Raw genomic sequence first — 288,358 nt, 5'->3', positions numbered from 1 at the left:
TCAATGGCTGCACACTCTCCCCGGCCAACCAAGTCCGCTGCCTTGGAGTGACCTTGGATTCTGCCCTCTCCTTCCGACCGCACATCCTAGCCCTTTCCACGACCTGCCGACTCAACTGAAAAACATCTCCCGCATCCGTGCTTTCCTCAACTTTGAATCTGCAAAAATGCTTGTACATGCCCTCATCATCTCCCGCCTAGACTACTGCAACATTCTCCTCTGTGGTCTTCCATCTAGCACCCTCGCACCCCTCCAATCTATTCTCAACCCTGCTGCCCGACTAATCCTCTCACCCTGTTACTCCTCTTCCTCTCCCCTCTGCCAATCCCTTTACTGGCTCCCCATTGCCCAGCAAATTCAGTTCAAAATACTAACAAATACATACAAGCCTGTCCACAACCTGTCCCCTCCCTACATCTCTGAGCTACTTTTCTGATACTTCTCCCCACGCAATCTCCTATCCTCACAAGACCTCCTTCTCTCCTCTCATCACCTCTTCCCACAATCGCCTCCAAGATTTCTCCCGTGCATCCCCCATACTCTGGAACTCGCTACCCCAATATATCAGACTCTCACCTACAGTGGAATCCTTCAAAAGAAACCTAAAAACCCACCTCTTCAGACAAGCCTACAACCAGTGACCCTGCTGCCTCTATACCGCCATGACCAGCTTCACCCGCACCTACTGTGTCCTTCTCCCATACCTTGTAGATTGTAAGCCCTCGCGGGCAGGGCCCTCTCTTCTTCTGTACCAGTTTGTAACTCGTCTTGTTTATGCTTAGTACAATTGTCTGTATTATGTATGTATACCCCTTATCATATGTATCGAGGAATGAATGGCGCTTTAATAATAAATAATAATAAAAATAATAGTATGTGAGACGATATTAGCCACATTTGGTTTTTCCAGTAAATAGCCATTAGTCAGATTTTTTTCCATACGATACTATTTGTAGATGTCTAGATATGAGATAGATAGGTAGATACAGTGGTGCTTGAAAATTTGTAAACCCTCCAGAATGTTCTATAGTTCTGCATAAATATGAAGAAAAAATACATCAGATTTTCGCACAAGTTCCAAAAGTAGATAAAGATAAGCACATCGAACAAATGAGTCAAACATATTATTATATTTTTATTTAGGAAAATGCTCCAATATCACATGTCTGTGAGTGGTAAAAGTATGTGAACCTTTGCTCTGAGTGTCTGGTGTGACCTCCTTGTTCGGCAATAAATGCAACTATACATTTCCAGTAACTGTTGATTAGTCCTCCGCATCGGCTTGGAGAAATTTTTGCCCATTCCTCTGTACAGAACAGCTTCAGCTCTGTTATAGTATTTTGGTGGGTTTTATCCTATGGACTGCTCACTTCAAGGGGTTATTCAATAGTACAAATACCCCCCACAATGCCCATGCATAAACATGGACATATGGGAAAGACATGCTAATTAGCAGAATCTGCCTTGCTTTTCAGCTGAAAGACTATTTGCATGTCTTTCTCATATGCCCATGTTTATGCTAATTAGTTAACATGACAAAACTGTATAGAAAAGTTATTGAATATAAATGTTAGGACAATTCAAAAACTGAATATTTTTATGCAGTCCTCCTAAGCAGTGACTTAAAATTTTTGTCACCCTAATGATAATGATCTAGGTTCGCAGGTCCCCCAAGCTATCGAACTCAAATCAAGCAACTTTGAGGCTTATTAGGTCTCAAAGTCAGATAAGAGCTGGTCTTGAATGTCGCATTGCACACAAGGCTGCCATTGCAAGGTATGCTGACTGTATCTGTCTCATGGATAGATTGTTGGCTTCCACATACCTGGCTTTTTGCATATAGCCTTTGTGTGATTGTTTGTCATAAGTAATGAAATTGTGTGCCTGAAATATGTGTATATTACATTGCTGATTTTTGCAATTGCGAATATTCAGCAAAAAATTAAAAAAATATTGCAAATTGGATTATTGCCTATGTCGCTCATCACTAATCATGATACACTTCCACAAACGTGGGGTTAAGGAGTTTAAATATTTAGGAATCCATATATCTGTTCAATCTCAGGAGTATGATACAGTAGGTTGAATTTGCAGCCTCTGTTAGAGAAATTCCAGCGTAAGATCCAGGCTTCCTCTCACATTGGTTGGTTGAACTAATCTCATAAATACAGGTGAAACTCGAAGAATTAGAATATTGTGCAAAAGTCCATTTATTTCAGCAATGCAAATTAAAAAGAATTGCATTAATGCAGCTTAAAATTAGAATTTTGTGAAAAGGTTCAATATTCTAGGCTCAAAGTGTCGCACTCTAGTCAGCTAATTAATCCATACCCCCTGAGCAAAGGGGACCTCAAAATTGTGACTTTGGGGTTTCATAAGCTGTAAGCCATAATCATCCAAATTATAACAAATAAAGGCTTGGAATATCTCACTTTGCAGGTAATGAGTCTATCTCATATATTAGTTTCACCTTTTAAGTTGCATTACTGAAATAAATGAACTTTGCACAATATTCTAATTTTCCAAGTTTCACCTGTATAATCCTACTGCCTCAGCTGCTCTACGTTCTCCACAATGCTCTAGGGTGGGTTCCACTCAGGTTCTTTCATAAAGTTAATGCTATATTTAGGGATTTACCCAATCCCTAGATTTATTACCTTGCTGCTCAGATGCAGCATCTTCGAGGCTGGGGGAAAGAAACTAAAAACCCTATTCCACTGGCGGCGCTGGAAGATAGGACATTTCTTCAGAGAGGTAATATCTACCCGATACTGAAGACTGTACACAAGGTTTGGTGGAAGATACAGGAAATTGTGGGCAAGAAAGGCTATACAGCATACTCCCCAGTCTGGCCTAATTACCTGTATTCTGAGCTACAGAAAATTCCTGAATTGTCTCTTTGGGAAGCTCAAGATATTTAGTATATCGCACACTTATATAAGGATGGCATTCTTAAATCCTTTATGCAACTGCAACAAGAATATCACGTGCCCAGAACGTCTCTGTACCAGTATTTACAGGTGTGACATGCCCTTCATGCAAAAATAGTTCCCATTGGTCCTGCAGCCAGTCCCCCAATATTGGAACTTACTGCCACGCACGGTGGTACTAAAAGGATAATATCTCTCCACTATAATGGTCTCCTTGAAAGACAGCTCAAAAAATACCCCCTGAAATTATTTGATAAATGAAAGGCTGATATGGGGGATTTGACAGAGAAGCAATGGGCGGAGGGAGGTGCTTCGCAGTTTCCCAGATGTGGCTGTTAGTGAGGCGCACAGAGTTTCACAATGATACCTGTTAGGCTACATGCACACAACCGTGGTGTGTTTTGCAGTCCGCAAATCGCGGATCCGCAAAACATGGATGGCGTCCGTGCGCGTTCCACAATTTATGGCCATGAGTGCGCACGCGCGTTGTACGATTGCGCGCATGCAAATGAAGTAGGTGCTTCTCCCTGTCACGGCTGTATGTGAGCAACAATAGTATACACAGTAAAGAGCTACTGACCGGACCCAAACTAGGGAGGATAAAGGGTGACCCCTGTCCGACCCTCAAAGCTCTCCCTATGCTGCTAAACCACATGCCCGGATCCAAATGGCGGAACGAGGCATGCCCACGTGCCTAAGACTGATCACCACTGTAACCCCTACAATAGTGGAAGGGGCACGGCCACCGGTGCCCTACTCAGTAAATGGAGGGAACCGTGGCCACCTTAGATCCAGTCAGAAAATAATCAGGTACACAACAATGTCTGTACACTTAGCTGAAGGTGTTGCAGCCGCAGAGAAGACGGATCCAAGGACAGCTGGCAATATCCGGAGTGCTTGCTGCAGCAGAACACAGGTCCAGTGAACTGATAGCTACAAGTGAAGATACTAAAGCAAGAGCTACAACTGAAATGAGAACTATAATCCACGCCCTACAATAGGAGGAGGGGTGATATAAAGAGAGGGAAATCAAGCGCATGAGGAACAACTGGGAGGAAGGAAACCAAAAGTAAACAGAGCAGTGAGAACTCCTCCCAGCTCTAGTAGTGACATCATCACAGGGGTGGAGAAACAGAGCTGTGAGAACGTCCCAAAGCTCTGGTAGTGACAGTACCCCCCCCTCTACGGGTGGACTCCGGACACCCAGGACCCATCTTCTCAGGATGAGCCCTATGAAATGCCCTGATGAGACGAGTGGCTTTAATGTCCGACACCGGAACCCACATCCTCTCCTCAGGACCATAACCCTTCCAATGAACGAGGTACTGAAGAGAACCGCGGACAATGCGAGAGTCCACAATTCTGGAAACCTCAAACTCCAGATTGCCATCAACCAAAATCGGAGGAGGAGGCAAAGAGGAGGGTACCGTGGGCTGGACATATGGTTTTAAGAGAGATCTATGAAATACATTATGTATCTTCCAAACCCGTGGAAGATCAAGACGGAAGGCAACAGGATTGTTGACTGACAAGATTTTATAAGGCCCAATAAACTTGGGACCCAATTTCCAGGAGGGAACCTTCAGTTTAATGTTTCTTGTAGACAACCACACCAGATCACCCACATTCAGGTCCGGACCAGGCACACGTCTCTTATCAGCCACACGCCTATACCTCTCACTCATCTTTTTAAGATTACTCTGAATCTTTTGCCAAATGGTAGACAAAGACGAGGAAAATCTCTCCTCCTCAGGTAAACCAGAAAGAGCCCCTCCCGAGAATGTCCCAAACTGCGGATGGAACCCATATGCACCAAAGAATGGTGACTTATCAGAAGATTCCTGACGACGGTTGTTCAGAGCAAACTCAGCAAGAGGGAGAAATGAACACCAATCCTCCTGGTTCTCTGCCACAAAACAGCGCAAATATGTCTCCAGATTCTGATTGAGGCGCTCAGTCTGACCATTCGACTGCGGTTGAAAAGCAGAAGAGAAGGACAGCCGAACCCCCAGGCGAGAACAGAAAGCCTTCCAGAACCTGGACACAAACTGCGTGCCTCTATCGGAAACAATATCAGAGGGAATGCTGTGCAATTTAACAATATGGTCGACAAAAGCTTGCGCCAACGTTTTAGCATTGGGTAAACCAGGGAAAGGTACGAAATGAGCCATCTTGCTAAAATGGTCCACCACCACCAGGATCACCGACTTCCCCGAGGAACGAGGAAGATCCGTGATAAAGTCCATGGACAGGTGTGTCCAAGGACGGGAAGGTATGGGTAACGGGAGAAGAGAACCTGAAGGCCGTGAACGAGGGACCTTAGCGCGAGCGCACGTCTCACAAGCAGCCACAAACCCCTCCACCGACTTACGAAGAGCCGGCCACCAAAATCTCCGAGCAATGAGATCTACCGTGGCTCTACTCCCGGGGTGACCAGCAAGAACCGTATCATGATGCTCCTTAAAGAGTTTGTGACGTAGCTCAGGAGGCACGAACAACTTCCCAGAAGGACAACGGGCAGGTGCCTCAGTCTGGGCAGCCTGGACCTCGGCCTCCAAATCGGAATATAGAGCAGAAACAACTACCCCCTCCGCCAAAATGGGACCCGGGTCCTCGGAGTTTCCTCCTCCCGGAAAACAGCGAGAGAGAGCATCAGCCTTCACATTTTTTATCCCAGGTCGGAATGTAACAACAAAATTGAATCTGGAGAAGAACAGAGACCATCTGGCCTGTCTCGGATTCATACGCCTGGCCGACTCCAAGTATGCCAGATTCTTATGGTCGGTAAAAACGGTGATAGGGTGCCTGGCCCCCTCCAACCAATGGCGCCATTCCTCGAAAGCCAACTTGATGGCCAACAACTCCCTATCTCCCACATCATAGTTTCTCTCTGCCGGGGAGAGTTTTTTAGAGAAAAAGGCACAGGGTCGCCATTTGGCAGGAGAAGGGCCCTGGGACAAAACCGCACCCACACCCACCTCGGAAGCATCCACCTCAACAATAAAAGGTAAGTAAACATCGGGATGCACCAAGACGGGAGCAGACGCAAAACTCTCTTTAATCTTAGAAAAGGCTGCAAGCGCCTCCTCCGACCAAGAGGAAAAATCCGCCCCCTTTTTTGTCATGTCAGTGAGGGGTTTGACAACAGAGGAATAATTCAAAATGAACTTTCTGTAATAGTTTGCAAAACCCAGAAAGCGCATCAATGCCTTCTGATTCTCAGGAAGCTCCCACTCAAGTACAGCACAGACCTTCTCCGGATCCATGCGAAAACCAGAAGCAGAGAGGAGAAAACCCAGAAATTGAATCTCCGATACCATAAAAAGACATTTCTCCAGCTTGGCGTACAATTTCTTTTCCCGCAGAATCTGCAGAACCTGAAAAAGATGATCCTGATGGGTCTGAACATCAGGGGAAAAAAAATCAAAATATCATCAAGATACACCAATACAAATTTCCCCATTAAATGGTAGAAAATACTATTAACAAAATGCTGAAAGACGGCCGGAGCATTCATCAGGCCGAAAGGCATAACGAGATTCTCGAAATGCCCGTTAGGGGTATTAAAGGCCGTTTTCCATTCATCCCCCTCTCTGACCCTGACCAGGTTGTACGCGCCTCTCAAATCCAATTTGGAAAACACCTTGGCCCCAACAATTTGGTTGAAGAGGTCTGGGATCAGAGGAAGGGGATCGCGAATCGTGATACGGTTCAGCTCTCTAAAATCTAGGCAAGGTCTCAGAGAGCCATCTTTTTTTTTTAACAAAAAAAAAACCCGCGGCCACAGGTGACTTTGAGGGACGAATATGCCCCTTCTCGAGACTCTCGGAGATATAAGTTCGCATTGCGATTCTTTCCGGTTGTGAGAGATTGTAGAGGCGTGCTTTTGGCAGCTTGGCGCCGGGAATGAGGTTAATGGGACAGTCAAACTCCCGGTGAGGAGGTAGCTCCTGAACACCGCTCTCGGAAAACACGTCCGAGAAATCAGAGAGAAATGATAGCACAGTTTTAGTAGACACCTCTGCAAAAGTCGCTGTGAGACAATTCTCTCTACAAAAGTCACTCCACTCATTTATTTGCCTTCCTTGCCAATCAATAGTGGGGTTATGTCTAGTGAGCCAGGGTAACCCCAAAACTAGAGGAGAAGGCAATCCGTTAAGGACAAAACAAGATATATCCTCCACATGAGTGTCACCTACAGCTAGCCGGATATTATGAACAATGCCCTTCAGAGATCTCTGTGAGAGTGGAGCAGAGTCAATAGCAAAAACAGGTATATCCTTTTCTAATGTGCAAACCTGAAAACCATGCATGGCTACAAATTGAGTGTCAATAAGATTGACGGCCGCTCCACTATCGACAAAAATCTCACAAGAAATGACTTTGCTCTCTAGCGCCACCCTGGCAGACAGGAGAAAACGGGAACTGCAGGTCAGAGGAAAAGCATCAATTCCTACATCAACTTTGCCCAAAGTAGCAGATAAAGCAGAGTTTGATGACTTACCTTTTGAGGTTTTTCTCTTATTATCACTCTTAGTACAGTTCAAGAATCTCCTAGACGGACAAACATTTGCCAAATGACCTATGCCCCCACAACAAAAACACACCATACTCTGAGGACTAAATCCTCTTTTATCAGGAGCAAGTCGACCTAGCTGCATGGGCTCCTCCTCAGAGGGGAGCGAGACAGGATGAGGCCCCTGCACACTGAATGAGTCCGCACCACTGCCCCTAGACTGACAATGGCTGGACAGAGAGGTCTCGTTTCTTTCTCTTAGACGCCTGTCAAGGCGTACCGCCAATGACATGGCAGACTCTAAGGACGTTGGTCTCTCATGGAAAGCAAACGCATCTTTCAATCTCTCTGAGAGACCATGACAGAACTGACTCCGGAGTGCAGCATCATTCCAACCCGAATCAGCTGCCCATCTCCGAAATTCAGAACAATAAAGCTCCGCAGACAGTTTGTTCTGGCATAAAACACGCAAGTTAGATTCGGCCAGAGCAACACGACCCGGGTCATCATAAATCTGCCCCAGGGCCACAAAAAATCTTTCCACGGATCGAAGGGAGGGATCCCCTGATGGCAGCGAAAAAGCCCAAGTCTGAGCATTACCCCTGAGCAGGGAGATGACAATCCTCACCCTCTGCTCCTGATTACCAGAGGAGTGGGGACACAAGCAAAAATGGAGTTTGCATGCCTCTCTGAAGCGAACAAAATTCTCACTGCCCCCGGAGAACGTTTCCAGAAGTGAGACCTTTGGCTCGCAACAGACTCCATGAGCCGGAGCAAAGCCCAATGCTTGAAGCTGAGTCATAGATTGACGGAGATCCGCTACTTCCAAAGAAAGACCCTGCATGCGGTCAACCAGGCCAGAAAGCGGATCCATGTCAAAAAAGGACGGTTTTGGTGGATTATAATGTCACGGCTGTATGTGAGCAACAATAGTATACACAGTAAAGAGCTACTGACCGGACCCAAACTAGGGAGGATAAAGGGTGACCCCTGTCCGACCCTCAAAGCTCTCCCTATGCTGCTAAAGCACATGCCCGGATCCAAATGGCGGAACGAGGCATGCCCACGTGCCTAAGACTGATCACCACTGTAACCCCTACAATAGTGGAAGGGGCACGGCCACCGGTGCCCTACTCAGTATATGGAGGGAACCGTGGCCACCTCAGATCCAGTCAGAAAATAATCAGGTACACAACAATGTCTGTACACTTAGCTGAAGGTGTTGCAGCCGCAGAGAAGACGGATCCAAGGACAGCTGGCAATATCCGGAGTGCTTGCTGCAGCAGAACACAGGTCCAGTGAACTGATAGCTACAAGTGAAGATACTAAAGCAAGAGCTACAACTGAAATGAGAACTATAATCCACGCCCTACAATAGGAGGAGGGGTGATATAAAGAGAGGGAAATCAAGCGCATGAGGAACAACTGGGAGGAAGGAAACCAAAAGTAAACAGAGCAGTGAGAACTCCTCCCAGCTCTAGTAGTGACATCATCACAGGGGTGGAGAAACAGAGCTGTGAGAACGTCCCAAAGCTCTGGTAGTGACACTCCCGCGGCGGTGCAATTATTTTTACGAATCCAGTGGATCTGCGTCTGCGCAGATCCACCCACACCCTCCTCCAGCTGATGCCGGTTCGGCCGCGTCACTTCCAGGTATAGCATTCTGCCAAGGTATAGGAATCTGGCAGAACACCGGCATTAATATATTTCAATGGAAATTAATACTGGATTCGGCAATCTCGCAAGTGTTCTGGAATTTTGGCCGGAGAAAATACAGCATGCTGCAGTATTTTCTCCGGCCACATACCGTAAAAGGAACGGAAGACATCCTGATGCATACTGAGCGAATTGCTTTCCATTCAGAATGCATTAGGACAAAACTGATGCGTTTTTTTCCGGTATTGAGCCCCTATGACATACCGGAAAACTTTAACGCTAGTGTGAAAGTACCCTTAGATAGCTTCAGACTCACCTATCATACAGGAGTTTGAAGTGAGAGTTCAACATCTTATCCGCTTGGATAGATGTAGACTTAAGGATTGCCACCATGAAGACAAGATCAGGAGATTGATCTGTTCCTAGATTACCCCTGTGACTACCCCTGCCTAAAAGCAGTGGACCCACTTCTTGGTGACTTAAACATCTGATGTAACCTGTGAGGACATGAATGAACACTTCATCAACCTTGTAAACACTGTCCAGAAGTGTTTCCCAAGTTTCTTATTATACTGTAGTTGATTCTTCAGGGGACCAAAGTATGAAGATAGATAAAATGAAGATGATGGAATCCTGATAGTAATGGGCGCTCTGGATACCTTCCCAGGCCACTATGTATACTCACTGACTGATCAGGGTGACCCAAACAAAAATCGCTCCACATGTGATGTCAATTCCGGTGATGCAAATGCAATGCTATTTGTTAAAGATAAGCCTAGTGGTAATGTGGCGGTCTGAACGCGTCGGGACGGTCTTTACAAAGTTGATGAACTGTTCATTCAGAGCCTCACAGGTGACATTAGAGGGTTTAGACATCGAGAAGTGGGGTCGCCCCTTTGAGGATGGTACTCCACTTTTAGGCAGGGGTAGCCGCAAGGGCAATCTAGGGATCCTGATCCCGTCTTCATGGTGGCAATCCTTAAGACTACACCTATCACAATGGAACTGTGAGTAGAATGGTTAACCAACCTAGCGGTTTGATTTTTCATGTTATCCTATGTGCTGAGTTGCACCCGCGTTGATATGGCTACTGGATATGTTTATTTATCTTTTGGTTCCCACAGATGTATGTAGGTATGATTTTGTTTTGCTTATCAAATAACTAAGGGCGGGTTTGCATTAGCGTTAGAAATTCTGTTATAGTGCCTTTAAGAGGAATTCCATCCAAATACCCAAATACAGTCCTGTCGTGCAATGGCGTAGCGTGTGGGGGGCCCGTGGGGGGCCGTTGCCCCCAGGCGCCAAATTGCAGGGGGCGCCAGGCAGCAGGAATTTCAATGCGGGCCACGTCCCCTCCGTTATGCCTCATAGGCTTCAGGCCACTAGGCCTGAAGCCTATAAGGCAGTAGAGCGACGCAAGACTTGGTCACGATTACCTCACTGTGACCTCCGGATCTCGTGCAATGACGCGGCGCGGGAAGGCACAGTGAGGCGTTCGTGACCACCTATGATGGAGAGAGGTAATTTTTTTTTATTTTTTTATGTACCCTACCCTAATTGCAGAAGTACAGGGGGCACTATGTGGGTGGGGGAGGAGCAGAGAGAGGAGGACCGAGGACTAATAAGAGTGGAGTGGCCATTATATTAATAATAAAGAGGGGGCCATTATATTAATAAAAAAGAGGGGGCCAATACATTAATAATAAAGAGGGAGTCAATACATTAATAATAAAGAGGGGGCCATTACATTAATAATAAGGAGGGGGAATTATATTAATAATAAAGAGGGGGGCATTATATTAATAATAAAGAGGGGGGCATTATATTAATAATAAATAGGGAGTCAATATATTAATAATAAAGAGGGGGCCATTATATTAATAATAAAGAGGGGGACATTATATTAATAATAAAGAGGGGCCATTATATTAATAATAAAGAGGGGGCCATTATATTAATAATAAAGAGGGGGCCATTATATTAATCATAAAGAGGGGGCCAATATATTAATAATAAAGAGGGGGCCATTATATTAAAAATAAAGAGGGGGCCAATAGATTAATAATAAAGAGGAAGACATTATATTAAAGAGGGGACCATTACATTAATAATAAAGAGGGGCTGTTACATTAATAATAAAGAGGGGGCCATTACATTAATAATAAAGAGGGGGGCATTATATTAATCATAAAGAGGGGGCTATTATATTAGTGATAAAGAGGGGGCCATTATATAAGTAATAAAGAGGGGCCATTACATTAATAATAAAGAGGGGGCCATTATATTAGTAATAAAGAGGGGGCCAATACATTAATAATAAAGAGGGGGCTATTATATTAATCATAAAGAGGGGGCTATTATATTAGTAATAAAGAGGGGGCCATTATATGAGTAATAAAGAGGGGGCCAATACATTAATAATAAAAAGGGGGACATTATATTAAAAATAAAGAGGGGGCCATTATATTAATCATAAAGAGGGGGCCAATACATTAATAATAAAGAGGGGGCTATTATATTTGTGGTCGGGCACTCACGAAAAGAAGGACTCCTACCTACTGGGTTAGCTAAGCGGTTAGAGTTATGCCGAAACCGCAACGTTGAAGGGATAGCTGAAGGATGCCATGCCCTTGGTGCGAAGCTGAGATTGAGGGTGGGTAGGGTGGGAGCGTTGACACATCGTTCATTGAAGGAGGGCAGAGGTGTCATGATATAGGCCACCGTGCCCCTCCCACAAATACAGGCCAATGAATCGGCCTTACCACTTGTGGTCGGGCACTCACGAAAAGAAAGACTCCTACCTACTGGGTTAGCTAAGCGGTTAGAGTTATGCCGAAACCGCGACGTTGAAGGGATAGCTGAAGGAGGCCAAAAAACAACAACAATTCCTTTTCATTCCGGATGGCTACCAACATTTATTCATAACACCAAATTCTGACAAGCAAGATTCATTTCAGTATACGGACAAGGAATGTAGCGGCTGAAACAGGATGAACGCCAACGACCTAGTCTTTTGATTATATGTGCTGGAACCCGATTTTTCGAAGCGGCAGATGCCGCCCCTATGCGAAAAGAATGCCCGGATATACAGGATGGGTCTACTGCCAGATTGGTTAGTAAAACACGAATATGGGTTATGAATAGGGGTGAGAGTTGTTGAACGGTAGTAAAGGACTGTCAGGCGGCTCGTTCGGCAGAGAGGACATAAGCTGTTGCAGCACGCACACGGGGCACCAATGATGAGAGGTCGGGAAGTAAAACACCTGGGTTGGGGGGGCCTACCTGAGAGGTCTTAGTGGTGAGTAGCGAGAGTACGAAACCATCTCGGGAAGCCAAGAGCTGACCCATAGAAGGCCAGGTACATGGCAGCTTTAATTACCAAACTATGCAGGGCACCGAATGGTTTCTTGTCTAACAGGTCGGAAAGGTCGCGGAAATTCTGGCCAGTGACGGGTAGTCGGCGAGTGCGTGTCTCACTGTCGCTTTTCTCGAGACCCTTCAGAGTAGCTTTAACGGCATGGATGGAAAACAATGAACCTGTCTGGGTGAAACTCATAGCTCTAAAATGTTGCACCCCTGCGAGGTAGGACTTGACCGTGGCGTGGGATAATTTCAAAGTGGTGTGGCAATAACCTATGAACGCCAGGATGTACTGAACAAACTCGGTGTCACCTTGCAGACAGGAGTCCTGAAATTTCTGGAAGGCTCTCCAACCTGTCTGGTAGGCTCTGGCTGTATTGGGCGAGAGGGACTTGGCTAATAGTGACCGAGCGGTAGCGAGATGAGCTTCTATGGAAGGGTCAGAGCTGCGTATGGAGGGACTGGGCTCCCGATGGCGTCTGCTTCTGGACAGATCTGTGAAAAGAGGGTAAAATTAAAACGAGATAACGCGTCGGCTGCTGCATTGTGGTTCCCAGCTATATGTGAAGCTATGTAACGGAACTGGTGTTGTAATGACAGAAGGACCAGGCGCCTAAGAAATAACATGACATATGGAGACTTAGAAGATCCACTATTGAGAATCTCGATGACGGCTGCATTATCGGACACGAAGGACACAGTCTGACCCGACCAACTTTGACCCCAGGTATAGGATGCTGACACTAAGGGGTAGAATTCGAATACTGCTTACGTACGAAAAAACCCAGGGATGGAACTAACTTCGATTGGCCATCTGTCTGCTAACCAATGGTTGCCAAAAATAGCTGCGAAACCCGTATTGGCAGCGGCGTCGGAAAAAACTACGGGGGAGTTGTTGGATATCGTGGGAATAAAGAGTGAGTTGCCATTCCATTGCGTGAGAAATTGATCCCACATGTTCAGGTCAGCCACGACCATATCGTCCAGGCCTATGCTGCTATCCTGGGAAGGGGCTGTAGGAAGGAGAGAAAGTAAACGAGACACAAATGCCCTACCTTGCGGAATTATGCACATCGCAAAATTCAGCATACCTAACATAGACTGTAGCTGTACTTTCTTAATCACTCTAGTTGACGTGAAACTATGAACGACTTCCCTGATTCTCTGTGATTTGTCCCTTGGCAACCTGGCAACCATGTTCTGGGTGTCCAATCCTATACCAAGGAACGTGATGACTGCGGAGGGACCTTCCACTTTCTTGGGAGAGACAGGAACCCCTAATTGTTTGAAACACTCCAGTAGCAAATGAAGGTCTTTGGGGGGAACGTCAGGACGCTCAATAATTTAAAAATCATCCAGGTAGTGAATAATATTGTTACAATGGAATTCATGGACTAAAATCCAGTGGAGAGCCTTGGCTAACTGGTCGAATAACCATGGGCTACTCTTAGACCCGAATGTAAGATTGGAAGCAAAATAATAAAGGCCCCTCCATTTGACACCATACCACTGCCAGAGGAACGGTTTGATCGGTAGTAATTTGAAGGCGTCGGCAATATCAGCTTTAGAAAGGATGGTGCCGGGACCTAACTGTAAGATAAGAGCGATGGCTTGATCTATGGTGGCATATCTCATACTAACTTCTTCTGATGGAATTAGAGAGTTGATGCTAGGTATGGGGGTACCATGCGGGGCAGATAGGTCGATAATTAACCTCTCTTTATTACTGAATTTACCGAACACAACTCCTATCGGGCTGACTCTCCACCGTTCAAAGGGTGATGACGAAAAAGGGCCTATCAGGAAACCTTTGACTAACTCCGCTGAGATTAATCTATCGGAGACATTGGAGTGATGGTTAGCGGACTGTAAGTTCCTGCACTCGTGTGTAGACTCTGGAAGGGCCACCATCCCGGTGTGGAAACCGAACATAAACCCTGTACTAAGGAACTGCACGAAGCCTGGGTCAGGATACCTGCGTAAGAACTGCTGCAACCGAACTATATCAACAACACACATGTAATTATTATCTGATTTTAATGAACAGACTACTTTAGGGTGGGCTCTGAAGCAGTTAGTACATATGTGTAGCAGGCGGCACTGACTGAAGTTACAGGATGCGTGGTTGAAATTATTACAAATCTGTGACCTGCCGAGTAGTTTGATGGGTCTAACCAGCTTGTCAACTAAACCAGAGGATCTGTGTGAATCGGACGGGCCGGGAACAGGACCTGTAGAACTGGACCCCTCACTTGGAGCAGCCTTATGACACCACACAGTAGAATGGTAAATTGACCTGCACAGGGAGCACGATGGCGCTTTAAGCCCGGAGAAATGCCTACAAAATATCTCTGTATCAATGTTAGCCCAGTTTGTGAGAAACTGGAACTGACTTAAAGTGGCAGCTGCCTTGGCCGAGAAAGAACAATGGTAGTCGTAGAAGGAACTACCACCATACTTGTATCCCAACTCCGTTATCCTAAATAAATACAAATCAAGTTCTTCCCTTCTCTCAGGACAAACTGAACAGATTACGTCTCTGTATAAACTAAACGCAAGAACAAACTCAGGAACCGTGAGCTTGCGGTTCAGCCTGTGGTCCCGGCCTTTCAGGATCACTGACACATCCCCACAAGCAATTACCCTACTATCAGAAAGATCCCGGGTAGCAACCAGTAAGGATGCTAGATTGACATCCCTACCTTCCAGGATGTCCTTCTTTAGATTAGCAGGAACAAAATGTGCTGACATAATACTGGGCGCTGTCACACCTGCCCCTGTCGCTGTAGATGTGGACGGCACAGCGGCATCGATGGTCTGCGGAGTAGTGACGGGACTACGAGACTCAACCGCTTCCAACCTGGTTTGCACATCCGTGACAGATGAAGTCAAGTTATTCAACATCAGATGAATTTGTGTCAGAGAATTCTGAAGTGTGATCATGGAGACCTCTTCCTGCTGCCTGAGTTAACGACCAGTAACCGGTATAACTCGGCCTTCCTAGCAGCAGCGGGATACGAAATACCCCTTCTGGACAACTCTGTCATCAGCCTAGGGATGGTCCAAGGGCGAAGAGACGACACACTGCCCCCTTCTGACATCCTGGCGGGGTTCTCGTCGACCGAAGCCTCCACTATGTCTGAAGCACGTGACATATCCTGTGGATACAGTTTGCACAAATCAAACCCTGACTGTCAATCGACCCGGGACCATGTGACGTAAGCCGTGAATAGGCCGAGACCCATGCAACTGTGGAGCATACGTGTGAAAAGGGACGAGAGGACCTGAGACAAGGAGAAGCAATAGCTGAACCTAGAACACCACAGTGATTGGTGAGTCTGACGGTGGCACCACTGACCCACTACCAGAAGGAGAGAATGGAATAGTAACGTGACATAGCTACTGCCATACTGTACCCTGATAGTTGAACAACGTGCAGAATATATTTGAAGAAGGACGACACAGATCCTGGAATAAAATGACATGTAAGATCCTTGCGTAAGACATACCACCAGGCGTAGAGGCGTGTGACCAACAACACGGAGATCCTCTGACTAGCACTGAACAAGTATGTCGCCCCCTCCCTAAAAACAACTCCGTCAATCAAAAGCATGTATATTTATTTTTTTTTATTTTTTTTCTTCTTTATATTTTTCCCTTTTTTTTTTTTCTCTTAAATAATATTAATTCCCACTTTTTTTTTTTTTTTTTTAACAACCCTAACTAAATTTCCCCAAGGTGGTCATAGCTCTGGTGGCCACTAGATGGAGCCAACACAGAGCACAGAGCCATGGACTGCACTGCCGGCAGTCACCACCAGATGGAGCCTGCACCTTCCAAAGCTGCCCATGGACTGTGTCGGCTCCAGCGGCCACCAGGGGGAGAACACAAAGTTACCAGCCGCCTGCAGCTCGTGGAGAAGAGCACAAGCAGGACGCTCGGGTAAGTGCGTCGCAAATGGCATGGGGCCAGTGCGGGCATAAGGGGGGGGAACGGACCATACTGCTGACAAGGACCCTGCCTAACTAGTGGCACAGCGGCCCGTGCCAGACATTAAGGGGGGAGAAATTCGAATCGGGATCACGCTGACCCCTGCACCCTACGATTCATGCCACGTGGGAGCCGAAGCTGCCTGGCAGACGCTCCGGTGCAGTGTGGCTCCCCCGTTACCTAGGGAGCCGGCACTGCCGGCCGGACTTGTGAGATCGAGACTGCAAGTGTGGCAGTCACTTACCTGATCCAGTAGCTGTGGTAGTAGTGTTTGCAAGGCGCACAAACGAACTTCTAAGAGTTTGAATAGAAGCAATCCTCACGCAAGAACGAGGCCAGCGTTGACACGTCGTTCATTGAAGGAGGGGCAGAGGTGCCATGATATAGGCCACCGTGCCCCTCCCACAAATACAGGCCAATGAATCGGCCTTACCACTAGTAATAAAGAGGGGGCCAATACATTAATAATAAAAAGGGGGACATTATATTAAAAATAAAGAGGGGGCCATTATATTAATCATAAAGAGGGGGCCAATACATTAATAATAAAGAGGGGCCATTATATTAGTAATAAAGAGGGGGGCATTACATTAATAATAAAGAGGGGCCATTAAATCAATAATAAAGATGGGGCCATTGTATTAATAATAAAGAGGGGGTAAATGCATTAATAACAAAGAGGGGGCCATTATATTAATAATAGAGGGGCCATTACAATAATAACAAAGAGGGGACCATTACATTAATAATAAAGAGAAGGCCATTATATTGATAATAAAGAGGGGGCCGTTATATTAATATTAGAGGGGCCATTACATTAATAACAAAGAGAAGGCCATTATATAAAAAAAAAGAGGGGGCCGTTATATTAATAATTAAGAGGGGGCCATTATATTAAAAATAACGAGGGGGACATTATATTAAAAATGAAGAGGGGGCCATTATATTAATCATAAAGAGGGGGCCATTATATTAATAATAAAGAGGGGGCCATTATATTAATCATAAAGAGGGGGCCAATACATTAATAATAAAGAGGGGCCATTATATTAGTAATAAAGAGGGGGGCATTACATTAATAATAAAGAGCGGCCATTAAATCAATAATAAAGATGGGGCCATTGTATTAATAATAAAGAGGGGGCCGTTATATTAATATTAGAGGGGCCATTACATTAATAACAAAGAGAAGGCCATTATATTAATAATAAAGAGGGGGCCGTTATATTAATATTAGAGGGGCCATTATAATAATAACAAAGAGGGGACCATTATATAAAAAAAAAGAGGGGGCCGTTATATTAATAATTAAGAGGGGGCCATTATATTAAAAATGAAGAGGGAGCCATTACATTAATAATAAAGAGGGGCCATTATATTAATAATAAAGAGGGGGCCATTATATTAATAATAAAGAGGGGGCCGTTATATTAATAATTAAGAGGGGGCCATTATATTAAAAATAACGAGGGGGACATTATATTAATAATTAAGAGGGGGCCATTATATTAATAATAAAGAGAGGGTCATTATATTAATAATAAAGAGGGGGCCATTATATTAATCATAAAGAGGGGGCCATTACATTAATAATAAAGAGGGGCCATTACATTAATAATAAAGAGGGGCCTATTATATTAGTAATAAAGAGGGGCCATTACATTAATAATAAAAAGGGGGACATTATGTTAAAAATAAAGAGGGGGCCATTATATTATTCATAAAGAGGGGGCCATTACATTATTAATAAAGAGGGAGTCAATACATTAATAATAAAGAGGGGCCATTATATTAGTAATAAAGAGGAGGCCATTACATTAGTAATAAAGAGGGGGCCATTATATTAATAATAAAGAGGGGCCAATACATTAATAATAAAGAGGGGCCAATATATTAATAACAGAGGGGGCCATTATATTAATAATAAAGAGGGGTCCATTACATTAGTAATAAAGAGGAGGCCATTATATTAATAATAAAGAAGAGCCAATATATTAATAACAGAGGGGGCCATTATATTAATAATAAACAGGGGGCCATTATATTAATAAATAAGAGGGGGGCCGTTATATTAATAATAACAATAAAGAGGGGGCCATTACATTAGTAATAAAGAGGGGCCATTACATTAATAATAAAGAGGGGGCCAATACATTAATAATAAAGAGGGGCCAATATATTAATAACAGAGGGGGCCATTATATTAATAATAAACAGGGGGCCATTATATTAATAATTAAGAGGGGGGCCGTTATATTAATAATAATAATACAGAGGGGGCATTATAATATACAGGGGGAATAATATTATGGGGAATGGGGGACTATCTGTCTGGCTCTAGCCCAGTATTGGGGGCAGCAGTTTTTTCTGTGAAACTCTGCAGAGACAAGAAGCGGCTGAAAGAAGGTGTCATGGAGGTCTTATCTCTGAATTAAGACGTTGAGGAAAGTCTACATCACAGGAGACGTCACTGGATGGACGAGGTATGTGGTGCTGTATTCTCCTGTATATAATAATGTCCATCCACATATCTGTTTCACAGTAGGGTTGGGGGAGGAGATTGAGAATTTGGCCCACCCTGCCGCATCGTGGCCCCAGACTTCAGGTCACACTGTGCGTGTTCTGAATTCTGGGGGCTCACACCCATCTACTACATTATCTGTACTCTGAGAGTTATCACTGTGTTATCTGTGGTGTTACATAGGACTGCAGGTGACAGCTACTACATTATCTGTACTCAGAGAGTTATTGTTATCTGTGGTGTTACATAGGACTGCAGATGACATCTACTATATTATCTGTACACGTAGAGTTATCACTGCTATCTGTGGTGTTACATAGGACTGCAAGTAACATCTACTGTTTTCTGTATTCAGAGAGTTATCACTGTGTTATCTGTGGTGTTACATAGGACTGCAAGCGATCTACTACATTATCTGTTAAAAGGGGCGTGCCCACAGGATGGGGGGTGCAATTTTTGGCTTGCCCCGAGTGCTGGAAACCCACGCTACGCCACTGCTGTTGTGTATAATGGAATAAAACAGAAACGTTATTTGTGCCCATAGAAATGTATTAGGAAAGAGCTGTACACAGGAGAAATGTTTTTTTTTTTTTATCTGAATATTGTAATGAGCAAAAGATATTGGGTACAAATTTGTTAGAGAAGCCGATAGTGCAGTATTTCCAAGGTCAACTGTTGGTAGTAGTGTCTTCAGTATGTTTGTGTAAAGGGAAGGACATCGTATTGTGCCTCCCTGTCTTTAATTTACAGAAAGCAGAATTGCAAACTGCCCCAAGGGGGTGATAGACATTGCCTCCTAATACAGAAAGAAGCAATGTGAATTATGCGTTTAAGAGCAATGGGCCCTCTGGGGTTAAATGACAAAAATTATTTGTGTATTCCTGTAATGCATGTAATGGTACTTATTTATGTATGTGGTATTTGTTAATTGTTAGTTGCATACTGTCGGGGATATAAAGCAAATGGCTTTATATAAAAGAAAGGATCAAATGATCAATTTCAAAGGGTATTGATCCTCGAGGTGGACATTTAAAACACCTCAAAAAGAGATTGTTGTTAATTTAATTATGTTGTGCAATCAGTAAAATATGGTACAAGCCTCTATGCAAAAATATTAATGATTTATCGTACAATAACTTAACCCTTTTATGACCAAGGGTCATTGATGCCCCAGTGTCCAGGTCAAATTTTATAAAACTGACATGTGTCACTTTATGTGGTAATAACTTTGGAACACTTTTATTTATCCAAGCCATTATGAGATTGTTTTCTCGTAACACATTGTACTTCATGATAGTCATAAATTTGAGTCAATATATTTCACCTTTATTTATGAAAAAATCCCAAATTTACCAAAAAGTTTGAAAAATTAGCAATTTTCAAAATTTCAATTTCTCTGCTTTTAAAACAGAAAGTGATACCTCATAAAATATTTATTACTTAACATTTCCCATATGTCTACTTTATGTTGGCATCATTTTGGAAATGTCATTTTATTTTTTGGGGACGTTAGAAGGCTTAGAAGTTTAGAAGCAATTCTTAAGATTTTTAAGAAAAATTCTAAAACCCACTTTTTAATTACCAGTTCAGGTCTGAAGTCACTTTGTGGGGCTTACATAGTGGATACCCCCATAAACGACCCCATTGTAGAAACTACACCCCTCAAGTTACTCAAAACTTATTTTACAAACTTTGTTAGCCCTTTAAATGTTCCACAAGAATTAAAGGAAAATGGAGAATAAATTTCTAAATTTCACTTTTTTGGCCGATTTTCCATTTTATTAAATTTTTTTCTTTAACACATCGAGGGTTAACAGCCAAACAAAACTCAATATTTATTACTCTGATTCTGCGGTTTACAGAAACACCCCACATGTGGTCATAAACTGCTGTATGGGCACACAGCAGGGCGCAGAAGAAAAGGAACACCGTATGGTTTTTGGAAGGCAGATTTTGCTGAACTGGTTTTTAGATGCCATGTCCCATTTAAAGCCCCCCTGATGCACCCATCCAGTATAAACTCCCAAAAAGTGACCCTATTTTGGAAACTGGGGGATAAGGTGCCAGATTTATTGGTACTATTTTTGGGGGCATATGCCTTTTTGATCGCTTGGTGTTGCACTTTTTGTCATGTAAGGTGAAAAAAATTGCTTTTTGGCACTTTTTATTTTTTATTTTTTACGGTGTTCATCTGAGGGGTTAGGTCATGTGATATTTTTATCAAGCATGTTGTTACGGACACGCCAATACCTAATATGTACACTTTTTTTTATTTATTTCACTTTAGCACAATAATGGCATATTTGAAATAAAAAAATAATGTTTTAGTGTCTCTGTGTTCTGAGAGCTATAGTTTTTTTATTTTTTGAGCGACTTTCTTATGTAGGGTTTCATTTTTTGCGGGATGAGGTGACGGTTTTATTGGTACCATTTTGTGGGACATACGCCTTTTTGATCACTCGGTGTTGCACTTTTTGTGGTGTAAGGTGACAAAAATGGCTCTTTTGACAGTTTTTATTTTTTATTTTTTATGGTGTTTATCGTACGGGGTCGATCATGTGATATATTTAAAAATACTGTCGTTACGGACGCGGTGATACCTAATATGTCTAGTTTTTTTTTTTTTCATTTTTTATAGGAAAAGGCAATTTATTTTTTTAAATTACATTTTTATTTATTTATTTATTTTTACTTTTATTATTTTCACTTTTTTTTATCAAGTCCCACTTGGATCTTGAAGATCCAGTGGGGCTGATGGCTGTACTATACTTTGCAATGCTTTTGCATTGCAAAGTACAATACTATCAAATGTCCTGTAGATGGCAACACCGGGCGCTCTTGCAAAGCGTCCAGTTGCCATGGCAACCATCGGGCGCTGCAATCACAGCGCAGCATCCCTGATGATTGAGAGAAGGAGCCCCCTCCCTCTATTAACCCCATGGATGCCGCTACCGCGGCATCTAAGGGGTTACAGCAGAGTGTCAGCATTAGTGTTGATCACGAATATTTGAATTTCAAATTTTTATCGCGAATATATGTACTTTGAAAATTCTCGATTATATTTCGAATATAGATATATATATGCGTAATCTTGAATATTCAAATTTTTTTTTTTTTCTTTTTATCAGTACACATGATCCCTCACTGCTTCTAGCTTGTGGGCCAATAAGAAGGCTGCAATATACTTGACTTTAGGAGTAGTAGTGTTTGCGAATTTTGCTCTATATTCGTTTTTTTTGAATATTCGCTATATTGCTATATATTCTTGTTTTAGAATATTACGAATATTCGAAAAAACTAAGTTATAGCAATATAGAGAATATTCGAAAAAAATCGAATATAGAGCAATTTAGCTAATATAGTGCTATAATCTTCTTTGTCTAATAGTTGTAAGTTGAAAAATTCTCAATAAAAAATTCGAATCCGAAAATTCGAATTACGAAAATTCGCATATTACACAATCATTACGTTTCCGATTTTTCGACTTAAAAAAAATCGTGAATTTTCGAATTTGCGAATATTCGACGAATATTCTACAAAATATTCGCGAAATATCGCGAATTCGAATATGACCCCTGCCGCTCATCACTAGTCAGCATACAGCTGACACTCGCTGCTGATGTCGGCGGCTCAGGAATGGAGCCGCCGACGTCAAATAAAGCAAAGGGACCACATCGGGGGCAGGAGGCACATATAGGGGGCAGTGCTGTAAAGGGGGGCATGGCCAGCAGGAGGGGGCACATTTTGGGGGTTGATCATGCATGCATGGCGGGGAGGAGGCGGACCGCATCAGGGATACAAAAAATGGATGGGGGAAGGGGATCGCATCGGAGGCAGGGCTCACAGGAGGGGTGGGGAGGTTGGAGGCACACAGGAAGGGGGCAAAGATCGGGGGAACAGATGGGGGGGCTTCAATACACATTACTTGATTTCAAGCTCTGATCTGCAGAGCGCAGATCAAAGAGCTGAAACCGGCATTTTAACACTGCCGCGATCCGATTGGTTAGTCTGCACAGACTAACCAATCGGATCAGTTGCCGGCAAGGGGCCACTCTGATTGGCCCCTTGCTGGCATTACTAGACTGTATGCTGTCCGTGACAGCAGCAGGGCAGGGGCAGAAGCTTTAATCCAAGCGCTTTGCAGCGCTTGGATTAAAGAGCTGGCTTGACGTCTATACACGTGGTAGCTGCACGGGGTATGTGCAGCTATCACGTATATATACAGATTGCGGTCGGGAAGGGGTTAAATACAATCAAAGCATTAATTAACCACCTCAGCCCCCAGAGCTTAAACACCCTTAAAGACCAGGCCACTTTTTACACTTCTGACCTACACTACTTTCACCGTTTATTGCTCGGTCATGCAACTTACCACCCAAATGAATTTTACCTCCTTTTCTTCTCACTAATAGAGCTTTCATTTGGTGGTATTTCATTACTGCTGACATTTTTACTTTTTTTGTTATTAATCGAAATTTAACGATTTTTTTTGCCAAAAAATGACATTTTTCACTTTCAGTTGTAAAATTTTGCAAAAAAAACGACATCCATATATAAATTTTGCTCTAAATTTATTGTTCTACATGTCTTTGATAAAAAAAAATGTTTGGGTAAAAAAAAAATGGTTTGGGTAAAAGTTATAGCGTTACAAACTATGGTACAAAAATGTGAATTTCCGCTTTTTGAAGCAGCTCTGACTTTCTGAGCACCTGTCATGTTTCCTGAGGTTCTACAATGGCCAGACAGTACAAACACCCCACAAATGACTCCATTTCGGAAAGTAGACACCCTAAGGTATTCGCTGATGGGCATAGTGAGTTCATAGAACTTTTTATTTTTTGTCACAAGTTAGCGGAAAATGATGATTTATTTATTTTTTTTCTTACAAAGTCTCATATTCCACTAACTTGTGACAAAAAATAAAAACTTCTATGAACTCACTATGCCCATCAGCGAATACCTTGGGGTGTCTTCTTTCCAAAATGGGGTCACTTGTGGGGTAGTTATACTGCCCTGGCATTCTAGGGGCCCAAATGTGTGGTAAGGAGTTTGAAATCAAATTCTGTAAAAAATGGCCGGTGAAATCCGAAAGGTGCTCTTTGGAATGTGGGCCCCTTTGCCCACCTAGGTTGCAAAAAAGTGTCACACATGTGGTATCTCTGTACTCAGGAGAAGTTGGGGAATGTGTTTTGGGGTGTCATTTTACATATACCCATGCTGGGTGAGATAAATATCTTGGTCAAATGCCAACTTTGTATAAAAAATGGGAAAAGTTGTCTTTTGCCCAGATATTTCTCTCACCCAGCATGGGTATATGTAAAATGACACCCCAAAACACATTCCCCAATTTCTCCTGAGTACGGAGATACCACATGTGTGACACTTTTTTGCAGCCTAGGTGGGCAAAGGGGCCCACATTCCAAAGAGCACCTTTCGGATTTCACCGGGCATTTTTTACACATTTTGATTTCAAACTTCTTACCACACATTTGGGCCCCTAGAATGCCAGGGCAGTATAACTACCCCACAAGTGACCCCATTTTGGAAAGAAGACACCCCAAGGTATTTCGTTATGGGCATAGTGAGTTCATGGAAGTTTTTATTTTTTGTCACAAGTTAGTGGAATATGAGACTTTGTAAGAAAAAAAAAAAATCATCATTTCTACTAACTTGTAACAAAAAAAAAAAATTTCTAGGAACTCGCCATGCCCCTCACGGAATACCTTGGGGTGTCTTCTTTCCAAAATGGGGTCACTTGTGGGGTAGTTCTACTGCCCTGGCATTTTCCAGGGGCCCTAATGTGTGGTAAGTAGGTAAATGACCTGTGAAATCCTAAAGGTGCTCTTTGAAATGTGGGCCCCTTTGCCCACCTAGGCTGCAAAAAAGTGTCACACATGTGGTATCGCCGTATTCAGGAGAAGTTGGGCAATGTGTTTTGGGGTGTCTTTTTACATATACTCATGCTGGGTGAGAGAAATATCTCGGCAAAAGACAACTTTTCCCATTTTTTATACAAAGTTGGCATTTGACCAAGCTATTTATCTCACCCAGCATGGGTATATGTAAAATGACACCCCAAAACACATTGCCCAACTTCTCCTGAGTACGGCAATACCACATGTGTGACACTTTTTTGCAGCCTAGATGCGCAAAGGGGCCCACATTCATTTTATAAGGGCATTTTTAGACATTTGAATCCCAGACTTCTTCTCACGCTTTAGGGCCCCTAGAATGCCAGGGAAGTATAAATACACCACATGTGACCCCATTTTGGAAAGAAAACACCCCAAGGTATTCAATGAGGGGCATGGCGAGTTCATAGAATTTTTTTTTTTTGGCACAAGTTAGCGGAAATTGATATTTTATTTTTTTTCTCACAAAGTCTCCCTTTCCGCTAACTTGGGACAAAAATTTCAATCTTTCATGGACTCAATATGCCCCTCACGGAATACCTTGGGGTGTCTTCTTTCCGAAATGGGGTCACATGTGGGGTATTTATACTGCCCTGGCATTCTAGGGGCCCTAAAGCGTGAGAAGAAGTCTGGAATATAAATGTATAAAAAATTTTACGCATTTGGATTCCGTGAGGGGTATGGTGAGTTCATGTGAGATTTTATTTTTTGACACAAGTTAGTGGAATATGAGACTTTGTAAGAAAAAAATAAATAATTTCCGCTAACTTGGGCCAAAAAAATGTCTGAATGGAGCCTTACAGGGGGGTGATCAATGACAGGGGGGTGATCAATGACAGGGGGGGTGATCAATGACAGGGGGGTCTATATGGGGTGATCACCCCCTTGTCATTGATCACCCCCCTATAAGGCTCCATTCAGATGTCCGTATGTGTTTTGCGGATCCGATCCATGTATCAGTGGATCCGTAAAAATCATACGGACATCTGAATGCAGCCTTACAGTGGGGTGATCAATGACAGGGGGGTGATCAATGACAGGGGGGTGATCAGGGAGTCTATATGGGGTGATCACCCCCCTGTAAGGCTCCATTCAGATGTCCGTATGTGTTTTGCGGATCCGATCCATGTATCAGTGGATCTGTAAAAATCATACGGACATCTGAATGCAGCCTTACAGGGGGGTGATCAATGACAGGGGGGGTGATCAATGACAGGGGGATGATCAGGGAGTCTATATGGGATGATCACCCCCCTGTAAGGCTCCATTCAGATGTCCGTATGTGTTTTGCGGATCCGATCTATGTATCAGTGGATCCGTAAAAATCATACGGACATCTGAATGCAGCCTTACAGGGGGGTGATCAATGACAGGGGGTGATCAGGGAGTCTATATGGGGTGATCACCTCCGTCATTGATCACTCCCCTGTACGGCTCCATTCAGACGTCCGTATGCGTTTTGCGGATCCGATCCATCTATCAGTGGATCCGTAAAAATCATACGGACATCTGAATGCAGCCTTACAGGGGTGTGATCAATGACAGGGGGTGATCAATGACAGGGGGGTGATCAGGGAGTCTATATGGGGTGATCACCTCCGTCATTGATCACTCCCCTATAAGGCTCCATTCAGACGTCCGTATGCGTTTTGCGGATCCGATCCATCTATCAGTGGATCCGTAAAAATCATACGGACATCTGAATGCAGCCTTACAGGGGGGTGATCAATGACAGGGGGGTGATCAATGACAGGGGGGTGATCAGGGAGTCTATATGGGGTGATCACCTCCGTCATTGATCACTCCCCTGTAAGGCTCCATTCAGACGTCCCTATGTGTTTTGCGGATCCGATCCATCTATCAGTGGATCCGTAAAATTCATACGGACCTCTGAATGGAGCCATACAGGGGGTTATCAATGACAGGGCTGTGATCAATGACAGGGGGGGTGATCAGGGAGTCTGCGCAGGGCTGCCGCCTCCGGAACGCGAATCTGCGTTAGGCGGTCCGGAGGCGGTTAATGTAAAGGTCAATAATATGCAATAACACACAGTGATATGCAGTACCCAAAACTCATTACTAGATGGCACTAATGCAAAGACCAACGTATACATGGTACCTCTCAAACATAAGATGTAATACGATCTGTCTCGACCACAATTTTTAAATATAAACTCAATAACGTTAATAAAAGATACGAACCCTTGCTCTGCACAAACTATGACCAATCTCGTATAATCGGGTAGCAATGCCACACAACATAAATTATCAAGTTTGGAATTAACTATGGAATTAAATTATTCCAATCAGAGAGATACCCCTGAAATCAATATTTATGCATTTTATTCAGTAATATGCATCTTAACTGAATAGTGACAATATTGATGTAGCACTTTTAACAACTATACATCCGCCATACAACGGGGACTTTTGTAAATATCAGGCTGATCAATTTATATCAATACTACACGGAATAAAGTTATACGTTACCCAAGAATGCAGATGATGTGCAGAGACTAAGGGAAGTCAGCTCCAAAGTTTGTTCTGGTCATTGGGTTTGTTTCTCCTGGGCGTTCTTTTGTTTCTCTGTGTTTGCCTTGTTCCCCTTGTCTTTTTCATGTTGCTGTTTTTGTTTTTGGCCCTTTCCCTGTGTGTGTGGTTTATGATCACAAATGTATCAATTAGATACACCTTGCTAGCTTGGAGTTTTCTAATCATTGTCGGCTAGGCGTGTACATATGATAATGACTGTGATGTCATTGTATTACCCAAAATACATTTCTGCTGTTGGTGTAATGTTGCTCGTTTACCCCTAGGTGACACTATTACACTATATCCAAGTCTGACTTTATCTCACAATTAGTGATGGACAAGCATTGTCCGGGACGGCTCGCAAATGTGCATTGGCGGTCAAATGTTCGAGAACCGTGTGTTCACAGCGGGCCCCATAGACTTGAATGGCAGGCGAACCTGAAAAACCTTGATGTCATATTTGCAGCCACCAAATAATTACTAGAAGTGCACAAATAGTCCCACAACATGGACAGTAACATACCAGATGTATTATTCGAATTTGCGATCTCCATTCATAATTTTTTTCAATGCGAATCATCAGCAATGTAATTTTTCGCATATGCGCATGTGCAAAATAGGCGTGGCCTACTACAACAACTGGTTGCCACAAGACCGAAGTTAGATGCGATCAGAAAAGATGGTTGGCAACAATTTTCACGACGTTGAGGAAGAACTTCTGATCACTGTAAGTAATTTGACATTAAAGCAGTGTATTTGATTACAATTCACATGCATGTTAGAACAATCGCTGTATATGCAGATCGAGTGTTTAACTGCCTCCGGACCGCCTAACGCAGGATCGCGTTCCGGAGGCGGCAGCTGCAGGCACAGTCACGCATATATGCGTCATCTCGCGAGACGCGAGATTTCCTGTGAACGCGCGCACACAGGCGCGCGCGTTCACAGGATCGGAAGGTAAGCGAGTGGATCTCCAGCCTGCCAGCGGCGATCGTTCACTGGCAGGCTGGAGATGCGATTTTTTTAACCCCTAACAGGTATATTATACGCTGTTTTGATAACAGCGTCTAATATACCTGCTACCTGGTCCTCTGGTGGTCCCTTTTGCTTGGATCGACCACTAGAGGACACAGGTAGCTCAGTAATAAGTAGCACCAAACACCACTACACTACACCCCCCCTGTCACTTATTAATAGTGATGAGTGGGAGGTGCCATATTCGATTTCGCGATATTTCGCTAATATTTGAATGAATATTCGTATTATTTTCGTCGAAATCGAATATTCGTAATTATTTTATTTTTCACGAATAATATGCGATTAAATTATTCGTACAATTTTTTATTTATTTTTTCCCTGTATAAGGCAACGTTCCTATGACTATGGCTAGGCTAATATGTGTATTTTACGAAATTTCGTAATATTGCTCTAACTTCGTCTTTTAGAATATTCGTAATATGCTAAAAGACGGAGTTAGAGCAATATTACGAATATTCTAAAAGACGAAGTTAGAGCAATATTAAGAAATTTCGTAAAATACACATATAGATTGTAATTCAGCTAATATAGTGCTATAATTATTATTTTTTGCCTAATTTTTTTTTGCCTCTTCTGCACTGTAGTTTTGGGAAATATGTACACTATTAAAAAAAAAGAATATAGCACTATATTAGCTAAATTGCAGTCTATATGTGTATTTTACGAATATTCTTAATATTGCTCTAACTTCATCCTTCGTACGATTAAATTAATCGTACGATTTTTTAAATTTTTCTTTTTCTGTAAAGGGCAACGTTCCTAATGACTATGGCTAGGCTATGTGTATTTTACGAAATTTCTTAATATTGCTCTAACTTCGTCTTTTAGAATATCGTAATATTCTAAAAGACGGAGCTAGAGCAATATTACGAATATTCTAAAAGACGAAGTTAGAGGCATATAAGAAATTTCGTGAAATACACTTTAGTTTGTAATTTTCGATATATGCTGCTAAAGTAATTTTTTTAATAGTGTACATATTTTCCAAAACTGAAGTTCAGAAAAGGCAAAAAAAATTAGACAAAAAAAAAAAGGATTTATAGCACTTATACAGGGAGTGCAGAATTATTAGCAAGTTGTTATTTTGAGGATTAATTTTATTATTGAACACAAACCATGTTCTCAATGAAACCCAAAAAACTCTATTAATATCAAAGCTTGAATATTTTTGGAAGTAGTTTTTAGTTGTTTTTTTTGTTTTAAGCTATTTAGGGGGATATCTGGTGTGTGCAGGTGACTATTACTGTGCATGAATTATTAGGCAACTTAACAAAAACACAAATATATACCCAATTTCAATATTTTTTTTTACCAGTGAAACCAATTATAACATCTCAACATTCACTAATATACATTTCAGACATTCAAACAACAAAACAAAAACAAATCAGTGACCATTTAGCCACCTTTCTTGCTAGGACACTCATAAGCCTGCCATCCATGGATTCTGTCAGGTTTTGGATCTGTTCACCATCAACATTGCGTGCAGCAGCATACCCACAGCCTCCCGGACCTGTTCAGAGGAGGTGTACTGTTTTCCCTCCTTGTAAATCTCACATTTGATGATGGACCACAGGTTCTCAATGGGGTTCAGATCAGGTGAACAAGGAGGCCATGTCATTAGATTTTCTTCTTTTATACCCTTTCTTGCCAGCCACGCTGTGGAGTACTTGGACGCGTGTGATGGCAAGATGTCCTGCATGAAAATCATGTTTTTCTTGAAGGATGCAGACTTCTTCCTGTACCACTGCTTGAAGAAGGTGTCTTCCAGAAACTGGCAGTAGGACTGGGAGTTGAGCTTGACTCCATCCTCAACCCGAAAAGGCCCCACAAGCTCATCTTTGATGATACCAGCCCAAACCAGTACTCCACCTCCACCTTGCTGGCGTCTGAGTCGGACTGGAGCTCTCTGCCCTTTACCAATCCAGCCACGGGCCCATCCATCTGGCCCATCAAGACTCACTCTCATTTCATCAGTCCATAAAACCTTAGAAAAATCAGTCTTGAGATATTTCTTGGCCCAGTCTTGACGTTTCAGCTTGTGTGTCTTGTTCAGTGGTGGTCGTCTTTCAGCCTTTCTTACCTTGGCCATGTCTCTGAGTATTGCACACCTTGTGCTTTTGGGCACTCCAGTGATGTTGCAGCTCTGAAATATGGCCAAACTGGTGGCAAGTGGCATCTTGGCAGCTGCACGCTTGACTTTTCTCAGTTCATGGGCAGTTATTTTGCGCCTTGGTTTTTCCACACGCTTCTTGCGACCCTGTTGACTATTTTGAATGAAACGCTTGATTGTTCGATGATCACGCTTCAGAAGCTTTGCAATTTTAAGAGTGCTGCATCCCTCTGCAAGATATCTCACTATTTTTGACTTTTCTGAGCCTGTCAAGTCCTTCTTTTGACCCATTTTGCCAAAGGAAAGGAAGTTGCCTAATAATTATGCACACCTAATATAGGGTGTTGATGTCATTAGACCACACCCCTTCTCATTACAGAGATGCACATCACCTAATATGCTTAATTGGTAGTAGGCTTTCGAGCCTATACAGCTTGGAGTAAGACAACATGCATAAAGAGGATGATGTGGTCAAAATACTCATTTGCCTAATAATTCTGCACGCAGTGTATTAGCTAAATTACAATCTATGTGTATTATACTAAATTTCTTAATATTGCTCTAACTTCGTCTTTTAGAATATTCGTAATATTGCTCTAACTCCGTCTTTTAGAATATTACGAATATTCTAAAAGACGAAGTTAGAGCAATATTAAGAAATTTCGTAAAATACGAAGTTAGAGCAATAATATTCCACTTTGGCATACTGCTCCCTGACAAGCGTCCCCGTCACCATGGGAACGCCTGTGGGTTAGAATATACCATCGGATCTGAGGTTTTACGATCTCAGGGAAAACTCAAATCCGATGGTATTTTCTAACCCACAGGCGTTCCCATGGTGACGAGGACGCTTGTCGGGGTGTTTGTTGTATGCTGAAGTTGATTAAATAACGATGTTGTCATGCGCTCAGGCACACATATTAACCATTACGATTTTTCTGTTGAAATATTTGTGAACTCGAATATTATAACCGAGATTATTGGTTTCGATTAGAATAGGACGGATATTATTATTTCGAATATTCCGGTCCATCTGAAAACGTGATTCCTTCCAGCTTCAATTCAGTTGCTTGTGGGCCAATGGCTCATTGACCCACAAAAAAGAAGCAGGGAGGAATCATATATTTTCAGATGAAAAAAATAATAATAAATATACGAATATTCGATTTCGCGAATATATGGAACTATATTTTAAATATTCGCGAAATCTCGAAATTGCGATATTCGAGAAAAAAAATCGAAATTCGAATATTCGCGCTCAACACTAGTTCTTAGCGGAAGCTGTTGAAGATTGGGTGTCCTGTGTAAGCCAGTCAACTATTTTCTCCGAATTTTTTGGGTTCAGGGTACGTGGCCTCTGAACACTGGGCATTATTCCAGGGCCAGTGGAAATCACAGCACCACGACCGGGACGGCCCCTGCGGCGTGGCCTGCCTCTGCCTGTCATTTTTTATTAGATAAGTGTTACTATGCGTGCAAGGTACTGTGCCACCCTATATAAGTGGTGGCCAGTGGCCACAATACAGTCTGTGTGGGCCTGACACACACGGGCTTGCAAATGTGATTAGATCACAGAAAAATATTAAATATAATTTTTTTTATCTGAAAGGTATTTGAGTGAGTGACACCCTGTAACGGTATAAGTGGAGGCCTAGCCACTAGCTAGTGGCCACAGTACAGTCTGTGTGGGCCTGACACACACTGGCTTGCAACTGTGATTATATCTGTGATTTTTTTTTATCTGCGAGGTATTTTCTGTCACACCCTGTATGAATGGTGTGCACACAGTACTGTCTGTGACTGAGCCTGCAGCCTCTCACACACGGGCAGGCAACTGCAATATATATATACAGTGGCGGAAATAATTATTTGACCCCTCACTGATTTTGTAAGTTTGTCCAATGACAAAGAAATGAAAAGTCTCAGAACAGTATCATTTCAATGGTAGGTTTATTGTAACAGTGGCAGATAGCACATCAAAAGGAAAATCGAAAAAATAACTTTAAATAAAAGATAGCAACTGATTTGCATTTCATTGAGTGAAATAAGTATTTGAACCCTCTAACAAAAAAAGACTTAATACTTGGTGGAAAAACCCTTGTTTGCAAGCACAGAGGTCAAACGTTTCTTGTAATTGATGACCAAGTTTGCGCACATTTTAGGAGGAATGTTGGTCCACTCCTCTTTGCAGATCATCTCTAAATCCCTAAGGTTTCGAGGCTGTCTCTGTGCAACTCTGAGCTTGAGCTCCCTCCATAGGTTTTCGATTGGATTAAGGTCCGGAGACTGACTAGGCCACTCCATGACCTTAATGTGCTTCTTCTTGAGCCACTCCTTTGTTGCCTTTGCTGTATGTTTTGGGTCATTGTCGTGCTGGAACACCCATCCACGACCCATTTTCAGTTTCCTGGCAGAGGGAAGGAGGTTGTCGCTCAGGATTTCACGATACATGTGCCCTTTACGATGTCCTGTGCCCTTAGCAGAAAAACACCCCCAAAGCAAAATGTTTCCACCCCCATGCTTGACGGTGGGGACGGTGTTTTGGGGGTCATAGGCAGCATTTTTCTTCCTCCAAACACAGCGAGTTGAGTTAATGCCAAAGAGCTCTATTTTGGTCTCATCAGACCACAGCACCTTCTCCCAGTCACTCTCTGAATCATTCAGGTGTTCATTGGCAAACTTCAGACGGGCCTGCACACAGTGGCGTATCCAAGCTATGGCAGCCATGGCTAGTGACATAGGCGCCAAGCGGGGGGGGCGACCAGGGCCGATCCTACACGGGGTGCAGTGGGTGCCCGGGCCCCGCACCCCAGCGCTGCGGCCCTGGTGACAAGTGGGGGCGGCCGCGGCCGGCGGCAGGGCAGAGCAGGAGATGAGCGCCTCCATTGCGGAAGCGCTCATCTCCATAGTCATCTGTATTGCCGTCCTCAGGACGGCAATACAGATGCCTGTCTGTGCTGCGGCAGAGGAGGGAGAGGTGTGTCCCCTCCTGTTCCTCTGATAGGCTGCCGGCTTAGTGCTGGCAGCCTATCAGAGGCCGGTGATGGCGCGATGACGTCATCGCGTCGCCTGAGCCGTATAGCGAGGGACACACAGACGGAAGAGGTGGCCTGCATCGCATCGCATTGCTGGAGGTAAGTATAAGTGTATTATTATTTTTTATTTTTTTATATAGGTACAATACTGGGCTGGCACATGATAAGGGGGGCTACTGGGCTGGCACATAAGGGGGGCTACTGGGCTGGCACATAAGGGGGGCTATAGGGCTGGCACATAAGGGGGGACTACTGGGCTGGGCTGGCACATGATAAGGGGGGCTACTGGGCTGGCACATGATAAGGGGGGACTACTGGGCTGGCACATGATAAGGGGGGGACTACTGGGCTGGCACATGATAAGGGGGGACTACTGGGCTGGCACATGATAAGGGGGGCTACTGGCACATGATATGGGGGGCTACTGGCACATGATATGGGGGCACTCTGGCTACTGGCACATGATATGGGGGCACTCTGGCTACTGACACATGATATGGGGGGGCTCTGGCTACTGACACATGATATGGGGGGGGCTCTGGCTACTGGCACATGATGGTGGGGGGGGGGGGCTCTGGCTACTGGCACATGATATGGGGGGGGCTCTGGCTACTGGCACATGATATGGGGGGCTACTGGCACATGATAAGGGGGGCTACTGGCACATGATAAGGGGGGCTACTGGCACATGATAAGGGGGCTACTGGCACATGATAAGGGGGGCTACTGGCACATGATAAGGAGGGCTACTGGCACATAGGGGGGCTACTGGCACATAAGGGGGGCTACTGGCACATGATATGGGGGGGCTCTGGCTACTGGCATATGATATGGGGGGCTCTGGCTACTGGCACATGATGGTGGGGGGGCTCTTATTTCTGGCACATGATTGGGGGCACTCTGGCTACTGGCACATGATATGGGGGGCTCTGGCTACTGACACATGATATGGGGGGGCTCTGGCTACTGACATGATATGGGGGGGCTCTGGCTACTGGCACATGATGGTGGGGGGGCTCTTATTACTGGCACATGATTGGGGGCATCTATGGGGGCACATCTTACTGCAGATTATTGGGGGGCACTATAGGGGCATCTACTGAGGCTAAAAAAGAAGATATTTTATATGGGGGCTCTGTATAGGGGCATTTTATACTGGGACACATTATGGTGGGTACTATGGGGAAGGGGGGGGGCACTATGGGGGTCATCTACGGGGGCACTGAGAAGGGGTATTTTATATTGGCACATTATGGGAACATTAGCTCAACTGGGGGCATTACAAATGTTTTGCATATTATAAGGAGAATTATTACTACTGGGGCGGCATTATGGTGGGCTTTATTACTCCCCCATGGTATGACCCCCTAGTAGCAGCACCAGCCTCTCCCTGCTCTGCTATCCCTCTGCCCTTTCTCCAAATCCTTATTATGAAATCTTTCTCATTAGGTTAAAGCACAACATCAGCTCCGCCGAGCCCCCGGCCAAAGTGTTGAAGTGGCGTCCGAGATCCCCAAGGGCCAAGTCAAGTAACTGTAAGTTTTTATGGGGGTTCTACAAAAGAGCTATCGTGTTTTTTTTTTGTTAAGGTTATCTGAAAGATGGGTTTAAAATATTTTGACAGGGGCGCAGTTTCAGTGCTTGCCATAGGCGCCATTTTCACTAGATACGCCTCTGCCTGCACATGTGCCTTCCTGAGCAGGGGGACCTTGCGAGCCCTGCAGGATTTTAATCCATTGCGGTGTAATGTGTTTCCAATGGTTTTCTTGGTGACTGTGGTCCCTGCTAATTTGAGGTCATTAACTAACTCCTCCCGTGTAGTTCTAGGATGCTTTTTCACCTTTCTCAGAACCATTGACACCCCACGAGGTGAGATCTTGCGTGGAGCCCCAGAGCGAGGTCGATTGATGGTCATTTTGTGCTCCTTCCATTTTCGAACAATCGCACCAACAGTTGTCACCTTCTCTCCCAGCTTCTTGCTAATGGTTTTGTAGCCCATTCCAGCCTTGTGCAGGTCTACAATTTTGTCTCTGACATCCTTGGACAGCTCTTTGGTCTTTCCCATGTTGGAGAGTTTGGAGTCTGCTTGATTGATTGATTCTGTGGACAGGTGTCTTTTATACAGGTGACTAGTTAAGACAGGTGTCCTTAATGAGGGTGACTAATTGAGTAGAAGTGTCTAACCACTCTGTGGGAGCCAGAACTCTTAATGGTTGGTAGGGGTTCAAATACTTATTTCACTCAATGAAATGCAAATCAGTTGCTATCTTTTATTTAAAGTTATTTTTTCGATTTTCCTTTTGATGTGCTATCTGCCACTGTTACAATAAACCTACCATTGAAATGATACTGTTCTGAGACTTTTCATTTCTTTGTCATTGGACAAACTTACAAAATCAGTGAGGGGTCAAATAATTATTTCCGCCACTGTATATAAAAAAAAAAAAGCAGACTGATGTACCAGCCCTGAAAAGGGCTTTTTGGGGTGCTGTCAGGATGCTGTCCTTACAGCAGATGAGTCTGTGGACACAGAACACTGCCCTAGCTAACGCTTTCCCTATCGAATCAGCAGCAGCAGCACTTTCACTCCTCTCACTGAGAATGCAGCTTCCGAATGAATCTAAAATGGATGCTGTCCAGGAGGTGGGAGGGTCTGCTGCTGATTGGCTGGAGTGTGTCTGCTGACTGTGAGGTACAGGGTCAAAGTTTACTCAATGATGATGCACCCTGTAACGGTATAAGTGGAAGTCTAGCCACTAGCCAGTGGACACAATACAGTCTGTGTGGGCCTGACACACACGGGCTTGCACTAGCTAGTGGTTAGACCTCCACTTATACCGTTACAGGGTGTCACTCACTCACAAATACCTCGCAGATAAATAAAAATTTAATTTAATATTTTTCTGTGATATAATCCCATTTGCAAGCCCGTGTGTGTCAGGCCCACACAGACTGTACTGTGTCTACTGGCTAGTGGCTAGACCTCCACTTATACCGTTACAGGGTGTCATTCACTCTCAAATACCTCGCAGATTAAAAAAAATTCTATTTAATAATTTTCGGTGATATAATCACAGTTGCAAGCCAGTGTGTGTCAGGCCCACACAGACTGTACTGTGCCCACTGCCCACCACTTATATAGGGTGGCACAGTACCTTGCACGCATAGTAACACTTATCTAATAAAAGATGACAGGCAGAGGCAGACCACGCCGCAGGGGCCGTCGTGTTCGTGGTGCTGTGATTTCCACTGGCTCTGGAATAATGCCCAGTGTTCAGAGGCCACGTACCCTGAACCCAAAAAATTCGGAGAAAATAGTTGACTGGCTTTCACAGGACACCCAATCTTCAACAGCTTCCGCTAAGAACCTTGACGCACCATCCTCCTCCAGCTCAGCTTTGGTCACCTGCTCTCAAGTTACCACTCTCCCTCCCGCCGCCACCACCACCACAGCCACCACAGCCACTTCACTTGATCCCTCAGAGGAGTTATTTACAGATCATTTGGATGAAATTAGTGATGCGCAACCATTATTGCCAGAGGATGGAGATAACAGGGATATGTCTCAGTCAGGCAGCATTACACACATGGACGTACGGTGTGATGATGATGTTGTCAGTGGCATTGCTAGGGCTGGTGTCACCCGGTGCGGTAGAAAATGGTGTCACCCCCCCCGAAGCAATAATTTTTTAGCCATATATGGGGGCTATGGGGGTGCTACTGCCGTAGGGGGGCATCCGTTAGCTCAGCAGACCCCCCCAAAGCTTAGAGCCCCAGCACCCCCTTTCCCCCTTGCTGGCAGCAGCTCACCTAGGTCAAGTGCACTCCACTTTCGCTCGCTGGCTGACCGAGACACCAAATGCTGTTTAATTTCTTCTGGTGACAGCTTCTTTGTGGTCATTGTGTTCTGACCTGTGCGGACGAGTCACATAGGGGTCGTCCATCAAGCTCCGCCCTGCCTCTGCGGCACTGCTGACGTCCCTTCACGTCCTTCACTGTGCCTGCTGACCGACCCAAGCGGTAACGGGGGGAGGGGGGGTTGGATAGTAAACAGACCGCTGACGTGGGGGGGCTAAGCAGATGGCCTAGTGCCGGCAGCCTATCAGAGGAACAGGGAAGGGACACGCCTCTCCCTCCCCTGCCCCGCTGCAGCATCCATCTGTATCGCTGTCCTGAGGACGGCGATACAGAAGACTATGGAGATGAGCGCTTCCACAATGGAAGCGCTCATCTCCCTGTGCCCTGCCGCAGCCGCCATCAGACTGGTGTCACCCCATCACTGGTGTCACCCGGTGCGGCCCGCACCCCTCGCACCCCCCTCGCAACACCACTGGATGTTGTACCCGCTGCTGCTTCCTTTGCTGAGGTGTCAGATACAAGTGAAGCGGTTGATGATGACGATGTGTCCGTGGATGCCACGTGGGTGCCTGCTCGAAGAGAAGAAGAAGAGGGGAAAAGTTCAAAAGGGGAGACAGAGAGAAGGAGGAGACGAGTTGGAAGCAGGGAGAGGTCGTCGCAAGGAGCTAGTGGCACAGTCAGACAGCATGTATCGGCACCCGGGGTCAGCCAGACAGCACGCCAATCAACACATGCTGCTGCCACCACCAGAATGCCGTCATTGCAAAGCTCAGCAGTGTGGCATTTTTTTTGTGTGTCTGCCTCTGACAATAGCGATGCCATTTGCAACCTGTGGGAAATCCAACACCCACCTAGGTACAACTGCTTTGCGAAGGCACATGATCGCACTTCACAAACGCCTATGGGATCAACACATGATGACGAGTAGAAGCAGCACACAACCTCAAAGCCACCATCCTCCTCCTGGTCCAGCATCTTCAGCCACGTCAACCACTGCTGTCCTCCTTGCCCCCTCTCAACCACCCGCCACTCCGCCTCTCACCTTCAGCAGTTCCATCTCATCTGCCCATAGTCAGGTGTCTGTAAAGGAAATGTTTGAGCGTAGGAAGCCAATGTCCCAGAGTCACCCCCTTGCCCGGCGTCTGACAGCTGGCTTGACGGAACTCTTAGCCCGCCAGCTTTTACTATACCAGTTGGTGGAGTCTGAGGCCTTCAAAAAATTTGTCGCTATTGGGACCCCACAGTGGAAGGTACCCGGACAAATTTATTTTTCAAATAAGGCAATCCCAAACCTCTACTCAGTGATTGAAAAGGAAGTCATGGCATCTCTGGCATACAGTGTTGGGGCAAGGGTCGATCTGACCACTGATACCTGGTCTTCAAAGCACGGTCAGGGCAGGTATATCACCTACACTGCGCATTGGGTAAACCTGCTGACGGCTGACAAGCATGGAATGCGTGTCTCTGCAGCGGAGTTGGTGACAACGCCATGACTTGCAGGCAGGCCTACTGCCACCTCCTCCTACTCCATCCTCTTCCATAACCTCCTCGGCTGAGTCCTCTTCTGCTGCTGCGTCTGGCTGCACATCAACTGAATACCCCCAGCTCCCCAGGGGCTATTCCACATCCCGGATACGACAGTGTCACACTGTCTGTGGGTTGACTTGCCTGAAAGCAGAGAGCCACACCGGACCAGCACTCCTGTCCGCCCTGAATGTACAGGTGGATCGGTGGCTGACCCCGCACCAACTGGAGATCGGCAAAGTGGTGTGTGACAATGGAAGCAATTTGTTGGCGGCATTGAATTTGGGCAAGTTGTCACATGTGCTGTGCATGGCACATGTGTTGAATCTCATCGTACAACGCTTTGTGTCTAACTACCCAGGCTTACAGGACGTCCTCAAGCAGGCCAGGAAGGTGTGTGGCCATTTCAGGTGTTCCTACACGGCCATGGCGCACTTTTCAGCCATTCAGCGCCGAAACAACATGCCAGTGAGGCGCTTGATTTGCGACAGCCCAACACGTTGGAATTCAACACTCCTAATGTTCGACCGCCTGCTCCAACAAGAAAAAGCCGTCAATGAGTATTTGTATGACCGGGGTGCTAGGACAGCCTCTGCGGAGTTGGGAATTTTTTTGCCACGTTACTGGACGCTCATGCGCAATGCCTGTAGGCTCATGCGTCCTTTTGAGGAGGTTACAAACCTAGTCAGTCGCACCGAAGGCACCATCAGCGACCTCATCCCATTTGTTTTCTTCCTGGAGCGTGCCCTGTGAAGAGTGCTGGATCAGGCTGTAGATGAGCGTGAAGAGGAAGAGTTTTGGTCACCATCACCACCAGAAACAGCCTTGTCATCATCGCTTGCTGGACCTGCGGCAACGCTGGAAGAGAAGTGTGAGGAAGAGGAGTCAGAAGAGGAATGTCGCTTTGAGGAGGAGGAAGACCAACCACAGCACGGTGCTCGTTTTTGTCACCTATCTGGGACCCGTGGTGTTGTACGTGGCTGGGGTGAAGAACAGACCGTCAATGACATCAGTGAGGACGAGGAACGGGAAATGAGTAGCTCGGCATCCAACCTTGTGCAAATGGGGTCTTTCATGCTGTCATGTCTGTTGAGGGACCCTCGTATAAAAAGGATGAAGGAGAACGACCTGGACTGGGTGGCCACGCTACTAGACCCCCGGTATAAGCAGAAAGTGGCGGAAATGTTGCCAACTTACCGAAAGTCAGAAAGGATGCAGCAGTTCAAAACAAAACTAAAAAATATGCTTTACACAGCTTATAAGGGGGATGTTACAGCACAACGGGAATCTAACAGCGTAAGAGGTGAAAGTAATCCTCCTCCTACCACGACCACGGCGGCAAGGACAGGACGCTTTACAGATGTGTTGTTGATGGAGGACATGCAGAGCTTTTTCAGTCCTTTTTCTGTAGAGAGAACTACAGAAAATACCACTCATATCGGGTGGGGCAGTAAATTGCACGGCACAGACGCAGTGACCGTGGCGTGGATTCAAACAAAGGGGAGGGAGCCAGCTTTTTGTTAACCATCTCCCCGTTCGAAAAATCTATTTAATAAATTGCCCCCAGATTGGGGACGTAACAGGGATTAAACTGATGAGAAGAGAGAACTACAGAAAATACCACTCATATCGGGTGGGGCAGTAAATTGCACGGCACAGACGCAGTGACCGTGGATTCAAACAAAGGGGAGGGAGTCAGCATTTTTTTAACCATCTCCCCGTTCGAAAAATTAATTCAATTCACCTTTCGGGGACCCTTGGTGTTGTACGTGGCTGGGTGTAGGAAGAAACCTTCAATGACATCAACGGGACATGGCTAGCTTGGTATTCAACCTTGAACAAATGGGGAGTTTGCGGTTTGGGCAAATGGACTGTTTGCGGTGCATTAAAAGGGGAGTTTGGTCTGTCAATGTCTGTGAAGCGGGCGTAACCCTTACACTACCTGATCGATACAACATCATACCTGATCGTATACACACACTGGATGTTTTAAACCACGTTGTTCAAAAAAAAATTTGGATTGTTAGGTGATTTATGCCCTTTATGGATTAAAATCCAACTCTACGTCAACTACATAATTTTCCATGGGAGTTTTGCCATGGATCCCCCTCCGGTATGCCACAGTCCAGGTGTTAGTCCCCTTGAAACAACTTTTTCCTGTGGGTTTTAAAATTCGCCTGCCTATTGAAGTCTATGGCGGTTTGCCCGGTTCGCCCGTTCGCGAACATTTGCAGAAATTTGCGTTCGGCGTTCGCGAACGGAAAATTTTATGTTCGCGACATCACTAATAGAGAACCACCTCCTGGACGTTTTTAGTCTATGGGCAGACGGGAGGTGGATAAAGCAGTAAATATGCATTCAGCTTCACTCACCTTGTGCTTTGTAAGGAAAGACGACTAAATAAATAGCTAAAAAAAAATAAAAAATTAAATACATTTTGAGTTCATCTTTTGCTATAAGATGTCAACATTTATGTTCCCCAAAAAATTACTGACAAAATGATGTATATATAATTACAATAAAAATAAAAATATTCATGTATTATTGTTTATTTTAATACATATTTATGTACATTTCGAAATATAATTTTTTTACTTTCACACTGGCGTTTTGGCTTTCCGTTTTTGAGAACCGTTCAGGGCTTTCACAAGCGGTCCAAAACGGATCAGTTTTACCCTAATGCATTCTGAATGGATAAGGATCCTCTCAGAATGCATCAGTTTGCCTCTGTTCAGTTTTCATTCCGCTCTGAAAGCGGACACCAAAACGCTGCTTGCAGCGTTTTGGTGTCCACCTGACGATGTGGAGCCAAACGGATCCGTTCTGACACACATTGTAAGTCAATGGGGATGGAAAAATGGATCCGTCTCCCATTGACTTTTAATGGAGTTCATGACGGATCCGTCTTGGCTATGTTACAGATAATACAAACGAATCCGTTCATGACGGATGCATGCGGTTGTATTATTTTAACAGATCCATTTTTGCAGACCCATGACGGATCCGCCCAAAACGTGAGTGTGAAAGTAGCCTTACTATGGTAATACCTGAGCAAAATAACAGAAGAGTCTTCATTGTGGCCATCACTGCAGATATTGTAAAGTTGTGCCTTTTAAAATCAAAAAGTTAAAAGGTGTAAGATATTAAGATTTAATATTTCAAATAGATTATACACTACACAATTACCGTGCAGAATTTATAGCTGTGCTCTTCTAACCAGGAGATAATGTTTTAGGACATTTTTATGAGCTTCTTCCAGTAGGGACTAATTAAACATTAGTGTCTTATGGCCTGAAGACAGTTCGAAGACTTCGAAGATTAGTGTCTTATGGCCTGAAGACAGTTACTCATCTATCAGTAATAAATACAGATTTTCATGGGCAATTTAGTTAGGCAATCCATATTCAGTTAGAAAATCCATTACCCAACAGGTGTAATTGGACTCTATGTCAAATATTTGCTAAAACAAAATGTTCAAATTCTGTGTCTTCCTTGTACTTTAGTAATTGCATCAACAAGGGCGTGAAAATGTTGTACTGCCACCCTCTTCCCCATATGACTAAACCATGCTATAAATGATACAAGATAGTTGGGTGGCTGTCACAACTGATTTATCACCCGCTGCATAAAAGTCTTTTGACTTGGTTGGCAGGGAGAGCATAGGGAGGCTGCAGGGACAGTGAAGGGACAGTGCAGACTTTGTGTAATTGCCCTGCATTCCACATCTGAGCCATTCATTCTTTATCTGTTCTGTTATACACAGACTTAGGCCTCATGCACACAAAACGTTTTTTTTTCACGGTCCGCAAAAACAGGGTCCGTAGGTCCGTGATCCGTGACCGTTTTTTCGTCCGTGGGTCTTCTTGATTTTTGCGGATCCACGGACATGAAAAAAAAGTCATTTTTGGTGTCCGCCTGGCCGTGCGGAGCCAAACGGATCCGTCCTGAATTACAATGCAAGTCAATGGGGACGGATCCGTTTGACGTTGACACAATATGGTGCCATTTCAAACGGATCCGTCCCCATTGACTTTCAATGTAAAGTCTGGAGTCCCTTATTATACCATCAGATCGGAGTTTCTCTCCAATCCGATGGTATATTTTAACTTGAAGCGTCCCCATCACCATGGGAACGCCTCTATGTTAGAATATACTGTCGGATATGAGTTAGATCGTGAAACCTCATTTCCGACAGTATATTCTAACACAGAGGCGTTCCCATGGTGATGGGGACGCTTCTAGTTAGAATATACTACAAACTGTGTACATGACTGCCCCCTGCTGCCTAGCAGCATCCGATCTCTACAGGGGGCCGGATCAGCACAATTAACCCCTCAGGTGCCGCACCTGAAGGGGTTAATTGTACTATCAAACCCCCTGTAAGAGATCAGGGCTGCCAGGCACAGGGGGCAGACCACCCCCCCCCCCCTCCCCAGTTTGAATATCATTGGTGCCAGTGCGGCCCCCCCCCCTTCCTCCATTGTAATAAATCGTTGTGCACAGTGTGCGCCCCCCCCTTCCATCCCTCTATTGTAATAATTCATTGGTGGCACAGTGTGCCCCCCCCCCCCCCCCCCCCCTTCCTCCCTCTATTGTAATAATTCGTTGGTGGCACAGTGTGCGCCCCCCCCCCCTTCCTCCTCTATTGTAATAAATCGTTGGTGGCAATCATTGGCCCCCCTCCCTCTATAGCATTAACAACATTGGTGGCCAGTGTGCGGCCTCCCATCTTGCGCCCCCCCCCCCGATCATTGGTGGCAGCGGGTTACTAGCAATAGTACAAACTATACTTACCTGGGGAGGCTGTGATGTTCGTGTCCGGCCGGGAGCTCCTCCTACTGGTAAGTGACGGTTCATTTAGCAATGCGCCGCACAGACCTGTCACTGTCACTTACCAGTAGGTGGAGCTCCCGGCCGGACACGAACATCGCAGCAGCAGGTTAAGTATTAATCTTCTACTATTGTACTATGACAAGTAACCATGGCAACGAGGACTGTAGTAGCGTCCTGGTTGCCATGGTTCCCGATCGGAGCCCCAGCGATTAAACTGGGACTCCGAGGGGAACTCCGCTGCCACCAATGATGATGGGGGGGAGGGGGGGGAGATGGGAGGCTGCACACTGGCCACCAACGTTGTTAATGCTATAGAGGGGGGGGGGCAATGGGGGGCGCACACGTGCCACCAACGATTTATACAATAGAGGGAGGAAGGGGGGGGGCGCACACTGTACCACCAACGAATTATTACAATAGAGGGAGGGGGGGGGGCCGCACTGGCCACCAATGATATTCAAACTGGGGAGGGGGGGGGGTCTGCCCCCTGCTGCCTGGCAGCCCTGATCTCTTACAGGGGGATATGATAGTACAATTAACCCTTTCAGGTGCCACACCTGAAGGGGTTAATTGTGCTGATCACGGCCCCCTGTAAGAGATCGGGTGCTGCCAGGCAGCAGGGGGCAGTCTTGTACACAGTTTGTAGTGTATTCTAACTAGAAGCGTCCCCATCACCATGGGAACGCTTCTGTGTTAGAATATACTGTCGGTTCTGAGTTTTCACGAAGTGAAAACTCAGCTTTGAAAAAGCTTTATGCAGACGGATCTTCGGATCCGTCTGTATAAAAAACTAACCTACGGCCACGGATCACGGACACGGATGCCAATCTTGTGTGCATCCTGTTCTTTCACGGACCCATTGACTTGAATGGGTCCGTGAACCGTTGGCCGTGAATAAAATAGGACAGGTCATATTTTTTTTCACGGCCAGGAAACACGGATCACGGATGCGGCTGCAAAAGGTGCATTTCCGATTTTCCACGGACCCATTGAAAGTCAATGGGTCCGCGAAAAAAAAACGGAAAACGGCACATCGGCTCACGGGTGACACACAAACGGTCGTGTGCATGAGCTTACTGTGTTTAAGACTCAGCATAATCAGGTGGTCTAGATATAGGCAAATTAATCTAGTTTGCTTACAGCGCATTAATACTTCTTTGTTCTGTTATAGATAGACTCTTTGATTAATAGATACGCACTTTCTATTTGGCCCTGATTCGCAAATTTGGGGGGTGATACACCTGTCTCATTCTACTGTTTGTGCTGTGTCCCACATGACATTTAACCCTCGCTTTCTATTAGCCAGTTACTGTGATTTACTGTTACTGAGTGTCTTATTTAACACCCTGTGGGAAGTGCAAATAAATTGATTCTTCACATAGCAGAGTTGCCCACAACTTGATTGACAGGGCAGGGGTGGCCCACCTGGAAAAGTAGTGACAGCTGGGAACCACGTACTGTGGGACAGCCACCGCCATAAGGTTTTTAAAACTGTTTCCACCAGATGGAATGTCAGCATTTCAAAGTCTAGGAGTTTGGAAATGCTGGCATTCAGGGCCAGGGCTCGCAGGTGGGTAGGGGAGTACTTCCTCTTTCTCTCCAGTTTATGGGACATGGTCAGAAACAATGCTCAGGTAGCCCGTGGCTTTTTAACGATGCCCAATTGGCACTAAGGGGCCTAAAGTGTGCCCAGAAAACATCCCCCACACCATTACACCACCACCACCAGCCTGCACAGTGGTAACAAGGCATGATGATACATGTTCTCATTCTGTTTACGCCAAATTCGGACTCTACCATTTGAATGTCTCAACAGAAATCGAGACTCATCAGACCAGGCAACATTTTTACAGTCTTCAACAGTCCAATTATGGTGAGCTCGTGCAAATTGTAGCCTCTTTTTCCTATTGTAGTGGAGATGAGTGGTACCCGGTGGGGTCTTCTGCTGTTGTAGCCCATCCGCCTCAAGGTTGTGCGTGTTGTGGCTTCACAAATGCTTTGCTGCATACCTCGGTTGTAACGAGTGGTTATTTCAGTCAACGTTGCTCTTCTATCAGCTTGAATCAGTCGGCCCATTCTCCTCTGACCTCTGGCATCCACAAGGCATTTTTGCCCACAGGACTGCCGCATACTGGATGTTTTTCCCTTTTCACACCATTCTTTGTAAACCCTAGAAATGGTTGTGCGTGAAAATCCCAGTAACTGAGCAGATTGTGAAATACTCAGACCGGCCCGTGAGAAGATGTATGGAGGTGAGGCGTTGTGCAGAGCTTTGTGTGTGAAAGTGAGAAGTTTAAATTGTATTCTGTGGTGGATGGGCAACCAGTTAAGTGACTGGCACAGACTAGTAGCATCAGTGTAGTGGTTGGATGGATAGATAAGCCTGGCTGCAGCATTTAAGACAGACTGAAGGGTGGAGAGATTAGAAAGAGGGAGACTGATTAGTAATGCTTTGCAGTAATCAAGACGAGAATGAATCAAGACAACAAAAAGAGTTTTTGCCGTTTCCACCGTAAGAAAAGGGCTGATTCTGGTGATATTCTTGAAGTGCAGACGACCAGAGCGTGTAAGTGATTGAATATGGGGAACAAAGAAAAGATCAGAGTCAAATGTGGCCCCAAAATCATATCACATGATTCTCCTTTAAATATCCGATCACATGATTATATCAAAGACGCAACTCGGCACATGCGCTGTTGGGCTCCCTCTGGATGCGCTCCGTTCATGTCACTGTATGCGCCACGCGTGCACAATGTGGATGTGGGGATGCGCTGAAAGATGGTGTCCGCCATCATAGCGGAGTCGCACCACCGCTGATACTCTTCATGTGATGCTAGTTAGGAATTTAGTTGTTACCCGCCTTTCCCTCCCATATATACTCCTCATTTTATTTACCTAATCACCTCCTGACGAAGCCTGGTGAGGCAAAACACGTGTTGAGGTGTCAGTACGTGGGGCGACCTTCCAGTCTCTGTGCATTATGAGTTTGGGTATGTTTTAGACTTATTATGGTCATGTCCATACCTAGGGATGGATATATAAAGATATGAATTGCATATAGGCTGCGGATTAGGACTGATAAACATGTGTGCCAATTAATATTATATCTAGTTTAATACACCTGATATATATCTACGTGCTATTACTTATTTAATTGCGTGTATTTTTGCTCTTTCAAGGCACACCTGCTTATTATCTATGTATAATCTTGGCAGCCTTTCATATTGTTGGTCTATTGCACTGCCCATTAATATCATAGTAGTAAGCCTTTATTGAGAGATATTCCCTCATAGGACAGTGTATTCTTAGAGCCACATTGATGTTACAATAATGATTCTGATGGACATTGTCTGGTAATGTCCCCCATGTATTTTTCTGTATCAAATTGCCATTGTGTCGTCCTTCTTTCCAATGTCTGATCAATATTATGAATTTTGACTAATAAAGATCTCTATATATTTTATGATTAGTCACATTGATCTGTTTTTGTGGTGCAATCGATGGTCTATGATCTATGGGTGTTATTTGAGGATTATGAGGTTGTTGTAGGTGTTTATATTTCTCTGATTCACTCAAACTCTCCCTGCCATGACCTCGGCCTGTTTTTGACTGCAAGTTTTGTCTGATCCTTTGGTGCCCCGCTTCTGTGTCTCTGACCTCCATGAGTAAGCTGTCAACCACACCTTGAATACTCCAAGAGGTAAGAGCCTGATGTCTCCCCTACAGCAAAGTCCAGATCTGTATATAGGGTTTCAATTGTGAACACCAGAGGACTGCAGGGATAGTGCCCTTAGGTTTAGCACAAACCCTTTGGTTGATGCAGTGATTCCACACAGTGTACAGAATAACTACCATATTTATGAAGCACATGTACCACTGTTTCTAACACAGAACTCCAATAAAGTGAGCTACATAGAGGACAATTTTTTTATTGCAAGATTTTTTTGAAATTACATTGGGTCGCGTACTTATCTTACTAAGGGGCCCTATGAGATCTGTACACCCCTGCTGAACACCACTTACTAATTATGATAATTTCATAAATTTTCAAGATCACATTCTGCTGGCCTGGATATAAAGTCAGGACCCAGAACAGCAATGCCCTGGACCACAATGATACATACATTACAACACTGTCACTGGAGAAGGCATGTAAAAACTGGAAGAGCATAACCCCTAAGAGGGTTGTCTGGCTTGGACAAGCCCTTTTTCTTAGCAAGGTCTCCTAACTGATACCCGAATATTCTGCAGCTAGAACCCCCTGTGTTTAATAATAATTTGAGGTAAGCAATTATTTAATTTCTCTCCAAACACCACCCCAAAAGGACAAATGAAGCATTACATGACTGTGTTTGAAGTCAAAGGTCTGTTTGATACAATACACAGACGTGTCTGGTCCTCCAAAGACCTTCAGGCATGACATGTCTGGTCCTCCAAATACCATGTCGCTGTTCTTTGTGTTGTCTAATAGATGAGGGTCTTCAGCGTAAACGCTATTTACTCAAAATGCAATAAAGGATATTTGATACATTTTCTAAAGCAGACATCCCTGTAATCTTCAGAGGCAGCAGCATTGCACATTGATGAGATGTCACTTCCTGAAATTTATTAAGGATAGTAATTATCATAGAGGTTATAAAAATCAGCAAAATGTTAAGCAATATGCAAATATAACAAAATGAAATTACATAAGCGAATATATGTGCATCCGCCCAACCTGGCTCTTATAAATGTGGCTGCAGAAGGTCGGTCCACTCCAGCAGTCATCACAGGAGCTTTTTCCAGAGCCTGAACAGGTAAAGTAGAAGACAAGTGTCCTTTATTTACTTTACCATTGATCTGCATTATTTTAATGTCTTGTCTGTGTCTTCTGTTATCAGTGACTTGTGGTATCTTCAGCTTTTATCAGAAGAGACATGGGCTTCTTCAAATTATCTGCTGTCTTCTTGCTCTCACGTATGTATTTCAAACTCTCATGCATGTGATTTTATTTCATTGTTTAGATTCTGTAGAAGGCAAATAATGGGAAGGGTCTGCTTGCAAATGCTGTAGTCATCTATTTTTATTTTTCACAATATTCCATAAGGGAAGCCAAATTGAAGACACAATGAAGGATGTGTGTGCTTTATGGCTACTGTAAAGAATGAGAGTTCATAGAGATTAAAGTGTCCATGCACATTCTCAAGAAATATTAAAGGTGTAATACAGTAATTTCCTCAGACACCAGAAAATTGCAGAGGAGTTGCATTATCTGTATATACATTGTATAGTGCTACTATCAAGCATTATCCTGGCATCCAGCATTACAATCGAGCTGTTATTAGACCCCTTTCCCTGTGAACACTATCAGTTGAGACAAGATTAATTCAACAGAATCAGAATTTGACTAGAGATGAGTGAATCAATTTCTTTAGAATCTAAATTCGACCCAAATTTGGGAAAATTCTGATTCTGATTTGCTTATTCATTTTCCCAAAACCCCAAAGAAAGATTGCCTGGCCTATGAGAGTTCTCACACCTACTAGGCCCCCCATCCTCCCAGACCAAGACCTCTCACCTAGCTAGGCTAGTTCTCTCTGCTCTGCACTGATGAGGGGCAACTAACCTGAAACAGTTGTGTCCAGATGAGATCCAAGTTTTGCTTCAAGGCCTGTTAAAAAGATAAAATCCTGAGTTTTCCTTTTGGAAGGAAGCTAATTATCATTTTCCCAGAAACCCAGATACGCAATGCCTAGCCTGTACAACGCCTCGTACCAGCTAGGTACTCTCCATAAGGAGAATCTCTCTCTCCTTCTCATTTCCATACCTTTAAAAGTAGTTTTGATTCTGGATGAGTTGGAATGAAACTAATTTTAAGAAATTTGCTCATCCTTAAATTCGAACTGAAATCCAGAAATAATTTTAATTCTATAAGTGATTCAATATGAACTACAAATTTTCCTGGGAGATTTGAGCACAAATTAGATGGTTGATTCAGTCAAGTCAGACCTAAAATAAATTGACAGAAATGTTCTCATCTATAACGCTAATTGTAATAAGATCGTTGTGCTAACCCTGTCCTCTGTTGATATTAAGATGAGTGTCCTAGCTCTGACCTTTAATGATAAGATTTCTCAGGTGTCCCAGCTCTCTAATGATAATGGGATGGCCATGCTAACCTGACCCTGATAATGATAACCCATGATTGTGCCAACCCCACCCTATAGTTATAGGATGACTGTGCTAACCCTACTTTCCAATAAAAATTAGATAACTGTACTGACCCACAGGCTTAATCAGGGGTATACATAAAAATCATTGGGCCCCTTTGTAAGAATCTGAAATGGGCCCACATGTCCAGATGCGCCCAGTCGTTGATGTGTGTTTCTATGACCAGAGCAGAACAGCAAAGCGTCACTAGCTCCAGGGTACGGACTGGCCCACCAGAGTACCAGAGGTTGGTCCCAAGCTCTGGTGTGTCCAAGCTTTGAAAATAACTGGGACCCCTATAAAAACAGGACCTTTAAAGTGGTTGTCCGGTTTATTCATATTGGTGACCTATCCTCAGTATAGATCACCAATATCAGATCGGCGTGGAACCAACTGCAGGCACTCCAGCTAATCAGCCGTTTGAAGAGACGGCAGCAAACTGTACCAGCGCAGCCTTCCCTTCATTGTTTACCTGCTCACCATTGCAACCGCAACGGGGATCAGTGTAATTACACCTAAGCCATCCCATTCACTTTCAATGGGACGGCTCCTTCCTATACACTTTAATAGGAACAAGCCGACCCATAGAAGTGAATGGGATGGCTTACTTCTATTACAGGAGGAATAAGGAAACAGACTGGGCAGGGAGGAGAGGAGTGCTCAGAAGAATTCAAGCAAGATGGTAACACCTGTGTCTGCCTCTGACTGCGGCTGAAGGAAGGGAGTTTACATTTCCTTACACAAAGATATTGGAGAGCAGATTACAACTATTAATATTTCTACAACACCTACCTTCTGATAAGCATGTTTGTGGGCAGGTGATAGAACTTGCTTTAATCTTAAGGGAACCTATCACATCAAGCATGCAGTCCAGTCTGCCCGCAGCATGGTATCCAGCAGGAGGAGCTGAGCAGATTAACATATATGTCATTATTGTTTGAAATTTCTGCCCTTTGACTGGTTCCCTTTGCAGTGTCTCAGTCCGTCAGTACCAGAGCCCAGAACCCTTTCCCATTCGGTTCCAGCTCATGTAGCAAATAGAAAAAATCGATAAGAAACATTGCCAAATTTTGTTTCAGAAAAGACAAATTGTAACATTTTTATTATTTTGTTTCCATAGTCTTGCTGTGGGAGGTGCACGGTAACAGCGAGCCAAGTAAGTAGAACAGGACATATATCGTTAAGTATGTGAATTTAAAAGAAAAATGTAGGAGATTAATAAGAATAATATGGTGACAGGTCCATGCCTCATTCATTTTTCACAAATGCAATGTTTTGGATACGAGGGGAAAAAAAATTATGGGGTATGACAATGCCGACTGCCTTGCTGAATAACCTCTCTGACAGTACTCTCGAGACTGAACAAGACATAATTTTATCTCCTTTTTACAGATTTTATTAAGCCCTTTGTAATCTTCTGTCCCCTCAGATTTGTATTTTTTTTTAAAGCCCTTTTTTTGGTGAATGCCATAGGAAAAAAAAAATTACGTTACACCTCATTGGGCAGAATGGATGGGCCAAATGGTTCTTATCTGCCGTCACATTCTATGTTTCACATCCCATAAAGCATAAAATCAATCGATGAATGGTCGGAATTGGTAAGTTCCATCTATCTACCAGATCTCTCTGCCCTATACGCTGCCACCTGCTGGTGAACCGGGCATATAACATGCAATACAACAAATAGCAGTTACATAGCAATAATAGAAATGCACAGTGCAAAGGACCTGGAATAAATGCACAGATGACATTGTGGTTAGCCCATTAGAGACAGTAGCCGGGTGTAGGAATGGCAATACCACTCAAGGGTATTACACTTGGTATCGTTCTTAGCCCCATCGAAACTAAGAAAAAAAAGGTTTGGCTCCTGTACAAAAAGAGCACTTTCCAAACTATATGTGAAACAGCACAAACCCTGAAATGCACACAATAAACTAACTCACCCTGTCCTGTCCCTACAGCTAAAAACCTATCCAGTAATTAAATCTACATAACTAAATCTATCTTCCCGGTCCCTAACATTGTCACTCTTATGGCCCATTTACAGTCACCAACTTAGAGAGCAATTATCGAGAAGGAACATTTTCCGTCAATAACTGCTCGTCAGAAGAGGTGAGAGCTACACTTAACATGCAGCAATCTCCTCCACTGTATGAGGAGAGGTGATCACTGCTGCCATCGCTCAACCCCATAAAATTCATTGTTTGTGGGCAGCAGATCTAGGGTTACACAGCACTGACCAGGATGACTTAAATACTGATTTCATGCAATGGAAACCTTTTTGGTTCTTTCATGGGTGATCGGCACCACCTTTACAATGGTTGATTATCGGGAATGAGCAAGTTCACTTCCTATAATCTGCTTGATAATGGTCCCCGCATAATTAAGACTCCTAACTGTCTATCTTGTGTGTCTACTGTAAGTGCTGTGTCTACGACAGACTTGACATCAGCGGCTGAGACCAGAGTGGTGTCTCTCCTTGGGACCTTACATAGAGCAGTCAATATCCTCCCTCCTGATTGGCTGCAAGGCATTATTGTCAAGCCTGCAAGCGGTGGGTCCTGCCAGGGTCATGTGGTCCTCAGTCTTCATCTTCCCTGCGTTTCCCCTCACAGATGTACTGAATTTAAAATGAGAAATTGCGGGCGCTGCTCACGGGATTTGTATTCAAATTCAACTTTGCTATTAGAATTTTACCAAACTTCAAAATGAATTTGGTTCGATTAGAAGTGATTCACTCATCTGATTGGTTGTTGATATAATCATTATTTTTAGTATTCTTCTTAATTTCTACATAATGTTATTCTTTTATTATTTTCATTATTAGATATTATTACTATGTCATATTATTATTATCATTCTTATTATATACTATTCTTCTGCTTATTATTATAATATTATTATATTAGAATTATTTTTCTCTTATAATTATTACCATTATTATTATTATTATTATTCCATTTTTCTTTTAAATTGTTTGTCTATAAGCTCATGGTAAGATAAAACCAGTTAACTCCCAGTTCATTTCCCTCTCGTCCAGTTTTGTGTCCTCCGAACAGCTCTCCTGGAGCCGTTTCACCGTGTGCAAAGACCTGCGCCAACTTACATGATCCTCCTGTAAGATTTTGCACTTTGATGCCAATTCAATCCTGTAAATGTCACGACGGATTCCTGGCTCAGACCGATACTTCTGGGAAAACTGTAAAGTGCGTCAAACCAAAAGACTGCAAAGTCCCCTGTGGTCCCAACCAGCACTTGACCCTGCTTATACGACTGCCAACCAACATGTGAACATCCAAATGGCCAAGCCTGTCCCAAAGTCTGTGTTGGAGGATGTGTCTGTGATAAGGGATATGTTCAATTGGGAAAAAAGTGTATAAAGCCAACAGAATGTAAAAAAAATTAACTCAACCCCATCATTCTGCAGCCAGTATTAGGCTCTGAGAATCAATGGAATTCTATATGTTTAAATGTGTATAGCAGATGAAGCAGAGCTGAACGTGCTATTAAGCTTTTTCTTCCATCCACTGTGATACTGTAAAAATACCTGTAGTTCTATGGAAAATCCACATCATAGTATCATCAGCAGTTAGCAGGTTGAGCTCTGCTAGATTCCTGAATGTTCATCCTCCATCGTATCGCTGCTTTGCTTCTGTAAAGGCAATAACTGGATGTATTCGATCCCAGTCAGTGTGCGCATTTAATGCCGCTATAGCTCATCTTCCTGATACAATGTTACAATAAAAGTCACCTTTAAGGAATGAAGCCGGATGTTGTTTCTAACCGATATTGAAAGAGAATTTCTCATTTCACAGTATTTCCATAAAGGAGAGATGTTGTTTAACCTCTTCTCGAATTCTGCTGTACATGTGCAGCAAATATCAGGTCTTTAACCACTGAATGGTTAAAGACCTGGAAGGTCCGGTCAGAGATCGCAGCCGGGCGCTAATCGGTGCTAAGCTGCGGTGCTGGGGGCCCGCTGTCAGCAGGGCGCCCCGTAAGAAGGCACGGCCGTTCCTGGGGTGTAATCTGAGTGATCCCTGTGGATTCAGCTAAGGCGACTTTTGCACTGGCGTTTCTGGGTCCGCTTGTGAGATCCGTTTCAGGGCTGTGACAAGCGGCCCCAAAACGGATCAGTTCAGCCCCAATGCACTCTGAATGGATAAGGATCCGTTCAGAATGCATCAGTTTGGCTGCGTTTGGTCTCCGTTCCGCTTTTGAGGCGGCCACCAAAACACAGCTTGCAGCATTTTGGTGTCCGCCTGACGATGCGGAGCCAAACGGATCCGTCCTGACTTATAATGTAAGTCAATGGGGACGGATCCGTTTTCACTGACACAATATGGTGCAATTGAAAACGGATCCGTCCCCCATTGACTTTCAATGTAAGTCAGGACGAATCCGTTTTGACTTAGACTTAATAATGCAAACGGATCCGTTCCGAACGGGTACAAGAGTTTGCATTATCGGTGCGGATCCGTCTGTGCAGATACAAGATGGATCCGCCCTAAACGCGAGTGTGAAAGTAGCCTTAGGAAGCGATGTGCCGCATCCTGTCCCAGCCGGAGACTGCAGGCGCTGCACGGAGGCTCTACGGCGTTATATACTGCTGTATTTCCCCTATAACTGGAGCTACTATGTCAGCCCCAGTTACAGGAGAAATAAAATTAAAAAGTGAAGTTAAATGTCCCCCAGAGATCTAGACTGACCTCATGGGGGAAACAAAGTGTAACAAAAAAAATAATATAATAAATAAATAAAAGCTTCACATGTAAAAAAAAATAATAATAATAATTCCCCTATTTAGGGCGGGTTTTCACTAGCGTTATAAATTCCTTTAGAGGGTTCCATTATAACAGTTATAACGGAATTTTAGGACGGAAAGCAGAACGGAAGCTTTTAAGAGGCATTCTGTTTTGCTCCGTCCGAATACATGTCTATGGGCGCACAAATAACGGTTCGGTTGTGTTCCGTTATACATGCCGGAAAAAATAGTTCTGTCGATAGGATTTTTTTTCCCCCCCGTCATGTATAACGGAAACAAACGGAACCGTTATTTGTGCCCCCATAGACATGTATTAGGATGGAGCAAAATGGAAGGACAATTACAGGCTTTCGTTTTGCATTCCGTCCTAAAATTCTGTTATATTCCGTTATAACTCTGTTACCGTATAATGGAACCTATAACAGAATTCCGTAACGCCAAGTCATTGAAACATTTAAAAAAAATCGATTTAAAAAAAATATAGACATATTTGGTATTGCTGCGTCCATCATGACCGGCACTATAAAAATACCACATGATCTACCTCATCTGGTGAACGCCATAGAAAAAAAAATAAACATTACACCTCACATCCCATAAACATAATGTCAATCGATCAAATGGTCGGAATGGTAAGTTCCATTCTATCTAAGATCTCTCTGCCATATACGCTGCCACTTGCTGGTGAACCGGGCATATAACATGCAATACAACAAATAACATAATAAGGGTACTTTCACACTTGCGTTGTCGGATTCCGGCAAGCAGTTCCGTCTTAATCTGTATGCAAACGGACAGCATTTGTAGACGGATCCGGATGCGGATCCGTCTCACAAATGCATTGCAATATCGGATCCGTCTCTCTCCGGTTGTCATCTGGAAAAACGGATTTGCCAGAACACTTGCGGCCGGATCCGGCATTAATGCATTTCAATTAAAATAATGCAGAATCCGGCATTCCGGCAAGTGTTCCGGAATTTTGGATGGAGACAAAACTGCAGCATGCTACGGTATTTTCTCCGTCCAAAAAACGTTCAGTGACTGAACTGAAGACATCCTGATGCATACTGAACAGATTGCTCTCCATTCAGAATGCATTAGGATAAAACTGATCCGTTTTTTTTCCGGTATTGAGCCCCATAGGACGGAACTCAATACCGGAAAACTTTGCCGCAAGTGTGAAAGTACCCTTAAATAGCAATAATAGAAATGCACAGTGCAAAGGACCTTGAATAAATGCACAGATGACATTATGGTTAGCCCATTAGAGACAGTAGCCGGGTGTAGGAATGGTAATACCACTCTGGTGTATTACACTTGGTAACGTTCTTAGCCCCACTGAACTGAATGGGGCTGAGCTGCAATACCAAGCATAGCCACTACACAATGTACGGCGCTGTGCTTCGGGAACTGCAAGAAGGTCGCGGTGCTTACATGAGCGCTGGTGCCCTCTCAAACAGCTGATTGGTGGGGGTCCTGGGTTTCGGACCCCCACTGAACAGACACTGATGATGACCTATCCTGAGGATAGGTCATCAGAATCAAAGTCTTGGAAAACCCCTTTATTTATGTGATCTATTAGCATAATAGTCAAGCTGAACACAATGCTCTCCGACTGTACTTTGTAACTATCTGGCTCCATGGTGCTGCGCTTCTAGTCACCGCTTGTTGGGCATATTGCCAGTTGTGCGGCTTTGCTTCTTGCATCACAGGTACTGTTTTTTGAAGCACTAAGGAAGTTTTTTTTATAATGCATGAGTTAATACTGCATTGATTATTTGTTTGAAACCATAGCATTGTCATATGTATTAATACACAGTGATACACAGGTATATTTGGCAGTCTATGGGTTTAATTCCGCATATGAATCCACCTTTCTTTCTTTCTTTTTTTTATTATCATACATAGCACTTTATTCACTATTCATTTCCTGTTTTTGGAATGTCATTATTATTATTATTATTATTATTATTATTATTATTATTATTATTATTATTATTTGATGTGTGCTCATAGAACATATCCTTACTGCTGAGGGGGAAGTCTACTACATAAATCATAAAAACAAGTCCACATCATGGCTAGACCCACGTTTTGGATCCACCATTCATAGGTGGTATCACAGCTTATCTACTCTCCTCTTATCGCCTCCTCCCACATTCGACTCCAAGATTTCTCCCGTGCATCCCCCATACTCTGGAACTCGCTAACCCAACATATCAGACTCTCACCTACATTGGAATCCTTCAAAAGAAACCTGAAAACCCAGCTCTTCAGACAAACCTACAACCAGTGACCCTGCTGCCTCTATACCGCCACGACCAACTTCACCCGCACTTACCGTGTCCTTCTCCCATACCATGTAGATTGTAAGCCCTCACGGGCAGGGCCCTCTCTCCTTCTGTACCAGTCTGTAACTCGTCTTGTTTATGATTTGTGCAATTATCTGTATTATGTATGTATACCCCTTATCATATGTACAGCGCTATGGAATGAATGGCGCTTTAATAATAAATAATAATAAATAATAATAATATGCAATGTCTGGCCTATAACATTGCATCAACACTGCATTTGTTTGCGCGCAACTACGGTACACACGTATAGAGTTGAGCGGACACCTGGATGTTCGGGTTCGGCCGAACTTCACAAAAAAGTTCGAGTTCGGGACCCGAACTTGACCCGAACTTGACCCCGAACCCTATTGAAATCAATGAGGATCCGAACTTTTGAGCACTAAAATGGCTTTAAAAATGTCATGGAAAGGGCTAGAGGGCTGCAAATGGCATCAAAATGTGGTTAAGAGCATGGCAAATGCTCTGCAAACAAATGTGGATAGGGAAATGACTTAAAATAACATAAAATATGTAAAAAAAAAAAATGAATAATTTTGATCTAGGAGGATAAGGTCCATATGGAGTAGGAGGTTGAGGAGGCGGTGGACCTGGCAGTGTAGGTGAAAGCGGCGGTGGAGGAGGAAGAGGTAGCCTACACTGCTTTTTGGTTTTTAAATTAATTTTTATTTTATTAACCCCCTTAAGGACTTAGGACGTTACCGGTACGGCATGGGTCCCGAATCCTTAAGGACTCATGACGTACCGTACATCATGGCTTTAATTCACGATCTCAGCGCCGCGGGGGTTAATTGGAACTGGATGCCGGCTGAAATCATTCAGCCGGCATCCCGTAACAACGCAGGGGGGGTCATTTGACCCCCCCGTATCGACGATCGCAGAAAACCGCAGGTCAATTCAGACCTGCGGTTTTCTGCGTTTCCGGTCCATTCGGGTCTCCCGGTGACCCAATGAACCGGAAAAAGACTGCGATCGGTGGCGTGATTACACACCACCAATCGCAGTACGAAGATTTGGAGAGGCGGGTGCTGGCCCTGGTGCTGAACACTGCTGTCCAGGGTGCTGATTGGTGCAGGGGAGAGAGGCGCGAGATTCAAACTTCCTGCGCTCCTCTCTCCCCTCCTCTTCCTGTCCAGCACCCTCACCGTGCAGCACCGTTCAGCACCATCTCCTGCGTCCCCCTAATCGTTATCCATCACCCTCCTGCACCCATCGCCACCCAGGTAGGTTAGGTCAGTGAGGAGAGGCACCGTTAGGAAGGGAAAGAAGGAAAAGTTAGTTAGGAAAAAAAATAAAAACTTTTACACTAAACTTTCTTTGATCCATCTATCAGACCCCAGACCTCATCCTGCCACTTGCACCCCCCACCCCTTCCACCTCGTGCTGCATATGGGTCTAGTCCAAAAACCCAGTGTCAGGCAATACTGGAGTGGGGACGTCCTATACCAGACCCCACTGTACAGTATGGCCATGACACGTCCCCGGTTTGAGGCCATCCGGAAATGTCTGCATTATTCCGATAATGCAGCATGTCCACCTCGAGGTGATCCTGCCTATGACCGGCTGTATAAGATACGGCCGGTCATCGATCACTTTGGGGCCAAATTTGAACAGGCCTACGTACCTGGAAGGGAGGTCGCGGTTGATGAGTCTCTCGTTGCGTTCAAGGGGAGACTCAGTTTCCGCCAATATATTCCCACAAAGCGGGCGAGGTATGGCGTGAAGCTATACAAAATTTGTGAGAGTACCTCAGGGTACACTTACAAATTTTGTGTGTACGAGGGGCGAGATTCCCGTATTCAACCCCCAGAATGTCCCCCCACTCTGGGTGTTAGCGGAAAACTCGTGTGGGACCTTATGTACCCACTGCTGGATAAGGGTTACCACCTGTACGTGGATAACTTTTATAACAGCATTCCCTTGTTCAGGTCCCTTGCCGCCAGATCCACGTTCGCTTGTGGGACCGTGCGGAAAAATCAACACGGCCTCCCTGCCTACCCCCTCCAGGTACCTATCCCCAGGGGTGAGACCGTGCGCTTACCAGTGGAAACTGTTGCTGGTCAGGTATAAGGACAAAAGGGTGTCTTTATGCTGTCCACAATCCACGGTAACAGCACCACCCCTGTCCCTGTGCGAAGTACCGCGGCAACGGTCCTCAAGCCCGATTGTATCGTCGACTACAGTCGGTATATTGGAGGAGTTGATCTCTCTGATTAAGTCCTCAAGCCATATAATGCCATGCGCAAAACCTGGGCATGGTACAAAAAAGTTGCGGTCTACTTGGTACAGGTTGCATGTACAACTCTTTTGTACTATCCCGAAGCGCTGGCAACACAGGGACATTCCTCCAGTTCTATGAGGCAGTCCTCAAAGACCTGATCTTTTCGGACCGGGAAAGAGCAGGCCGGAGTACCTTGGGAATTGGAGGCGCCCGGATCGTCCCTGGCCAACACTTTCCAGGTGTGGTTCCCCATACTGGAAAGAAGGGACGAAACCCAAAAAAAACAGTGTTGTCACAAGAGGGGGATACGAGGACACCACCACTCAGTGTGACACGTGCCCCGATCATACGGGCCTCTGCGTTATCGATTGCTTCAGGGAGTATCACACTTCCATGGAGTACTAAATTTTATAATCCCCAACAGTCCACTAGAGAACATAAAAAACTATGGCTCACAGACTTTGGAGACACGGAAACAATTTTCCCCCAACAAAAAAATATTTGTTTTAGAGCAGGCATCCTCAAACTGCGGCCCTCCAGATGTTGTAAAACTATAACTCCCAGCATGCCCAGACAACCTACAGCTATCAGCAGGGCATGGTGGGAATTGTAGTTTTACTGGAGGCTGCAGTTTTAGATGCCTGCTTAGTGTCTCCAAAGTCTGAGAGCCATACATATTGGGCATCGTCGCGTGCGTAAAAGTCGTCGCTATAAAAATAACTTTTGACCAAACGCCTCGATGAACGGTGTTAAAAATATAAAATAAGAACGGTGCCAAAACACCCATTTTTGGGCAAAATTTCCATTTGAATCCTTTTTGCCGGTAATAAAGCAAGGGTTAATAGCCAAACAAAACTCAATATTTATGGCCCTGATTCTGTAGTTTGCAGAAACACCCCATATGTGGTCATAAATGGCTATATAGCCGCACGGCAGGGCATAGAACGAAGGGAACTCCATACGCTTTCTGGAAGGCAGATTTTGATGGACTGGTTTATTTACACCATGTCCCATTAGAAGCCCCCCCTGATGTAGCCTAGACTAGAAACTACAAAAAAGTGACCCCATCTAAGAAACTACACCCCTCAAGGTATTCAAAAGTTACTTTACAAACTATGTTAACCCTTTCGGTGTTCCACAAAACTAAATAGCGAATGTAGAAACAACTTTAGATTTTTTTTTTTTGTTACATTGCCTCAAAAAAGAGTAATATAGAGCAACCAAAAATCATATTTACCCTAAAATAGTCCCAAAACAACAACCACCTTATCCCGTAGTTTACTAGATGGGGTCACTTTTATGGAGTTTTCTACTCAGAAGGGGTGCATCAGGGGGCTTGAAAGGGTACATGGTGTAAATAAACCAGTCCAGCAAATCTGCCTTCCAAAAACCATATGACGTTCCCCTTCTTCTATGTCCTGCCGTTTAGCCAAATGGTAGTTTATGACCACATATGGGGTGTTTCTGCAAACTACAGAATCAGGGCAACCCATTTTGAGTTTTGTTTGGCTGTTAACCCAATTTTTTCCAGTAATAAAGTAAGGGTTAAAATGGAAAATTTTCCAAAAAATAGAAATTTCAAAATTGTTTCTCCATCTGCCATTAACTCTTGTGGAACACCTAAAGGGTTAACAAAGTTTGTAAACCCAGTTTTGAATACCTTGAGAGGTGTACTTTCTTAGATGGAGTCACTTTTTTGAAATTTCTATTCTATTGGTGCAACAGGGGGCTTGAAATGGGACATGGTATAAACAAAACCAGTCCTGCAAAATCTGCTTTCCAAAACCCATATGGTGTTCCCCTCCTTCTATGTGCTCCCGTTCGGCCAAACAGTAGTTTACGACCACATATGGGGTGCTTTTGCAAACTACAGAATCAGTGCAACCTATTTAGAGTTTTGTTTGGCAGTTAACCCCTTGTTTTACTCCTGGAAAAATTGATTATATTGAAAATTTCCAATAAATAGAATTTCGAAATTGTTTCTTCATCTGCCAATAACTCTTGTGGAACACCTAAAGGGTTAACAAAGTTTGTAACCCCAGTTTTGAATACCTTGAGGGGTGTACTTTGTTAGATGGAGTCACTTTTTTGAAATTTCTATTCTAGGGGTGCAACAGGGGGCTTCAAATGGGACATGGTATAAACAAAACCAGTCCTGCAAAATCTGCTTTCCAAAACCCATATGGCGTTCCCCTCCTTCGATGTGCTCCCGTTTGGCCAAACAGTAGTTTACGACCACATATGGGGTGCTTTTGTAAACTATAGAATGAGGGCAACCCATTTTGAGTTTTGTTTGACAGTTAACCCCTGTTTTACTCCTGGAAAAAAATTATTATATTGGAAAATTTTCCAAAAAATAGAAATTTAAAAATTGTTTCTCCATCTGCCAATAACTCTTCTGGAACACCTAAAGGGTTAACAAAGTTTGTAAACCCAGTTTTGAATACCTTGAGGGGTGTACTTTCTTAGATGGAGTCACTTTTTTGAAATTTCTATTCTAGGGGTGCAACAGGGGGCTTCAAACGGGACATGGTATAAACAAAACCAGTCCTGCAAAATCTGCCTTCCAAAATCCATATGGTTTTCCCCTCTTATTGGTTAAAGATTGTGGTATATTGTCTTATAATCAATGGGTGACACCTAGTGGTAAAAGAATTGATTACAAGTGTTCACAACAATTCACCTCATTATGCCACTAAGGTTTTCTGGGTTTAGCTGATCAGTTGTCTATATTTCCCATAACAGCTAGCTCAAGCGGGGACTCGGTCCACCACGGTAGACCCACTCCAAGATCAAATGTCTCGCACATGGAGACTCTACGTTAATTGTTATATCGTAACTAACTGTTACTACTTTTTTTCTTCCTTTTTTTTGCTATAGGTCCTCCATCCTTTACCCTCCTTCTTTCCTCCCCCCCTCCTATTGTTGCACGCATTATTGGTACTGGACTAAGGTAGGGTTGAAGGTTCACTACCTACATATAAATGTGTATGGCTAGCTTACAGATATGCACGTACAATGTTAGGGGATTAAATGCACCCTCTAAAAGGAGCCAAGTATGTCATTTTTTGCATAAAATGAGGGTACAGGTGGCCCTGTTACAGGAAACCCATTTTCGCTCAAACCACATCCCTAAGCTGTCTCATTTGCTGTATAGCCAATGGTTTCATAGCACTTCCCTGTCCGCTGCCACCAAGGGAGTCAGCATTGCTATCCATAAAAACACTCAGTTTATTCTTCAAGACACTTTGGTGGACACGGACGGGAGATATGTATTTGTGAAGGGATTGATTGGTCCCCAATTATTCACTTTCTGTAATATATATATACCTAACACTGCACAAACGACATGGTTCCTAGATAACATGAAAAAACTTGAGAATTTTGCTGAGGGCACTGTCATTCTCGGCGGTGACTTTAATGTCGCACTAGTTCCCAGCCTTGACTCTTCCACCGGATCTTCATCCATGTCAAGAATATCGCTTAGTAAGATACAGAAAGCACTTACTCAACAGGGCCTGATAGACGTCTGGAGAATAATGCATGCTAATGAGAAAGACTACTCCTATTTTTCTTCCGCTCACCTCTCTTTTCAGAGGTTAGATTATATCTTCCTTAGTATGCAAGCACTCCAATACTGCACCTCGTCCAAGATTGGGAATATTCTTCTGTCAGATCATGCCCCAGTTTTCCTCACTTGTTCTATCCCTAACATGCCCAAAACGGAATATAGTTGGAGGTTAAATGAAACATTACTGAATAGCTCCAGTATTCCAAAACTAGCAGATCTGATAGAGGAATATTTCTCCTTGAATGAATCAGCAGACATATCCCAAGCGGTATTATGGGATGCCCATAAATCTGTTATAAGGGGTCACTTGATTGCCTTAGGAGCCCATGTAAAAAAAACAGAAACTAAAGAGAATAGAGGAACTCACATTAGCTATTTCCAGATTGGAGTCACAACATAGGCGTACATTAAAAGAGGACACTTTGGCACACCTGGACACCCTAAGATCAGAATTAAAAAATATATTGAATGCCAACACTGCAAAGCTGTTCCTGTCCACTCAATATAAATATTATGCGCATGGAAATAAGGCCACAAAAGTCCTCATGTCTCAAATTAAAAAACGAAAAATGAAGTCCTATATTTCCCGTATAAAATCCCAGAACTCGCAGGAAGTCTATAAAACGGAATTGATTGCTGAACAGTTCTGTAACTACTATAGTCAGCTATATAACTTACAAGCTAATCCAACCTCGTCCCAAATTAATGAGAAAAAACTACTCATTCAAAACTGGCTAGATACTCTTAAACTCCCTACTTTAAATACAGAACAAGCCACAAAACTATCCTCCCCTTACTCTCTAGCTGAATTGAACATGGCCCTAAAGAATTCTCCATTGAACAAGAGTCCTGGACCTGACGGCCTTTCCGTTTTTTACTACTCTTCTTTTAAGGAAGTCTTACTGCCGCGGCCTATTGGCTGTTTGCAACGAAGCAGGAGAGGGAAACCATTCACCAGAGATATGTTGTCTGCACAAATATCCATCATCCCTAAACCTAACAAGGACCACTCTCTTTGCTCCAATTACAGGCCAATTTCGCTCCTCAATAATGACCTGAAATTGTATGCAAAAATGCTTGCCAACAGATTAAAACTCTATCTACCGGATCTTATTTTGGCTGAACAAGTGGGTTTTATACCTGGAAGGGAAGGGAAAAACAACATAATCAGGGTCATAAATCTTATACAACTAGCTACCAAATCCAATTCTCCATTGGTTATCTTAAGTATGGACGCTGAGAAGCGTTTGACAGAGTGGATTGGCTCTTTATGACTCAAACATTGTCAAAATTTGGAATCCCAGATACATTCATACATGGGGTTATGGCAATGTACTATAATCCTACAGCGCGTATCCTGGTGAATGGTACCCTATCTCCTGTATTCACAATCTCAAACGGCACACGCCAAGGATGCCCCCTCTCTCCCTTACTGTTTGTTCTGGTTATAGAAACACTTCTTCAATCATTCAGACAAAATGTTGAAATAGAAGGCATGAAAGTGGGGTCAGTTAACCACCAATCAGCTGCCTTTGCAGATGATGTACTCCTACTTATCACTAATCCAATCCGTGCTTTTCCAGCAATTATGTCTACTCTTAAGACTTACTATTCATTATCCAATTTTTCTGTGAACTTATCTAAATCCACAGTTCTAAATGTGACCCTGAAGGCGAAAACTATGGCCTCTTTACAAAAAACCACCCCCTTTCAGTGGACTAATGAATCTATAGTTTTCTTAGGGATAACTTTGACCCCGGACTTGTCAAACCTATTTTGGGACAATTTCCAGCCACTGCCAAAACATCTAGAGGATCTGTTGGGTTCCTGGGATATTCCATTTATTTCATGGTTCGGACGAAGAACGCTGATTAAAACAATACTCCTACCCTCAGTTCTTTACTATCTGCAAGCATTGCCGATCCCAATCCCAAAGGCTTATTTTGTTAAAATGCAGGGAATCTTATCTAAATTCCTATGGGGTGGTAGGAGATCTAGGTTACCTCTCACTCTTATGGTGCAACACCCTAGAAATAGGGGGCTTGGTATTCCAGATCTATATACCTACCATAAGGCAGTAATTGCACTTAGATGCCTGGAATGGTTGAGACCCTACCCAGAACGGTTAGACCTAACAACAGAAGATAATATGTTAAATCTCCCACTTCACTCCCTTATTTTCTTGGACCAATCCCCAAAACATGCTAAAATACAAACATACAACAGCATCACTAAGTATGCTTTGAATATGTGGAAAGAATCTAAATGGAAAAAGCATCTATTAACTAATTATCTCGATCTGATGCAGGTTCGAGATGTACTTTGCCACTTTTCAACCCAGTTCTGGGAAACCATATCAGACAGAGCCAAAGCTATTACCACTTCAGTTTTATTGCTATGCCCAGAGAATGATGTCCCAACTCTCGAAGATCTGGAAAACACCCTAAGGTAGCAAGCCTTTCAACTTTCCAAAAAGCTCATTTTATTCATTCTATGAAATACCACCTTAAAAATCTTAGTGTACCTTTAGAAAAATCAGTTTTTGAAAAAATGGCTATGCAAATAAAAGACTCAAAGGGTAAGGTATCTAAATTATATAGCCTTCTATTGACCCTATCACGCCCAGAAAAGTTGTCTTTCATGTCAAAATGGGAGAATGAGTTAAATATCCAGTTTTCAGCGAAAGAAATACAAAGTGTTTTGAATACTCCTAATGGGGTGTCCAGGTGTGTCAAACTACAGGAGAATAGCTATAAGGTACTCACTCAATGGTACTATACGCCACAAAAAATTAACCGCATGTTCCCTGAATGCAGCCCAAATTGTTGGAGATGTGAACAGGACGTAGGCACCCACAGCCATATATGGTGGAGTTGCACCAAAATTGCTTCCTATTGGCGTGAGATATGTAAGGGCTTGTATGAGATCTGTAAGATGCCGTTTCCAGCCTCTCCGAAAGTGTGTCTCTTTGGGGTGTTCGGGGATCTCAGGTGCCCTAGAGACTCGCAAAGGTTGATTTAGATTCTATTGGCAGCTTCCAGAATACTCATCGCAGTTTACTGGAAAAAGACTGAGATACCCCCAATAAAACAATGGATTAATAGATGCGATCAATTGTACCGCCTTGAGCAGATAGCTGTCACGGCCACGGTTATGGTCGTGACTCCTTGGGAGTCGCATACAGTTGCCCGCGGTTTTGGTTGTTGTTTCAACCGCAGCTGAGGCATTTTGTAGTTGGCCTCGGTGCGGTTGCCGCGGACAACAGCCTTGTGTGCGGTTCCCGGGGAGTTGTTGTGGATGCACGTTTGTATGTCTGGTGTGCACTGTGTTTTATGTTTGTGTGCGCATGGACATCATTCCACTCACTGTGGTTGCCCGTGGCAACGTTTGGTTGTATGTGTACATGTGGTGGCAGTGTCCCGGCCTTCGGGCTGACTCCCAGGACACGCTTGCCACCCATGTCGTTGCCTGCGGCAACAGCCACAGTGTGTTTGTGGTTTGGACACTTCTACTTTAAGTGTGTGTTTCCCTTCCCTGGTGCTGGAAGGGTTAACTCCCTTCCCAGTGTGTGTGATGTCACTGGGTGTGTCTGACCGTTGGGTGTCGCCTCTTGGGCCTATATAACCTCTCTCTGTGGCAGGGCTCAGGAGGTTGCTTCAGCATGCTTGCTGATAGCAGCCTCCTGTGTTTTTCCATCTGCCTGTGAGAGCCACCACTGTGGTCATAGATTTAGATTTAAGTTTATGTTTAAGCTAATATATGTCCTTGGTGTCTGAAGATGTGTTTGCTCTTATGTTGTTTTATTGCACCTGTGGTCCTGGGTTCCCGTGTGTTGTGTGTTTGTGTGCTGAGTCCTGCTGTCTGTGGGCAGTACATCCACATGGGTTCCAGGCTTTGCTGTCTGTGGTAGGTCTCTGTTATGTTTGTGATTAGTACCTGCCATTGCCACAGGTTGCACTTGTTCCCCTTGCTTGCAGCTTGGCCAGTGAGACTCCTGTTCCTCCGGATCCAGAAGGAACAGGATGTCTTACTCTGACTCCTAGCCTAGGGACCGGCGGAGGGCGAGTAGGGATCCGAGGTTCCTGCGCATGGGTCCTCCTACCTTCAAGGTCGGCCCATGCAGGTAGGAGTTAGGGTCAGGTTAGGGACGCTGTTAGGAGGTGACCTGCTCCTTAATCCTGTTCGTCCTGGTCAAGCAGCGACCATCTTCCTTTCGGCACACGGCTGAGGGTTTCCCCCACCCTCAGCCGTGACAATAGCTCACTGGGAAGCCCGAACACCACATAGATTTGAGTCAATTTGGAAGCCTTGGAAAATTTTTTGAGGTTTCTCAAACTGATTACATAGCATTACGGTTGGTAAACATCAAAAGTATTATTGCATTATTGCACTATTTTGCTGAACAAGTCCTACCATTCAGCAACATCACGGATGCTTCCTTCCCCCCCCCCACCCTCTCTTCCCTCAGACTCTCCTACCCCTTCCTCTTTTTTTTGTTTGTTATTCTGCGATTTGTTTGCTCTCTTTTGATTGTACTGTATCAGAAGAATTCTTTTATTGGCGCCCTTGTAGGGCTAACAAAGAATGTACGTCCTAATTGTTGTAAAAACAATAAAAATAATTTTAAAACAAACAAAACCCATATGGTGTTCCCCTCCTTCTATGTGCTCCCGTTTGACCAAACAGTAGTTTACGACCACATATGGGGTGTTTTTGCAAACTACAGAATCAGGGCAACCCATTTTGAGTTTTGTTTGGCAGTTAACCCTTGTTTTACTCCTGGAAAAAATTGATTATATTGGAAAATCTTCCAGAAAATTGAAATTTCAAAATTGTTTCTCAATCTGCCATTAACTCTTGTGGAAGACCTAAAGGGTTAATAAAGTTTGAAAAAACAGTTTTGAATACCTTGAGGGAGGTTTCTATTATCTAAGCCGCACAATATGACTTCAAACCTGAACTGGTCCATAAAAAGTGTGATTTTGAAGATTTCTGAAAAATTTCAAAATTTGCTTCTAAACTTCTAAGCCTTGTAACATCCCCAAAAAATAAAATATCATTCCCAAAATGCTACAAACATGAAGTAGACATATGGGGAATGTAAAGTCATCACAATTTTCGGGGTTATTACTATGTATTATAGAAGTAGAGAAACTGAAACTTTGAAATTTGCAAATTTTTTCAATTTTTTGGTAAAAATTGTATTTTTTTATGCAAAAAAATTAACTTTTTTGACCCAATTTTAGCAGTGTCATGAAGTACAATATGTGACAAAAAAACAATCTCAGAACGGCCTGGGTAAGTCAAAGCGTTTTAAAGTTATGAGCACTTAAATTGACACTGGTCAGATTTGCAAAAAATGGCCAAGTCCTTAAGGTGAAATAGGGCTGAGTCCTTAACCCCTTAAAGATGCAGGGCGTATCGGTACGCCCTATTTTCCGAGTCCTTAAGGACTCAGGGCGTACCGCTACGTCCTAACTTGAAATCGGTATTCCGGCGCCCCAGGGGTTAATCGGAACGGGATTTCGGCTGAAATCATTCCCGTAACAATGCAGGGGGGAGTCATTTGACCCCCCCGCATCGACGATCGCAGAAAACCGCAGGTCAATTCAGACCTGCGGTTTGCTGCGCTTTCTGCAGTTTCTGATCCCAGCGGTCCCTGAAACTTTAGTGTCCCTAAAATAAATATTTTGCACCCCTGCATGATTTTTTGCCGGCGGGTGGTGCAGGGGGGGAAAGTTGTGGGCGGTGGGGGCGGTGCGATCGCCCGCCCGCCTCCCCTTGAATAATCGTTGGTGTACAGTGGGTATACCAGGGTGCCAGCACATTGCTGGCACCTGGTATAAACGGCTGACATCGGTGATGCGATGTCAGCCGTTTAACCCTTTCCATACAGCTGTCCGTACGGACCGCTGTATGGAAAAAGTTAACAGTAAGAGGAAGCTCCCTCCCTCTCCCATCGGGGGGCTGCTGTGCCTTTGCAGCCCCCCGATGGAGAGGTAGAGAGCTCCCAGACAGCCCCCCGACAGATCCCCTCCTTACCCTTCCCCGTCTGCGAAGTTCTGACCAGTACTGAGCAGACGGGGAAGGTTCCCATGGCAACAGGATGCCGTCTCAGGCATCCTGCTGTCCATGGTGCTGAACAGATCTGTGCTAAAAGGCATAGATCTGTTCAGACAAAGTGTAAAATACAGTACAGTACAATATATATTGTACTGTACTGTATTATACAGACATCAGACCCACTGGATCTTCAAGAACCAAGTGGGTCTGGGTCAAAGAAAAAAGTGAAAAAAAGTGAAAAAAAAAAGTAAAAATCAAAAAACACATTTATCACTGATTAAAAATGAAAAAAATAAAATTCCCTACACATGTTTGGTATCGCCGCGTCCGTAATGACCTGATATATAAAACGGTCATGTTACTTTCCCCGCACGGTGAACGCCATAAAAATAAAAAAATAAAAACTATTAGGAAATTGAAATTTTGCCCACCTTACTTCCCAAAAAAGGTAATAAAAGTGATCAAAAAAGTCGCATGTACGCCAAAATAGTACCAATCAAACCGTCATCTCATCCCGCAAAAATCATACTCTACCCAAGATAATCGCCCCAAAACTGAAAAAACTATGGCTCTTAGACTATGGAAACACTAAAACATGATTTTTTTGGTTTCAAAAATGAAATCATTGTGTAAAACTTACATAAATAAAAATAAAGTATACATATTGGGTATTGCCGCGTCCGTATCGACCGGCTCTATAAAAATATCACATGACCAAACCCCTCAGGTGACCACCGTAAAAAAATAAAAATAAAAACGGTGTAAAAAAAGCTATTTTTTGTCATCTTCAGTCACAAAAAGTGTAATAGCAAGCGATCAAAAAGTCATATGCACCCCAAAATAAGGCCAATCAAACCGGCATCTCATCCCGGAAAAAATGAGACCCTACTTAAGATAATCGCCCAAAAACTGAAAAAACTATGGCTCTTAGACTATGGAGACACTAAAACATTTTTTGTGTTTTAAAAATGAAATCATTGTGTAAAACTTACATAAATAAAAAAATTTGTATACATATTAGGTATCGCCGCGTCCGTGACAACCTGCTCTATAAAAGTACCACATGATCTAACCTGTCAGATGAATGTTGTAAATAACAAAAAAAAAACGTGCCAAAAAATCTATTTCTTGTTACCTTGCCGCACAAAAAAGTGTAATAAAGAGCAACCAAAAATCATATGTATCCTAAACTAGTACCAACAAAACTGCCACCCTATCCCATAGTTTCTAAAATGGGGTCACTTTTTTGGAGTTTCTACTCTAGGGGTGCATCAGGGGGGCTTCAAATGGGACATGGTGTAAAAAAAAAACAGTCCAGCAAAATCTGCCTTCCAAAAACCGTATGGCATTCCTTTCCTTCTGCGCCGTGCCGTGTGCCCGTACAGCGGTTTACGACCACATATGGGGTGTTTCTGTAAACTACAGAATCAGGGCCATAAATAATGAGTTTTGTTTGGCTGTTAACCCTTGCTTTGTAACTGGAAAAAAAATATTAAAATGGAAAATCTGCCAAAAAAGTGAAATTTTGAAATTGTATCTCTATTTTCCATTAAATCTTGTGCAACACCTAAACGGTTAACAAAGTTTGTAAAATCAGTTTTGAATACCTTGAGGGGTGTAGTTTCTTAGATGGGGTCATTTTTATGGAGTTTCTACTCTAGGGATACATCAGGGGGGCTTCAAATGGGACATGGTGTCAAAAAACCAGTCCAGCAAAATCTGGCTTCCAAAAACCATATGGCGCACCTTTCACTCTACGCCCCGCTGTGTGGCCGTACAGTAGTTTACGGCCACATATGGGGTATTTCTGTAAACGGCAGAGTCAGGGCAATAAAGATACAGTCTTGTTGGCTGTTAACCCTTGTTTTGTTAGTGGAAAAAATGGGTTAAAATGGGAAATTAGGCAAAAAAATGAAATTCTTAAATTTCATCCCCATTTGCCAATAACTCTTGTGCAACACCTAAAGGGTTAACGACGTATGTAAAATCAGTTTTGAATACCTTGAGGGGTGTAGTTTATAGAATGGGGTCATTTTTGGGCGGTTTCTATTATGTAAGCCTCGCAAAGTGACTTCAGACCTGTAGTGGTCCCTAAAAATTTAGTTTTTGTAAATTTCAGAAAAATTTCAAGATTTGCTTCTAAACTTCTAAGCCTTGTAACATCCCCAAAAAATTAAATTTCATTCCAAAAATGCTACAAACATGAAGTAGACATATGGGGAATGTAATGTCATCACAATTTTTGTGGGTATTACTATGTATTACAGAAGTAGAGAAACTGAAACTCTGAAATTTGCAAATTTTTCTAAATTTTTGGTAAATATGGTATTTTTTTATGCAAAAAAATTAACTTTTTTGACCCAAATTTTGCAGTGTCATGAAGTACAATATGTGACGAAAAAACAATCTCAGAACGGTCTGGATAAGTCAATGCGTTTTAAAGTTATCAGCACACAAAATGACACTGGTCAGATTTGCAAAAAAAGGCCAAGTCCTTAAGGTGAAATAGGGCTGAGTCCTTAAGGGGTTAAGGGGTTAAATTAGGGCACACCCCAAAATATTGGGAAATATAACCGGTGATAACCCCCTCCAGTCGTGCTAAACACACGTTCAGACAATGCACTGGCTGCAGGGCAGGAGAGCACCTCCAAGGGATAAAGGGCAAGCTCAGGCCATGTGCCCAATTTGGAGACCCAGAAGTTGCAGGGGCTGACTTCTGTCAGTCAGTTCGTGTAGGCGTGTTCACACTTACTGCCCCACCATGTCGCACGTCCCTGTCCCTGCTGCCGCTTTGTTGACTCTAGATAACTTCTGCCTGATCGCACGTCCCTGTGACGTCCACCATCCATTTGGATATCTTCTCTATCAACTTTCCATGTTCTTTTCTGAGCCTACCATGTTGATCACAGTTATCGGCGAATCAGGGTTCCACACCGGAGAGGGAGCGTGGGAAAGCGACCACATTCAAGGGAGTTTCAAATTAAAAATGATAGAGCGGAAATATGGGACAAAGTATTAAAGTGTAAATGTGGGACAACTTTTTAAATTTAAGCATTGAATGAAAGGAGGTGGCGCGCATCAATTAAAGAAGAATTTCTGAAATTTTATTCCCTGTCACCTATGCAGAGCAGGGGTTTATTCACGTCCAAAATTGTAAAATGTCAACCCAAGAATGTAACAGAAAAATTACAGAAATTTAATAACCTGTCTACTTGGTAGAGCAGGAGTCTATGACAATTTTGTTTTTTATAACCCGAAAATGTAAAAGAAAAATGATTCAAATGTATTAAGCTGTAAACTAGGTAGAGGAGGGGTATATTACACCCAAAAATTTGTGAATTTTAACTCAAAATGTAACTGACAATTTCTAATTTTTTTTACCTGTCTACTAGGTATAGCAGTGGTTCATCACACCCAAAAATTGATGAATATCACCCGAAAATATAACTGACAAAGTAGTGAAATGACATAAAATAAAATAAAATACGTACAAATAAAATAAAAAATTTGATTTAAGAGGTGGAGTTCCATATGGAGTAGGAGTTTGAGGAGGCGGTGGACGTAGCAGTGTAGGTGGAAGCGGCGGTGAAGGAGGACGAGGTAGCCAACACAGGTTTTTGGTTTTAATTTATTTATATAATTTTTTTTAATTAGGGTACACTCCAAAAGAGTGTAAAATATCCAAAATACAAGAATGAGCAATTGCGCTGCAGTATAACAATAGCATGTTAAGGCCGGTATAAATGTCTATTTTGGACAAGGTACGGACAAGTCCTGTGGGATCCATGCCTGGTTCATTTTAATGAACGTGAGCTTGTCCACATTGGCTGTTACAGATGGCTGTGCTTGTCTGTGATGACGCCCCGTGCCATGCTAAACACACGTTCAGATAATACACTGGCTGCAGGGCAGGCCAGCACCTCCAAGGCGTAAAGAGCAAGCTCAGGCTATGTGCCCAATTTGGAGACCGAGAAGTTGAAGGGGGCAGACCCGTCATTCAGTACGTGTAGGCGTGTGCACACATACTGCTCGACCATGTTGGTGAAATGCTGCCTCCTGCTAAGGCTACTTTCACACTAGCGTTCGGGGCTCCGCTTGTGAGTTCCGTTTGAAGGCTCTCACAAGCGGCCCCGAACGGATCCGTACGGCCCCAATGCATTCTGAGTGGATGCGGATCCGCTCAGAATGCATCAGTTTGGCACCGTTTGGCCTCCGCTCCGCTCAGCAGGCGGACACCCGAACGCAGCTTGCAGCGTTTTCGTGTCCGCCTGGCCGTGCAGAGCCAAACAGATCCGTCCAGACTTACAATGCAAGTCAATGGGGACGGATCCGTTTGACGTTGACACAATATGGTGCAATTTCAAACGGATCCGTCCCCCATTGACTTTCAATGTAAAGTCAGGAGTCCCTATTAACTATCAGATCAGAGTTTTCTCCAATCCGATGGTATATTTTAACTTGGGAACGCCTCTATGTTAGAATATACCATCGGATTTGAGTTACATCGTGAAACTCAGATCCGACAGTATATTCTAACACAGAGGCGTTCCCATGGTGATGGGGACGCTTCAAGTTAGAATATACTGAGAACTGTGTACATGACTGCTGTGTACAGATGCTGCCAGGCAGCAGGGGGCAGACCCCCCCCTCCTGTATTTAACTTATTGGTGGCCAGTGCGGCCCCCCCTCCCTCCCCAGTATTAATTGTAACCAGTGCGGCCCCCATCCCTCTATATTCATCGGTGGCAAGTGCGGATTCCCAGTATTAAATATGACCAGTGCGGCCTCCCCCTCCCTCCCTCCCCAGTATTAAATATGACCAGTGCGGGGCTCCGACCGGTTACCATGGCAGCCAAGACGCTATTGCAGTCTTGGCTGCCATGGTTACTTAGAAATAAATAGAAGCATTATACTTACCTGAAGAGCTGCGATGTCTGTGACCGGCCGGGAACTCCTCCTACTGGTAAGTGAAAGGTCTGTGCGGCGCATTGCCTATAGCACAGACCTTTCACTTACCAGTAGGAAGAGCGCCCGGCCGGTCACAGACATCGCAGCTCTTCAGGTAAGTATAATGCTTCTATTTATTGCTAAGTAACCATGGCAGCCAAGACTGCAATAGCGTCTTGGCTGCCATGGTAACCGATCGGAGCCCCAGCGATTTAAACTGGGACTCCGATCGGTACTCTCCGCTGCCACCAATGATGGGGGGATTTTAATTAGGGGGGGGGGAGAGGGGGGGGCCGGCCGCACTGGTCACAATACTTGGAATCCGCACTGGCCACCAATGAATATAGAGGGAGGGGGAGGCCGCACTGGTCATATTTAATACTGGGGAGGGAGGGAGGGGGAGGCCGCACTGGTCATATTTAATACTGGGGAGGGAGGGGGAGGCCGCACTGGTCATATTTAATACTGGGAATCCGCACTGGCCACCGATGAATATAGAGGGAGGGGGGCCGCACTGGTTACAATTAATACTGGGGAGGGAGGGGGGGCCGCACTGGCCACAAATAAGTTAAATACAGGAGGGGGGGGTCTGCCCCCTGCTGCCTGGCAGCATCTGTACACAGCAGTCATGTACACAGTTCTCAGTATATTCTAACTTGAAGCGTCCCCATCACCATGGGAACGCTTCTGTGTTTAGAATATACTGTCGGATCTGAGTTTTCCGAAGTGAAAAATCAGATCTGAAATAAACAGTTATGCAGACGGATCCGTTCTGAACGGATGCAAGCGTTTGCATTATAGGAGCGGATCCGTCTGTGCAGACACCAGACGGATCCGCTCCTAACGCAAGTGTGAAAGTAGCCTAAGACGTTCCATATCAGCTGGTGGTGCTGGTTGTTGTGGCGTGCTGACAAAGCTTTTCCACATTTCGGCCATGCTAACCCTGCCTTCTGAGGTGCTGGCGGTGCCCCAGCTGCATTGGCGACCTCTTCCTCTGCCTTCGCCTTGTGCTTCCACTGTGCCCCCGCTGTCAGGTGGGAATGCCACCAGCAGCGCGTCTACCAGCGTGAGCTTTGAAGGATTCTATTACAGTCCAAAGCCTATTTTTATATAAGCTTATATTCCATCATGATCTATACATTAATACATCACGCAACACAGGAACACGTAGCGGTCAAAGTTCTTGAAAAGCTGCTACTAAGAGGTTTTGCTCACATGTCACATATAGCCTTGGACTCTGGTAGAAGATAAAATAACTAAATTGTGTAGCTGGCTAAAAACATGTGTTACTGGTTAACTTAAACATTATGTCATTTAGGACTATATATGTCTCACGAGATCAATAAAAAACTCAGAGTGATTTTGAACTGCACAGAAGTGTGTCTTGCATCATTATCACTCTCTCTGGCCAGAAAGAATCAAATCAAGCTGAATACCGAAGTTTTGTACCTGGGGTACAATATACATGAAAAGATAAGAATATTCCTTACAATTTGGGGGCTTTCGTCCGGAATTGAGAAGGTCATCCTCGTGTTTGGTAAGAAGAGACACAGATTTTTGTCCTGTAGGCCATTCCGGGGGCACTGACCACATCTCGATTCAAGTAAGTACATAAGGGACCCTTAGATAGACTTCGAAGTACTGTGTCAGGGATACAGTAAGCATAACTCAGGGAGTTTTTGCCTTAGGACTCAGGGAGTCCAGTAACTAGAAAAGTGAACTTCAGAGGGTTCAGGGAGCCCCGTAAAAAATCTGTTCTGGGAACAGAAAGGACTCAGGGAGTCCAATAACAAGGTAAGTGCACTTCAGAGGGCTCAGAGAGTCCCGTAAAAGATCTGTTCAGGGAACAAAAGGTTTAACAGCTTGATTCTTAATAAGATAATTGTAGAAGTTTTGCATGATAAGTTGTTTTGTCTAACACAGTTATATAAGGGGAAGTGACAAGCTGGGTCGTAAGTGTACAGCAGTCGTCCCAAGACTAACATTCTGTGTTTTGAATTCTTTTTGTAAGAAAATAAGTTTTAATAATGGGTAGTAAAAAATCTAAGACAGAATACCCTAAACCAGAACCAGGAGAAACATGTAAACAATATGTTGCCCGAGTCAGTCCTACAAAGTATTACCTTGTTAACTCATGGATAGATAATTTGGCAGAGTGGACAGAGGCAATGGAAGCGATAGACCCCTTTCCCAGGGAAGGAGACAATAGCATAGATCACATAGACATGGTCAAGGGTCTATGCTTAGGCGACACTGCCGCCTGACCGTATTTTGAACCTGACCCTTCATGGGATATGGATTATATGCAGAAAGGAGATAGAAGAACACATGATAGAGGTTTTTAAACAAAAGTCTTCACTCCCAGTAGCCGTAGCATGTAAGTAAAAACCCTTCAGAAAGCGTTACTGATTTCTGGAGGAGATTTATGGATTGCTGGAAATTGGAGGCAGGGCTACCGGTTCTCCAGAATGACAGTCTAATTATTTCCACATTTATTAACAATCTATCTGATAGGCTAATGCTTACCGTAAAAAAGAACGTCTCCACGTGGACTTCAGTCAGCATAGATCAATTTAAAACATTCCTGAGATAAGGGAAGCGGGCAGGGAATCATTCAGAGTAAGTGATGTGTAATATATTATACAAGATGAAGAATTGTTCAATCATTTTCTTTCCCAAGCAGTGTAATGTGGCAATCCAGCTTTTAACAAAATGACTGTATGATTATAACTAGGGATGAGCGAACCCGAACTGTATAGTTTTCGTAAAAGTCCGGGTTCGGCGCTTTCTTGGCGCTTTTTGAAAGGCTGCAAAGCAGCCAATCAACAAGCGTCATACTACTTGCCTTAAGAGGCCATCACAGCCATGCCTTCTATTGGCATGGCTGTGATTGGCCAGTGCAGCATGTGACCCAGCCTCTATATAAGCTTGGGTCACGTAGCGCTGCATGTCACTCTGCTGATACAAGTGTAGGGAAAGGTTGCAGCTGCGACGTTAGGGCGAGATTAGGCAGTGATTAGCTCCTCCAAAACACTTAAGACAGTGATCGATCTACAGCTGTGGATCATTGAACTGCTTCTATTCAATTGCTCACTTTTTTTAGGCTGCCCAGAGCGTTTTTCAGTCAATTTTTTCTGGGGTGATCGGCGGCCATTTTGTGGCTTGTGGTGCGCCAGCACAAGCTGCCACCAAGTCCATTTAACCATCAATAGTGTGGTTATTTTTTGCTATATCCTACATCAGGGGCAAGCTGCCACCAAGTCCATTTAACCATCAATAGTGTGGTTAATTTTTTTGGCTATATCCTACATCAGGGGCAAGCTGCCACCAAGTCCATTTAACCATCAATAGTGTGGTTATTTAAATCTATCCCTAAAAGGGTATATTAGATTCAAGGTGCTGATAGGGTCATTCTCAATAACTTCACACACACGCTACTGTGCATATCCAAGTCTAATTCGGTCCATAAACGTATACCTGTCACCCAGCGCCTAAATAATAGGCCTCAAATTTATATTCAGCTAAATCTATCATTACTGCTGTGCCTGTATTAGTGAAATACGGTACCTAAATAGATAGCCAGATAGTGTTAAGTGTCTGTAAAAAAAGGCCTGAATTTGAATTCAATACATTGGGCCAAATAATATTTTTCTTATTGTGGTGAACGGTAACAATGAGGAAAACATCTAGTAAGGGACGCGGACATGGTCGTGGTGGTGTTAGTGGACCCTCTGGTGCTGGGAGAGGACGTGGCCGTTCTGCCACAGCCACACGTCCTAGTGAACCAACTACCTCGGGTCCCAGTAGCCAGCAGAATTTACAGCGATATTTGGTGGGGCCAAATGCCGTTCTAAGGATGGTAAGGCCTGAGCAGGCATTTGTCAATTGGGTGGCCGACAGTGGATCCAGCACGTTCACATAATCTCCCACCGAGTCTTCTGCAGAAAGCGCACAGATGGCGCATGAAAACCAAGCCCATCAGTCTGTCCCATCACCCCCATGCATATCAGGGAAACTGTCTGAGCCTCAAGTTATGCAGCAGTCTCTTATGCTGTTTGAAGACTCTGCTGGCAGGGTTTCCCAAGGGCATCCACCTAGCCCTTCCCCAGCGGTGGAAGACATAGAATGCACTAACGCACAACCACTTATGTTTCCTGATGATGAGGACATGGGAATACCACCTCAGCACGTCTCTGATGATGACGAAACACAGGTGCAAACTGCTGCGTCTTTCTGCAGTGTGCAGACTGAACAGGAGGTCAGGGATCACGACTGGGTGGAAGACGATGCAGGGGACGATGAGGTCCTAGACCCCACATGGAATGAAGGTCGTGCCACTGACTTTCACAGTTCGGAGGAAGAGGCAGTGGTGAGACCGAGCCAACAGCGTAGCAAAAGAGGGAGCAGTGGGCAAAAGCAGAACACACACCGCCAAGAGACTCCGCCTGCTACTGACCGCCACCATCTGGGACCGAGCACCCCAAAGGCAGCTTCAAGGAGTTCCCTAGCATGGCACTTCTTCAAACAATGTGCTGACGACAAGACCCGAGTGGTTTGCACGCTGTGCCATCAGAGCCTGAAGCGAGGCATTAACGTTCTGAACCTTAGCACAACCTGCATGACCAGGCACCTGCATGCAAAGCATGAACTGCAGTGGAGTAAACACCTTAAAAACAAGGAAGTCACTCAGGCTCCCCCTGCTACCTCTTCTGCTGCTGCCGCCTCGGCCTCTTCTGCTGCCGCCGCCTCGGCCTCTTCCTCCGCCTCTGGAGGAACGTTGGCACCTGCCGCCCAGCAAACATGGGATGTACCACCAACACCACCACCTGCGTCACCAAGCATCTCAACCATGTCACACGGCAGCGTTCAGCTCTCCATCTCATAAACATTCGAGAGAAAGCGTAAATTCCCACCTAGCCACCCTCGATCCCTGGCCCTGAATGTCAGCATTTCTAAACTACTGGCCTATGAAATGCTGTCATTTAGGCTGGTGGTCACAGACAGCTTCAAACAGCTCATGTCGCTTGCTGTCCCACAGTATGTTGTTCCCAGCCGGCACTACTTCTCCAAGAGAGCCGTGCCTTCCCTGCACAACCAAGTATCCGATAAAATCAAGTGTGCACTTCGCAACGCCATCTGTGGCAAGGTCCACCTAACCACAGATACGTGGAACAGTAAGCACGGCCAGGGACGCTATATCTCCCTAACTGCACACTGGGTAAATGTAGTGGCGGCTGGGCCCCAGGCGGAGAGGTGTTTGGCGCACGTCCTTCCGCCGCCAAGGATCGCAGGGCAACATTCTTTGCCTCCTGTATCCTCCTCCTCCTACTCAGCTTCCTCCTCCTCTTCTTCCACCTGCTCATCCAGTCAGCCACACACCTTCACCACCAACTTCAGCACAGCCCGGGGTAAACGTCAGCAGGCCATTCTGAAACTCATATGTTTGGGGGACAGGCCCCACACCGCACAGGAGTTGTGGGGGGGTATAGAACAACAGATCGACGAGTGGTTGCTGCCGGTGAGCCTCAAGCCCGGCCTGGTAGTGTGCGATAATGGGCGAAATCTCGTTGCAGCTCTGGGACTAGCCGGTTTGACGCACATCCCTTGCCTGGCGCATGTGCTGAATTTGGTGGTGCAGAAGTTCATTCACGACTACCCCGACATGTCAGAGCTGCTGCATAAAGTGCGGGCTGTCTGTTCGCGCTTCCGGCGTTCACACCCTGCCGCTGCTCGCCTGTCTGCGCTACAGCGTAACTTCAGCCTTCCCGCTCACCGCCTCATATGCGACGTGCCCACCAGGTGGAACTCCACCTTGCATATGCTGGACAGACTGTGCGAGCAGCAGCAGGCCATAGTGGAGTTTCAGCTGCAGCACGCACGGGTCAGTCGCACTGCGGAACAGCACCACTTCACCACCAATGACTGGGCCTCCATGCGAGACCTGTGTGCCCTGTTGCGCTGTTTCGAGTACTCCACCAACATGGCCAGTGGCAATGACGCCGTTATCAGTGTTACAATACCACTTCTATGTCTCCTTGAGAAAACACTTAGGGCGATGATGGAAGAGGAGGTGGCCCAGGAGGAGGAGGAAGAGGGGTCATTTTTAGCACTTTCAGGCCAGTCTCTTCGAAGTGACTCAGAGGGAGGTTTTTTGCAACAGCAGAGGCCAGGTACAAATGTGGCCAGACAGGGCCCACTACTGGAGGACGAGGAGGACGAGGATGAGGAGGAGGTGGAGGAGGATGAGGATGAAGCATGTTCACAGAGGGGTGGCACACAACGCAGCTCGGGCCCATCACTCTTGCGTGGCTGGGGGGAAACGCAGGACGATGACGATACGCCTCCCACAGAGGACAGCTTGTCCTTACCTCTGGGCAGGCAGCCTGGCACACATGAGCGACTACATGCTGCAGTGCCTGCGCAACGACAGCAGAGTTGCCCACATTTTAACGTGTGCGGACTACTGGGTTGCCACCCTGCTGGATCCCCGGTACAAGACAATGTGCCCACCTTACTTCCTGCACTGGAGCGTGATAGGAAGATGCGTGAGTACAAGCGCACGTTGGTAGACGCGCTACTGAGAGCATTCCCAAATGTCACAGGGGAACAAGTGGAAGCCCAAGGCGAAGGCAGAGGAGGAGCAAGAGGTCGCCAACGCAGCTGTGTCACGGCCAGCTCCTCTGAGGGCAGGGTTAGCATGGCAGAGATGTGGAAAAGTTTTGTCACCACGCCACAGCTAACTGCACCACCACCTGATACGGAACGTGTTAGCAGGAGGCAACATTTCACTAACATGGTGGAACAGTACGTGTGCACACCCCTCCATGTACTGACTGATGGTTCGGCCCCATTCAACTTCTGGGTCTCCAAATTGTCCACGTGGCCAGAGCTAGCCTTTTATGCCTTGGAGGTGCTGGCCTGCCAGGCGGCCAGCGTTTTGTCTGAACGTGTATTCAGCATGGCAGGGGGCGTCATTACAGACAAACGAGGCGCCTGTCTACAGCCAATGTGGACAAGCTGACGTTCATAAAAATGAACCAGGCATGGATCCCACAGGACCTGTCCATCCCTTGTGCAGATTAGACATTAACTACCTCCCCTTAACCATATCTTATTGTACTCCAGGGCACTTCCTCATTCAATCCTATTTTTATTTTCATTTTACCATTATATTGCGGAGCAACCCAAAGTTGAATGAACCTCTCCTCTGTCTGGGTGCCGGGCCTAAAAATATCTGACAGTGGCCTGTTCAAGTGTTGGTTGACGTGAAGCATGATTCTCTGCTATGACATGAAGCCTGAATCTCTGCTATGGGACCTCTCTCCTCTGTCTGGGTGCCAGGGCCTAAATATCTGACAATGGACTGTTCCAATGTTGGGTGACGTGAAGCCTGATTCTCTGCTATGACATGAAGCCAGATTCTCTGCTATGGGACCTCTCTCCTCTGTCTGGGTGCCGGGGCCTAAATATCTGATAATGGACTGTTCCAGTGGTGGGTGACGTGAAGCCTGATTCTCTGCTATGACACGAAGACTGATTCTCTGCTGACATGAAGCCAGATTCTATGTTATGGGACCTCTCTCCTCTGTCTGGGTGCCGGGGCCTAAATTCTCTGCTATGACATGAAGACTGATTCTCTGCTGACATGAAGCCAGATTCTCTGCTATGGGACCTCTCTCCTCTGCCTGGGTGCCTGGGCCTAAATATCTGACAATGGACTGTTCCAGTGGTGGGTGACGTGAAGCATGATTCTCTGCTATGACATGAAGACTGATTCTCTGCTGACATGAAGCCAGATTCTCTGCTATGGGACCTCTCTCCAATTGATATTGGTTAATTTTTATTTATTTTATTTTTATTTTTATTCATTTCCCTATCCACATTTGTTTGCAGGGGATTTAACTACATTTTGCTGCCTTTTGCAGCCCTCTAGCCCTTTCCTGGGTTGTTTTACAGCCTTTTTAGTGCCGAAAAGTTCGGGACGAAGTTCGGGTCGGGTTCGGATCCCGAACCCGAACATTTCCGGGAAGTTCGGCCGAACTTCTCGAACCCGAACATCCAGGTGTTCGCTCAACTCTACTTGAGACATGACTCGGATATTAAAGAAGCCAGCACCTCATAAGAAGACAGCAGTTTCGGGGTGATTGCCCCTCATCAGTGTAGAGCAGGGACATAATGTAACACCAGATTGTGTTTTTAACAGAGATCCCCCAAAAAATATAGTCCAGACATGGATCTGTTGTAGTTTTCGGATTTTGCCTTGCCAATACTGCTACCATCCATGAGAACCGCAGGTGGTTATGGGAACTCACTCAGTATGAAACCTCCAAAATAATTTATTGTAGTTGTAAAGCACTGTGGAAATGTACAGAGGGTTAACCACTTTAGAGGAGGCCCAACCTGATCCAAAAAGGTATTAAGATGGTGTGGATTTTCAACCTGAGCAATGCATGTCAGTGGTGTACCTATAATGCTGGCAGGCCATGCAATTGCTTACTGTGGGGCCTCGAGTGAGTGATAAACTCCTTCAAAGAGTTTTCCACCAGCTACCACTACAGTAAGCTCAGTGACAGTTTTTTACGGCTTAAATTCAATTTAATGGTAACTATTTAAATTCCTATTAACTAAGCTACCCCAGAGGTGGCAGAAAGCAGCCACTTTTGTGAGACGGCACAAAGGATTTAAAACACTATTGGGCAGATTTATCAACATATTGCCGGTTATTTAGTGTAAATACACTGAAACATATGGTGTTTGTTACATTGGCGGAAATGTGAAAGAGAGGGAATCATGAAGATTTTGTAATGTTGGGACTAGTAGATTAGATTTATTCCTATGATAGGTTCTTGTTTTGAGGTTTTTTAATCAACTTAGGGGATGTACTCCACCCATTAGCTCTCGGTTTCTGACTTCCGATGGGCTGACTCCATCCCCTTCCTTGTTTGGTGTATACAACTTCAAATATTTATATGAAGTATTTATTACGTGGTGAATTTATGCACTTGCACTTTTTGTACACTATATTTGTGTCACATGGGGAGATGTACTTTACCCATTGGTCCTTGCTTTTAGCAATGTCCGATGGCTTTGCTCCATCTCTCATGTGTCACTTGCACATAGGAATTGTTTTGTTTTGTAATACACAATTTTTGCTACACAATTATTAACTTATAAATATATATATTTATTTTTTTTTGCACAACTTTGTTTCACATATTTGATACTTACATGACAATTTTCAAATAATTGCTAAATTTTTGGGCCTTATGATGTGTGTAGCACTAAATAACCACAACAATAGTAATTTATAAATAAAAATAATTACCTATCTATATTATAAGTGAATTTTCTAAACAGGATAGTGTATTTGCGTTATGAGATCTTATATTATGGATTGATTTTTATCAGTATCTTGATTATGGGAATTAATTAATCACGTGTGATTATTTGTGCTGTAAGATTTTATATTACATGATCATGCGTTGGTCTTTCCAAATGCCACATCTCTCAAGTGCCACTCTTAAGTGCACAGACTGAATTATACCAGAATGTAATATTATGGATATTGAATCCTCTTTGCCATCACTGCCTACTGACCATCACCCAATTCTCTCATCTCCAGGTATGTCTGCATTGAATCTAACTGCTGCACCCAGCTTTTCCAACGTCTGATATTGTCCACCCCCTCTCATCTCTCCTTCTAAATCCTGGTATGTCTGCATTGAATTTAAATGCTGCACCCAGCTTTTCCAACGTCTGATATTGTCCACCCCCTCTCATCTCTCCTTCTAAATCCTGGTATGTCTTGTCTGAACTATTAATGTCTATTTCCCTGCTGGATTTATTGAGTATTTGTTTACATTGACTATTTCACCCCTGTATCTGGTGCCCCTTGATTAGGCCATATGTAGCTCCCTCCCCTCTTGGTCACACTTGATTGAACACTGAGTGGTATAAATCTAAGGTCCTAGGTCTTTCAGACCATGGTCTTTCCAAATGCCACATCTCTCAAGTGCCACTCTTAAGTGCACAGACTGAATTATACCAGAATGTGACCAGAAGGGGACCACAGGTAAATACAGACATTAGTTAATGCAAACAATGTTTCAATTTTTCCTCTAACTCTTCCCACTTTTCCAACACCTCCTGAAATACCCCCACATCCATTCACCCACCAAGGAACTATTCATCTCTTCCTACATTTTACCTTCTCATCTGACCGCTTGCACAAACCTGCTTGCCAACATAAAACACTTCCTTCCCAAACACACACACACGCCTCATGCCCTCTCTTATTCTCATCTATTAACACTTTCTCTGCTTCTCCTTACTGCTGGTGATATCTCTCCAAACCCTGGACCCCCTCAGCAAATCCCCACTATCACCTCCATGTCCCACTACAAATCTCCTTCTACAAATTTCTTCAACCCCTTAAACCTAATAACTATTCCTCTGACCCCTGCTCCTTTGGTTCCTCTTGCAGGAGCATTATGGAACGCGCGCTCTGTCTGTAACAAACTGTCATACATTCATGAACTGTTCATCTCTCAAAAGCTTTCCTTTCTGGGTCTCACAGAAACATGGCTGACACCCTCTGACACCTCCTCCCCTGCTGCACTCTCTTATAGTGGATTTCAATTCACTCACACCCCCCGCCCCGGCTGCAAACATGGTGGAGGAGTTGGTCTTCTCCTATCAGACACCTGCTCCTACAGCCCAATTCCACTGCCACCCTCCATTACGCTCACCTCATTTGAAGTACACTCTGTTCGCATCTACTCTCCCTCTAACCTTCAAGTAGCTGTCATTTACCGCCCCCCAGGCCCAGCCACCATCTTTCTTGACCACTTTAACACCTGGCTACTACACTTTCTTTCTGCCGACATCCCCACGATCATCATGGGTGACTTCAACATCCCTATTGACACATGCCACTCGGCCGCCTCTAAACTCTTATCGCTCTCTTCCTCCTTCGGCCTATCACGGTGGTCTTCAGCTCCCACCCACAGAGATGGTCACACTCTGGATCTGATCTTTACCCGCCTCTGCTCCCTATCTAACCTTTCTAATTCGCCTCTCCCCCTATCCGACCACAACCTACTCACCTTCTCTTCACTGGTCTCTTCTGCTGCTCCCCCGGTCCACACACTAACACACCCCCGCAGGAACCTTAAACATCTCGACTTTTGCTTGCTTTCTGACTCTCTTCTCTCACTCTCTACCATATGCTCCCTCCAAGACCCAGAAGCTGCTACCACCCTATATAACAACACAATAAGTACAGCTCTGGACACTGTTGCCCCTCTCACACACAACAAAACCCGAAAAATCAATAGACAACCCTGGCACACCAACCTGACCAAAAAACTCAGACAAGCTTCCAGGGCTGCTGAGCGGCAATGGAAGAAATCCCATTCTAAAGATCATTTCACCGCATACAAGCAATCCCTCCTCATATTTAAATACTCACTCGCTGATGCAAAACAGGCCTACTTCTCATCTCTCATATCTTCCCTGTCACACAGCCTAAACAACTTTTTAGCACTTTTAACTCCCTTCTCCGTCCCCCAGCGCCCCCACCCTCTCCTCACTTCTCAGCTGAGGACTTTGCCAAATACTTCAAACAAAAGATAGTCAACATCAGGGAAAGCTTCACTACACAGTCCCCACAGACCCTCTACACAACTGCTCGGTCCTCTTCTCCCAAAACCTGCTTCTCCACCATTACAGAAGAAAAACTCTCCACTCTACTCTCCAAATCTCATCTGACCACCTGTGAACTTGACCCAATTCCATCCCACCTCATCCCTAACCTCACCACAGTGTTTATCCCAACCCTAACTCATCTCTTCAACCTATCACTCAACTCTGGTGTCTTCCCCTCTGCTTTTAAACATGCTACCATTACACCCATCCTCAAAAAGCCTTCACTTGACCCATCTTCCTTGTCCAGTTATCGCCCCATATCACTTCTTCCGTATGCCTCAAAGCTACTTGAACAACATATCCATTCAGAACTGTCCTCCCACCTCTCCTCCTGCTCCCTCTTTGACCGCCTACAATCTGGCTTCCGACCCCACCACTCGACCGAGACTGCCCTTACCAAAGTCACCAATGACCTGCTGACAGCCAAAACCAAGAAACAATACTCTGTCCTCCTTCTCCTTGACCTGTCCTCTGCCTTTGACACTGTTGACCACTCCATTCTGTTGCAAACTCTCTCATCTCTTGGCATCACCGACCTGGCCCTCTTCTGGATCACATCATACCTCACAGACCGGACGTTTAGCGTCTCCCACTCTCGCACCACCTCCTCATCTCATTCCCTCTCTGTTGGTGTCTGTCCTAGGACCCCTGCTCTTCTCTATCTACACTTTTGGCCTGGGACAGCTCATAGAGTCCCATAGCTTTCAGTATCACTCCTACGCTGACGACACACAAATCTACCTCTCTGGTCATCACAGGTCCTATTCCTGTGAACAGCAAAGAAGAAGACAGAAGAGAAGCCGGCTGCGCAATCAAGTGGATTAAGGTGGGTTAAATTTTTTTTAAATTTTTTTTAACCCCTCCAGCCCTATTTTACTATGCATTCTGTATTAAGAATGCTATTATTTTCCCTTATAGCCATGTTATAAGGGAAAATAATACAGTCTACAGAACACTCAGCAGCAAACAAGGAAGCCTCCAGGCCGTGTGTCCGAACATCCACCTCTATAAAAGATGATGAAAGGGTTGCACAAATCCTATTATTATCTGCTGTATTCCCATTCTAGGTCACATGTAGGGCATCATAAGATCAGGCTTTGCGTTCTTTGGATTACATATTGGCTTCTACAGTGTTATAACTTTTTTATTCTGCATAAAACATGTTGTTTCAATTGGGGGGTACTATCTCTCCTTGGGGAGAGAGCGTCTTAGTCGGCATTAGGAGTCTTGTAGGCCATACATGCTCCTCTGGAATTGAGTGAAGAAAGCGATTTAAATGAGCTCTTTACCAGCTCTGACTCTGATGCCACCAGATGTAAGGCAGCAATCCTATAAGTCAATGTACGACCCTATAAATAGGCCTTGAGACATGACTCGGATATTAAAGAAGCCAGCACCTCATAAGAAGACAGCAGTTTCGGGGTGATTGCCCCTCATCAGTGTAAAGCAGGGACATAATGTTACACCGGATTGTGTTTTTAACAGAGATCCCCCAAATATCCCCCAAATATAGTCCAGACATGGATCTGTTGTATGTTTCGGATGTTGCCTTGCCAATACTGCTACCATCCATGAGAACCGCAGGTGGTTATGGGAACTCACTCAGTATGAAATCTCCAAAATAATTTATTGTAGTTGTAAAGCACTGTGGAAATGTACAGAGGGTTAACCACTTTAGAGGAGGCCCAACCTGATCCAAAAAGGTATTAAGATGGTGTGGATTTTCAACCTGAGCAATGCATGTCAGTGGTGTACCTATAATGCTGGCAGGCCATGCAATTGCTTACTGTGGGGCCTCGAGTGAGTGATAAACTCCTTCAAAGAGTTTTCCACCAGCTACCACTACAGGGAGCTCAGTGACAGTTTTTTACAGCTTAAATTTAGTTTAATGGTAACTATTTAAATTCCTATTAACTAAGCTACCCCAGAGGTGGCAGAAAGCAGCTACTTTTGTGAGACGGCACAAAGGATTTAAAACACTATTGGGCAGATTTATCAACATATTGCCGGTTATTTAGTGTAAATACACTGAAACATATGGTGTTTGTTACATTGGCGGAAATGTGAAAGAGAGGGAATCATGAAGATTTTGTAATGTTGGGACTAGTAGATTAGATTTATTCCTTATGATAGGTTCTTGTTTTGAGGTTTTTTAATCAACTTAGGGGATGTACTCCACCCATTAGCTCTCGGTTTCTGACTTCCGATGGGCTGACTCCATCCCCTTCCTTGTTTGGTGTATACAACTTCAAATATTTATATGAAGTATTTATTACGTGGTGAATTTATGCACTTGCACTTTTTGTATACTATATTTGTGTCACATGGGGAGATGTACTTTATCCATCGGTCCTTGCTTTTAGCATTGTCCGATGGCTTTGCTCCATCTCTCATGTGTCACTTGCACATAGGAATTGGCTTGTTTTATAATACACAATTTTTGCTACACGATTATTAACTTATGAATATATATATATATATTTTTTTGCACAACTTTGTTTCACATATTTGATACTTACATGACAATTTTCACATAATTGCAAAATTTTTGGGCCTTATGATGTGTGTAGCACTAAATAATCACAACAATAGTAATTTATATCAAAATAATTACCTATCTACAGTCGTGGCCAAAAGTTTTGAGAATTACATAAATATTGGAAATTGGATAAGTTGCTGCTTAAGTTTTTATAATAGCAATTTGCATATACTCCAGAATGTTATGAAGAGTGATCAGATGAATTGCATAGTCCTTTTTTGCCATGAAAATTAACTTAATCCCAAAAAAAACTTTCCACTGCATTTCATTGCTGTCATTAAAGGACCTGCGGAGATCATTTCAGTAGTCGTCTTGTTAACTCAGGTGAGAATGTTGACGAGCACAAGGCTGGAGATCATTATGTCAGGCTGATTGGGTTAAAATGGCAGACTTGACATGTTAAAAGGAGGGTGATGCTTGAAATCATTGTTCTACCATTGTAAACCATGGTGACCTGCAAAGAAACGCGTGCAGCCATCATTGCGTTGCATAAAAATGGCTTCACAGGCAAGGATATTGTGGCTACTAAGATTGCACCTCAATCAATAATTTATAGGATCATCAAGAACTTCAAGGAAAGAGGTTTAATTCTTGTTAAGAAGGCTTCAGGGCGTCCATGAAAGTCCAACAAGCGCCAGGATCGTCTCCTAAAGAGGATTCAGCTGCGGGATCAGAGTGCCACCAGTGCAGAGCTTGCTCAGGAATGGCAGAGGGCAGGTGTGAGCGCATCTGCACGCACAGTGAGGCGAAGACTTTTGGAAGATGGCCTGGTGTCAAGAAGGGCAGCTAAGAAGCCACTTCTCTCCAAAAAAAAACATCAGGGACAGATTGATCTTCTGCAGAAAGTATGGTGAATGGACTGCTGAGGACTGGGGCAAAGTCATATTCTCCGATGAAGCCTCTTTCCGATTGTTTGGGGCATCTGGAAAAAGGCTTGTCCGGAGAAGAAAAGGTGAGCGCTACCATCAGTCCTCTGTCATGCCAACAGTAAAGCATCCTGAGACCATTCATGTGTGGGGTTGCTTCTCATCCAAGGGAGTGGGCTCACTCACAATTTTGCCCAAAAACACAGCCATGAGTAAAGAATGGCACCAAAACACCCTCCAACAGCAACTTCTTCCAACAATCCAACAACAGTTTGGTGAAGAACAATGCATTTTCCAGCACGATGGAGCACCGTGCCATAAGGCAAAAGTGATAACTAAGTGGCTCGGGGACCAAAACGTTGACATTTTGGGTCCATGGCCTGGAAACTCCCCAGATCTTAATCCCATTGAGAACTTGTGGTCAATCCTCAAGAGGCGGGTGGACAAACAAAAACCCACTAATTCTGACAAACTCCAAGAAGTGATGATGAAAGAATGGGTTGTATCAGTCAGGAATTGGCCCAGAAGTTGATTGAGAGCATGCCCAGTCGGATTGCAGAGGTCCTGAAAAAGAAGGGCCAACACTGCAAATACTGACTCTTTGCATAGATGTCATGTAATTGTCGATAAAAGCCTTTGAAACGTATGAAGTGCGTGTAATTATATTTCACTACATCACAGAAACAACTGAAACAAAGATCTAAAAGCAGTTTAGCAGCAAACTTTGTGAAAACTAATATTTGTGTCATTCTCAAAACTTTTGGCCACGACTGTAGATTATAAGTGCATTTTCTAAACAGGATTGTGTATTTGCGTTATGAGATCTTATATTATGGATTGATTTTTATCAGTATCTTGATTATGGGAATTAATTAATCACGTGTGATTATTTGTGCTGTAAGATTTTATATTACATGATCATGCGTTTCATTTATTATTGGTATCACGATCATGGGATTTAATTCATTATTTGTATTAGCCATGTCCATAGTTTTTTTGAACATAGTAACATAGTAACATAATTTATAAGGCTGAAAAAAGACATTTGTCCATCCAGTTCGGCCTGCTATCCTGCAGGTTGATCCAGAAGAAAGCAAAAAAAAAACTGTGAGGTAGAAGCCAATTTTCTGCACTTAAAGGGGGAAAAATTCCTTCCCGACTCCAATCAGGCAATCAGAATAACTCCCTGGATCAACGACCCCTCTCTAGAAACTATAGTCTGTAATATTATTACACTCCAGAAATACATCCAGGCCCCTCTTGATTTCCTTTAGGCCCCTTTCACTTGGGCGAGATTTCCGCGCGGGTGCAATGCGTGATGTAAACGCATTGCACCCGCACTGAACCCTGACCCATTCATTTCTATGGGGCTGTGCACATGAGCGGTGATTTTCACGCATCACTTCTGCGTTGCGTGAAAATCGCAGCATGCTCCTCTTTGTGCGTTTTTCACGTAACGCAGGCCTCATAGAAATGAATGGGGCTGTGTGAAAATCGCAAGCATCCGCAAGCAAGTGCGAATGCGGTGCGATTTTCACACACGGTTGCTAGGAGACGATCGGGATGGGGACCCAATCATTATTATTTTTCCTTATAACATGGTTATAAGGAAAAATAATAGCATTCTGAATACAGAATGCATAGTACGTACAATAGGGCTGGAGGGGTTAAAAAATAAATAAATAATTTAACTTACCTTAATCCACTTGATTGCGCAGCCCGACTTCTCTTCTGTCTTCTTCTTTGCTGTTCACAGGAATAGGATCTGTGATGACGTCACTGCGCTCATCACATGGTCTATCACATGATCTTTTTACCATGGTGATGGATCATGTGATGGACCATGTGATGAGCGCAGTGATGTCATCACAGGTCCTATTCCTGTGAACAGCAAAGAAGAAGACAGAAAAGAAGATGGGCTGCGCAATCAAGTGGATTAAGGTGAGTTACATTATTTTTTTATTTCTTTTTTAACCCCTCCAGCCCTATTGTACTATGCATTCTGTATTAAGAATGCTATTATTTTCCCTTATAGCCATGTTATAAGGGAAAATAATAGTCTACAGAACACCGATCCCAAACCCGAACTTCTGTGAAGAAGTTCGGGTTTGGGTACCAAACATGCCGATTCTTCTCATGCGCGTGCAAAACGCATTACAATGTTTTGCACTCGCGCGGAAAAATCGTGCATTTTCACGCAACGCCCGTGTGAAAGAGGCCTTATTGTACTCACCATCACCACCTCCTCAGGCAGAGAGCTCCATAGTCTCACTGCTCTTACCGTAACGAATCCTCTTCTATGTTTGTGTACAAACCTTCTTTCCTCCAGACGCAGAGGATGTCCCCTCGTCACAGTCACAGTCCTGTGGATAAATAGATGATGGGATAGATCTCTGTACTGACCCCTGATATATTTATACATAGTAATTAGATCTCCCCTCAGTCGCCTTTTTTCTAAAGTGTACAACCCTAATTTTGATAATCTTTCAGGGTACTGTAGTTGCCCCATTCCAGATATTACTTTAGTTGCCCTCCTCTGGACCTTCTCCAGCTCTGCTGTGTCTGCCTTGTTCACAGGATCCCAGAACTGTACACAGTACTCCATGTGTGGTCTGACTAGTGATTTGTAAAGTAGTAGGACTATGTTCTCATCACGTGCATATTTGCCCCTTTTGATGCAAACCATTATCTTATTGGCCTTGGCAGCAGCTGCCTTACACTGGTTTTTTCAGCTTAGTTTGCTGTTCACTAAAATTCCTAGATCCTTTTCCATGTCAGTGTTACCGAGTGTTTTACCATTTAGTATGTACGGGTGACTTGCATTATTCCTTCCCATGTGCATAACCTTACATTTGTCAGTGTTAAACCTCATCTGCCACTTATCTGCCCAAGCCTCCAATCTATCCAGATCCCTCTGTAGTAGTATACTGTCCTCTGTAGTATATATATATAGTATACTGTCCTCTGTAGTATATATATATATATAGTATACTGTCCTCTGTAGTATATATACAGTATACTGTCCTCTTCAGTGTAAATTACTTTACACAGTTTAGTGTCATCTGCAAAAATTGATACTTTACTATGCAAGCCTTCTACAAGATCATTAATAAATATATTGAAGAGAAAGCACTGAGGAAGGGGCCATTTCAATATCCCCGAAACGCGTATGGGTTATACCTTGCACCGGCATGCTGGGACAGTAGTTTTCCCGGATTCTGAAGCAGAGACGGCTGTGTTACAGACCGGCGATCACTGGAGAAAGCTCTGATCACATGAAGCTCCAACAAGCTACGTGAGCACACAGTCAGCTGATAGCTGGCTCATTGTGAACATTCCAAGCCCGCATAAGGACAAGAGGACACCGGCCGGATTGAGGTAACATTAACACAGTTGCATCAACAGGTGGGACGCCACCTTGGTACGATACCGCACTGTGCCTATTTGTCCTCTTTATCTTTTTCAAGGACTTGTGATATTTACCTATGCGCTGCTGAAAGTCAGCAGTAACATTATACGGAACTACGATCATTCAAGAGTCCGATCCGTTCATTTAAGAGTGTTATCCAGACATGCGATTATACAAGAGGGCTATCCATTAAATATTAAATACATGGATTGCGGTTTCCTATATTTTGGATCTTGATCATCAATTGACTGTGGTCTTATACATTCTACCTATTGCTGCTATTAACCAGCTATATGAATTGCGGTTATTTACACCTTTGCACCTTGCTGCTATTTATGTGGTATTTATATGTGATTTTTTTATGCTGCTGTTATATATTGATTATATTTGATGTATTATTGCCATTTTAGGGAGTATTATCTCCATTAAATTAGTTCTCATTTAACTACATATTTGAATGCCTGGTCTTATTGTTTTGTTATTGACTTATCTGCCCAAGCCTGCAATCTATCCAGATCCCTCTGTAGTAGTATACTGTCCTCTGTAGTATATATACAGTATACTGTCCTCTGTAGTATATATACAGTATACTGTGCTCTGTAGTATATATACAGTATACTGTCCTCTGTAGTATATATACAGTATACTGTCCTCTGTAGTATATATACAGTATACTGTCCTCTTCAGTGTAAATTACTTTACGCAGTTTAGTGTCATCTGCAAAAATTGATATTTTACTATGCAAGCCTTCTACAAGATCATTAATAAATATATTGAAGAGAATAGGGCCCCTGAGGTACTCCACTAGTGACAGTGACCCAATCTGAGTGTGTACCGTTAATAACCACCCTCTGTTTTCTATCACTCAGCCAGTTACTTACCCACATACAGACGTTTTCTCCCAGTCCGAGCATTCTCATTTTTTATACTAACCTTTTATGTGGTACAGTGTCAAATGCTTTGGAGAAGTCCAGATATACGACATCCATTGATTCGCCGCTGTCAAGTCTAGAACTTATCTCCTCATAGAAACTGATTAAATTAGTTGGACATGACCGATCCCTCACGAAGCCATGCTGATATGGCGTTATTTGCTTATTTTCATTGAGGTACTCCAAGATAGCATCTCTCAGAAAACCTTAAAACAGTTTAGCCACGATGGATGTTAAACTTACCGGCCTATAGTTTCCAGGCTCTGTTTTTGGCCCCTTTTTGAATATTGACACCACATTTGCCATGCGCCAATCCTGTGGGACATTCCCTGTCAGTATAGAGTCCGCAAATATCAGAAATAAGGGTCTGGCTATGACATTACTTAATTCCCTTAGGATACGGGGGTGTATGCCATCCGGTCCTGGCGATTTGTCTATTTTAATCTTTTTAAGACGCCGCTGTACTTCTTCCTGGGTCAGATAGGACACTTTTTATGGGGAATTAACTTTTACATTCTGCATGTCATCTGACAGTTTATTTTCCTCAGTGAATACATTGGAGAAAAAAATATTTAACAGCTTTGCTTTCTCCTCATCGCTCTCTGCGACTCCCTTTTCATCACTCTGTAAGGGGTAGACACCTTCAGATTTACACTTTTTACCATTTATATAATTGAAGAACATTTTAGGGTTAGTTTAGTTTTCTCTCGGTCTCTAGTTTGGCCGCTTTTATTTGTTTTTTACATGTTCTATTTTTTTACTTCTAGTTTTTCAGTGCTTCCTCGCCACCCTCCTGTTTTAGTGATTTAAATGCTTTCTTTTTGTCATTTATTGCTTTCCCCTCCCCCTCTCCGGTTTTGACGATCCTTTCTAAACAGACTGTAACCCTGTACATTAACTGCCCAGTCATAGCTATCATCCAGCCATGTCTCAGTTATTCCCACTATGTTATAGTCCTCCTCACACATCACTAATTCCAGCTCCCCAGTTTTATTAGTCAGGCTTCTGGCATTAGTATACATACATTTGAGAGGTTTATGTATATTTTTTTACCCTACACCTTTCCTTCTGAACTGTTCTAGTCCCTCCTTCCATTCCTCCCCCAGTCCCACTACCTTGCCCCCGGTCTCTATCTGCACTATCTTCCCCTTCTATAATGTAATTTCCCTCCCCCCCAGTCCCTAGTTTAAACACTCCTCCAACCTTCTAGCCATCTTCTCCCCAACACAGCTGCCCCTTCCCCATTGAGGTGCAGCCCATCCCTACGATAGAGCCTGTAGCTGACAGAGAAGTTGGCCCAGTTCTCCAGGAACCCAAACCCCTCCATCCTACACCAGTTCTTCAGCCACTTGTTAACCTCCCTAATCTCCCGCTGCCTTTCTTATGTGGCCCGTGGTCATATTTATTAAATAAGTGTATTTTATTGAAACCATCATGAAAATATCAATCTTAATCTATAGATATATGGTTACGGTCATGAATTTTTGAAAATGGGATGTCGCTCATATACAATCTTTATGTACAAATACTACCCCCTGTGTAATAATAATAATAATAATACAGTTTATTTATATAGTGGCACCATATTCCACAGCGCTTTACAAATTCATAGGGTTCATGTATGAAACAAAACTAACTGGCTAATATGCAACTGAAACACTAGGAGTCAGGGCCCTGTTTGCAAGAGCTTACAATCTATTAGGAATTGGGGGTGACACATAAGGTAGTTGATTGTGATAAGTAGGATTTGAGCCATTATTGAACTGACAGGAGAGGTGCCGGCCAATCTGCTTTAAGTTTGGGACTACTAGAGGATCGAGTTTAGGCCAGAGGAGTTGGTTGGGGAAAGGTTTAGTCTGGGAAAAGTCATTTTAGGTAGCTTGATAAGCCTGCCTGAAAAGATGTGTTTTTAAGGCACGTTTTTAAGGTGGAGAAGTTGTGAATTGACCTAGTATTCCAGGGCAGAGTATTCCAGAGAGTAGGTGCAGCTCGAGAAAAGTCTTGAAGATGGGAGTAAGGCTACTTTCACACCTGCGTTCGGGTGTGCGCTCGTGAGCTCCGTTTGAAGGGGCTCACAAGCGGCCCCGAACGCATCCGTCCAGCCCTAATGCATTCTGAGTGGACGCGGATCCGCTCAGAATACATCAGTCTGGCAGCGTTCAGCCTCCGCTCCGCTCACCAAGCGGACACCCGAACACTGCTTGCATCGTTCGGGTGTCCGCCTGGCCGTGCGGAGGCAAGCGGATCCGTCCATACTTACAATGTAAGTCACTGGGGACGGATCCGTTTGAAGATGACACAATATGGCTCAATCTTCAAACGGATCCGCCCCCATTGACTTTCAATGTAAAGTCTGGACGGATCCGTTCAGGCTACTTTCAGAATTTTTTTCAAACTATAATGCAGACGGATCCGTTCTGAACGGATACAAACGTCTGCATTATAGGAGCGGATCCGTCTGTGCAGACATCAGACGGACCCGCTCTGAACGCAAGTGTGAAAGTAGCCTAAGAGGTACGAATTATGTAGGTTATTAATTTTAGGTCGCTAACAGAACGGAGAGCATGAGTTGGGTGGTAGATGGACATGAGGTAAGAGATGTATGGAGGTGAGGCGTTGTGCAAAGCTTTGTGTGTGAGAGTGAGAAGTTTAAATTGTATTCTGTGGTGGATGGGCAACCAGTGAAGTGACTGGCACAGACTAGTAGCATCAGTGTAGTGGTTGGATGGATAGATAAGCCTGGCTGCAGTATTTAAGACAGACTGAAGGGTGGAGAGATTAGAAAGAGGGAGACTGATTAGTAATGCTTTGCAGTAGTCAAGACGAGATTGAATCAAGGCAACAACAAGAGTTTTTGCCGTTTCCACCGTAAGAAATGGGCTGATTCTGGTGATATTCTTGAGGTGCAGACGACCAGAGCGTGTAAGTGATTGAATATGGGGAACAAAGAAAAGATCAGAGTCAAATGTGGCCCCAAAATTATATCACATGATTCTCCTTTAAATATCCGATCACATGATTATATCAAAGATGCAACTCGGCACATGCGCTGTTGGCCTCCCTCTGGATGCGCTCCGTTCACGTCACTGTATGCGCCATTCGTGCACAATGTGGATGTGGGGATGCGCTGAAAGACAGTGTCCGCCATCATAGCGGAGTCGCGCCACCGCTGATACTCTTCATGTGATGCTAGTTAGGAATTTAGTTGTTACCCGCCTTTCCCTCCCATATATACCCCTCATTTTATTTACCTAATCACCTCCTGACAAAGCCTGGTGAGGTGAAACACGCGTTCAGGTGTCATTACTAGTGTTGAGCGGGAGGTGCCATATTCGATTTCGCGATATTTCGCGAATATTCAAATGAATATTCGTATTATTTTCGTCGAAATTGAATATTCGTAATTATTATATTTTTCCCGAAAAAAGAATGCGATTAAATTATTCGCGCGAATATAAGGCAACGTTCCTATGACTATGGCTAGGCTAATATGTGTATTTTACGAAATTTCTTAATATTGCTCTAAATTCGTCTTTTAGAATATTCGTAATATTCTAAAAGACGGAGTTAGAGCAATGTTACGAAATTTCTAAAAGACGAAGTTAGAGCAATATTAAGAATATTCGTAAAATACACATACACTGCGTGCAGAATTATTAGGCAAATGAGTATTTTGACCACATCATCCTCTTTATGCATGTTGTCTTACTCCAAGCTGTATAGGCTCGAAAGCCTACTACCAATTAAGCATATTAGGTGATGTGCATCTCTGTAATGAGAAGGGGTGTGGTCTAATGACATCAACACCCTATATTAGGTGTGCATAATTATTAGGCAACTTCCTTTCCTTTGGCAAAATGGGTCAAAAGAAGGACTTGACAGGCTCAGAAAAGTCAAAAATAGTGAGATATCTTGCAGAGGGATGCAGCACTCTTAAAATTGCAAAGCTTCTGAAGCGTGATCATCGAACAATCAAGCGTTTCATTCAAAATAGTCAACAGGGTCGCAAGAAGCGTGTGGAAAAACCAAGGCGCAAAATAACTGCCCATGAACTGAGAAAAGTCAAGCGTGCAGCTGCCAAGATGCCACTTGCCACCAGTTTGGCCATATTTCAGAGCTGCAACATCACTGGAGTGCCCAAAAGCACAAGGTGTGCAATACTCAGAGACATGGCCAAGGTAAGAAAGGCTGAAAGACGACCACCACTGAACAAGACACACAAGCTGAAACGTCAAGACTGGGCCAAGAAATATCTCAAGACTGAATTTTCTAAGGTTTTATGGACTGATGAAATGAGAGTGAGTCTTGATGGGCCAGATGGATGGGCCCGTGGCTGGATTGGTAAAGGGCAGAGAGCTCCAGTCCGACTCAGACGCCAGCAAGGTGGAGGTGGAGTACTGGTTTGGGCTGGTATCATCAAAGATGAGCTTGTGGGGCCTTTTCGGGTTGAGAATGGAGTCAAGCTCAACTCCCAGTCCTACTGCCAGTTTCTGGAAGACACCTTCTTCAAGCAGTGGTACAGGAAGAAGTCTGCATCCTTCAAGAAAAACATGATTTTCATGCAGGACAATGCTCCATCACACGCGTCCAAGTACTCCACAGCGTGGCTGGCAAGAAAGGGTATAAAAGAAGAAAATCTAATGACATGGCCTCCTTGTTCACCTGATCTGAACCCCATTGAGAACCTGTGGTCCATCATCAAATGTGAGACTTACAAGGAGGGAAAACAGTACACCTCTCTGAACAGTGTCTGGGAGGCTGTGGTTGCTGCTGCACGCAATGTTGATGGTGAACAGATCAAAACACTGACAGAATCCATGGATGGCAGGCTTTTGAGTGTCCTTGCAAAGAAAGGTGGCTATATTGGTCACTGATTTGTTTTTGTTTTGTTTTTGAATGTCAGAAATGTATATTTGTGAATGTTGAGATGTTATATTGGTTTCACTGGTAAAAATAAATAATTGAAATGGGTATATATTTGTTTTTTGTTAAGTTGCCTAATAATTATGCACAGTAATAGTCACCTGCACACACAGATATCCCCCTAAAATAGCTAAAACTAAACACAAACTAAAAACTACTTCCAAAAATATTCAGCTTTGATATTAATGAGTTTTTTGGGTTCATTGAGAACATGGTTGTTGTTCAATAATAAAATAATCCTCAAAAATACAACTTGCATAATAATTCTGCACTCCCTGTATAGACTGCAATTTTGCTAATATAGTGCTATATTCTTTTTTTTTAATAGTGTACATATTTCCCAAAACTAAAGTGCAGAAGAGGCAAAAAAAAATTAGGCAAAAAAAAAATAATTATAGCACTATATTAGCTGAATTACAATCTATGTGTATTTTACGAAATTTCTTAATATTGCTCTAACTTCGTCTTTTAGAATATTCGTAATATTGCTCTAGATCCGTCTTTTAGAATATTACGAATATATAAGTTAGAGCAATATTAAGAAATTTCGTAAAATACGAAGTTAGAGCAATAATATTCCACTTTGGCATACTTCTCCCCGACAAGCGTCCCCGTCACCATGGGAACGCATGTGGGTTAGAATATACCATCGGATCTGAGGTTTTGCGATCTCAGGGAAAACTCAAATCCGATGGTATTTTCTAACCCACAGGCGTTCCCATGGTGACGGGGACGCTTGTCGGGGTGTTTGTTGTATGCTGAAGTTGATGAAATAACGATTTTGTCATGCGCTCGGGCACACATATTAACCATTATGATTTTTCTGTTTTAATATTCGCGAACTCGATTAGAATAGGACGGATATTCGAAAATTTAATATACAGCAATATATTCTTTATTTCGAATATCCGGTCCATCTGAAAACGTGATTCCTTCCAGCTTCAATTCAGTTGCTTGTGGGCCAATGGCTCATTGACCCACAAGCAAGAAGCAGGGAGGAATCATATATTTTCAGATGAAAAAAAAAATTAAAAAAATATACGAATATTCGATTTCGCGAATATATGGAACTATATTCTAAATATTCGCGAAATCTCGAAATTGCGATATTCGAGAAAAAAATTCGAAATTCGAATATTCGAGCTCAACACTAGTCATTACGAGGGGCGACATTCCAGTCTCTGTACATTATGAGTTTGGGTATGTTTTAGACTTCTTAGGTCATGTCTATACCTAGGGATGGATATATAAAGATATGAATTGCATATAGGCTGCGGATTAGGACTGATAAACATGTGAGCCAATTAATATTATATCTAGTTTAATACACCTGATATATATATCTAGGTGCTATTACTTATTTAATTGGGCGTATTTTCGCTCTTTCAAGGCACACCTGCTTATTATCTATGTATAATCTTGGCAGCCGTTCATATTGTTGGTCTGTTGCACTGCCCATTAATATCATAGTAGTAAGCCTTTATTGAGAGATATTCCCTCATAGGACAGTGTATTCTTAGAGCCACATTGATGTTACAATAATGATTCTGATGGACATTGTCTGGTAATGTGCCCCATGTATTTTTCTGTATCAAATTGCCATTGTGTTGTCCTTCTTTCCAATGTCTGATCAATATTATGAATTTTGACTAATAAAGATCTCTATATATTTTATGATTAGTCCCATTGATCCGTTTTTGTGGTGCAATCGGTGGTCTTTGATCTATGGGTGTTATTTGAGGATTATGAGGTTGTTGTAGATGTTTATATTTCCCAAATTCACACAAACTCTCCCTGCCATGACCTCGGCCTGTTTTTGACTACAAGTTTTGTCTGATCCTTTGGTGCCCCGCTTCTGTGTCTCTGACCTCCATGAGTAAGCTGTCAACCACACCGGGACAACTCCGGGGTAAGAGCCTGATGTGTCCCCTACAGCAAAGTCCAGATCTGTATATAGGGGTTCAATTGTGAACACCAGAGGACTGCAGGGATAGTGCCCTTAGGTTTAGCACAAACCCTTTGGTTGATGCAGTGATTCCACACAGTGTACAGAATAACTACCATATTTATGAAGCACATGTGCCACTGTTTCTAACACAGAACTCCAATAAAGTGAGCTACATGGAGGACAATTTTTTTATTGCAAGATTTTTTAGAAATTACATTGGGGGGCGTACTTATATTACTAAGGGACCCTATGAGATCTGTACACCCCTGCTGAACACCACTTACTAATCATGATAATTTCATTAATTTTCTAAATCACATTCTGCTGGCCTGGATATAAAGTCAGGACCCAGAACAGCAATGCCGTGGACCACAATGATGCATACATTACAACACTGTCACTGGAGAAGGCATGTAAAAACTGGAAGAGTATAACCCCTAAGAGGGTTGTCTGGCTTGGACAAGCCCTTTTTCTTAGCAAGGTCTCCTAACTGACACCCGGATATTCTGCAGCTAGAACCCCCTGTGTTTAATAGTAATTTGAGGTAAGCAATTATTTAATTTTTCTCCAAACACCACCCCCACAGGACAAATGAAGCATTACATGGCTGTGTTTGAAGTCAAAGGTCTGTTCGATACAATGCACAATGACGTGTCTGGTCCTCCAAGGACCTTCAGGCATGACATGTCTGGTCCTCCAAAGACCATGTCGCTGTTCTTTGTGTTGTCTAATAGATGAGGGTCTTCAGCGTAAACGCTATTTACTCAAAATACAATAAAGGATATTTGATAATTTTTCTAAACCAGACATCCCTGTAATCTTCAGAGGCAGCAGCATTGCACATTGATGAGATGTCACTCCCTGACATTTATTAAGGATAGTGATTATCATACAGGTTGTAAAACTCAGCAAAATGTTAAGCAATATGCAGATATAACAAAAATGAAATTACATAAGTGAATATATGTGCATCCGCCCAACCTGGCTCTTATAAATGTGGCTGCAGAAGGTCGGTCCAGTCCAACAGTCATCACAGGAGCTTTTCCCAGAGCCCGAACAGGTAACGTAGAAGACTCGTGTCCTTTACTTACTTTACCATTGATCTGCATAATTTTAATGTCTTGTCTGTGTCTTCTGTTATCAGTGACTTGTGGTATCTTCAGCTTTTATCAGAAGAGACATGGGCTTCTTCAAATTATCTGCTGTCTTCTTGCTCGCACGTATGTATTTCAAACTCTCATGCATGTGATTTTATTTCATTGTTTAGATTCTGTAGAAGGCAAATAATGGGAATGGTCTGCTTGCAAATGCTGTAGTCATCTATTTATATTTTTCACAATATTCCATAAGGGAAGCCAAATTGAAGACACAATGAAGGATGTGTGTGCTTTATGGCTACTGTAAAGAATGAGAGTTCATAGAGATTAAAGCGTCCATGAACATTCTCAAGAAATATTAAAGGTGTAATACAGTAATTTCCTCAGACACCAGAAAATTGCAGAGGAGTTGCATTATCTGTATATACATTGTGTAGTGCTACTATGAAGCATTATCCTGGCTTCCAGCAGTACAACTGAGCTGTTATTAGATCCCTTACCCTGTAAAGACTATCAGTTGAGACAAGATTAATTCAACAGAATCAGAATTTGACTAGAGATGAGTGAATCAATTTCTTAGAATCTAAATTCGACCCAAATTTTTGGAAAATTCAGATTCTGATTTGCTTATTCATTTTCCCAAAAACCCAAAGATTGCCTGGCCTATGAGAGTTCTCACACCTACTAGGCCCCCCCGTCCTCCCAGACCAAGACCTCTCACCTAGCTAGGCTAGTTCTCTCTGCTCTGCACTGATGAAGGGCAACTAACCTGAAACAGTTGTGTCCAGATGAGATCCAAGTTTTGCTTCAAGGCCTGTTTAAAAGATGAAATCCTGAGTTTTCCTTTTGGAAGGAAGCTAATTATCATTTTCCCAGAAACGCAGATACGCAATGCCTAGCCTGTACAACGCCTCGTACCAGCTAGGTACTCTCCATAAGTAGAATCTCTCTCTCTATCTCATTTCCAAGCCATTAAAAGTACTTTCGATTCTGGATGAGTTGGAATGAAACTAATTTTAAGAAATTTGCTCATCCTTAAATTCGAACTGAAATCCAGAAAGAATTTTAATTCTATAAGTGATTCAATATGAACTACAAATTTTGCTGGGAGATTTGAGCACAAATTGAATTAGATGGTTGATTCAGTCAAGTCAGACCTAAAATAAATTGACAGAAATTTTCTCATCTATAACGTTTATTGTAATAGGATCGTTGTGCTAACCCTGTCCTCTGTTGATATTAAGATGAGTGTCCTGGCTCTGACCTTTAATGATGAGATTTCTCAGGTGTCCAGCCCTCTAATGATAATGGGATGGCCATGCTAACCTCACCCTGATAATGATAACCCATGATTGTGCCAACTCCACTCTATAGTTATAGGATGATGACTGTGCTAACCCTACTTTCCAATAAAAATTAGATAACTGTACTGGCCCACAGGCTTAATCAGGGGTATACATAAAAATCATTGGGCCCCATAGTAAGAATCTGAATTAGGCCTACATGTCCAGATGCGCCAGATCCAGCAATACTGTAATTTTGGTTGTTGTGTTCCTATGACAGAGCAGATCAGCAAGCGTCACTAGCTCCAGGTTCGGACTGGCCCACCAGAGTATCAGAGGTTGGTCCAAGCTCTGGTGTGTCTAAGCTCTGAAAATAATGGACCCCTAATAAAACAGGACCTTTAAAGTGGTTGTCCAGTTTATTCATATTGGTGACCTATCCTCAGTATAGGTCATTAATATCAGATCGGCAGGGAGCCAACTGCAGGCACTCCCGCTAATCAGCTTGTTGAAGAGACGGCAGCAAACAGTACCAGCGCAGCCTTCCCTTCATTGTTTACCTGCTCACCATTGCAACCGCAACGGGGATCAGTGTAATTACACCTAAGCCATCCCATTCACTTCAATGGGACGGCTCCTTCCTATACACTTGAATAGGAACAAGCCGACCCATAGAAGTGAATGGGAAGGCTTACTTCTAATTACACTGATCACCACAGCGGGTGTAATGACGAGGAGGTAAACAATGAAGGGAAGACTATGCTGGCACGGTGCGAAGCCTTCTTTTTAGACTCCATTCAGACATCCGCACTTTGGTTCCGGATCTGTTCCATTCATTTTCAATGGGGACGGAAAAGATGCGACAGCACACAGTGTGCTGTCCGCATCCGCATTTCCGGTCAGCGGCCCCGAACTTCCGGTCAGCGGCTCCGCCAAAAAAATAGAACATGTCCTATTCTTGACGCAGCTGCGGTCAAGAATAGTAATTTCTACTGGGGTGCCGGCCTGGTGTTTTGTGGATCCGCAAAACACTGAGGACGTGTGAATGGACCCTTAACAAGCTGATCAGCGGGGGTGCGGGCAGTTGGCTCCCCGACAATATGATTTTGATGACCTACGGTATCCTGAGGATAGGTCACCAATATGAATAAACCGGAAAACCTCTTTAAGATTCTATATACACAGAGGGTGAGCCCTCAGAATCATTTCCTCTGGTGGGCTTCCTTGCTGTCTTACATTTAGATAATTTTCTATGCCTAAACCAGGCGTAGAAAATGATGAATGAGATGGTCCTGTCGGCCCCTCCCCTCTCATTCATGCCAGGTTTAAAAAAGGGGACATGGCATGGCGGGGAAGGGTACAGGCTGGTAGGCTCGTCTCATTCATCATTTTCTATATCTGGTTTAGGCGTAGAAAATGGTATAAATGTAAGACAGCAAGGAAGACCACCAGAGGAAATGATTCTGAGGGCTCACCCTCTGTGTATATAGGACCTCAAAGGGGGAAGAAGTTGCCAGTCTATAAAACAAAGCTGAAAAGCCACAAGCTATTGTATGTGCTCCAACGACCGGTGCAAGAAAATTTCAGAACACTTTAAATAAATGGTCACCTAAAAAAAAAACATAATGTTTATAATAAAAAAACAAATTTAAATAATATTTCATTTTTGGATGACACTTGCCTTTAAGAGATATGTTTTACTTTATTTTTTTGTATTTGTTTTTGTAATCAAGTGTGTCATATAGTGTGGGTGCCTAGGGGGGTTTACTGTATATGTTCCTGGCAAAGAAATGGCCACAAATCCGCTCTTTATGAAGGTTTATGTGAGACATAGAACCAACTGAGTAAGCTCCATCGCCATTGATCGCTGTGCTTTTTATTTTGGGGTTACCTATGTTGTGGAAATTTTATTATGCGGACGTTTTATCTTAGGATGTGTGTGTTTTTATAGATTGTCATCTGTCTCCCTGTGTCGGATTTATCCAAAGAACGCTCTAGCAGAGGGTACTTGGGTTGAATCGGGACCAGTGGTAAAACCGTCAGTATGAAAACCTTCTCATGGGCTTGGAGACTTGTTCTCAGTGTGTAGGGGGATGTTTGCCGGTTTGTGAGCACTAAGTGCAATGCACTGGGCTTCTTCCCTTCAAATGTCTATACACATTAGAGAAGTGAAGTCTGCATAACGAGAGATACATATTATACCTCTGCTGCGTCTTCGCTATCCCTTTCTGGATACATATCTGCTTTTAAGACATGCATATCTGACTTGTCAGTATACTCGTACCGTATACTGACAATAGCCGTAGCAATGTCTCGCATATAATCTCAAACCTATAAGAACCAGTAGAATGATCTTCATTAGATACTGGTCACTTTTGAGCAGTATTGAATGGGATCCATGCTGACAGTGATGGGGGATGGGCGGCCGCCTGGCTGGTTAGACAATGAACATGACTCATCCTTCCTTATACAGGGATGGGGTGTGTGCATTGTCTGTCCAGCCACATTGAAGTCCTTCCCTGTCCTTTGACATGTCATCACTTCCTGTATCCTTGTCCTGGGCCAGCCCCCTTTACACCTTTTGTGAGTAAATAAAAGAAACAGACTGGGCAGGGAGGAGAGGAGTGCTCAGAAGAATTCAAGCAAGATGGTAACACCTGTGTCTGCCTCTGACTGCGGCTGAAGGAAAGGGAGTTTACATTTCCTTACACAAAGATATTGGAGAGCAGATTACAACTATTAATACAAACCAGATTCCAAAAAAGTTGGGACACTATACAAATCGTGAATAAAAACTGAATGCAATGATGTGGAGGTGCCAACTTCTAATATTTTATTCAGAATAGAACATAAATCACGGAACAAAAGTTTAAACTGAGAAAATGTACCATTTTAAGGGAAAAATATGTTGAATCAGAATTTCATGGTGTCAACAAATCCCCAAAAAGTTGGGACAAGGCCATTTTCACCACTGTGTGGCATCTCCCCTTCTTCTTACAACACTCAGACGTCTGGGGACCGAGGAGACCAGTTTCTCAAGTTTAGAAATAGGAATGCTCTCCCATTCTTGTCTAATACAGGCCTCTAACTGTTCTATCGTCTTGGGCCTTCTTTGTTGCACCTTCCTCTTTATGATGCGCCAAATGTTCTCTATAGGTGAAAGATCTGGACTGCAGACTGGCCATTTCAGTACCCGGATCCTTCTCCTACGCAGCCATGATGTTGTGATGCAGAATGTGGTCTGGCATTATCTTGTTGAAAAATGCAGGGTCTTCCCTGAAAGAGTTGACGTCTGGATGGGAGCATATGTTGTTCTAGAACCTGAATATATTTTTCTGCATTGATGGTGCCTTTCCAGACATGCAAGCTGCCCATGCCACACGCACTCATGCAACCCCATACCATCAGAGATGCAGGCTTCTGAACTGAGCGTTGATAACAACTTGGGTTGTCCTTGTCCTCTTTGGTCCGGATGACATGGCGTCCCAGATTTCCAAAAATAACTTTGAATCGTGACTCGTCTGACCACAGAACAGTCTTCCATTTTGCCACACTCCATTTTAAATGATCCCTGGCCCAGTGAAAACGCCTGAGCTTGTGGATCTTGCTTAGAAATGGCTTCTTCTTTGCACTGTAGAGTTTTAGCTGGCAACGGCGGATGGCACGGTGGATTGTGTTCACTGACAATGGTTTCTGGAAGTATTCCTGAGCCCATTCTGTGATTTCCTTTACAGTAGCATTCCTGTTTGTGGTGCAGTGTCGTTTAAGGGCCCGGAGATCACGGGCATCCAGTATGGTTTTACGGCCTTGACCCTTACGCACAGAGATTGTTCCAGATTCTCTGAATCTTCGGATGATGTTATGCACAGTTGATGATGATAGATGCAAAGTCTTTGCAATTTTTCGCTGGGTAACACCTTTCTGATATTGCTCCACTATCTTTCTGCGCAACATTGTGGGAATTGGTGATCCTCTACCCATCTTGGCTTCTGAGAGACACTGTCACTTTGAGAAGCTCTTTTTATACCCAATCATGTTGCCAATTGACCTAATTAGTGTTGATTGGTCTTCCAGCTCTTCGTTATGCTCAAATTTACTTTTTCCAGCCTCTTATTGCTACTTGTCCCAACTTTTTGGGGATTTGTTGACACCGTGAAAATTGGAATCAACGTATTTTTCCTTTAAAATGATACATTTACTCGGATTAAACGTTTGATCTGTCATCTACGTTCGATTACAAATAAAATATTGACATTTGCCATCTCCACATCATTGCATTCAGTTTTTATTCACAATTTGTTTAGTGTCCCAACTTTTTTGGAATCCGGTTTGTATTTCTACAACACCTACCTTCTGATAAACATGTTTGTGGGCAGGTGATAGAACTTGCTTTAATCTTAAGGGAACCTATCACATCAAGCATACAGTCCAGTCTGCCAGCAGTATGGTATCCAGCAGGAGGAGCTGAGCAGATTAACATATATGTCATTATTGTTTGAAATTTCTGCCCTTTGACTGGTTCCCTTTACAGTGTCTCAGTCCGTCAGTACCAGAGCCCAGAACCCTTTCCCATTTGGTTCTAGCTAATGTAGCAAATAGAAAAAAATCTATAGAACCATTGCAAATTTTGTTTTAGAAAAGACAAATTGTAACATTTTTATTATTTTGTTTCCATAGTCTTGCTGTGGGAGGTGCACAGTAACAGCATGCCAAGTAAGTAGAACAGGACATATATCGTTAAGTATGTGAATTTAAAAGAAAAATTTAGGAAAGTAATAAGAATAATATGCTGACAGGTCCATGCCTCATAAATTTTTCACAAATGCAATGTTTTGGACACGAGGGGAAAAAAAATTATCTGCTGGGGTATGACAATGCCGACGGCCTTGCTGAATAACCTCTCTGACAGTACTCTCGAGACTGAACAAGACATAATTTTATCTCCTTTTTACAGATTTTATTAAGCCCTTTGTAATCTTCTGTCCCCTCAGATTTGTATTTTTTTTAAAGCCCTTTTTTTCTTGAATGCCATAGGAAAAAAAAAATTACGTTACACCTCACTGGGCAGAATGGATGGGCCAAATGGTTCTTATCTGCCGTCACATTCTATGTTTCACATCCCATAAAACATAAAATCAATCGATAAAAAAGGTCGGATTGGTAAGTTCCATTCTATCTACAGATCTCTCTGCCCTATACGCTGCCACCTGCTGGTGAACCGGGCATATAACATGCAATACAACAAATAACAGTTACATAGCAATAATAGAAATGCACAGTGCAAAGGACCTGGAATAAATGCACAGATGACATTGTGGTTAGCCCATTAGAGACAGTAGCCGGGTGTAGGAATGGCAATACCACTCTGGGGTATTACACTTGGTATCGTTCTTAGCCCCATCAAACTAAGAAAAAAAGTTTGGCTCCTGCACAAAAAAGAGCACTTTCCAAACTATATGTGACCAGCACAAACCCTGAAATGCACACAATAAACTAACTCACCCTGTCCTGTCCCTACAGCTAAAACCTATCCAGTAATTAAATCTACATAACTAAATCTATCTTCCCGGTCCCTAACATTGTCACTCTTATGGCCCATTTACAGTCACCAACTTAGAGAGCAATTATCGAGAAGGAACATTTCCCGTCCAATAACTGCTCGTCAGAAGAGGTGAGAGCTACACTTAACATGCAGCAATCTCCTCCACTGTATGAGGAGAGGTGATCACTGCTGCCATCGCTCAACCCCATAAAATTCATTGTTTGTGGGCAGCAGATCTAGGGTTACACAGCACTGACCAGGATGACTTAAATACTGATTTCATGCAATGGACACGTTTTGGTTCTTTCATGGGGTGATCGGCACCACCTTTACAATGGTTGATTATCGGGAATGAGCAAGTTCACTTCCTATAATCTGCTTGATAATGGTCCCCGCATAATTAAGACCCCTAACTGTCTATCTTGTGTGTCTACTGTAAGTGCTGTGTCTATGACAGACATGACATCAGAAGCTGAGACCAGAGTGGTGTCTCTCCTTGGGACCTTACATAGAGCAGTCAATATCCTCCCTCCTGATTGGCTGTAAGGCATTATTGTCAAGCCTGCAGGTGGTCCTGCCCAGGGTCATGTGATCCTCAGTCTTCATCTTCCCTGCCGTTTTCCCCTCACAAATGTACTGAATTTAAAGGGCTTCTGTCACCCCACTAAAGTCTTTTTTTTTTTTTGGGCTAGTTAAATTACTTATATTGCGATATATGAAAATATAATTGTGTTACTTACTTTGATTCAGCAGTTTCTTCTAAAAACGAAGTTTTATAATATGTAAATTAGGTCTCTACCAGCAAGTAGGGCGTCTACTTGCTGGTAGCAGCTGCAGAAAACCGCCCCCTCGTCGTGTTGATTGACAGGGCCAGCCGTGATCTCCTCCTCCGGCCGGCCCTGTCGGCATTTCAAAAATCGCGCGCCTGTGTTCATTCGGCGCAGGCGCTCTGAGATGAGGAGGCTCGTCTCCTCAGAACTCCCTCAGTGCGCCTGCGCCGATGACGTCTACTATTTCGGTGATGTCATCGGCGCAGGCGCACTGAGGGAGTTCTGAGGAGGCGAGCCTCCTCATCTCAGAGCGCCTGCGCCAAACGAACACAGGCGCGCGATTTTTGAAATGCCGACAGGGCAAGCCGGAGGAGGAGATCCCGGCTGGCCCTGTCAATCAACACGACGAGGGGGCGGTTTTCTGCAGCAGCTACCAGCAAGTAGCCGCCCTACTTGCTGGTAGAGACCTAATTTACATATTATAAAACTTCGTTTTTAGAAGAAACTGCTGAATCAAAGTAAGTAAGACCATTATATTTTAATATATCGCAGTATAAGTAATTTAACTTGCCCAAAAAAAAATAATGACTTTAGTGGGGTGACAGAAGCCCTTTAAAATGAGAAATTGCGGGCGCTGCTCCACGGGATTTGTTTCAAACTTCAACTTTGCTATTAGAATTTTACAAACTTCAAAATGAATTTGGTTCGATTACAAGTGATTCGCTCATCTGATTGGTTGTTGATATAATCATTATTTTTAGTATTCTTCTTAATTTCTACATAATGTTATTCTTTTATTATTTTTCTTATTCTTCTTATTCTAATATTAGAATTATTTTTCTCTTATAATTATTACCATTATTATTATTATTCCATTTTTCTTTTAAATTGTTTTGTCTATAAGCTCATGGTAAGATAAAACCAGTTAACTCCCAGTTCATTTCCCTCTCGTCCAGAACTGAATTGTCCTCCGAACAGCTCAGCTGGAGACGTTTCACCGTGTGCAAAGACCTGCGCCAACTTACATGAGCCTCCTGCAGAAGCTTGCATTATGATGGCAATACACACCTGTAAATGTCACGACGGATTCCTGGCTCAGATCGGGACTTCTGGGGAATCTGTTCAGTGCGTTAAACCAAAAGACTGCAATGTCCCCTGTGGTCCCAACCAGCACTATGACCCCTGCAACTACAAATGCCAACCAACATGTGAAGAACAAAAAGACCGAGTCTGTACCAAAGAGTGTGCTGGAGGATGTGTCTGTGATAAGGGATATGTTCAATCTGGAAAAAAGTGTATGAAGCCAACAGAATGTAAAAAAAATTAACTCAACCCCATCATTCTGCAGCCAGTATTAGGCTCTGAGAATCAATGGAATTATATATGTTTAAATGTGTATAGCAGATGAAGCAGAGCTGAACGTGCTATTATGCTATTTCTTCCATCCACTGTGATACTGTAAAAATACCTGTAGTTCTATGGAAAATCCACATCATAGTATCATCAGCAGTTAGCAGGTTGAGCTCTGCTAGATTCCTGAATGTTCATCCTCCATCGTATCGCTGCTTTGCTTCTGTAAACGCAATAACTGGATGTATTCGATCGCAGTCAGTGTGCGCATTAATGCCGCTATAGCTCATCTTTCCTGATACAATGTTACAATAAAAGTCACCTTTAAGGAATGAAGCCGGATGTTATTTCTAACCGATATTGAAAGAGAATTTCTCATTTCACAGTATTTCCATAAAGGAGAGATGTTGTTTAACCTCTTCTCGAATTCTGCTGTACATGTGCAGCAAATATCAGGTCTTTAACCACTGAATGGTTAAAGACCTGGAAGGTCCAGTCAGAGATCGCAGCCGGGCGCTAATCGGTGCTAAGCTGCGGTGCTGGCAGTGGCGGATCCAGAGCCTGGTCTCGGGAGGGGCACTTTCAGATTTTTTTCTGTCCGCCGCCTCAAAACAATGGTGCTTATAGAACAGACTACACAGTGTAGCGGTATACTGTATATTGTGTGGCACAGTGTAGCGGTATACTGTATATTGTGAGGCACAGTGTAGAGGTATACTGTATATTGTGGGGCACAGTGTAGAGGTATACTGTATATTGTGGGGCACAGTGTAGCGGTATACTGTATATTGTGGGGCACAGTGTAGCGGTATACTGTATATTGTGGGGCACAGTGTAGAGGTATACTGTATATTGTGGGGCACAGTGTAGCGGTATGCTGTATATTGTGAGGTACAGTGTAGAGGTATACTGTATATTGTGGGGCACAGTGTAGCGGTATGCTGTATATTGTGAGGCACAGTGTAGAGGTATACTGTATATTGTGTGGCACAGTGTAGAGGTATACTGTATATTGTGCGGCACAGTGTAGAGGTATACTGTATATTGTGTGGCACAGTGTAGAGGTATACTGTATATTGTGTGGCACAGTGTATAGGTATACTGTATATTGTGTGGCACAGTGTAGCAGTATACTGTATATTGTGTGGCACAGTGTATAGGTATACTGTATATTGTGGGGCACAGTGTAGCGGTATACTGTATATTGTGGGGCACAGTGTAGAGGTATACTGTATATTGTGTGGCACAGTGTAGAGGTATACTGTATATTGTGTGGCACAGTGTAGAGGTATACTGTATATTGTGTGGCACAGTGTAGAGGTATACTGTATATTGTGTGGCACAGTGTAGAGGTATACTGTATATTGTGTGGCACAGTGTAGAGGTATACTGTATATTGTGTGGCACAGTGTAGCGGTATACTGTATATTGTGAGGCACAGTGTAGAGGTATATTGTATATTGTGTGGCACAGTGCAGCGGTATACTGTATATTGTGTGGCACAGTGTAGAGGTATACTGTATATTGTGTGGCACAGTGTAGAGGTATACTGTATATTGTGTGGCACAGTGTAGAGGTATACTGTATATTGTGTGGCACAGTGTAGAGGTATACTGTATATTGTGTGGCACAGTGTAGAGGTATACTGTATATTGTGTGGCACAGTGTAGCGGTATACTGTATATTGTGGGGCACAGTGTAGCGGTATACTGTATATTGTGTGGCACAGTGTAGAGGTATACTGTATATTGTGTGGCATAGTGTAGCGGTATACTGTATATTGTTTGGCACAGTGTAGCGGTATACTGTATATTGTGTGGCACAGTGTAGAGATATACTGTACATTGTGTGGCACAGTGTAGAGTTATACTGTATATTGTGGGGCACAGTGTAGAGGTATACTGTATATTGTGTGGCACAGTGTAGAGGTATACTGTATATTGTGTGGCACAGTGTAGGCTATATGTGTATAACAAACATATTTCACATGAAAACTTACAATTACTTGGCTTGACCCTTGGGGATCTCGGACGCCACTTACACACTTTGGCCGGGGGCTCGGCGGAGCTGATGTGTTTTATCCTAATGAGAAAGATTTCATAATAAGGATTTGGAGAAGGGGCAGAGGGATAGCAGAGCAGGGAGAGGATGGTGTTGTTACTAGGGGGTCATACCATGGGGGAGTAATAAAGCCCCCCCAGTAGAAATAATTCTCCTTATAATGTGACAGTGCAAAAAATACCCCCTTGTAATGCCCCCAGTTGAGCCAATGTCCCAGTATAAAATACCCCTATATAGTGCCCATAGTGCCCCCATAGTGCTCCACACCCTCCTTCCCCCTAGTGTCCCCCATAATGTACCAGTATAAAATGCTCCAGTAGATGCACTCAGTGTCCCCCATAATTTGCAAGTATAAAATACCCCTTCTTAGTGCCCCCGTAGATGATCCCATAGTACTCCTCTCCCCCCTTCCCCATAGTACCCACCATAATGTGTCCCAGTATAAAATTGTACTGTACAGAGCGCCCATATAAAATACCCCTTCTTTGTGGCCTCAGTAGATGCCCCTATAGTGCCCCCAATCATGTGCCAGTATTAATAACAGCCCCCATGTGCCAGTATTAATAGCAGCCCCCCATGTGACAGTATTAATAACAGACCCCCATGTGCCAGCAATAACAGCCCCTCTGTGCCAGCAATAACAGCCCCCCCACCAGTAATAACAGTCCCTCTGTGCCAGCAATAACAGCCCCCCCGCCAGTAATAACAGCCCCTCTGTGCCAGTAATAAAAGCCCCCCCGCCAGTGATAACAGCCCTTCTTTGCCAGCAATAACAGCCCCCCCGCCAGTAATAACAGCCCCTCTCTGCCAGTAATAACAGCCCCCCCGCCAGTAATAACAGCCCCTCTGTGCCAGTAATAAAAGCCCCCCACCAGTAATAACAGCCCCCTGCCAGTAATAACAGCCCCTCTGTGCCAGTAATAACAGCCCCCCTGTGCCAGTAATAACAGCCCCCCTGTGCCAGTAATACCAGCCCCCCCGCCAATAATAACAGCCCCCCTGTGCCAGTAATAACAGCCCCCCTGTGCCAGTAAGAACAGCCCCCCTGTGCCAGTAAGAACAGCCCCTCTGTGCCAGTAAGAACAGACCCTCTGTGCCAGTAAGAACAGCCACCCTGTGCCAGTAAGAACAGCCCCTCTGTGCCAGTAAGAACAGACCCTCTGTGCCAGTAAGAACAGCCCCCCCTGTCCCAGTAATAACAGCCCCCCTGCCAGTAATAACAGCCCCCCCCCCGCCAGTAATAACAGCCCCCCTGCCAGTAATAACAGCCCCCCTGTGCCAGTAAGAACAGCCCCTCTGTGCCAGTAAGAACAGCCCCTCTGTGCCAGTAAGAACAGCCCCTCTGTGCCAGTAAGAACAGCCCCCCCTGTCCCAGTAATAAAAGCCCCCCTGCCAGTAATAACAGCCCCCCTGTGCCAGTAAGAACAGCCCCCCCGCCAGTAATAACAGCCCCCCGCCAGTAATAACAGCATTGTATATATATAAAAAAAAACAACCACATACTTACCTCCATGTCAGCGATGCGATGCAGGCCTCTTCTGGCCTGTGTCCTGCGCTGTATGGCGCAGGTGGCGCGATGACGTCATCGCGCCACCTGCGCCGGCCTCTGATAGGCTGCAGGCACTAGGCCGGCAGCCTATCAGAGGAAGGGAAAGGGACACACCTCTCCCTCCCCTGCCGCAGCACAGGCATCTGTATTGCTGTCCTGAGGACGGCGATACAGATGACTGGAGATGAGCGCTTCCACAATGGAAGCGCTCATCTCCCTGTGCTCCGCCGCCGCCAGCTCGGGGGGGGCAATTGCCCCGTTGCCCCCCCCCTGGATCCGCCACTGGGTGCTGGGGGCCCGCTGTCATCAGGGCGCCCCGTAAAGAAGGCACGGACCATTCCTGGGGTGTACATCTGAGCGATCCCTGTGTATTCAGCTAAGGCGACTTTCGCACTGCCGTTTCTGGGTCCGCTTGTGAGATCCGTTTCAGGGCTCTGACAAGCGGCCCCAAAACGGATCAGTTCAGCCCCAATGCATTCTGAATGGATAAGGATCCGTTCAGAATGCATCAGTTTGGCTGCGTTTGGTCTCCTTTCCGCTTTTGAGGCGGACACCAAAACACAGCTTGCGGCGTTTTGGTGTCCGCATGACTGTAAGTCAGGACGAATCCGTTTTGACTTAGACTTAATAATGCAAACGGATCAGTTCTGAACGGGTACAAGCGTTTGCATTATCGGTGCGGATCCGTCTGTGCAGATACAAGACGGATCCCCCCTAAACGCGAGTTTGAATGTAGCCTTAGGAAGCAGTGGCGTACATACAGGGGTCGCAGGGGTCGCACTTGCGACCGGGCCCGGCACTCCAGGGGGCCCGTCCGCCTGTGGACCCGCCCTGCAGTAGTGCTGTGCCTGTATAACCCGGCCCGGGGCCCGCCCCCCAGTGTTGAGTTTCCTTGCTGCCAGCCCTACCCTCCCTTCAGTCTCCTCCCCCTGAGTCTCCTCCCCGGCCGGCGGTGCGGCGTGCCGGACATGACGTTGAGATGCAGGGAGAAGGCGCCGGAAAAGAGAGGGAGAGGGAGAGCGCTGCGTAAAGAAGCCGGTCCGGCTTTCAGAGTGAGTGAGGTCTGATGGGGGCTGAGAGTTGGGCAATGTATGTAAAGTTATGACTGGTGACTTGTGCTATGAAGTAATGTTTTTTTTTCTGCTGTCTTGGGGTGCAGCTCTTTTGTGTAGGCACTTCTATTGAGCTTCTAGTATATGCTTGGATGTAGCAGTGCTGGTTTTGTCATGCATTTCTTTTGCCTTCATATGGTAAAATACTTCATTGGCCTATCAATGGCTTTATAACTAGCTCTGCTATATTTCTGTAGCCTACAACCTCTGACTGCCCAGTTGGGCTGAAACTACTACACCCAACATGTTCTGGCAGTAATAGTAAATGGATATTGGTGCAATTCTGAGCTACTAGTCTATATAATAAATAATGTAGCAGAGCTGGTTTTACGTGGGAATACCGTGGGTTGTACCGAATATCATCCTCTTGTATATAGTAATATACAGTATATAATATATATATATATATATATACACACACACACACATACATACAAGCGCGGCGGCGGGTTAGGGGGGGGGGGGGGCGCCGACGGGGAGGGGGCCCCATGGATCAGTTTCGCACCGGGGCCCATCGATTGTGTGTACGCCACTGTTAGGAAGCGATGTGCCGCATCCTGTCCCAGCTGGAGACTGCAGGCGCTGCACGGAGGCTCTACGGCGTTATATACTGCTGTACAGCCTCTCGGGGGGGTATTTCCCCTATAGCTGGAGCTACTATGTCAGCCCCAGTTACAGGAGAAATAAAAAAAAAAAGTGAAGTTAAATGTCCCCCAGAGGTCTAGACTGACCTTATGGGGGAAACAAAGTGTAACAAAAAAAATAATAAAATAAAAAAATAAAAACCTTAACATGCAAAAAAAAAAAAAAAATTCCCCTATTTAGGGCGGGTTTTCACTAGCATTATAAATTCCTTTAGAGGGTTCCATTATAACAGTTATAACAGTTATAACGGAATATAACGGAATTTTAGGACGGAAAGCAGAACGAAAGCCTGTAATTGTCCTTCCATTTTGCTCCATCCTAATACATGTCTATGGGGGCACAAATAACGGTTCGGTTGTGTTCCGTTATACATGCCGGAAAAAATAGTTCTGTCGATAGGATTTTTTTTTCCCCCATCATGTATAACGGAAACAAACGGATTCGTTATTTGTGCCCCCATAGACATGTATTAGGATGGAGCAAAATGGAAGGACAATTACAGGCTTTCGTTTTGCATTCCGTTCTAAAATTCCGTTATATTCCGTTATAACTCTGTTACTGTATAATGGAACCTTGACAGGGGTATTGGTTATCTGCCGTCCGACCCCCAACATTCCCTTTTATTCACCAAAATCCTGAACCTAACTCCACCCATCACTCAACTCAACCTGACCCCAAATGACACACAGACACCGATCTTGGAATAAATCGGCCACAGCAGCCGTCTTTTATTAACAAATAAACATAACAATTTATAAATAACAATTCCCCCCCGAGGGGAGGTCCTTAAAGCACGCAAATAACTGCAAGAAACCCCATTGAGTGAGCCATCTTGCCTCCAGCCGTTGCCCTCCAGCTCAGAAGCACCACTGAATGGCCCCTTTAAAATCCGTCACCACTGGGAGTCCAGCCCCCACCATGGAGCCCTCCCAGCATCCTCCTCTGTGAATATGACCAACTTCAAGGACCTCCCCCCGCCACAGCCACCGTGACACTTACACAGCCCTGCCTGCCTTCTACACCCTAAAACTCATTCCCCTAAACTTATACCAAAAAAGGGGAGGGTGGGCGGGAGTTCGCCTCAGAGATTCCACAAAATGGCCCCTGTCTTCCTCACTGCTCCCCTATTTAACCCCTTGACCACACCCCTACACTCAAACCACCCAATCCCCCTTTTCCCAGATTCATCCTCCCATCTCCACTAACTCCACCTAACCCACTACCAGGGGTCTCCCTAAACCAAACCCCTGTCATGATGCCCTCCCCTAAGGCTACGCCCTTCAGTCCGGCCATAACTTGACAGGGGTATTGGTTATCTGCCGTCCGACCCCCAACATACCCTTTTATTCACCAAAATCCTGAACCTAACTCCACCCATCACTCAACTCAACCTGACCCCAAATGACACACAGACACCGATCTTGGAATAAATCGGCCACAGCAGCCGTCTTTTATTAACAAATAAACATAACAATTTATAAATAACAATTCCCCCCCGAGGGGAGGTCCTTGAAGCCCCCAAATAACTGCAAGAAACCCCATTGAGTGAGCCATCTTGCCTCCAGCCGTTGCCCTCCAGCTCAGAAGCACCACTGAATGGCCCCTTTAAAATCCGTCACCACTGGGAGTCCAGCCCCCACCATGGAGCCCTCCCAGCATCCTCCTCTGTGAATATGACCAACTACAAGGACCTCCCCCCGCCACTGACGCGAAGACTTGACCGCCTTAAGACTGAGCGTTCCTCAACAAACGCAAGGCCACCTCAATGCCCTCCTGGATTGCCAAGCTCCACATGTCCAAACCAACCGCATTTAAGTGCACTCCGTCAGCCCGCCAAAACCCCCCCACACCCTTCTCAAGCTCCATATGCCTCACTGCCACTGCCCCATTCCTGGCCATGACCCGACCCATCGCCCGGTTTACCTTAACACGGGCCCTGTTTACGCCCTCCACGGACCTTACATCCCTCCACACCATCCTAGGCACTATATCAGACCATACCGTCACCATCCACGGGAACAACGCCCAAATCCTCAGCAAGTCAAACTTAATGCCCTGCAACAACTCCCTAAATGGCCGCGCTACCAGGTCATTACCCCCCACATGCAAAACCAACACCTCGGGTGCCCTATCCTGCCTCACAAACCTGTGAATCTACGGCAACACCCCGGCCCAAACCATACCTCTCCGCCCTAACCATCTCACCAGCGCCACGGACCTCGAGAACCCCAGCTGCTGACCATCCGGCCGAACCGCTGCCCGGACAGCCCCCCAAAAGACATAAGAATGACCGAGGATCCACACTAGGGCCGGCGCTGCATCTGTAAAGAAAAACAAACCAAGACCAACCAATAATAACATTGCATACAGAAACCATTCCCCTACCAGCCCCCCCGGCCGTTCCCTTACAAACTATGCAAACGAATATATGATCTGAACCGAACAGATTCCCACCGCCCAATCCTTTTTATAATCTCATCACCCAACCCCCACCTCGCCGCTTCCGTTGCCGCCCCGATTCTAAATGAATGACTCGAATACCCGTCAGGCCCCAAACCCAACCGAACTAGACATTTCGAAAAAAACGCCGCAAACTGAAAACGCGACAAAAAGGAATCATCCCCATGCACTAACAACGGCAACGAATCGCTCCTCCGACCTTCCAAATATTCACGCAAGCTCAATACCGTACACATAGCGCACTCCGGGACCCCAAACAACACTACCCTGCGCCCCCGTCCCTCCGCATCCGTCTTAGACCGGCGAATAACGAACTCTAGCCTGTCCTGAAATAACTCCACATCTGTCCTCTGCAATCCCCCCTGCCTTACGCACCGTTGGACTAACCAATTCCCCCACCCGCAATGCCCCAAAAAACGCCAACGAAAAAGCTAATCGGAACAAAACGAACTTCCGAGGCGGAAGTACATACCACCCCCAGTTGTTCGCCCAGTCTTAACAATAACCCGAAGGACACAGGTCTCCTGCCATCACTCCCTGTTCCCGCCCTGCGCCACCCCTTCAACGGCCGCATCACCAAAAATGACTTAGTCGCATCCGGCCGCTGCCTACACTTAAAACCGAACGCCAATCCGGCCATGCAACTATTCATTTTTGCTACAGACCAGCCTTCCTCCCTACAGTGACCCACAAACAACAACATAGGAACCTCAAGGTCCCCCTCCCCAACCCCCAACTGACTGCACCAATCCTCCCAGTACTGCCACGATTTTAAATACAACTCCCACGTCCTAGGCGCCAGCGATGCCTGAATGAGACTTGCTACCGTTCTTCCAGTACCTCCCATAGACAACTCGGGCATTCCCTCCCAAACTCCTCTGCGTCTGGAGCCAACTGCCGCAACCGGTCCCACTGTGAACGAGAAAGAGCGTCAGCTATACCATTATCTACACCAGGCACATGCACCGCCACCACCCACGCATTGATCAACAGACACTCCAACACCAACTGTTGTAACAACCGCACCACCAACCCTGACGAGGCTGACAACCCATTTATCGCATGCACCACTCCCAAATTATCACAGTGGAACCGAACTTTTCTGTTACGGAACACTTCTCCCCACAACACCACCGCCGCCACAATAGGAAAGAGTTCCAACAAAGCCACATTCTTTACCCAACCTCTTTCCACCCAGCTGTCAGGCCACCGACCCGCACACCACTGCCCCCGGCAATAAACCCCAAAACCCTCACTCCCTGCTGCATCCGAAAACAACTCAAAATCAAATTCACCACATCACCCATAAACAGAGAGCGACCGTTATAACAATCCAAAAAGGAACCCCACACCTTCAAGTCCGCTCTCAACTCCTTTCCCAAACGAACATAATGATGTGGTGCGACCACCCCCGCCGTCGCCATAGACAACCTCCTACAAAACACCCTCCCCATAGGCATAATCCGGCACGCGAAATTAAGTTTTCCAAGCAGCGACTGTAGCTCCCTCAACTGCAGCTTTTTTAAACGACACGCCCTCGCTACCTCCCCTTTCAGATCCTCCAACTTATCTAAGGGCAACCTACACTCCATCCTAACCGTGTCAATCACAATTCCTAAAAAACTCAACTCCGTGACTGGCCCAACCGTCTTATCTGAGGCCAACGGGACCCCAAAAACCCCAAACAACGAATCTAATGTATGTAACAACAATGCGCACACCCTGGACCCAGACGGACCAATACATAGGAAATCGTCTAGGTAATGAATAATAGACTCACAACCTGCCGAATCCGCCACCGCCCATTCCAAAAATGAGCTAAACGCCTCAAAGTACGCACAGGACAGGGAACAGCCTATAGGCAAACATCTATCCACAAAAAACTCACCCCCAAAAAACACCCCAATAAATGCAAACAATCCGGGTGAACCGGCAGCAACCGAAACGCAGCCTCGATGTCAGTCTTTGCTAATAGCGCCCCCCTTCCAAATTTCCTAACCCACTGCACTGCCGCATCAAATGAGGTATAAACGACCGAACACAAGGCGGGGTCTATACCTTCATTGACCGACGAGCCCTTCGGAAAAGACAGGTGGTGAATAAGCCTAAACTTATTCCTCTCCTTCTTCGGAACTACCCCTAACGGCGACACTCGCAAATTCGGCAAAGGTGGGTCCAAGAATGGTCCCGCCATCCTGCCTAGACTGACCTCCTTGCTAAGTTTCTCCGCTACCACCTCTGGATGCTCCAACGCCGACTTCAAATTTTTCTTAATCAACAACCCATCACCCTGAACAAACGGTATCCGAAAACCAACCGAAAAACTTTCCCGCAATAAGGCTGCCGCATCCCTATCCGGATATCTATCTAGAAACGGGCCCATCCTTCCCAGACGTACTGGCGTCTCCCCCTTTGCTATTAAAATCCCCCCCCCTCTGTCTGTTACTCCTAAAACACCGTGCTGCCCCATGCGACCCTCCACACACCGAGCACTCGTGTTTAAATTTACACTTCGCTCCGAATTTGCATGTCCCATCATTGAATCCGAAACAAAGCCCTTTTGCTGATGCCGACGTGACATTGGACTGCCCTCCACCTCCCGCATCCCCCCGAAAGGACTGGCCCTGCCTCACCGGTGCCGTAACCTTTAACCACAGCGTGATATCCTTGTGGTCCCACTTTATTTCGGGCCGCACCGCCTTCCGCTGCCGGAACTGTTCGTCGTACCGCAGCCACGCTACCCCCCCATACACCCTGTACGCCTCCCCAACAGCATCTAAATAACAAAATAACGTGAACAGCACTCCGGCGCCTTCTCCCCAATTACGCTTGCTAATATCGCGAATGCCTGCAGCCAGTTTGTAAACGTCCCCGGTATCAGCCGGTACCTCCGCTTCTCTTCCTCCTCCTTCTTACCCTCCTCCCGTCTCACCCTATCCAGGTTAAACTTGTCTAAGGGAAGCAGAGAAAAAATCTTCACATACTCCCCCTTCCAAATCTTTTCCCTCACCTCCTGTTTCAAATGCGCCCCCAAAGGGCCTTCAAAGCAGACATACACCTCCCCTCTCGCCCTATCATCCATCCGCACCGTCTCGTCCTCCGCCGCACCCCCCCCGCCTGCGTTTGCACTGACGCTACCGCAGACCCTACCCCTGAACTGGCACCCCCACTCGCGCCACCAGAAAAACCAGACACCCCCCACGCTGGTAACGGAGACGCCCCCCCCATTCCCCAGCCCGCAAGCAAACCTGCTAGCCCGCCTAACAATTGTCCCAAACCCCTGCTAACATCTACGGGGGGCCCCCCAACACCCCCAGCCCCCCCCAACAATCTGCGCTAAAGTTCCCCAAGAGGCCTCACCTGGCTGCCTGGGTGCTGTGTCCCCACCAGCCGAAGATCCGGAATCCAGTAGATCACTCCTCCGCGTTGCCGCCTCTTCATCCAGTCTCCTAGCCAGACCCAGGCTAGAGAAGTCAGGACCTCCATCTTCACAGGCTGCAGCAGAGTGGGCGGAGCTTCCTCTTCCCTGCATCCCGACCACCGAAGACAGGGGCCTGCCGCCGGACACCATGGCAACTGCAGCAGCCCCGTTCCTCACGCCGTCCTGTACACGCCGGGAGGTCTCAGCCCCCGATCCTGGGCTGGAGACCCCCGCACCTGGTCCCTCTCCCTCGTCGTCCATCGTTGAAGGCCGAGGTGACCGGGCCCGGCCACCTCGCAGGCTCCGCCTCCCGACTGGATTCCTCCCACGCCGGGGAGTACGTGAGGAAGCGGTCCCTGCCGACCCCTGGCGTGGAGGGTCCCTAGAGGGGCTCCGTTTCCGGCGCTGAGCCTTGGTGGGGGGCTGAGACGTTTTAGACGCCTCCGGGCTGTAGCGCGCCGGCGGCCTGGCCCGCCGCGGCCGGACTGATATTGGCTGAGGCCCAGCTGGAGCCTCTGCCGCCCCCTGGAGCATCTGCTGCACCTGCGCTTCTATCCACTCGGCGCAGCAGACCTCCGCCGCTGCCCGCAATCTAGCGATTGTCTCCTCAAGCTGGTCCATTCTGCCGAGTACAGGTACCAGTTCGCCTCAGAGATTCCACAAAATGGCCCCTGTCTTCCTCACTGCTCCCCTATTTAACCCCTTGACCACACCCCTACATTCAAACCACCCAATCCCCCTTTTCCCAGATTCATCCTCCCATCTCCACTAACTCCACCTAACCCACTACCAGGGGTCTCCCTAAACCAAACCCCTGTCATGATGCCCTCCCCTAAGGCTACGCCCTTCAGTCCGGCCATAACTATAACAGAATTCCGTAACGCCAAGTCATTGAAACATTTTTAAAAATAGATTTTTTTTTTAAATAGACATATTTGGTATTGCTGCGTCCATCATGACCGGCACTATAAAAATACCACATGATCTACCTCATCTGGTGAACGCCATAGAAAAAAAATAAACATTACACCTCACATCCCATAAAACATAATGTCAATCGATCAAATGGTCGGAATGGTAAGTTCCATTCTATCTAAAGATCTCTCTGCCATATACGCTGCCACCTGCTGGTGAACCGGGCATATAACATGCAATACAACAAATAACATAATAAGGGTACTTTCACACTTGCGTTGTCGGATTCCGGCAAGCAGTTCCGTCTTAATCTGTATGCAAACGGACAGCATTTGTAGACGGATCCGGATGCGGATCCGTCTCACAAATGCATTGCAATATCGGATCCGTCTCTCCGGTTGTCATCTGGAAAAACGGATTTGCCAGAACACTTGCGGCCGGATCCGGCATTAATGCATTTCAATTGAAAATAATGCAGAATCCGGCATTCCGGCAAGTGTTCCGGAATTTTGGATGGAAACAAAACTGCAGCATGCTGAGGTATTTTCTCCGTCCAAAAACGGTTCAGTGACTGAACTGAAGACATCCTGATGCATACTGAACAGATTGCTCTCTATTCAGAATTCATTAGGATAAAACTGATCAGTTTTTTTCCGGTATTGAGCCCCATAGGACGGAACTCAATACCGGACCACTTTGCCGCAAGTGTGAAAGTACCCTTAAATAGCAATAATAAAAATGCACAGTGCAAAGGACCTTGAATAAATGCACAGATGACATTGTGGTTAGCCCATTAGAGACAGTAGCTGGGTGTAGGAATGGTAATACCACTCTGGTGTATTACACTTGGTAACGTTCTTAGCCCCACTGAACTGAAAGGGGCTGAGCTGCAATACCAATCATTGCCACTATACAATGTACGGCGCTGTGCTTCGGGAACTGCAAGAAGGTCGCGGTGCTTACATGAGCGCTGGTGCCTTCTCAAACAGCTGATTGGTGGGGGTCCTGGGTTTCGGACCCCCACTGATCAGACACTGATGATGACCTATCCTGAGGTTAGGTCATCAGAATCAAAGTCTTGGAAAACCCCTTTATTTATGTGATCTATTAGCATAATAGTCAAGCTGAACACAATGCTCACCGACTGTACTTTGTAACTATCTGGCTCCATGGTGCTGCGCTTCTAGTCACCGCTTGTTGGGCATATTGCCAGTTGTGCGGCTTTGCTTCTTGCATCACAGGTACTGTTTTTTGAAGCACTAAGGAAGTTTTTTTTTATAATGCATGAGTTAATACTGCATTGATTATTTGTTTGAAACTATAGCATTGTCATATGTATTAATACACAGTGATACACAGGTATATTTGGCAGTCTATGGGTTTAATTCCGCATATGAATCCACCTTTCTTTCTTTTTTTTTATTATCATACATAGCACTTTATTCACTATTCATTTCCTGTTTTTAGAATGTCATTATTATTATTATTATTTGATGTGTGCTCATAGAACATATGCAATGTCTGGCCTATAACATTGCATCAACACTGCATTTGTTTGCACGCAACTACGGTACACACGTATAGAGTTGAGTGGACACCTGGATGTTCGGGTTCGGCCGAACTTCGCAAAAAAGTTCGAGTTCGGGACCCGAACTTGACCTGAACTTGACCCCAAACCCATTGAAATCAATGGGGACCCGAACTTTTGAGCACTAAAATGACTGTAAAAATGTCATGGAAAGGGCTAGAGGGCTGCAAATGGCATCAAAATGTGGTTAAGAGCATGGCAATGTGGATAGGGAAATGACTTTAAATAACATAAAATATGTAAAAATAAAAAAGAATAATCTTGATCTAGGAGGACAAGGTCCATATGGAGTAGGAGGTTGAGGAGGCGGTGGACCTGGCGGTGTATGTGGAAGTGGCGGTGGAGGAGGAGGGGGTAGCCTACACTGCTTTTTGGTTTAAAATTTATTTTTATTTTTTTAAATTAGGGTACACCCCAAAACATTGGGAAATATAACCGGTGATAACCCCCTCCAGTCGTGCTAAACACACGTTCAGACAATACACTGGCTGCAGGGCAGGCCAGCACCTCCAAGGCATAAAGGGCAAGCTCAGGCCATGTGCCCAATTTGGAGACCCAGAAGGTGCAGGGGCTGACCCCTGTCAGTCAGTTCGTGTAGGCGTGTTCACACTTACTGCCCCACCATGTCGCACGTCCCTGTGATGTCCACGATCCAATTTGATATCTGCTCTATTAACTTTCGATGTTCTTTTATGCGCCTACCATGGTGATCACGGGTGGCGAGGAATCAAGGTTCCAGGCCGGAGAGGGAGCCTGAGAAAAGGATACCACATGCAAGGGAGGTCATTGGATGAAATGTAATCGAGCGAAAATGTGGGACAAAGTATTGAAGCATAAGCTTCCAAGTTAAGGAGGGGGCGCGCGGCAATTACCCACTCCCGACTCAGGGAGGTAGTGACAATAAATAACAATATAGAACTCTTAAGATGCCCTGTTATTGGAATGATTAATAAAAAATTATAGGGAATGTCACTGGAGTATTTTTGATTTGTAAACGTTAGCCAGGAGAGGCCCTGTGTCACGCCTTGCCCTGTGAATGTGCGGAGATCTGCCAGGCTGGCTGCACATGTTTGACTCGTCTCTTTGTTTTGGTTTGAGTTGAGCTGGATCCAACTTCCCTCAGGTGTACTGGGTTGATTGTTAGGAAGGCTATTTATTCCTCCTTCTCCCAGTGGCCTGTGCGGGTTATAGTTCATTCCTGTGGGCTTTGGATGTGTTGTGGATTGTCTGCTCCAGCTCAGCTCAAGATAAGTCCTCTCTGTTTCTTCCCTTGTTGTCTTTTGTCTAGGCCTCTGGGGAGACGCTTGGTTCCTCCTGCTTGAGGAAGCAGGTTGCCCCTTTCCCTTCTGCTCAGGGTTGTCCCAGGGTATATAGACGTAGGCACGAGGGCATGTGCATATCCACCATAAGGGTATGCACATGTGCACAGCAGTATAGGGAAAGCTTCAGGGATCGCTAGGAAGTGACCCTTTCTCCCTAGCTTTTGGGCCTAGTCTAATCTTCTGTTTGTTTTCCCTGTGTTTGGTTATTTCCTTGCTGATATACCTTCCCTGACATTATAACCCGCCATAAAACTGTGATATTCCTGCTGTTTGCGAAATGGAGGCTATGGATACATTGGCAGATCGTATGCAGGGATTATCTCTGGAGGTTGCTGACCTCCGCAGTTCTGTTGCACGGTGTCAGAATGCTCTGGCGTCTGGTGCCATTGGAGGAAATCAGGTCTGCTTAGAGCCTAAAGTCACTCTCCCTGATAGGTTCTCAGGGGGTGGTGATGACTTTATTCGGTTCAGGGAGTCCTGCAGGTTGTATTTTCATCTGCGGCCAATGTCATCTGGTGATGAGAATCAAAGAGGGGGGATCATTATATCTCTGCTCAAAGGGGACGCGCAGTCCTGGGCTTTTTCTCTGCCGACTGGTTCACCATCCCTCCGGTCGGTGGATGAATTTTTTAGAGCCTTGGGCTTGATTTATGATGACCCAGACCGCGTCTCTATGGCTGAATTGAAGCTGCGCAGTTTGTTACAGGGAGAATGTACTTCAGAGTCTTATTGTGCAGAATTTAGAAGATGGGCAACTGACTGGGGGTGGAATAATCCTGCACTCCGGAGTCAGTTTTGTCAGGGGCTATCTGAGAGGTTGAAAGATGCCCTTGCTTTTCATGAGTATCCCAATTCATTGGAGACGGCCATGTTTTTGGCAGTGCGGCTTGATAGACGTCTTAGAGAAAGGTATAAGATTCCTCTCGAGTGGGGGGTACCATCTGTAAGTAGATCCGTCCCACCTAGTCCCCGGGGTGATATGACTTTTGAATCTGGGGCAGGAGAGGAACCTATGCAGTTGGGCCAGGTTTTCTTGCGCTCAGGTGATAGGAACTTTAGAAAGCTGAATAAGCTATGTGCACAGCAGTATAGGGAAACTTTAGGGATCGCTAGGAGGTGACCCTTTCTCCCTAGCTTTTGGGCCTAGTCTATTGTTCTGTTTGTTTTCCCTGTGTTTGGTTATTTCCCTGCTGATATACCTTCCGGGACACCCTGCTGCCGCTTTGTTGACTCTAGTTAACTTCTGCCTGATCGCACATCCCTGTGACGTCCACCATCTATTTGGATATCTTCTCTATCAACTTTCCATGTTCTTTTCTGAGCCTACCATGTTGATCACGGCTATCGGCGAATCAGGGTTCCACGCCGGAGAGGGAGCGTGAGAAAGAGAGACCACATTCAAGGGAGGATTAATTGTTTCAAATTAAAAATGATAGAGCGGAAATATGGGACAAAGTATTAAAGCGTAAATGTGGGAAAACTTTTTAAAGTTTAAGCATTGAATGAAAGGAGGTGGTGTGCATCAATTAAAGAAGAATTTCTGAAATTTTATTCCCTGTCACCTATGCAGAACAGGGATTTATTCACGTCCAAAATTGTAAAATGTCAACCCAAGAATGTAACAGAAAAATTACAGAAATTTAATAACCCGTCTACTTGGTAAAGCAGGGGTCTATGACAAAAACATTTTTTTATAACCCGAAAATGTAAAAGAAAAATTATTGAAATTTATTAAGCTGTAAACTAGGTAGAGGCGGGGTATATTACACCCAAAAATTTGTGAATTTTAACTGAAAATGTAGCAGACAATTTCTTTTATTTTTTACCTGTCTACTAGGTATAGCAGTGGTACATCACACCCAAAAATTGTTGAATTTCAACTGAAAATGTAACTGACAATTTTTTTATTTTTTTTTACCTGTCTACTAGGTAAAGCAGTGGTACATCACACCCAAAAATAGGTGAATTTCACCCGAAAATGTAACTGACAATTTCTTTTTTTTTACCTGTCTACTAGGTATAGCAGTGGTTCATCACACCCAAAAATTGGTGAATATCACCCGAAATTGTAACTTACAAAGTAGTGAAATGACATAAAATAAAATAAAATACGTACAAATAAATAATAAAATTGATTTAAGAGGTGGAGTTCCATATAAAGTAGGAGTTTGAGGAGGCGGTGGACATAGCGGTGTAGGTGGAAGCGGCGGTGGAGGAGGACGAGGTAGCCAACACTGTTTTTTGGTTTAAATTTATTTATATATTTTTTTTTAATTAGGGTACACTCCAAAAGAGTGTAAAATATCCAAAATACAAAAATGAGCAATTGCGCTGCAGTATAACAATAGCTTGTTAAGGCCGGTATAAATGTCTATTTTGGACAAGGTACGGACAAGTCCTGTGGGATCCATGCCTGGTTCATTTTAATGAACGTGAGCTTGTCCACATTGGCTGTTACAGATGGCTGTGCTTGTCTGTGATGACGCCCCGTGCCATGCTAAACACACGTTCAGATAATACCCTGGCTGCAGGGCAGGCCAGCATCTCCAAGGCGTAAAGCGCAAGCTCAGGCCATGTGCCCAATTTGGAGACCCAGAAGTTGAAGGGGGCAGACCCGTCATTCAGTACGTGTAGGCGTGTGCACACATACTGCTCGACCATGTTGGTGAAATGCTGCCTCCTGCTAAGACGTTCCATATCAGCTGGTGGTGCTGGTTGTTGTGGCGTGCTGACAAAGCTTTTCCACATTTCGGCCATGCTAACCCTGCCTTCTGAGGTGCTGGTGGTGCCCCAGCTGCATTGGCGACCTCTTTCTCTGCCTTCGCCTTGTGCTTCCACTGTGCCCCCGCTGTCAGGTGGTAATGCCACCAGCAGCGCGTCTACCAGCGTGAGCTTTGAAGGATTCTATTACAGTCCAAAGCCTATTTTTATATAAGCTTATATTCCATCATGATCTATACATTAATACATCACGCAACACAGGAACGCGTAGCGGTCAAAGTTCTTGAAAAGCTGCTACTAAGATGTTTTGCTCACATGACACATATAGCCTTGGACTCTGGTAGAAGATAAGATAACTAAATTGTGTAGCTGGGTAAAAACATGTGTTACTGGTTAACATAAACATTATGTCATTTAGGACTATATATGTCTCACGAGATCAATAAAAAACTCAGAGTGATTTTGAACTGCACAGAAGTGTGTCTTGCATCATTATCACTCTCCTGGCCAGAAAGAATCAAATCAAGCTGAATACCGAAGTTTTGTACCTGGGGTACAATATACAGGAAAAGATAAGAATATTCCTTACAATTTGGGGGCTTTCGTCCGGAATTGAGAAGGTCATCCTCGTGTTTGGTAAGAAGAAACACTGATTTTTGTCCTTTAGGCCATTCCGGGGGCACTGACCACATCTCGATTCAAGTAAGTACATAAGGGACCCTTAGATAGACTTCGAAGTACTGTGTCAGGGATACAGTAAGCATAACTCAGGGAGTTTTTGCCTTAGGACTCAGGGAGTCCAGTAACAAGAAAAGTGCACTTCAGAGGGCTCAGGGAGTCCCGTAAAAGATCTGTTCAGGGAACAGAAGGTTTAACAGCTTGATTCTTAATAAGATAATTGTAGAAGTTTTGCATGATAAGTTGTTTGATAATTGTAGAAGTTTTGCATGATAAGTTGTTTTGTCTAACACAGTTATATAAGGGGAGGTGACAAGCTGGGTCGTAAGTGTACAGCTGTCGTCCCAAGACTAACATTCTGTGTTTTGAATTATTTTTGTAAGAAAATAAGTTTTAATAATGGGTAGTAAAAAGTCTAAGACAGAATAAATATGTTGCCTGAGTCAGTCCTACAAAGTATTACCTTGTTAACTCATGGATAGATAATTTGGCAGAGTGGACAGAGGCAATGGAAGCGATAGACCCCTTTCCCAGGGAAGGAGACAATAGCATATATCACATGGACATGGTCAAGGGTCTATGCTTAGGCGACACTGCCGCCTGACCGTATTTTGAACCTGACCCTTCATGGGATATGGATTATATGCAGAAAGGAGATAGAAGAACACATGATAGAGGTATGTAAACAAAAGTCTTCACTCCCAGTAGCCGTAGCATGTAAGCAAAAACCCTCAGAAAGCGTTACTGATTTCTGGAGGAGATTTATGGATTGCTGGAAATTGGAGGCAGGGCTACCGGTTCTCCAGAATGACAGTCTAATTATTTCCACATTTATTAACAATCTATCTGATAGGCTAATGCTTACCGTAAAACAGAACGTCTCCACGTGGACTTCAGACAGCATAGATCAATTTAAAACATTCCTGAGATAAGGGAAGCGGGCAGGGAATCATTCAGAGTAAGTGATGTGTAATATATTATACAAGATGAAGAATTGTTCAATCATTTTCTTTCCCAAGCAGTGTAATGTGGGAATCCAGCTTTTAACAAAATGACTGTATGATTATAACATGTATATTGTCTTCTTATAAGAGTTGATTAATCACAGAGTGAAAACCAGAAGACATTGGAAAACGCAGCAACAAACAGTGACATACTCCATTAGCAATTCTGGGTGTGTTGTGGATGTCTGTTTCCAGGAAAGCTGTGTTTGTCTGTACTACAAGTTTTGGAATGTAACAAAGAAACTTTGTGACTGGATTGAAAGAGACATGATTCAGTGGAATGTGAATAGCTGTGGCTCTGAGTTGTAGTGGAGTTGAAAATGGAAGAGTTTTTAGCAGAGCTGTGTGTGCAATTCAGTTTTTTATGTATGAGGGCGAGGTTATGAGCTGTTTGTGAAATGAGTACATGAAAAATATGTGTGGAATACGGTATTTGTTTTCATATAATATGCGCATTGAGAATTTTATTTTTATTTATTTTTTGGAAGTTTTTGGTTTTTATTGGTGCCAACAGCATTGATCAAGCTGTAAATTTTTTTATTGAAGTCAATGAAAAGTTTTTATGGGCCCTTTGTGTGTTCATGTCTGTATTGTCAGATCTGTTTGTTTAAATGTTTGAAGTTATGTGTTACATGTTAAGTGTTGTGCTAAACACCAGAGCTCTGTTCTTATGGATAGCTGGTACACTAATGACAGACAAAAAGGAGGACCACAGCGTCTGACTAAAAGGGGTGGACTTAGATGACAGAGTGGGAGGAAGGAAGTGTGAGCCTTCTATGTGAATTAATGGGGTTTTGACAAAACCTTTCAAAACTGACTCACTACCACTCGAGACCATGGACAGGGAATACATCACAGATCATGTATTTAGCATTATACCAGATTCCCCAGTCAGCCTGTTAGGGAGAGATTTGTTCATTAAGCTTGACTTGCAGGTATCAGCAAAGAATCAGGACATAAGAGTACACTCAGATCTCATTCCAATCTCTACACCAGTGCCACTGATTCTTGCAAACATACAGGACCACTCAGAACTTAATAACATTAACCCTGCATTATGGTCTTCAAATGACACAGGATTCACTTTACACAGCTATTGTGAAACCAGGTGTCATCTCAGTGTTCCAGAAACAATACCCGCTGTCAAAAGAGAAACTTGATGGACTTAGACCAATGATAGAAGAATTCCTACAAAAGGGAATCCTGGAAGAGGTGATTTCACCCTACAGCACGCCCGTGAATCCAGTGACAAAGGCAGATGGTACTACCCGCTTTGTACAGGATTTAAGGGCCATCAACAACATCATTGTGCCTATAGCCCCTGTTGTACCTGATGTCACTCAATTATTATCTGCCATTCCTGCAGACGCTGTTTGGTTCAGTGTGATAGATCTGAAAAATGCATTCTTTTCTATCCCAGTTGATAAGATAACCAGACTACTTTTTGCTTTTTCCTTTGACGGACGTCAACTGACCTGGTGCAGACCCCAGGGATATGCTGATTCACCTGTAGTGTACAGCATAGTCCTCCAAGCCACGTTTAAACCATGGTACCCCCCCAAGGTTCTGTGCTGCTGCAATATGTCGATGATCTGTTACTGTGTAGCATGTCAGCGGAGGCCAGCATTCAGGATGGTTTATCACTGTTATAATGATTGTCAGGATGTGGTCACAAAGTGACACTTAAGAAAATGCAATGGTGTAAAATGCAGGTTGAATACTTGGGCTTTGTCCTCACAAAAGGTGAAAGGAGAATCAGCATAGAAAGAGTCCAGTCTATTGCGGGCCTGGTCACCCCGCACACCAAGAAAGAAATGATATCTTTCCTTGGTATGATAAACTACTGTAGACAATGGATTCCTGATTGCTCCTATTATGACAATGTTTTGAGGCAAGCCACTCTGGAAGAAAATCCAGATTTGATTAAATGGTCTTCTAAAATGTTCAATGCATTTGATTATCTGAAATGTTTACTCATGTCGAGTCCAGGGCTGTGCCTCCCTGACTATAATATGCCCTTCCACATGTTTGCACGACAAAATTGTAAAACCATGGCGGGTGTACTGACACAAGAAAACAGAGGCAAGTTGCGTCCTTGTGTATTTTTCTCAAAGGTAATGCCCACCCCTGTTCAAGGGATGCCGGCATGTCTGTGTTCTCTTGCAGCCTGTGCTATGATGGTAGAGTTGGCAACTCCTTTCACAATGTGACATTACACCATTTTGCACACCACTCATGATGTTGTAGGCCTACTTAAGGGCATCCACACTCAACACAGCAGGCAGCTGAGCTCATGGCACTCACTAGAGCATGTATTCTACATGCTGATAGACCTGTCACCATTTATACTGAGAGTAGGTACACACATGGGGTAGTGTGGGAACATGGTATGATTTGGCAGAGGGGAGGATTCACGGCAGCAGATGGTAAGGATCATGTCTCACAGGGCAATGCGCTGGCAGATAAGGTGGCGAAATGAGTGGCCAAATGCAACCCCACAGGTTTGTGTAACCATTGGGAGATGCCATGTCTGGCACCTCAAACCCCTGAGATGTTGCAAATACTTACTGATCTTCAGTGGTATGCCACTGAACAGGAACAGCAAGACTGGTGTTATCCAGTATTGCAGAAAAATCCTAAGATAGAATTAGAATTAGTCTGCAAAGAGGGGAAGTTATGCATTCCCCCAACACAGTGCTTCCATCTTAATAGCACATTTTCACGGAGTAGGACATGACAGCATTGAGATACTCATGGGGAGGCCTTTCCCCACCCCTTGGGCCCAATGATAGTGCAGGGAGGAGACCTTGATTTAATAAGGGAAGACTATGTCACCAAATTGATACAGGTACTTAACAAAACTGAGAACAAAGTTGCTTGTAAGTCTCCCTCTCTTCCACAGGAACCCACCCACCCATACAGGGTGGGGGATGAGGTGGTGGTCGAAACACTGAAGAAAGGAAGAGTTCAAGTGATTTCGTATATGGCCCTCCTACTACCGTCGTTGCAGTAACCAGAACAGCTGTGCTGACTGAACAATCTCCAATTTGGATTCACGCCACCCGAGTGAAGCTTGTGAGAGAAAGAGAGGAGGCAGGAACGGAGGCAGACAGCCTTGGCCTTGAAGAAGGACAGGAGGTACTAACGGGGGCAGACAGCCCTGACCTCCAACAAGGCCCAGAGGTACTAACGGAGGCAGACAGCCTTGACCTCGAAGAAGATACAGAAGGGGTACTAACGAAGGCAGACAGCCTTGACCTCCAACGAGATGACGCAGTCGGGAAATTCCTCGAGATGGCTGAAATGTAGTGCCTTGATAATTGCAGTCCCCACCCCAGTAGATGTATGGACAGGGCTCCTATGTTCCCAATCGAATGACACAGATTTGCAGGATCATGATGTTAAATATGGATATGTAAATCCTTATCATGCTCGTTATAACTGTCCTACATATGAGACTCTGCAAAGTAATATGATAGAAATCTAGAAAGTTGTAAAAAGATAGTATCAGGAAAAAATATGCAATGTAATATTACAAAAACAGTACCATCCCTAGACAAACATGTACCTCTACCAACAGGATGAGTATTGGCCTGTGGAAATGCTAGTCACACATATATACCGGCCAATATTACAGAGTGACCCTGTACAATAGCTAGGTTGACATTTGCAATGATACCACTAGTCCCAGCAATGCAGACACGACACACGAGAGACACTTCCCTACAGCTACCAGAAAATTGTGATTATAATGTGAATCTTCTCTCTAGAGCAGAATACATGAGTTAAGGGGTATCTTTGATAGGGGTACCAGGGTTGGCCATATATAACCACAGGACAATTTCAAAACTTGCCTATTGTATGGTAAAACAGATAAATGTCACTAGTGCAGTTCTGCAAGATATGCTGCTGGATATACAATCATATAAAAAAGCTATCTTGCAGAATAGGGCAACTATTGACTATTTATTGCTTCAACATGGTATAGGATGCTCAGCGTTCCAGGGATGATAAAACATATAAAACAAGATGTTGACCAAGGTTGGTGGGACTGGCTTTTTGGCTGGATACCTGACTTTGGTCAAATAAGGTATGTTTTAGGAGTTGCACTTGCCGTGGTCGCTGCAATAGTGTGTCTCTGTTGTTGTCTACAGTGTGTGCCCTGCCTTCTTACCATATGTAAAAATGTGGCCGAAAGAGGGGTACACCCAACATTCCTCTATCCTTCTTCAGAGGTCCGTATGTGTTTTGCGGATCCACGGATCGGATCCGAAGAGGCAAACACAACCCCAACAAAGCCTGAGGATTATACTCCTGAAGGGTATATGAAATACCTAAAAACTTATAAGCAAACTAAGGAAAAACTAGAAAGGAACAAAATGAAAAAAACACATTATATGGATATATGTAAATGGGTTTTAAGAGGGGGTTGAAGGATTCTATTACAGTCCAAAGCCTATTTTTATATAAGCTTATATTCCATCATGATCTATACATCAATACATCACACAACACAGGAACAAGTAGCGGTCAAAGTTCTTGAAAAGCTGCTACTAAGAGGTTTTGCTCACATGTCACATATAGCCTTGGACTCTGGTAGAAGATAAGATAACTAAATTGTGTAGCTGGCTAAAAACATGTGTTACTGGTTAACTTAAACATTATGTCATTTAGGACTATATATGTCTCACGAGATCAATAAAAAACTCAGAGTGATTTTGAACTGCACAGAAGTGTGTCTTGCATCATTATCACTCTCTCTGGCCAGAAAGAATCAAATCAAGCTGAATACCGAAGTTTTGTAACTGGGGTACAATACACAGGGAAAGATAAGAATATTCCTTACAAGCTTGTACTCGCGCATCTTACCAGTGACGGAATTAAGGACGGTACGTTGTCCTTGTAACGGGGATCCAGCAGCGTGGACACCCAATAATCAGCACAAGTTAGAATGTGGGCAACTCGGTGGTCGTTGCGGAGACACTGCAGCATGTAATCCTTCATGTGTGCTAGACTGCCCAGAGGCAACGAAAAACTGTCCTCTGTGGGAGGTGTATAGTATGTGTCCTCTGTATCCCCCCAGCCACGCACCAGTGATGGCCATGAGCTGGTCTGGGTGCCACCCTGCTGTGAACATGGTTCCTCCTCCTCCATCTCCTCGTCCTCCACCTCGTCATCCTCCAGAACTGTGCCCTGGCTGAACAATAGTGCACCTGGCGTTTGTGGGTGCAGGAACCCACCCTCGGAGCCACTTGTGAATGACTGTCCGGAAACCCTATGAAATGATCCCTCTTTCTCCTCCTCCTGTGCCACATCCTCTTCCAACATCGCCAGCAGTGTTTTTTCAAGGAGGCATAGAAGTGGGATAGTTACGCTGAGAACGACGTTATCAGCACTGGCCATGTTGGTGGAGTACTCGAAACAGAGCAACAAGGAACACAGGTCTCGCATGGAGGCCCAGTCGTTGGTGGTGAAGTGGTGCTCCACTATCGCCTGCTGCTGCTCACACAGTCTGGTTAGCATGTGCAAGATGGAGTTCCACCTTGTGGGCACGTTGCATATGAGGCGGTGAGCGAGAAGGCCGAAGTTACGCTGCAGTGCTGACAGGTGAGCAGAAGCAGGGTGAGAACGCCAGAGGTAAATGAAGAGGCTTAGATTGCAGCAGAAGAGGAAACAGGAGGAGCCAGAGACCTTTCTTGGTTTTTGAGGTGTCTACTCCACTGCAGCTCGTGCTTAGCACTTAAATGCCTGGTCATGCAGGTTGTGCTCAGGTTGAGCACGTTTATGCCTTGCTTCAGGCTCTGATTACACAGCGTGCAAACCCCTCGTGTCTTGTCAGCACATTGTCTGAAGAACTGCCATGCCAGGGATCTCCTTGGAGCTGGCTTTGGTGTGCTCGGTCCCTTGCTGCGGTGGGCAGTAGCAGGCGTACTTTCTAGAGGACGGCCGCTCCGCTTTTGCACCCTGCTCCCTCTTCTGCTGTGCTGGTGGCTCTGTGCGACCACCGTCTCTTCCTCCGAACTACATAGGTCACTCGCATGACCTTGTTTCCATGTGGGGTCGAGGACCTCATCGTCCTCCACATCATCTTCCACCCAGTCTTTACCCCTGCCCTCCTTGTCGGTCTGCACACTTTCGAAAGCCCCAGCAGTTGGCACCTGTGTTTCGTCATCATCCGAGACGTGCTGCGATGGTCCTCCCATGTACTCATCTTGGAAAATAAGTTGTTGGGCATCGGGGCACTCAATCTCTTCCACTACTGGGGCATGGCTAGGTGGATGGCCCTGGGATACCCTGCTAAAGGAGTCATCAAAAAGCAGAAGAGACTGCTGCATGACTTGTGGCTCAGATGCTTGGCTGATTTGCAAGGGGGTGAGGTGAAAGAGTGATGGACATCGGCTGCAGGTGCCAACTCTGATCTTTCAGCAGGAGACTGGGTGGGAGACAATGTGAAGGAGCTGGAGGCACTGTCAGCAACCCAATCTACTATCGCCTGTACTTGTTCAGGCCTCACCATTCGTAGAGCTGCATTAGGCACGGCCAAATACCGCTGCAGGTTCTGTCGCCTACTCGCACTTAAGGAAGAGTTTTCACTTGTGCGTGTAGCTGGCACAGATCGACCACGTCCTCTCCCTGCAACAGGAGCTCCACCAGCAGCACCACGACCTGGGCCACGTCCCTCTCTTCATATTTCTCAAATTTAGGATCTTGCCCTAAATGGGTGTTTAATAGCAGAATAGAACCACAGTATGTAAAGGTTGTATCTCACATGCCCTGATCCAGACTAGGCCGCAATAAAAGATTTGTGCCCAAAATGGGTGTTTGTTTAATGACTGAATAGAACCACAGTATGTAAAGGTTGTATCTCACACGCCCTGATCCAGACTAGGCCGCAATTAAAGATTTGTGCCCAAAATGGGTGTTTGTTTAATGACTGAATAGAACCACAGTATGTAAAGGGTGTATCTCACACGCCCTGATCCAGACTAGGCCACGATTAAAGATTTGTGCACAAAATGGGTGTTTAATGACTGAATAGTATGTAGAGGGTATATCTCACAATGATATAAGCAGCAAAGGCTGCAAAATAAACTTTTTTGCTGAAACTGGGTGTTTGTTTAATAACTGAATATGACAGTATATAACCCTTGAATTTCACACGTGCTGATGCTGCAAGGGCTGTAAAATTGGGTATTTTGGCAAAAAAGGGTGTTTTTAAAAACCCAGAAAATGATGGCTGTATTTCTAGGTTAAATTGCACACTGATTAATCCAGATGTATATTGCCAAAAAAGTGTGTTTTTTTTTAGTAACAGAATATGGAAGCTGTATATATTAAACTTGAATTTCACACATGCAGATGCATCAAGGGCTGTAAAATAGTGGATTTTGCCAAAAAAGGGTGTTTTTAAAAACCCAGAAAATTATGGCTGTATTTCTAGGTTAAATTGCACACTGACTAATCCAGATGTATATTGCCAAAAAAGTGTGTTTTTTTTAGTAACAGAATATGGAAGCTGTATATATTAAACTTGAATTTCAAACATGCAGATCTGTTAAATAGTGTTATTATAGCTGTATTTCTAGCTTAAATTGCACACTGACTAATCCTGCAAATGCAGCAGATGTTGTATATTGCCAAAAAAGGGTGATTTTTTAAAACCAGATTATTATTGCAGTTTTTCAAGCTTGGATTTCAATGTCACAAAAGCTCAGATGCAGTGCTGGTGCACTGAGCTTGCATAAAATGTCCGCCGCCACCCACCTAACTAATAGATGGATAAAAAATATTTTTTTCTGTTACTGGGCTCATTAGCAGGGTAAAAAGATTGTGCACTGCACCCACACAACTAAATGTATGTAGATCGCTGAGTTATATTCCAGTTCTGAACAAAGATTCTCTCCTATTCTCTCCCTGAAATCACCAGCAGCATCCTCTTCCTACACTAAGCACAGCAGAGAGACGTGCAGCGCTACGTGACCCAAGCTTATATAGAGGCTGGGTCACATGCTGCACTGGCCAATCACAGCCATGCCATTAGTAGGCATGGCTGTGATGGCTTCTAAGGGCACAGAGTTAAACGCTTGTTGATTGGCTGCTCTGCAGCCTTTCAAAAAGTGCCAAGAAAGCGCCGAACACCGAACCCAAACTTTTACTGAAATGTTCGTGTTCGGGTCCGGGGTCCAAAAATCCTAAAGTTCGGTACAAACCCGAACTTTACAGTTTGGGTTGGCTCAACCCTACGCACGTATCAAATACTTATTGTTAATATAATTACTAGAGATGAGCGAAGTATTGGGAAATTCGATTCGTCTGCTTCGCCGAATTTTACAAAAAAGTTGCTTTGTGGTGAATTACTTTTCAACAAAGCACAGTTTTTTGTAAGTAGCAATGACAGGGAGCTGCGATAGCGACGCTCCCAATCATTGTACCTCTTAGATGCTGCGTTCCATGACGGTGGCATCTGAGAGTAAAAACTGTGTGAAAAACTAAAAATCATACTTACCTCCTCTATTTGCTTGCGACAGCGTGGAGATGTATGACATCCACACTGCCCCCATAACAGTGACATCCACAGTTTCCCCATAACAGTGACATCCACAGTGCCCCCATAACAATGACATCCACAGTGCCCCCATAACAGACATTTACAGTTCCCCCATAACAGTGACATCCACAGTGCCCCCATAACAGTGACATCCACAGTGACCCCATAACAGTGACCTCCACAGTGCCCCCATAACAGTGACCTCCACAGTGCCCCATAAGAGTGACATTCACAGTGCCCCATAACAGTGACCTCCACAGTGCCCCCATAACAGTGACCTACACAGTGTTCCCATAACAGTGACATTCACAGCGCCCCCATAACAGTGACATCCACAGTGCCCCCCTAACAGTGACATCCACAGTGCCCCCCTAACAGTGACATCCACAGTGCCCCCTTAACAGTGACATCCACAGTGCCCCCCTAACAGTGACAGCCACAGTGCCCCCCTAACAGTGACATTTACAGTGCCCCCATAACAGTGACCTCCACAGTGCCCCTATAACAGTGACCTCCACAGTGCTCCCATAACAGTGACATCCACAGTGCCCCCATAACAGTGACATCCACAGTTCCGCCATAACAGTGACATCCACAGTACCCCATAACAGTGACATCCACAGTGACCCATAACAGTGACATCCACAGTGCCCCCATAACAGTGACATCCACAGTACCCCCATAACAGTGACATCCACAGTGCCCCATAACAGTGACATCCACAGTGCCCCCATAACAGTGACATCCACAGTGCCCCCATAACAGTGACATCCACAGTGCCCCCATAACAGTGACATCCACATTCTCCATATAGCACTAGGAAAATGGCTAAGTTGATATGGAAACCTGTATCATTCAGAATCAAGAATAATTCATTGAAAATTCTTGTTCAATTGGTAAAAAAGTTTATATAACTTTACTATGTATATTGCAGGTACATGACAATTAAAGCCATAATATCTAGCAACTATAAAAACAAAGGATTATGTATACTTCTGTGTGCTTGATTAAGGGGAGTGGCCTGGGCAACCAGGTGCTATAAATTGAACCACTAGACTCTCTAGAGCAGGCATCCTCAAACTGCGGCCCTCCAGCGGTTGCAAAACTACAACTCCCAGCATGCCTGAACAGCTTACAGGTATCAGACTACGGCAGGGCATTGTGGGAGTTGTAGTTTTACAACAGCTGGAGGGCCGCAGTTTGAGGATGCCTGCTCTAGAGCCTGCTCTACTAATTGGGCTTCTTATTAAGTGGAATAAAAAAAAAAAGGAGTTTAAGAAAAGGAGTTGGAAACTAAGGTTGGATATCATTTCCTTGTGTGTTGTTGGCTTAATTCTAGGTAGTCCTTCAACTACAGCCGACAGGGTCTAATTCTAAATCATATTTACTGTTTTACTTTTTTACTGGTGTAATCCCCATTTAGTATGTGTTGCACAATTGACAGCGCAGTCCAGTGCACATCTTGCATGATGTATGCAGTCCTGGAACAGCCGTTCAAGGGTGTATATCTTTGTTCAAGATGTGAGCAAATTACCCGTTTGGAATCACAAATCGAGTCTCTAAACGGGCAAGTTGCAACACTGAGAGGCATTGACAATTTGCCAAAGAGTTTGCTTCTCACCGAGCAAGCACTCTGGGGTAGATGAGGGGGAGGGTGACAGAGAGGAGGCTGAGGAAAGTGAGGTATCTAGCTGGGTAACAGTTAGAAAGCGGGGTAGAGGGAAGAGTGCCAGGGAGGCTAGCCCTGATATGACACACCCCAACAAGTTTGCACGTTTGGCAGATGAGGGGGATGTCAGTCCAGGGACAGCACTGCTGCAGCCGGACACTTCCTCTGCCAGTCAGGGGAATGTCAGCTCCAGTAAGCAGGGAACCAGGAGAGCAGGGCAGGCCAGACAGGTGCTGGTAGTGGGAGACTCCATTATTAGGGGAACAGATAGGGAAATCTGTCACAAAGACCGTGATCGCCGAACAGTGTGCTGTCTTCCTGGCGCTAGAGTTCGACACATCGCGGATCAGGTTGACAGATTACTGGGAGGGGCTGGAGAAGACCCAGCGGTCATGGTCCATATCGGAACCAATGACAAAGTTAGAGGTAGGTGGAGAGTCCTTAAAAATGATTTCAGGGATTTAGGTCAAAAGCTTAGGGCAAGGACCTCAAAGGTAGTATTTTCCGAAATACTGCCTGTACCACGAGCCACACAAGAAAGGCAGCAAGAGATTAAGGAGATTAACAAGTGGCTCAAGAACTGGTGTAGGAAGGAGGGGTTTGGGTTCCTGGAGAACTGGGCCGACTTCGCTATCGGCTACAGGCTCTATCGTAGGGACGGGCTGCACCTCAATGGGAAAGGGGCAGCTGTGTTGGGGGGAAAGATGGCTAGAAGGTTGGAGGAGTGTTTAAACTAGGGACTGGGGGGAGGGTAATTACGTTACAGGATGGGAAGATAGTGCAGATAGAGACCGGGGGCAAGGTAGTGGGACTGGGGGAGGAATGGAAGGAGGGACTAGAACAGTTCAGAAGGAAAGATGTAGGGTAAAAAATATACATAAACCTCTCAAATGTATGTATACTAATGCCAGAAGCCTGACTAATAAAACTGGTGAACTGGAATTAGTGATGTGTGAGGAGGACTATGAAATAGTGGGAATAACTGAGACATGGCTGGATGATGTCTATGACAGTGGGAATAACTGAGACATGGCTGGATGATAGCTATGACTCGGCAGTTAATGTACAAGGTTACAGTCTGCTTAGAAAGGATCGTCAAAACCGGAGAGGGGGAGGGGTCTGCCTTTATGTAAAGTCCTGTCTAAAGCCCACACTCCGTGAAGATATAAGTGAGGGACATGAACATGTGGAGTCACTGTGGGTAGAGATACATGGAGCTAAAAACAACAATAAATTACTAATAGGAGTTTACTATAAACCACCTAATATACCAGAGTCCACAGAAAATCTACTACTAAACGAGATAGACAAGGTGGCAAATCATAATGAGATGGTTATTATGGGGGGACTTCAACTACCCAGATATAGACTGGGAAACTGAAACTTGTATATCTCATAAGGGAAACAGGTTCTTGGCAATAACCAAAGACAATTACCTTTCCCAACTGGTTCAGGACCGGACTAGAGGGACGGCCATACTGGACTTAGTATTAACCAATAGGCCTGACAGAACAACAGACGTGCAGGTTGAGGGACACCTGGGAAATAGTGACCATAAAGTAATAACCTTCCAATTATCATTCAAAAGAGCGTTTCTACAGGGAGGAACAAAAATACCAAACTTCAAAAAAGCTAAATTTAGCCAACTAAGAGAGGCCATAGGCCTAACTAACTGGGACAAAGTCCTCAAAAATAAAAATACAGCTACAAAATGGGATATCTTTAAAAACATCCTAAAATCTCATTGTGAGAGGTACATACCGTATGGGAATAAAAGGTTAAGGAACAAAAAGAAACCAATGTGGTTAAATAGAACTGTAAAGAAAACAATAAATGACAAAAAGAAAGCATATAAATCACTAAAACAGGAGGGTAGCACGGAAGCACTGAAAAACTATAAGAAAAAAAATAGAACATGTAAAAAACTAATAAAAGCGGCCAAACTAGAGACCGAGAGATTAATTGCCAAAGAGAATAAAACTAATCCTAAAATGTTCTTCAATTATATAAATGTTAAAAATTATAAATCTGAAGGTGTCGGCCCTTTAAAGAGTAATGAGGGGGGAGTCGCAGAGAGCGACGAGGAGAAAGCAAAGCTGTTAAATATTTTTTTCTCCGATGTATTCACTGAGGAAAATAAACTGTCAGATGACATGCAGAATGTAAAAATAAATTCCCCATTAAAAGTGGGACAGGAAAAAAGGGTTAACAGGTGAAAGAACATTAGGGGGAAAAAGAAATAAAAGAGATATAAAGGAGAGTATAAATTAAAAGAAAAGATAAAGGCTGGGATATAGGGGAGGCAGGGGGGAAAGGGGTAATATCAAATATATAAAAAAAAAAGGGAGGGAAAAGAATTGTGAAAAAAAAAAAAAAATATATATATATATAAAAAATAAATAAAAAATAAAAACCTGGTAGGGGGAGAAGGGAAAGGAAGACCAAAGTAGAAACTTAAGCAGAAGGGGGGGGGGGGGGGGAATTGGGGAGAATGCCCCCAAAGCGACGTTCAGTTGATTCCTCTTCAATTAAGTCTGGGGCCAAGACCCCAGAGAACAAAATCGATAAGTTTCTGAAATCGCCCTTTTTAAATGAAAAGAATCTAGCCAAAACTAAACCTCCTGCCAAACTGAAAAAATTCGCTAAAACTTCCCAAAATGATGAACTTTTTGAGGATGGACTGGAGGGGGCAGACCAAGAGGCAGGCGAGGAATGTCTCTCTGCACAAATGCGAACTGAATACGACCCATCTGTCTTGGACAAAATCCTATGCGCTGTGGAAAATAATGGCACTTTAGTGCAAGGAATGTCCACCCAATTGGGGTCAGTGCAGATCGATATTTCACTAATAAGAGAAGACCTAGTAAAGGGCCGGGACCGAGTCCTCAGTGTGGAAAAAACTGTTGACTTTTTGCAAACTGACATGGGTACGTTAAAATCTAAAACTCTGCTTCTAGCCTCAGAAAATCAAGCACTTCAAAATAAGCTAGAGGACTTAGAAAATAGGTCAAGGCGCAACAATGTCCGCATAATTGGTTTCCCAGAAGGAGTGGAAGGCCGACAGCTGGAGGAACAACTTAAGGATGTGGTTATGCATAGTCTCGGCAGCGATAATTTCTCTTCTATGTTTCAAATAGAAAGAGCTCACCGAATTCCAGGAGGGAAATTGATTCCAGGGAGACCGCCGCGTGCAGTTTTAATCAAATTACTACTATCCGTGGATAGAGATATGATCTTGAAAAGAGCAAGAGAATGTACACCTATTGAATATCAGGGCACTAATCTGCTCTTCTTTCCTGACTTTGCTCGGCAGACCCAGGAAAGAAGGAAAAGCTTTATAGAGATAAAGAAACGCTTTGCGGCTAAGGAGATTAAATATTCCCTACAGTATCCTGCGAAATTAAGAGTAATTCATAATGGGACTTCCCTTTTTTTTGAGACACCACAACAGGCATCAGACTGGATGGATCAAATAGGCATTTGAAATTGTGTACCATTATGATTGAAGGGATGGAAGGGGGGGGGGCAGGCTGGGGGAGAACGGCCGGAGGTTAGAGGTTCGCTGACTAGTTCGGGCGGATCAATGGAAAGGGGGGGGGAGGGGTACCCACCTTGCAGGAATTTTTTTATTTTTATTTTTTATTTTCTTCTCGGTGAGCGATGTCCACTAGAATAGTAGCTTGGAATGTCAGAGGACTTGGGGAAAGAGTTAAAAGGCAAGCGATCATGGATGCATTAAAAAGATATCTTCCAGCAATTATTTGTATAGTAGAAACCCATCTAACTAAAGAAACTTTGTTCCGCCTGACAACGGGATGGCAGTCCCAATCGTATCACTCCACCTTTACTGGCTCCTCTAGGGGTATTTCGGTTCTTATTCATAACTCCATAGATTTCACCCTTATAAAATCCTACATAGATGCTCAGGGTAGATTTATCTTCTTGCATGGTAAGCTGCATGGCGACAGCTATATCCTTGCTTTTTTTTATATACCTCCGCCATTCTCAATGTACCCACTGCTTCAACTAATGCTATTTTTTGAAAAGAGATCAGAATGCTGCTTAATCCTGATGGGGGATTTTAATGCGGTCCTTGACCCTAATAAAGATAGATTTTCACTAGATGCAGAAAGGGGGAGGAATTTCTGTAATTCCCCGTTGTCTCAATTTTGTTCAGAGGTTGGAGTGGTGGATATATGGGAATATCTTGGCGGTGGAAAGAGAGTATATTCCTGTGTCAGCAGGGGGGGTAGAGCAATGTCTAGGATCGATTTAGCACTCACCAATGAGAGCAACTTGAGTAATATCTGCAAGATGCGATACGGAATAAGAACAGTTTCGGACCACTCACCCGTACTGATTGAGGTTTGCAGCGGGGAGAACAAGGATATTAGGGGGCTAGGATTTAAGTTGATTCCATATTGGCTCACTATTATGGACAACCTGCAGTTGACTAAACTATTGATGTCCTCCTTTTGGGAGGTCAATCTTCCCTCTGCCAGCATCAATACAGTATGGGATGCCTCGAAAGCATATTTGAGGGGGTTTTTTATAAGTGAGATTGTCGCAGCAAAGAGAATATTTAGGAAGAAAGAGGAGGAATTGGTCCAGATTGCTGTACTTACAACTGAGAGATATGCTAGCCATCCAACTGAGCATAACAGGGAAGAGATGCAGAAGGCCAGCTGCTCTCTGGAGAAATATGTAACAGAGAAAGCAAACCACAGGGTATTTTTTAAGGGGCTTAATTACTTCATCGAGTCTGGACGCCCGGGTAAACTTTTAGCTAGAATAATTTCACAACAAGACAAGAAAAAACTATCCGTTACTTCGATCCGTAATGTAGAGGGCAAAACCATAACAGATTTAGAGGGAATTGGGAATACTTTTTTACAATACTTTGCCCAGACATATAGATCCTCCCCTGGTCTGTCATCTGAACTGGCGATGCGTTTCCTGGAGAAAATTCCACTTTCTACTTTAAATGAAGTTCAGAGGGAATATCTGGAGGAGGAGATGTCTCTTATGGAGCTGCAGGAGGCCCTTGGGTCTGTCTCGGGGAACTCATCGCCAGGAGTGGATGGCCTTCCATATGAGGTCTATCGCAAGTATAGTGATGTCATCCTCCCTCAGTTGCTAGAGGTTTTCTCCCAGGCAACACAGGGAGGGAGACTACCACACTCTATGATGGAGGCTCTCATTGTTTTAATTCTAAAAAAGGATAAAGACCCGGCAGAATTGAGCTCCTACAGACCAATATCATTATTAAATACCGACGTTAAGTTACTATCAAAAGTTCTGGCTAGGAGGCTTTCGCGGGTTATGCCCACGATTATTCACCCAGATCAAAATGGCTTTATGCCAAATAGGGGTACTCATCACAATCTGCATAGGCTATTTATGAATATTCAGTCCCCAGGGCGTGGTGCCCGCTCCATCCTGTCGTTGGACGCTACTAAAGCCTTCGACAGGGTGGAGTGGATTTTTCTCTGGGAGGTAATGAAAAGAATGGGCTTTGGCCCAAGATTTATGGCGATGGTCCAGTTACTTTACAATTCCCCAGTTGCCAGGATCAGGATCAATGATTCGACGACAGAGAGTTTCACTTTGGGAAGAGGTACCCGTCAAGGCTGTCCCCTTTCCCCCTTTTTATTTAATATTTGTATTGAACCTTTAGCGGCTTTGATAAGACAGGATTCGGAGGTGGTTGGTTTTGGCATAATGGGGCAGCATGACCGCGTATCCCTTTACGCAGATGATATCTTGGTTTTTATTCATCAAACAGATACCACTCTTCCTCGTATAATGGACTTGGTTGGCCATTTTTCCGAGTTATCTGGACTTGAGATCAACTGGGATAAGACCGTCCTTCTTCCTATAGATGAGTTGCGAGGCGAATTTAATAATCAGGTAACGACCTCTGATTCAATAAAGTACCTGGGGATAACAGTTTCTGCTAAACCTCAAGAATATTTACAACTTAACTTAATTCCTTTGTTAGTAAAGTTAAGAGCAAAAATTAAGATATGGCAAAAAATTCTTCTAGCAAGAGCGGATAGAATTTCATTAATAAAAATGGTAGTGCTTCCCCAGGTTCTTTATGTCTTGCGCAACTCGCCTATATGGATTACAGATAAGCACTTTAGATTGATAGAGCGGGTGCTCAATGATTTATTATGGGGGAGGAAGTGCGTGAGATTGAAGGCACTCTATTTTTCTATGCCCTACAATCGGGGAGGTCTTAACCTCCCCTATTTTAGGGGCTACTTTGTGGCCTCCCAACTCTGCCTTTTTAATGATTGGGAAAATAGCCCTTTCTGCAGTAAAGTGGTGAAAGATGCAGGTTTTTCCGATTTTTTTACCGTACTGGAATCTGATTATTTATCAAATTCAATTAGCGGGTTCACACTGTTCTGCAGAATGGCTATAAAGACTTGGTCGGCCATAAGGAGCTGGTGTGGAGTTAAGGCATCGCTTATTTGCACCCCATTATGGCATAACCCAAAACTTCTTAATTTAAAAGATTTGAGCTGCCGCCAGTATTGGAGGACCAAAAATGTGCAATACTTACATCAAGTAGTTAGTGGTGGACAAATTTTGCCCCTTATGGAACTAAGGGCAAATTTAGGTGAGGTGGCTTGGTACGCATATTTCCAATTGAGGTCAGCACTTTCTAACACTTTGAATAGTCACCTTTTTATTATAGATACTTCTGTATTTTTACAGGATTTAATTTGTAAGAAAATTGTCACGAGAATTAAACTATCTCACTGTTACAGACACTTAATGGATAATTTTTTTTTGGATGTTTTCTCTCCAGGACAGAGAGCCTGGTCTTCTCTCCTTTCAAAGGCAGGCCCTCCTAACTGGGAGAATATAGGGGAAAGTTTAAAACTGGTTTCACACAATTTTAACCACACTGTTGTACAATTTAATATTTTGCACAAAATTTATATGACACTCATATGGTTATTTAGAAGAGGACTCAGGGCTTCCTCTGACTGCCCCCGTTGTGGCGAGCCCGAGGCAGATGATTTACATCGGTTCTGGGACTGCCCAATGGTGAGTAGTTATTGGAGCCTGGTCCAAAAGAATCTGGCGCGTAAACTTAAAATTGTGGTTCCCTTGTCTCCCAGGATATGGGTCCTGGGAGATTTATCTGAGGTTAATTATCAACCCATAAAAAGCCACTTGTTGATTAAGGTGATGTTCTTAGCTAGGCTCCTGATTTCTAGATCTTGGTTTTGTTCTTCCGCCCCAGACTGTAATAACTGGCTGGGTTTGGTAGAGAAAGTGAAAGGTTACGAGAAGATCCTGTACAAAAAAAGAGGATCCTATTTAAAGTGGAATAGCTTATGGAAAGATTGGGATACGGCTAATTAATTATGATCCTTTTTTCTTTTTCTTTGTCTTTTTTTTTTTTTTTCCTGCAAGGTGGGGGGGGGTGGGTTGGTGGGGCGAGCTGGGGAAAATTCTAGTTGTCCGGCTTTTCTGTATGTATCATATTGATGAAGAATGTGAAGGTATATTGGAGCACGGGAGGGTCTCTAGGACTGGAGGAGGGGGGACTTCCCGGTATTAAATAATGGTGGAAATTTTTTATCCATGTATAATATCGAGCGGTACATGGGTAGGGGACCGTGGCTCGGAATCTGGGGGTGCCCGGGTATCGGGCGCAGATCGGGATACGGCTCTTCCCGTCAGACATGAGGTTCGATTGCGGGCAGGGAGGTGACACACGCGGTGGGCGCGCTACTATGTGCTCATTTAAAGAGACAGAGCAGGTATCTGGCTCTGTTTTTTGCTTATATCCTTTTTAATTGCCGAGTGACACTCGTTTCGAGTTGTCTGCCGCATGAAATATCAATGCGAATAAACGCAAAGTATGGCGAACCATGTAACTGATAGTTGACTTAATCACATGGGGATGAGGCAGTAAAATATACGAGTGGGTTTCTACCACTGTGGTAAAAGACTGCTGGACCCCCCTCTCTGGTTTTTGCTTTATCAAATGCCTGCGATTAAAGATCGCTGCAAGCTTGCCTTTAGGCAGTATGTGAGCATCAAGCGATCGGCCACATGAGTGCCAATCCTTCTGCTCGTACTTACCCGTGTCTGGGGGAGGGCGTGCGCGAGCGGCGCTCGCTGCTGGGCGACTGTCTGGATTTCAGGCCCCTATCCCTGCAGCGAATGGAGAACCTGGGTTAAGTGGGTTGCTTTTTCCATCTGCATTATTAAGCTTTGGATGTCGGGTGAGTCCTGTCACCCTCCCCAGTAGGAGACCTCCCTTTGATTTTCAAATATTGGCATTACTATGGATATCTGCATGAAATTATTGTCAATTATGTTCACAGATTAGAATTGGCGGATTTATGGAATTTATAATATCAAGTATGTAATATGGATTTAAATTTTTGTATTATAACAATAAAATATTTATAAAAAAAAAAAAAAAGTGTCCTGTCTGACCCAGGAAGAAGTACATCAGCGACTTAAAAAGATTAAAGTAGACAAATCGCCAGGACCAGATGGCATACACCCCCGTATCCTAAGGGAATTATGTAATGTCATAGCCAGACCCTTATTTCTGATATTTGCGGAATCTATACTGACAGGGAATGTCCCACAGGATTGGCGCATGGCAAATGTGGTGCCAATATTCAAAAAGGGTCCAAAAACAGAGCCTGGAAACTATAGGCCGGTAAGTTTAACATCTGTTGTGGGTAAACTGTTTGAAGGTTTTCTGAGAGATGCTATCTTAGAGCATCTCAAGGGAAATAAGCAAATAACGCCATATCAGCATGGCTTCTTGAGGGATCGGTCATGCCAAACTCATTTAATCAGTTTCTATGAGGAGGTAAGTTCTAGACTTGACAGCGGCGAATCAATGGTCGTATATCTGGACTTCTCCAAAGCATTTGAGACTGTACCGCATAAAATGTTAGTATATAAAATGAGAATGCTCGGACTGTGAGAAAACGTCTGTATGTGGGTAAGTAACTGGATGAGTGATAGAAAACAGAGGGTGGTTATTAACGGTACATACTCAGATTGGGTCACTGTCACTAGTGGAGTACCTCAGGGGTCAGTATTGGGCCCTATTCTCTTCAATATATTTATTAATGATTTTGTAGAAGGCTTGCATAGTAAAGTATCAATTTTCGCAGATGACACTAAACTGTGTAAAGTAATTTACACTGAAGAGGACAGTATACTACTACAGAGGGATCTGGATAGATTGGAGGCTTGGGCAGATAAATGGCAGATGAGGTTTAACATTGGCCTGTATTTGTGGGAGGGGCTTGGCTGCCTACTTCAACGGCCAGCGCTCCTCCCACATCGTACGACGAGCGTGCGCTCGTACCTGGATTCTACTCAGCAGGCGAGGGTAAGAGGCTGTTAGTTCGGTCGGCGGGGTTGGCCCCTAGGTGAGTGGGGGCCCCACGCTCCGGACAGTCATACCAGGGGATACTCTAGCCGGCGGGGGGCGGGGCCCACGACGGGAGAAGGGCTCCCCTCCTCCCCCGTTCTGAATGCCCGAGCGAATGCGGCGCTCCACGCGGCAGCAGTCACTAGCCGGCGGGGGTTGGGGCCCGTGATGGGAAGGGCTCCTCCCGCCCCCGGTTTTCATGCCAGGGGGCTGCGCTGTTTCCCCACGTGGTGGGAGTGCCCAGCCGGCGGCGGGTCGGCCCCTTAGGCAAAGGGGGGCACCCCCGCACTGGGCGCTCTGCCGGGGAGCAGTGCGGCCCCCCACGCGGCACGTCTCTAAACCTGCTGGGGGCGGGGGCCATGATGTATAAGGCCTCACCCTGCCCCGGCTTAATGCCAGGGGGCTGCGCTGTTTCCCCACGTGGTAGGAGTGCCCAGCCGGCGGTGGGTCGGCCCCTTATGCAAAGGGGGGCACCCCCGCACTGGGCGCTCTGCCAGGGAGCAGTGCGGCCCCCCACGCGGCACGTCTCTAAACCGGCTGGGGGCGGGGGCCATGATGTATAAGGCCTCCCCCTGCCCCGGCTTAATGCCAGGGGGCTGCGTTGTTTCCCCACGTGGTAGGAATGCCCAGCCAGCGGTGGGTCGGCCCCTTAGGCAAAGGGGGGCACCCCCGCACTGGGCGCTCTGCCAGCAACATTCACTGTTGTATGTTCACATATGCACCTTACATCATTGAAGAGGTCCCGCCTGACTGTAATCCCTGCCCTCCCTCTAGAGGCCAGGTGTTGATTACTTAGTAATTAAGCAAATTACTGCGATGATGCGGCTTCCTGTGCACTATAAGAAGGTGCCGTGACCTCTTCAGTGTTGGAAAGCCAGAAGAAGCGCATACACGCGCGAAACGGCTGTTGCTTATTTGCTGCTGTATCTGCAACCCTTGCACCCCCCTCCTGCCATGGAATAAAGTTACCTGCCTATCAACGGTGAGTGCCGCTCGTTTTGTTTTCTTTTTCTTTTTGTCACATATGCTCACTGCAGCTACAAGCTGAGCACCTCCGTGAGGCACCACTCCTCGGCAGTCGCATCCTGACAATTTTAGGTTTGGTGTAGTGCCACTGGTTATCTGCTCTACATTTTACATGAACTTTTTGAACTTTGCTCCTTATTGGCTCCGGTAGAGCACACACGCAACCTACTCATATGGATCAAATTGGTTCTGTACCAAATATGATGGACAGTTCAGCAGAGTCTGAACTTAAACCGGGAGTAATGGAAGGCAGAGAGGGGGCAGACGCATATTTCTTGCAGTGCAACCAAAAAGATATTTACGAAATACTCAGCACAAAAGCTCTGGAGGGAAAAGTGATACAAATGGCTGCAAAAGAAGTCCGTATTTATTGGACAGTCAGCTCGCTTAAATCCTACCAGGAAAGCAAAAGAGTGCCAAGAGGTTTAAGAATTTTCAAGGAAATATCCCAGTTCCAAGAGGACCCACTTTTTGTCACTGAATGGCATCGGATCCACCAGGAATTTTCCCTCACCATTATGGACACAGTGCTAAAACAAAACGAGAAAGAATACGCTAAAATAACAACTGAATTACAGAAAGCAAAGACCGTTTTGGCATCCCGCCATACTGACAGCCAATCGCAAGCCTTTTTGAAACGAATGGATAAAAAACTGACCATAATACAAAATAGCATAAAAGAAAATAAACGTGACAAGTTTTTGCGTGATAAGCTAGATTACGACGCAGGCAAAATGTTCAACTGGGGAAACAGACAACAGACAAGGATACGTCCAAAAAGAAGGAAGAGCGACTACTGGACATCAGATTCGGACTCTAGTGCCCATGATGATACCGACAACTCTTCTATGGACATGAGCCCTTTAGACAGGGCACTAGAAGGGGAAGAGGGAATAGTAAGAAACAAAAACAAAAATATAGGGAAGCAAGGTTACAAACGCAAACAGGTATCCTGGAAACGATAGAGGAGGAACCTGGCAGTGAGGAGATCCTGGTGGTTAATTTGTCCGGGATCGAATTGCCCCGGGACTGTGAACGCGTGCTCAATAAGGGCCTCAATTACAGTCTCACGGAACAGTTCGATCCAGTACAATTCGAGATAGACCTATTTAAAGCCACCAGAAAACTTAACCTCAAAAGAATATATGAGAACCCTATAGCTCCCAAAATACCTCCTATCCACCTTGAAGGGGAACGACCTATGAGTATCGGCCCTCTAGGTTTCAGCATCAATGCTAACTTTAGCGATGAAGAAATCTCTTGCCTTGAGGCCTTGACAGATTCCGTGTTGAGGGATCAGGCACAGGATATTGAATGCCCTGCGTTTACAGGGGGCATTCGCTCCACCTATTGTCCCCCCTTGCCCGCCGGCTCTAGCATTGACCTCTTCCAGCAAAGAGTGTTGGAAGAGGTTAAGGCTTTGGTATATCCCCGTGCTGAAAATAATCTCACAGATGCAGAGAAAAAAGCCTTAAAGTGGCTGAAAAATAGAGAGGATCTAGTGGTGAAGCCGGCGGACAAGGGGGGTAATATAGTGATACTGAGCAAGTCTTACTATGTTTCCGAAGCACTTAGACAATTGGATGACAGACAGGTGTATGAGAAATTGTGTACTGACCCAACTTGGAAAATCCAAAATATTCTGCGCAGTTTTTTACATACATACGTAGAGAAAAATGTAGTACCACGCCAGCAGGCAGAAAAACTGCTTCCGATTTTTCCGAGACGCCCCACCTGGTATTTTTTGCCTAAAATACACAAGTCACTGACCCAGCCCCCTGGGCGACCTATTGTCTCCGGGACTGGGTCAGTGACCGAACCGGTGTCCAGGTACATAGACTGGCTGTTGAGACCTATCGTTAAGATGATACCCTCACATTTGAGGGACACGTCGGACCTCCTCCGGTCACTGACCGATATTCAGTGGCAGGAGGAGTTCCGACTCGTGTCCCTCGATGTGGAGAGTCTCTATACCCGGATCCCTCAGGATAAGGGCATTGAGGCAGTGATGGAAGTCCTACAGAACACAGATAGAAGTGAGGACTTCAAGATGTTCATCACGGAAGGCCTGAAACTAATTCTCACTAACAATGCCTTTATGTTCGGAGATTCCTGGTATAAACAAAGGGTCGGTACCGCGATGGGGACCCCAGTGGCGTGTACTTTTGCCAATCTGTACCTGGCCCGGTTCGAAGACCGTTTTGTGTACTCGAGTTTTTATCCATTTCTGAAATATATGCATGCCTATTATAGATTCGTGGATGATGTTTTCATCATATGGTCCAGCGACGAGGCACATTTCCGGGCTTTCGTGGATTACTTGAATACACAGAATGACATGAATATGCGATTTACTTACCAGTTTGGGGGCAATAAAATCGAGTTTCTGGATGTAGTGGTATCAGTGGTGGAGGGGGAGTTGGTGACGGAAGGTTTTCGCAAGCCGACCTCCGCCAACTCCCTCCTCCATTTCTCCAGCTATCACCCAAGCACAGTAAAACAATCAGTGCCATATGGCCAATTCAGAAGACTTGCGCGTATAAATACCACCTCAATGAGTTATGATAAACAGGCGCAGGATCTGCGCGCTAGGCTGAGACGTAGAGGGTATCCCCCAGACTTGTTGAATCAAGCTATGACAAAAGCGTCACAAGTACATCAGACAGAAGTAAGGGAGGGTAAACCCTCAATAAAAGGGCCCCCACCCTTCGCCTTTTCCTTTAAATTCAGTCCTATGGCCGATAAGATAAAACAGGTCATAAAGAAAAATTGGAGTATCCTAGTGAGGGACGATTCCCTAAAACAATTGAAAGATATGAAACCAGTGATAGCGTTTAGAAGATGCCATACTATACGCGATCAAGTGGTAACTAGCCATTTCAGGAAAAAACGTCTCACATGGCTGTCTGAACAGAGACCAAAAGGGAATAGGAGTTGCAGAAACTGTTCCTTCTGCAGCTTCAATTCCCAACTACAAGTGATCTCTGTTGCAGGGATAGAACATAGGGTTTTTCCACTTATTACCTGCCGCAGCAAATTTGTGGTTTATATAATTTTATGTAGATGCGGACGCTTCTACATCGGAAAAACTATCCGCTGCTTATTTGAAAGATTCCGCGAACACCTAAACTCCTTAAAAACAGGAAAGGGTGTTCCGCGGTTAATAGATCATGTGAATAAGGCACATAGTGGAAATCCCAATGTGCTGACTTTTGCTGGCCTTGAAGTAGTTAACCGCACTGAAAGAGGTGGTGACAGAGAAAGGGAGCTTCTGAGAAGAGAAACTATATGGATCCTACGCACGGATGCATTGGGTCCGCTGGGATTAAATGAAAAAATAGATATGAGCGTATTTTTGTAATGAACCACTCTTGCTTATTGTATTTTCGTAATTTGATTTGTTCTTATTGGTTTATGTATGTTCACATATGCACCTTACATCATTGAAGAGGTCCCGCCTGACTGTAATCCCTGCCCTCCCTCTAGAGGCCAGGTGTTGATTACTTAGTAATTAAGCAAATTACTGCGATGATGCGGCTTCCTGTGCACTATAAGAAGGTGCCGTGACCTCTTCAGTGTTGGAAAGCCAGAAGAAGCGCATACACGCGTGAAATGGCTGTTGCTTATTTGCTGCTGTATCTGCAACCCTTGCACCCCCCTCCTGCCATGGAATAAAGTTACCTGCCTATCAACGGTGAGTGCCGCTCGTTTTGTTTTCTTTTTCTTTTTGTTACTTATTCGTATGGTTCCTTACAACGCGTGCACAATCCAGGGTTGATGCTTTAATTGTTTTGCTTCTAGGTCCTAGTCTTGTCTTGATTACATCCTGAGATTGTGGCTTGTCGGCAAGGTAGTAGGGGTACACGTTGGGGAAGGGGGAGAAGAGTACTCACAAGCGGGGTTGTGTCTCATGCACTGTCTCACGTCCAGGTTGTGCTGTTTCACAAGTTTTCCGCGGTGGTCAGTCTGTAGATTTCTAAGCAGGTAAGTATATCATATTCCCTCTGTGTGGTACTTCTGGGTGTCGGTTCCTGGCCACTTCCTCACGGTCCTTCTGGTATTAGTGTGCAGAGCTACACGGGGGCTTTCCATACATTGCTGAGCAGGTTCACTGGTGCTGGTGGTCGTCCAGTTTAGCCGGTCGTTTACGTTACTGTTTCCAGAGCTGTCATGTCACACGCATCGGACATCGTCGAGGCGTCTGTGGATGAGAATGTGGCAGGAATGTCCGAAGGGGGCAGTATACCGTCCCTGAGAGCATGGACTAACCCTAGGCTTATGTCGGAATTAACGAAGAGGGGTATCCCTTTCCCGGCTTCTGCCAGGAAGGCGGAATTATATCGGCTGTGGAAAGACTCTGTGGCGCCTAGTCAAGATGATCTCCCCATGACCACGGTGCAAACATCGCTTGCGCAGTTACATGTAATGCTGAACAGCCTAACATCAGCTGTCACTTCTATACAAGCGAGGTTGGAGTCAGTTGAGTCTCGCGGCTCGGTCATCCCTGTTTCTCCCCCTGAGGTTCAGGTCGCTACTACCTCTGCTGTAGGGGAAATCCGTACTACCCTGGCCGTCCCCAATGTGGCTCCTTCTCATTTTATCCCGACCAATGTCAGGAAAGACATTTTAGATGGTAGGGATGTTAACCTCGCTTCTTTGCTGATAGCCTCCAGGGATTTGTCCGACAATAAAGTTATAGTTTGCGGGGAAGTCTCGGTGGTGCTGAGAGGCCATGACCACAGGCTTAACTGCAAGTTAACCATCCCGGAGTTTGTCATGGCATTTAGCCTTTTCAGAGATGTCATATGTTCTGCTAGGCCGGACAGGAGGGAGGAACTCGATCTGTACCTTTTTCGAGTTACAGAGTTGGGACATAAGTACGAAGGATGTTCATTTTATGATTACCATTGTTCTTTTGCAGCCAAGGCAGCAGCAGCTTTCACTCAGTTTCGATATGTTACAGATTGGTCCAACTTGGACACAGAGTTGTTTTGCAGGCATTTTGCGGGTCTGAAAGCTCCCTCCTGTTCCGCATGCCAATCCATCTTCCACTCTGCAGAGTGGTGCCACAAATCAGCCGCCAGCACACCGTCATACCCTTCTGGCTCGTCGGCTGGGCCACTCGATGTCTTCAGACCTCCTAGTTCAGTTGACAAGTTAGGCCGGCCCATTGTACAGCTGGGTAGGGCCCAGATTTGTAATAACTATAATTACGCGTCTTGTAATTTTGGTCAATGCCGTCTATTACACATCTGTACCAATTGCTTCAGGGCCCATCCCAGAGTCGCATGCTCATTAAAATCAGTTAAAGCCTACATGACATGAGTGTGGTCAATACCAGTTGCTTACAGGAGTACTTGCAAGGTCATCATAATCCAGGGTTCGTGCAGTTTCTGATTTCAGGATTCTGCGAGGGCTTTCATACAGGATTAATCATGACTCCAGAACACACGTATGAGTGCAAGAACCTTCAGTCTGCCGAGAGGAATCCTAATTTTGTAGACAAACTAATAGAGTCCGAGTTGGGTAAGGGTTTCTTGATCGGTCCTTTCAAAGTGCCCCCCTTCCAGCGGTGGAGAGTTAGTCCCGTTGGGGTGGTCACGGGCAAATTTAGCAAGAAGGAGAGACTTATCATCGACCTGTCAGCCCCACATGGTTCCCATGTCCCTAGTCTTAACTCCCTCATTCCTTCAGAGGAAGTGGGCATGAGGTATTCTTCCATTGACCAGGCCATTGCCATTATAATGCAGTTAGGACCCGGATCGATGTTGTCTAAGGCGGATATATCAGATGCCTTTAAGTTGTTTCCCATCATGCCAGCGCTTTGGCAGTGGCACGGCATTAAGTGGAAGGACCAATACTATTTTTCCACCAAACTCACCTTCAGTTCTAAGAGCAGCCCGTGGCTTTTTGATCAGTTGGCTCAGGCCCTCCATTGGGTTTTAGAACATAAGGTTCGCTGCAAATTTGTTATCCATTATTTAGATGACTTTCTGCTGATCGAGAGGCCAGGGGCAGCCCCCCTAGGATTGGGGAAGTTGTTGAGGTGTTTCTCCCAGTTAGGTGTCCCGGTCTCCCACAAGAAAGTAGAGGGCCCGTCCACAGTTATCACCTTCCTGGGCATTGAACTGGACTCGCAGGACATGTTAGCCAGGTTGCCATCGGACAAACTAGTTTGAATCAGAGAAGTCATTCATAGGTTTGCAGTCACAACCGTGGTCACTAAGGCAGATTTACAGTCGCTACTGGGTATGTTGAATTTCGCCATGCATATCATTCCGCAAGGTAGGTCGTTCATCTCCCGCTTGCTGGAGCTCCTGGCCACGGCCCCGGAACAAGACAGCCCAGTGCGTCTGGATAGTCAGGCCTTAGCTGACCTTCACATGTGGGACCACTTTCTCTGCCAGTGGAATGGGGTGTCCTTGTTCATACCCGAGTTGTCTAGCCAATCTCCTGTAGTCTTTTCAGACGCAGCTGCGAGCTCAGGTTTTGCCGCTATTTTTGGCACCCACTGGGTCACAGACGAATGGCCTGCTGAGGTGAGACAGATCCCAGGTTTCCTACAAACCTCAGCACTGTTCAAACTGTACCCCATTGTGGTAGCCGCCCACGTGTGGGGCAGTCACTGGGTAAATCGCTCTGTTTTGTTCGTGACTGATAACGCTGCGGTGGTAGATATTTTAAATAGTGGGTTATCCAAGTCATCTTATGTCATGTGTCTCTTGAGACGGTTAGTTCAACTCTCCCTACGTTACCATTTCTGTGTTAATAATACGCATGTGCCAGGTTCGCAAAATGTGGCTGCTGACACTTTATCGAGGGCTAATTTCTCCCTTTTCTTGCAGGTCATGCCAGAGGCAGATGTAGCGGGCGCTACCGTCCCTCCCCACGAGTCGTTAGTACTAGTGTGACCAGTCACCTAGAGACGGCCCACTCTTTAATAGCCAAGTCCCTTTCAACAAACACGACCAGGGCATATAACACAGGGTGGAGGGCGTTTTGCAGGTTTCAGGGGGAATGTCCTCAGGGAGAGTCCAGTTTCGTGGAGCATATCCTTGCTTTCATTGGCTACTGCCACTCGGAGCTCAAGCTGTCCCACAACACGGTGAAGTCATACTTGTCGGGGGTGCAGCATTTCCTCTCTGTCAGTCATCCTGAACGGGAATCAGTGTTCTCTATGCATGCTGTCAAAGCCACGTTGAGGGGTTTGAGCAGATGTGGGCCCGGAGGCCAAGTGCGTAGACAAGCTGTTACTGGGCTCCTTTTCCGTAAACTATCCGACATCCTGGATAGGAACCCTTTCGGGGTTTTACCTAGCCTGGTGCTTAAATCCACTGTTTATTTAGCCTTCTATGGCTTCTTGAGACCTGGGGAGTTTACTTGTTCTCCTGGTAGTGGCAGGTTTCTCACAGTCGGCCAGTTGGTCCAAAACGCCGAGGGTTACGTGCTACTACTGAGGACGTCCAAGACCTCGCAGACGGGCCCCCCAGTTCCGGTGTCCTATTTCCCCACGTCTCATCAATGGTGCCCCGTCACAGTTTTCCGTCAGTTACAGTCAGCATTAGCTGGGTTCGGGCCAGATAGTCCACTATTGCCCTTTGGGGTGGTACCACTCTCTACCCATCAGTTCGTGTCCCACGTACGCTCCCTAGTGGCCAGTTTGGCGGCGACCCAGCTACCATCTCGGGACATTCATTCCGCATAGGTGCTGCATCCGCGGCCTCCAAAAATCAGGTACCAGCGCATGTCATCCAGAAGTTAGGGGGTTGGCGCTCCACGTGTTTTAGCCGTTACATACCTCACCCCAAAACTGAGATGTCAATTGCTTTCCAAAGTCTGGTTTTGTGATTATGTTGTAATAAATTACTCCTGCTAATCAATATGTATTTTGCCCTCTTTCAGGCGTCCCTACTACGGCGCGGTTGCGGCACAATTCTAACCGCTTAGGGGTAGGGTATTCTAGGTAGGACTGGGTGCGTTCTTGGTTGCCACGACCACAAGTGTAAGGCCGATTCATTGGCCTGTATTTGTGGGAGGGGCTTGGCTGCCTACTTCAACGGCCAGCGCCCCTCCCTCATCGTACGACGTCACAGAGTTTCCCCACCCACCCACCCACCCTTACCACATATTACTCCCAGAGGGGATGCCCTCTTTCAGGCATCCCTACTACGGCGCGGTTGCGGCACAACTCTAACCGCTTAGGGGTAGGGTATTCTAGGTAGGACTGGGTGCGTTCTTGGTTGCACGACCACAAATGTAAAGTTATGCACATGGGAAGGAATAATGCAAGTCACCCGTACATACTAAATGGTAAAATACTCGGTAACACTGACATGGAAAAGGATCTAGGAATTTTAATAAACAGCAAACTAAGCTGCAAAAACCAGTGTCAGGCAGCTGCTGCCAAGGCCAATAAGATAATGGGTTGCATCAGAAGGGGCATAGATGCCCGTGATAAGAACATAGTCCTACCACTTTACAAATCACTAGTCAGACCACACATGGAGTACTGTGTACAGTTCTGGGCTCCTGTGAACAAGGCAGACATAGCAGAGCTGGAGAGGGTTCAGAGGAGGGCAACTAAAGTAATAACTGGAATGGGGCAACTACAGTACCCTGAAAGATTATCAAAATTAGGGTTATTCACTTTAGAAAAAAGACGACTGAGGGGAGATCTAATTACTATGTATAAATATATCAGGGGTCAGTATAGAGATCTCTCCCATCATCTATTTATCCCCAGGACTGTGACTGTGACGAGGGGAAATCCTCTGCGTCTGGAGGAAAGAAGGTTTGTACACAAACATAGAAGAGGATTCCTTACGGTAAGAGCAGTGAGACTATGGAGCTCTCTGCCTGAGGAGGTGGTGATGGTGAGTACAATAAAGGAATTCAAGAGGGGCCTGGATGTATTTCTGGAGCGTAATAATATTACAGGCTATAGCTACTAGAGAGGGGTCGTTGATCCAGGGAGTTATTCTGATTCCCTGATTGGAGTCGGGAAGGAATTTTTTATTCCCCTAAAGTGGGGAAAAAATTGGCTTCTACCTCAGTTTTTTTTTTTTGCTTTCCTCTGGATCAACTTGCAGGATAACAGGCTGAACTGGATGGACAAATGTCTTTTTTCGGCCTTATGTACTATGTTACTATGTATACAGAGAACTCCCTGATGTCACAACCACATTAGTCATATAAATACCGAGATGAGATGATACCAGTTACAACACATCACATCCACAATAGAACAGATGTCATAACTAGACCAATGTATTGGCCAATAGTAAATTATTGAGTCTGACAATGATTACTAGAAGGAGTGAAGACCCATCAATATCAATAGTAATACCTACCCCATAGGAATATGACAGTCACTCATGGTGCAATAATTACAAAAATATGCATCCTTATGCCTCTTGCACATGAATGTATTTTCTTTCCATGTCCGTTCCATTTTTTTTGCAGACCATATGCGGAACCATTCACTTCAAAGGGTCCGCAAATAAAAACGGAAGTTACTCCGTGTGCATTCCGTTTCCGTATCTCCGTATTTCCCTTCCGCAAACAAATAGAACATGTCCTATTATTCTCTGCATTACGAACAAGGAAAGGACTGTTCTATTAGGGGCCAGCTGTTCCGTTCCGCAAAATACGGAATGTACACGGATGTCATCTGTATTTTTTGCAGATCCGTTTTTTGCGGACCGCAAAATACATACGGTCGTTTGCAAGAGGCCTTATACATACCCTTAGACATGGTGCAAAATAACAGCGTGGCGTGGTCAGGAAACAGCTACCTCAATGCGAGTTTCACCAACTGGCTTCGCCATGAGCTTTGCTAGGTTTGGTGTTGTTTACGGAAAGGGTTGTTGGGGCATATGTGGGTTATATTGTAAAACTGTGTGTATGTCAGTGTGGAGAACATTAAAGGTGTTTTCCCATAATAGACAAAGGGGGCTTATCGCTAGGATATGCCCCCATTGTCTGATAGGGTCGGGTCCCACCTCTGGGACCCACACCAAGAACAGAGCAGGGAAGGTGGAGGAGGGTGCACTGTGCATGCGCAGCCGCCCTCCATTCATTTCTATGGGGCCATCGAAAATAGCTGAGCACTGAAATGAATGGAAGCAGTGCCTCCACAAGCGTGGTGAAATCCCATTAATTTTTTTGGGGAAAGTGCTTGGTGATATGCCCCGAATGTCTGTAATGGGAAAACCCCTTTAAGGACCTGTAAGCTTCTATTGGCCATTAGTGGTCATTTGACCCTATGTTAGTCAAATAATTAAGTATTTGTGATCTTCTGTTGGCTAATACGGGTCATGTGATGGGGCCATATTTTCATATTTTTGTGAAGATGTCAAGAACGGTGGGTCCAAGTGACCTGATGCCAGGTCTGAAACATTTCTAAGCAACTGATGTACCTATGTGCCACATTTGGTGCAGATTGGTCCAGTTGTTTGTCTGTCTGTTCTTTCTGCACGACCAGACAGACAGAGATCAGAAAATTTTGCCGCATTATTTTACTGTATAGCCGTTTTGAGGACAGCGATACAATTGTGCGGTGAGAATTACTTTCAAGGCCTTGGGCAAATCATCTAGAGACCCAAGCCCCAGAGGTTTTGGCCTAGTCTGAGGCAGCACACTTGCCAGATTGGCAGTCCCACCCCAGCATCCAGTACCCCAGCATAGCATCTCAGCCAAGCTATACCCATATCAAAGACTGGGTAGATTATTTCACAAACTGCCCAGTTTATTATTATAAATGCAGCAGATGGCTGGGATGACATCTATGTACCGAGGCAGGCTGGTCAGTATCCTCTTCCCACAGAGACCTGCCTTTTCAAAGTTGGACCAACATGATCAATCATCTTGATTCTTGAGTGTCTTGCTGCCTGTAGCTGTACAGTGGGCCACCAGAATGAATTTTACTGGTGGGCTCAAGACACCCCGTCTGATACTACAGAGATCCGATCGACTGCAGTGGATATTATTACCGTTTGCAATGTTTCTGCTGTGCCACATGTTTACTGCCACCCAGCAGCAAACAAGGAAGCCTCCAGGCCGTGTGTCTGAACCTCCGCCTCTATAAAAGATGATGGCGATCTATTCTTAGCTTACACTTACGCATGAAAGGGTTTCACCCATCCTATTATTATCTGCTGTATTCCCATTCTAGGTCACATGTAGGGGAGCACAAGATCAGGCTTTGCGTTTGGATTACCGTACATATTGGTTTATACAGTATTATAACTTTTATTTTCACAAAAAACATGTTGTTTCAATTGGGGGGTACTATCTCTCCTTGGGGAGAGAGCGTCTTAGTCGGCATTAGGAGTCTTGTAGGCCATACATGCTCCTCTGGAATTGAGTGAAAAAAGGAATTCATATGAGCTCTTAACAAGCTCTGCCTCTGATGCCACCAGATGTAAGGCAGCTATCCTATAAGTCAATGTACGACCCTATAAATAGGACTTGAGACATGACTTAGATATTAAAGAAGCCAGCACCTCATAAGAAGACAGCTGTTTCGGGGTGATTGCCCCTCATCAGTGTAGAGCAGGGACATAATGTAACACCGGATTGTGTTTTTAACAGAGATCCCCAAAAAATATAGTCCTGTTGTAGGTTTCAGATGTTGCCAATACTGCTACCATCAATGAAAACCGTGGGGGGTTATGGACAGGGGCGTAGATAAAGGCTCATGGGCCCTGGTGCGAAAGTTCAGCTTGGGCCCGCCTTCCCTCAGTGGCCAGGGGCAGGGAAGCACATAGACTTTGTGCAGCCTGAGGCAAAAAATGAAACGGCACCCCCCCACGCCAATTTCTTGACCTAACCACTTCCCTTCAGCCAGAGGTGTAACTTGACCTCCATCCACTTTCTATAATACCAGTGTCTTATGCACCACAAGGGTTTTTGGGGCCCCTCAGGCTCCTGGGCCCGGTAGTGACTGCACCTCTGCACCCCCTATAGTTGCACCCCTGGTTATGGGAACTCACTCAGTGTGAAACCTCCATAATAATTGATTGTAGCTGTAAAGCACTAGGAAAATGTACAGAGGGTTAACCACTTTAAAAGAGGCCCAACCTGATCCAAAAAGATATTAAGATGGTGTGGATTTTCAACCTGAGCAATGAACGTCAGTGGTGTACCTATAATGCTGGCAGTAGTGATGAACGAACATCAGCCGGGACGATTCGCGAACGCGATCAAAAATAGGTAATTATTTAGATATAAATTACTATCTATATTATAAGTGCATTTTCTAAACAGGATTGTGTATTTGTGTTATGAAATCTTATATTATGGATTGATTTTTATCAGTATCTTGATTATGGGAATTAATTAATCACGTGTGATTATTTGTGCTGTAAGATTTTTTATTACATGATCATGCGTTTCATTTATTATTGGTATCACGATCATGAGATTTAATTAATTATTTGTGATTTGTATTAGCCATGTCTATTGCTTTTTTGACCATGTGGTCATTTTTATAAAATAAGTGTATTTTATTGAAACCATCTTGAAAATATCGATCTTAATCTATAGATATATGGTTACGGTCATGTATTTTTTTAAACTAGGATGCTGACCATATACAATCTTTTCGTACAAATACTACCCCCTGTGTAAGATCCTATCACATGGTTCTCCTTTGAATATCCGATCACATGATTATTAGTGATGAGCGGCAGGGGCAATATTCGAATTCGCGATATTTCACAAATATTTGGGCGAATATTCGTCATATATTCGTGAATTCAAGATTATTTTCTTGATTGCGAAAAATTGGCAATGTAATATTAGCGTAATGCATGCGAAATACAGGCGTGGGTCACTTTTGCTACATTTTCCAAGCTGCTAGAAGTTTCCTGAGACTGGAGAAAATGGTTGGCACGGCAGAACATTAAAAATGGCTTTATATGCAGATAGAGTGCTCCAATATATTTGCGATTGCGCTAATCGGCACTAATGATGCAAATATTTTGGCGCAATACGTTAAACTTCACATTTTAGAAGGTCTGCATGTATGTATGGACAGCAGAACCTATCAGCTACACTATATCACTATCTAACCTACACTGACTATCTCCCACTAACTATCTGTATTATATATAAGCTTTCTAACTATCAAATGTAATGACACAGGACAGCAGAGAGCACAGCAATAACACTGCTCTCTCTCTCTCAGAACTCCATAAAACTACAGAAAATGGCTGCTGGGGAGCTTCTTATATAGTAAGGGGTAGGCAGCTTTCCTATTGGTTGCTAGGGATGTTGCTAAGCTCAGACAAAGACATTGCAGCCTTCTCATTGGCCCACAAGCAAGAAGGGAGGTTGCTGATGAAAAAAAAAAAAATTAGAATATTCGAAATTACGAATATATATCACTATATTCTAAATGTTGTGAATTCTCGAAGTGCCGATATTCGCGATTAATATTCGTGATTCGAATATTCATGCCCAACACTAATGATTATATTAAAGACGCGTCTCATTGCATGCGCTGTCGGGCTCCCTCTGGATGTGCTCCGTTCCACGTTACTGTATGCGCCACATGTGCAGCAATGTGGATGTGGTGATGCGCTGAAAGATGGTGTCCGCCATCATCGCGGAGTCGCGCCACCATTGATACTCTTCATGAGATCCTAGTTAGGAATTTAGTTGTTACCCACCTTTCTCTCCTATATATACCCTCATTTTATTTACCTAATCACCTCCTGACAAAGCCTGGTGAGGCAAAACACGTGTCGAGGTGTCAGTACGTGGGGCGACCTTCCAGTCCAGTGCATTATGACTTATTATGGTCATATCTATACCTAGGGATGGATATATAAAGATATGAATTGCATATAGGCTGCAGATTAGGACTGATAAACATGTGTGCCAATTAATATTATATCTAGTTTAATACACCTTATATATACGGTGGATATAAAAAGTCTACACACCCCTGTTAAAATGTCAGGTTTCTGTGATGTAAAAAAATGAGACAAAGATAAATCATTTCAGAACTTTTTCCACCTTTAATGTGACCTATAAACTGTACAACTCAATTGAAAAACAAACTTAAATCTTTTAGGTGGAGGGAAGAAAAAATATAAAAATATAATAATATGGTTGCATAAGTGTGCACACCCTTAACCTCTTAAGGACACAGGGCGTACAGGTACAGTACAGACCAAAAGTTTGGACACACCTTCTCATTCAAAGAGTTTTCTTTATTTTCATGACTATGAAAATTGTAGATTCACACTGAAGGCATCAAAACTATGAATTAACACATGTGGAATTATATACATAACAAACAAGTGTGAAACAACTGAAAATATGTCATATTCTAGGTTCTTCAAAGTAGCCACCTTTTGCTTTGATTACTGCTTTGCACACTCTTGGCATTCTCTTGATGAGCTTCAAGAGGTAGTCCCCTGAAATGGTTTTCACTTCACAGGTGTGCCCTGTCAGGTTTAATAAGTGGGATTTCTTGCCTTATAAATGGGGTTGGGACCATCAGTTGCGTTGAGGAGAAGTCAGGTGGATACACAGCTGATAGTCCTACTGAATAGACTGTTAGAATTTGTATTATGGCAAGAAAAAAGCAGCTAAGTAAAGAAAAACGAGTGGCCATCATTACTTTAAGAAATTAAGGTCAGTCAGTCAGCCGAAAAATTGGGTAAAACTTTGAAAGTAAGGGCTATTTGACCATGAAGGAGAGTGATGGGGTGCTGCGCCAGATGACCTGGCCCCCACAGACACCGGACCTGAACCCAATCGAGATGGTTTGGGGTGAGCTGGACCGCAGAGTGAAGGCAAAAGGGCCAACAACTTCTAAGCATCTCTGGGAACTCCTTCAAGACTGTTGGAAGACCATTTCAGGTGACTACCTCTTGAAGCTCATCAAGAGAATGCCAAGAGTGTGCAAAGCAGTAATCAAAGCAAAAGGTGGCTACTTTGAAGAACCTAGAATATGACATATTTTCAGGTGTTTCACACTTGTTTGTACAAGTGTTAATTCATAGTTTTGATGCCTTCATAGTCATGAAAGTAAAGAAAACTCTTTGAATGAGAAGGTGTGTCCAAACTTTTGGTCTGTACTGTACGTCCTGATGTCTTGGTACTTAAGGACACCGCTGCCGGCGGTGATCGGAACAAGGTGTCTGCTCAAATCATTGAGCAGGCACCCTGGGACAATGCGCCGGGGGGTCCTGTGAACCCCCCGTGTCGACGATCGCAGCAAACTGCAGGTCGATTCAGACCTGAGGCTTGCTGCATTTACGGGTTATTCGGGTCTATGGGGACCCGATAACCCGGAACATCACCTCTCAGGATCGGCTCTGATTGGCTGCAGGGCGAATGGTTTAAATTATTGCAGCGCTCCTCTCCTCCTTCTTTCTGTGTTCCTTGAGCTGAGGAGAGCCAGCACCCCATCTGTCCCCAGCACCCCATTCTGACCCTCCACAGTGCCATCTGGCACTAAAAGGTATTTAGGGAAAGGTTAGGGACAGGTTAGGTTAGGCAGGGATATTCAGGGAAAGTTAGTGGGAAAAAAAAAAGAGTTTTTTGTTGCATCACCCTAATCAGGTGTCTGGGGTCCACAGCACAGCTGTGTGACCCTAGACCCCCCAGGGGTGCTGCAGCTTGCCCCCCGGCCTCCCCCCCACATTTTTTTGGGGCGCAAGCAGTTTTATTTATTTTTCTGCGTACGCTGACTGTGGCCGGCACTCTTACCGTCCGGCCACTGTTAGCGCATCGCACACCCCACCACTGATCAGCTTCGGACGGCTGATCAGCGAGTTTGAATTTTTATTTATTTTTTTCACATTTTTTGGCCTTTTTTTAATTTCGTTTTTTTTTTCTTTTCTGTTAGTATTACGGTAAAGTCCGCGAACACCCATGTCTCCACGCACACTAAATAAAGATTTCCTCGCACGCACACACACACGCACACACACACTCCCCTATGGCCCGCCGGATGTTCTCGGCTGAGGAGGCATACGCCCAGCTTGCCTCCGACTCCGAGAGCCCCAGTGAGGACGAGGATGACCCTGTTCCTTTTGTCATCCGCGTCCTCCTCATCTAGGATGAGGAGCCCCCAAGGCGGCGGAGCAATGTGACCGCCATGCTAGGGACCCTGTGGCTCACACTAGTACGAGAAGCTCTGGGGCTCGTACTAGTTTTCCGGCCCACCAGTTAAGTCCACCGGAGCCCCCTACCGGTTAACTTGTCTGGTGTACCCCAAAGCATTTTGAGCCTGCGATTCCTGATTTTGTTGGCCAACCAGGAATCCAGATTCCCACAGTGGACTTCACTAAATATGACTATTTTAGTCTTTTTTTCAGTAACAACTTTGTGAATCTGATGGGGGAGCAAATGAACTTGTTCGCCCAAAAGTTCATTGCTCAACACCCGGGCACCTTTTTGGCTAGGGCCGGTGGCTGGACTCCGGTTAGTGCAGCCGAGATGAGGCCTTTTTGGGGCCTCGTGCTGCACATGGGCCTAGTCAAAAAACCTAGTGTCAGGCATTACTGGAGTGGGGACGTCCTCTACCAGACCCCACTTTACAGTACGGCCCTGACACGTACCTGGTTTGAGGCCATCCGGAAATGCCTGCATTATGCAGATAATGCAGCATGTCCCCCTAAGGTGATCCGGTCATCGATCACTTTGGGGCCAAATTTTTGGAGGCCTATGTACCTGGAAGAGAGGTCACGGTTGATGAGTCTCTCATTGCTTTCAAAGGGAGACTCATTTTCCGCCAGTATATTCCCTCTAAGCAGGCGAGGTATGGTGTGAAGCTGTACAAACTTTGTCAGAGTACCTCAGGGTACACTTACAAGTTTTGTGTGTACGAGGGGCGAGATTCCCGAATTGAACCCCCAGAATGTCCACTCTAGGTGTTAGCGGGAAACTTGTGTGGGACCTTATGCACCCACTGCTAGATAAATGTTACCACCTGTACTTGGATAACTTTTATACTAGTATCCCCTTGTTCCAGTCCCTCGCCGCCAGATCCACGTCCGCTTGTGGGACCGTGCGGAAAAATCAACGCGGCCTCCCTACCCATCCCCTCCAGGTACCTATCCCCAGGGGTGAGACCCATGCCCTTACCAGTGGAAAACTGTTCCTGGTCAGATATAAGGACAAGATGGATGTCCTTGTACTGTCCACAATTCACTGTAACGGCATCACCCCTGTCCCTGTGCGAGGTACCGCGACAATGGTTCTCAAGCCCGATTGTATCGGTATATTGGAGGAGTTGATCTCTCTGATCAAGTCCTCAAGCCATATAATGCCATGTGCAAAACCTGGGCGTGGTACAAAAAAGTTGCGGTCTACTTGATACAGGTTGCCTTGTACTCTTTTGTGCTGTCCCAGAGCGCTGTCAACACAGGGAAATTCCTTCAGTTCTATGAGGCAGTCCTCAAGGCCCTGATCTTTTCTGACCGGGAAAGAGCAGGCCGGAGTACCTCGGGAACTGGAGGCGCCCGGATCGTCCCTGGCCAACACTTTCCAGGTGTGGTTCCCCATACTGGAAAGAAGGGACGGTCCCCAAAAAAGTGCAGAGTGTGTAAGAGGTGGGGGATACGGATGAACAACACCACTCAGTGTGACACGTGCCTTGATCATCCGGGCCTCTGCATTGACGGTTGCTTCAGGGAGTACCACACTTCCATGGAGTACTAAATTTATAATCCCCTTCCCCAATTTTAATTCCATTTAGCCAATCGGAAAAAAAAACTATGGTTCTCAGACTTGAGACACTAAAACAAAAAAAAAATATTCAAAAATATTATTTTGAAAAACTAAAATAAATAAAAAAAAGTAGACATATTAGGTATTGCCACGTCCGTAAGGATCTGCTCTATAAAAATACCCCATGACCTAACCCCTCAGATGAACACGGTCAAAAAAATTAAATAAAAACATTGCAAAAAAAGGTCTTTTTTTGTCACCTTACGTCACAAAAATTGTAATAGCAAGCGATCAAAAAATCATATGCCCCCCAAAATAGTGCCAATAAAACCGTCCTCTCATCCTGCAAAAAATGAGCCTCTACTTAAGATAATCGGCTAAAAACTAAAAAAAAACTGACTCTTAGGCCTCTTTCACACGGGCATGGCGGGAAATTGTGCGAGTGCGTTGAGGGAACACCCGCGATTTTTTCGCACGAGTGCAAAACATTGTAATGCGTTTTGCACTCGCGTGAGAAAAATCGTGCGTGTTTGGTACCCAAACCCGAACTTCTTCACAGAAGTTCGGGCTTGGGATCGGTGTTCTGTAGATTGAATTATTTTCCCTTATAACATGGTTATTGTCACGACTGCTATCCCAGCAGCAGTCGTGTCGCACCAGACGGAGGGGAAGGGGGACCCTTATCTACGGATGTGAATAGTATGGCCACCCCTGACTAACCCTAAGCTGGCACCTGTCTGCCCTGATACCCTAGACGGGGTGTGAACCCGTGCGGCGAGCAGGATGCCTATACCCTCAGTCACCCTAACAAGCCTAGAGTGGGGAAAGGCCGATGGGAGCACTAGTCACCATCACTCATGTCAAGGGGAACAGCAGGGGAAGACAGCAACAAACAAACTATAGCAGAGATAGACTTATCCAGTCACGAGAAGAGAAGGCGATCCCAATCACGACAGTCCACGCCGGACAAGAGCTCCACAGCAACACCATCAAATGATCTCCTTCAAAGGTCAGAATAGAACTGGAAGTAAGGACTATATCTGGCAATGACTGCAAGTGAAACTGAAACTAATATAGTAGCTGGGAGTGGCAGACAGGACTAACCTGAGAAGGATGCCTACAAACTCCCAGTCAGGACAAAAAGGTTGACAAGGCAAAACCCGGATGACATACCCTGAACCATGGAGCAAACTCACAAGCTATCGCGAGTAGCAAGTCGCTGCGACCTTCTCCTCCTAGACCTGTCTGGATCAGTCACAGTCGTGACAGTACCCCCCTTTCTACGAGGGGCCCCCTGACCCTCAAGACCAGGCCTCTCCGGATGGGAGCTATGAAAAGCCCGAATGAGTCTGTCCGCTTTTATCTCTGAAGCTGGAACCCACATTCTCTCTTCGGAACCATAACCTCTCCGGTGCACCAGGTACTGAAGAGAGCGGCGAACATATCGTGAGTCAACAATCTTTTCTACCTGAAACTCAAGACTGCCATCAACAACCACCAGTGGAGGCGGTAGTGGCAATGGTTCAGGAGGTTCTACATATCTCTTAAGCAGAGATCTGTGGCAGACATTATGGATCCTTAGAGTCTGAGGTAGCTCCAGACGAAAAGCCACCGGGAGCAAACTCACAAGCTATCGCGAGTATCAAGTCGCTGCGACCTTCTCCTCCTAGACCTGTCTGGATCAGTCACAGTCGTGACAGTTATAAGGGAAAATAATAGCATTCTGAATACAGAATGTATTGTAAAATAGCGCTGGAGGGGTTAAAAAATTTTTTTAAAAAATTTAACTCACCTTAATCCACTTGCTGGCGCTGCCGGCATCTCGTCTGTCTCCTTCTGTGCTGAACAGGACCTGTGGTGAGCATTCATTCCAGGACCTTTGATGACGTCACTCCGGTCATCACATGATGCATCACCATGGTAAAAGATCATGTGACGTACCATGTGATGACCGGAGTGACGTCATCAAAGGTCCTGTAACTGTACTTAATGCTCACCACAGGTCCTATTCAACAAAGGAGACAGAAGCAGATGCCGGGCACCGCGATCAAGTGGATTAAGGTGAGTTAAATTATTTATTTATTTTTTTAACCCCTCCAGCGCTGTTTTACTATGCATTCTGTATTCAGAATGCTATTATTTTCCCTTATAACCACGTTATAAGGGAAAATAATAATGATCGGGTCTCCATCCCGATCGTCTCCTAGCAACCGTGCGTGAAAATCGCACCACATCCGCACTTGCTTGCGGATGCTTGCGATTTTCACGCAACCCCATTCACTTCTATGGGGCCTGCGTTGCGTGAAAAACGCACAAAGAGGAGCATGCTGCGATTTTCATGCAACGCACAAGTGTGCACAGCCCATAGAAATGAATGGGTCAGTATTCAGTGCGGGTGCAATGCGTTCACCTCCCACATCGCATCCGCGCGGAATACTCGCTCGTGTGAAAGGGGCCTTAGACTATGGAGCTACTAAATTTTTAATTTTTTTTTATAAAGGGATAATATAGTGTCAAACATAAATAAATTAAAAAAGTAGACCTATTAGGTATCACCATGTCCGGAAGAATCTGCTCTATAAAAATACCCCAAGACCTAACCCCTCAGATGAACACGGTCAAAAAAATAAAATAAAAACGGTGCAAAAATTGATATTTTTGGGCAAATTTTCCATTTTAATCCATTTTTTTTCCCAGTAACAAAGCAAGGGTTAACAGCCAAACAAAACTTAATATTTATTACCCTGATTCTGCAGTTTACAGAAACACCCCATATGTGGTCGTAAACGGCTGTATGACCAAACGGCAGGGCGCAGAAGGAAAGGAACGCCCTATGGTTTCTGGAAGGCAGATTTTGATGGCCTTTTTTTTTTGCCACCATGTCCCATTTGAAGAACCCCTGATGCACCCCTAGAGTAGAAACTCCATAAAAGTGACCCCATCTAAGAAACTAAACCCCTCAGGTATTTAAAACTGATTTTATAAACTTTATTAACCCTTTAGGTGTTCCTCAACAGTTTATTGCAAATGGAGATAAAATTTTAGAATTTCTATTTTTGGTAACCTTGCCTTACAAAAATGTAATATAGAGCAACCAAAAATCATATGTATCTTAATAATTGTCCCAACTAAACTGCCACCTTATCCCGTAGTTTCCAAAATGGGGTCACTTTTATGGAGTTTCTACTCTAGGGGTGCATCAGGGGGGCTTCAAATGGGACATGGCGTAAATAAACCAGTCCAGCAAAATCTGCCTTCCAAAAACCACACAGCGCACCTTTCACTCTACGCTCTACCGTGTGCCCATACAGTAGTTTACAGCCACATATGGGGTGTTTCTGCAAACTACAGAATCAGGGCAATAAATATTGAGTTTTGTTTGGCTGTTAACCCTTGCTTTGTTACTGGAAATAATGGATTAAAATGGAAAATCTGCCCAAAAAATCGAAATTCAGAAATTTTATCTCCATTTGCCATTAACTCTTGTGGAACACCTAAAGGGTTAGCGACGTTTGTAAAATCAGTTTTGAATACCTTGAGGGGTGTAGTTTATAGAATAGAGTCGTTTTTGGGTGGTTTATATTATGTAAGCCTCACAAAGTGACTTCAGACCTGAACTGGTCCTTAAAAAGTGGGTTTTTGAAAATTTCCGAAAAATTTCATGATTTGCTTCTAAACTTCTAAGCCAGGGATCAGCAACCTCCGGCACTCCAGCTGTTCTGAAACTACAACTCCCAGAATCCCACATTTACTTTTATGGGAGTTACAAGAATAGCCGAGCAAGTGTGCATGCTGGGAGTTGTAGTTTCACAGCAGCTGGAGTGCCGAAGGTTGCTGACCCCTGTTCTAAGCCTTGTTACGTCCCCAAAAAATAAAATGTCATTCCAAAAATGATCCAAACATAAAGTAGACATATGGGCAATGTAAAGTAATAACTATTTTTGGAGGTATTACTATGTATTATAGAAGTAGAGAAATTGAAACTTGGAAATTTGCTAATTTTTGCACATTTTTGGGTAAATTTGTTTTTTTTTTATAAATAAAAAAGAATTTTTTTACTCCATTTTACCAGTGTCATGAAGCACAATATGTGACTAAAAAACAATCTCAGAATGGCCTGGATAAGTAAAAGCGTTTTAAAGTTTAGTGACACTGGTCAGATTTGCAAAAAATGGCCTGGTCCTTAAGGTGAAATATTAGTGAAATATTAGTTTAACCCCTTAAGGGGTTAAACTAATACATTGTTTAAGCACCTTTTGATTTTATTAAACCACTCAGTCTATCAGCATGGCACATTTTGACTTGGCAAGATTTGCCCACTCTTCTTTGCAAAAACACTCCAAATCAGATTGCACAGCCCTCTTCAGATCACCCCACAGATTTTCAATCAGATTCAGGTCTGGGCTCTGGCTGGGCCATTCCAAAACTTCAATCTTCTTCTGGTGAAGCCATTCCTTTGTTGATTTGGATGTATGCTTTGGGTCGTTGTCATGCTGAAAGATGAAGTTCCTCTTCATGTTCAGGTTTCTAGCAGAAGCCTGAAGGTTTTGTGCCAATATTGACTGGTATTTGGAACTGTTCATAATTACCTCTAGCTTAACTAAGGCCCCAGTTCCAGCTGAAGAAAAACAGCCCCAAAGCATGATGCTGCCACCACCATGCTTCACTGTGGGTACGGTGTTCTTTTGGTGATGTGCAGTGATGTTTTTGTGACAAACATATCTTTTGAAATTATGGCCAAAAAGTTCAACCTTGGTTTCATCAGACCATAACACCTTTTCCCACATGCTTTTGGGAGACTTCAGATGTGTTTTTGCAAAATGTAGCCTGGCTTGGATGTTTCTCTTCGTAAGAAAAGGCTTTCGTCTTGCCACTCTACCCCATAGCCCAGACATATGAAGAATATGGGAGATTGTTGTCACATGTACCACACAGCCAGTACTTGCCAGATATTCCTGCAGCTCCTTTAATGTTGCTGTAGGCATCTTGGTAGCCCTCCCAGACCAGTTTTCTTCTTGTCTTTTCATCCATTTTGGAGGGTTCTTGGTAATGTCACTTTTGTGCCATATTTTCTCCACTTGATGATGACTGTCTTCACTGTGTTCCATGGTATATCTAATGCCTTGGAAATTCATTTGTACCCTTCTCCTGACTGATACCTTTTAACAATGAGATCCCACTGATGCTTTGGATGCTCTCTGTGGACCATGGCTTTTGCTGTGGGATGCGACTAAGAAAATTTCAGGAAAGACCAACTAGAGCAGCTGAACTTTATTTGTGGTTAATCAGAGGCACTTTAAATGATGGCCGATGTATGCTGACTCCTATTTAACGGGATTGTGAATGTGATTGCTTAATTCTGAACACAGCTACATCCCCAGTTATAAGAGGTGTGCACACTTATGCAACCACATTATTTTAGTTTTTTTTGTTTTCTTCCCTCCACCTAAAAGATTTCAGTTTGTTTTTCAATTGAGTGGTTTAGTTTATAGGTCACATTTAAGGTGGAAAAAGTTCTGAAATGATTTATCTTTGTCTCATTTTTTTTTCATCACAGAAACCTGAAATTTTAACAGGGGTGTGTAGACTTTTTATATCCACTATATATCTAGGTGCTATTACTTATTTAATTGGGCGTATTTTCGCTCTTTCAAGGCACACCTGCTTATTATCTATGTATAATCTTGGCAGCCTTTCATATTGTTGGTCTGTTGCACTGCCCATTAATATCATAGTAGTAAGCCTTTATTGAGAGATATTCCCTCATAGGACAGTGTATTCTTAGAGCCACATTGATGTTACAATAATGATTCTGATGGACATTGTCTGGTAATGTCCCCCATGTATTTTTCTGTATCAAATTGCCATCGTGTTGTCCTTCTTTCCAATGTCTGATCAATATTATGTATTTTGACTAATAAAGATTTCTATATATTTTATGATTAGTCACATTGATCCATTTTTGTGGTGCAATCGGTGGTCTATGATCTATGGGTATTATTTGAGGATTATGAGGTTGTTGTAGGTGTTTATATTTCTCTGATTCACACAAACTCTCCCTGCCATGACCTCGGCCTGTTTTTGACTACAAGTTTTGTCTGATCCTTTGGTGCCCCGCTTCTGTGTCTCTGACCTCCATGAGTAAGCTGTCAACCACACCGGGACTACTCCAAGAGGTAAGAGCCTGATGTCTCCCCTACAGCAAAGTCCAGATCTGTATATAGGGGATCAATTGTGAACACCAGAGGACTGCAGGGATAGTGCCCTTAGGTTTAGCACAAACCCTTTGGTTGATGCAGTGATTCCACACAGTGTACAGAATAACTACCATATTTATGAAGCACATGCGCCACTGTTTCTAACACAGAACTCCAATAAAATTTTCTACATGGAGGACAATTTTTTTATTGCAGAATTTTTCAGAAATTACATTGGGGGGCGTACTTATATTACTAAGGGACCCTATGAGATCTGTACACCCCTGCTGAACACCACTTACTAATCATGACAATTTCATTAATTTTCTAAATCACATTCTGCTGGCCTGGATATAAAGTCAGGACCCAGAACAGCAATGCCCTGGACCACAATGATGCATACATTACACTGTCACTGGAGAAGGCATGTAAAAACTGGAAGAGCATAACCCCTAAGAGGATTTTCTGGCTTGGACAAGCCCTTTTTCTTAGCAAGGTCTCCTAACTGACACCCGGATATTGTGCAGCTAGAACCCCCTGTGTTTAATAGTAATTTGAGGTAAGCAATTATTTAATTTCTCTCCAAACACCACCCCCACAGGAGAAATGAAGCATTACATGGCTGTGTTTGAAGTGAAAGGTCTGTTCGATACAATGCACAATGACGTGTCTGGTCCTCCAAAGACCTTAAGGCATGACATGTCTGGTCCTCCAAATACCATGTCGCTCTTCTTTGTGTTGTCTAATAGATGAGGGTCTTCAGCGTAAACGCTATTTACTCAAAATGCAATAAAGGATATTTGATAAATTTTCTAAACCAGACATCCCTGTAATCTTCTGAGGCAGCAGCACTGCTCCTTGATGAGATGTCACTCCCTGACATTTATTAAGGATAGTGATTATCATACAGGTTGTAAAACTCAGCAAAATGTTAAGCAATATGCAGATATAACAAAAATGAAATTACATAAGCGAATATATGTGCATCCGCCCAACCTGGCTCTTATAAATGTGGCTGCAGGATTTCGGTTTAGTCCAGCAGTCATCACAGGAGCTTTTCCTAGAGTCTGAACAGGTAACGTAGAAGACTTGTGTCCTTTACTTACTTTACCATTGATCTGCATTATTTTAATGTCTTGTCTGTGTCTTCTGTTATCAGTGACTTGTGGTATCTTCAGCTTTTATCAGAAGAGACATGGGCTTCTTCAAATTATCTGCTGTCTTCTTGCTCTCACGTATGTATTTCAAACTCTCATGCATGTGATTTTATTTTAATTTTTAATTTTCACAAAATTCTATAATGGAAGCCAAATTGAAGACGCAATGCAGGATGTGTGTGCTTTATGGCTACTGTAAAGAATGAGAGTTCATAGAGAGTAATGTGTCCATGCACATTCTCAAGTAATACAGTCATTTCCTCAGACACCAGAAAATTGCAGAGGAGTTGCATTATCTGTATATACATTGTGTAGTGCTACTATCATGCCTTATCCGGGCTTCCAGCAGTACAACCAAGCTGTCATTAGACCCCTTTCCCTGTAAAGACTATCAGTTGAGACAAGATTAATTCAACAGAATCAGAATTTGACTAGAGATGAGTGAATCAATTTCTTAGAATTTAAATTCGACCCAAATTTTTTATAAATTCAGATTCTGATTTGCATATCTATTTTTCCCAAAACCCAAAGGAATATTGCCTGGCCTATAAGAGTTCTCACACCTACTAGTCCCCCTGTCCTCCAAGACCAAGACCTCTCACCTAGCTAGGCTAGTTCTCTCTGCTCTGCACTGATGAGGGGCAACCACCCTGAAACAGTTGTGTCCAGATGAGATCCAAGTTTTGCTTCAAGGGCTGTTTAAAAGATTAAATCCTGAGTTTTCATTTTGGAAGGAAATCTAATTATCATTTTCCCAGAAACCCAGAGATGCAATGCCTAGCCTGTATAATGCCTCTTACCAGCTAGGTACTTTTCATAAGGAGAATCTCTCTCTCTATCTTATTTCTAAGCCATTAAAAGTACTTTCGATTCTGGATGAATTGGAATGAAACTAATTTTAAGAAAATAGCTCATCCTTAATTTGAACTGAAATACAGGAAGAATTTTGATTCTATAAGTGATTCAATTTGGATACATTTTTGGAGAAAGAGAAACCAAAATGTGAACTACAAATTTTCCTGGGAGATTTGAGTACAAATTGAATTAGATGGTTGATTCATTAAAATCAGACCTGAAATGAGTTTACAAAATTTTTCTCAATAACACTAATGATAATAAGATAGTTGTGCTAACCCTGTCCTGTTGATATTAAGATGAGTGTCTTGGCTCTGACCTCTGTGTCATGAGATTTCTCAGGTGACTCTAATGATAATAGGATGACTGTGCTAACCCTACTATCCAATAAAAATTAGATAACTGTACTGACCCACAGGCTTAATCAGGGGTATACATAAAAATCATTGGGCCCCATAGTAAGAATCTGAATTGGGCCCACATGTCCAGATGCGGCAGATCCAGCAATACTGTGATTTTCGTTGTGGCGTTCCTATGACAGAGCAGAACAACAAGCGTCACTAGCTCCAGGGTCGGACTGGCCCACCAGAGTACCAGAGGTGGGACCAAGCTCTGAAAATAATGGACCTCTAAGAAAACAGGACCTTTAAAGTGGTTGTCCGGTTTATTCATATTAGTGACCTATCCTCAGTATAGGTCACCAATATCAGATCGGCAGGGAGCCAACTGCAGGCACTCCCGCTAATCAGCTGGTTGAAGAGACGGCAGCAAACAGTACCAGCGCAGCCTTCCCTTCATTGTTTACCTGCTCACCGCTGCAACCGCAACGGGATCAGTGTAATTACACCATCCCATTCACTTCACTTCAACGGCTCCTTCCTATACACTTGAATAGGAACAAGCCAACCCATAGAAGTGAATGGGGTGGCTTACTTCTAATTACACTGATCACCACTGTGGGTGCAATGGCGAGGAGGTAAATAATGAAGGGAAGATTATGCTGGCACGGTGTGCAGCCTTCTCTTTAACCAGCTGATTGGCGGTGGTGCGGGAGTCGGCTCCCCGCTGATCTGACTTTGATGACCTACGGTATCTTGAGGATAGGTCACTAATATGAATAAACCGGACAACCCCTTTAAGATTCTATATACACAGAGGGTGAGCCCTCAGAATCATTTCCTCTGGTGGTCTTCATTGCTGTCTTACATTTAGATAATTTGCTATGCCTAAACCAGGCATAGAAAATGATGAATGAGATGGTCCTGTCGGCCCCTGCCCTTCCTCGCTCATGCCAAGTCTAAAAAAGGGGGCACGGCATGGGCGGGGAAGGGTACTGGCCGGTAGGCTCGTCTCATTCATCATTTTCTACATCTAGTTTAGGCGAAAATGGCATAAATGTAAGACAGCAAGGAAGACCACCAGAGGAAATGATTCTGAGGGCTCACACTCTGTGTATATAGACCTGAAAGGGGGAAGAAGTTGCCCGTCTATAAATCAAAGCGGAAAAGTGACAAGCTATTGTATGTGCTCCAATGACCGGTGCAGGAAAATGGTCACCTAAAAAACCCCATAATGTTTATAATAAAAAAAACTAATTTAAGTAATATTTAGTTTTGGATGACACTTCCCTTTAAGAGATATGTTTTACTTTATCTTTTTGTATTATTTTTTTTTTGTAATCAAGTGTGTCATATGAGGATTTACTGTATATGTTCCTGGCAAAGAAATGGCCACAAATCCGCTCTATATGAAGGTCTATGTTAGACATGGAACCAACTGAGTAAGCTCCACCGCCATTGATCGGCTGTGCTTTTTATTTTGGGATGAACTATCTTCTGATAAGCATGTTTGTGGGCAGGTGATAGAACTTGCTTTAATCTTAAGGGAACCTATCATATCAAACATGCAGTCCAGTCTGCCAGCAGCATGGTCTCCAGCAGGAGGAGCTGAGCCGATTAACATATATGTCATTATTGTTTGAAATTTCTGCCCTTTGACTGGTTCCCTTTACAGTGTCTCAGTCCGTCAGTACCAGAGCCCAGAACCCTTTCCCATTCGGTTCCAGCTCATGTAGCAAATAGAAAAAAATCTATAGAAACATTGCAAATTTTATTTTAGAAAAGACAAATTGTAACATTTGTATTATTTTGTTTCCATAGTCTTGCTGTGGGAGGTGCACAGTACCAGCATGCCAAGTAAGTAGAGCAGGACATATATTCTTAAGTATGTGAATTTAAAAGAAAAATGTAGGAAAGTATTAAGAATAATATGCTGACAGGTCCATGCCTCATTCATTTTTCACAAATGCAATGTTTTGGACACGAGGGGGAAAATAATTATCTGCTGGGGTATGACAATGCCGACTGCCTTGCTGAATAACCTCTCTGACAGTACTCTCGAGGCTGAACAATACAGTTCAACAATAGTCAACTCGGCCAATTTCGGCCCAGGTACTACCTTGTTTCTGCCCTGATTCTGTTGGGGACGGAAGGATGTCCATCGAGGAGGACACGGAGCAGGTGGATAAGTGTCTGTTTTAGAAACCAGACTGACAGAAATGTGCAATGGTCCATAAGGCCTGGCCTAGTTGCTGTCCATACCCATATCCATGTGTCAGTGATGGCGTGCACCTCGCCACGCAGTGACAATTCCAAGAAGAGGCCCACATACTCAGCCATACGAGAGTACAAGGCTGGGATGTATTTTTCAATTTTTGGAAGACAAGACAATTTTTTAAAAATTTTGTAGACAAGAAAACTATTTAATTTGTAATTAGACTTTTTGCAAAATTCGAAATGAATTTGGTTCGATTAGACGTGATTCGGTCATCTCTGATTGGTTGTTGATATTATCATTATTTTTTATATTATTATAAATTTTTTCTTATTATTAATATTACTACATATGCAGCGACCGGGCTGCAGGGCAGTATGTGAGCTACGGTGGGCCGACGGGGTAGTAGTAATTTTACTCACTGTTCTGTAGCTCCCGGGGCCGGCGTGAAGTGTAGGGAAGGTTGGCATCAGTTCCTTCGGGGCACACTCTGCTGTACAGGGATTCCCGCCGGATGGTGGTTGAGGCGCCTTTGGTGGAATGGTTTAAGGTGAAGTGGAGGCGGGGATCCTGGTGTTCGTGACGCCAGCACTGTAAGGTGCAATGAGATACAGTGCCGAATAAGGAGAGAGTCAGGAGATAAATTTTACTTGTATATTTGCCTTGAGGTAGTTATCATCCCCACCAATAATACCTTGGCTCATAAGATAATGCTGAGCTGCAACTCCAGACAACAGGCTCGTTGGGGCAGTTTCAGACAGGTTCCAACTTGACTTGAATGAGAGAGTGATAGTTTCCTTGGTTCTGGTCTCGCTCTGATAACCCAGCCTTTCAGTACTTGGATCTTTGACTAGAATTTGGCAACCAACAGGGTGGTCTCCCTAGCGGCAGGCATCAGACATCTGCTCCATTATTTGCATAGGTTGCTTCAATACAATAAGTCCACTTGGTCTCTAGCTTCTGTACAGTGGCACTTCACAAAGAGGTCCAGTAACCCTTGGGCTTGGTTTCCTATATATCTTGCCCTAGTGCAGTCATAGGCAAACTGTGCCTCTCCAGCTGTTGCAGAACTACAACTCCCAGCATGCAAAGACTGCCTACAGCTTTCAGCCTACAGCAGGGCATGGTGGGAGTTGTAGTTTTTTCAACAGCTGGAGAACCGCAGTTTGCCTATCACTGCCCTAGTGGAGAGTGCCCAGGGGCACACAGAAGAAGCTACATGCTCTCCTATCCTTCACTAAGCTCTCATCTCCCACTTCCTGTGACTGACCAGTTCTATATATGTGATGTTATAGCACCACCTAGTGGTGACTACATGTAATGCAGTTACCAGCCTGTTGTGAGGAAGTTGTAGCTTAAAAGGATTCTGTCACCAGGATTAACGATATGTAGATATTTATATGTGCCCATTAGTCTTCATGCAGTGTTTACAATGATCCCTCTGTTTATGTTCTGTGTGTGTTAGATTCTTATATAAACTGATCTTATTGATATGTAAATCACCTCCATAAGGAGCCCAAGGGGTTGTCCCACGATGTGTTGGAGCCCAACCGCGCCCATCGATCCGTAGCCCAGCACCACCTACCACCCAATTTATTCACTCCACTATCCCCGACATAAATTCTTCTCAGTGCCGTTATCTTGCGCAGAGGGAGCCGGCGCATGCGCAGTTGACTCGTCGAAGCCAGTGCCAGTAGTCCGCACGGGCGCAGACTACAGTGTCCACTGCGCCTGCGCGAGATTACGGCGCTGAGAAGGGATAGTGGAGTGAATAAATTAAGTGGTAGGCGGTGATGGGCTCCGGATCGATGGGCGCGGCTGGGCTCCAACACATCGTGGGACAACCCCTTGGGCTCCTGACGGAGGTGATTTACATATCAATAAGATCAGTTTTTATAAGAATCTAACACACACAGAACATAAACAGAGGGATCATTGTAAACACTGCATGGAGACTAATGGGCACATATAATGTCTACATATCGTTAATCCTGGTGACAGAATCCCTTTAATACATAGGAAATAGACAATGGCATAAGATGAGATGCATAAGGTTTAGGAGCCCACTTCCAGCATGGAGTGGGACACTGCACATACTAATAGTATTCTTCTTCTTCTTCTTCTTCTTCTTCTTCTTCTTCTTCTTCTTCTTCTTCTTCTTCTTCTTCTTCTTCTTCTTCTTCTTCTTCTTCTTCTTCTTCTTCTTCTTCTTCTTCTTCTTCTTCTTCTTCTTCTTCTTCTTCTTCTTCTTCTTCTTCTTCTTCTTCTTCTTCTTCTTCTTCTTCTTCTTCTTCTTCTTCTTCTTCTTCTTCTTCTTCTTCTTCTTCTTCTTCTTCTTCTTCTTCTTCTTCTTCTTCTTCTTCTTCTTCTTCTTCTTCTTCTTCTTCTTCTTCTTCTTCTTCTTCTTCTTCTTCTTCTTCTTCTTCTTCTTCTTCTTCTTCTTCTTCTTCTTCTTCTTCTTCTTCTTCTTCTTCTTCTTCTTCTTCTTCTTCTTCTTCTTCTTCTTCTTCTTCTTCTTCTTCTTCTTCTTCTTCTTCTTCTTCTTCTTCTTCTTCTTCTTCTTCTTCTTCTTCTTCTTCTTCTTCTTCTTCTTCTTCTTCTTCTTCTTCTTCTCTTCTTCTTCTTCTTCTTCTTCTTCTTCTTCTTCTTCTTCTTCTTCTTCTTCTTCTTCTTCTTCTTCTTCTTCTTCTTCTTCTTCTTCTTCTTCTTCTTCTTCTTCTTCTTCTTCTTCTTCTTCTTCTTCTTCTTCTTCTTCTTCTTCTTCTTCTTCTTCTTCTTCTTCTTCTTCTTCTTCTTCTTCTTCTTCTTCTTCTTCTTCTTCTTCTTCTTCTTCTTCTTCTTCTTCTTCTTCTTCTTCTTCTTCTTCTTCTTCTTCTTCTTCTTCTTCTTCTTCTTCTTCTTCTTCTTCTTCTTCTTCTTCTTCTTCTTCTTCTTCTTCTTCTTCTTCTTCTTCTTCTTCTTCTTCTTCTTCTTCTTCTTCTTCTTCTTCTTCTTCTTCTTCTTCTTCTTCTTCTTCTTCTTCTTCTTCTTCTTCTTCTTCTTCTTCTTCTTCTTCTTCTTCTTCTTCTTCTTCTTCTTCTTCTTCTTCTTCTTCTCTTCTTCTTCTTCTTCTTCTTCTTCTTCTTCTTCTTCTTCTTCTTCTTCTTCTTCTTCTTCTTCTTCTTCTTCTTCTTCTTCTTCTTCTTCTTCTTCTTCTTCTTCTTCTTCTTCTTCTTCTTCTTCTTCTTCTTCTTCTTCTTCTTCTTCTTCTTCTTCTTCTTCTTCTTCTTCTTCTTCTTCTTCTTCTTCTTCTTCTTCTTCTTCTTCTTCTTCTTCTTCTTCTTCTTCTTCTTCTTCTTCTTCTTCTTCTTCTTCTTCTTCTTCTTCTTCTTCTTCTTCTTCTTCTTCTTCTTCTTCTTCTTCTTCTTCTTCTTCTTCTTCTTCTTCTTCTTCTTCTTCTTCTTCTTCTTCTTCTTCTTCTTCTTCTTCTTCTTCTTCTTCTTCTTCTTCTTCTTCTTCTTCTTCTTCTTCTTCTTCTTCTTCTTCTTCTTCTTCTTCTTCTTCTTCTTCTTCTTCTTCTTCTTCTTCTTCTTCTTCTTCTTCTTCTTCTTCTTCTTCTTCTTCTTCTTCTTCTTCTTCTTCTTCTTCTTCTTCTTCTTCTTCTTCTTCTTCTTCTTCTTCTTCTTCTTCTTCTTCTTCTTCTTCTTCTTCTTCTTCTTCTTCTTCTTCTTCTTCTTCTTCTTCTTCTTCTTCTTCTTCTTCTTCTTCTTCTTCTTCTTCTTCTTCTTCTTCTTCTTCTTCTTCTTCTTCTTCTTCTTCTTCTTCTTCTTCTTCTTCTTCTTCTTCTTCTTCTTCTTCTTCTTCTTCTTCTTCTTCTTCTTCTTCTTCTTCTTCTTCTTCTTCTTCTTCTTCTTCTTCTTCTTCTTCTTCTTCTTCTTCTTCTTCTTCTTCTTCTTCTTCTTCTTCTTCTTCTTCTTCTTCTTCTTTTTCTTCTTTTTGTTTTTTCAATAAGCTCATGATAAGATAAAACCTGTTAACTCCCAGTTCATTTCCCTCTCGTCCAGAACTGAATTGTCCTCGGCACAGCTCTCCTGGATACACTTCACCGTGTGAAAAGACCTGCGCCAACTTACTTGATCCTCCTGGACGCATTTGCACTATGAAGGCAATATACACCTGTAAATGTGACGCAGGACTCGTGGCTCAGATCGGGACTTCTGGGGAATCTGTACAGTGCGTCAAACCAGAAAAGTGCAAAGTCCCCTGTGGTCCCAACCAGCACTATGAGTTCTGCGGATCCGCCTGCCCACCAACATGTAAAGAACCAAAGGGCCCTAAAATCTGTACCGCAAATTGTTCTTCAAAATGTGTCTGTGATAAGGGATATGTTCTTTCTGAAAACAAAAAATGTGTAAAAGAAAGAGAATGTAAAAAACCGCACGATCACCCGCATCATGACTGATCATGCTGCAGATAGTATATTGTTCTGAAAGAGCAATGACATTATATGTTTGAATGTATAAAGCAGATGAAGCAGAGCTGAATGTGTTATTAATCTGTTTCTTTCATCCACTCTGATGATACAGCAAATTGTGTATCATCAGCAGTTAGCAAGTTGAGCTCTGCTTGATTTCCAGATGTTCATCCTCCAGTTTATTTCTGCTTGGCTTCTGTAAACCCCTTTAAGCAATAATAAAGGTGTGCAATAATACATCTATGAGTTATCTTTAGAGATGAGCAAATTTCTCAAAAAACTTGATTCCGCCGGTTCGCCAAATTTCCCAAACCGATTTGATCCGAATTCATTCATGACGAATCACGTTTAAAAAACGTCTATTTCTGGGCTGCAGAGGGCCTTTATAGTGGTGTAGAACACTGTGCCTTGCAGTAACACACATAGTGAGTCTGCTGTGGTACGTGGTAGTCAGTATGACATGCAGATGACAGGCGTCGCTCTTAGAATCACTGCACACTTCACTTATTTGGGCAGTCACGGGGCCAAAACTGACCAAATAACTCAAGTGTGAACTCAGCCTTACAGTTCGATGTTAGCGCCAAGAAGAAGCGCACTCCTTTTACACCGTCGTCAGCTGATCCCACATAGATGTCTACAGAACCTGTTCTATTAAACGCTTATACAAGTAGAGCCCCCCCGACAGAGTGCAGAGGGTGTCAGCAGTAAGTTTGTGTTGACGTCACTGATTAATTTGCCCTTCCTCTGATCCGTCAGAACAATAACCCCCAAAAAACGGATCCTGTCTGTGGAGCATCCGCCTTCACTCGGTCAGTATTTGGTCAGTAATCCATCAGTGTTGGTAATGCCAGAAAAACAGGAGTGGATCCAAAACAGAGATGACACGGGAATGGAATATTTACATGTCTTATGTCAGGGGCATAGCTAGAAGTGACTGGGCCCCACAGCAAATTTTTGTATGCCTTCCACCCCCAGAAAACTACTGATCGTTACACAAAAAACAAGCCCTCACATAGAACGAAATATAGAAAAGTAATTTTTTTTAAGTAATTAAACCAAATAAAAACTTTACCAGTTTAGTATCGTATTGAGCCGCAGAATAAAGAAGTAATTTTTAGTGAACACCGTGATGTCAAAACCTCAAAAACCTTGGCGGAATTGTGTGCTTTTAAAAAAAAATTAACCCACAAATAATTTTTTTCCTGCTTTCCAGTACAAGACATGGTAAATTAAGTGGCGGCATTTAAAAAAAGCATCTTGTCCCACACAAAATAAGCCCTCATATGACTATGTGAACGGAAAAATAAAAAGGTTATGGCTAATGTAAAAATGAAAATAGGCCTGGTCTTTAAGGGGTTAAAAGGTATCAAACTACAATGTTTTATATTGTTTGCTTTTTTGAGAGCATCAGGGTTTTTGCACATTTTACATACACAACACTGCTACATGCGCACACACACACAGCTCTGGGAGTTCGCACATTATATATCACTGTGTTGCACATTTTACATACACATCTCTGCTACACACACAGCTCTGGGTGCCACATTATATATCACTGTGTTGCACATTTTACACACACAGCTCTGCTGTGCGCATTATACATTCCTCTGTCTCATACAGCTCTGCTAAATACACCACACACACTGCTGTGCTAGATTAATGCTATACACCTATCTTTGCTGCATTATACACATGAAGCACCCTCAGCTCTGCTGCATGCACCCCACACACAGCTTCTATGGGTATGCAGACACACACAGCAATGCTACACACTGTACATCTTGTTTGCAGATTTGACTAAATCTGCAATGTGTGAATGAGGCCATAGAAGTCCTCTACACATCCAGGCATTAACCCCTAAGGAACCAGAATTCTAAGTCCTAAGGTGCTAACCTCATATGTTCAAGCCAAAGTCAGGAGTGGATGAAGATCATAAAGGCGCTACCAGCCACAGCCTGGCTCCTCCCATCCATATGACTGGTCACATGGTCATGACATCATCAAAGGTCCTGTAGCTTAGGAGGATCTAGCATGTACGCTGAGCAGCAGGGCACGGAGCCCCTATGTCCGGTATACTGGGAGGGGAAGCCCAGGTGTTCCCTAGGGGGTGCGGAGCTGAGGGACCCCCATATGTTGCATGTGAATGTTGTGTAGCTCTGCAGTGATAGACAGGGCGGCACACTGCAAGGCCACGAAGCAGCCACTTCCCCGGTAGTCACGCCACTGTCTTCTGTGTTTTGTACCCACTCCTGCTTATGGCTTCCAAATCATGATCCAATCCTGATGCAATCACTGATGCAGAGTGAGGAGGTGGCAACTGCATGAGGAGTCAATATAAGGGCCCATTCACAGAGTGGTGAAGTGGGGGCAAAAACAATGGCAGTAACAGCACAAGATGGTGGGTGGCAGTAGGAGCACATGGCAGCAGGTATGTGGCATCAGGCGGGTGGCAAAATCCGAATAGCGGCTGAAGCAGGTGGCCAGAAGAAATAGGTCTCTTTTCAAAAGGTTATGGTGTGGCACCCAGAATGATCTAGTCTGATGCATAAGGCACTGGCGTGTGGAAATCCTGACTGATCCATGCCTGATTCATCTTCACAAAGGTCAGTCTCTCCACATTTTGGGTGTTACAGACGCATGCTGCAACTTTGCAGGAGTAAGTTATATGAGTTTGGGAACAAGAGTGGTCGAATGGTGGCAATGGCCCTCAGAGGGAAATTGGCTGCTTGTCACATCCCCGCCGTCAAAACCGCTCATGACCGCATGGTGCACACCACCCCAGACATAGCTGCTACTTTCCACACCTTTTATTCGCAGCTCTATAATCTCCCCCGCACCCCAGTGCAGCGGACAGGCACCCCTTCTACCCTTTCCGCTTTGCTCCCTTAACTGTCAGACACTGATTCATCTGGTCTGGAGGCCCCATTTACGGACGCTGAACTTCAGTTAGTGATCAAGACCCTGCCCGGTGGTAAGAGTCCTGGCCCCAACGGGTTTACTGCCCGTTTTTATAAAACTTTTTCCACAGACTTGTCCCCGGTCCTGCTGTCAGTCTTCAACGTGGTGTCTCCTGGGCTTCCCTTCCCGGCGCAGTCCACAGAGGCCCATATCACTGTCATCCCGAAACCGGGTAAGGACCCTCACTTATGTGCCAGTTACCGTCAAATCTCGCTTTTGAATGTAGATCTTAAGATCTTTGCCAAATTGTTGGCAAATAGACTGAATGTTCATTTGCCTTCCTTAATTTGCAATGATCAGGTCGGTTTTGTGCCGGGGAGGGAGGCCCGGGATAACACCCTTAAGACCCTTGATATTATTCATTATGCTAAATTGACAAAGACCCCCCTTATGAACCTGTCCTTAGATGCCGAGAAGGCTATTGACAGGATATCGTGGCCAGCCATCCAAACTGCCCTATCCCATATTGGTGTAGGCCCGATGTTTCTTTCTAAAGTTCTGTCTCTATATCAGCGCCCCACAGCTCCAGTTAAGATTAACGGAACCCTTTCCTCCTCCATCCGAGCCAACCCAGATTTCTCGGGGATAAGGATAGGCTCACGGGAGTTCAAATGTGCTGCATATGCCGATGATCTCCTCCTTTATATAACTAACCCCCGGGTTTCATTGCCTTCCTTGCTCAAACAGATCTCTGACTTTGGTGTTGGGACAAATTTTAAAATGAACATGTCCAAGTCTGAGGCTTTGAACGTTACTCTGCCAGAAGCCCTGGTTTCCTCCCTTAAAAGTTCCTTCCCTTTTGTCTGGCCCTCTGCTGGGATCACTTATCTTGGCACGAGAATCACTTCTGACCTCTCCCGGCTCTTTTGGCTAAATTTTGCTCCCCTTCTCCAGCGTTTTCAAAAAGATCTTGATGGCTGGCGCAGACAGGATTTTTCCTGGTTTGGTAGGATTAGTATCTTGAAAATGAATCTGTTGCCCAAACTGCTTTACCTGCTGCAGACGATTCCCCTCCATGTCCCATCCACATTCTGGTCACAATTGCGTCGTTGTTTCACACAATTTGTATGGGCGCCCGGCAGTCCACGGCTGAAATGGGAGGTATTGACGTGTCCTAAGGAGAATGGGGGGGTGGGCTTACCTGATTGTCGACTGTACTACCACTCTACAGCATACGCCCATTTGATAGACATCATTCGTGTGGACACATCAAAGGCTTGAGTTCACATTGCCCTGGACTCTGCCCCTTGCTCACTTATTACCCTTCCATGGTTGGCGGGATTATCGGGCCCCCCGCATTTGCACCTATCTTTTACGGCACGCCAGACCATCACGATTCTTTCTTCTATAAATCATATGACGTCATTAATTGACCCCAAAGGCCCTCTATTGCCGATAACTGACCATCCCAATTTCCCCCCGGCCCGGTCGACCGGTTCTTTCCTCATAGGCACGCGGAACTGCCCACTCCGGTTCTGTCATGTCCTTTCGGGTTCAGTGTTGAAGCCTCTATCTCAGATACTAGATACTCTGACCCCCTCTGCCCATGGATCTTTTGAGTATATGCAGCTCCGTCATTTCCACTCCTCTTTGGCCAAGACACATGACCTATCCCGTGACCTGACGGATTTTGAAAAAATGTGCCTTTCCCCTTCGGCGGTCCTGCGTCCTGTTTCCTCTATTTATAAGCTGCTTTTATGCCGTCGGTCCTTGTGTCCTCCTCCGTATTGCCAGGCTTGGGAACGCGACTTAGGGAGACAGTATACCCCTGCTCAATGGAACAAATGCTTCCTGTTATCTCACAAATCCACGATTTCTACCAAAGCTCAAGAAACGAGTTATAGAAATTGTCTCCAGGTGGTACAGGGTACCAGTGCTGCTCGACCGATGGTTCCCGATGGTATCGGATTGTTGCTGGAGATGCCTTACGGAGGAGGGCACAATGCTCCATGTCTGGTGGAAGTGTAATGTGTTGCGCCCTTTCTGCGATTTTGTGCACAAAACAATCACTGAGGTCACTGGGGTCCCCATACAGAACTCCCCAGAGTCCCTTCTGCTATTTGATAGCGTCCTGAATGTCCCAGCTTATAAGAATTCTCTTGTGAAATACATGATACAGGCGGCGAAGGCGGTGATTCCCAGACATTGGAAATCCACCTCTCCCCCCTCTCTCGAGGAGTGGTTTGAGGAAATTGCTCTTTACCAGAGGTTGGAAGACCTTATCATTGCAACGCTCTCTGATGTGACCTGGTTTGTGAGGACCTGGGGCCCCTGGGAGGAATTCCGCGCCACGTCCTCGTTTCGTGACGCCAGGCTTTAGATATTCATTGCTATACTGCAGTCGTCGTCCCCCATTTTCCCTTCCTTCCCTTCTCCCCTCCCCGCTGTCTTGTCTTTTGTCTGTCTTCTGTGTCTGTCGTCTCTTCTTCTTCGCGTACACTTGGTATCAATAGCCACATGACCATACATTGTTGTGCTATGCTATTTGTACTTTTGAGAATTGTGTCTCGTACGCTTGGTATCAATAGCCACATGACTATACATTGTTATGCTATGCTGTTTTGACTTTTGAGAATTGTGTCTCATGCTAATTCTTATGTTATACTCTATATTATTTTTGTCACTGACATTGGTCAGTGTTGTTCTACTCCTATTGAAAAATCTTTAATAAAACGTTAATTTAAAAAAATAAAAATAAAAATTTCAACAAAAAGCAGTGTAGGCTACCTCCTCCACCTACACTGCCACATCCACTGCCTCCTCAACCTCCTACTCCATATGGACCTCGTCCTCCTAGATCAAGATTATTATTTTTACGTATTGTATGTTTTTTAAAGCCATTTCCCCATCCACATTTGTTTGCAGAGCACTTGCCATGCTCTTAACCACAATTTGATGCCGTTTGTAGCCGTCTAGCCCTTTCCATGACATTTTTACAGCAATTTTAGTGCTCAAAATTTCGGGTCCCCATTGACTTCAATGGGGTTCAGGTTCGGGGTCAAGTTCGGGTCCCGAACTCGAACTTTTTTGTGAAGTTCGGCGGAACCCGTCGAACCTGAACATCCAGGTTTCCGCTCAACTCTACTATTAGGCAGATTTATAAAAATATTGCTGGTTATTTAGTGTAAATACACTGAACCATATGGTGTTTGTTACATTGGCAACTTGTGCCCGCTATTTAAAGCAGACACAGCTCAACTCTCTTAATTTTGTAATATCGCAACGGTTAAACCCTCCCTTGGCTCTATGTGCTGCTGAAAGGCTCTTTCCAATTTGCTAATTAGCTCCTGTATATGCTGTGCTGTTTGTCTCATACTCTGCCTGAGCAATAGGTTCACTAGTCCTTAACTAGTTCATGTTAAGGTGTGCTGTTTCTGATTGTATCTCCTGTACAGACTTCTGCCCAATTCTTGGATTCTGACCCTCCGTTTCCTGACCCCACCTGTGCCTTCCCTGACTTCCGCCTGTTCAACGTGTTGACCCTCAGCCGCCTGTCCGGACCTTCAGACTATTTCGCTGATTCACCACAAAGACGGATCAATGGGACTAATCATAAAATATATAGAAATCTTTATTAATCAAAAATCATAATATTGATCAGACATTGGAAAGAAGGACGACACGATGTCAATTTGATACAGAAAAATACATGGGGCACATTACCAGACAATGTCCATCAGAATCATTATTGTAACATCAATGTGGCTCTAAGAATACACTGTCCTATGAGGGAATATCTCTCAATAATCATATTAATGGGCAGTGCAATAGACCAACAATATGAAAGGCTGCCAAGATTATACCTAGATAATAAGCAGGTGTGCCTTGAAAGAGCGAAAATACACCCAATTAAATAAGTAATAGCACCTAGATATACATATCAGGTGTATTAAACTAGATATAATATTAATTGGCACACATGTTTATCAGTCCTAATCCACAGCCTATATGCAATTAATATCTTTATATATCCATCCCTAGGTATAGACATGACCATAATAAGTCTAAAACATACCCAAAGTCATAATGCACAGAGGCTGGAATGTCGCCCCACGTAATGACACCACACACTTGTTTCTGTCTTATTGTCTAGGTTTTTTCTTGTTTTTCGAATGGATGGGGCGGATGATCTATAATGGTACAAAGTATAAAGAAGACTATGAGATCCAAAGAAGTAAAAGAACATTAGCGGAAATGTGAAAGAGAGAGAATCACGAAGATTTTGAAATATTAGGACTAGTAGATTCGATTTATTCCTTATGATTAGAGTTGAGCGGACACCTGGATGTTCGGGTTCGACGGGTTCGGCCGAACTTGAGAAAAAAATTTCAAGTTCGGGACCCGAACTTGACCCCAAACCCAAACCCCATTGAAGTCAATGGGGACCAGAACTTTTGAGCACTAAAATGGCTATAAAAATGTCATGGAAAGGGCTAGAGGGCTGCAAATGGCATCAAAATGTGGTTAAGAGCATGGCAAGTGCTCTGCAAACAAATGTGGATAGGGAAATGACTTTAAATAACTAATAATAAATAGGTAAAAATTAAAAATAATAATCTTAATCTAGGAGAACGAGGTCCATATGGAGTAGGAGGTTGAGGAGGCGGTGGATGTGGCGGTGTAGGTGGAAGCGGTGGTGGAGAAGGAGGAGGTAGCCTACACTGCTTTTTGGTTTTAAATTTTATTTTTAAAATTAGGGTACATCCCAAAACATTGGGAAATATAACCTGTGATAACCCCCTCCAGTCATGCTAAACACACATTCAGACAATACACTGGCTGCAGGGCAGGCCAGCACCTCCAAAGGGCAAGCTCAGGCCATGTGCCCAATTTGGAGACCCAGAAGTTGCAGGGGCTGACCCCTGACAGTCAGTTTGTGTAGGCGTGTGCACACTTACTGCCCCACCATGTCACACGTCCCCGTGATGTTCACGATCCAATTTGATATCTGCTCTATCAACTTTCGATGTTCTTGAATGCGCCTACCATGGTGATCACGGGTGGCGCCCAATCAGAGGTCCAGGCCAGAGAGGGAGTGTGAGAAAGAGAACCCACATCCAAGGGAGGATTTATTTTTTCAAATTTAAAATTATAGAGTTGAAATATGGGAGAAATTATTAAAGCATAAAAGTGTGACAACTTCTCAAAGTTTAAGCATTGAATGAAAGGATGTGGTGCGCATTAATTACTGAATAATATATTACATTTTATTCCCTGTCACCTATGCATAGCAGGTGTTTATTCACGTCTAAAATTGCACAATATCAACCCAAGAATGTAACAGAATAATTATTGAAATTTATTAAGCTGTCAACTAGGTAGAGGAGGGGTATATTATACCCAAAAATTTGTGAATTTCACCAGAAAATGTAACAGACAAATTTTATTTTTTTCTGTCTACTAGGTATAGCAGTGGTACATCACACCCAAAATTGTTGAATTTTACCAGAATATGTAACTGACAATTTTTTTTTTTTTTTTTTTGCCGGTCCACTAGGTATAGCAGTGGTATTATATACACCAAAATTGGTGAATTTCACCCTAAAATGTAAATGACAATTTATTTTTTTAACCGGCCTACTAGGTATTAGCAGTTGTACTATACACCCAAAAATTGGTCAATTTAACCCGAAAATGTAAATGACAATTTGTTTAACCTGTCTACTAGTTATAGCAGTAGTATGTATAGTACATATACCCAAAAATGTGTTAATTTTGATAGAAAATGGCATTCAGATAATACACTGGCTGCAGGGCAGGCTATGTGCCCAATTTGGAGACCCAGAAGTTGAAGGGGGCAGACCCGTCATTCAGAACGTGTAGGCGTGTGCACACATACTGCTCCACCATGTTGGTGAAATGCTGCCTCCTGCTAAGACGTTCCATATCAGCTGGTGGTGCTGGTTGTTGTGGTGTGCTGACAAAGCTTTTCCACATTTCGGCCATGCTAACCCTGCCTTCTGAGGTGCTTGTGGTGCTCCAGCTGCGTTGGCGACCTCTTCCTCATCCTCTGCCTTCGCCTTGTGCTTCCACTGTGCCCCCGCTGTCAGGTGGGAATGCCACCAGCAGCGCGTCTACCAGCGTGCGCTTGTACTCACGCATCTTAGGATCACGCTACAGTGAGAGAATTCAGGACGGTACGTTGTCCTTGTAACGGGGATCCAGCAGCGTGGCCAATAAGTAATCAGCACAAGTTAGAATGTGGGAAACTCGGCGGTCGTTGCGGAGACACTGCAGCATGTAATCGAAAAGCTGTCCTCTGTGGGAGGTCTATCGTCTGTGTCCTCTGTATCCCCCCAGCCACGCACCAGTGAGGGCCATGAGCTGGTCTGGGTGCCACCCTGCTGTGAACATGGTTCCTCCTCATCCTCCACCTCGTCATCCTCCAGAACTGTGCCCTGGCTGGACAATTGTGTACCTGGCGTTTGTCGGTACAGGAACCCATTCTCGGAACCACTTGGGAATGACTGTCCGGAAACCTTACGAAATGATCCCTCTTCCTCCTCCTGTGCCACATCCTCTTCCATCATCGCCAGCAGCGTTTTTTCAAGGAGGCATAGAAGTGGTATAGTAACGCTGAGAACGGCGTTATCGTCACTGGCCATGTTGGTGGAGTACTCGAAACAGCGCAACAAGAAACAAAGGTCTCGCATGGAGGCCCAGTCATTGGTGGTGAAGTGGTGCTGTTCCGCAGAGCGACTCACCCGTGCGTGCTGCAGCTGAAACTCCACTATTGCCTGCTGCTGCTTTCACAGTCTGGCCAGCAAGTGCAATGTGGAGTTCCACCTTGTGGGCACGTCGCATATGAGGTGGTGAGCGGGAAGGCCGAAGTTACGCTGCAACACTGACAGGCGAGCAGCAGGGTGAGAACGCCGAAAGTGCGCACAGATGGCCCGCACTTTATGCAGCAGCTCTGACATATCGGGGTAATTATTAAGGAATCTCTGCACCACCAAATTCAGCACATGCGCCAGGTAAGGGATGTGCGTCAAACCGGCTAGTCCTAGAACTGCTACGAGATTTCGCCCATTATCGCACACCACCAGGCCGGGCTTGTGGCTGACTGGCACAAACCAGTCATTGGTCTGTTGTTTAAGGCCCGTCCATAGCTCCTGCGCGGTGTGTGGTTTGTCCCCCAAACAGATAAGTTTTAAAACTGCCTGCTGTCGTTTACCCCTGGCTGTGCTAAAGTTGGTGGTGAAGGTGTTACGCTGAGCGGATGATGAGCTGGTAGAGGATGAGGAAGCAGAGTAGAAGGAAAGAGCAACAGGAGGCAAACTTAAGCGCCCTGCAATCCTCGGTGGTGGAAGGACATGCGTCAAACTGCTATCTGCCTCAGGCCCAGCCACCACTGCATTTATCCAGTGTGCTGTTATGGAGATATAACAGCCCTGACCGTGCTTACTGGTCCACGTATCCGTAGTCAGGTGCACCTTGCCACAGGTGGCGTTGCGCAGTGCACACCTGATTTTGTCCCCTACTTGGTTGTGCAGGGAAGGGATGGCTCGCCTTGAAAAGTAGTGGCGGCTGGGCATGACGTACTGTGGGACAGTCACCGCTATAAGGCCTTTAAAACTATCCGTCTCCACGAGACGGAATGACAGCATTTCAAAGGCCAGTAATTTAGAAATGCTGGCATTCTGGGCTAGGGATCGCGGGTGGGTAGGGGGGTACTTCCTCTTCCTCTCCAGCGTTTGGGAGATGGAGAGCTGAACGCTTTCTTGGGACATTGTGGAGATGCTTGTTGACCCAGGTGTTGGTGTTGCTGGCAGATCCTCTGTTTGTGGGGTGGCAGGTGGCACTGTCACTCCAGAGGTGGATGAAGAGGCCGAGACTGCAGCAGAAGAGGAAGCAGGACTCCACTACAGCTCGTGCTTTGCACTTAAATGCCTGGTCATGCAGGTTGGGCTTAGGTTGAGAATGTTTATGCCTCGCTTCAGGCTCTGATTGCACAGCGTGCAAACCACTCGTGTCTTGTCGTCAGCACATTGTTTGAAGAAATGCCACGCCAGGGAATTTCTTGGAGCTGGCTTTGGTGTGCTGGGTCACTTGCTGCGGTGGGCAGCAGCAGGCGTACTATCTAGAGGACGGCCGCTCCGCTTTTGCACCCTGCTCCCTCTTCTGCTGTGCTGGTGGCTCTGTGCGACCACCGCCTCTTCCTTCGAACTACATAGGTCACTCACCTGACCTTCATTCCATGTGGGGTCGAGGACTTCATTGTCCTCCACATCATCTTCCACCCAGTCTTCACCCCTGCCTTACTTGTCGGTCTGCACACTTTCGAATGCCCCAGAAGTTGGCACCTGTGCTTCGTCATCATCCGAGATGTGCTGCGATGGTCCTCCCATATACTCATCTTGAAAGATTAGTGGTTGTGCATCGGTGCACTCAATCTCTTTCTCTTCTGGGGCAGGGCTAGGTGGATGGCCCTGGGAAACCCTGCTAACAGAGTCATCAAAAAGCAGAAGAGACTGCTGCATGACTTGGGGCTCAGACTGCTTGCCTGATTTGCAATGGGGTGAGGTGAAAGACTGATGGACATCGGCTGCAGGTGCCAACTGTGGTCATTCAGCAGGGGACTGGGTGGGAGACAATGTGAAGGAACTGGATCCACTGTCAAACCCAATCTACTATCGCTTGTACTTGTTCAGGCCTCACCATACGCAAAGCCGCATTAGGCCTAACCAAATACCGCTGCAGGTTTTGTCGCCTACTCACACCTGAGGAAGAGGTTTCACTTGTACGTGTAGCTGGCACAGATCGACCACGTCCTCTCACTACAACAGGAGCTCCACCAGCAGCACCAGGACCTGGGCCACGTCCATTATTTGCCTCTCTCCTCATATTTCTTGAATTTAGGATCTTGCCCTAAATGGGTGTTTAATTAATAGTAGAATAGAATGACAGTATGTAAAGGGTGTATCTCACACGGCCTGAACCAGTGTAGGCCTGAATTAAAGATTTCTTTGCCCAAAATGGCTGTATTTCAAATTGCTGAATCAAACCGATGTATGTAGAGGGTGTATCTCACACGGTCTGAACCAGTGTAGGCCTAAATTAAAGATTTCTTTACCCAAAAGGGCTGTATTTCAAATGCCTGAATCAAACCCCTGTATGTAGAGGGTGTATCTCACACGGCCTGAAACAGTGTAGGCCTAAATTAAAGATTTCTTTACCCAAAATGGCTGTATTTTAAATGCCTGAATCAAACCCCTGTATGTAGAGGGTGTATCTCACACGGCCTGAACCAGTGTAGGCCTGAATTAAAGATTTATTTGCCCAAAATGGCTGTATTTCAAATGCCTGAATCAAACTTCTGTATGTAGTGTGTGTCTCTCACACGGCCTGAACCAGTGTAGGCCTGAATTAAATATTTCTTTGCCCAAAATGGATGCATTTCAAATGCCTTAATCAAACCCCTGTATGTAGAGGGTGTATCTCACAGGGCCTGAACCAGTGTAGGCCTAAATTAAAGATTTATTTACCCAAAATGGCTGTATTTCAAATGCCTGAATCAAACCCCTGTATGTAGAGGGTGTATCTCACACGGCCTGAACCAGTGTACGCCTGAATTAAAGATTTCTTTGGCCAAAATGGCTCTATTTCAAATGTCTGAATCAAACCGCTGTATGTAGAGGGTGTATCTCACAGGGCCTGAACCAGTGTAGACCTAAATTAAAGATTTATTTGAACCGTTGGCTTGCCGGATTCGCTTAGATAGTCGTATAGATGGCTTTGGGGTGGCGGGAGTGAGCGATAAAATAAGCTTATATGCCGATGACGTGATTCTGTTCCTGGACCAGGGATGGAAAATTCTCCCCTATGTGATAGAAGACTAAGGTAAACTATCAGGCTATAGAATCAACTGGACAAAGTCATCGCTCCTCCCGCTGAACCGGAAAGCTGTAGATGAGGGGAAGCGAGTTCGCGTTTTGGTCCCTAATGATACCTTGGATTATTTGGGGGTTAAGATTGGTGTTCCTATAAATAGGTTTTATGAGCTTAATTTGGCCCAGGTTTTGAATAAAGTCAGGGCCAAAATCAGCGCTTGGCGGAAATTGATACTGGCACAGACGGATCGAATAGCACTGATTAAAATGATTATTTTACCGATAGTTTTATTCCCGTTGTGTGCCTCCCCCATCTGGATCGATGATATCTTCTTTCATAGACTGGAGACTTTGATTAACGATCTAATTTGGGGAAGGAAGAGGGTGCGTATAAAGCAGAGATATCTATGGCTGTCGGAGGCAGATGGTGGGCTGTCACTACCTTTTTTTCAAGGTTATTTTTTATGTGCACAGATTCAGCGTTGCTGTTATTCAAAAGAGAGCTTACTTTCACGATATTTGACTAATGTTTTTGATAAACCAATAGAGAATATCTTTGCATGTTTGGAGACTGGGTTTATGGGAATGAGGAGGTCCTTGCTGATCCCGTGCTCACTGCAGAGGGTGTGGAACAGACTGAAGGAGATCCTCAAAGTTTCCGGTCCGTTTGTTTTCACCCCTTTGTGGGAGAACAGGGAGCTGGAGGAGTTCTTCAAAATTACAGATTTTGGTTATTGGTTACGTAATGGTATCAACAGGGTGTCTCACCTTTTTTATTTGGGTCGTTTTAAATCACTTTTGGAATTTGGTTTTACTGATAGTTCACCATTAGATTTATTTATGTATTCACGCTTGAAACATATATTTGAAGCCTATAGGAATAGTGGTCACATTTTCACACGAGAGAATATATTTTTTGATTTTTGTGACGCTCAGAAGTATGAAAAGGTGAAGTTATCTAGATTATATGCTAAACTCCGAATGTTGATCATATGTAGACAATTTATTTTTTTCCTTTTTTCCCTAAAATTAGTCTTCACTGAATTCTATACCAACGTCTGGAAATTTAAACATGACCAATTTGTCACAGCTAGATTTAGTGGAAAATATGGATTACTTATGTTTGGCGTCAGTATTTACAGAAGCCAATCAGGGGACTCAAGTAAGTAGGATTTATGTATTTTTAGTCTACTATAACAATACCTGCTTGCTAACACTGGGAGTCGACACTTATCAAAGATATCCCAATCCACCCTTTCCTTAATGGGTAGCTTGGTATAGATGTCGTAACCTGCGCAGCCTGATCTCCCTCAGACACCCTAGCAAGTGTCCCAGACAGTAACGGCTGTCCTCCTCGGACACATCGCCTTTTCACCTACCCCCAGTTTGTTGTCCAATGCGTCCGCGTTGGTTGTGTACCCCTCTTATGAATGGGAATTAGTAGAGTTGGAAACGGAACTTGTTCTGGACCCGTTGTCTCAGATGCCTGCTCTGGTGGACAATGTGTTCTCGGCAATCTGTGACACCTTACAAATTCTAAAGGATGTCCCCTCCTCCAGTCACCAGGTGGTTAATTTCCTCTGTACAAAGCAGACCCCAAAGTCGTTGCTAGTCCATGGTTGTGGAGGGGTCTTTTGCACCCTGACAGCCCAGGGCGTAGGGTCTCCGTCGGAGTCCGCACTGTCCGTCAATGTCTTGGAGCTTCGGTTGATTTTCCTCTCTCTGAGCCATAGTTCTCTTCTCCTTTGGGGCCTTCAATTCCGGTTCAAGTTGGACTATGCCACTGCTGTCAACCATCAAGGGTTGACTCGCAGCTCGGCCGTCTTGTTACAAGCGGCGAGTATCCTGAGACAGAAGTGCCGGCTCTGTCAGCGGTCCCCATCCCCAGTGAGACCGGTGACTTCCTGAGCCGGACAACAGTAGACCTTATGGGGGAGGAGCTTTCAATTTTCAGCCTAGTGTATCTTCCTAGTGTCAGCAAGCAGATATTTTCATGGTCTATGTCCCCTAATGAATAAAGCGAAAAACAGACTAAACAGTTGACTTTCACACAAAAATATTTTATAAATTTTTTTCTACGTTAATTAACGCAGACCAGGTGGTGTGCGATTAAAAAATTCGCCTTTTTTGTATTATAGTGATCAGCATGGATAATATAAAAATGTCACAATGATGGAATACAGATAATGCTTTGGGTTACTTGCGTTAGCAATGTCAAGTATCTATAATTGTCTATATTTATAACTATTCTATCTTGTAGAATTATGTAATATTAAATTATATTTTTGGACATTTTTTACTAATTTTTATATGATTTATCATACAGTATATTGCTTATAGGATGAATCGACATCTGTTACTAATACAGATCCTAGTAATGTTTCAGTAAATACAGTGGCCAAGCCATTATTTCAATCAAAATACATCCAGGATATAGTCCATAGAGAACCAGCTAATACGGATGAGGAGGTATTTTTAAATTTAGTTCATGTATATTTTTGAAATGTAGCCTAAATCTGAATTATATATCTTTTAATTAAATTTCTTTCTAGATGCGCTCACTATTGCAAAATTTGCGAAAAAAATATGCCTCAAATTCAAAGAATTTGACATGTTTTCAAATTAATCCAAGAATAACTGATAATCTGAAGTACATTTAGTTTGATAAACCAGTCAATGAGGGCCGAAAAGGAAATGTTGAATGGTGCCGCTGTGGTAACTATGTAATTATGCCAACTAATTTAGAATCTATTTATTGCAAAGAAATAGAGAACGCAATACCCTACATTGTAAATGATGGTTGTATTTCACAACATGAGTTTTTCAGAACATTCTGTACTCGTGAAGAGACTGTAGCGATTACTCTTAGAACAGTTGGAGATGTGAGGCGTCCACCTTCATCCAAAGAAAAAAACTGGTGAATGTAGGCCTTAGCCTATTTTTTTTTTTGTTATCTCTCTATATGGATGTATATACAGTTGCAAGAAAAAGTATGTGAACCCTTTGGAATTATATGGATTTCTGCACAAATTGGTCATAAAATGTGATCTGATCTTCATCTAAGTCACAACAATAGACAATCACAGTCTGCTTAAACTAATAACACACAAAGAAATAAATGTTACCATGTTTTTATTGAACACACCATGTAAACATTCACAGTGCAGGTGGAAAAAGTATGTGAACCCTTGGATTTAATAACTGGTTGAACCTCCTTTGGCAGCAATAACTTCAACCAAACGTTTCCTGTAGTTGCAGATCAGACGTGCACAACGGTCGGGAGTAATTCTTGACCATTACTCTTTACTTCTGAATGGCTTCAGTTCAGCAATATTCTTGGGATGTCTGGTGTGAATCGCTTTCTTGAGGTCATGCCACAGCATCTCAATCGGGTTGAGGTCAGGACTCTGACTGGGCCACTCCAGAAGGTGTATTTTCTTCTGTTTAAGCCATTCTGTTGTTGATTTACTTCTATGCTTTGGGTCATTGTCCTGTTGCAACACCCATCTTCTTTTGAGCTTCAGCTGGTGGGCAGATGGCCTTAAGTTATCCTGCAAAATGTCTTGATAAACTTGGGAATTAATTTTCCTTTCGATGATAGCAAACTGTCCAGGCCCTGACACAGCAAAGCAGCCCCAAACCATGATGCCCCCACCACCATACTTCAATGTTGGGATGAGGTTTTGATGTTGGTGTGCTGTGCCTCTTTTTCTCCACACATAGTGTTGTGTGTTTCTTCCAAACAACTCAACTTTGGTTTCATCTGTCCACATAATATTTTGCCAGTACTGCTGTGGAACATCCAGGTGCTCTTGTGCAAACGGTAAACGTGCAGCAATGTTTTTTTTGGATAGCAGTGGCTTCCTCTGTGGTATCCTCCCATGAAATCCATTCTTGTTTAGTGTTTTACGTATCGTAGATTCGCTAACAGGGATGTTAGCATATGCAAGAGACTTTTGTAAGTCTCTAGCTGACACTCTAGACAGGGGCGTAGCTAGAAATGAATGGGCCCCATAGCAAAAAAAAATTATGGGGCCCCCCCTTTAAATAATGCAGCTGCGCCTGCCAGGCTTGAGCAGGTATATGTGTGAATATGGATTAGGGAAGATACTGAGATCTGGCTGTAACTCACTGTGAGCTACCGCCGGATCTCAGCATCTTTCCTATTCACACATATACCTGCTCAAGCCTGGCAGGCGCAGCTGCATTATTTAATCGTGTCGTGTGGTAATGGTTAATGGCATTTTGGCGAAGAAACAGCCACCTAGGCTACTTTCACACTTGCGGCAGTGTGATCCGGTGGGCAGTTCCGTCATCGGAACTGCCCGCCGGATCCGCTGATTTTGAAGTGACTGAAAGCATTTGTGAGACGGATCCAGATGCGGATCCGTCTCACAAATGCATTGCAAGAACGGATCCGTCTTGTATGTATTTTAACATTTTTACCGGTCTGCGCATGCGCAGGCCGGAAGGACAGATCCTACACTAATACATTCCTATGGGTAAAAATGCCGGATCTGTCCTTGTGGGCCCTTGGGTGATAAAGTCTCAGTGGGCCCCCTTACATAGTGATAACTCTCCGAGTATAGATAATGTTGTAGTGTTACCTGCAGTCCTATGTAAAACTACAGATAACACTAGAGCTGATAATGTGGTAGTGTTATCTGCAGTCCTATGTAAAAACCACAGATAACACTAGAGCTGATAATGTGGTAGTGTTACCTGCAGTCCTATGTAAAACCACAGATAATACTAGTGTAGATCGTGTGGTAGTGTTACCTACGTACTTAATGTGCCTCCCTGTGCCTCTCCCATGGGACTCCATGCTGGCGGCGCTGCCTCCTCTTCCATCTTCTTCTTCCCCCGCACAGAACGTCTGATGCAGCTGCGTCAAGACATAGGAACACTGTGGGCATGGTGATGGTGACTGACACACACACACACACACAGGGACACGCACAGGGACAGACACATACATATGGACAGACACTTATACGATGGTGAGATGGTCACAGCACCTGCTGTGTATGGGGCAGGGGGCTCACCGCCACAGTCCGCTCCATACATTGTCTCAGCACCGCATAGTGAGTGGAGCACAACACCGCCTGCATGGCCCGGCATGGCTTATCATAACCTGGGCCATGCAGGCAGCTGCCTGAGACAGCGGTGAAAACCCAGTGACAACTCAGGCTTCTTTCACATCACCGTTCAGCCTTTCCGTTCTCCTGCTCCATTTAGGACCAGGAGAACGGAAAGGACGGATTCGGCACATAACTGAGCCGAACCGATCCTAAGGACCCCGTAGACTATAATGGGGTCTGTTAGGTGTTCGCTCAGAAGAAGATTTTTGAAGCGGAGACAAAAGTCCTGCATGGACTACTTTTGATTCTGCTCCAAAATCATCTTCTGAGCGGAAACCTAACAGACTTTATTATAGTCTATGGGATCCGTAGGCTCCGTTATGTTCCGAATCCGTCCTTTCCATTATCCTGCTCCTAAACTGAGCAGGAGAACGGAATGGCTGAACGGTGATGTGAAAGAAGCCTCATACTGATCCTTTCTATACGGGCCCCCTTCTCTCTCTGTACAGGGAACACTGACAACTGTTGCGGTCCGCATCTTTTGCAGCCTGATTGAAGTGAATGGGTCCGCACACATTACGCAAAATTGTGGCACGGAGGCAGACCCAGAATTACGGTCGTGTGACTGGACCCTAAAGGTGGGTCATCAGCGATACTTGGTGGTGACAACAGCGCTGAGTGACAGTAACTACTGACAACACCTACTAAGGACACGCTCTAAAGATTTAGCATGACAAGTACTACTTCTCCATGCTAAGGCCGAATACACACGGCAGTTTTTCACGGCCGTGAGCGATCCATGGAACCGCGGCCTGGATTCCTGCTGAGAGCAGGAGCGCACGGCATCATTGGTTGCTATGATCTATACCAGTGTATTACTGTACTGTGGCGGCAGCAGGGAGCACACGGCGTCATAGCAACCAATGACGCTGTGCACTCCTGCTCTCAGCAGGAATACAGGCCGCGGTTCCACGGATCGCTCACGGCCGTGAAAAACCGCCGTGTGCATTCGGCCTAAATCTTACAGCGTGTCCTAATTATAAGTAAATGGGACATCATGGGAGGGGAGTGGTGCTGGCTGAGACTCACTATTTGGCTAATGGAAAAAGCTCAGTCACTGTGACATGGATGAGCCTCAAGGGGTTAAAATTAAACAACTGGACAAAAGAAGGAAAAAAAAAAAAAAGGACCTTAACTACCTTACTAGTTTGAAGACAGGCCAGCAGCAAGCAGGACAGGAAGCAACTCTGCAGTGATGGTAGACACACTGAGTGGTCACCCTCTGGTGATCACAGAAGAACGTGGGGCATGTCAGGAGCACGGAGGACTGCAGGAGGAGGAGGCAATGATCGGGCTATTTTCCTGGGACCCGGCCCCTCCTTCTGCAAGTCTCACTCAAGGCTGAGGCTCCCGAGCTCTTTTCCCTGGCTGTGTGAGGAGGCGTAGGAGGAAATAATCTTTCCTGCCCTGTGGTGCTGGTGCCTGGCTCCGCCTCCGGGTGACATCACCACAGGTCCTCCACTCACAGTCTTTAGTATCCCATCCGGGCTCCGCCTCCACACTAAACTCCGCCCCTCTTGTAATTGATCACATGACATCCTTGCAGGTCCTTCACACTAGTCTACAGCAGACCAGCTCACAGAGTTGCCAACCCACAGGTACGCCCCCGTTCCGGCCCCCTCTCCACTGCCTACCTCATCTTCTGCTTGTGCGGCAGTGCTCCCCGGGCCCCGCCTGCTCCAGTCCTGACCTGACAGTGACTACTCCCCTCAGCCAGGCCCGAGCCGCGGACCGCCTAAGCCCCGCCCACTGGGCGGGCGGTCGGGCCTGGCTGCCTGTCTGTGTTAATAAAAAAAAAAATAATAATATATAAATATTTATGCAGTCCGGACGGACGGGCCCCCAGTGGCGTAGGGCCCCATAGCCACTGCTATGGTTGCTATGGCGATCCCTACGCCACTGCTCTAGGATCCTTCTTCACCTCATTGAGCAGTCTGCGCTGTGCTCTTGCAGTGATCTTTACAGGACGGCCACTCCTAGGGAGAGTAGCAGCAGTGCTGAACTTTCTCCATTTATAGACAATTTGTCTTACCGTGGACTGATGAACAGCAAGGCTTAATTGTAGGTCTTCTGAGAGCTCTTTTGTGCGAGGCATCATTCTCATCAGGCAATGCTTCTTGTGAAAAGCAAACCCAGAACTGGTGTGTGTTTTTTATAGGGCAGGGCAGCCGTAACCAACACCTCCATTCTCATCTCATTGATTGGACTCCAGTTGGCTGACACCTCACTCCAATTAGCTCTTGGAGATGTCTTTAGTCTAGGGGTTCACATCCTTTTTCCACCTGCACTGTGAATGTTTACATGGTGTGTTCAATAAAAACATGGTAACATTTAATTCTTTGTGTGTTATTCGTTTAAGCAGACTGTGATTGTCTATTGTTGTGACTTTGATGAAGATCAGATCACATTTTATGACTAATTTGTGCAGAAATCCATATAATTCCAAAGGGTTCACATACTTTTTCTTGCAACTGTATATATATGTGTGTGTATATATATTATATATATATATATATATATATATATGAGACGTTTCGGCCCACAGATAGAGCCTTTCTCAAAAGACGTTTATACCCTCCAATAGAGCCAGCTTGAGAAAGGCTCTATTGGAGGGCCGAAACGTCTCATTGTATTTTTCAAATGGGTGAATAAATTTTGCACTGTCCTTTTCACCTATTGGAGTGCTGTCCGTTTTTCTTTTTTATATTACATGGGCCAATAGACTTCTGCACTTGGACATAGCACCCTTACTCTGGCTTAATTTCAGTGCCGCCTTTTTTCCTATATATATATATATATATATTTCTAAATATATGTTTGTGTGTATATATATATATATATATATATATATACATAGAAAAGAAAAGAAAAGAAAAGAAGCAGCACTCCAGATGAAATATAAACGGGTGCAAAAGGTCCTCCTTATAAGACCTGTGACCAAGGTCCAAAATTGTTGACACAAAGCGAAAAACGAAGGCAGCACTCCAATTGGTGAAGAAAGTGGAAGGTTTATTCACCCAACCAGCAGCAACGTTTCAGCTCGAAGAAGTTGACTAAAAGGGAGTGACCTTAGCATAGGTTTTGGATGGTGGCTCTCATAGCGCAACAGTGTATTTTTGTCTGTTGGTTTTACATATAGGTCAGTTATTAGCTTGTCATTTTGGATACTGACCTAAGTATCCAAAAATTGTATTGTAGACTCAGAATGGGAAAGTGTAAATTTAACACTGGATCAATGGTGTTAAGAAAGACGTGGAAGGCGATGAGGTCCTCCGTGGCGCCAACCCAAATCAGGAAAATGTCGTCGATGTATCGCCACCACCCCAGCACATGGCTGAAGTGGTGGCACACATAGACGACAGATTCCTCAAGATGGGACATGTAAAGATTTGCATAAGTCGGCGCCACGTTGGACCCCATCGCAGTCCCGCGTAATTGTAGAAAAAAGTCATCCTGAAATAGGAAATAATTCCTGGTTAGGATGAACCTGAGCAGGGAGCTCAAGAACTGTTGACAGTCACTACTGTATTGTGTCCTTTCTAGAATCTGTTCGATGACTCGTATACCTAACTCGTGTTCTATCGAGGTATAAAGGCTTACCACATCAAATGAAGCCAATACTGCCCCCTTAGGTATGGTCAGAACTGCTATCTTGGTTAAAAAGTCATTGGTGTCTCTAATATGGGAACGTGATGCTAATGCATAAGGACGCAAAATTTTGTCAAGGAAGATGGCTACTTTACAAAACAATGAGTCCATCCCCGAGACGATGGGACGTCCCGGGGGTGGAGTCAGAGCCTTGTGTATTTTCGGCAAAGTATATAAAATGGGCGTTGTCGGCTTGTCACAGTACAGAAATGAAAAAATATTATCATCAATTACACCTTTTGCTTTTGCTCCAATCAGAATACCCTTGAGCTCTCTCAGCAGCACAAACTTTGGATCACTTTGCGTAAGAATCTCTGCAGATCCATTTCTAAATCGAACCATTTTGTAGTATTTACAGGGCAGAATGATAGACCTTTGTTTAGCACCGATAATTGTGCAGTACTCAATTGTGCCGAAGAAATATTTACCACTGTATCATGCCCTATATCTTGCGTCTTAGAGTCCTGCCCTGTTGGGGCTGCACATTTTTCCCTTTTCTTCTGTTTGTGTTGTCTCCTCCCCCCTCTGCGAGTCCTGTTGACTCGGGGGTTACCCCTAAAAAAGAAACAGAGGGCATAGTATCCAATTGTGAATCTGTAGCATTGTCCCGAGAAGAGTGTCCCTGTGACTTTTTATTCCTGGAAGGAGAAATAGAACCGTATTTCTCCCCTGGCATCCTGCGGTTTCTCCTTTGATCTCCTTGCCAGTTGTAGATAAAACCTGTTGCATAATCATTCAAATCTCGCATCCATTTGCCACGTTTTTTACTTTGCTTAAATTTATCAAAATGTGGTACACTATTAGACATATAGGAGTCAAAGTCCTCTGTGGATAGCACATTTTTCAATTTCACTATCAATTCATCAAGAGTTCCCTGTACTGTCATTTTTTCTTTCTGCAGATATTCAACATTAAGTAAAATAATATCAAACGCATATTTGTTCGAAATCTGAACAAATCTAGAACAAAAATCGGCATTATTTGAAAATAAATCAGGCCTGAGATGCGAACGCATCCCTCTTGGGATCCTGTGTGCAAGATGATATTCGCTTAACGTTATAAGATGCAAATCCAGGCTAATAAGACGCTTGTTTTCATTTTCATATTTCTTTTTAAGATCAATGGCAGAAAATGTGGACAAAAAGGAAATGTCTCTCACCGACTCCTGCAATATCCTCTCTCCATCTTCAGGCGTGTAGGAAAAAACATCAGGGTGTATACCTTCATTGATGTGATCCATGTTGTAGGTGCTTGGCTTCTTTGGGTCCAAATATAGAAAAGAAAAGAAAAGAAGCAGCACTCCAGATGAAATATAAACGGGTGCAAAAAGTCCTCCTTATAAGACCTGTGACCAAGGTCCAAAATTGTTGACACAAAGCAAAAAACGAAGGCAGCACTCCAATTAGTGAAGAAAGTGGAAGGTTTATTCACCCAACCAGCAGCAACGTTTCAGCTCTCTCTATGGAGCCTTTGTCCAGCTGAGTAACATGTGCATAGTGACATACATAAGTAGTGGCAGTGATTAGCATAATTACAAATCAATTCAAATTGTCATAAACACAAATAGAATAAATATAGCAAATACAGTCATATAAATAGTATAATTAATCCATGCGAGTAGTGTACATATAATAACGGATAAGTGCATACATAAAAATACATAGTACAATTCATATAGCCTGGATTTGCATCTTATAACGTTAAGCGAATATCATCTTGCACACAGGATCCCAAGAGGGATGCGTTCGCATCTCAGGCCTGATTTATTTTCAAATAATGCCGATTTTTTCTAGATTTGTTCAGATTTCGAACAAATATGCGTTTGATATTATTTTACTTAATGTTGAATATCTGCAGAAAGAAAAAATGACAGTACAGGGAACTCTTGATGAATTGATAGTGAAATTGAAAAATGTGCTATCCACAGAGGACTTTGACTCCTATATGTCTAATAGTGTACCACATTTTGGTAAAAAACGTGGCAAATGGATGCGAGATTTGAATGATTATGCAACAGGTTTTATCTACAACTGGCAAGGAGATCAAAGGAGAAACCGCAGGATGCCAGGGGAGAAATACGGTTCTATTTCTCCTTCCAGGAATAAAAAGTCACAGGGACACTCTTCTCGGGACAATGCTACAGATTCACAATTGGATACTATGCCCTCTGTTTCTTTTTTAGGGGTAACCCCCGAGTCAACAGGACTCGCAGAGGGGGGAGGAGACAACACAAACAGAAGAAAAGGGAAAAATGTGCAGCCCCAACAGGGCAGGACTCTAAGACGCAAGATATAGGGCATGATACAGTGGTAAATATTTCTTCGGCACAATTGAGTACTGCACAATTATCGGTGCTAAACAAAGGTCTATCATTCTGCCCTGTAAATACTACAAAATGGTTCGATTTAGAAATGGATCTGCAGAGATTCTTACGCAACATTAAATTGAAGGTATTTTTTGCGAATCAGGATGCTAGACCTTTGTCTGAGAATGCAGGCACCAGTGAATTGAACCTGAAAAATTTGGGGTTATTCCTCAAAAGTGACTTCACTCCAGTCATAGACCATCCTGCTATTGAGGCCTTTGGTCTCGCGGTCAAACACGACATCGAAAACCTCAAAAAGGATACATCCCAGCATTCATTGAAATTTTCTAACATCACTTCAGCAGAAATTTCGGCACTTAGAGATCTGGCTTCGGACCGCAGCCTCACCATCAAGTCCGCTGACAAAGGTGGTGGGGTTGTGGTCATGGACACTGGATCCTATGTGGCTGAAATCAGGGAGCAATTGGCTGATTCTAAGGTTTATGAGAGGATCTATAATGATCCAAAGTTTGTGCTGCTGAGAGAGCTCAAGGGTATTCTGATTGGAGCAAAAGCAAAAGGTGTAATTGATGATAATATTTTTTCATTTCTGTACTGTGACATTTTATATACTTTGCCGAAAATACACAAGGCTCTGACTCCACCCCCGGGACGTCCCATCGTCTCGGGGATGGACTCATTGTTTTGTAAAGTAGCCATCTTCCTTGACAAAATTTTGCGTCCTTATGCATTAGCATCACGTTCCCATATTAGAGACACCAATGACTTTTTAACCAAGATAGCAGATCTGACCATACCTAAGGGGGCAGTATTGGCTTCATTTGATGTGGTAAGCCTTTATACCTCGATAGAACACGAGTTAGGTATACGAGTCATCGAACAGATTCTAGAAAGGACACAATACAGAAGTGACTGTCAACAGTTCTTGAGCTCCCTGCTCAGGTTCATCCTAACCAGGAATTATTACCTATTTCAGGATGACTTTTTTCTACAATTACGTGGGACTGCGATGGGGTCCAACGTGGCGCCGACTTATGCAAATCTTTACATGTCCCATCTTGAGGAATCTGTCGTCTATGTGTGCCACCACTTCAGCCATGTGCTGGGGTGGTGGCGATACATCGACAACATTTTCCTGATTTGGGTCGGCGCCACGGAGGACCTCATCGCCTTCCATGTCTTTCTTAACACCATTGATCCCAGTGTTAAATTTACACTTTCCCATTCTGAGTCTACAATACAATTTTTGGATACTCAGGTCAGTATCCAAAATGACAAGCTAATAACTGACCTATATGTAAAACCAACAGACAAAAATACACTGTTGCGCTATGAGAGCCACCATCCAAAACCTATGCTAAGGTCACTCCCTTTTAGTCAACTTCTTCGAGTGAAGAAAATTGTACAAGATCCAGTACAAGTTGATATTAGATTAAAAGAAATGGGTCAGAAATTCCAGACACGTGGATATCCCAAAAAGCTTATTCAGGAACACATCAATAGGGTTAAACCCCTCACTAAAGAGACTATCAAGGCGGGACTGGGTGATCTTAAACGATTCCAGCCTCGGATTCCTTTTGTCTCTGAGTACAACACCAATAGCACAACTATTGCGGCCATTATTAGAAAACACTGGCGAATTTTAGCTAGCAATTTTTGAACAGATTGAGGAATTTAAGTCCCCACCTCTTTGCTCTTATCGACGCAGCCGCAATTTGGGCGATAGATTGGTTAAATCAGACATTGGTACATCTAGGGAGACATGTGAGTCTTATTTTGGGTCCACCAGAAAGGGTTGTTATCCATGTTACAATTGCATTAACTGTAAGTTAATGCTGAAAGGGGATACATTTCTCCATCCAATTTTAGGACAGAATGTAAAAATCAGACAGTACTTAACATGCGACTCTTCTTATGTTGTTTACTTGCTGATTTGTCCTTGTAATCTTCTATATATTGGGGAGACTACTTGGGACGTCAAAACCCGTCTCAACCAACACCGCTATTCCATTTGAAAACAAAAAATGGACCTCCCTGTATCAAAACATTTTGTTGATGCTAAACACACACAAAATGAGTTGAGAATTTGAATTCTGGAACAAATAACTCCCTCCAGACGAGGAGGTGACCGTATTACATTATTAAAAAAACGTGAACTTTCATTTTTTGAATATATTCTTACTTTTACAAGCTTACCGATGCATTGGATCCTTGTGCTCTTACGGTCTGTTGTGATTGATTCTTAATTTGGATTGGTCACTATATGACAGTTATGAGCACTATGGAGCGGATGCGCCGATATATCTGGATGACGGGGTGGAGTTGGTATGATAGCCACGCCCCCCTGTCAAGACGGATGTCCTGACGGTGACCGGCATTGAACCGCCGGCCCCCGATCTATGGATCGGCTTTTCTGCTGAACATTGCGGTATATGACTTACTAATTTATGCTATGTTTAAGCTGGATGGGCGGTAATGTTGTGCTGCGCATGCGCCCTAATACGTTGCTTCCACGGTGGCCATCTTTGTTATGGTCTGTAATGATATTCAGCCCTAGTACAAGTCTCGCGATAACAGACAGTGCGGCGCACGCGCCGCTGCTGTTTCCGGACGCCAGCAGTCTCCACCATGTCGCTTCAGCCTGTATCGACTCATTCAAAGGTTTTTAATCAATTTCTTTATTCACACACTTGTTCACTGTTATAATGATTATCAATTATACAGGATTCGGGTATATTATACACTATATGAATTGTACTATGTATTTTTATGTATGCACTTATCCGTTATTATATGTACATGACTCGCATGGATTAATTATACTATTTATATGACTGTATTTGCTATATTTATTCTATTTGTGTTTATGACAATTTGAATTGATTTGTAATTATGCTAATCACTGCCACTACTTATGTATGTCACTATGCACATGTTACTCAGCTGGACAAAGGCTCCATAGAGAGAGCTGAAACGTTGCTGCTGGTTGGGTGAATAAACCTTCCACTTTCTTCACTAATTGGAGTGCTGCCTTCGTTTTTTGCTTTATATATACAGGGAGTGCAGAATTATTAAGCAAGTTGTATTTTTGAGGATTAATTTTATTATTGAACAACAACCATGTTCTCAATGAACCCAAAAAACTCATTAATATCAAAGCTGAATATTTTTGGAAGTAGTTTTTATTTTGTTTTTAGTTTTATCTATTTTAGGGGGATATCTGTGTGTGCAGGTGACTATTACTGTGCATAATTATTAGGCAACTTAACAAAAAACAAATATATACCCATTTCAATTATTTATTTTTACCAGTGAAACCAATATAACATCTCAACATTCACAAATATACATTTCTGACATTCAAAAACACAACAAAAACAAATCAGTGACCAATACAGTATAGCCACCTTTCTTTGCAAGGACACTCAAAAGCCTGCCATCCATGGATTCTGTCAGTGTTTTGATCTGTTCACCATCAACATTGCGTGCAGCAGCAACCACAGCCTCCCAGACACTGTTCAGAGAGGTGTACTGTTTTCCCTCCTTGTAAATCTCACATTTGATGATGGACCACAGGTTCTCAATGGGGTTCAGATCAGGTGAACAAGGAGGCCATGTCATTAGATTTTCTTCTTTTATACCCTTTCTTGCCAGCCACGCTGTGGAGTACTTGGACGCGTGTGATGGAGCATTGTCCTGCATGAAAATCATGTTTTTCTTGAAGGATGCAGACTTCTTCCTGTACCACTGCTTGAAGAAGGTGTCTTCCAGAAACTGGCAGTAGGACTGGGAGTTGAGCTTGACTCCATCCTCAACCCGAAAAGGCCCCACAAGCTCATCTTTGATTATACCAGCCCAAACCAGTACTCCACCTCCACCTTGCTGGCGTCTGAGTCGGACTGGAGCTCTCTGCCCTTTACCAATCCAGCCACGGGCCCATCCATCTGGCCCATCAAGACTCACTCTCATTTCATCAGTCCATAAAACCTTAGAAAAATCAGTCTTGAGATATTTCTTGGCCCAGTCTTGACGTTTCAGCTTGTGTGTCTTGTTCAGTGGTGGTCGTCTTTCAGCCTTTCTTACCTTGGCCATGTCTCTGAGTATTGCACACCTTGTGCTTTTGGGCACTCCAGTGATGTTGCAGCTCTGAAATATGGCCAAACTGGTGGCAAGTGGCATCTTGGCAGCTGCACGCTTGACTTTTCTCAGTTCATGGGCAGTTATTTTGCGCCTTGGTTTTTCCACACGCTTCTTGCGACCCTGTTGACTATTTTGAATGAAACGCTTAATTGTTCGATGATCACGCTTCAGAAGCTTTGCAATTTTAAGAGTGCTGCATCCCTCTGCAAGATATCTCACTATTTTTTACTTTTCTGAGCCTGTCAAGTCCTTCTTTTGACCCATTTTGCCAATGGAAAGGTGCCTAATAATTATGCACACCTAATATAGGGTGTTGATGTCATTAGACCACACCCCTTCTCATTACAGAGATGCACATGACCTAATATGCTTAATTGGTAGTAGGCTTTCGAGCCTATACAGCTTGGAGTAAGACAACATGCATAAAGAGGATGATGTGGTCAAAATACTCATTTGCCTAATAATTCTGCACGCAGTGTACATAGAGATAGATAGAGAGATAGAGAAAGAGAGATAGAGAGATATTAGTTTTATGTAAAATCAAAAATCAAAGGCAGCAACATCCTGAAGAGTAAAGACTGGAATAAGTCTACAAATGTCCTTCACTACTGAGGACGTTCAAAGAATACCGTAACCCTTTTTTCACCAGTACCGTGTCCAATTAGCATATTCTATTACAAAAACTGTGCCTTGCTAACCGTCCCATACAAATATAGTGCTGCCGTTCCACAAAATTTCCCCTTAGCCCTGCTTTTTCACCCGCATAATTCTATGTGCGCGCACTTCACACATGGAATTATATAAATGTCAGACTGGCACAGACACGATGCAACATCTAAGTTACTTTATTACCTAGGATACCAAGTAACTATTAAAAGTAGACACAGTCTATTTAATTTATATATATATAAATAATTTGATAATTTAATTAATTTTGATTTACTAAATTTATATAATTTCTACAGGCTTTATCGGAAAACTGCATACCGTGCTTTTACGGCATGGGTACATGGATATCTGGGAGTGGGGAATCGTCGTCCAATTCCAGCATGCGCTGTACAACTAGTTAGAGTGTCATTCCCAGATCCAGCACATGAATAAATGGGATATTTACCAACGTCTGATTCTCCGGCAGAATTTATGGCCTTTGAATAGTAATATTTATAATAAAGGTTTACCTTTTTTTTTAAACCTTTTGGTCAAAGTTTGTTAATGAACATAAATTAAAAGCTGTATGCTATTTTATCCCACGGTACAGCTATGGCGTTATGAAGTAGAGATTTGTTGGTTCTTTTCATTGATATGTTAATGTGGCGAAAACAAACATCACAATCTTTTGAGTCTGGGGATTGTGGATTCCTTCTCTCCTGCCACCTTCTGATGACTGACAGTCTTCAACATAGTTTACTCCTTTTCTGTGTATGAGAAACATGCCAATCATCAACTGATGGCGTGAGAGCAGTATATTATAATAACCTGGATTCTTCTTTATTAGATTTGACTAAATTCAAGGCCTGTGCTGGAAGGATTATGATGTTTGCTGTCGGCTTACACATGATTTTTGTTCAAGAATTAATATATGTTAAATTCTGGTTGTCTTTCACTAATGTATGCAGACATCCATGAGTTTGAAAATAAGATTGTTGACTGGTTTAGTTTAATAAATTATATTGAAACGTTTCATCCTTGAGTAATTATTTTTTAATTTTCTATAAACACAACAGCTGTTCTGGTAGTTGAACAGGATGTTTGATGGACCATGTAGGTTTTCATGTGAACTAAAGATCGGTCACCATTGCCTATAATGGAAGCGGTGAAAGGAGGTCCCAGTAGTAATTTTTGTCTCTTGAACAAATTTATGTGTACTTTCTATATAGTATAGCTAAAAATAATAACAGAAACTGTGAGGTTTTGTTAAATAATAAAATTTTATTTAGCAAAAAAAAACAATATTAATCGTGATAATTAAAAACAAAAATGTATTAACTGTGTAACATCTGTCCAGCCTTCCACTCTCATTGGCCTATGGTTGACAGTTTGAACAAATTGATCTAAGGCTGCCTATAATTATACTGTAGGTGATATTAGATTTTTTTTATTTATGTTACGACTGAACTGAAATAATTATAGTATTGGTGAAATTCTAAGACCGAAAATTTTTCTACTCAAATTTTTTTGAAAAATGTTGGTTATTCTTATAAAACAATGTTGTACTTTTTTATTACACTTAGTTTAAACTAGCAGAGAGGGAGGAGTGGCTAGAGGCAACTTGCGGCGTGACTGGTGCAGTCACTTTAGAATGCTGTGCCCTGCGCATCTAAATTTGTATTATAAATGGCCTATGTCATCCCAATCTAGAAATTTAAATTATCTGACAATTGTTTGATAATGTCTGCCAATTTCAAAAAAGCCTTTCTTACATTAATCTGCAATTTGAATTTATAAAAAATACTACTTTTAAAATGTTCTAATTAGACAGAGGACTCGCAATCAGTTGGCGACAACGGTGGCCCTGTCTAGCTACTGCACAAAAATGCAGCGTCTACCATTGAGCAAATAGAATTAGCACATTTTTACAGTGATTTCTAGCAAATAAAATGTTTTGATTCATATGACATTTAAAACGTTGCGATTGTCAGCTAATGTAAATGAACAATTATGGGTGACAGAAAGTTTGTCAAAATTAATAAAATGTCTGACATTAGCAATGGCTTAATGTGAGTCCAATGTTAATTAAATTCCCTTATGATCGTTCATTTATTTTAAAAAAAATTCTTTATATATGTTAATTGGCATCTTGGTAGCAGTAGCTCCAGCCTCCGGCACTGTCTGTATTCTGAAATTCCTGTCCGCTTCTGCCGGCGCAGTGAGGAGGACAGCGGGCAGCAGTGTCCTCAGTTGAATGCGCCTGCACTAGCGTACAGCGTAGGATTTTGGAAGGCAGACAGTGCCTGAGGGAGGAGAGCTGTCTGGCACTGTCAATCAGAACGAAAGGTGCGTGGCCACAGGTCGGAACACCAAGCCTATAGGAGCAGGGGGAGAGCCCTTACTGCTACCAAGAGGCCAATTAACATATCATATAAAGAAGTTTTTAATCTAAATGAACTATCAGAAGAGAATTTTATTAACATTGGACTCACATTAGCCCATTGCTAATGTCAGACAGTTTATAAGCCCCTGTACAGGTGACAAAAAAAACTTTCTGTCTGTCTGTCTTTTTGAATTTTTTTTAAAAACTTGCATTTTGTGAAAATCGCATATTCGCCGTTATCAGTACTGACTACATCGAGAAACCAGCTTAATGATACCGTCAGTCGGTCACACTCCTGCATTAGTAATGTCATGTGCGGACCGGACCACCCAACTGCATTCAGGTTGTTGTGAGTACAGAAGCGTGTGATTAAATTAGAGATATTTTACATATAGAGTTAAGGTATTTAGGCAATGATTGAGGGACAGTAAACCTGTTTAATAAAAAATATGAACAGCATAATTTATTACTTTACTCAAAAGCTGGCCATCTCCAGCTATGTTTTTATTTGAGGGCATATATAAAGCTAACTAGATTAGGACAGGTTTAGAAAATTCTGTTACAGCTATTAGGCTATCTTCGGATGACATTTGTCGCGAGACAATATGTCGGTCAACAGATACAGCACAACTACAGTTGTTGCGCGACATTTTGTTGCCCCAATATCGCGCTACAAATTTTATAATGGGAGTCTATGGTGTTGCAACATGCAACATGATGCGACCGAGACGCAACAGTGGCAGAAAAATTCAACTAGAATGTATTTTTTGCAACTGTCGTGTCGCGGTCGCAAGAAGTTGCATGCCGCAGTGAAACACCATAGACTGTCGTTATAAAAATTGTTGAGGGACATTGGTGCAACAACAAAATGTCGTCGTTTGAAACTAGCCTTATGCTATCTTACCGTTGTTGAACACTAGATGAACGTGGTCTGTTTACATTTTGTGCATACAATTTTTTTTTATAAAAGAAGTATTGTTTACCTTTTATTTTTTTATTTGTAATATATTTAAGATATTAATTAGTCTATTGTTAGTTATCATTTATTCAAAACAATATTATTAATTTTAAATTTATGTTTTTAATATAAAATTGGAGACATTTTACTCCAATTGTTTGTTACACACTATTCAATGAACTATACTCTTTTAACTTTTGGATGTGGTTCTCTTGTTACAACCGTATTTTTTATGGTTATATGAAAAGATACCCAATTGAAAAAATTTCAAAGTAAATTTGATGTCCTTTATATAAACATTGTCGTCCATCCAATTAAGTTTTCTTTTGATATTGAAAATCTGTAATGGAATAAAAAAATATTTTTAAATATACAAATATTAATTCTACATATTCAACAATTTCTTTATAAATAACAATGTTTATATTAACAAAACAATAACATTTTTAGTATTGAAATTTCGATATTTTCCAAATGACCATTTAAGGGGTATTCCCATTTCAGACAATGGGGGAATATCGCTCGGATATGCCCCATTGTCTCATAGGTGCGGGTCCCACAGCTGGGACCTGCACCAATATTGAGAACGCAGCTGGGAGAGTTGTGGCTGTAGGACACCAGATTTCATGGGGTCCGTCCACCACACAGCACTTCTCCCCGCCTCCGCCATAGAAGTGAATGGGAGCCCAGGCCCTGCATGCACGGTGCGCTCCCATTCACTTCTATTGAGCCAACGGAAATAGCTGAGCCAGCGCTCGGCTATTGTCGGCGGCCCCATAGAAATGAATGGAGGGGGGCCGTGCATGCGCGGTACGCCCTCCTTCACTTCCGGGGCCCCGTTTTCAATATAGGTGCGGGTCCCTATCAGACAATGGGGGCATATCCTAGTGATATGCCCACATTGTCTGAAATGTGAATACCCCTTTAATACATTTCAATAAATTTTTATTTATTAACAAAATTAATTCTGAATGAAGTAATACCTTTTAAAGAACTGGAACTGAGATGTTGATGTAAATCATTCAATTCTGACTGAAAAATACATAAAATAACAATATCAATTCTTTAACATCCATTGTTTCAAAAACATTTTTGACCAACCACCTCTTCTTAGTTTTTGGAACAAACAGCTTAGTTCTTACAGTGCCCTTCGGTTCGGAATTTTTCTTTGGACATTTAATGGTAGCCAATTCTCTTCCAACGTTGTAATTCTGTGTTAAAGCAGCTAACTTTGTTCTGGCCTCCATTGCGTCGATCATAAAGTGTATCCTTTTTGTTCGATATTTTAAGACCAAACTATGAAAATTTTCAAGTTTTCCTGTGTGACAGTTGTTGACCAGATGCTTCAAATCTTCAAGTAGTGTTTGGTTACTTACAATTTTATTTAGGGTAAGAAATGGTTGATTTTTTGAATTCAACCAAAGAAATTTTTCATCTTCATTATCATGTGTCAATGGACTGTGGCCACAACAGTTATATATTTCACTTTCCCATTCATGTATGTCTGTTACGTGGTTGAGCAGGGAAAGCCATCTTTCCTTCAAACTTTCAACATTATTGCAGCATGTTTGGATTGACCACCAAAAATGTAACACAATCTTGTCGATCTATGGCGTTATCTCCTTGTTGAACTTCAGTTTACTAGCAGCTGTCAGTCTTTTCCTTATTGATTTGGCATAGTGCCAGACGTCGAATTGGTGATTTATATGAGAGTAGTCCTGTCGCATTTTTTTCCGTATTCCGACGTGTCTATCTGAGGCAAATATACAAACTTTGTATCCAGTAGATAGCATTCTATCCATGCATATTTCAAAGGCATATTTTTCCATGGTTACAGAAGATGAACACTGTGATCGTTGTACAATTTCAAAATCTAGAATCTTGTCTGTCAAATTGTCCATCACAGTGTATGTACAATATTTGTAGTGTCCTGGGCTGTCACATTGCCCATCTCCGGAAATGCAAATTGGAGTTTCTTTTTCAAGGTTATGCAATTGTTCTTCTTTCCATGCTAGGTCGATTGCTTGAAAAATAAATTTAGATTGATAGCGGTAGTATGTTTTTTCCGATATACCTACCATACCAAAAATATCCATGAATTAATTTACCTTTTGAAAATTTAAGCCGCTGAATAAAATGGAAGATGCCAACAGTATATTTCCGGAGTAGAATCTCCCAACTTTTGGTTGTGATTCAAATATTGTGAACTGATGTCCTTGTAAACACTTACCTTTGATCCTTATAGAGGATCCCTCTATAGATTTAGAAAAAGTACAAACTTGATAATTATATTGCGCCGAATACTGACATTTTACTTTCTTGATCAGATTATCTAAACAACTTTCAAATACAATGAATTTTCTGTCTTCTTGCTCCGTTAAATCTCTCATCTCCGGTGAATCTTGAGGCAGGTTTTCTATAATTATTGAGGCCAAACCAAAAAATTCTGAATCTGTGAAACTTAGATCATCATCAGGATGGTAATCTTCATCTTTATCTTCATAAACATTCTGATCCAAAGAAATTGGTGAATAATCTTCGACAGGAACAGGTAAGTTGGCTATTGGTGACAAAGTATGGTAGTTCTTCTTGACTTGACAATATAAATCTTCAAGATGTTCATTCAACATTGGTTTTTTCTTCTGCGGTGAGTCTAATTCCAATGTAACTACCTGTATTGGTGTACTTGTGAGTTGATGACCTGATTCTTGATTTGAACTATTTGTTGAAGAATTTAGGAAACTTCTTGGAGAATGACTTGCATAATAGCTGTGGTCGTGACTTTGCAGATGGATGACTACAGAGTTTTCAAAGGTTAAATCGGTTTGTGTACAAACTGATACCTTGCCTTCCACAACATCGACTGTGCAATCCATATTACTCTCTTGATGCTTGATAGATTCAATACTGGATTTTTCATTTGATGCCACAATTGTTCTTATTCTTTTTCTTTTCTGTTTAATTTTTTTCTTCAAATTTTCTCCAATCAATTGTTCACCAGTTGGCACATTGGAGAATATAGTTGGTACGGCATCTTGTTTCAGTGTTCTTCCATTTTTGGTTGCTTTGTAACTGTCATTGCTGAAATGTAAAGAGCACATTCTGAATTTTTTGGAGTTGTTTTCTTCCACAATGGTTTTTACCATTTGGTCTAAGTTTTCAAAAACTTGACCAGTTTGTTGTAGCCAGATTTTGATTCGCTCAGGATCCGTTGGAAAAGGATGTAATCAAATATTTTCTGCTTGGTCTTTCCTTCCTGTCTTACTAAGACAATTTTTAATTACACAGGAAGGCATTTTTTTTATCTGTAAAGAAAATAAATAATTTTTAGTTTTTGTGATTGTGAATAATAAAGATAAAATATATAAAAAAAAATAATGAAATATAATTATTTAATTAATCTTATTATAATCTTATTACTATCAATAATTCTTTAGATTCCTGTGTTATTATATTTGCTATTTATACGAGGACAAAGGAAACTGGAGTTTGATTTAAAATGAGATTAATAATATTATATTTTATTTAAAAAAAATATATACAATTAATTTTTTTTTAATAGATCTATTACCCGAAAGGACCTAAATTTTACCAGTTACCCGAACCTGTAAGTCTGTTGTCACATATAAAAAAGATTTTAACTTCTAGTTAGTCTACCTTGATAGTTAACCAGCGATCCATAAACTTCCCCGGAATAACATGTCTTTTTATGTCAACCTCAAGAGTTTTACCGCCGCTATGCTCTTTTACATAAATAATTTGTTCCACTCACACCATCAGAGCCTACTTCCCTGTAGTAGACTTAGATTGATAGCTAATCTGCTAGATTATCTCTATGGTGGTGTTTCATTGCAAAGCTTAGTTGCTTGACTCAGGATCAATATGACTCTGCTTGGTCACACAAGTAATATCTAACTCTATTACGTTCAATTGCATAAAAGGTGTGAAGTTCTAAATGCAGTATACTGATTCAATTCGGCCGCTGAAGAAACTAAAAAGGTTTATATATTTAGGGCAACACAATAAACAATTATAAATGCTCATTGAGGTTAGCAAAGTAGAGGTGACAGGTTAAAACAATGCGCGTTAATCTTGAACTGTACCGTACTTATAGAGATGGCAACATTATTTTTTTTTTACATTTTTTCTAGTCTAGAAAATAATTATACTAGTAACGGATGTTACGCGACAATATTTTTCAATCTTAACAATATTGACACGCTTACTTGTCGTCAGTCTGTGGTCCAAATCCCTGAGCTTTTAGACTATTGAATTTATTGACTCAAGGTACACTGTTGTTGATCATAAATTGGCTGTGAGGGATGCTTTCTGGATTGAACACTAGGGGAGCTGGGACGTATTATGTTTGCGGGGGTCGCTGTAACATCACAGTACTTTCTTTTTAATATTGTTTGATTTATCAATTTTGGAATGTATTTTTTGAAATACGTTTAAAATATTATAATTATAATAAATGATTATACTTACATATTTGTTGTCGAATATATACAAACCAACCATACTTCTGGTTTCTCTGTTATAAAAAAGATATGGGAAAACAATGTTGAATTTTAAATTTTTAGGATAACAAAATAAATCAGAAAGGGTCATAATTTTCAATTTTAAAAAGATGTTTTAAATTTTGGTAAACTAAACATGTACTTACCAAAGGTTATCAGATGGAAATCTGAGATCCAGCAAAATGTATAAAGCTTACCGCCGATTTTCACTGAACAGTAACAAATTAGCAACACATTAATCAGTATTTCAATAGTTTATTTTTAAGGATTTTTTAGGAACTTACCATAAAAATGAAAAATATTCAATACATTGAAATATATTCTTCAAACACAAAAAAAAAAAAAAAAAAACACAGTGCACCACATGCAATGCACAACAAAGATGACACATGGTGAACACCACACTGCCCCGCCACTACATACATGACACACTGCACCACATGCGCTGCACTACATACATGACACACTGCACCACATGCGCTGCACTACATACATGACACACTGCACCACATGCGCTGCACTACATACATGACACACTGCACCACATGCGCTGCACTACATACATGACACACTGCACCACATGCACTGCACTACATACATGACACACTGCACCACATGCACTAGATACATGACACACTGCACCACATGCGCTGCACTACATACATGACACAATGCAATAAATGCACTACATTAGACCCAAAGCACAATTATTCATTAAATTTCATACTTACATGAGACGTAGATAAAAATTGAAGCAACATAAGTATTCAAATTCTCTAATAAGTCCTGTATAAGAGTAAAGCAAAAAAAAAAAAAAAATATATATATATATATATATATATATATAAATTATCTAAATTGTATTAGAATAAATACAATTTTTTACTTTTACTAAGATTTGGATTTTTTGGTTAGATGTCATCAAATTTATGCTGACCAGACGGAGGGCAGTATATAACTTAGACATATGGGGTATAACTCATAAGCTAAAAGTAAGCGGTTGTAGAGAAAAATGCTCATAATCGGAGCAATCCAGGACCTGAAAAGAGTGGAATCTGGTACAAGTGCTGGTTAATGATGAATTCCTGCTTCAGACCACAAGATGATCAGTTTTTAAAATATTTTTCTCCATTGTGGAGTGGACTATAATAAAGTAATGCAGTGACACATTGGGTCAGGAGGGGGACCAACATAAGATGCCAGATGTGTCATTCAGAAATATACCAATTTAGGCTGGCCACGTCCATGGCCCTATGTGTCAGAGCACACATCCACCCTGTAAAAGTACATTATCGATAAGTACAGCATAACAGACATTGGTCATTCATAAACCCCTTATTCACTGAAAGAGGCCTCTGTGACTACTCTGTCACTAATAGGCCCCTCTGTGCTGGCCTGTTGCAAGGATTTTTGGCGCCATAATCATAGATCGATTTTGGCGCCGCTGGTGTCACTCAATCACTGACACACACACTGACACACATACACGCACTCACTGACAAAAGGACACACAATCAATGACTGACAGACAGACATGCCATATGGCCGTTTGGTCATACAGCAGTTTACGACCACATATGGGGTGTTTCTGCAAACTAGAAAATCAGGGCAATAAATATTGAGTTTTGTTTAGCTGTTAACCCTTGCTTTGTTACTGGGAAAATGTATTAAAATTTGCAAAAGAATAGCTGTTTTGGGACAGTTTTTATTTTTTGTTATTTACATAGTTGAACTGACAGGTTAAATTGTGTGCTATTTCTATAGAGCAGGTTGCTACGGATGCGACAATACCAAATATGACTACTTTTTGGGGGTTTTTGTTTCAGTTTTACATAATAAAGCATTTTAAAAAAAAAAAATTTTGGTGTCTCCACATTCTGAAAGCCATAGTTTTTTTTTTTTTTTTGGGCGACTCTCTTATGTAGGAGCTAATTTTTTCCGAGATGAGATGTCAGTTTTATTGGCACTATCTTGGGGTGCATATGACATTTTGGTCGCTTGCTATTACACTTTTTGCGATGTAAGGTGACACAAATGGCTTTGGACACCATATTTTTTAATTTTTCTTTTGTTGTGTTCACCGGAGGGGTTAGGTCATGTGTTATTTTCATAGAGCAGGTTGTGACGGACGCGGCGATAACTAATATGTATGATAACTAATATGTATACTTTGTATCCTTTTTATTTATTTAAGTTTAACACAATAATATCATTTTTTAAAACAAAAAAAATGCATGTTTTAGTGTTTCCATAGCCATATTTTTAATTTTTTTGGGCAATTGTCCTCTTTAGGGTATCATTTTTTGCGGGATGAGATGACGGTTTGATTGGCACTATTTTTGGGTGCATATATCTTTTTGATTGCTTGTTATTACAGTTTTTTCAATCTGTGGTGACCAAAATGTTTTTTTTTACATTGTATTTAATTTTATTTTTTAACGGTATTTACCTGAGGGGTTAGATCATGTGATGTTTTTATAGAGCAGGTTTTTATAGACGAGGCAATACCTAATATGTGTACTTTTTGTTTATTTATTTTACTTTGACACAATAATAGCATTTTAGAAAAAAATAATAATGTTTTAGTGTCTCCATAGTCTGAGAGCCATATATATATTTTTTTTTGGCCGATTGTCCTATGTAAGGACTCATTTTTTGCGGGATGAGATGGCGGTTTTATTGGTACTATCTTGGGAGGCATACGCCTTTTTGATCATTTGGTATAACACTTTTTGTGATGCAAGGTGACAAAAAATGGCTTTTTTTACACCTTTTTTTTGTATTTGTTTTACGGTATTTGCGTGAGGGGTTAGCTCATCTGATATTTTTATAGAGCAGATTTTTACGGATGCGGCAATACCTAATATGTTTAGTGTATTTTATTATTTTGATTTTATTATTTTTTATTTATTTTTTTTTACTTTTTTTACTTTTTTTTTTTACCCAGACCCACTTGGTTCTTGTAGATCCAGTGGATCTGGTGTCTATATAATACAGTAATTACACTATATAGTGTACTTATTGTATTTTTTACTTTACAAAGTTTGAATAGGCTTTTGCCTTTAGCAGGTCTATTCAGAGTTTCAGCACCATGGAGAGAGCAGGACGCTTCTGAAAGCGTCCTGTCTCCATGGTAACCATCACCCGCGGCCAGAACAGAGCAGCGGGTGATGGGGAGGCAGGGGAGCTCCCTCCCTCTGCGATCCCATCCTGTCAGGGGACTGCAAAGGCACAGCAGCCCCCCGATGGGAGAGGGAGGGAGCTCACTCCCTGTTAACCCCTTCCATACCGCTGTATGGAAGGGGTTAAAATGTTGACATCTGTACGGCACAGATGTCAGCAGTTTATAGCAGGGGGTCAGCAATGTGCTGACCCCCTGCTATACCCACTAGACACCAGGGACAGGCAGACAGCATTAGAAGGGAGGTGAGAGGGGGATCGCAATTGCGATCCCGCCTGCCGCACTGCCCGACTCCTGCCCGCACAATCGCCAGCAATCCCCCCTCCCTGCACTGCCCGGGTGGACACTAATATGGCGGGGTGCAGGGGAGGGGTTAACATTTATACATCTGGGGCAGTTTTAAGTCTCTGATCCCCGCAGTCATCGGATATTTGCAGGGTGTATGGACACAAGGGTGTACATGTACACCCTGCGTCCTAAAGAGGTTAAATGCAGCGAATTTTGTTTAAATTAATACCTGTAAAAGTTTGCACAATAGCAGTCAGTGGATCGCAGTGAGGTAGGAACTCTCGCGCCGGATGTACTATGGCTGAGGAACAGGATTGTTGGGAACTTTCTAGGACATTGTGGCGTGAGGGGGAGGATACAGAAAAAGAACAATATGATTGGTTACAGAAAAATTCAGGAGAGGGCATGCACGAGACTTAGGAAGAAAGAACGAGAACTAATGTAGGTTATTTGCATAAGGGGGCGGGGAATAGGGGCTGACGAAGCTGTGAAAAAGAAAGTATTATTATAATGAGGATAAAGGCGGGAAAGCGTTCAGGGGGCGAAATATTGGGAACTAGGGGGGCTGTTACAATTATGGACTCATCAATTGAAAGAGTAAGAGAAGAAAAGTTTTAAGGTAACTTTACTTTTATATGTATAAACAGGGTGAGAGGTTCCCTTTAAAGATTTCTTTGCCCAACATGGCTGTATTTCAAAAGGCTGTATTTCAAATTCCTGAATCAAACCCCTATATGTAAAGGGTGTATCTCACACGGCCTGAATCAGTGTAGGCCTGAATTAAAGATTTCTTTGCCCAAAATGGCTGTATTTCAAAAGCCTGAATCAAACTTCTGTATGTAAAGGGTGTATCTTACACGGCCTGAATCAATTTCTAGCTTAAATTGCACACTAACTAATCCAGATGTTGTAGATTGCCAAAACAGTGTTTTTTTTGGTAACAGAATATGAAAGCTGTATATTTTAAACTTGAATTTAACACTTGCAGATCAGGAAAATACAGTTTTTTGGCAAAAAAAGGTGTGTTTTTAAAACCCCAGAAAATGATGGGTGTATTTCTAGCTTAAATTGCACACTAACTAATCCAGATGTTGCAGATTGCCAAAAAAGAGTTTTTTGGGTAACAGAATATGAAAGCTGTATATATTAAACTTGAATTTAACACTTGCAGATCAGGAAAATACAGTTTTTTGGCAAAAAAAGTCTGTTTTTAAAACCCCAGAAAATGATGGGTGTATTTCTAGCTTAAATTGCACACTGACTAATCCAGATGTTGTAGACTGTCCCAAGAGCTCAGATGCAGTGCTGGTGCACTGAGCTTGCATAAAATGGCCGGCGCCGCCGCCCACCTAACTAACAGAATTATAAAAGTTTTTGTTTTTTTAGTCAATGGGCTCAGGGCAGGGTAAAACGATTGTGTCCTGCACCCACACAACTATTTCTCTGTTGGTCGCTGAGTTAGATTTTCTCCTATTCTCTCCCTGAAATCACAAGTCCAGCCACATCCTCTCCCTGCACTAGTAACAGCAGAGTGACGTGCAGCGCTACGTGACTCCAGCTTATATAGAGGCTGGGTCACATGCTGCACTGGTCAATCACAGCCATGCCATTAGTAGGCATGGCTGTGATGGGTTCTAAGGTCAGACAGTTAACCGCTTGTTGATTGGCTGCTCTGCAGCCTTTAAAAAAGCGCCAAGAAAGCGCCGAACCCAAACCCAGACTTTAACTGAAATGTTCGGGTTCGGGTCCGGGGTCCAGTTCGGGTTCGCTCAACCCTACTTATGATAGGTTCTTGTTTTGAGTTTTTTTAAGCAACTTAGGGGATGTACTCCACCCATTAGCTCTCGGTTTCTGACTTCCGATGGGCTGACTCCATCCCCTTCCTTGTTTGGTGTATACAACTTCAAATATTTATATGAAGTATTTATTACGTGGTAAATTTATGCACTTGCACTTTTTGTACACTCTATTTGTGTGACATGGGGAGATGTACTTTACCCATCGGTTCTTGCTTCTAGCAATGTCCGCTTTGCTCCATCTCTCATGTGTCACTTGCACATAGGAATTGGTTTGTTTTGTAATACACAATTTTTGCTACACGATTATTAACCTATGAATATCATTTATTTATTTTTTTGCACAATTTTGTTTCACATATTTGATACTTACATGACAATTTTCACATAATTACAAAATTTTTGGGCCTTATGATGTCTGTAAATAATCACAACAATAGTAATTTATATCAAAATAATTACCTATCTATATTATAAGTGAATTTTCTAAACAGGATTGTGTATTTGTGTTATGAGATCTTATATTATGGATTGATTTTTATCAGTATCTTGATTATGGGATTTAATTAATCACGTGTGATTATTTGTGCTGTAAGATTTTATATTACATGATCATGCGTTTCATTTATTATTGGCATCACGATCATGGGATCTAATTAATTATTTGTGATTTGTATTAGCCATGTCTATTGCTTTGTTGACCATGTGGTCATATTTAGAGATGGCCTTGCAGTTCGCCCGGCGGTCGTTTCGCGGCGAACTTTGCTCGTTCACTGTTCGCCGAACGGGCAAACATATGGCAATATTCGCTCCCGCCATATTCTTTTACGTTGTGACAAACTTTGACCCATGACACATCCATCAGGTGGTACAGGACAGCCAATTGAGACGTTTCAGCACATGGACGTACCCCCTACCTTATAAATAAACCTGATCTGGCCGCCATTTTCCATTCAGTGTTTTGCCAGTGTCGGGAGAGGTTGCTGTGTGGAGCAGGGACAGACTGTTAGGGACACCAAACGCTAGCTAATAGGGCCACAAAAGTCCTTTTAAGGACTGGTATTGGTGTGCTATCGATAGGTGTGACATACTGAGGGGTGTAATATACTTATAATATACTTTCTAACATAGAAGGTATATTATAGTGCATTTGTATTGTGCAGCAGTTGTTTGCGGTTCTGCTGAGATACTGCAGCTATATAGAGGGACAAACGCTATTGGAACAAATCATTTCTACTGGTGTGATAGACCAGTTGCCCCCCCAAAACACTGATTGAGGCACGGGTGTGATATACCAATAATATACTTTCTATATAGTGCATTTAGGTAGTGCAGCATTTGTTTGCGGTTTAGCTGCGTTACCTCAGCTACACAGAGTGACAAACGCCATTGGAACAAATAATTTCTACTGGTGTGATATACCCGTTGCCCCCCACAAAAATTTATTGAAGCAGGGGTGTTACTTATGCTAAAATTATTTGCAGTCATTTCTTGTGAAAGAGCATAGGGTGGTATTTCAGTAATACACAAAACATTTAAACACACTGCATGGTTGCATTCATTTCTGGTGAAAGAGTATAGGGGCTTATTTCATAAAAAAAAATATAAATACATACGCACTGCTGGTGAAAGAGTATAGTGGACTATTTCAGTCCAACATGAAATATATATTCTAAAGTCACTTCTGCAGTTATTTCTGTTGAAAGGTTATAGGGGAGTTCACTGTTGCAGTTATATCTGGTAAAGCCTTTACTGGCGTATTGCAGTAGAAAAAGAAATATACATTCGCCATTCGCTGCTGCACTTATATCTTGAAAAAACTTTAATGACGTATATCAGTAGAAAAATAAAAATATTTTGCTTTCACTGTTGCAGTTATATGAGGTAAAGCCTTTAGTGGCGTATTTCTAAACAAAAATCAAGATATATTCAGCGTTCAGCGCTGCAATTATTTGTGGGAAAGTCCTTTTTGCGGTATGGACTGAAATAAGTTGTGTTAAAATTTTGTATTTACTCTTCACACACTGCGCACTAACGTGACGATGTCCATAAGAGCAGCGCACCAATACAGGTGAATGCACTATGCACTAACCCTGCCCAAATAATTCACACCAGCCCGCATCCATCTACGGTATTGCCTACTGGACACTACAGGGAACTTTTCTGCAGCACAGAAACCGCACGAGGTCCGTGTCTCGCTCTTCCAGCGCGGACCTACTTCCTCCGCTACGTCCCATTCACTTCAGAAAATAAGCGCTGCACTGACATAACCTAAAATTTCTTTTGAAATATTTTGGGTGGCAAAAAATCTTGTATTCAGCGTTAAGCACTGCACTGATATGCAATAAAATCTTTTGTAAATTATTTCGGTGGAAGTAAAAATTTTCACCTCCTCCAATAACTTCCTCATCTCTTCATTAACATCGGACACACTAACTTCCCCCCAGCTATATATCTAAGTGGTTCCTGCACCACCTAGGAGCGAATAAAGGTAAATGATACTGCCAGCCTGTTAAAGGGAACTACAGCATGATACCACAATACATTTGATATGACATTTAGCAAGAGTTTAAAGTGCCCACATATAGCACATAGTGGGACACTGCATCAAGATGAATCAGCCAGGATTTCAACACACCAATGCCTGATGCATCAGACTAGATCATCCATGGTGCCACACCAATATTTTGACAAAAGAGACTGTTTTCTTCTGGCTACCTGCCTCAGCTACTATTCTGATGCTGTTAACCGCCTGATGCCAAACATCTGATGCCAAGTGCTCCTTCTTTCACCCACCATCTTCAGCGAATACTAGTATTGCCACCCACCTCCAAACTGTCACCTTGCCACTCTGTGGCCTCCTGGTGCTGCCATGTCTACACTATGTCACCGTGCCACTCTGTTGTATAATGCTGCTTGCTGCTGCTGCTGCCATGTCCACACTATGCCACAGTGCCACTCTGTTGTATCATGCTGCGGATATCTCCACACTATGTAACCTGGCCACTCGCTGGCCTCCAAATACTGCTACCAACTACATACTCTGTGATTGTGCCACTCGGTGGTCTCCTCATACTGCTGCCACCTCCACACTGTCATTGTGCCACTCTGTGGCCTTCTGATGCTGCTGCCACCTCCACACTGTCATTGTGCCACTGTGTGGTCTCCTCATGCTGCTTCCACCTCACCACTCTGTCATAGGGACAGTCTGTGGACTTCACATGCTGTTCACACCCTCCCCACTTCATGACTGGGACACTATTTTGGCTTTCGGCCTGGCTGACATCATCATTTATTTGACCTTTCTTCTGATCTGTCAGAAGGAAGGAAAAATAAGATGCAAAATGGATCCTGTCTGTGTAGCAGCTGTAAGGCCTGTATGGTCCCATCAGAATTGGCTTGTGATTTAGTAGCCAAAAGCAGGAGTGGGTACAAAACACAGAAGACATGCAAATATTCCATTCACGTGTCATCTCTGTTTCAGATCCACTCATGTATTTATTGGCATTAGCAATACTGAGCAAATGCTGACCGAGTGAAGGCGGATGCTCCAAAGACAGAATCTGTTTTTTGGGGGTTATTGTTCTGACGGATCAGAGGAAGGGCAAAATAATCAGTGACGTCAACACAAACTTAATGCTGACAACCTCTCCACTCTGTCGGGGGCTCTACTTGTATAAATGTGTAATAGAAAAGGTTCTGTAGACATCTATGTGGAATCAGCTGACGACGGTGTAAAAGGATTGCGCTTCTTCTTGACACTAACATCGACCTATAAGGCTACTTTCACACTTGCGGCAGGACGGATCCGACATGCTGTTCACCATGTCGGATCCGTCCTGCGTCTATTTCGCTGTGCCGCCGGACCGCCGCTCCGTCCCCATTGACTATAATAGGGACGGGGCGGAGCTCCGGCGCAGCAAGGCGGTGCACGGCGAAAGCCGCCGGACTAAAAAGCCTGACATGCAGTAATTTTAGTCCGGCGGCCTTTCGCCATGCACCGCCATGCTCTGCCGTGCTGCGCCGGAGCTCCGCCCCCGTCCCCATTATAGTCAATGGGGACGAAGCGGCGGTCCGGGGCACGGCGAAATAGCCGCAGGACGGATCCGACATGGTGAACAGCATGTCGGATCCGTCCTGCCACAAGTGTGAAAGTACCCTTAGGCAGAGTTCACGCTTGAGTTATTAGGCCAGATTTGGCAAATTTAGGTATACTTTCTTATAATTTTACTCAAGTTTTGGTTTAATAAAATTAATCTTAAAATATTTAATACATTTAATAATAAAAATGTAATGTTGCGTAAGACAGTAGAGAATCGGCCAGTCTTCTGTTTATTCAACGACGTGGTGTTGCGATGGAGAAAGCATTTAAAAAAAAAAATTACTCTCCACCTGGAGCTGAATCCTGTAAAGATTGATGCAAGTGCGATATTGGCTGCTCATCCAGCAAGATACTTCGGGGGAAACCTGCCTGCCATACTTAGGCCTCTACTAGCAACAGACAATGAGAAGAAGACAAAGCTTCAAGAATGCTTGGAGCCCGGAAGAGTTGCGAATTTATTCACGATTCAAACCAACCAGGGCCCAGTCGCTTTGTCAGGGGTTCCCAGTCATCATGGAATGGAAAGGAGGGTATCCTTATTATATTTAATGCATTTTATAATAAAAATTACATTTTTCCTAACAGGAGGAGGAGGACATCTTGTGGTGCACGGAGATGGAGATGGTCTTCTTATTCCAACACAGACGTCTCAGAAATGAACATCGGCTTCCAAAAGCAGCTCCTGGGAAGATCATGGAGCGTCCCGATCATCCGTCATCTATTCGCCCCACTTTATTTTGGAAGTGTGTAGAACCCGTGTGGGACCCCCACGCTGCAGATTGATCATGGAGACACTGAATTTTATAATATACATGGAATAAATTTCATAATAAAATGTAAAAAAAATGTAATAATAACTTGTAAAAAAAAATGTAGGAGACAATCCGCCAGTCTTCAGTTTTTTCAACGACGTGGAGGGTTTTGCGATGGAGAAAGCATTCCAAAAAAAAAATTGCTCTACACCTGGAGATGAATCCTGTCAAGATTGATGAAAGTGCAGTATTGGCTGCTTATCCAGCAAGATACTTCTGGGGGAACCTGCCTGCCAGGCTTAGGCCTCTACTAGCCACAGACAATGAGAAGAAGACAAAGCTTGTTCTTTTCTGTACATTGAATGAATCATTTTTGGGGCCTGTACTCCACTGGCCTGCAGTAAAATTGATATCTAAAGACCGTCTGCAGTACGCAGCCCTGCAGGGTATTGTGATAGTGAGGTCACGGTTACTAGGCAAACGAGGGTTGCTCTTGGTTACTCACAGTTTTTAGGATGACCCTGGGCAGGCGTACAGCAGTGATGGAGAGGCTGTAATCCTCTGGGGCACTCTCTGTATATAGGGACCAGGCCGGTGGTAGGTGAGGTGCCCTGGGTGTTGCAGGTTTAATGTGCCTGTGGCAAGATCCCTTTAAGATTTGTGACGCCAGTGCCGGTAACGGTGGCACACCGATTGATAGCAGTAATAAGTGACGAACACAGTTTGTAGTGAACCAAAACTTTTGTTTACTGAAGCAGTTAACTAAGTTAACTATATACAGTTCTTTAGGTTCAGTTCCATATGACAGTAGAAAATCACAAGCAGGCGTTTATAATGATGGCAGGCACAATGTTCTTGCAAGATACTCAGAGGGTTAAATACACTCACAGATCAGGCTGCACCTTTTCCTCAGAACTCCTGTCTGTCTTGATCCCAAGGCCCGTATGCCCTATTGGTAGCTTTATCCTTGGTAAAGAAACTTCCTCTAGTATATATCTCCTTGCATTAAATAGACTCTTCTGCCCTTCAGCTATCTTGTCTGGCTGGAAACACTTCTGCTCTGCTCTGTACTGTACTTTGTAGGAACTGCAGGTTTCTCTTCCCCTGGTGACAAACTTCTGAGCTAACTCTGGCTCAAGAACCTCAGGCAGGCTAGACTGCACTCACTAGCCTCCTGAACTACACTGCTCTTTTTCTGTCTGGGCCTAACTATATATATTAGGGGTTCCCTAGCGCCCTCTACTGTCTTGGAGGAGGAACTACACCCTAACAGGCCTGATACACAGATAAACAGGAAAATGCACATAAAACATCATATAAATTACAATGGTCATATTAGCCCTTGTGTAGTGCCCACATTTACCTAGTGGGACACTACACGTCTAATACACCTCCAGCCACATAATCACTTGATGTTTTCTGTTTGGTGAATGCCTAATGTTTCGGGCCTGGACTCCCATGGCCTAAAATAAAAAATTTGAAAAGCTCCAGCAGGGCACATTTTTTAGAGTTCCAATTTAAGATGCATAAAAATGGCCCCAGATTAAAATACATATTTTTTGTGGGAATTTTTGCCATTGATCCCCCTCTGGTATGTCACTGTCCATGTTCTGGGACGATTTGTGGACTTCTTGTAATTATTTGGTGGCTGCAAATATGAGGTTTTTCAGGTTCGCCTGCCATTAAAGTGAATGGTTCCCGCGCGAACTTGCGGTTCGCGAACATTTAATCGCGTTCGTGAACCGTCCCGGCCGATGTTCGTCCATCTCTAGTCATATTTATAAAATAAGTGTATTTTATTGAAACCATCATGAAAATATCGATCTTAATCTATAGATATATGGTTACGGTCATGTATTTTTTTAAACTAGGATGTCGATCATATACAATCTTTTTGTACAAATACTACCCCCTGTGTAAGATCCTATCACATAGTTCTCCTTTGAATATCTGATCACATGATTATTAGTAATGAGCAGCAGGGGCTATATTCGAATTTGTGATATTTCACGAATATTTGGGCGAATATTCGTCATATATTCGCGAACTTTATATTATTTTCTTGATTGCGAAAAATTGGCAATGTTATATTAGTGTAATGCGCATGAAATACAGGCGTGGGTCACTTTTGCTATTTTTTCCAAGCTGCTAGAAGTTTCCTGAGACTGGAGAAAATGGTTGGCATGGCAGAACATTAAAAATGGCTTTATATGCAGATAGAGTGCTCCAATATATTCGCGATTGCGTTAATCGGCATTAATAATGTGAATATTTTGGCGCAATAAGTGAAATTTCACATTTTAGCAGGTCTGCATGTATGCATGGACAGCAGAACCTATCACACTATCTAACACCCTGCACTGCAACAGCTACACTATATCAGAATATTACCTACACTGACTATCTCCCATTAACTATCTGTATTTTACACTCACCTAAAGAATTATTAGGAACACCATACTAATACAGTGTTGGACTCCCTTTTGCCTTCAGAACTGCCTTAATTCTACGTGGCATTGATTCAACAAGGTGCTGATAGCATTCTTTAGAAATGTTGGCCCATATTGATAGGATAGCATCTTGCAGTTGATGGAGATTTGAGGGATGCACATCTATGGCATGAAGCTCCCGTTCCACCACATCCCAAAGATGCTCTATTGGGTTGAGATCTGGTGACTGTGGGTGCCATTTTGGTACAGTGAACTCATTGTCATGTTCAAGAAACCAATTTGAAATGATTCGAGCTTTGTGACATGGTGCATTATCCTGCTGGAAGTAGCCATCAGAGGATGGATACATGTTCTCATTCTGTTTACGCCAAATTCGGACTCTACCATTTGAATGTCTCAACAGAAATCGAGACTCATCAGCCCAGGCAACATTTTTCCAGTCTTCAACAGTCCAATTTTGGTGAGCTCGTGCAAATTGTAGCCTCTTTTTCCTATTTGTAGTGGAGATGACTGGTACCCGGTGGGGTCTTCTGCTGTTGTAGCCCATCCGCCTCAAGGTTGTGCATGTTGTGGCTTCACAAATGTTTTGCTGCATACCTCGGTTGTAACGAGTGGTTATTTCAGTCAACGTAGCTCTTCTATCAGCTTGAATCAGTCGGCCCATTCTCCTCTGACCTCTGGCATCCACAAGGCATTTTTGCCCACAGGACTGCCGCATACTGGATGTTTTTCCCTTTTCACACCATTCTTTGTAAACCCTAGAAATGGTTGTGCGTGAAAATCCCAGTAACTGAGCAGATTGTGAAATACTCATGCCACGCTCAAAAATAGCTTAAATCACCTTTCTTTCCCATTCTGACATTCAGTTTGGAGTTCAGGAGATTGTCTTGACCAGGACCACCCCTCTAAATGCATTGAAGCAACTGCCATGTGATTGGTTGACTAGATAATTGCATTAATGAGAAATAGAACAGGTGTTCCTAATAATTCTTTAGGTGAGTGTATATATATATATATATATATATATATATATAGTTAAGGCTGTGTACAGCCTGTAATTGTGGGAGGAGCTCCCTCCCCTACTTAAACCCCTCGGTCCAAGCAGGAGGGCGCCCGTTCATTGCTTGGTCTGTACCTGTTCCGTGACGCCACTTCAGGTCGTATCCTTCCGTGACGCCACTTCCGGTTCGGGTCCCCGTGGTTCCAGAGCGTGGCGCCTTCGGTAAGTGGTGGCTGCGGCACGGCCAGGCGAACGGGGCCTGCCGGGGGCCGCGAGCGCTTCTCCCCCTGCCTCGCCTACCTCCTGTCCGGACGCTCCCTGCAGTCGAAGTAGGCGCCCGGCCCTCGCGCAGGGGTTCCTGTCGCAGGGCATACACGGCATCCTCAGTCACCTCCCCCTCCAGGTACTGGGCTCCACCGGCGCAGGCGTCGCTGACAAGGGGCGGTTCGGCCGTCATTGGGGCGGCATCCAGCTCCGCGGTTCAGGCAGGGATCGGGATTCCTTGCTGGCCGATCCGACCCTGCCAGGGTCCTGACCACTGCCTGGCTTCCAGGCAAAAGGGGCACGCACCCTGGCTGTTTCTATCGCCGCAGGGGTCAGCGCGCGGGGGGGGGGGGGGTTCAGGCCGGTTCCAAGGGGCCTCAGGGCAGCGGGGCTAGCAGCACAGCCAGCCTTAGACCTGTCAGCCAGCTGCTGCGGGCGCCGCTTCTTCGATCCCTGCTGCTGCCTGGTAGCTGCTGCCCTTAACCCCCGCACTGCTGGAAGAAAAAAAAAAAGTCATATATTGTGTTGTTAAGGATCTGGTTATCCATGTGTTGGTATTGTCATGGGTCTGGCGTTTTACGGTGTCACGCTGGTGGCATGTTCCCTGTTCGGCTCTGGCATCTGGTTCCCAGTCGCAAGATGGCAGGCATCCCCTGATTCGCTCAGGTGCCATGTTCCCCGGGCCACGGGGGTGCAGGTATTCCCTGATTCGCTCAGGCCTATGCACTCCCTGATTCGCTCAGGTGCATGTATTTCCTGAAATTACTCTGGTGTCATTTATTCCACAAAGGGTTAAGGTGCAATATATATTTCCATAACGCCCTGGCGTCATGTATTCCCCGAATCATTCAGGCATCACGTGTTTTTCTCCTTATTCTCTAAGGTGTCATGTATTCCCTGAATCGCTCAAATGTGACGTGTTTTATTTTTATGTATATATACACTGCGTGCAGAATTATTAGGCAAATGAGTATTTTGACCACATCATCCTCTTTATGCATGTTGTCTTACTCCAAGCTGTATAGGCTCGAAAGCCTACTACCAATTAAGCATATTAGGTGATGTGCATCTCTGTAATGAGAAGGGGTGTGGTCTAATGACATCAACACCCTATATTAGGTGTACATAATTATTAGGCAACTTCCTTTCCTTTGGCAAAATGGGTCAAAAGAAGGACTTGACAGGCTCAGAAAAGTCAAAAATAGTGAGATATCTTGCAGAGGGATGCAGCACTCTTAAAATTGCAAATCTTCTGAAACGTGATCATCGAACAATCAAGCGTTTCATTCAAAATAGTCAACAGGGTCGCAAGAAGCGTGTGGAAAAACCAAGGCGCAAAATAACTGCCCATGAACTGAGAAAAGTCAAGCGTGCAGCTGCCAAGATGCCACTTGCCACCAGTTTGGCCATATTTCAGAGCTGCAACATCACTGGAGTGCCCAAAAGCACAAGGTGTGCAATACTCAGAGACATGGCCAAGGTAAGAAAGGCTGAAAGACGACCACCACTGAACAAGACACACAAGCTGAAACGTCAAGACTGGGCCAAGAAATATCTCAAGACTGATTTTTCTAAGGTTTTATGGACTGATGAAATGAGAGTGAGTCTTGATGGGCCAGATGGATGGGCCCGTGGCTGGATTGGTAAAGGGCAGAGAGCTCCAGTCCGACTCAGACGCCAGTAAGGTGGAGGTGGAGTACTGGTTTGGGCTGGTATCATCAAAGATGAGCTTGTGGGGCCTTTTCGGGTTGAGGATGGAGTCAAGCTCAACTCCCAGTCCTACTGCCAGTTTCTGGAAGACACCTTCTTTAAGCAGTGGTACAGGAAGAAGTCTTCATCCTTCAAGAAAAACATGATTTTCATGCAGGACAATGCTCCATCACACGCGTCCAAGTACTCCACAGCGTGGCTGGCAAGAAAGGGTATAAAAGAAGAAAATCTAATGACATGGCCTCCTTGTTCACCTGATCTGAACCCCATTGAGAACCTGTGGTCCATCATCAAATGTGACATTTACAAGGAGGGAAAACAGTACACCTCTCTGAACAGTGTCTGGGAGGCTGTGGTTGCTGCTGCACGCAATGTTGATGGTGAACAGATCAAAACACTGACAGAATCCATGGATGGCAGGCTTTTGAGTGTCCTTGCAAAGAAAGGTGGCTATATTGGTCACTGATTTGTTTTTGTTTTGTTTTTGAATGTCAGAAATGTATATTTGTGAATGTTGAGATGTTATATTGGTTTTACTGGTAAAAATAAATAATTGAAATGGGTATATATTTGTTTTTTGTTAAGTTGCCTAATAATTATGCACAGTAATAGTCACCTGCACACACACAGATATCCCCCTAAAAAAGCTAAAACTAAAAACAAACTAAAAACTACTTCCAAAAATATTCAGCTTTGATATTAATGAGTTTTTTGGGTTCATTGAGAACATGGTTGTTGTTCAATAATAAAATTAATCCTCAAAAATACAACTTGCCTAATTATTCTGCACTCCCTGTATATTTTTTTTTTTCCTGGTTTATTTAGGTGTCCGGTATTCCCTGAATCGCTCAGGTGTCCAGTGTTCCCTGAATCGCTCAAATGTGACGTGTTTTGTTTTTATGTTTATTTTTTATTTTTCCCTGGTTTATTTAGGTGTCCGATATTCCCTGAATCGCTCAAGTGTCCAGTGTTCCCTGAATCGCTCAGGTGTTATGTATTCCCTGAATCGCTCAGGTGTCATGTGTTCCCTGAATCGCTCAGGTGTCCTGTATTCCCTGAATCGCTCAGGTGTCCTGTATTTCCTGAATCGCTCAGGTGTCATGTGTTCCCTGAATCGCTCAGGTGACCTGTATTTCCTGAATCGCTCAGGTGTCATGTATTCACTGATTCGCTCAGGTGTCATGCATTCCCTGAATCGCTCAGGTGTCATGTATTCTTTGATTTACTCAAGGTCAAGTATTCCTTGAATCGCTCAGGTTTCATGTATTCCCTGAATTCGCCCAGGTTTCATGTGTTCCCCAAATTACTCAGGTCATCTTCCCGAAGATGGCGTTCGGTCTGGTTCTCTCAGATTCCTCCATCGCTTCATGTTGGTGTCTATTATTCACACCTCTCACCGGTTATTTCTCCACGTAAATAGGGCCTCAGGCCACTGGAACTTCGATCCAGCCTCTATCGTGTCGCCGGGCTCCTCCGTGTCCGGTAGCTCCACTGTGCAAACTCAGGTAAGGTCCAGCCGAGTGGCTGCTGTTTCACCCCGTCTCAGCATTGAGCATGCTTCATCACGAGCTTCCATTCATAGGTCTTCAGCTTCACCAGAGAAATTTGTAGCGTGGTCCGTTTAATTCGGGTAGTTGGCGATCCTCCTTACTGCATGTTCATTTCCGTCCTCCCGCTGCTCTCGCCCAGTCATTCGGACTCCAAAAAAAATAAAAAAATAAAAATAGAAATTTTCTCATTTTTCCATGCAGTGTAAGATGTCTCAAGCCCCGGGTCTTCTGTGTCAGGGCGCGCCAGTAACCCCTCCCTGCGTAGCTGGACCGTCCCGAAACTCGTCGCGGAGCTTAACAGGAGGGGAATCCGTCATCCCGCATCTGCAAGGAAGGCGGAGGTCTACCGTCTCCTGATGACGGAGCCGGAGGGTTCCAACGACCAGCCGTCTCTCTCTTCCATCCAGCTGTCCCTGCTGCAGTTGCAGTCTACCATCGGCAGTCTGGCTGCATTGGTGGCTGATATTCAGGCCAGAATGGGGGAATTGGGCACCGCCATCCCCAGCCCCTCCTGCCATTCCTACAACTTCCCAGGACACGGCACCAGGTACGGTCCATGCCAGCCCCCAGATTGCTCCCTCGCACTTCATCCCGGAAAATTTAAAAAGGGATATCCTGGCAGGGAGGGATGTCAACTTGGCATCTATTCTCATCATGTCTCAGGACGTGTCAGAGAATAAAATAATCAATTATGGGGAAGTCTCAGTAGTTCTCAGGGCCAAGGACGCCCGCCTGAACCGTAAGCTATCAATTCCAGAGTTTGTCCTAGCTTTCAGCCTCTACCGGGACACCATCTGCGCCGTCCAGCCACACAGACGTGAGGAACTGGACTCGTACTTATACCGGCTCACCGACTTGGGGTACAAGTACGGTGGAACCAACTTTTATGATTATCACCGGTCATTCTTGGCCAAGGCAGCCGCTACCCTCGCCCAGTTTCAATTCATCACGGACTGGGCGAATCTCGACAAGGAGTTGTTCTGTCGTATTTTCGCGGGGTTACGGGCTCGCACGTGCGCGGCCTGTCAGTCCATCCAGCATACCGCTGACTGGTGTCCAAACCTTCCCACCCCGGCCCGGGAGGGTTCCCTGCCAGGCCCCTCCAGCGACCAGCGGTTCGAGGCTTCTACTGATAAGCTGGGTAGGCCCATCACCTATTTGGGGCAAAGTCAGGTGTGCAATAACTTCAACGCTGGGGGTTGCGGTTTCAATAGCTGCTGAGCGCTGCACATCTGCTCCCTCTGTTTCAGGGCCCATCCCCGTCCCAGCTGCCCGAAAAGGCAGCACAAGAATCTATGACTGGCCGACATCGACATCGAGCTCTTGACCGTCCTATTGCAGGACCATCCCGATCGCCAGTTAGTCCAGTTCCTTCTCGCCGGATTCGAGAGGGGTTTTCACACAGGTTTCATTACCCTCCCTCAAGTTTCCTGGGAGGGAAGGAACTTGCAGTCGGCTACCCAAGATCCGGCGGTAGTAGCCACCTTATTGCAGGACGAGGTCCGGAAGGGGTTCCTGCTGGGCCCGTTCAAGTCCATCCCCTTCGCCACTTGGAGGGTGAACCCAATTGGTCTGGTCTCCAAGCAGTCCTCCAATAAAAGGCGCTTAATTTATGATTTGTCGGCTCCACACATGTCGCCTATTCCCAACCTCAACTCCTTGATCCCATCAGAGGAGTTCTCCATGACATACGCGTCCATCGATGAGGCCATCCAGTACGTCCTGATGGCCGGGAAAGGGGCTTGGTTGGCCAAGGCCGACATAGCGGACGCCTTCAAATTGCTCCCCGTCCTTCCCCAGTTATGGAAGTAGTACGGTCTGCATTCGGCGGACGGGTACTATTTTGCCAACCGGCTCACCTTTGGTTCCAAAAGCAGCCCGTGGCTGTTTGACAGGTTCGCTTGCGCGCTGCATTTGATCCTAGTTCATCACAGAGATCTGGACATGGTCATCCATTACCTAGATGACTTCCTGATCATCGAGAGGCCCCAGGGCTCCCCCTCGGGGTTGGCAAGCTTGCTCCAGCTGTTCGCCAGCCTCAAGGTCCCCATGGCGTCTGCCAAGACGAAGGGTCCAGGCACCAGGGTTACCTTCTTGGGCATCATCCTGGATTCGGTCCGCATGGAGGCCAGCCTCCCCGCGGCCAAGCTGGCTAAGATCCAGGCCGCCCTTTCCTCCGTGGCTTCTTCCAGGGTCCTGTCCAAGCGGGAGCTCCAGTCCCTGTTAGGGTTCCTCAACTGTGCATTTAAGATCATGCCCCAGGGGAGGTCCTTCACTTCCCGGCTCCTCAGTCTCCTCCCGGCAGCTCCGGACCAGGACTCCACCGTCCAACTGGACAGGCATGCCATGGCGGATCTCCAGATGTGGCAGGCTTTCCTGGCCGGGTGGAATGGCATTTCCTTGTTCGTGCCATCCCCGGATGCCGCGTCCCCCACGGTGTTCACCGACGCCGCGGCCTCCCGCAGGTTCGCGGCCATCTTCCATCCGCAGTGGTTGGTCGGCAGTTGGCCGGTGGAACTCATATCCGAGACCGGGTCCATGAAATCATCCCCACTATTGGAGTTGTACCCAATAGTGGCGGCCGCCCAGGTGTGGGGTCCTCTCTGGGCTAACAAATCAGTAATCTTCAGGACGGACAGTCAGGTACTGGTAGAAGTCATCTCCAAAGGGAGAGCCAAGTCTCTCAAAATCATGTCCCTACTGCGTAGGCTTGTTTGGCTGTCTCTAACGTTTAACTTTCATATTTTCACGTTCCATATTCAGGGGGCACAGAACGTGGCGGCCGACGCCCTGTCTCGTTTTAATTACGATATCTACTTTCAGGAACTTCCAGAGGCAGACCCCAGATTCCAGCTCCGCCATTCAGCTCCCTCCTGTTGGACTAGGGCCCCTGATAGCATTCGCCCGGACCGTGGTCCAGCATTCTCTATCCGCCAACACCGCCAGGAATTATGACGCCGGGTTCAAAGTCTATAGGCAGTTCATTGACACCCATCCACGTGGGGAGGTGGACGAGGTCACATTTATTATGGCATTTATAGCCCATTGCCACTCCCACCGCCACCTGTCATTCAACACCATCAAACTGTATTTGGCCGGCATTCAGCACCATCAGATGCTCGGTGACCCCTCTGCCAAATCCATTTTTTCTAATCAGGCCATCAAAGCCACCCTTAGGGGCATTCAGAAGGTAAGCACGGCGGTCCAGGTGCGCAGGCAACTAGTCTCAGGCGAGCTATTCCGCAGATTGTCCGTAGCCCTAGACGGTCTCCCTTTTGGGCACTCAGCAAGCATTATCACCAAAGCGGCCATGTAACTGGGGTTCTATGGATTTCTTAGGACTGGGGAGTTCACCTGCTGCGCAGTCAACCGGGCAACCCTGCTCAGGCGGCATCTTGCCTGGCCTTTTAGACCATTTCATACTCTACATCCCATCTACCAAGACTAATCAGGCAGGTCCTCCCACCGAGGTAGAGTTCTTCCCCACGTCCAATTGGTGGTGTCCTATCAAGGTGCTCAAGGAGCTTCTGGCCTCACTTCAGTCGCCCGCGCTAGACGACCCGTTGCTCCCGATAAACGGTAGGCCCCTTTCTTCTGCCCTGTTTGTCTCCAACATCCGCACGCTGGCAGCAGGGTTGGGGTACAACCCTAGCACAATATCCGGGCACTCCTTCTGCATAGGGGCCACTTTCTCAGCATCCAGTCATCAGGTGCCGGCGCACGTCATCCGCAAGATGGGTCGTTGGCGGTCGTCTTGCTACGCAAGGTACATTCCCAATCCGCAGGTCGAAATCTCCAGAGCCTTTTGTTCATTAGCCTTATAGGTCTCATGATGCTCAAATAAATACGTTGCACCCTACACCGTGCCAGTACTCATCTTTTTGCCCACATATTTAGGCCTTACCTCGTCTCTGGCTCCGGGCACACTCCAGCCAGATAGGTCAGGGCAGTACGTAGGCATGCCTATTCTGTTCCTCGCTCAGCTCCTACCACAAATAGTTAAGGCTGTGTACAGCCTGTAATTGTGGGAGGAGCTCCCTCCCCTACTTAAACCCCTCGGTCCAAGCAGGAGGGCGCCCGTTCATTGCCCCTCACTCCCGTCCCTTTTCTCATTCACTCCTCCTTGGGTGGCCCACATATTTAGGCCTTACCTCGTCTCTGGCTCCGGGCACACTCCAGCCAGATAGGTCAGGGCAGTACGTAGGCATGCCTATTCTGTTCCTCGCTCAGCTCCTACCACAAATATATATATATATATATATATATATATTGGCCCTGTATGGCCAGAGGGGGGAAGGACATAGTGTTATGTGTGTATATGTGGATATGTCTGTATGCCCCTGTATTTACACACATGTCCATATATACTTACATTAGAGTTGGGTATATATAATATATATAGATATGCCCCAATTGTCTTATATGCATGTGGCCAGTTATGTCCCCCAGTCATGGCGCCCCCCCCTCCTCCTGCATACCTGCGGGTGATGGCACCAGATGGCTAGATTGTCCAGCTTCTAGTCACTTCAGAAGATCAATAGATCCCTTTGAAACATGCCCAACAGGGCTCCCCCACCTTCTGTTTAGGGACTGTTTATGACATGGGTGTGTGTGTGGTGCCATGGTGTCTTTGGCTGTACAGATTCTGAGCCTCAGGGGGCCAGTCAGTTATCTGCTGCAGTCTGAGTGCATGCATTCCGTCACACGCACACGATGATGTCATTTCCCTGCACCTTGGATGGGGGAAGGGGGGGGAGTGAGAGTGACTTATATATCAGTCCAAGACAAAGGGAAGGGCTCTTGGAACTGGACTACAAGGAGAGACACATGGGAGAGATCAGCTCCATGACGTGCCCCTGGAGAAGGAGCCTGCAGCCCGGACCAGAAGGACCCCCCTAGAGACGAGCAACCCCCCCTGGAAAACAAGCATAAGTATCATTAACCCCTAACTACCCTATCCCACCAACGAATACCTACCCTATACCTGTAGCCCCCACGGACATATATACCCCTATTCCCTATACCACCAACCCTCCCTATACCACCAATGATTTAACCCTATACCAACCCTTACCTGTGGCCCCTACCTACTTCTATTACCTCTGTTCCCTGATATACCCTTATCCCTGTAACCTGTTCCCCTGTTCTGCACCCCTACCCTTAAACCCTTGACCACCAATCCCCCACCCTAACCCTATAGGAGCATCTCCGCTCCCTATTCTGGGTTAATCCCTGCAACCCTGTGTCTGTGGCCTGCATTTACCCTTGCAGTGCCACTGTAAACCCTTCATTCTTAGGGATAGTTTTTAGTCCAGGTTGGGTGGGCTGCTAATGTGTGTGTGTGTAAGTGTATTGTATACTTAGTTTGTGGGTGGAATTTGGGATTGTGTAGTGTAGTTTAGTACTGTATTTTTAATACTGTATTGTTAGTGCATTGCATGCGTTGTGTACTGTAGGTGTTAATAAACACTGTGTGTTATTTGTACCTACTGTGTAACGTGTTGTTACTAGCGGTAGTTAGTAAGGCGCATGCAGCTAGTTTAGTGATTAGCGTAAGGTAAAGTGAAAGTATTATTCATTATTAAAGGTATAAAAAGGGGGAGTCATCGGTAGTCGGCTCCTCCTATTTATGAATATTAATTATCAATATTTGCATAAATATTGGTAATTAATATTCCCCCTTAACACAGGTAGTCACACATTGTGATGGCAAAGACAAAAAAACCTCTCCCTTTTTGAACGTGGTCGGGTTGTTGAACTGCATAAGCAGGGTCTCTCAAAGCGTGCCATCGCTGCTGAGGTGGGACACAGTAAGACCCTCCCTCATTTTATTTTCCTAATCACCTCCTGACGATGCCTGGTGAGGCGAAACACGTGTCTAGGTGTCAGTACGTGGGGCGACCTTCTAGTCTCTATGCATTATGACTTTGGGTATGTTTTATACTTATTATGGTCATGTCTATACCTAGGGATGGATATATAAAGATATGAATTGCATATAGGCTGCGGATTAGGACTGATAAACATGTGAGCCAATTAATATTACATCTAGTTTAATACAAATGATATGTATATATCTAGGTGCTATTACTTATTTAATTGGGCGTATTTTCGCTCTTTCAAGGCACACCTGCTTATTATCTATGTATAATCTTGGCAGCCGTTCATATTGTTGGTCTATTGCACTGCCCATTAATATCATAGTAGTAAGCCTTTATTGAGAGATATTCCCTCATAGGACAGTGTATTCTTAGAGCCACATTGATGTTACAATAATGATTCTGATGGACATTGTCTGGTAATGTGCCCCATGTATTTTTCTGTATCAAATTGCCATTGTGTCGTCCTTCTTTCCAATGTCTGATCAATATTATGAATTTTGACTAATAAAGATCTCTATATATTTTATGATTAGTCCCATTGATCCGTTTTTGTGGTGCAATCGATGGTCTATGATCTATGGGTGTTATTTGAGGATTATGAGGTTGTTGTAGATGTTTATATTTCCCAAATTCACACAAACTCTCCCTGCCATGACCTCGGCCTGTTTATGACTACAAGTTTTGTCTGATCCTTTGGTGCCCCGCTTCTGTGTCTCTGACCTCCATGAGTAATCTGTCAACCACACCGGGACTACTCCAAGAAGTAAGAGCCTGATGTCTCCCCTACAGCAAAGTCCAGATCTGTATATAGGAGTTCAATTGTGAACACCAGATTACTGCAGGGATAGTGTCCCTTAGGTTTAGAACAAACCCTTTGGTTGATGCAGTGATTCCACACAGTGTACAGAATAACTACCATATTTATAAAGCACATGTACCACTGTTTCTAACACAGAACTCCAATAAAGTGAGCTACATGGAGGACAATTTTTTTATTGCCGAATTTTTCAGAAATGACATTGGGGGGCGTACTTATATTACTAAGGGACCCTATGAGATCTGTACACCTCTGCTGAACACCACTTACTTACTAATCATGACAATTTCATTAATTTTCTAAATCACATTCTGCTGGCCTGGATATAAAGTCAGGACCCAGAACAGCAATGCCCTGGACCACAATGATGCATACATTACAACACTGTCACTGGAGAAGGCATGTAAAAACTGGAAGAGCATAACCCCTATTTTCTGGCTTGGACAAGCTCTTTTTCTTAGCAAGGTCTCCTAACTGACACCCGGATATTGTGCAGCTAGAACCCCCTGTGTTTAATAGTAATTTGAGGTAAGCAATTATTTAATTTCTCTCCAAACACCACCCCAAAAGGACAAATGAAGCATTACATGGCTGTGTTTGAAGTGAAAGGTCTGTTCGATACAATGCACAATGACGTGTCTGGTCCTCCAAAGACCTTAAGGCATGACATGTCTGGTCCTCCAAAGACCATGTTGCTCTTCTTTGTGTTGTCTAATAGATGAGGGTCTTCAGCGTAAACGCTAATTACTCAAAATGCAATAAAGGATATTTGATCATTTTTCTAAACCAGACATCCCTGTAATCTTCTGAGGCAGCAGCACTGCTCCTTGATGAGATGTCACTCCCTGACTTTTATTAAGGATAGTAATTATCATACAGGTTAAAAAAAATGTTAAGCAATGTGCAGATATAACAAAAATGAAATTACATAAGCGAATATATGTTCATCCGCCCAACCTGGCTCTTATAAATGTGGCTGCAGGATTTCGGTTTAGTCCAGCAGTCATCACAGGAGCTTTTCCCAGAGCCCGAACAGGTAATGTAGAAGACAAGTGTTCTTTACTTACTTTACCATTGATCTGCATTATTTTAATGTCTTGTCTGTATCTTCTGTTATCAGCGACTTGTGGTATCTTCAGCTTTTATCAGAAGAGACATGGGCTTCTTCAAATTATCTGCTGTCTTCTTGCTCTCACGTATGTATTTCAAACTCTCATGCATGTGATTTTATTTTTGTTTTAAATTTTCACAAAATCCCATTAAGGGAAGCCAAATTGAAGACGCAATGGGATGTGTGTGCTTTATGGCTACTATAAAGAATGAGAGTTCATAGAGATTAATGTGTCCATGCACATTCTCAAGTAATACAGTCATTTCCTTAGACACCATAAAATTGCAGAGGAGTTGCATTATCTGTATATACATTGTGTAGTGCTACTATCAAGCATTATCCGGGCTTCCAGCAGTACAACCGAGCTGTCATTAGACCCCTTTCCCTGTGAAGACAAGATTAATTCAACAGAATCAGAATTTGACTAGCGATGAGTGAATCAAGTTCTATGAATCTAAATTCGACCCAAATTTTTGATAAATTCAGATTCTGATTTGCATATCCATTTTTCCAAAGACCCAAAGGAATATTGCCTGGCCTATAATAGTTCTCACACCTACTAGTCCCCCCGTCCTCCCAGACCAAGACCTCTCACCTAGCTAGGCTAGTTCTCTCTGCTCTGCACTGATGAGCGGCAACCACCTTGAAACAGTTGTGTCCAGATGAGATCCAAGTTTTGCTTCAAGGGCTGTTTAAAAGATGAAATCCTGACTTTTCATTTTGAAAGGAAAGCTAATTATCATTTTCTCAGAAACCAAGAGACACAATACTTAGCCTGTACAACTCCTCATGCCAGCTAGATACTCTCCATAAGGAGAATCTCTCTCTCTCTATCTCAATTCCAAGCCATTAAAAGTACTTTTGATTCTAGATGGATTTGAATGAAACTAATTTTAAGAAATTTGCTCATCCTTAAATTTGAACTGAAATACAGGAAGAATTTTGATTCCTAAAGTGATTCAATTTGGATACATTTTTGGAGAAAGAGAAACCAATATGTGAACTACAAATTTTCCTGGGAGATTTGAGTACAAATTGAATTAGATGGTTGATTCAGTCAAATCAGACCTGAAATGAGTTTACAAAAAATTTCTCTATAACACGAATGGTGATAAGATAGTTGTGGTAACCCTGTCCTCTGTTGATATTAAGATGAGTGTCCTGGCTCTGACCTTTAATGATGAGATTTCTCAGGTGATTCTAATGATAATGGGATGACCATGCTAACCTGACCCTGATAATGATAACCCATGATTGTGCCAACCCCACCCCATAATAATAGGATGACTGTGCTAACCCTACTTTCCAATAAAAATTAGATAACTGTACTGGCCCACAGGCTTAATCTGGGGTATACATAAAAATCATTGGGCCCCATAGTAAGAATCTGAATTGGGCACACATGTCCAGATGCGCCAGATCCAGCACTACCGTGATTTTCGTTGTGGCGTTCCTATGACAGAGCAGAACAACAAGCGTCACTAGCTCCAGGGTCGGACTGGCCCACCAGAGTACCAGGGGTGGGTCCAAGCTCTGAAAAGAATGGATCTCTAAGAAAACAGGACCTTTAAAGTGGTTGTCCGATTTATTCATATTGGTGACCTATCCTCAGTATAGATCACCAATATCAGATCGGTGGGGAGCCAACTGCAGGCACTCCCGCTAATCAGCTGGTTGAAGAGACGTCAGAAAACTGTACCAGCGCAGCCTTCCCTTCATTGTTTACCTACTCACCATTGCAACCGCAACGGTGATCAGTGTAATTACACCTAAGCCATCTCATTTACTTCAATGGGACGGCTCCTTCCTATACACTTTACTAGGAACAAGCCAACCCATAGAAGTGAATGGGATGGCTTACTTCTAATTACTTTGATCACCACTGTGGGTGCAATGGTGAGAAGGTAAGTAATGAAGGGAAGGTTATGCTGGCACGGTGTGCAGCCTTCTCTTTAACCAGCTGATCAGCGGGGGTGCAGGAGTCGGCTCCCTGCAGATCTGATTTTGATGACCTACGGTATCTTGAGGATAGGTCACCAATATGAATAAACCAGAAAACCTCTTTAAGATTCTATATACACAGATGGTGAGCCCTCAGAATCATTTCCTCTGGTGGGCTTCCTTGCTGTCTTACATTTAGATAATTTTCTATGCCTAAACCAGGCATAGAAAATGATGAATGAGATGGTCCTGTCGGCCCCTGCCCTTCCTCGCTCATGCCAAGTCAAAAAAAGGGGGCATGGCATGGGCGGGGAAGGGTACTGGCTCCTCTCATTCATCATTTTCTACATCTGGTTTAGGCGTAGAAAATGGCATAAATGTAAGACAGCAAGGAAGACCACAAGAGGAAATGATTCTGAGGGCTCAACCTCTATGTCTATAGGACCTCAAAGGGGGAAAAAGTTGCCAGTCTATAAAACAAAGCTGAAAAGTGACAAGCTATTATATGTGCTCCAATGACCAGTGCAGAAAAATTTCAGAACACTTTAACTAAATGGTTACCTAAAAAATCCCATAATGCTTATAATAATTAAAACAAAAATTAAGTAATATTAATTTTTGGATGATACTTGCCTTTAAGAGATATGTTTTACTTTATGTTTTTGTATTTTATTTTTGTAATCAAGTGTGTCATATAGTGTGGGTGCCTCTGGGGGTTTACTGTATATGTTCCTGGCAAAGAAATGGCCACAAATCCGCTCTTTATGAAGGTTTATGTGAGACATGGAACCAACTGAGTAAGCTCCATCACCATTGATCGCTGTGCTTTTTATTTTGGGGTTAACTACCTTCTGATAAGCATGTTTGTGAGCAGGTGATAGAACTTGCTTTAATCTTAAGGGAACCTATCACTTCAAGCATGCAGTCCAGTCTGCCAGCAGCATGGTATCCAGCAGGAGGAGCTGAGCAGATTAACATATACAGTACAGACCAAAAGTTTGGACACACCTCATTCAGAGAGTTTTCTTTATTTTCATTACTATGAAAATTGTAGATTCACACTGAAGGCATCAAAACTATGAATTAACACATGTAGAATTATATACATAACAAACAAGTGTGAAACAACTGAAAATATGTCATATTCTAGGTTTTTCAAAGTAGCCACCTTTTGCTTTGATTACTGCTTTGCACACTCTTGGCATTCTCTTGATGAGCTTCAAGAGGTAGTCCCGTGAAATGGTCTTCCAACAGTCTTGAAGGAGTTCCCAGAGATGCTTAGCACTTGTTGGCCCTTTTGCCTTCACTCTGCGGTCCAGCTCACCCCAAACCATCTCGATTGGGTTCAGGTCCGGTGACTGTGGAGGCCAGGTCATCTGGCGCAGCACCCCATCACTCTCCTTCATGGTCAAATAGCCCTTACTTTCAAAGTTTTCCCAATTTTTCGGCTGACTGACTGACCTTCATTTCTTAAAGTAATGATGGCCACTCGTTTTTCTTTACTTAGCTGCTTTTTTCTTGCCATAATACAAATTCTAACAGTCTATTCAGTAGGACTATTAGCTGTGTATCCACCTGACTTCTCCTCAACACAACTGATGGTCCCAACCCCATTTATAAGGCAAGAAATCCCACTTATTAAACCTGACAGGGCACACCTGTGAAGTGAAAACCATTTCAGGGGACTACCTCTTGAAGCTCATCAAGAGAATGCCAAGAGTGTGCAAAGCAGTAATCAAAGCAAAAGGTGGCTACTTTGAAGAACCTAGAATATGACATATTTTCAGTTGTTTCACACTTGTTTGTTATGTATATAATTCCACATGTGTTAATTCATAGTTTTGATGCCTTCAGTGTGAATCTACAATTTTCATAGTCATGAAAATAAAGAAAACTCTTTGAATGAGAAGGTGTGTCTAAACTTTTGGTCTTTACTGTATGTCATTATTGTTTGAAATTTCTGCCCTTTGACTGGTTCCCTTTCCCATTTGGTTCCAGCTCATGTAGCAAATAGAAAAAAATCTATAGAAACATTGCAAATTTTATTTTAGAAAAGACAAATTGTAACATTTGTATTATTTTGTTTCCATAGTCTTGCTGTGGGAGGTGCACAGTAACAAAGAGCCAAGTAAGTAGAACAGGACATATATCGTTAAGTATGTGAATTTAAAAGAAAAATGTAGGAGATTAATAAGAATAATATGCTGACAGGTCCATGCCTCATTCATTTTTCACAAATGCAATGTTTTGGACACGAGAGGAAAAATAATTATCTGCTGGGGTATGACAATGCCGACTGCCTTGCTGAATAACCTCTCTGACAGTACTCTCGAGGCTGAACAATACAGTTCAACAATAGTCAACTCGGCCAATTTCGGCCCAGGTACTACAGTAGGTGAACCCGATTTTGTGTCAATCTCGCTCTCTTTCTCGGCGAGATTGAGCACCTAATGAGCCCCATCGCGGGAGCCAGCGCCGAGCTGGCTTGCCGCGATGGAGACAGAGCCGTCATAGAAGCGACGGGAGATCCGACTTGGATTCCCGCCAATTCTACACGTGTGCGGCGTTTGTTATGAATCCTGAGGGGGAAGTCCCCGCCGGATTTTATATAAAAATCCGGCATGGGTCCCCCCCTCAGGAGCATACCGGGCCCTAAGGTCTGTTATGGGTTGTAAGGAGAGCCCCCCCTACGCCGAAAAAAACGGCGTAGGGGTCCCCCTACAATCCATACCAGACCCGTATCCAAAGCACGCTACCCGGCCAGCCAGGAAGGGAGTGGGGACGAGCGAGCGCCCCCCCCCCCCCCCTCCTGAGCCGTACCAGGCTGCATGCCCTCAACATGGGGGGGTTGGGTGCTCTGGGGCAGGGGGCGCACTGCGGCCCCCCCACCTCAGTGCACCCTGTCCCCATGTTGATGAGGACAGGGCCCCTTCCCGACAACCCTGGCTGTTGGTTGTCGGGGTATGCGGGCGGGAGGCTTATCGGAATCTGGGAGCCCCCTTTAATAAGGGGGCCCCCAGATACCGGCCCCCCACCCTAAGTGAATGAGTATGGGGTACATCGTACCCCTACCCATTCACCTGCAAGAAAAGTGGTAAAAACACAAATAAACCACACAGTGTATTAAAATATTTTATTTTTCTGCTCCGGAGGCCGCCCCCTGTCTTCTTTATTAGCTCTTTTACCAGGGGGGGCTCTTCTTCTTCCGCTATCCCGACGGGTCTTCTCCGCTATCCGGGGGGTCTTCTCAACTCTCCGGGGTTCTCCTTCTGTCTTCGCCGCTCTCCGTTGTTGACTCGGCGCACCCCGGTTCTTCGTCTCGCGAGATCTCGGATTTTAAATAAAAATTTAGCGAGACGAAGAACCGGGGTGCGCCGAGTCAACAACGGAGAGCGGCGAAGACAGAAGGAGAACCCCGGAGAGTTGAGAAGACCCCCCGGATAGCGGAGAAGACCCGTCGGGATAGCGGAAGAAGAAGAGCCCCCCCTGGTAAAAGAGCTAATAAAGAAGACAGGGGGGTCTTCTCAACTCTCCGGGGTTCTCCTTCTGTCTTCGCCGCTCTCCGTTGTTGACTCGGCGCACCCCGGTTCTTCGTCTCGCTAAATTTTTATTTAAAATCCGAGATCTCGCGAGACGAAGAACCGGGGTGCGCCGAGTCAACAACGGAGAGCGGCGAAGACAGAAGGAGAACCCCGGAGAGTTGAGAAGACCCCCCGGATAGCGGAGAAGACCCGTCGGGATAGCGGAAGAAGACAGAAGGAGAACCCCGGAGAGTTGAGAAGACCCCCCGGATAGCGGAGAAGACCCGTCGGGATAGCGGAAGAAGAAGAGCCCCCCCTGGTAAAAGAGCTAATAAAGAAGACAGGGGGCGGCCTCCGGAGCAGAAAAATAAAATATTTTAATACACTGTGTGGTTTATTTGTGTTTTTACCACTTTTCTTGCAGGTGAATGGGTAGGGGTACGATGTACCCCATACTCATTCACTTAGGGTGGGGGGCCGGTATCTGGGAGCCCCCTTATTAAAGGGGGCTCCCAGATTCCGATAAGCCTCCCGCCCGCATACCCCGACAACCAACGGCCAGGGTTGTCGGGAAGGGGCCCTGTCCTCATCAACATGGGGACAGGGTGCTCTGAGGTGGGGGGGCCGCAGTGCGCCCCCTGCTCCAGAGCACCCAACCCCCCCATGTTGAGGGCATGCAGCCTGGTACGGCTCAGGAGGGGGGGGGGGGCGCTCGCTCGTCCCCACTCCCTTCCTGGCTGGCCGGGTAGCGTGCTTTGGATACGGGTCTGGTATGGATTGTAGGGGGACCCCTACGCCGTTTTTTTCGGCGTAGGGGGGGCTCTCCTTACAACCCATAACAGACCTAAGGGCCCGGTATGCTCCTGAGGGGGGGACCCATGCCGGATTTTTATTTAAAATCCGGCGGGGACTTCCCCCTCAGGATTCATAACAAACGCCGCACACGTGTAGAATTGGCGGGAATCCAAGTCGGATCTCCCGTCGCTTCTATGACGCGCTTGCTGGGATGTGCTGTCACTATTCCAGTGAGTGCGAGATCTCGGCACCATGTCGCCGAGTATCAGCGCGACGCTGTCGTGCTAAAAGCACAATATCACAAACACCTACTGTACCTTGTTTCTGCCCTGATTCTGTTGGGGATGGAAGGATGTCCATCGAGGAGGACACGGAGCAGGTGGATAAGTGTCTGTTTTAGAAACCAGACTGACAGAAATGTGCAATGGTCCATAAGGCCTGGCCTAGTTGCTGTCCATACCCATATCCATGTGTCAGTGATGGCGTTCACCTCGCCACGCAGTGACAATTCCAAAAAGCGGCCCACATACTCAGCCATACGAGAGTACAAGGCAGGGATGTATTCTTTAAAATTTTGGAAGACAAGACAATTTTAAAAAATTTTTGTAGACAAGAAAACTATTTAATTTGTAATTAGACTTTTTGCAAAACTCTAAATGAATTTGGATCGATTAGACGCGATTCGGTCATCTCTGATTGGTTGTTGATATTATCATAATTTTTTGTATAATTATTAACTTTTTCTTATTATTAATATAACTACATATGCAGCGACCGGGCTGCAGGGCAGTATGTGAGCTACGGTGAGCCGGTGGGGGTAGTAGTAGTTTTACTCACTGTTCTGTATCTCCCTGGGCCTGCGTGAAGTGTAGGGAAGGTTAGCTCCAGTTCCTTCAGGGCACACTCTGCTGTACAGGGACTCCTGCCGGATGGTGGTTGAGGTGCCCTTGGTGGAATGGTTTAAGGTGCCGAGGAGGCAGGGACCCTGGTGTTCGTGACGCCAGCACCGTAAGGTGCAATGAGAGACAGTGCCGAATAAGGAGAGAATCAGGAGATACATTTTACTTGTATATTTGCCTTGAGGTAGTTATCATCCCCACCAATAATACCTTGGCTCATAAGATAATGCTGAGCTGCAACTCCAGACAACAGGCTCGGTGGGGCAGTTTTAGACAGGTTCCAACTTGACTTCAGTGAAGGAGTGATACTTTCTTTGGTTCTGGTCTTGCTCTGATATCCCAGCCTTTCGGTACTTGGATCTTTGACTAGAAATTGGCAACCAACAGGGCGTTCCCCCTATCAGCAGGCATAAGACTTCTGTTCCATTATTTGCACAGGTTACTTCAATACAATAAGTCCTCTTGGTCTCTAGCTTCTGGACAGTGGCACTTCACAAAGAGGTCCAGTAAGCCATGGGCTTAGTTTCCTATATATCTTGCCCTACTGGAGAGTGCCCAGGGGCACACAGCAGAAGCTACATGCTCTCCTCTCCTTCACTAAGCTCTCATCTCCCACTTCCTGTGACTGACCTGGTCTATATATGTGATGTTATAGCACCACCTAGTGGTGACTGGGTGTAATGCAGTTACCAGCCTGTTGTGAGGAATTTGCAGCCTAATACATAGGAAATAGAAAATGGCATCAGATGAGTTGCATAAGGTTTAGGGGCCCACTTCCAGCATGGAGTGGGACACTGCACATACTAATAGTATCCTTATTATTATTATTATTATTATTATTTTCTTCCATTTTTCTTTTAATTTGTTTAGTTTTTTCAATAAGCTCATGATAAGATAAAACCTGTTAACTCCCAGTTCATTTCCCCCTCGTCCAGCACTGAATTGTCCTCGGCACAGCTCAGCTGAATACACTTCACCGTGTGACAGGACCTGCGCCAACGCACTTAATCCTCATGGACACGTTTGCACTGAGAAGGCACAATACACCTGTAAATGTAAAATAGGATTCCTGGCTCAGATCGGGACTTCTGGGGAATCTGTACAGTGCGTCAAAGCAGAAGAATGCAAAGTCACCTGTGGTCCCAACCAGCACTATAAGGCCTGCGGATCCGGCTGCCCACCAACATGTGAAAAACCAAAGGGACCTATAATCTGTACCACAATGTGTTCTCCAAAATGTGTCTGTGATAAGGGATATGTTCGTCTTGACGATAAATGTGTACTAGAAAGCGAATGTAAAAATACACACGATCAGCCGCATCATGCCTGATCATGCTGCAGATAGAATTATGTTCTGAAAAAGCAATGACATTATATCTTTGAATGTGTAAAGCAGATGAAGCAGAGCTGAATGTGTTATTAATCTGTTTCTTTCATCCACTTTGATGATACAGCAAATGTACCTGTAGTTCTATGGAAAAAACACATCATAGTATCATCAGCCGTTAGCAAGTTGAGCTCTGCTAGATTTCCAAATGTTCATCCTCCAGTTTATTGCTGCTTGGCTTCTGTAAACTCCTTAAGAAATAATAAAAGTGTGAAATAATACATCGTAGGAGTTATCTTTAGAGATGAGCAAATTTCTCCAAAAATCTGATTTGGCCGGTTCGCCAAATTTCCCAAACCGATTTGATTCGATCCGAATTTATTCATGACGAACCACGTTAAAAAATGTCTATTTCCGGGCTGCAGAGAGCCTGTATAGTGGTGTAGAACACTGTGCCTTGCAGTAAGGCCTCATGCACACGACCGTTGTTCGGGTCCGCATCCGAGCCGCAGGTTTTTTTTTGCGGCTCGGGTGCGTACACATTCTCTTCAATGGGACCGCAAAAGATGCGGACAGCACTCCGTGTGCTGTCCGCATCCGTTGCACCGTTCCGTGGCCCCGCAAAAAAAAAAATATATATAGCATGTCCTATTCTTGTCCGTTTTGCGGACAAGAATAGGCATTTCTACAATGGGCCGCCCGTTCCGTTCCGCAAATTGGGGAAGGCGCACAGGTGGCTTCCGTTTTTTGCGGATCCGCAAAAAACTGAACGGTCGTGTGCATGAGGCCTAACACGCATAGGGAGTCTGCTGTGGTAGTGAAATAATACTGTGAGTCAGTATGACATGCAGATGACAGGCGTCGCTCTTAGAATCACTGCACACTTAAGTTATTAGGGCAATCACAGGGCCAAAACTGACCAAATAACTCAAGTGTGAACTCAGCCTTACAGGTCGATGTTAACGCCAAGAAGAAGCGCACTCTTTTTACACTGTTCACAGCTGATTCCACATAGATGTCTAGTAGAGCCCCCGACAGAGTGGAGAGGGTGTCAGTGGTAAGTGTGTGTTGACGTCACTGATTAACTTACCCTTCTTCTGATTCATAAGAACAAAAAACGGATCCTGTCTGTGGTGCATCCGCCTTCACTCGGTCAGCATTTGGTCAGTAATCCATCAGTATTGCTAAGGCAAAAAAAAACAGGAGTGGATCCAAAACAGAGATGACACGTGAATGGAATATTTACATGTCTTATGTCAGGGGCGTAGCTAGAAGTGACTGGGCCCCACTGCAAATTTTTGTATGCCTCCCCCCCTCCCCCAGAAAACTACTGATCATTACTCAAAAAACAAGCCTTCACAGAGAACGAAATATTGAAAAGTCATTTTTTTAATTAATTAAACCAAATAAAAACTTTACCAGTTTAGTATCGTATTGAGCCGCGGAATAAAGACGTCATTTTTAGTGAATGCCGTGATGTCAAAACCTCAAAAATCTTGGCGGAATTGTGTTGTTGTTTTTTTTTTTTTAAACCCACAAATAATTTTTTTCCTGCTTTCCAGTACAAGACATGGTAAATTAAGTGGCGGCATTTAAAAAAAGCATCTTGTCCCACACAAAATAAGCCCTCATATGACTATGTGAACGGAAAAATAAAAAGGTTATGGCTTATGTAAAAATGAAAATAGGCCTGGTCTTTAAGGGGTTAAAAGGTATCAAACTACAATGTTTTATATTGTTTGCTTTTTTGGAGAGCATCAGGGTTTTTGCACATTTTACATACACAACACTGCTACATGCACGCACACACACAGCTCTGGGTGCCACATTATATATCACTGTGTTGCACATTTTACATATACAGCTCTGCTACACACACCGCTCTGGGTTTGCACATTATATATCACTGTGTTGCACATTTTACACATACAGCTCTGCTACACACACAGCTCTGGGTTCGCACATTATATATCACTGTGTTGCACATTTTACACATACAGCTCTGCTACACAGACAGCTCTGGGTTTGCACATTATATATCACTGTGTTGCACATTTTACACATACAACTCTGCTACACACACAGCTCTGGGTGGCACATTATATATCACTGTGTTGCACATTTTACATATACAGCCCTGCTACACACACAGCTCTGGGTTCGCACATTATATATCACTGTGTTGCACATTTTACACATACAACTCTGCTACACACACAGCTCTGAGTGGCACATTATATATCACTGTGTTGCACATTTTACATATACAGCCCTGCTACACACACGGCTCTGGGTTCGCACATTATATATCACTGTGTTGCACATTTTACACATACAACTCTGCAACACACACAGCTCTGGGTGGCACATTATATATCACTGTGTTGCACATTTTACACATATAACTCTGCTACACACACAGCTCTGGGTGGCACATTATATATCACTGTGTTGCACATTTTACACATACAGCTCTGCTACACACACAGCTCTGGGTTCGCACATTATATATCACTGTGTTGCACATTTTACACATACAGCTCTGCTACACACACAGCTCTGGGTTCGCACATTATATATCACTGTGTTGCACATTTTACACATACAGCTCTGCTACACACACAGCTCTGGGTTCGCACATTATATATCACTGTGTTGCACATTTTACACATGCAGCTCTGCTACACACACAGCTCTGGGTTCGCACATTATATATCACTGTGTTGCACATTTTACACATACAGCTCTGCTACACACACAGCTCTGGGTTCGCACATTATATATCACTGTGTTGCACATTTTACACATGCAGCTCTGCTACACACACAGCTCTGGGTTCGCACATTATATATCACTGTGTTGCACATTTTACACATACAACTCTGCTACACACACAGCTCTGGGTGCCAGAGTCACATCCTGGACAATCATGATGGTTTTCAAAAGATCTGACGACACTGGAATGTGGGAATAGAGACCTTATGGATCTTTCCTCGCCTGCTCCCTTTGACCTTCTTTTTTATGACTCTCCTTTGTGGTTGTTTGGGCACAATGGACAAGTTAATTCTGCCCATCTTTTACAACTATAGTATATTATATAAGTACTCTGCACTTTAATCACTGGTGCCCATGGAGCATACTCTGGACCTCTGTTCATTTTATGCTCCATTTGGAACACCATTGCTATGCACTTAATTGGTTGTACCTGGGACATTATTTGGAATTACTGATAATATTTCATGTGACATACTTCCGCTCATATTAATTGACTGCCTATTTGATTGTGTACATACATTTAGCATGTAGATTTGTGTGCGCTGGTCCTTTTTCTGTTTTGCGCCTGCTTGGCTGGCCTCTCTCCCCGGTGCATGGTCGGCTACCCCGTGGTTCGCATACACCTTAATTGTATGGGCACGGATTTTTTAAATATTAAATTGATGTTTACATTCTTTATCATTAACTCAGGGTGAACATTCAATGGGGCGCGAGATACAATTTGGTAGAATAATCTTGCTTGAGGATATTATGTATTTATGAATTTGGTCATTCTTTATTTATTTGTGTAGTGCACTATGATATCAGATGCTTGCGTTTCCTCATCAATTATTGTGTTTTTTTGTGGATTTATCATGGTTTTAATTACCGGTGTATACTGTATTTAAATAATCATGTGGTGACTTTATAAAATTATACAGATTTTTTCTACATGTACCAAATTGTGGTTTTATTTTATTTTTGTCCAAAAAGTCTTTATGCTTGCTAGTCTTTATTATAATTACACTATATGCACAATCATGCAACTGATCCTGATTAGCCTTATTATGTCAGTTTGAAATTGATGTAAATACCGGGATGAAAATAGGCACATTATTTCAGCGCTTGTCCTTACAGTACATTTTTACTCCAATGTATCTGGTTATTTATTTGCTGCCTGTTGTATCCCACTGCGCCTGCTCGTGCCCCATGTTTGTTTGCGTTCCATTGGGTGCCCTGGCGCGGGCTGGCGGCCGGTTGTGACCTCGACGCTGGCCTGCGTATCCGGTTCCTGGAGAGCATCGCGGCCCCGACTTCCGGACTGGGCGCCATCTTGCGCATGCGCACTTGCTTTGCCAACACGCCGGCTTGTTCCGGCATTTGCATCTGCGCGCGACCATGCACCGGGGAGGAATTAGGTAACATATACACTCTGTTAGGCCTCTTTCACACGGGCGTTGCGGGAAAATGTGCGGGTGCGTTGCGGGAACACCCGCGATTTTTCCGCGCGAGTGCAAAACATTGTAATGCGTTTTGCACTCGCGTGAGAAAAATCGCGCGTGTTTGGTACCCAAACCCAAACTTCTTCACAGAAGTTCGGGCTTGGGATCGGTGTTCTGTAGATTGTATTATTTTCCCTTATAACATGGTTATAAGGGAAAATAATAGCATTCTGAATACAGAATGCATAGTAGGTGATCAATTGAGGGTTAAAAAAATAAATAAAAATTAACTCACCTTCTCCTCTTGTTCGCGTAGGTCCCGGTCTCTTCTTTACTTCTAATGATGAGCTGTGGGCTAAAGGACCTTTGGTGAAGTCAGATCACATGCTCCAATCACATGGTACATCACCGTGGTGATGGACCATGTGATTGGAGCATGTGATCTGACGTCACTACAGGTCCTAGCCGGTATTTTCATCTTTTAAGAAGTAAAGAAGAGATCGGAAACTACGCGAACAAGAGAAGAAGGTGAGTTAATTTTTTTATTTTTTTTTAACCCTCAATTGATCACCTACTAAGCATTCTGTATTCAGAATGCTATTATTTCCCCTTATAACCATGTTATAAGGGGAAATAATACAGTGAATAGACTGTCACCTAGCAACCATGCGTGAAAATCGCACCGCATCCGCACTTGCTTGCGGATGCTTGCGATTTTCACGCAACCCCATTCACTTCTATGGGGCCTGCGTTGCGTGAAAAACGCAGAATATAGAGCATGCTGCTATTTTCACGCAACGCACAAGTGATGCGTGAAAATCACCGCTCATGTGAACAGCCCCATAGAAATGAATGGGTCCGGATTCAGTGCGGGTGCAATGCGTTCACCTCACGCATCGCATCCGCACGGAATACTCGCCCGTGTGAAAGGGGCCTTACCCCCTCCCTGGTCTCCTCCTCAGGAGACCCCTCTCTGATTGGTCTTATCACAGGTTTATTTAATTATGATTTAATTATGTCGATTATAAATGTTGAAACAATCATGTGAACATACATGGACCTCTGAGGAAGCTAGCGATACGCGTTAGGTTCCTTTGGCTCTCCTCACTGATGAATCTTGGTTATTCCATGTGCTACCACTGTGTTCCACGATAAGTACTGTATTCAGGGTTTGCAGATAATTTACTGTTGTCCTGTTGTGGTATTCTTACTGCATGGTGGTTTTATTCATGCACTATAGCACTTTATTTCCTCATCTGTGGGGTTTGCTTTGTTCATCCATGTTTTTAATCTATTTGTCTCAATAAAATCATGCTTTATTTTTTGGAGGTGCGGCTGAGTTATGGTATTTCTTTTCTTAGTGTTGCTCATGTCTGTCTTTTTTTATACCAGGCCTGCACTCCGTATTGTATTGTTAGGTGTGCCACTCGTTGTTTAGTTCTGGGTGCCACATTATATATCACTGTGTTGCACATTTTACATACACATCTCTGCTACACACACAGCTCTGGGTGCCACATTATATATCACTTTATTGCACATTTTACACACACAGCACTGCTGTGCGCATTATACATTCCTCTGTCGCATACAGCTCTGCTACATACACCACACACACTGCTGTGCTAGATTAACGCCACTGTCTTCTGTGTTTTGTACCTACTCCTGCTTATGGCTTCCAAATCATGATCCAATCCTGATGCAAAAAAGGGATTGTGTGATACAGGCCTTATGGCTGCTCCAAAGACAGGATCCGTTGTGTTTCTCATTTTTCCGCTCTTCTGACGGATCAGAAGAAAGGTCAAATAAATGGTTATGTCAACAAGACCAAACAGGCAGAAAGTGAGGAGGTGGCAACTGCATGAGGAGTCAATATAAGGGCCCATTCACAGAGTGGTGAAGTGGGGGCAAAAGCAATGGCAGTAACAGCACAAGATGGTGGGTGGCAGTAGGAGCACATGGCAGCAGGTATGTGGCATCAGGCGGGTGGCAAAATCCGAATAGCGGCTGAAGCAGGTGGCCAGAAGAAATAGGTCTCTTTTCAAAAGGTTATGGTGTGGCACCCAGAATGATCTAGTCTGATGCATAAGGCACTGGCGTGTGGAAATCCTGACTGATCCATGCCTGATTCATCTTCACAAAGGTCAGTTCTCTCCACATTTTGGGTGGAAAGACGAGTTCTGCCACACTACTGGCCGGGTAGAAAAGCTTGTCCATGGTAAACTCGGCCAGTTGCAGCCACAAATCAAGTTTGGATGCCCAGTAGTCCAGGGGATCTTCCATGTGGGATGGCAGGGTGCAGTTAAAGTTTGCCACCACCTGCTGGTTCAGGTTCTGCTCCATTTCTTGCTGCTGGTGGGTGGTTTCTTCACTAGGTGGGTGAAGAAAGTGCTCATCAGAAACTCTAGACCGACTCCTGGCTGAGGGTGTCTGATGTCAAATCAACCATTAAAGGACCGCTGGGTTGCTGGTCAAGACACGACCGCTAGATGACACCGGGAGCTCAGGCCTCTCTCTGCCACTCCCCTACTTCTGCCTGATCCAGAAACATTTTGGCCACTGTCTGTTTCCTTTGAAGGGCCTGTCACATGTCTGTCTGACATAATGTAAATTCAAAGAAACTGCAAGGGTAAAAGCAATACTATCAGACTGCAATTTCACAACTGTAGCAAGGGCGAGTGGACATACTTACATTTGCTAATAATACCCTCCAAAACTGGCTGGAACACAATGTAATTTCACAGCAGAATGGCGAATAGACATACTAGTATTTGCTATTAACCCCTTCTACCCCAGGCCAGTTTTCACCTTCCTGCCCAGGCCATTTTTTGCAAATCTGACATGTGTCACTTTATATGGTAATAACTTTGGAACGCTTTTATTTATCCAAGCGATTCTGAGACGGTTTTCTCGTGACACATTGTATTTCATGACAGTCATAAATTTGAGTCAATATAGTTCACCTTTATTTATGAAAAAATCCCAAAATTACCAAAAATTTTGAAAAATTCACAATTTTCTAAATTTTTATTTCTATGCTTTTAAAATAGAAAGTGATACCTCATAAAATAGAGAGAAGGGAAAAAAAAAACTGTGGAGCGCCAGATAGCAAATGGTGATATGGAAGAAATTCTAGAATAAATTTGCATATAATCCACGTGATACCAATTTCAATAATTAGTATTTTGAAGTGGGATTAAGATGAAGGTACTATTATCACAGATATTCTTTAAATGCACATACAAATAAAAAACAAAGTATAAAAATATTACTGACACAAAATTGCACTTCAATTAAAAGCGTACATCCGCATAAGTTTTTACTCACTTCACCAGGGGGGTGGCGCAAGATAAAGCTCAAGACACTTGACGCCATAAACCCCCCCTCGCCGAGATCGCCTGTAGAGTATTAGATCTCCTCGTAGTCCTGTGAATAGATGACCCGGTGGACTCCAAATATTGTTCAAGGTATCCATTAATCAATGAATAAGCTCGAGGTGTTTTGGGGTGTAGAGAAACCCCTTCCTCAGGAGCATATAAAATCAAACCAACAATAACCTCTTTTTATAGCTGACTAATGAGATAGTAACTGGATGCTGGTGTATACTGGTCTTGGTCCAGTTTGAATGCCAGCAGAGGGAGACAGATGATTAAGAGAGGATTGATCTGCCAGATGATTCATCCAGCCCTGAAACTTTTTTGGCTCTACCAGTTAATCTGGTAGATAAATCCTCTCTTAATCATCTGTCTCCCTCTGCTAGTATTCAAACTGGACCAAGACCAGTATACTCCAGCATCCAGTTACTATCTCCTTATTTGGCTAACTCACCACCGATCCAACCTCATGTCCGATGAAGAGGATGTAGAGGAGGAAAGAAAGGTAGGTCCAGACATAAAAAAAATCATGACCCAAACAGATGAGCCAATATCAGAGCCCATTAAACATCTAAAAGAGAAAGGAATATTCAACCTCTCAAACTATAATAACCATAGCACTCTTGAGGTGGAAGTACTTTCTAAGGGGCTGTCATTCTGTCCGTCAAAGGGGCCTGACATGTTCGAACTATTTGTCAACTTAAACCAATATCCACGTAAATTAACTTTGAAACAACATTTTGCATTAAAAGATCTTGCCCCCAATCCCACCACTCAAACCACCACCAACCCCCGAATCGTCACAACAGAGGAAGATGAAATAGACGTTTTAATAGATGACCTTTTTGAACACCCCATCCCATCCCAATTTAAACCACGATCCACATTCTATCTGATTGAACATCAAGGTCCACATCTAGAGACATTTTATAACATGGTACTTACCGATTTAAAAACCCAGGTCAGTTCAAGCCTAAAAGAAGTAAGACCGAAACAAAATCTCACTAGAGCCCAGGAAAGAGCCATCTCCTCCCTGAAATCCAACAAATAACTAGTCATCAAAAGCGCTGACAAAGGTGGGGGGGGATAGTTGTCCTCGATTTTAGTGCCTATAGTTCTGAAGCCATGAGAATTCTGTCCGATGAAGGTTACTATATGAAACTTTCAGGAGACCCAACAGAAACGTTTAAGAAAACTCTTGTCACCCTTATAGATAGGGGTCATACAGAAGAAATCCTTACAAAAAAAGGAGACCCAGTTCCTGAAAATTGCATTTGCATGTATTTCGTACTTTTATTTCTTACCAAACATTCATAAAAGCCTTACCAATCCCCTGGCCGTCCAATTATTTCAGGGATCGATTTACTAACATCAAATCTATCTGCTTACATAGATCATACCTTACAGAGGTATGTAAAACATCTACCATCATACCTGAGAGGCTCCAGCCAACTGATTTTACTCTTGCAGAATACTGAGTGGGAACCAGGGTTATTATGGGTGACATTAGATGTCTTGGCCCTGTATAGTAACAACCAGCATCACCTGGGCCTAAAAGCAGTGAAAGGCTTCTTAGATGAGGATATATATTTACCCTCCAACCAAAAGACCTTTATTTTAGATTCCATCGAATATATATTAACCCATAATTATTTTCAATACCAGGGGGAATTTTACCTCCAAACGTGCGGAACAGCAATGGGAACAAAATTTGCTCCGACATATGCCAATCTGTTCATGGGAGCCTTCGAAAGTCAAGAGGGCCTGCTTGAACATAAAAACATCATCTTTTACAAACGTCTCATTAATGACATTATTTTTATATGGAGAGGGGGCTAGTCCTCCCTCTCCACATTTATACAGCAATTAAACCAGAACAATTGGAATCTAACATTCACTGCCCACTCCAACTCAAATTCTATAGTCTTTCTAGACCTTAACCTCCAAACCAATGAGAATCGTGTCATGACCAGTACACACTTTAAGGAAGTTGATGTTAATAGCTACCTTGATTTTAGCAGTTGCCATTTTCACAAATCGAAGAAGAATATCCCCTACGGACAGATGAGGAGGGTCCGTAGAAATTGTTCAGATAATAGGACCTTGACTGATCAACTAGACTTACTACAAAAGAGATTCAGGGATAAGGGGTACCCTAAAAATCTTATATGCGATTCAAGATCCTGAATCTCAAAAGAGAGCCAGGTGGATTGCTTGAAACCTCGTATTACCACCCTCGAAACCAAACCGCATAATATACTGTTTAATTTCTACACTAGGTATAACTAGCTCCACAACTCCACCATACAAATGGTACTTCAAAAACACTGGTCCATCCTTCACCAAGATCCAATTATTGGAAATACGATCCTGATAAAACCTGGTATCACCTTCTGACGAGCACACACCATTAAAAACCTACTGGCACCCTCCTGCCCCAAACTAACCACTCAGAACCAAGGCCAAAAAATTGAAAACTCTATAATTCCACCCAAAGGATCCTTCAAATGTGGGTCCAAACGCTGTTTGTGCTGCCGGAACATTTCTGACAACTTGAACCTAGTCACCATCTCCAACACCAGAGAATCCATTCCTCTGAAACACCACATGAACTGCAACTCCAGATACGTTATCTATATGCTGGAGTGCCCTTGTGGCCTACAGTATATTGGCAGAACAACACAGACACTAAGGGAAAGACTTAATAATCACAGTTCTAATATTCAACGACAATATCTAAAACATGGGGTGTCTAGACATTTCTCAGAAGCACATACAGGTTACCACACGGGACTGAAACTATTTCCTATAGATCTGGTCGCACAATCATATTCCCAGCTGTGCAGACAAGAAATGTACTGGATTTACCGGTTCAATAAACTCTCCCCCTTTGGCCTAAACGAGAGCCTGGAGTACAATCCCTATTAAACTATTAAACTAATATAAAATAATTCAAATTTCGTTAAAGGTGAAAAATAGTAAGAGGAGGACTACCTGATATGTCTTGACACGTCGTCAAAAGGAGGGCTAAATCATAATAACACAATCATTAACTAGGTTCCAAATGTATTCAGAAATTTGTACTATACTATCGACTTGTATTATATGATCTACTTTTCTTTTTTTTTTTGAAGGATTATTCCATATTCCAAATCCAACACTGGACTACTTTCTCACCCTACTATTGCCCTATTTTTTTTTTTACTGTGTTCACCTAAAAGGTTAATTCATGTAATATTGTTGTAGAGTTGGTTGTTATGGATGTGACGATACCTAATATGTATACTTTCTTTTATTTATTTCACTTTAACACAATAATAGAATTTTTGAAACCAAAAGAATTATGTTTGTGTCTCCATGTTCTGAGAGCTATAGTTTTTTTTATTTTTTGGGCGATTGTCTTAAGTAGGGTCTCATTTTTTAAAGGATGGTTTGATAGTACCATTTTGGGGGGCATATGCCTTTTTTATCACTTGGAGTTGCTCTTTTTGTGATGTAAGGTGACAAAAATGGCTTTTTTTAAACTGTGTTTATCGGATGGGGTAGATCATGTGATATATTTATAGAGCCAGTCGTTACGGACGCGGTGATACCTAATATGTGTGTCTTTTTTTATATATAAAATCAGGGGAAAGGGGCTTTTTTTCTTTTTTTACTTGAAACATAATTTTATTATTAAAAACTTTTTTTTTTTTTTTTAAATGTATCTTTATTTCTGTTCCAACCTGGTGTGGCGAAACCAACCTCACCACTGGGTTTTGGAGGAGACTGGGTACTAGCCTCTTGCCCCAGGATTATGGGCCCTCTCATCAGCCCATGCAAAACTTAAACCCCATGGCGATTTGACTGTGTTTGTGGCATCTGAGCGCTCAGATCCAAGCCATATGGGGACATGTGGGGTTTTGAGATGTGTGACAGAACCATCTGTCTGTGTAATTGTATTGTATGTTATGTGAGGGTACCCAGTTAGCTCATTTTATTGTATTCATGTTGTCTGAGTGCCATTCACCTAATAATATGCACTCAGACTTGAGCTGTCTGGGAATGTGTTAAATGTCTATGTGTAATGTAAAGGGTGGGACATTGTATGTTTGAGTAAGTGATGTCTGTTCCATTGTCTCTCTGTGTGTATTGGCGATGTCCTTTGTCCTGAGAGATAATTGAATTACTTCTCCGTTGTCTCCAGGACAGAGGATATTGTGTATTCGTCTGTCTGTGATGATTGCATCAACCCAGTGTGAGGTAATTCTATCACGGACAGAGGGGAGGATTTTGTGTGGGAGTGTCTGAGTGTATTGTACGTGGTTATTGGCTGTTTTTACAAAACCCTGGGGTGGTAACTTTGTTGGAAGATGTGTATAAAATGCTTGTGTGTTAAAATAAAGATGAGTTCCTGTTTTATCCTTCATCATGTTGAGGCTGATGTTTGGGTAACTGATCGATGCTGGGGATTGCTATACGCTGGGAGATTTGCTATACTCCCCTGGCTATAACTACTAGCTCTTGTAAGAGCTGTTCCTGCTCTCTGGTTTTAGGAGAGGTTCACCCACTGGAGCCTTGTCGTAGGTCCAGGGTGGGTAGGAGACGGTGAGACCTCAACCAAGCTTCGGCGGTTCGTGGGGTCTGCAGTGCGTACGGTGTCAAGTGGAGTGCTTGGAGTCCTCGGAAAGCACTAGGAGCATTCTATCAACGGAGGTACCCGGTCGGGGTGCAAGGCGTTCCGTTACATTTGGTGGCAGCAGTGGGATGGCGTCCTAGTGTGAGGAGAAGCAGCTCGGAGACACAGTTCGTGGATTTACTAAATTGAGGGCAACGCTAGTATCCGTACAGCGCCCCTGGCTACAGCAGGATGGAATCGGCTAGTCTTCGGACAGCGTTCTATGACGACGAGGAGGAGGAGGCAGCCGCAGACTACAGGGATGCAGACAGAAAGGAAGTCTGGTATGATGCCCTGGAAAATGCCCAGCGGCGGCGAGGTGAGAGTCTCCCCAGTTATGAGCAGCGGCTACAGAAGCGTGTGGCGATGCGGATGGGTCTCTTGGGAGAGCAGCCCCTGGATGAGTGGGTAACAGAGCTCCAGAACCTGGTATGTAAGGAGCTTTGGCTAGAGGACGCTTACCAGGCCCTAAGGTGGCATGTCATTCAACATTCCCCCTGGATGGCTGAGCACGACAGACCCGAGGGTGAGGATTATGATGGACCGGGGTTACTATGGGATGCCTTGGAGGAGGACATTGATCTGGGCAGCACGGAGGAGTCTAGGTTTTGGGACATCTACGACTACCGGATGGGCATGCATGTTTATGCTGACGGAAGGGAGGTGAGCAAAGACATGACCCACCTGGTAACAAGGGAGTGGGAGCTGGAGCAGACCTACCAACACCTGCTCAGCTCCATTCATCCCCAACCTACTCGACAAGCAGAGCCAGATCTGCCCTCCTACAACTGAGAAGACTTGCCGGCGATACCCCTTGCTTCCCTACTAACTTCCAAAGTAGGGAACTTCATCGACTGGTTCTGGGAAGACCTCCCGATGGCAGGTAGAGATGGGACCGAGGTCTCTCCACCGGCCCTACAGAGATGCTGGACGGCCGGTTCAGATCCCCCACCAACCCTGCAGGAATGCCAGGAGGAGGAGGTAAGCGATTCCCCCTCTCCACAGCCGATCTGCAACAAGGTCCTGGGGATAGGATTCCCTGACCACATCCCAGCGGAAGAGCTGGCATCTGGGCAGAGCGCAGTCAGCTTCTGCCCTTCCCTATCCTCTTCTCCAGAGCCTGACTCCCCAGAGGCTACCCCAGCAGAAGAGCTGGCATCTGGGCAGAGCACAGTCAGCCTCTGCCCTCCTCTATCCTCTTATCCAGAGCCTGACTCCACACAGGCTACCCCAGCAGAAGAGCTGGCATCTGGGCAGAGCGCTGTTGGCCTCTGCCCTCCCCTATCCTCTTCTCCAGAGCCGGACATCCCACAGGCTACCCCAGCGGAAGAGCTGGCATCTGGGCAGAGCGCAGTTGGCCTCTGCCCTCCCCTATCCTCTTATCCGGGGCCTGACTCCCCACAGGCTACCCCAGCGGAAGAGCTGGCATCTGGGCAGAGCGCAGTTGGCCTCTGCCCTCCCCTATCCTCTTCTCCAGAGCCGGACATCCCACAGGCTACCCCAGCGAAAGAGCTGGCATCTGGGCAGAGCGCAGTTGGCCTCTGCCCTCCCCTATCCTCTTATCCAGAGCCTGACTCCCCACAGTCTACCCCAGCGGAAGAGCTGGCATCTGGGCAGAGCACAGTCAGCCTCTGCCCTCCTCTATCCTCTTATCCAGAGCCTGACTCCACACAGGCTACCCCAGCAGAAGAGCTGGCATCTGGGCAGAGCGCAGTCAGCCTCTGCCCTCCTCTATCCTCTTATCCAGAGCCTGACTCCCCACAGGCTACCCCAGCAGAAGAGCTGGCATCTGGGCAGAGCGCTGTTGGCCTCTGCCCTCCCCTATCCTCTTCTCCAGAGCCGGACATCCCACAGGCTACCCCAGCGGAAGAGCTGGCATCTGGGCAGAGCGCAGTTGGCCTCTGCCCTCCCCTATCCTCTTCTCCAGAGCCGGACATCCCACAGGCTACCCCAGCGGAAGAGCTGGCATCTGGGCAGAGCGCAGTCGGCCTCTGCCCTCCCCTATCCTCTTCTCCAGAGCCGGACTTCCCACAGGCTACCCCAGCTGAAGCGCTGGCATCAGGGCAGAGCGCCGCTGGCCTCTACCCTCCCCTATCCTCTTCTCCAGAGCCGGACTTCCCACAGGCTACCCCAGCGGAAGAGCTGGCATCTGGGCAGAGCGCAGTCGGCCTCTGCCCACCAAGTACCTACAGCTCCAAGCTAGAGAACCACAAGGGAGCAAGGAGTCGCAGATGCCCACTCAACAGCTGGGGACATACAAAATTCAACAGGTCCAGTATTGGGTTGTGGCTGGACTGCCAGACTAACTCAGGTACTGATCGTGAGGTCAGGTATCTGGTTAGTCTTCCCTGGGAGGGGGAGATGTGTGGCGAAACCAACCTCGCCACTGGGTTTTGGAGGGGACTGGGTACTAGCCTCTTGCCCCAGGATTATGGGCCCTCTCATCAGCCCATGCAAAACTTAAACCCCATGGCGATTTGACTGTGTTTGTGGCATCTGAGCGCTCAGATCCAAGCCATATGGGGACATGTGGGGTTTTGAGATGTGTGACAGAACCATCTGTCTATGTAATTGAATTGTATGTTATGTGAGGGTACCCAGTTAGCTCATTTTATTGTATTCATGTTATCTGAGTGCCATTCACCTAATAATATGCACTCAGACTTGAGCTGTCTGGGAATGTGTTAAATGTCTATGTGTAATGTAAAGGGTGGGACATTGTATGTTTGAGTAAGTGATGTCTGTTCCATTGTCTCTTTGTGTGTATTGGCGATGTCCTTTGTCCTGAGAGATAATTGAATTACTTCTCCGTTGTCTCCAGGACAGAGGATATTGTGTATTCGTCTGTCTGTGATGATTGCATCAACCCAGTGTGAGGTAATTCTATCACGGACAGAGGGGAGGATTTTGTGTGGGAGTGTCTGAGTGTATTGTACGTGGTTATTGGCTGTTTTTACAAAACCCTGGGGTGGTAACTTTGTTGGAAGATGTGTATAAAATGCTTGTGTGTTAAAATAAAGATGAGTTCCTGTTTTATCCTTCATCATGTTGAGGCTGATGTTTGGGTAACTGATCGATGCTGGGGATTGCTATACGCTGGGAGATTTGCTATACTCCCCTGGCTATAACTACTAGCTCTTGTAAGAGCTGTTCCTGCTCTCTGGTTTTAGGAGAGGTTCACCCACTGGAGCCTTGTCGTAGGTCCAGGGTGGGTAGGAGACGGTGAGACCTCAACCAAGCTTCGGCGGTTCGTGGGGTCTGCAGTGCGTACGGTGTCAAGTGGAGTGCTTGGAGTCCTCGGAAAGCACTAGGAGCATTCTATCAACGGAGGTACCCGGTCGGGGTGCAAGGCGTTCCGTTACATTTGGTGGCAGCAGTGGGATGGCGTCCTAGTGTGAGGAGAAGCAGCTCGGAGACACAGTTCGTGGATTTACTAAATTGAGGGCAACGCTAGTATCCGTACAGCGCCCCTGGCTACAGCAGGATGGAATCGGCTAGTCTTCGGACAGCGTTCTATGACGAGGAGGAGGAGGAGGCAGCCGCAGACTACAGGGATGCAGACAGAAAGGAAGTCTGGTATGATGCCCTGGAAAATGCCCAGCGGCGGCGAGGTGAGAGTCTCCCCAGTTATGAGCAGCGGCTACAGAAGCGTGTGGCGATGCGGATGGGTCTCTTGGGAGAGCAGCCCCTGGATGAGTGGGTAACAGAGCTCCAGAACCTGGTATGTAAGGAGCTTTGGCTAGAGGACGCTTACCAGGCCCTAAGGTGGCATGTCATTCAACATTCCCCCTGGATGGCTGAGCACGACAGACCCGAGGGTGAGGATTATGATGGACCGGGGTTACTATGGGATGCCTTGGAGGAGGACATTGATCTGGGCAGCACGGAGGAGTCTAGGTTTTGGGACATCTACGACTACCGGATGGGCATGCATGTTTATGCTGACGGAAGGGAGGTGAGCAAAGACATGACCCACCTGGTAACAAGGGAGTGGGAGCTGGAGCAGACCTACCAACACCTGCTCAGCTCCATTCATCCCCAACCTACTCGACAAGCAGAGCCAGATCTGCCCTCCTACAACTGAGAAGACTTGCCGGCGATACCCCCTGCTTCCCTACTAACTCCCAAAGTAGGGAACTTCATCGACTGGTTCTGGGAAGACCTCCCGATGGCAGGTAGAGATGGGACCGAGGTCTCTCCACCGGCCCTACAGAGATGCTGGACGGCCGGTTCAGATCCCCCACCAACCCTGCAGGAATGCCAGGAGGAGGAGGTAAGCGATTCCCCCTCTCCACAGCCGATCTGCAACAAGGTCCTGGGGATAGGATTCCCTGACCACATCCCAGCGGAAGAGCTGGCATCTGGGCAGAGCGCAGTCAGCTTCTGCCCTTCCCTATCCTCTTCTCCAGAGCCTGACTCCCCACAGGCTACCCCAGCAGAAGAGCTGGCATCTGGGCAGAGCACAGTCAGCCTCTGCCCTCCTCTATCCTCTTATCCAGAGCCTGACTCCACACAGGCTACCCCAGCAGAAGAGCTGGCATCTGGGCAGAGCGCTGTTGGCCTCTGCCCTCCCCTATCCTCTTCTCCAGAGCCGGACATCCCACAGGCTACCCCAGCGGAAGAGCTGGCATCTGGGCAGAGCGCAGTTGGCCTCTGCCCTCCCCTATCCTCTTCTCCAGAGCCGGACATCCCACAGGCTACCCCAGCGAAAGAGCTGGCATCTGGGCAGAGCGCAGTTGGCCTCTGCCCTCCCCTATCCTCTTATCCAGAGCCTGACTCCCCACAGTCTACCCCAGCGGAAGAGCTGGCATCTGGGCAGAGCACAGTCAGCCTCTGCCCTCCTCTATCCTCTTATCCAGAGCCTGACTCCACACAGGCTACCCCAGCAGAAGAGCTGGCATCTGGGCAGAGCGCAGTCAGCCTCTGCCCTCCCCTATCCTCTTCTCCAGAGCCGGACATCCCACAGGCTACCCCAGCGGAAGAGCTGGCATCTGGGCAGAGCGCAGTTGGCCTCTGCCCTCCCCTATCCTCTTATCCGGGGCCTGACTCCCCACAGGCTACCCCAGCGGAAGAGCTGGCATCTGGGCAGAGAGCAGTTGGCCTCTGCCCTCCCCTATCCTCTTCTCCAGAGCCGGACATCCCACAGGCTACCCCAGCGGAAGAGCTGGCATCTGGGCAGAGCGCAGTCGGCCTCTGCCCTCCCCTATCCTCTTCTCCAGAGCCGGACTTCCCACAGGCTACCCCAGCTGAAGCGCTGGCATCAGGGCAGAGCGCCGCTGGCCTCTACCCTCCCCTATCCTCTTCTCCAGAGCCGGACTTCCCACAGGCTACCCCAGCGGAAGAGCTGGCATCTGGGCAGAGCGCAGTCGGCCTCTGCCCACCAAGTACCTACAGCTCCAAGCTAGAGAACCACAAGGGAGCAAGGAGTCGCAGATGCCCACTCAACAGCTGGGGACATACAAAATTCAACAGGTCCAGTATTGGGTTGTGGCTGGACTGCCAGACTAACTCAGGTACTGATCGTGAGGTCAGGTATCTGGTTAGTCTTCCCTGGGAGGGGGAGATGTGTGGCGAAACCAACCTCGCCACTGGGTTTTGGAGGGGACTGGGTACTAGCCTCTTGCCCCAGGATTATGGGCCCTCTCATCAGCCCATGCAAAACTTAAACCCCATGGCGATTTGACTGTGTTTGTGGCATCTGAGCGCTCAGATCCAAGCCATATGGGGACATGTGGGGTTTTGAGATGTGTGACAGAACCATCTGTCTATGTAATTGTATTGTATGTTATGTGAGGGTACCCAGTTAGCTCATTTTATTGTATTCATGTTGTCTGAGTGCCATTCACCTAATAATATGCACTCAGACTTGAGCTGTCTGGGAATGTGTTAAATGTCTATGTGTAATGTAAAGGGTGGGACATTGTATGTTTGAGTAAGTGATGTCTGTTCCATTGTCTCTTTGTGTGTATTGGCGATGTCCTTTGTCCTGAGAGATAATTGAATTACTTCTCCGTTGTCTCCAGGACAGAGGATATTGTGTATTCGTCTGTCTGTGATGATTGCATCAACCCAGTGTGAGGTAATTCTATCACGGACAGAAGGGAGGATTTTGTGTGGGAGTGTCTGAGTGTATTGTACGTGGTTATTGGCTGTTTTTACAAAACTCTGGGGTGGTAACTTTGTTGGAAGATGTGTATAAAATGCTTGTGTGTTAAAATAAAGATGAGTTCCTGTTTTATCCTTCATCATGTTGAGGCTGATGTTTGGTTTTAGGAGAGGTTCACCCACTGGAGCCTTGTCGTAGGTCCAGGGTGGGTAGGAGACGGTGAGACCTCAACCAAGCTTCGGCGGTTCGTGGGGTCTGCAGTGCGTACGGTGTCAAGTGGAGTGCTTGGAGTCCTCGGAAAGCACTAGGAGCATTCTATCAACGGAGGTACCCGGTCGGGGTGCAAGGCGCTCCGTTACACCTGGGATTTTACTTTTGGGGGTCTGATGCCCTCTGCAATGCATTAAAATACATCTGTATTGTAATGCATTGCCTGTTAGTGTATTACACTAACAGGTTGCCTAGGAGACGGGCCTGAGGCTGGATCTCCTGGGCACCCATAGAAGGCAGGCCCGATGCCGTGCAGGGCATTAGGCAGCCTTTGCACAGCATCGGGCTGCCTTCTCACCCATAGGGTTCCCGCCACAGCAGCACGGGGACTCGATGGGCTCCCTCACCCGCCTCAAATCCCTTCTATGACGCGGTCAGCACCGATCGCGGCATAGAAGAGGTTAAAAGAAATCAAGGTATAGGGCGAGCACTCAACACTTGGACCAGATAGATAGCAATACAGTAAAATTTATTAAATAACAATGGTATAACACGTGTACATATACCTTGAATCTACAATTGAAATATAAAAGCAAGATTAAAATAACAGTACAAATCCTAAATAATATAACCACAGTTCAGGATAATAGTATCGGACCCTAATGTAGACCACATGAAAATGATGTGTATTTAAATTTCAACACTTTGATATCCAGGGTACACAGGAAATATGTGGTGCTGCGAGTTATGAGGATAAATCCGATGTTAATGGTGTCCAATATTAGAACAGCTGACTCTGCAGCTCCTACTCCTGTGAATAGGTGTATCTCAATGTCCTGGGTTACAAGTGATACATGATATACAGTCACCTTGCTCGGTCAAAATGACATACCCGTCCCATAGGTTTCCCAGATGGAATTGTCCTACCTCCGTTGGTATGGCTCGTCGGTGTCTCTACGGACGTGAGCGGGAGGTGAGCGGGAGATGGGCACAAGGTGAACGGCGTGGGACGCTGTCAGCGTCTAGCTCCTGGCTCCTGTGAGTTGCTGGTCTCAGATCTCGCGAGATTCCAAACGTAGTCTGTCTCCGGGCAGTGAAGAGCGGTAGTTGATAAGTAATCAGCTCTCTGTCCTGGATATCAGGCTTCTTTAGTTAAGCTTCTCTGCATGGCCATGCATAAGTTGCGGAGATATTGCTTTCACAGGTGTGCGGCCCAGACGCGTTTCGGGAACTCTTTCCCTTCGTCAGTGGTACGGCAACACCTGTGCTACTCCGCTTTTTATATTAACAGCTAGTGCCAAAACCAGGATCACTGGATTCACTTGCAACAACCGAAAATCGCATGCGTTTTTTATATATGCGGTTTTGATGCGGTTTTTTTCGGACATGCGTTTTTATGTGCTTTGGATTTCTTGCATCAATCTATATGTCTTATAGAGATCCGATTTTAATTATATATTGCATGCCTGGGTTACTGACATATTTCTGAAAAAAACAGCAGCATCCCTTCCTAATATGGTGTCAATTATAAAACTACAAGATAGAGTGACACAAATAATAATGCAAATGTGACTGTAGTTCAAATGTCTATTGATATATAGCTAGCCACAGTACAATATTAAACTATACAGCTGTAATAGTTTGTACCTATGGCTTAAAAATGGATAGATATAAGCCAATATATGAATTTAAAAACATAAATATTTAAAAATGTAAAATAGTAGATGCATAAAATGCTAAGAATGGGATAGGTCTGGGGGACAACATAAAAGTGTGCATTCTGGTTAGATACAGAACGTACAGATATTCAGAAGAGACTTCATGAGATATAGTCTCTGAATTTCACTGATGTTATATAAGACTGGGGGCCCACGTCCGAGTCCACGACTCAGTGTCGCTAAACGGCCTGACTGAGTCGCAAGAGTCGGAGCGGGGGCACCCAGTCTATAAGAACCCGAAGATTTCCAGTTCGGCATTCAAACCCACTGGCAACAGTGACCCAAATTGGTAGATATGTCTAGATTCTATCCTCGACATCTGTTTGATGTAATTACCACCACGCCAATGTCTATCTACCTTTTCCAAAGCTGTGAATACCAGGCCTGAGGGATCTTTATTATGTATCTCCTTATAATGTTTAGATAGACAATGTTTGTCGTATCCCTTCCTTATGTTGGCTATATGTTCGGCCAGCCTGGTTTTCATAGGGCGTTTGGTCCTGCCTATATACTGTCTCCTGCACGGACACTGGATTAGGTAGATCACACCTGTTGTGTTGCAGGTTAGGCAATCCTTGATCTCCCATGTATGATTATTTTGTGTTGAGGAGATAGTAGTGGTTTTTCTAAATGTGGGATTGACCTTGCACGCCATGCATTTCCCACATTTAAAAAAGCCTTTTAGGTTCATCCAAGTGCCCAGAATTGTATTATCCTTTTTCATTAATTTGGGTGCTTTAATGGATGGAGCTATTTTTAAACCTAAATTAGGTGCCTTAGTAAATACTAGTGCAGGAATCGTTGGTAATAGATGGCCTATCTTTTTGTCACTTTGAATATGATGCCAGTGGGTTTTGATGATCTTTTGTAGCCTTTTGTAACTATTGTTAAATGGAAGGACAATTTTATTATTAATGACCTCACTATCTTGTATTGTCTCGGTCATTACTATCTCATTTGTAAAAAAGGTACTTCTATCCAGTTTCCTAGTCTTCTCCATTGCTGTGTTAATCACCTTTTCAGGATATTGTCTATCCATAAATTGATCTCGCATTTTGGCCGCTTCCTCCTCAAAATCTTGGTCTTTTGTGCAGTTCCTTTTTATTCTGCGGAATTGGCCATATGGGACATTCGTCAACCAAGTAGGTAGATGGCAGCTGGAGAACTGGATAAAACTATTTTTTGAGGTCGGCTTTGAGAATGTATTACAGGTGTACCTTCGTTCACTCGCTTTTATTTTTAAATCCAAGAACTCAGTTTCTTCTGCAATATTAACAGTGAATCTCAAATTGAGCTGGTTTTGGTTAATCTCTTCCAAAAAAAGATTTAATTCCTCTCTACTTTTCTTCCAAATAAAAATAACATCATCTATATATCTCCGCCATAGGACCAGATCCGCCCCCAGTCTGGGCTCAATGATCTTGTGTTCCCATTCTGCCAAAAATAAATTAGCATAACTGGGGGCGAATCTGGTTCCCATGGCGGTCCCGCACTTCTGCAGGTAAAAATTGCCCTCAAAATAAAAATAGTTATGGGTCAAAATATAATTGATGCCATCTAGGATGAATTCAATGCCTCTCTCATCAATTGTCCCATCTCTTCTCAATTGTTCCCCTACTGCTAACATACCTTGTTGATGGTCAATCACTGTGTACAGTGACTGGACATCAAGAGTGCCCATAATCCACCCTGGTTCAATATACATCTCTTCCAATATTTTAATAATGTGGGTCGTATCTTTAATGTAAGAGGTTATTTTCTTCACTACCGGTTGGATCTGTACATCTATATATTTAGACAAGTTAGATGAAATTGAGCCAATACCCGAAACTATCGGTCGGCCTGGTGGTTTAACTAAGCTTTTATGAACTTTGGGGAGACAGTAGAAGACCGGTAGTCTCCCCTGTGTCCCCAAAATAAAATCATATTCCTGTTTAGTGATTGTTGATGATTCCACACCTTTCATACATAATAGCTTCAGGTTTTGCTCAAAGCCATCTAGGGGGTCGTTTTTCAACTGCATATATGTCCCACTGTCCATTAGTTGTCGCAGACATTCCTCGTTATAATCTGCTGTATTTAGGACAACCACTGCTCCCCCTTTATCTGCAGGTCGTATGGTAATGGCTGCGTTTTTTTGTAACTGCCTAATAGCATGCTGTTCTTGTCTTGTTAAATTACCCCGGTGTGTGGATCCTAATTTTAGTTTACGTATGTCCTCTTCCACATTCCTCTGAAAGGCGGCCATTTCAGCACTAATTTCATTCCTTGGAAAAAATGTTGATTTATTTTTCAGGGTGGGTTTACCCAAATCTATAGGTGTACTCTTTATAGTTGGATTTTTCAGGAAGTGTTTTTTTAAACATATATTTCTAATGTATTTTTGGATCCCTATGTAAGCGGAAAATCTATCTATTTTTTCCGTTGGCGCAAATTTCAAACCTTTTTCTAATAATTTACTCTGTGGTGGAGTGAGATTGGTTGAACTTAAATTAATTATTGTGGTATCTTTATTACTTAATATCTCCTGTGTTGTCTTATATTTTCGTGAACTTCTTCTGGTTTTTTTCTTCGTGTCTCTGTGTGGTTTTGGTGATAATTTTTCCGGGACTCTCTCTGATTTCTTAAAGGATATGTGATGTGTTCCCTGTCCTGAAGATTGTGATACTGGTGATTCTCTGGGGTTTGTGTGACATAGTGATTCTTGTGTCTCAGATTGTATCTGTGTGTGGGTGATTCGTGATTGCGCATTGGAGAAGTGTGATTGCGCATTGGGGAAGTGTGCTCTCTGTGTTTTGTTCTTGTCTTGTGATGTGCTGGAGTATGATCTAAAAAAGGTTGATTAGATAGTTGGTCATACCTATTGTTGACCGTTACAGCATATCTATTTTGCATGCTGTCGTCTTCTATTACATTGTTATCAGAAGGGTTATCCTCAAATACATTTGGGTGGTCTCTACTATTATCTATCAGATAATTTCTCTGGAGATTTAGATGTTTCCTCCCTTTTCTGTTTATTATTTCACTCTCTATCCTATCCAGTCCTTTACATAATCTCTCCTGCCAATTAGTGAATTCTTCATTTCTAGGTAGTTTCTCAATTTGTTCTTTAAGTTTCATAATTTTAGTATTGAGATCTACCAGTATTTCAGTTCTTCTTTTAATAATAAGTTTAATCAGTGACACTGAGTGCGAAACTAATAAAGCGTTCCACTCCTCTTCAAATTTGTCACTGAGTAAGTCCTGTGCAGGAATTTTGTTACATAAAAGACCTTTGGGTATATCTTCACTCTCTAAATATTGTTGGAGGGACCTAATCTCCCAATGTTGTTTTAATTGTTTGTGTAAAAGACCCTCTAATTCACGGAAAATATCTGTCATATCTCTCTCTCCCGAATGCACACTTCTAGTGTCATTAAATTTATAAGTCTCGGCCTTCAACCTTTTGGCTTCTAAATGGTGCCAAATGTCCATAATCCCGTATGGAGGAGCTCACTCAAGGGTGATAAAATGCAAAGGTCTGAATACTCAAGAAAGGTGGCTCACTCCAGACGGGGTTCTGGATAAAAGGTGCTTCTAGCCCAATATAGAGGATCACCCCTCCTCTAGTGGTATGTGGCAAAAAGAAATCAAGGTATAGGGCGAGCACTCAACACTTGGACCAGATAGATAGCAATACAGTAAAATTTATTAAATAACAATGGTATAACACGTGTACATATACCTTGAATCTACAATTGAAATATAAAAGCAAGATTAAAATAACAGTACAAATCCTAAATAATATAACCACAGTTCAGGATAATAGTATCGGACCCTAATGTAGACCACATGAAAATGATGTGTATTTAAATTTCAACACTTTGATATCCAGGGTACACAGGAAATATGTGGTGCTGCGAGTTATGAGGATAAATCCGATGTTAATGGTGTCCAATATTAGAACAGCTGACTCTGCAGCTCCTACTCCTGTGAATAGGTGTATCTCAATGTCCTGGGTTACAAGTGATACATGATATACAGTCACCTTGCTCGGTCAAAATGACATACCCGTCCCATAGGTTTCCCAGATGGAATTGTCCTACCTCCGTTGGTATGGCTCGTCGGTGTCTCTACGGACGTGAGCGGGAGGTGAGCGGGAGATGGGCACAAGGTGAACGGCGTGGGACGCTGTCAGCGTCTAGCTCCTGGCTCCTGTGAGTTGCTGGTCTCAGATCTCGCGAGATTCCAAACGTAGTCTGTCTCCGGGCAGTGAAGAGCGGTAGTTGATAAGTAATCAGCTCTCTGTCCTGGATATCAGGCTTCTTTAGTTAAGCTTCTCTGCATGGCCATGCATAAGTTGCGGAGATATTGCTTTCACAGGTGTGCGGCCCAGACGCGTTTCGGGAACTCTTTCCCTTCGTCAGTGGTACGGCAACACCTGTGCTACTCCGCTTTTTATATTAACAGCTAGTGCCAAAACCAGGATCACTGGATTCACTTGCAACAACCGAAAATCGCATGCGTTTTTTATATATGCGGTTTTGATGCGGTTTTTTTTCGGACATGCGTTTTTATGTGCTTTGGATTTCTTGCATCAATCTATATGTCTTATAGAGATCCGATTTTAATTATATATTGCATGCCTGGGTTACTGACATATTTCTGAAAAAAACAGCAGCATCCCTTCCTAATATGGTGTCAATTATAAAACTACAAGATAGAGTGACACAAATAATAATGCAAATGTGACTGTAGTTCAAATGTCTATTGATATATAGCTAGCCACAGTACAATATTAAACTATACAGCTGTAATAGTTTGTACCTATGGCTTAAAAATGGATAGATATAAGCCAATATATGAATTTAAAAACATAAATATTTAAAAATGTAAAATAGTAGATGCATAAAATGCTAAGAATGGGATAGGTCTGGGGGACAACATAAAAGTGTGCATTCTGGTTAGATACAGAACGTACAGATATTCAGAAGAGACTTCATGAGATATAGTCTCTGAATTTCACTGATGTTATATAAGACTGGGGGCCCACGTCCGAGTCCACGACTCAGTGTCGCTAAACGGCCTGACTGAGTCGCAAGAGTCGGAGCGGGGGCACCCAGTCTATAAGAACCCGAAGATTTCCAGTTCGGCATTCAAACCCACTGGCAACAGTGACCCAAATTGGTAGATATGTCTAGATTCTATCCTCGACATCTGTTTGATGTAATTACCACCACGCCAATGTCTAGCTACCTTTTCCAAAGCTGTGAATACCAGGCCTGAGGGATCTTTATTATGTATCTCCTTATAATGTTTAGATAGACAATGTTTGTCGTATCCCTTCCTTATGTTGGCTATATGTTCGGCCAGCCTGGTTTTCATAGGGCGTTTGGTCCTGCCTATATACTGTCTCCTGCACGGACACTGGATTAGGTAGATCACACCTGTTGTGTTGCAGGTTAGGCAATCCTTGATCTCCCATGTATGATTATTTTGTGTTGAGGAGATAGTAGTGGTTTTTCTAAATGTGGGATTGACCTTGCACGCCATGCATTTCCCACATTTAAAAAAGCCTTTTAGGTTCATCCAAGTGCCCAGAATTGTATTATCCTTTTTCGTTAATTTGGGTGCTTTAATGGATGGAGCTATTTTTAAACCTAAATTAGGTGCCTTAGTAAATACTAGTGCAGGAATCGTTGGTAATAGATGGCCTATCTTTTTGTCACTTTGAATATGATGCCAGTGGGTTTTGATGATCTTTTGTAGCCTTTTGTAACTATTGTTAAATGGAAGGACAATTTTATTATTAATGACCTCACTATCTTGTATTGTCTCGGTCATTACTATCTCATTTGTAAAAAAGGTACTTCTATCCAGTTTCCTAGTCTTCTCCATTGCTGTGTTAATCACCTTTTCAGGATATTGTCTATCCATAAATTGATCTCGCATTTTGGCCGCTTCCTCCTCAAAATCTTGGTCTTTTGTGCAGTTCCTTTTTATTCTGCGGAATTGGCCATATGGGACATTCGTCAACCAAGTAGGTAGATGGCAGCTGGAGAACTGGATAAAACTATTTTTTGAGGTCGGCTTTGAGAATGTATTACAGGTGTACCTTCGTTCACTCGCTTTTATTTTTAAATCCAAGAACTCAGTTTCTTCTGCAATATTAACAGTGAATCTCAAATTGAGCTGGTTTTGGTTAATCTCTTCCAAAAAAAGATTTAATTCCTCTCTACTTTTCTTCCAAATAAAAATAACATCATCTATATATCTCCGCCATAGGACCAGATCCGCCCCCAGTCTGGGCTCAATGATCTTGTGTTCCCATTCTGCCAAAAATAAATTAGCATAACTGGGGGCGAATCTGGTTCCCATGGCGGTCCCGCACTTCTGCAGGTAAAAATTGCCCTCAAAATAAAAATAGTTATGGGTCAAAATATAATTGATGCCATCTAGGATGAATTCAATGCCTCTCTCATCAATTGTCCCATCTCTTCTCAATTGTTCCCCTACTGCTAACATACCTTGTTGATGGTCAATCACTGTGTACAGTGACTGGACATCAAGAGTGCCCATAATCCACCCTGGTTCAATATACATCTCTTCCAATATTTTAATAATGTGGGTCGTATCTTTAATGTAAGAGGTTATTTTCTTCACTACCGGTTGGATCTGTACATCTATATATTTAGACAAGTTAGATGAAATTGAGCCAATACCCGAAACTATCGGTCGGCCTGGTGGTTTAACTAAGCTTTTATGAACTTTGGGGAGACAGTAGAAGACCGGTAGTCTCCCCTGTGTCCCCAAAATAAAATCATATTCCTGTTTAGTGATTGTTGATGATTCCACACCTTTCATACATAATAGCTTCAGGTTTTGCTCAAAGCCATCTAGGGGGTCGTTTTTCAACTGCATATATGTCCCACTGTCCATTAGTTGTCGCAGACATTCCTCGTTATAATCTGCTGTATTTAGGACAACCACTGCTCCCCCTTTATCTGCAGGTCGTATGGTAATGGCTGCGTTTTTTTGTAACTGCCTAATAGCATGCTGTTCTTGTCTTGTTAAATTACCCCGGTGTGTGGATCCTAATTTTAGTTTACGTATGTCCTCTTCCACATTCCTCTGAAAGGCGGCCATTTCAGCACTAATTTCATTCCTTGGAAAAAATGTTGATTTATTTTTCAGGGTGGGTTTACCCAAATCTATAGGTGTACTCTTTATAGTTGGATTTTTCAGGAAGTGTTTTTTTAAACATATATTTCTAATGTATTTTTGGATCCCTATGTAAGCGGAAAATCTATCTATTTTTTCCGTTGGCGCAAATTTCAAACCTTTTTCTAATAATTTACTCTGTGGTGGAGTGAGATTGGTTGAACTTAAATTAATTATTGTGGTATCTTTATTACTTAATATCTCCTGTGTTGTCTTATATTTTCGTGAACTTCTTCTGGTTTTTTTCTTCGTGTCTCTGTGTGGTTTTGGTGATAATTTTTCCGGGACTCTCTCTGATTTCTTAAAGGATATGTGATGTGTTCCCTGTCCTGAAGATTGTGATACTGGTGATTCTCTGGGGTTTGTGTGACATAGTGATTCTTGTGTCTCAGATTGTATCTGTGTGTGGGTGATTCGTGATTGCGCATTGGAGAAGTGTGATTGCGCATTGGGGAAGTGTGCTCTCTGTGTTTTGTTCTTGTCTTGTGATGTGCTGGAGTATGATCTAAAAAAGGTTGATTAGATAGTTGGTCATACCTATTGTTGACCGTTACAGCATATCTATTTTGCATGCTGTCGTCTTCTATTACATTGTTATCAGAAGGGTTATCCTCAAATACATTTGGGTGGTCTCTACTATTATCTATCAGATAATTTCTCTGGAGATTTAGATGTTTCCTCCCTTTTCTGTTTATTATTTCACTCTCTATCCTATCCAGTCCTTTACATAATCTCTCCTGCCAATTAGTGAATTCTTCATTTCTAGGTAGTTTCTCAATTTGTTCTTTAAGTTTCATAATTTTAGTATTGAGATCTACCAGTATTTCAGTTCTTCTTTTAATAATAAGTTTAATCAGTGACACTGAGTGCGAAACTAATAAAGCGTTCCACTCCTCTTCAAATTTGTCACTGAGTAAGTCCTGTGCAGGAATTTTGTTACATAAAAGACCTTTGGGTATATCTTCACTCTCTAAATATTGTTGGAGGGACCTAATCTCCCAATGTTGTTTTAATTGTTTGTGTAAAAGACCCTCTAATTCACGGAAAATATCTGTCATATCTCTCTCTCCCGAATGCACACTTCTAGTGTCATTAAATTTATAAGTCTCGGCCTTCAACCTTTTGGCTTCTAAATGGTGCCAAATGTCCATAATCCCGTATGGAGGAGCTCACTCAAGGGTGATAAAATGCAAAGGTCTGAATACTCAAGAAAGGTGGCTCACTCCAGACGGGGTTCTGGATAAAAGGTGCTTCTAGCCCAATATAGAGGATCACCCCTCCTCTAGTGGTATGTGGCAAAAAGAAATCAAGGTATAGGGCGAGCACTCAACACTTGGACCAGATAGATAGCAATACAGTAAAATTTATTAAATAACAATGGTATAACACGTGTACATATACCTTGAATCTACAATTGAAATATAAAAGCAAGATTAAAATAACAGTACAAATCCTAAATAATATAACCACAGTTCAGGATAATAGTATCGGACCCTAATGTAGACCACATGAAAATGATGTGTATTTAAATTTCAACACTTTGATATCCAGGGTACACAGGAAATATGTGGTGCTGCGAGTTATGAGGATAAATCCGATGTTAATGGTGTCCAATATTAGAACAGCTGACTCTGCAGCTCCTACTCCTGTGAATAGGTGTATCTCAATGTCCTGGGTTACAAGTGATACATGATATACAGTCACCTTGCTCGGTCAAAATGACATACCCGTCCCATAGGTTTCCCAGATGGAATTGTCCTACCTCCGTTGGTATGGCTCGTCGGTGTCTCTACGGACGTGAGCGGGAGGTGAGCGGGAGATGGGCACAAGGTGAACGGCGTGGGACGCTGTCAGCGTCTAGCTCCTGGCTCCTGTGAGTTGCTGGTCTCAGATCTCGCGAGATTCCAAACGTAGTCTGTCTCCGGGCAGTGAAGAGCGGTAGTTGATAAGTAATCAGCTCTCTGTCCTGGATATCAGGCTTCTTTAGTTAAGCTTCTCTGCATGGCCATGCATAAGTTGCGGAGATATTGCTTTCACAGGTGTGCGGGCCAGACGCGTTTCGGGAACTCTTTCCCTTCGTCAGTGGTACGGCAACACCTGTGCTACTCCGCTTTTTATATTAACAGCTAGTGCCAAAACCAGGATCACTGGATTCACTTGCAACAACCGAAAATCGCATGCGTTTTTTATATATGCGGTTTTGATGCGGTTTTTTTCGGACATGCGTTTTTATGTGCTTTGGATTTCTTGCATCAATCTATATGTCTTATAGAGATCCGATTTTAATTATATATTGCATGCCTGGGTTACTGACATATTTCTGAAAAAAACAGCAGCATCCCTTCCTAATATGGTGTCAATTATAAAACTACAAGATAGAGTGACACAAATAATAATGCAAATGTGACTGTAGTTCAAATGTCTATTGATATATAGCTAGCCACAGTACAATATTAAACTATACAGCTGTAATAGTTTGTACCTATGGCTTAAAAATGGATAGATATAAGCCAATATATGAATTTAAAAACATAAATATTTAAAAATGTAAAATAGTAGATGCATAAAATGCTAAGAATGGGATAGGTCTGGGGGACAACATAAAAGTGTGCATTCTGGTTAGATACAGAACGTACAGATATTCAGAAGAGACTTCATGAGATATAGTCTCTGAATTTCACTGATGTTATATAAGACTGGGGGCCCACGTCCGAGTCCACGACTCAGTGTCGCTAAACGGCCTGACTGAGTCGCAAGAGTCGGAGCGGGGGCACCCAGTCTATAAGAACCCGAAGATTTCCAGTTCGGCATTCAAACCCACTGGCAACAGTGACCCAAATTGGTAGATATGTCTAGATTCTATCCTCGACATCTGTTTGATGTAATTACCACCACGCCAATGTCTATCTACCTTTTCCAAAGCTGTGAATACCAGGCCTGAGGGATCTTTATTATGTATCTCCTTATAATGTTTAGATAGACAATGTTTGTCGTATCCCTTCCTTATGTTGGCTATATGTTCGGCCAGCCTGGTTTTCATAGGGCGTTTGGTCCTGCCTATATACTGTCTCCTGCACGGACACTGGATTAGGTAGATCACACCTGTTGTGTTGCAGGTTAGGCAATCCTTGATCTCCCATGTATGATTATTTTGTGTTGAGGAGATAGTAGTGGTTTTTCTAAATGTGGGATTGACCTTGCACGCCATGCATTTCCCACATTTAAAAAAGCCTTTTAGGTTCATCCAAGTGCCCAGAATTGTATTATCCTTTTTCGTTAATTTGGGTGCTTTAATGGATGGAGCTATTTTTAAACCTAAATTAGGTGCCTTAGTAAATACTAGTGCAGGAATCGTTGGTAATAGATGGCCTATCTTTTTGTCACTTTGAATATGATGCCAGTGGGTTTTGATGATCTTTTGTAGCCTTTTGTAACTATTGTTAAATGGAAGGACAATTTTATTATTAATGACCTCACTATCTTGTATTGTCTCGGTCATTACTATCTCATTTGTAAAAAAGGTACTTCTATCCAGTTTCCTAGTCTTCTCCATTGCTGTGTTAATCACCTTTTCAGGATATTGTCTATCCATAAATTGATCTCGCATTTTGGCCGCTTCCTCCTCAAAATCTTGGTCTTTTGTGCAGTTCCTTTTTATTCTGCGGAATTGGCCATATGGGACATTCGTCAACCAAGTAGGTAGATGGCAGCTGGAGAACTGGATAAAACTATTTTTTGAGGTCGGCTTTGAGAATGTATTACAGGTGTACCTTCGTTCACTCGCTTTTATTTTTAAATCCAAGAACTCAGTTTCTTCTGCAATATTAACAGTGAATCTCAAATTGAGCTGGTTTTGGTTAATCTCTTCCAAAAAAAGATTTAATTCCTCTCTACTTTTCTTCCAAATAAAAATAACATCATCTATATATCTCCGCCATAGGACCAGATCCGCCCCCAGTCTGGGCTCAATGATCTTGTGTTCCCATTCTGCCAAAAATAAATTAGCATAACTGGGGGCGAATCTGGTTCCCATGGCGGTCCCGCACTTCTGCAGGTAAAAATTGCCCTCAAAATAAAAATAGTTATGGGTCAAAATATAATTGATGCCATCTAGGATGAATTCAATGCCTCTCTCATCAATTGTCCCATCTCTTCTCAATTGTTCCCCTACTGCTAACATACCTTGTTGATGGTCAATCACTGTGTACAGTGACTGGACATCAAGAGTGCCCATAATCCACCCTGGTTCAATATACATCTCTTCCAATATTTTAATAATGTGGGTCGTATCTTTAATGTAAGAGGTTATTTTCTTCACTACCGGTTGGATCTGTACATCTATATATTTAGACAAGTTAGATGAAATTGAGCCAATACCCGAAACTATCGGTCGGCCTGGTGGTTTAACTAAGCTTTTATGAACTTTGGGGAGACAGTAGAAGACCGGTAGTCTCCCCTGTGTCCCCAAAATAAAATCATATTCCTGTTTAGTGATTGTTGATGATTCCACACCTTTCATACATAATAGCTTCAGGTTTTGCTCAAAGCCATCTAGGGGGTCGTTTTTCAACTGCATATATGTCCCACTGTCCATTAGTTGTCGCAGACATTCCTCGTTATAATCTGCTGTATTTAGGACAACCACTGCTCCCCCTTTATCTGCAGGTCGTATGGTAATGGCTGCGTTTTTTTGTAACTGCCTAATAGCATGCTGTTCTTGTCTTGTTAAATTACCCCGGTGTGTGGATCCTAATTTTAGTTTACGTATGTCCTCTTCCACATTCCTCTGAAAGGCGGCCATTTCAGCACTAATTTCATTCCTTGGAAAAAATGTTGATTTATTTTTCAGGGTGGGTTTACCCAAATCTATAGGTGTACTCTTTATAGTTGGATTTTTCAGGAAGTGTTTTTTTAAACATATATTTCTAATGTATTTTTGGATCCCTATGTAAGCGGAAAATCTATCTATTTTTTCCGTTGGCGCAAATTTCAAACCTTTTTCTAATAATTTACTCTGTGGTGGAGTGAGATTGGTTGAACTTAAATTAATTATTGTGGTATCTTTATTACTTAATATCTCCTGTGTTGTCTTATATTTTCGTGAACTTCTTCTGGTTTTTTTCTTCGTGTCTCTGTGTGGTTTTGGTGATAATTTTTCCGGGACTCTCTCTGATTTCTTAAAGGATATGTGATGTGTTCCCTGTCCTGAAGATTGTGATACTGGTGATTCTCTGGGGTTTGTGTGACATAGTGATTCTTGTGTCTCAGATTGTATCTGTGTGTGGGTGATTCGTGATTGCGCATTGGAGAAGTGTGATTGCGCATTGGGGAAGTGTGCTCTCTGTGTTTTGTTCTTGTCTTGTGATGTGCTGGAGTATGATCTAAAAAAGGTTGATTAGATAGTTGGTCATACCTATTGTTGACCGTTACAGCATATCTATTTTGCATGCTGTCGTCTTCTATTACATTGTTATCAGAAGGGTTATCCTCAAATACATTTGGGTGGTCTCTACTATTATCTATCAGATAATTTCTCTGGAGATTTAGATGTTTCCTCCCTTTTCTGTTTATTATTTCACTCTCTATCCTATCCAGTCCTTTACATAATCTCTCCTGCCAATTAGTGAATTCTTCATTTCTAGGTAGTTTCTCAATTTGTTCTTTAAGTTTCATAATTTTAGTATTGAGATCTACCAGTATTTCAGTTCTTCTTTTAATAATAAGTTTAATCAGTGACACTGAGTGCGAAACTAATAAAGCGTTCCACTCCTCTTCAAATTTGTCACTGAGTAAGTCCTGTGCAGGAATTTTGTTACATAAAAGACCTTTGGGTATATCTTCACTCTCTAAATATTGTTGGAGGGACCTAATCTCCCAATGTTGTTTTAATTGTTTGTGTAAAAGACCCTCTAATTCACGGAAAATATCTGTCATATCTCTCTCTCCCGAATGCACACTTCTAGTGTCATTAAATTTATAAGTCTCGGCCTTCAACCTTTTGGCTTCTAAATGGTGCCAAATGTCCATAATCCCGTATGGAGGAGCTCACTCAAGGGTGATAAAATGCAAAGGTCTGAATACTCAAGAAAGGTGGCTCACTCCAGACGGGGTTCTGGATAAAAGGTGCTTCTAGCCCAATATAGAGGATCACCCCTCCTCTAGTGGTATGTGGCAAAAAGAAATCAAGGTATAGGGCGAGCACTCAACACTTGGACCAGATAGATAGCAATACAGTAAAATTTATTAAATAACAATGGTATAACACGTGTACATATACCTTGAATCTACAATTGAAATATAAAAGCAAGATTAAAATAACAGTACAAATCCTAAATAATATAACCACAGTTCAGGATAATAGTATCGGACCCTAATGTAGACCACATGAAAATGATGTGTATTTAAATTTCAACACTTTGATATCCAGGGTACACAGGAAATATGTGGTGCTGCGAGTTATGAGGATAAATCCGATGTTAATGGTGTCCAATATTAGAACAGCTGACTCTGCAGCTCCTACTCCTGTGAATAGGTGTATCTCAATGTCCTGGGTTACAAGTGATACATGATATACAGTCACCTTGCTCGGTCAAAATGACATACCCGTCCCATAGGTTTCCCAGATGGAATTGTCCTACCTCCGTTGGTATGGCTCGTCGGTGTCTCTACGGACGTGAGCGGGAGGTGAGCGGGAGATGGGCACAAGGTGAACGGCGTGGGACGCTGTCAGCGTCTAGCTCCTGGCTCCTGTGAGTTGCTGGTCTCAGATCTCGCGAGATTCCAAACGTAGTCTGTCTCCGGGCAGTGAAGAGCGGTAGTTGATAAGTAATCAGCTCTCTGTCCTGGATATCAGGCTTCTTTAGTTAAGCTTCTCTGCATGGCCATGCATAAGTTGCGGAGATATTGCTTTCACAGGTGTGCGGCCCAGACGCGTTTCGGGAACTCTTTCCCTTCGTCAGTGGTACGGCAACACCTGTGCTACTCCGCTTTTTATATTAACAGCTAGTGCCAAAACCAGGATCACTGGATTCACTTGCAACAACCGAAAATCGCATGCGTTTTTTATATATGCGGTTTTGATGCGGTTTTTTTTCGGACATGCGTTTTTATGTGCTTTGGATTTCTTGCATCAATCTATATGTCTTATAGAGATCCGATTTTAATTATATATTGCATGCCTGGGTTACTGACATATTTCTGAAAAAAACAGCAGCATCCCTTCCTAATATGGTGTCAATTATAAAACTACAAGATAGAGTGACACAAATAATAATGCAAATGTGACTGTAGTTCAAATGTCTATTGATATATAGCTAGCCACAGTACAATATTAAACTATACAGCTGTAATAGTTTGTACCTATGGCTTAAAAATGGATAGATATAAGCCAATATATGAATTTAAAAACATAAATATTTAAAAATGTAAAATAGTAGATGCATAAAATGCTAAGAATGGGATAGGTCTGGGGGACAACATAAAAGTGTGCATTCTGGTTAGATACAGAACGTACAGATATTCAGAAGAGACTTCATGAGATATAGTCTCTGAAATTCAGAGACTATATCTCATGAAGTCTCTTCTGAATATCTGTACGTTCTGTATCTA

At 44.0% G+C, this 288,358-nt stretch overlaps 3 protein-coding genes across 5 annotated transcripts; all 3 read left to right on the top strand.

Annotated features, from left to right (window-relative positions):
- The first annotated feature begins 48,506 nt into the window (after positions 1-48,506).
- LOC120992759 (zonadhesin-like) lies at positions 48,507-183,585 on the top strand. 2 transcript variants are annotated; one of them, XM_040421688.1, is made up of 4 exons: positions 48,507-48,614; positions 48,699-48,774; positions 51,128-51,163; positions 182,939-183,585. In XM_040421688.1, the coding sequence occupies exons 2-4, from the start codon at positions 48,735-48,737 to the stop codon at positions 183,334-183,336; spliced, it is 474 nt and encodes a 157-aa protein (XP_040277622.1). In that variant the 5' UTR covers positions 48,507-48,614; positions 48,699-48,734; the 3' UTR covers positions 183,337-183,585. The 2 variants fall into 2 exon arrangements, with proteins under 2 accessions (XP_040277622.1, XP_040277623.1); XM_040421689.1 differs by lacking the exon at positions 182,939-183,585 and adding an exon at positions 53,048-53,395.
- On the top strand, positions 101,221-110,628 carry LOC120992785 (serine protease inhibitor swm-1-like). Its single transcript, XM_040421690.1, has 4 exons — positions 101,221-101,311; positions 101,396-101,471; positions 107,309-107,344; positions 109,900-110,628. The coding sequence occupies exons 2-4, from the start codon at positions 101,432-101,434 to the stop codon at positions 110,268-110,270; spliced, it is 447 nt and encodes a 148-aa protein (XP_040277624.1). The 5' UTR covers positions 101,221-101,311; positions 101,396-101,431; the 3' UTR covers positions 110,271-110,628.
- A 61,067-nt stretch (positions 183,586-244,652) lies between the features above and the next one.
- LOC120992732 (serine protease inhibitor swm-1-like) lies at positions 244,653-253,570 on the top strand. Of its 2 annotated transcripts, XM_040421686.1 has the most exons (4): positions 244,653-244,731; positions 244,816-244,891; positions 248,840-248,875; positions 252,898-253,570. In XM_040421686.1, exons 1-4 carry the CDS (start codon positions 244,666-244,668, stop codon positions 253,290-253,292), a joined length of 573 nt encoding a protein of 190 aa, XP_040277620.1. In that variant the 5' UTR covers positions 244,653-244,665; the 3' UTR covers positions 253,293-253,570. The 2 variants fall into 2 exon arrangements, with proteins under 2 accessions (XP_040277620.1, XP_040277621.1); XM_040421687.1 differs by lacking the exon at positions 248,840-248,875.
- The last annotated feature ends 34,788 nt before the right edge of the window (positions 253,571-288,358 follow it).

The sequence above is a fragment of the Bufo bufo genome, chromosome 1 (assembly GCF_905171765.1).
Source record: "Bufo bufo chromosome 1, aBufBuf1.1, whole genome shotgun sequence".
Lineage (NCBI taxonomy): Eukaryota > Metazoa > Chordata > Amphibia > Anura > Bufonidae > Bufo > Bufo bufo.
This window is presented reverse-complemented; position numbering and strand designations above follow the sequence as displayed.

Bases quoted from the DNA above. Each gene is read 5' to 3' on its own strand.
- LOC120992759 (XM_040421688.1), top strand. From the start codon at position 48,735: ATGGGCTTCTTCAAATTATCTGCTGTCTTCTTGCTCTCAC. The intron at 48,775-51,127 runs GTATGTATTTCA...TTGTTTCCATAG, and splicing joins TGCTGTCTTCTTGCTCTCAC to TCTTGCTGTGGGAGGTGCAC. The intron at 51,164-182,938 runs GTAAGTAGAACA...CCTCTCGTCCAG, and splicing joins GCACGGTAACAGCGAGCCAA to AACTGAATTGTCCTCGGCAC.
- LOC120992785 (XM_040421690.1), top strand. From the start codon at position 101,432: ATGGGCTTCTTCAAATTATCTGCTGTCTTCTTGCTCGCAC. The intron at 101,472-107,308 runs GTATGTATTTCA...TTGTTTCCATAG, and splicing joins TGCTGTCTTCTTGCTCGCAC to TCTTGCTGTGGGAGGTGCAC. The intron at 107,345-109,899 runs GTAAGTAGAACA...CCTCTCGTCCAG, and splicing joins GCACAGTAACAGCATGCCAA to AACTGAATTGTCCTCCGAAC.
- LOC120992732 (XM_040421686.1), top strand. From the start codon at position 244,666: ATGTGGCTGCAGGATTTCGGTTTAGTCCAGCAGTCATCACAGGAGCTT. The intron at 244,892-248,839 runs GTATGTATTTCA...TTGTTTCCATAG, and splicing joins TGCTGTCTTCTTGCTCTCAC to TCTTGCTGTGGGAGGTGCAC. The intron at 248,876-252,897 runs GTAAGTAGAACA...CCCCTCGTCCAG, and splicing joins GCACAGTAACAAAGAGCCAA to CACTGAATTGTCCTCGGCAC.